Source organism: Coregonus clupeaformis, chromosome 24, assembly GCF_020615455.1.
Source record: "Coregonus clupeaformis isolate EN_2021a chromosome 24, ASM2061545v1, whole genome shotgun sequence".
Lineage (NCBI taxonomy): Eukaryota > Metazoa > Chordata > Actinopteri > Salmoniformes > Salmonidae > Coregonus > Coregonus clupeaformis.
The window spans coordinates 23158442-23410055 of NC_059215.1; the positions used below are offsets into that span (position 1 = coordinate 23158442).

General features: G+C 42.8%; 8 protein-coding genes across 25 annotated transcripts; 6 read left to right on the forward strand and 2 right to left on the reverse strand.

The window, feature by feature from the left end:
* Window positions 1–20219: 20219 nt before the first annotated feature.
* Window positions 20220–67611, forward strand: LOC121538443 (guanine nucleotide-binding protein G(I)/G(S)/G(T) subunit beta-1). 5 transcript variants are annotated; one of them, XM_041846454.1, is made up of 12 exons: window positions 20220–20424; window positions 20540–20614; window positions 47699–47805; window positions 51835–51873; window positions 52365–52471; window positions 54551–54614; window positions 54909–55071; window positions 55540–55606; window positions 55858–56059; window positions 56519–56735; window positions 58032–58147; window positions 66117–67611. In XM_041846454.1, the coding sequence occupies exons 3-11, from the start codon at window positions 47749–47751 to the stop codon at window positions 58136–58138; spliced, it is 1023 nt and encodes a 340-aa protein (XP_041702388.1). In that variant the 5' UTR covers window positions 20220–20424; window positions 20540–20614; window positions 47699–47748; the 3' UTR covers window positions 58139–58147; window positions 66117–67611. The 5 variants fall into 5 exon arrangements, with proteins under 5 accessions (XP_041702388.1, XP_041702387.1, XP_041702389.1 ...); XM_041846453.1 differs by having other exon boundaries at window positions 20220–20614; XM_041846455.1 differs by lacking the exons at window positions 20220–20424; window positions 20540–20614 and adding an exon at window positions 45805–45898.
* Window positions 67612–68687: 1076 nt separating this feature from the next.
* LOC121538439 (NAD kinase) lies at window positions 68688–122274 on the forward strand. Of its 5 annotated transcripts, none has more exons than XM_041846444.2 (12): window positions 68688–68925; window positions 70462–70621; window positions 73104–73187; window positions 108498–108627; window positions 112293–112398; window positions 112989–113074; window positions 113226–113328; window positions 113547–113689; window positions 118336–118435; window positions 119004–119161; window positions 119469–119551; window positions 120042–122274. In XM_041846444.2, exons 2-12 carry the CDS (start codon window positions 70473–70475, stop codon window positions 120187–120189), a joined length of 1290 nt encoding a protein of 429 aa, XP_041702378.1. In that variant the 5' UTR covers window positions 68688–68925; window positions 70462–70472; the 3' UTR covers window positions 120190–122274. The 5 variants fall into 5 exon arrangements, with proteins under 5 accessions (XP_041702378.1, XP_041702377.1, XP_041702380.1 ...); XM_041846443.2 differs by having other exon boundaries at window positions 68688–68921; XM_041846446.2 differs by having other exon boundaries at window positions 68688–68921; window positions 113229–113328.
* A 613-nt stretch (window positions 122275–122887) lies between these two features.
* LOC121538442 lies at window positions 122888–135388 on the reverse strand. Its single transcript, XM_041846452.1, has 9 exons — window positions 135220–135388; window positions 133786–133882; window positions 133277–133448; window positions 132889–133037; window positions 130855–131031; window positions 128564–128680; window positions 127137–127223; window positions 126883–127030; window positions 122888–123900 (listed from the first exon to the last, which is right to left on the reverse strand). The coding sequence occupies exons 1-9, from the start codon at window positions 135231–135233 to the stop codon at window positions 123878–123880; spliced, it is 984 nt and encodes a 327-aa protein (XP_041702386.1). The 5' UTR covers window positions 135234–135388; the 3' UTR covers window positions 122888–123877.
* LOC121538441 (solute carrier family 35 member E2A) lies at window positions 134675–167155 on the forward strand. Of its 3 annotated transcripts, none has more exons than XM_041846449.2 (10): window positions 134675–134806; window positions 140175–140262; window positions 151847–152291; window positions 152472–152607; window positions 156943–157070; window positions 163872–163992; window positions 164121–164174; window positions 164439–164511; window positions 165132–165277; window positions 165576–167155. In XM_041846449.2, exons 3-10 carry the CDS (start codon window positions 152012–152014, stop codon window positions 165811–165813), a joined length of 1176 nt encoding a protein of 391 aa, XP_041702383.1. In that variant the 5' UTR covers window positions 134675–134806; window positions 140175–140262; window positions 151847–152011; the 3' UTR covers window positions 165814–167155. The 3 variants fall into 3 exon arrangements, with proteins under 3 accessions (XP_041702383.1, XP_041702382.1, XP_041702384.1); XM_041846448.2 differs by lacking the exon at window positions 134675–134806 and adding an exon at window positions 138303–138458; XM_041846450.2 differs by lacking the exons at window positions 134675–134806; window positions 140175–140262 and adding an exon at window positions 138303–138458.
* A 2288-nt stretch (window positions 167156–169443) lies between these two features.
* Window positions 169444–200367, forward strand: LOC121538437 (cyclin-dependent kinase 11B). 8 transcript variants are annotated; one of them, XM_041846433.2, is made up of 21 exons: window positions 169474–169525; window positions 170142–170189; window positions 170537–170670; window positions 171557–171696; window positions 171849–172027; window positions 180790–180940; window positions 190560–190720; window positions 192058–192186; window positions 192367–192462; window positions 192683–192799; window positions 192969–193043; window positions 193206–193411; window positions 195000–195090; window positions 195170–195291; window positions 195563–195668; window positions 195831–195952; window positions 196196–196303; window positions 196766–196882; window positions 197335–197483; window positions 199283–199472; window positions 199692–200367. In XM_041846433.2, exons 3-21 carry the CDS (start codon window positions 170560–170562, stop codon window positions 199782–199784), a joined length of 2463 nt encoding a protein of 820 aa, XP_041702367.2. In that variant the 5' UTR covers window positions 169474–169525; window positions 170142–170189; window positions 170537–170559; the 3' UTR covers window positions 199785–200367. The 8 variants fall into 8 exon arrangements, with proteins under 8 accessions (XP_041702369.2, XP_041702367.2, XP_041702373.2 ...); XM_041846439.2 differs by having other exon boundaries at window positions 190599–190720; XM_041846438.2 differs by having other exon boundaries at window positions 180793–180940.
* Window positions 200368–201267: 900 nt separating this feature from the next.
* On the reverse strand, window positions 201268–227740 carry LOC121538438 (matrix metalloproteinase-23-like). The gene is made up of 8 exons (XM_041846442.1): window positions 227392–227740; window positions 211062–211201; window positions 210702–210841; window positions 210102–210269; window positions 203577–203741; window positions 203091–203201; window positions 201954–202080; window positions 201268–201798 (listed from the first exon to the last, which is right to left on the reverse strand). The coding sequence occupies exons 1-8, from the start codon at window positions 227545–227547 to the stop codon at window positions 201624–201626; spliced, it is 1182 nt and encodes a 393-aa protein (XP_041702376.1). The 5' UTR covers window positions 227548–227740; the 3' UTR covers window positions 201268–201623.
* A 2312-nt stretch (window positions 227741–230052) lies between these two features.
* LOC121538436 (ubiA prenyltransferase domain-containing protein 1-like) lies at window positions 230053–232742 on the forward strand. Its single transcript, XM_041846432.1, has 3 exons — window positions 230053–230237; window positions 231098–231714; window positions 231841–232742. Exons 2-3 carry the CDS (start codon window positions 231117–231119, stop codon window positions 232326–232328), a joined length of 1086 nt encoding a protein of 361 aa, XP_041702366.1. The 5' UTR covers window positions 230053–230237; window positions 231098–231116; the 3' UTR covers window positions 232329–232742.
* Window positions 232743–236276: 3534 nt separating this feature from the next.
* LOC123481801 lies at window positions 236277–237205 on the forward strand (the record flags this gene model as incomplete). The annotated part of the gene is made up of 1 exon (XM_045206854.1): window positions 236277–237205. A coding segment is annotated over one exon (768 nt), but the record flags the coding sequence as incomplete, so codon positions are not given.
* Window positions 237206–251614: the final 14409 nt, after the last annotated feature.

Sequence of the window (251614 nt, forward strand, 5' to 3'; positions counted from 1 at the left end):
CTTCAATGCTCTTACTGAGGGAAGGAGGTTGTTGGCCAAGATCTCGCGATACATGGCCACATCCATCCTCCCCTCAATACGGTGCAGTCGTCCTGTCCCCTTTGCAGAAAAGCATACCCAAAGAATGATGTTTCCATCTCCATGCTTCACGGTTGGGATGGTGTTCTTGGGGTTGTACTCATCCTTCTTCTTCCTCCAAACACGGCAAGTGGAGTTTAGACCAAAAAGCTCTATTTTTGTCTCATCAGACCACATGACCTTCTCCCATTCCTCCTCTGGATCATCCAGATGGTCATTGGCAAACTTCAGACTGGCCTGGACATGCGCTGGCTTGAGCAGGGGGACCTTGCGTGCGCTGCAGGATTTTAATCCATGACGGCGTAGTGTGTTACTAATGGTTTTCTTTGAGACTGTGGTCCCAGCTCTCTTCAGGTCATTGACCAGGTCCTTCTGTGTAGTTCTGGGCTGATTCCTCACCTTCCTCATGATCATTGATGCCCCACGAGGTGAGATCTTGCATGGAGCCCCAGAACGAGGGTGATTGACCATCATCTTGAACTTCTTCCATTTTCTAATAATTGCGCCAACAGTTGTTGCCTTCTCACCAAGCTGCTTGCCTATTGTCCTGTAGCCCATCCCAGCCTTGTGCAGGTCTACAATTTAATCCCTGATGTCCTTACACAGCTCTCTGGTCTTGGCCATTGTGGAGAGGTTGGAGTCTGTTTGATTGAGTGTGTGGACAGGTGTCTTTTATACAGGTAACGAGTTCAAACAGGTGCAGTTAATACAGGTAATGAGTGGAGAACAGGAGGGCTTCTTAAATAAAAACTAACAGGTCTGTGAGAGCCGGAATTCTTACTGGTTGGTAGGTGATCAAATACTTACAGTGGGGAAAAAAAGTATTTAGTCAGCCACCAATTGTGCAAGTTCTCCCACTTAAAAAGATGAGAGAGGCCTGTAATTTTCATCATAGGTACACGTCAACTATGACAGACAAAATGAGAAAAAAGAATCCAGAAAATCACATTGTAGGATTTTTAATGAATTTATTTGCAAATTATGGTGGAAAATAAGTATTTGGTCACCTACAAACAAGCAAGATTTCTGGCTCTCACAGACCTGTAACTTCTTCTTTAAGAGGATCCTCTGTCCTCCACTCGTTAGCTGTATTAATGGCACCTGTTTGAACTTGTTATCAGTATAAAAGACACCTGTCCACAACCTCAAACAGTCACACTCCAAACTCCACTATGGCCAAGACCAAAGAGCTGTCAAAGGACACCAGAAACAAAATGGTAGACCTGCACCAGGCTGGGAAGACTGAATCTGCAATAGGTAAGCAGCTTGGTTGAAGAAATCAACTGTGGGAGCAATTATTAGGAAATGGAAGACATACAAGACCACTGATAATCTCCCTTGATCTGGGGCTCCACGCAAGATCTCACCCCGTGGGGTCAAAATGATCACAAGAACGGTGAGCAAAAATCCCAGAACCACACGGGGGGATGTAGTGAATGACCTGCAGAGAGCTGGGACCAAAGTAACAAAGCCTACCATCAGTAACACACTACGCCGCCAGGGACTCAAATCCTGCAGTGCCCCTGCTTAAGCCAGTACATGTCCAGGCCCGTCTGAAGTTTGCTAGAGTGCATTTGGATGATCCAGAAGAGGATTGGGAGAATGTCATATGGTCAGATGAAACCAAAATATAACTTTTTGGTAAAAACTCAACTCGTCGTGTTTGGAGGACAAAGAATGCTGAGTTGCATCCAAAGAACACCATACCTACTGTGAAGCATAGGGGTGGAAACATCATGCTTTGGGGCTGTTTTTCTGCAAAGGGACCAGGACGACTGATCCGTGTAAAGGAAAGAATGAATGGGGCCATGAATCGTCAGATTTTGAGTGAAAACCTCCGTCCATCAGCAAGGGCATTGAAGATGAAACGTGGCTGGGTCTTTCAGCATGACAATGATCCCAAACACACCGCCCGGGCAACGAAGGAGTGGCTTCATAAGAAGCATTTCAAGGTCCTGGAGTGGCCAAGCCATCTCAACCCCATAGAAAGTCTTTGGAGGGAGTTGAAAGTCTGTGTTGCCCAGCGACAGCCCCAAAACATCACTGCTCTAGAGGAGATCTGCATGGAGGAATGGGCCAAAATACCAGCAACAGTGTGTGAAAACCTTGTGAAGACTTACAGAAAACGTTTGACCTGTGCCATTGCCAACAAAGGGTATATAACAAAGTATTGAGAAACTTTTGTTATTGACCATATACTTATTTTCCACCATAATTTGCAAATAAATCCATTAAAAATCCTACAATGTGATTTTCAGGATTTTTTTTTCTCATTTTGTCTGTCATAGTTGACGTGTACCTATGATGAAAATTACAGGCCTCTCTCATCTTTTTAAGTGGGAGAACTTGCACAATTGGTGGCTGACTAAATACTTTTTTTCCCCACTGTATGTCATGCAATAAAATGCAAATTAATTACTTAAAAATCATACAATGTGATTTTCTGGATTTTTGTTTTAGATTCCGTCTCTCACAGTTGAAGTGTACCTATGATAAAAATTACAGACCTCTACATGCGTTGTAAGTAGGAAAACCTGCAAAATCGGCAGTGTATCAAATACTTGTTCTCCCCACTGTATAACTTCCGGTTGGTGAACAGCATGTAGCAAACTTTGAGACAAAACTTTGAAAACAAGATGTAGATACCTAGTTTTAAACTTTCAAAGCAGTAGGTTATCTTAATCATAAGTGAGAAGTCTGCTGCACTATGATTAGGCCTATAGCAGAAAATAACCCGATGGAGACTCGCTTCGACAAAAACGCCACCGCCAGTACAATGAAAGAATTGAAGTTGCTCAATGCGAAAATGGACACAATGCAAACAACTCTTGGAAAGCAAATAAATAACAAGCTCAAGGGCCTCCGTGACAACCTGGAGAATCTGGTCATAGAAAATCGAGATCTCATAAAAAACGATTTGGAGCAGAAAGCCAAAGAAATCCATGACAGTATTGACCTCTATATAGCGCTCCTGAGTTCAAGAATGGAAAGTATCTGGGAAAACATTTAACAACCCAAGAATAACCCAACTAACCGGTTCGATCCAGACATATCTATAATAGTAACAGGCCTACCTTATGAGGACAACAAAGATATATGTCAGAAAAGGTGAGGGAGCTGCTCACCAAGGGTCTGCGTTATGAGCAGGTGCCAGAGCTGGTGGCAACCAAAAGAATGAGAGCGAGAGGCCGGGGACCAGGATTTCTAAAGGTCGCATTATGGGGGGTCAAAGATAAAGTGGATGTCCTCCGGCTGAAGCAACATCTGAAGAGCAGCCAAAAATTTGAGAGGGTGTTCATCAGATCGTCCCACACAGATCTAATCATCGAACAACTTCAGAACACTCCTACGAGAGATCTGGGAGAGATTTCTACATTTCAGGGAATGGGAGGATGATGAAACTGACTGCTCTCCAGGAACAGGGTTGAAGCCTGCAAAAATCCTGACTCCACTAGGCTATTGACTTGGGCCAAATTAAATCCTAAATTCTCCTTTAAGTCTTTTTCTAATGTGTTTTGAAAATGGTATCATCTCTTCAACTTGGTACAGACCTATTATTAAACCAATCCCAAAGTCATGCCTACCACTTTGAAGATGCAAAATTAAATAAAAATGTGAAACAAACAAGAAATAAGACAAAAAAAACTGAAAACTTGAGCGTGCATAACTATTCACCCCCCGAAAGTCAATACTTTGTAGAGCCACCTTTTGCAGCAATTACAGCTACAAGTCTTTTGGGGTATGTCTCTCTCACTGGGATTTTTGCCCATTCTTCAAGGCAAAACTGCTCCAGCTCCTTCAAGTTGGATGGGTTACGCTGGTGTACAGCAATCTTTAAGTCATACCACAGATTCTCAATTGGATTGAGATCTGGGCTTTGACTAGGCCATTCCAAGACATTTAAATGTTTCCCCTTAAACCACTCAAGTGTTGCTTTAGCAGTATGCTTAGGGTCATTGTCCTGCTGGAAGGTGAACCTCCGTCCCAGTCTCAAATCTCTGGAAGACTGAAACAGGTTTCCCTCAAGAATTTCCCTGTATTTAGTGCCATCCATCATTCCTTCAATTGTGACCAGTTTCCCAGTCCCTGCCGATGAAAAACATCCCCACAGCATGATGCTGCCACCACCATGCTTCACTGTGGGGATGGTGTTCTCGGGGTGATGAGAAGTGTTGGATTTGCGCCAGACATAGCGTTTTCCTTGATGGCCAAAAAGCTCAATTTTAGTCTCATCTGACCAGAGTACCTTCTTCCACCTGTTTGGGGAGTCTCCCACATGTTTGGGGAGTCTCCCACATGTTTGGGGAGTCTCCCACAGTCTCCCACACTTTTTTTTGTGGCCACTCTTCCGTAAAGCCCAGCTCTGTGGAGTGTACGGCTTAAAGTGGTCCTATGGACATTTACAATTAAGTCATTTAGCAGACGCTCTTATCCAGTGCGACTTACAAATTGGTGCATTCAATTTAGGATAGCCAGTGGGACAACTACATCTCGATCACAATAAGTACATTTCTTTAAACAAGGCTTAAAGTGGTCCTATGGACAGATACTCCAATCTCCGCTGTGGAGCTTTGCAGCTCCTTCAGGGTTATCTTTGGTCTCTTTGTTGCCTCTCTGATTAATGCCCTCCTTGCCTGGTCCGTGAGTTTTGGTGGGCGGCCCTCTCTTGGCAGGTTGGTTGTGGGGCCATATTCTTTCCATTTTTTAATAATGGATTTAATGGTGCTCTGTGGGATGTTAAAAGTTTCTGATATTTTTTTATAACCCAACCCTGATCTGTACTTCTCCACAACTTTGTCCCTGACCTGTTTGGAGAGCTCCTTGGTCTTCATGGTGCAGCTTGCTTGGTGGTTCCCCTTGCTTAGGGGTGTTGCAGACTCTGGGGCATTTCAGAACAGCTGTATATATACTGAGATCATGTAACAGATCATGTGACACTTAGATTGCACTCAGGTGGACTTTATTTAACTAATTATGTGACTTCTGAAGGTAATTGGTTGCACCAGATCCTATTTAAGGGCTTAATAGCAAAGGTGGTGAATACATATGCACGCACCACTTTTCCGTTATTTATTTTTTAGAATTCTTTGAAACAAGTTATTTTTTTCATTTCACTTCACCAATTTGGACTATTTTGTGTATGTCCATTACATGAAATCCAAATAAAAATCAATTTAAATTACAGGTTGTAATGCAACAAAATAGGAAAAACGCCAAGGGGGATGAATACTTTTGCAAGGCATTGTATGTATTTATTATTGATTTCCAAAAGGCCTTTGACTGGGTAGATAGAGATCTTCTTGCTTTCAAACGTATAAATCCCGGGGTGGATGATAAATTATATGATACAATTAAAGCTCTATATAGAGCTACAGTCGCCTGTATACAGGTAAATTAGTTGAAGACTGGATGGTTTCCCACTTCGTTTGGAGTCAAACAAGGCGACTTGTTTTCCTCAACTTTGTTTGACCTTTTTGTAAATGACTTGCCCCAGAAAATCAAGCACGCCAACCTAGGAGTTAAATTAGATGACACAACATTGTGGATACTATTGTACGCAGATGATATTGTCCTCCTTGCAGAGAGTGAGTTTGATTTGCTTTGTATGTTGAACTCTGTCAATCTCTGGTGTACCAAATGGAGATAATGATTAAACAAGATAAAAACCCAGTTAATGCAGTTTAGACAAAAGGGTACAGTAAGAAGTATTCATTTTCTTTTGGAGCAATGCCCCTAAAATACACTAGCTCATATAAATACCTTGGTTTCCATTTTGATGAATGTATGACCTTTGAAGAGGGTATAAAGTCTTTATCAGATTATGCAGGTAGAGTATTGGGTTCTATTGTAAGTCAACTTAAAATCAGTAAAGACCTTGGCTATTGCACATATTCACAGCTGTATAATTTATGTGTGTACTGAACTATGCTGCTGAAATATGGGGTTTTAAAGAATCCAAAACAGCAAACTCTATTCAGAATAGAGCCGTACGATGTTTGCCCCAAGCCTTGCTATTCAAGGAGACATGGGTTGGGAGCCCTGTCAAATAAGGCAGAGGGGTGAAATGATTAGGTTATGGAACTGCCTTGTCATATTGCAGAGGACAGAATAACAAAAAAGGTTTTCAACTGGGATAAAACACACAACTACCCTTGGAAAAAGGAACAAACTCAATGCCATATTTAAGGAAGCTGATCTACAACACATATGTAGAAACAAGATACAATGCAATGTCAATATGATCAAACACAACTTAACCCTAAGATTCAAAGAAAAATCGTCAACTGACATATGGCTAAAACCAAAACTCAGAACTTACAACCAGATCAAAAACGGTTAAGATCCAGAATCTTATGTCACATTTCATATCTCATATCTTGTCACTCTCACCTAACCAGAAACCAAAGGTCCTTATGTGCCCAGTTGAGAACTGGGATACTGCCTCTGGCAATTGAAGTAGGTAGGTTCAATGCCATAGATGAAGAAGAGCGACTATGTACTGTCTGTGATTTAGGAGAGGTCGAGAATGGACTGCCCTTTATTGTATTTTATATGATGATTTGAGAGCAATACTGATAAAAGAGCAACTATTCTGGATCAGAGATAAAAAAAAAACTTGAATGGCTATTTAGGAAATAAGTATTCCTGGTTGCAAATTTTATCTCCAAAGCTTGGAAGATTCAACAAGATACAGTGCATCGGAACGTATTCAGACCCCTTCCCTTTTTCCAAATTTTGTTACGTTACAGCCCCAGAAAGACAAAGTGAAAACAGGTTTTTAGAAATGTTTGCAAATGTATTAAAAATAAAAAACAGAAATACCTCATTTACGTAAGTATTCAGACCCTTTGCTATGAGACTCGAAATTGAGCTCAGGTGCATCCTGTTTCCATTGATCATCCTTCAGATGTTTCTACAACTTGATTGCAGTCCACCTGTGGTAAATTCAATTGATTGGACATGATTTGGAAAGGCACACACCTGTCTATATAAGGTCCCACAGTTGACAGTGCATGTCAGAGCAAAAACCAAGCTATGTCGAAGGAATTGTCCCTAGAGCTCAGAGACAGGATTGTGTCGAGGCACAGATCTGGGGAAGGGTCCTTAAACATTTCTGAAGCATTGAAGGTCCCAAAGAACACATTGGCCTCCATCATTCTTAAATGGAAGAGGTTTGGAACCACCAAGGCTCTTCCTAGAGCTGGTCGCCCAGCCAAACTGAGCAATCGAGGGAGAAGGGCCTTGGTCAGGGAAGTGACCAAGAACCCAATGGTCACTCTGACAGAGCTCTACAGTTCCTCTGTGGAGATGGGAGAACCTTCCAGAAGGACAACCATCTCTGCAGCACTCCACCAATCAGGCCTTTATGGTAGAGTGGGCAGACGGAAGCCACTCCTCAGTAAAAGGCACATGACAGCCCGCTTGGAGTTTGCCAAAAGGCACCTAAAGGACTCTCAGACCATGAGAAACAAGATTCTCTAGTCTGATGAAACCAAGATTGAACTCTTTGGCCTGAATGCCAAGCGTCACGTCTGGAGGAAACCAGGCACCATCCCTACGGTGAAGCATGGTGGTGGCAGCATCATGCTGTGGGGATGTTTTTCAGCGGCAGGGACTGGGAGACTAGACAGGATCGAGGGAAAGATGAACGGAGCAAAGTACAGAGAGATCCTTGATGAAAACCTGCTCCAGAGCACTCAGGACCTCAGACTGGGGCGAAGGTTCACCTTCCAACAGGACAACGACCCTAAGCACGCAGCCAAGACAACACAGGAGTGGCTTCAGGACAAGTCTCTGAATGTCCTTGAGTGGCCCAGCCAAAGCCCGGACTTGAACCCTATCTAACATCTCTGGAGAGACCTGAAAATAGCTGTGCAGCGACACTCCCCATCCAACCTGACAGAGCTTGAGAGGATCTGCAGAGAAGAATGGGAGAAACTCCCCAAATACAGGTGTGCCAAGCTTGTAGCGTCATACCCAAGAAGACTCGAGGCTGTAATCGCTGAGTAAAGGGTCTGAATACTTATGTAATTGTGATGTAGAAACCCAATATGGATGAAAATACCCTAAAATTAAAGCTGTCAGTCTGCACTTTAACCTCATAATCATTGTATAATTTCAAATTCACACACACAAGTTCTCTGAGAGGGCCTTTCCCTACTTTACTCATCACTCTCTTGATTTGCTGAAGGTGTTACCTGTGAAGGTCTCTGTGTCTGACTGCTGCTGCCTCTGTCTGAATCAGGGCTTAACATGATGTAGATGGGGCAGTACCATAGGGTCAGTACAGGAAGACTCTGATTTCCTTCAGTTCAACACTCAGGTTGTTGTTGTTAAAGGTTTTAAATAGTTAATTGATTATACAGTGAACAGGACTGTATTCTTTGTTTTATTAGTCCAGACAAGACTATATTCTTAACTTTTGTGATTGTTTGATAGTACAGTGAGCAGAACTGTGTTCTGAAGGTGTCACGGTTTCGGCCGAGGCTGCTCCTCTTCCTTGTTCGGGCAGGCTTCGGCGGTCATCGTCTCCGGAGTACTAGCTGCCACCGTTCTATGTTTCATGTTCATTTGGTTTTGTCTGTTCATAACACCTGTCCCTTATTTGTGTCTTAATTGTTCCCTTATTTAGTTTCGTGTGTTTGGGTCAGGTGTTATGCGTGATTGTTTATGTCAGCCTGCTTCTACGAGTTTGTTCTCTCGTTATTTGTGTATTTTCGAGAGCTCGCACTGTGTGCGCTTTTCTTGTTGTTTCCGCACTGTGTTTTCGTGCGTAATTGTTCGCGCCACCCGGTTGGGTTGGCGACTGATTTTGTGTTTGGACTTTAGTAAAGTTCTGTTGAAGTCCTCCTGGTTTCCTGCGCCTGATTCCTACTCATCCACCTACACCACTCTGACAGAATCACGCATCACTTCCATGGAATCAGCAGGAGCGACCGCGCCGACAGCCGAGATGGATGAACGTCTTTGTGGTCAGGAGGACCGCATCAACCAGGTCTGTCATGCCCTGGAGAGGGTGATGAATACGCTGCACCGATGGGAGACCAGCGGGGTTCCCACACCTCCACGAACCGAACCAGCCCCATCGGTCAGCCCTCCTGTCTCATCTCCGGAACCTAGTGGGATTCGGCTCTCGCTCCCGAGGGCGTACGACGGCTCCACTGCCGGGTGTCAAGGGTTCCTGCTGCAGGTGGAGCTCTACCTCGCCACCGTACACCCGGCGCCCTCGGGACACGAGAGCGTCTCAGCCCTCATCTCCTGTCTCACCGGCAAGGCGTTGGAGTGGGCCAACGCCGAGTGGAGGAGAATGGACGCCGCTACCACGAACTATGCGGAGTTCTCCCGCCGCTTCCGTGCTGTGTTCGACCATCCACCAGAAGGGAAGGCGGCGGGGGAACGTCTATTCTACCTCCGACAGGGGATGAGGAGCGCCCATGACTTTGCCTTGGAGTTTCGGACCCTAGCGGCTGATGCAGGGTGGAATGAGCGGGCCCATATCGACCATTTCCGCTGCAGCCTCCGGGGAGGACGTCCAGCGAGAGTTGGCGTGCAGGGACACGTCGTTGACGTTCGACCAGCTGGTCGACATGGCCATCCGGCTGGATACCCTGCTCGCCACCCGTGGGCGTCCCGGAGGGGGGGTTCGCCCATTCCACTCTCCAGCACCTCCGAGCCGAGCCCTATGGAGCTCGGAGGTGCTGGCGCTAGGGAACGGAGGAGGAGGAGCCCGAGGGGACCCGGCCCTTGCACCAACTGTGGTCGTGGAGGGCACACCGCGGCTAGGTGTTGGGGCGGGTCCTCCAGTGAGGGAGATGGCAGGTCACGCATTGGGGGGTCCCCCCAGGTGAGTAGGCGCCCTGCTTACCCAGAGCTTTCTGTCGTGCACCTAACCTTGCCTGTTTGTTTCCCACAGGTTGCACCTCGTGCCCAGCATAAGGCGCTGGTAGATTCAGGCGCAGCTGGGAATTTTGTAGATCGCCAGTTCTGTATAGAGTTAGGGATTCCCCTCCTTCCAGTGGATAAGCCTTTCCCCGTCCATGCCCTAGATAGCCGTCCGTTAGGGTCTGGGTTGATTAGGGAAGTCACAGCACCCCTTCAGATGATGGCGCAGGAGGGTCATGAGGAGAGAATTCAGCTCTATCTGATTGACTCTCCTGCGTATCCGGTAGTGCTGGGTCTTCCCTGGTTGATGACTCATGACCCTATTATTAGGTGGCGAGAGAAAGCTCTTAAAGGGTGGTCTGCTCAATGTGAGGGGCGGTGTCTGGGTGTTTCCATAGGGGCGACCTCGGTGGAGAGTCCGAATCTAATGCCAGCACTGCAGATTCCCCAGTATGAGGATTTGGCATTAGCGTTCAGTAAGACTAGGCGGCGCAGCTGCCGCCTCATAGACGGGGGATTGTGCGATAGATCTCCAGTCAGGAGCAGCTCTCCCGCGGAGCCATGTGTATCCTTTGTCTCAAGAGGAGAGAAAGGCTATGGAGACATACATTTCTGAGTCTCTTAGACAGGGATACATACGGGCCTCCGTTTCACCCGCTTCCTCAAGTTTCTTTTTGTGAAGAAAAAGGATGGAGGTCTGCGCCCGTGTATTGATTACCGCGGTCTCAATCAGATCACAGTGAAGTACAGCTATCCACTTCCTCTGATTGCGACTATGACGGAGTCACTGCACGGTGCGCAGTTCTTTACAAAATTGGATCTTAGGAGCGCATATAACTTGGTGCGCATTCGAGAGGGCGATGAATGGAAGACAGCGTTTAGCACGACTTCCGGACACTACGAGTATCTAGTCATGCCATATGGGTTGATGAATGCTCCCTCAGTCTTCCAATCCTTCGTCGATGAGATCTTCCGGGACATGCAGGGACAGGGAGTAGTTGTGTACATCGACGACATTCTGGTGTATAGTCCTACCCGTGCTGAGCATGTAGCCCTGGTGCGCCGAGTATTGAGGAGGCTGTTGGAGCATGACCTATATGTCAAGGCAGAGAAATGTCTGTTTTTTCAGAAGTCGGTCTCCTTTCTGGGTTACCAGTTATCTGCGTCAGGGGTGAAGATGGAGGTAGACCGGGCGTCAGCTGTGCGTAATTGGCAGACCCCAACCACTGTGAAGGAGGTGCAACGGTTCTTGGGTTTTGCGAATTATTACCGGAGGTTTATCCGGGGGTTTTGGACAGGTGGCAGCTCCCATAACGTCTCTGTTAAAGGGGGGTCCGGTGCGCTTGCGGTGGTCAGCTGAGGCGGACAGGGCATTTGGGAGACTGAAGGACCTGTTTACCTCGGCGCCGGTGTTGGCGCATCCGGATCCTCTTTACCGTTCCAAGTAGAGGTGGACGCGTCAGAGGCCGGGATAGGGGCCGTTCTTTCCCAGCGTTCTGGCACTCCACCTAAACTCCGTCCCTGTGCGTTTTACTCAAAGAAGCTCAGTCCGGCGGAGCGGAATTATGACGTAGGAGACAGGGAGCTGTTAGCCGTGGTACAGGCCCCTAAAGGTGTGGCGGCATTGGCTCGAGGGGGCTCAACACCCTTTCCTCATTCTAACTGACCATCGTAACCTGGAGTACATCCGGGCAGCTAGGGAGACTGAATCCCTCGCCAGGCTCGCTGGACTATGTTCCTAGCCCGGTTTGTGTTTAAAATCACATACATCCCTGGGTCCCAGAACGGGAAGGCAGATGCTCTGTCTCGGCGGTATGACGCAGAGGAGAGGTCAGTTGAGTCCACGCCCATACTACCGGAGTCTTGTCTGGTTGCTCCGGTGGTGTGGGAGGTTGATGGTGAGATCGAGGCGGGCGTTACGCACCGACTCGAGTCCTCCACAGTGTCCTGTGGGTCGGACGTACGTTCCGCTCGAGGTACGCGATCGCCTCATTTGTTGGGCTCATACGTCCCCCCTCCTCTGGCCATCCGGGTATCGGCCGGACAGTGCACTGCCTTAGCACGAAGTACTGGTGGCCAACGTTAGCTAGGGATGTGAGGATTTATGTCTCCTCCTGTTCGGTGTGTGCCCAGTGTAAGGCGCCCAGACATTTGCCCAGGGGTAAGTTACAACCCCTGCCTATTCCACAACGACCCTGGTCCCACCTCTCGGTGGATTTTGTTACCGACCTTCCCCCTCACAGGGGAATACTACCATCCTGGTCGTTGTGGATCGGTTCTCTAAGGCCTGTCGTCTCCTTCCCATGCCGGGTCTACCCACTGCCCTACAGACCGCAGAGGCTCTGTTCACCCATGTCTTCCGGCATTACGGGGTACCCGAGGATATAGTGTCTGACCGAGGCCCCCAGTTCACCTCTAGAGTGTGGAGAGCATTTATGGAACGGTTGGGGGTTTCGGTAAGCCTTACCTCGGGTTACCACCCGGAGAGTAATGGGCAGGTTGAACGTGTCAACCAGGATGTGGGTAGGTTTCTGAGGTCATACTGTCAGGGCCGGCCGGAGGAGTGGGCGAGATATGTGCCCTGGGCCGAGATGGCACAGAACTCTCTTCGCCACTCCTCCACCCAACTAACCCCTTTTCAGTGTGTGTTAGGGTACCAGCCGGTTCTGGCACCATGGCATGAGAGCCAGATCGAGGCCCCCGCTGTGGATGAGTGGGTGCGGCGCTCGGAGGAGACGTGGGGACGCTGCACACGTCCATCTGCAGCGTGCCATACGTCGACAGAAGACGAGCGCCGACCTACACCGCAGTGAGGGGCCAGTGTACGCACCTGGAGATCGAGTCTGGCTCTCAACCAGAAACCTGCCCCTCCGCCTGCCCTGCCGGAAGCTGGGTCGGCGGTTTGTGGGGCCATTTAAAGTCCTGAGGAGATTGAACGAGGTGAGTTATAGGTTAGAACTACCTGTTGATTACAAAAATATTAACCCCTCGTTCCATGTGTCTCTCCTCAGGCCGGTGGTAGCTGGTCCACTCCAGGACTTTGAGATTGAGGAGACTCCCTCCGCCCCGTTGGACATCGAGGGGCTCCGGCGTATACCGTGAGGTCCATCCTGGATTCTAGACGCCGGATGGGGGTCTTCAATATCTCGTGGAGTGGGAGGGGTACGGCCCGGAGGAGCGGTGCTGGGTGCCAAGGAGGGACGTATTAGACCAGTCCCTACTGACCGATTTCCATCGGGGTCATCCTGCGCGCCCTGCTCCGCGTCGTCCGGGTCGTCCCCGAGCTCCGGGTCGGCGTGCACGGCTGGAGCCGCGCGTCAAGGGGGGTACTGTCACGGTTTCGGCCGAGGCTGCTCCTCTTCCTTGTTCGGGCAGGCTTCGGCGGTCGTCGTCTCCGGAGTACTAGCTGCCACCGTTCTATGTTTCATGTTCATTTGGTTTTGTCTGTTCATAACACCTGTCCCTTATTTGTGTCTTAATTGTTCCCTTATTTAGTTTCGTGTGTTTGGGTCAGGTGTTATGCGTGATTGTTTATGTCAGCCTGCTTCTACGAGTTTGTTCTCTCGTTATTTGTGTATTTTCGAGAGCTCACACTGTGTGCGCTTTTCTTGTTGTTTCCGCACTGTGTTTTCGTGCGTAATTGTTCGCGCCACCCGGTTGGGTTGGCGACTGATTTTGTGTTTGGACTTTAGTAAAGTTCTGTTGAAGTCCTCCTGGTTTCCTGCGCCTGATTCCTACTCATCCACCTACACCACTCTGACAGAAGGTATAGATAACAAAACTATTCTTTACTTGTTTGACTACAGACAACAGGACAATGTAATTGGTTAATTGTCCATCTCTGATCTCTGTACACACAAACATGTTGATAAATGCTTGCATATACTTTGTTGATGTTTGACTCTTCTTACTGATATATTTGTTAATATAGTATTGTTTTTTAAAGTGTTTCAATGTAAAGTGGATAAAACTGTAAATAAAGTTTGTCTAGACTACAGCAGGTAGTCTAGACTAGAGCAGTGGTTGTCAACCTGGGGGTCCTGTGGGGGGTGGGGGAAGGGGGCTTAGAGAGCTGTTACGGGTTCCCTGAAACAGCAGGGATAAAACTAACGTTGAAAATAACGGCAGCAGCAATGCTAGAATATTGCACATATAATGGAAGAACGGTTTGACATGCATTAAAAATGTTGAGTGTCTACAATTCATATTGAGCACATTTTATTCGTAAAAATATATCTGATATAGGTGGCCCTATGGAGCGATAATTGAATTCATAAATTGAACTTGTATTTCATGATTTGAAACGGAATTGAATTAATATTCCATTCAGTTTTAAAGTTAAATTAAATAGAATCTTCAAATTCTATATTTATATATCCCGTTTCAATATGGTAGATATTGCTTTCATTGTCTGTCTATCAAGTTCACAAACTATCATAAAAAATAAAAATAAAATAAAATATTCAACTTCTCAGATGAATTCAGATTCAGTTTTCAAATTCAGTTTTCTAAATTCGTATTCAAAACCAGAGACAACATCCCGGTACTTTGCCAGCCGGTAGAGTTGAACAGATAGAATCAAACGCTCTCTGTGGTAAACATTAGCTTCTGGCGGTTTCTGAAGCCAAGCTAAAGCCTATAGGAATAAGTTCAAGAAGTTCATGTAAAGGACGACACGATGCTTGCCGAGTACCACTTCCCCCTGATTCAGCTCATACCGACACTCGAACTCAGGACCTCTGCCTCGCTAACACACGTGACTGCCCTCATGAAGCGTTCCAACCCACCTCACCATTGAAAAATACATTTTTCAAGGGCGCAAGGGCGACACTTCAGGCTGATGAGTGAGTTTCACAGATCCTCATCTGCTATATTCACCCCCCAAACTCACTCCACAGCGACACCAGTGGTTGAGCTGAGCGCAACTGTAGATCCGAGTCCAGTGGCACCATTGGAAACCAGACATTACAATGACTCATCCTCCTATATATCTGCCCACCAGCCTCCTCTGGTACATTGTAATTGGTGTGTAGCCCTGCTCATACATTCTCTAATTAAAATGTTCAATTACTACTACTGTACAGTAGTAATTGTATAGTAATACAAATTACTTACTACACACTGAAAAAAAAACGTTCTCCACTATTACAAAGCCAAGCAGAGCAGATAATTCTTGATATAAAATGTACAAGTATAATAGTAATAATTTGGTGGATGCTTATATTTGTCCTATTTCACACATGTGCAAGGGTGTATTAATACACATATGAATTAGAAATGTGTTTTTTGCATATCCCACTCTCCCCGAGACACCCTCGTAGAGTAGGGTCCACAGCCAGGGTCTGCCATTATCAACGGCGACCCTGGAGCAATGAGGGTTAATTGCCTTGTTCAAGGGCACATCAACAGATTTTTCACCTTGTCGGCTCAGGGATTCAGGCCCAACGGCTACCTGCCGCCCAGTGAAGAGAACTTTACTAGCAACATGTTTAAACCAATACATACAGTAGCTCTCTGTAATAATACATCCATGTCACTCGTAAAACAACAATTTAAGACAAGGATATATTTACCATAGCTCTCCAAATTTGGCAGGTTACTTATAACAAGGCTTTGACGACATAATGAGCAGGATATACACTACATGACCAAAAGTATGTGGACACCCCTTCAAACGTGTGGATTTGGCTATTTCAGCCACACCTGTTGCTGACAGGTGTATAAAATTTAGTACACCGCCATGCAATCTCCATAGACAAACATTGGCAGTAGAATGACCTGTACTGAAGAGCTCAGTGACTTTCAACGTGGGAACACCTTTCCAACAAGTCAGTTAGTCAAATTGTTTTTCCTGCTAGAGCTGCCCCGGTCAACTGTAAGTGTTGTTATTGTGAAGTGGAAACGTCTAGGCGCAACAACAGCTCAGCCGCAAAGTGGTAGGCCACACAACTTGCCCGAATGCATAGTGCCAACTGTAAAGTTTGGTGGGGGAGGAATAATGGTCTGGGGTTGTTTTTCATGGTTTGGGCTAGGCCCCTTAGTTCCAGTGAAGGAAAATCTTAATGCTACAGCATACAATGACATTCTAGGCGATTCTGTGCTTCCAACTTTGTGGCAACAGTTTGGGGAAGGCCATTTCCTGTTTCAGCATGACAATGCCCCCGTGCACAAGGCGAGGTCCATACAAAAATGGTTTGTCGAGATCGGTGTGGAAGAACTTGACTGGCCTGCACAGAGCCCTGACCTAAACCCCATCGAACACCTTTGGGATGTATTGGAACGCAGACTATGAGCCAGGCCTAATCGCCCAACATCAGTGCCCTACCTCACTAATGCTCTTGCGGCTGAATGGAAGCAGGTCCCCACAGCAATGTTGCAACAACTAGTGGAAAGCCTTCGCAGAAGAGTGGAGGCTGTTATAGCAGCAAAGGGGGGACCAACTCCATATTAATGCCCATGATTTTGGAATGAGATGTTCGATGACCAGGTGTCCACATACTTTTGTATATTATGTTCCTATTCATTAATTTACAATTCAACATGGATTGCTGTCGTTACATGCTAGACAGTGCTGCTACAAAATAGAATATAAGGAGTATGAGAATGAGGTGCTCAGTTTAAAAATATGGCGAAGCTCTTCATAGGAATAGCATACTGTATGTCAGTAATGATGTGGTGGGCCAATAGCATCCATCCATTCTGCAAGATACATGTGGTAAGCATTTATCAGAGATTGAAGCAGATTACACTAAATCAGATTAGTGCAGCCCAACCTGGCTATAAAAGCAAGGTCATTATAAGCTTAGCTTAATGTAATGTTACCCATTTTATGAAATGTATGAGATCATATTTGTGTTGCCATTCCGCCTTTTTCTAATCTGATTTATTTTCTGAAGTCCATTAATACTGCTACTTGCTTTCTATGATCAGTGGAGTTGTGTGTGTGTGTGTGTGTGTGTGTGTGGAGAGAGAGAGAGAGAGAGAGAGAGAGAGAGAGAGAGAGAGAGAGAGAGAGAGAGAGAGAGAATCTCCATGCATTTTTATGAAATGTACATTGAAGACATGAAAGGCCAGGATAACAAGACTGCCAATGAATAGAAGCAGTTACTGTCTTGCGCCACTGGGTGGAAACATTTCCCAGGTGTAGAGTCCACTAACATTTTACAGTAGGCCTATTATGCTTTAAAAGTCACAGATGAGTGACTTAATAAAGGGTAAGATAAAGGGAATTTCCCAGATTAAAATGTCAAAACTGACGCTTGTGGTTATAAAGAGTCTGTGTGAAGCTAAAAAAAAAACATATCTGCATGATACATTACTTTCTTTTGATTAGAAAACAGTCTTTGATACATCTTTCTATAAACATATTTCCTAAACAATGGATAGTACAGTGAGGCTTTCTCTTACAGCCTATAAGTCAAAGGCAAATGCAAGTCAGACAATCTTGGAAAAGGTTCCCTGGGGCACATGGCATTAGCTTCACAACACATGCATGCAGACAGTGTAGCCAGGGCAACTAAATCTCACCAGCACTCAGGTCTAGCTGAGATGGGGCTGGGCTGTGCAGATGAGTCCCTCTGGAACCAGCCACCAACTTAACTCAGAGGTGTTGGCTGAAGAGATATCAATCTGCACATACACTCCACAAGGTGTATGTTTTACAGAGGAAGCTCAAATATATGCAGTACACACACACACACACACACGGATGCACGCACGCACGCACACACATGCACACACACAAAACACAAACACAGAGTTTGTATTTTGAAAGTTCTATATATTGAAAACTTGATTGTTGACATGCAAAACATTTTGGGACTGTATCAACAGTGGACTAATGAAACAAATACCAAAATATAGTTTTTGAGTGGTATTTTCCTTTAGGTTTCAAAATACTTAAACAGGGTTGCATTTCAATAGAATAAACACTTCACTGACCAAATAATCCTCATAACTCTGCTCAGATATAATGACATACAAATGGTCCAGACTGGGGTGTGCATCATGTTACCACTGGTGGCCCATATGATAGTAGAGAGGTCATTGTGCAGGTGTCATCTCTGGGAGCACAGTGTACAGTATGCTGAACGGTGCCATAATTTCCTCTGGACTAGAGCTGTGTGCTGTCACTCAGTGCTTTCAGGCCTCAAAGGTGACCTGAGCAACACAGGAAATTGCAGAGATGTGTAGACTCAGGTGACCTGGTAGAAGGTCTGTGGCTGCCAATGTAGCACACACACACGCGTGCACACACACACACACACACACACACAATTCACACCTGTAACAGGACTATAGAGATCCTACACCCTGACAAAAATGAAAACAATTCTGATGCATGGGTAGGATGCATTTTATATTCTCAGAACAGAGTTAGTACAGCTTTACATGATTATCATGGCTCTGCTTCGAGCTAATAGCAACATGTTATTTTATGATTTACTAGAATGAAGCATTTGCACAAATTATCCTGTCTGTACTTCACAGCAGATAAGCCCCAGAGACTGGGTAGGGTAGTAGATGATGTCTGGTTATACAGAAGTATCATTGATCTTAAAGGCCCAATGCAGATGTTTTTATCTCAATATAAAATCCTTTCTGGGTAACAATTAAGTACATTACTGTAATAGTTTCCCATTAAAATGGTCAAAAAGCCACAAATATAGCTTTTTAGAAAAAATAAAGTCTCAAGCTACAATTTTGCTAGGATGGTCTGGGAGTGGTCTGAGTGAGGGACCTAATTGAAGCACAAGCATTTCGCTACACACGCTATAACATCTGCTAAACACGTGTATGTGACAAATACAATTTGATTTGATTTGATTTAATTGGAGGGGCCTAATGGGAGGGATATGTTACCTGAAAACTAGTTGTTATTGGCAGAGAGGTTTGGAACGCTCTTTGTTATTGGTCTATTAACTTATAAGCCTGGTGAAGCCAAAACTCCACCCATGCAAAACCTGCTGATTAGAAGGTCCTGTGTAAATTGTATTTTCAACCAGCAACTATCAGGAACTAACATTGATCAAATTTTTTCACACTTTTATAGTGTTCGTTTCATCAGCTGTTGTACAATACGTTAAGAAACACAGGAAAAACAGAATTTTGACTGCACTGGGCCTTTAATGAACTTGAGCTCTAGGAGAGGGGTTTGTTGATACTGCTGTCTCCCCGCTGGAGGGTCACACTATGGGAGGGAAGAGGATTTCTCTCTCTCCCCTGGGTAATGGATGAGGGGATATTGTGTTCCGGGTCTCTAAGTAACATCTTAACCCACTGAGCATCATCAGCCCTTCCTCTGAGCACTATCACACACACTAGCTGCTGGTGATAATGATCTGCTGTCTCTGTGTAGACTGATATTTTCTTCTACAGACAGAGATGGTATAGTCCCCTGACAATTTTTGCTTTCACTTGTACTTCTGTTTTCTCCATTAAAGCTAGTCCTTAATTGAAACAATAAGAAAGCGGTCACCCCGCCTTTGTTTTGGTTTAAAAAAGCTGAGGGATGGGCCTCGAAATGTAACCACTCTCAAATTCATAGACAGAGCTAATGATGCAAGGACTGAGCATCCATGAAATCAAAATGATCGTTTTAACCATGTTTTGGGGCTATATACTGTTTGTTTACATTTACCAAACATTGGAGTAAAACAGGCTTATACATTGGGTTCTGATGGGGTACAACAGTTAAACTAAGCTCATGACGCATTTATAAGTTATATTCTTCAAGAATCAATGGGTATATATCAATAATTTATAAGTCCAAACATGGATGTAGCAACTAGCAACCGATATTAGCATTTTTCGCACATCATGTCCAAATCATCCGAAAAGATCTACAATTTATTGTGAAGCTCAACAGAGTCACTAATAGATGTTTAGAACATGATGCGTGAAAAAATGCTAATATCGGTCCCATGACTTGAATGTGATTTGTGCCACAAATGCTAAGACGTTAGCATGTGGAAACAGTGCCAGGGAAACCAAAGCATGGATTGTTGTCATACCTTGTCCATAGACTGCTTACAGGGTAAGGACACCAATATGTCCATTTGTAATTTGGGTGAACTATCCCTTTAATATTAACACCCATTCATGGGAGTACAAACTAAAATCACATAAAAAGCCAATATTTTGGTTTTCTATTTGGCTAGCTACATTTGTAGCGAACCAGCCAAATGATCAGGACCCAGATTTTTTAAATAAACCACTACCCTTTGCCGTGCGTTATGACGCAGCCGTAACGTGGGGTTTCCCAGAGCTGAGAGCAGGGTTACCGCGCCCATCGCTGCTGTTTGATGGCGGTAGGAAGAGTTTGATATATTACTGGTGTGAAGAAGTAGTGAATAGGGGAACGACGGTGGGAAAGACAAGAAGGATAGAAGATTGGAAAGAGGCTGTTTTGAGTTAGAAGACCGTCCCTAGACTCAAACGCATTGTTGTTCCACAAAGCATTTGGTAGGGTAAACATTGCTTCATTTTTGTGCGGGTGTGACTCCCCCTTGGCGGATCGAAAGCTGGGTTCGGGGAGTGCCGCTCCTCGATAGCTTGCTAGCTCTAGTCTGTGTATTAGTAGGTGGAGAGGAGTCGATCTTCGCTGTTTCCAGTCAATGCGATATAAACAACGGATACCCTCGACTGAAAACGGGTAAGTTATGATTTGGGACGGAGGCTTTACAACTTATTTGTCTAAAGATGTAACTTAGCTAGCTAACATTGGTTTAAGATGGCTAACTAGCTAGGAAGCCAGGCGAAAGGGGTTAGCTAAATTGGTTTGAGTGAGTCGCTGGTTGAATCTAATGCCCTTACTGCGACGGGGGTGGGGGTAGGTAACTAGTTGATAATGTTAATCGACAATACACTCACTTTAAATGATTCGATGTTGAACTACTTTGAGTTGTGGTCGTAGCTACTCACAGTATATAATAACAGTAACTTTATGCAAACGTTTTAAACATTCTGGTGCGGGTTAGTTATTTACCGTGGCTGGGGTTTAACTTTAGATGTTTTGCAATACTGTACATTGAGTGGGCTAGCAGGCTAACTAACGTTAGCTACCTTACTAGTAGCTGAATTTAAACCTCATAACTAGTGGCAGCTAGTACTAGTTGCTAAGATCGACAACTAGCTAGCTACTTCACGATACGTAGTTACTGTCAGCATCTGAATTTCTGAGTTGCACTGCCTATCACTCATCTAACTAGCAAAATAGCAAACGTACTGTAACTAACTAATGAAATGGTGTGAGTGGATACAGTCTACTGTAAATTTGATTTTTAAAAGATGAATGTGTTGGTTGAGCGACATAGTCCTTAGATGGCTAAAGTTAGCTATTTACCGTAGCTAACTAGTAAATTAGCAATAGCCAGTTATCTTAAATGCTAATTAAATACTACTGTACCAAGTGGCAGAGATGCTGATGCGTAACGTTTTGATATGATTTTGTATTTTTGCAAGGATTAAGTGACAAGGTTATTCCGTAGAGGATTTGTGTTTTAACTTAATACAAGTGTAGCACATAAGTGGTAATAGTGAGACTACAAATGTCTAGTTCACCAACACTGGAGCCGACAGCTAGCTAGCAACCACGATCCCCACTTTTTCGTAGTCCATACCTGACATAGACGCCATATAAAGCCATATCGTTACAGCCTACGTTTGCTGGTTAGGTGTTTGCCTGCCAAGAGTAGCCAACCAAGATGTAGCTAGTTGCTGCTGGGACATTCGGTTTCGGATGTGTTCAGCCTAACACTATCGCCTAGTTGGCTAACGTTAGTTATTTAGAAAGTGTTGCTAGTAGGCAGTAGTCTAGTTAGCCAGCTTGCTACTTTATTCGTGTACGGTGCATTTGATTGGTCTTAATTTGAGCATCAACATTTAATGATATAGAGAGATAGTAAACTTACGTTAATTGGATTTCGAAAATCCGTTCACCCTGGCCATGTCTATTAGCTGGTGTACAAGTGGGTACACCTAAATAGTAATGCCGCACCAGTGTGAATATTTCATGGAAGTAGACTAGAGGAAAATAGTAACGTTCATTTAAAATTAGGAAACAGCTAATCTTGTTAGTTTATAGGTAGAAATGAAAATAAAATGTAGGGAGGGGAATTCATATGCAAACATTTTAACGCGCGGGGCTTTCAGTTCTATTGAACCAGACATTGTCGCAGAATGAGTAGGAACATTGTTGCCATTATCGAACTCTGGGTGAAAGAAAAATCGCAGATTTGTTACGTTTTGAAAGACAATATAGGACGGCTGTAGTTTCGGTTTCCCCCTGTAGTTATTTGTGATGGTCCGTGATATCTTTGTCACGTTAAACATTTTCCGTCTTTCAAAGGGGCTATTTGTAATTGCTGCTTCACAAAGATGAATTCATTTTGCTAGCCCTTAGTCCTCCCCCCTCCATGAATGAATGGGTTCCTGTATTCAGGGCCCAGGCAGCTGCAACGAACAAGATGGCGTTCAAAGCCTTTTTCCACACCGCTTTTTTACTCAGACTGAAAGACAGCAGCCCAGCATCGGCTGTATTCAGGCTTACCATAATATATATTGGGAATGTTTCTTAATATACAGAGTTTGTTAGTAAATATACCACTTCATAATTTATGTATAAGTGATTCAAATTATATTAAAGTGAACCCGGTGTTTATAGTGTGGGGTGTAGGACATCTTGAATATTAGCCAGTGAGCTTCTACATTAAGGAATATTCTGTCTACCTGTACAAATATGTAATAGCGCTCTCGACTTAACTGTTCTTCATATGAATGAGATTTATTTAATGTTTAAACACTATGTTTTTGAGTCAGTATTGTTCCAATACAACTGTACGTTTCATTTTGATGTACAGTATTAACGAGTGTGTGTGTGAATATATACAGTACCAGTCAAAAGCTTGGACACACCTACTCATTCAAAGGTTGTTCTTTATTTTTACTATTTTCTACATTGTAGAATAATAGTGAAGACATCAAAACTATGAAATAACACATATGGAATCATGTAGTAACCAAAAGTGCTAAACAAATCAAAATATATTTTAGATTCTTCAAAGTAGCCACCCTTTGCCTTGATGACAGCTTTGCACACTCTTGGCATTCTCTCAACCAGCTTCACCTGGAATGCTTTTCCAACAGTCTTGAAGGAGTTGCTACATATGCTGTGCACTTGTTGGCTGCTTTTCCTTCAATCTGCGGTTCAACTCATCCCAAACCATATCAATTGGGTTGAGGTCGGGTGATTGTGAAGGCCAGGTAATCTGATGCAGCACTCCATCACTCTCCTTCTTGGTCAAATAGCCCTTACACAGCCTGGAGGTGTGTTGGGTCATTGTCCTGTTGAAAAACAAATGATAGTCTCACTAAGCGCAAAGCAGATGGGATGAAGTATTGCTGCAGAATGCTGTGGTAGCCATGCTGGTTAAGTGTGCCGTGAATTCTCCCCCCTGCCTATACCTACAGGGTACCGGCCATAAAGCAGACTGAAGCGTTTGGGTCCTCTGTGCCAGGAGAGTGAGTGACTAACCAGCGCTTGCCCCCCCAGCTCAGACTCTACTGATAGCTACCTTATTGAGGAGAATTGTACTTTCTATGCCTGTGATATGTGGTTGTCCCATCTTGCTTTCTTAAGATGAATGCACTAACTATAAGTCGCTCTGGATAAGAGTGTCTGCTAAATGACTAAAATGTAAAAATGTGACTTAGATTTAGTCCCACCTAATTTCTCAGTCTTACTCACAGAATTCTGAGCTCCACTGTGGTTTCTCTCATCATGGAAGTGTGATTGAGTCTAATCAGTGACTACAGTATTCAGGCCTCCAGGCTCTCTGATCTCAGCTCTCATCTCATAGTTGCTTACAGGTCAGAACACCACACTCCTGCAGTAGAACATCAGGAGATGCTTTGCACACATCTACACACTACGTCCCCCTTCTCAGTGTTGGTCTCAAGTAAGCCGTTGTCAAAAATACTAAATGTGCACATTTCATTTTGTACGACTGCGACCCCCGCTGTAACCTTACATGATCCACTGCCTCATGTTGACATCTGGCAGGAACCAGGAGGGTGAACATGGAGCACATCTATACATATAGTGCCTCACATGGAGACTTCAGTCAGTGTCTATCAGACTAGTAGAGTTGACACTTCAGATGACTGTCATACTAATGTTTGCCTTGACAATCAGGACTCAAAAGCAGAAGCGAACTCAGAATGTGTCTGAGTGACATTTTCCCCCTTGGCTTGTCTTGTTCACCTTAGACTGAGAGATGACATGACACTGGGATGAGCATCATCTCTACCAGGGGATGAGCTGAATTATCTGCCCTTTGTGAACCATGGGGGGATATTTGTTTTGTTTTAAACAGATTTTCATCCCACTGGATTTTTATGTGAGCGCTGGGTATGAAAGGGATTAAAATCTTACTGTCTGTGGATTTCAGCTTTTAGGATTACGGGTTTTGGTCAATGATAGTGCTGATTTTCCTCTTTTCCTGTGATCCTGCTTTTAGCCATATGGAATTTCTTACTATCACAATGGCAGTCCCGCCCTGTTATCATGACTGGGGCTGCCAAGGCCAGACTAGATGGGATCATCTATCAGTGAATTGTTGGTTAGTTTCTGACTAGTGATGGGGAGAAAATCAATACAGTTACATATGAGGATATTATTTTGTACCTGTGCCAAAACGCCATAATTTTTCCTTCAATAGCTTGTTCTCCATCTTTTTAAAATGGTGAGCCAATGTGTTTTCAGCACTTTTATTTCCATGACTGATCAAAAATCTTTACTCAATCGTTTTCTCTCTTGTCCCTTTGCAGCAGACATATAGTGAGCAATATGTTTGGAACATTGAATCGCAATAAAATCGCAATTCTTATAGAATCGTGATAAATATATAATCACAATTCATATTGTATCGGCACCTAAGTATGGTGAGGTCCTGGCAATTCCATCCCTATTGTTTTACCATAGACGTGTTTATTTACGATATTCTGCTTCATATACAGTGAGGGGGAAAAAGTATTTGATCCCCTGCTGATTTTGTACGTTTGCCCACTGACAAAGACATGATCAGTCTATAATTTTAATGGTAGGTTTATTTGAACAGTGAGAGACAGAATAACAACAAAAAAATCCAGAAAAACGCATGTCAAAAATGTTATAAATTGATTTGCATTTTAATGAGGGAAATAAGTATTTGACCCCTCTGCAAAACATTACTTAGTACTTGGTGGCAAAATCCTTGTTGGCAATCACAGAGGTCAGACGTTTCTTGTAGTTGGGCACCAGGTTTGCACACATCTCGGGAGGGATTTTGTCCCACTCCTCTTTGCAGATCTTCTCCAAGTCATTAAGGTTTCGAGCCTGACGTTTGGCAACTCGAACCTTCAGCTCCCTCCACAGATTTTCTATGGGATTAAGGTCTGGAGACTGGCTAGGCCACTCCAGGACCTTAATGTGCTTCTTCTTGAGCCACTCCTTTGTTGCATTGGCCGTGTGTTTTGGGTCATTGTCATGCTGGAATACCCATCCACGACCCATTTTCAATGCCCTGGCTGAGGGAAGGAGGTTCTCACCCAAGATTTGACGGTACATGGCCACATCCATCGTCCCTTTGATGCGGTGAAGTTGTCCTGTCCCCTTAGCAGAAAAACACCCCCAAAGCATAATGTTTCCACCTCCATGTTTGACGGTGGGGTTTGTGTTCTTGGGGTTATAGGCAGCATTCCTCCTCCTCCAAACACGGCGAGTTGAGTTGATGCCAAAGAGCTCGATTTTGGTCTCATCTGACCCCAATACTTTCACCCAGATCTCCTCTGAATCATTCAGATGTTCATTGACAAACTTCAGACGGGCCTGTATATGTGCTTTCTTGAGCAGGGGGGCCTTGCGGGCGCTGCAGGATTTCAGTCCTTCACGGCGAAGTGTGTTACGAATTGTTTTCTTGGTGACTATGGTCCCAGCTGCCTTGAGATCATTGACAAGATCCTCCCGTGTAGTTCTGGGCTGATTCCTCACCGTTCTCGTGATCATTGCAACTCCACGAGGTGAGATCTTGCATGGAGCCCCAGGCCGAGGGAGATTTACAGTTATTTTGTGTTTCTTCCATTTGCGAATAATCGCACCAACTGTTGTCACCTTCTCACCAAGCTGCTTGGCGATGGTCTTGTAGCCCATTCCAGCCTTGTGTAGGTCTACAATCTTGTCCCTGACATCCTTGGAGAGCTCTTTGGTCTTGGCCATGGTGGAGAGTTTGGAATCTGATTGATTGCTTCTGTGGACAGGTGTCTTTTATACAGGTGACAAACTGAGTTTAGGAGCACTCCCTTTAAGAGTGTGCTCCTAATCTCAGCTCGTTACCTGTATAAAAGACACCTGGGAGCCAGAAATCTTTCTGATTGAGAGGGGGTCAAATACTTATTACCCTCATTAAAATGCAAATCAATTTATAACATTTTTGACATGCGTTTTTCTGGATTTTTTTGTTATTCTGTCTCACTGTTCAAATAAACCTACCATTAAAATCCTAGACTGATCATGTCTTTGTCAGTGGGCAAACATACAAAATCAGCAGGGGATCAAAAACTTTTTTCCCTCACTGTAGCTATATTGCACTGCAGCACTTTTGTACAAATTTCCACATTGTGAAATTTTTTCTAATTCTAATAATGATGACACTGATCAAGTTAAAAGGAAAACCATACAAATCTTGGTATGATTTGTTCACATTAAGAATGTTCTTACTGGGGCAATATTTAACTTGGCAGCCCAGTACTTGGGGGTGAGAAACACTAACCGGAATTAACATCCCTCTGTAAGAGGAACACATTGGTCATGAGCAAAAGTTTCCTGTCAGACTAGACTATTCTCTCCTGTTGTGTGTCTGTCCTCCATGTTCCTTACTCCATTTTATCACATGGTCGGATCAGATCACCCAGGGCAGGCAGCAGCTGTTTGGCTGCTAATATTGGCTCCCTTGCTTCAACGGCTGTACAGTCGGAACCAAGTCATTCCAATATATTTCCAAGACAAGTTCCTTTTCTTTGCTTGTGGCCCTACCTCTTCCTCAACCTCACCTGTAGAGTAGTCTGACAGCTCGTCTTTACTTTAGGGTTCAAAGGTGAGCCGTCGGTCCTGTTTTATCAAATCTGACCTGTTTCCACCGGTGCTGACGATTCTGAGATTCTATGCCATCGATTCTCTCTCAAGCACCATCCACTCTGCTACACTCACTCCTTCCTCCTGCTATTCCCCCGAAGGGTCACGACATGGCAGCCACAGCAGCACTGCCCTTCCACGGGGCTCTGCTATTTCCGATGCAGGCCTACTTTTTTAGTTTTAAGCCCAGGTGCCAGTTGAATAGTGACTGTACACTAGAGCGCTGGTCAACCCAGCCTGTTCTGCTCTCTCTGGGCTGAGGGAAGGGTGGGGTGTTGAAGCCTGGGCCTGACCCCCTGAGGTCGAAGTATATTTGAACACAAACAAGCACATCTTCACCACCACTGGGTTATTTTAAGTATTGGCTGCATGTGACTGGCCACTCTTCTCTGCCCCCCTCTGTCTCTGTTCCCCCACCTCCCCTTTCTCCTCGCTCGCTCTTAGCTGTATGACAAGGCCAGTTGTGGGAGGTGTGCCGAGAGATGGACACCTTGGTTATTCTGGGCATCCCAGGTGTGTGTGGTTTGTTAGCTGTCGGCTTCATAATCTGCATTTATTTTCTGTGTTTTACCTGAGGACAAACATGTCCTTTGTCAATACATCTCCTCTGTTCCATTGTTAGTTGTCCCAGTGTGTGGGATAACGCCAAGTAAATACAAGCCACATAGTTTCGGTTAGCTGTAACCAGGAGAGCGGGGCGGCAGGTAGCTTAGTGGTTAAGAGCGTTGTGCCAGTAACCGAAAGGTCGCTGGTTCTAATCCCGAGCTGACTAGGTGAAAAATCTGCCGATGTGCCCTTGAGCAAGGCACTTAACCCTAATTGCTCCTGTAAGTCGCTCTGGATAAGAGCGTCTGCTAAATGACTAAAATGTAAAATGTAAATGTAACCATTCTGCTCACCAGCTAGTTTGAATGAAGGTCCGCACTGTGTGGCTCTGGCTTCATCGGAGATGACTGCACGGCTGAGTGCCCCACTATGTTTTGAATAGTCAAAGTGAGTGGTGACAGGACTGTTAGTGGTTCCCCACTTTGCATGGGGAACCTCATGTCTCAGCTTAATTGAATAAAAGCCTATTGCTTTCTATTTACATTCAGCCCCATAGATTTGACTGCCCGCGGGAAAATGTGACCAAACCAGAACTCTCTCTAACAGGAAGGCAGTGAGTGAGTTTTTATACGTCAGAAAAAGTGAGTCGCCAGAGTAAAAAGGACTGGCTGGCTGTCATGTGACTCTTCACACTTGTTCCTCTCTTTTTGGAATCGGGGAGAGAGAGCAGGGGGGGGTAAATATATTAAAGGAGTGTATTTTGTTTTTTAAATAAAGCTATGCTTTGGGCAAGCTTGACTCTTGTTTTTTATGTGCCTTCATTTTTTTCTGCAATGAAAAAGCTAGTTGTGCAAATGTCACAAGCACAAATGAAAAAAATGCTGTGGCATTTGGAGTAAGTCTGCCAGCATGGGCGCTATCCTGTGGAACCTGTTTGGCTCAAGCCTCGTGCTCGGGGATGCTGCTGCGAGGATGGGGGAGGCAGAAGGTGGGCCTACCAGGCTGCTGAGTGAAGGGGTGCCTAGGAATTTAGGTGCTAGAGGGGAGTGTCCGTAACCCCTCACCTGCCAACAGCTATGTTTCTCGTAATGACTCTGTTCGGTTTGTGGTGGTAAAGTTCAGAAAGCTCCACTTTACTATGACTGGAAGGCCTGATAGTGATGTGGTCATAGTTATCTGTGTATTCATCTCAATATTGTGGTTGTATACAAGTATGGCCACCTGAGAGAAATGAGAAAAAATAAGATGCCCCTCTGCGGTTATGCCACGCTTGTGGGAGTTAGGTAATGTTTTTGCTGTTTATTCTGGCTGTTAGTCTGGACACCTGTACAGCACAGGACACACCTGCCATTTCCACCCAGCCCAGCTTACCTTCCTCCTACGAGCTTGAAGCATCATGGAATGTTTCATGAATCAATCAGTGAAACTTCCAATCAATGTGATGTCTAATATCTATCATCAGACGATCGCCACAGAAAGCACTAATCACCCACGTGCATCCGTCTTTACAGAAATGGGACCATTTTAAAGGACAATTCACCCAAATACCATATTTTCAGTACAGTCTTTCTTTACATTGAAAGGAATCGACAGAATTGCAATGCACATTGTTTTTATGGAGAAGAGTTTAGCATTGATAATTGAACATCATTGTACCCCATTGCCTTTGCAATTTATGCTACATAGCTTATACAATTTCAAAAGCAATCAGTATTTTAAAAGTTAGGCGTAATGGAAATAACACAAACCTCCTAGTTAACTGACTCAGATGATGGCCATTTTTTCTATGCATGTAAGAAAAGTGTACCTAAATGTACAGTATGTGTGCTGTCGTATGTTGGGCCTGCGTGGCCATGGATTTAAGTGTAGTGCTCCATTTAATGAATCCTTTAATTGAATTGCACCAGCGTGTTTCTTCCCCACATCCGTTCTGAAGTTAGCCCTGTGGTTCGACAGCAGAGGGTTCTTGTTTACCGAAGCCACATTTCTAACCGTAGTGGGGGTCGTCGTCCCAGTTGTCAAGGAAAAGCAAGGGACTTAAGTAAGTTGCCATATGCATGTAGCCCCTGGGTGTGTAGCTGCTGAGGTGGAAATGCTTTTGTGTAGACAGAATATACAGTATATGGAGTCCTGATTCTAGTGTCCTCTGAGAGTGGGGCCTTTTATGATGGCCAACCAATCCCCTCTATTCCCATCATCCCTGAGGTCCTGACTTCAATGGGACTTGCGTCATAATAATAATAATAATACGTTGAAAGGATACTTCTGTGTTGGGCCTTTTTGTCAACGTGTACACAAGCTCAAGTATTGTGTGTGTGTGACCATCTTTAATGTCATGTTCTCAATTGTATGTCTAGTCAGCTCTGACGGAACAGCATAAAGAGTCTCTAGGTCAATGAAATAAGTGAATAAGCAAAATTGTTATATTTGGGCCAAACAGTCACAAATACATTTCATTTGCCATTAGTGGTAGGAGTACTGATACTGTAACATATGCCTAGTAGATATTGCAGAGGCTCACTCAGCAAGACTGACAAACAATAAAAACACTGCTGCAAGTCTGAATATATGGTTTTATACAGGGAACTACCAGATCAGAGGAAACCTATCCCAATAAAAAGCGTTTCACGTTATGTATTCTAGCCCCAGGATTTTGGATCCAAGTCTGCTTTGCTCTATTTTCGATGGTGGGGAAAGTAGGCTAGTGGGTACTCATTTCACTTCATTGATACTTTCCTATATGTTTTGGTGTTCACCCATTCCTCTGACATGGGCCAGTTGTAGTCAGGTACTCTCTATTCCCCAGTCCAGTCCCACAGTGTAAAATGGGCATGGTTATAAGAGGCTGCCTCGTGTGAAAGCATGCCAATGTCTATACTGTAGTGTATGTCCATGCTGTAGTGTGTGCGTGCCATATTCCGGGTTGTGTACGGCTCCGTCTGGGATCATGGTGAATAGCGGGCAGTGGCCCCTCCCAGTCATGGCAGTGTCTGGCTGTCTGATTGAATTTGTGTGTTCTACCATAAACGCTCGCTCTCGCGCTTGCTCTCTTTTGCGCGCACTCTCTCGCGTTCTATCTCTCTCTCTCTCCAGTGTTTTCCACTAGCACCGGCTGTCGGCTATACAGCAGATTAGACTCATTTTCAGCGGGGTACTTTTTCCACTTAATTTAACTAGGCAACTTTAGCTAGTCAGAAAAAAGTATGCCGAGCCCCCTCCTGCTAGAATGAACGATACGCATCTTCTAGCGATCTATTGATAGGACAGGCGCATGTCAGTCACAAAGTGAGGGATGACAGGGAAACACTGCTGGTTTGACAGTCTGCTGTCTGTCCCGCCTCTCGGTACCTTGGTGCGTACGCTGTGGTTGCAGTCTAATTTCTTTACACAGAGGGACAGGGCATGAATTGGCACGTCCCATATAATGTGGTAACTATGAGTCAAAATCCACTTAGCCTATTGTTTTCTGGCACATTCATTTATTTTCTTTAGCGTGCAGGGTCTGACATTAACGATGGCCCGCTGGTTTGGGGCCACTAAAACACGCGTAAATGCTATGCTATTTGTATTTATTTTAGGGAAAGTGATTTACAAAAGTAAACCTTCAATAGTGAACATACCAGCAATATGCTGGCTACTGTTGATCGTCTGCAAATAGAAAGCTACAAAAATACACCTAGCATTTGTCTTGGCTAGCCTACTGTAGCCATGTCGTATCTCTTTTGGAATATTTCTTAAAGGGGCATCGTCCTATTTCCAAATATTTTCAATGACATACTTGAGAAACAAAAATGAATGCAATTTATACAATGAAATTCTAAAGAATAGAGTAATGACTTGCATTGCTAAATTATATTACACAGCTTTTTAATACATATAATAACCAAATGTAGCCTATTAATAGCGGAATATAGAGCGAAAGCATGCCAACCTATAGGCTCTGCATGACCCAAATGCATTTAAGAACTACACGATGTCTGGGCCAGTAGAAATTCTGTTCGGGCCAGTAGATTTTCAGCCAACTGGCCCATGCGGGCCAGTGAGAATACAAGTTAACGTTGGACCCTGGCGTGTTTCATATGCAGCCACGGAGTGGTGGCGTAGAGGCTATTTACTGTGCTTTGATTGACGAACAGCAAGCTTGACTAGTTTATAAAAGGTGTGGAACTGACTGAATAAAGTCGATCTCATATATCCTTGCCATTTATAAGTCACACAATGTAGTTATATGTCCATGCTATCGCATCGGGACAAGTAAACTAAAGATCTCGTTTGTATTTTCTATATGAAGGCCATCTGGACTTTCCAGACAATGATGTTAAAGTGAGTGACTGACTTGTCACTAGCCTTCCTAATTGCATCAGTAAGAGAGCTGTTCATTTGGCGCCCAAATTTGCTTACTGGTAGGCTTTTTGGCAATTATCTGCATATAAATTATGAAAACATTCGATGAAGATGGTGAATCCTCATCACTGCAGGAACAATGGGTAGGCTAGTGGAGAGAGCCTCACTCTGGTCCAAAGAAAATAAAACAGATTGAAGTGTTTTACATTTACGTCATTTAGCAGACGCTCTTATCCAGAGCGACTTACAAATTGGTGCATTCACCTTGTAGCCAGTGGGATAACTACTTTACAATGTTTTTTTTTTTTTTGGGGGGGGTAGAAGGATTACTTTATCCTATCCCAGGTATTCCTTAAAGGGGTGGGGTTTCAAGTGTCTCCGGAAGGTGGTGAGTGACTCTGGTGTCGTGAGGGAGCTTGTTCCACCATTGGGGTGCCAGAGCAGCGAACAGTTTTGACTGGGCTGAGCGGGAACTGTGCTTCCGCAGAGGTAGTGGGGCCAGCAGGCCAGAGGTGGATGAACGCAATGCCCTCGTTTGGGTGTAGGGACTGATCAGAGCCTGAAGGTACGGAGGTGCCGTTCCCCTCACAGCTCCGTAGGCAAGCACCATGGTCTTGTAGCAGATGTGAGCTTCAACTGGATGCCAGTGGAGTGTGCGGAGGAGCGGGGTGACGTGAGAGAACTTGGGAAGGTTGAACACCAGACGGGCTGCGGCATTCTGGATGAGTTGTAGGGGTTTAATGGCACAGGCAGGGAGCCCAGCCAACAGCGAGTTGCAGTAATCTAGACGGGAGATGACAAGTGCCTGGATTAGGACCTGTGCCGCTTCCTGTGTAAGGCAGGGTCGTACTCTCCGAATGTTGTAGCGCATGAACCTACATGATCATCGGGTCACCGCCTTGATGTTAGTGGAGAACGACAGGGTGTTGTCCAGAGTCACGCCAAGGCTTTTTGCACTCTGGGAGGAGGACACAATGGAGTTGTCAACCGTGATGGCGAGATCATGGAACGGGCAGTCCTTCCCCGGGAGGAAGAGCAGCTCTGTCTTGCCGAAGTTCAGCTTGAGGTGGTGATCCGTCATCCACACTGATATATCTGCCAGACATGGAGAGATGCAATTCGCCACCTGGTTATCAGAAGGGGGAAAGGAGAAGATTAGTTGTGTGTCGTCTGCGTAGCAATGATAGGAGAGGCCATGTGAGGATATGACAGAGCCAAGTGACTTGGTGTATAGTGAGAATAGGAGAGGGCCTAGAACTGAGCCCTGGGGGACACCAGTGGTGAGAGAACGTGGTGCGGAGACAGATTCTCGCCATGCCACTTGGTAGGAGCGACCTGTCAGGTAGGACGCAATCCAAGAGTGAGCCGCGCCGGAGATGCCCAAATCGGAGAGGGTGGAGAGGAGGATCTGATGGTTCACAGTATCAAAGGCAGCAGACAGGTCTAGAAGGACAAGAGCAGAGGAGAGAGTTAGCTTTAGCAGTGCGGAGAGCCTCTGTGACACAGAGAAGAGCAGTCTCAGTTGAATGACCAGTCTTGAAACCTGACTGGTTTAGATCAAGAAGGTCATTCTGAGAGAGATAGCAAGAGTTGGCTAAAGACGGCACGCTCAAGAGTTTTGGAGAGAATAGAAAGAAGGGATACTGGTCTGTAGTTGTTGACATCGGATGGATCGAGTGTAGGTTTTTTGAGAAGGGGTGCAACTCTCGCTCTCTTGAAAACGGAAGGGACGTAGCCAGCGGTCAAGGATGAGTTGATGAGCGAGGTGAGGTAAGGGAGAAGGTCTCCGGAAATGGTCTGGAGAAGAGAGGAGGAGATAGGGTCAAGCGGGCAGGTTGTTGGGCGGCCGGCCGTCACAAGTCGCAAGATTTCATCTGGAGAGAGAGGGGAGAAAGAAGTCAAAGCATAGGGTAGGGCAGTGTGAGCAGGACCAGCAGTGTCATTTGACTTAACAAACGAGGATCGGATGTCGTCAACCTTCTTTTCAAAATGGTTGACGAAGTCATCCACAGAGAGGGATGAGGGAGGGGGAGGAGGAGGGGGATTCAGCAGGGAGGAGAAGGTAGCAAAGAGCTTCCTAGGGTTAGAGGCATATGCTTGGAATTTAGAGTGGTAGAAAGTGGCTTTAGCAGCAGAAACAGATGAAGAAAATGTAGAGAGGAGGGAGTGAAAAGATGCCAGGTCCGCAGGGAGTCTAGTTTTCCTCCATATCCGCTCAGCTGCCCGGAGCCCTGTTCTGTGAGCTCGCAATGAGTCGTCAAGCCACGGAGCAGGAGGAGAGGACCGAGCCGGCCGGGAGGATAGGGGACATAGAGAGTCAAAGGATGCAGAAAGGGAGGAGAGGAGGGTTGAGGAGGCAGAATCAGGAGATTGGAGGGAGAAGGATTGAGCAGAGGGAAGAGATTATAGGATGGAAGAGGAGAGTAGCGGGAGAGAGAGATCGAAGGTTGCGACGGCGCATTACCATCTGAGTAGGGGCAGAGTGAGTAGTGTTGGAGGAGAGCGAGAGAGAAAAGGATACAAAGTAGTGGTCGGAGACATGGAGGGGAGTTGCAGTGAGATTAGTAGAAGAACAGCATCTAGTAAAGATGAGGTCAAGCGTATTGCCTGCCTTGTGAGTAGGGGGGGACGGTGAGAGGGTGAGGTCAAAAGAGGAGTGGAAAGAAGGAGGCAGAGAGAAATGCGTCAAACGTAGACGTAGGGAGGTTAGTCACCCAGAACTGTGAGTGGTGAGCCATCCTCAGGAAAGGAACTTGTCAAGCTCATTGATAAACTCTCCAAGGGAACCTGGAGGGCGATAAATGATAAGGATGTTAAGCTTGAAATATAATACTTATATGGTATTGATATAGGTCAAAGATATTGATATAGGTCTACTGATTTAATCAAAGTGTTGACTATGGAGTAGTCAACTGCTGCTTTCTGTGTAGCAAAGCCCATGTTTAACACCTGCTTCATTCTTCAATCATACCTGCAGATAGCTGAGAAAATGCCTCTTAATTTGAAATTGGAAGCTTACAGGATTCTTTAAAGGCCCATTGCAGTCAAAATTAAGTTTACTGTGCTTTACATCATATTGTACAACAGCAGATGAAACTAACACTGTGAAAGTGCTAAGAAATGTGTTCAGTGTTAATTACTGAGTTGCGATTTGGCTGGCTACTCCATGAGCGTGTGGAAACACTTTCTCTAGTGCTCGCTCACTCTTTTTTCCTTAATGCTACTGCTGGACTCCATTTGGCAAAGAGAGGGCCTGAGAGCCGGAGCGAGTGCTTGAGTGAATGTGGCCGGGGCTTTTAAGAAACGGCTGGGAGTGATTCCTGCCTTTCCCCATCAGCCCCCTTGTCCTGGACCTTTTTTGACCTTGTGTTTCAGCTCCCTTCACATGCATGACTTCCTCACAGCACTTAGCCCCCTGTTCAGACACTGGCCACGCACGCGCTGTCCAGCTGCCCGTCCACTCTGCACCCAGTAGGCCTTCATCCCAGTGACGGGGCAGGCCTTTGGAACGCCACTCCATATACCCCAATAAGGTGTGTGTGTGGGGGGGTGTGGAGCTGGGAGAAGGGTTCATCCATGCTCCTTAAAGTGAGTCAGTAGAAGGGGTGGGATTATCTCAGTGCTGGAGGAGAGGTGGAGACTAAAGGGGAGAACTGGTGGGGGGTGGGGGGGATATTCACATCACAGCAACCTGGAACTCCATTTGAGAGGCAAACCAAAGGGGAAAATGTTGAGTAGGGAAGCCCAGTTCAGGTTTGTACTACAGTATGGAGAAGAGCGGTAGCTTTTCTTTGGCGGTTCCTCCATATTCTCAGTTCCCTGTCCTCACGAAAGACTGATGTCCACCCGGAATGTGTTAGGTTTCCTTTTGACTCTTGACTTTTTGTGCTCGGTACTGTCCAAGTAGCCAGGGGTTTAAGGAAGTAGGCTAGTGGAATAAAGGAAGAATGTGGTTTCTCATGTAGCTAGTTTAGGGAGACCAGTTAACCACATATTGTTTCAAAATGTTATATACTGTAATCTAGGTTAAGAACTATAATGTTGGACAAACAGGCTAGGAAGGTGTTGTTTTCATGAGACAGCTATTTTTATTGAGATTTGCTCAAGGGTGTTCCCCATATTACTCAGATTCTCTCCTCCCGCTATTCATAAACTAGCCTATTTGATTTGAATGGCTTTGAATTTGTGGTTTGTATGCTAATAAGACATTGGTACATATCTGGTACTCCTTCAGTCTGGTAGTTCAATAGAAAAAGGACTTCAATTTGTATTTGTCACATACTTTGTCAACAACAGGTGTAGCCTAACAGTGAAATGCTTACTTAAGGGCCATTCCCAACAATGCAGAGATAAATAATTACACAAGGAATGAATACACAATGAGTAACGATAACTTGGCTATATACACAGGGTACCGAGTCGGTGCAGGGGTACCAGGTATTTGAGGTAGATATGTAAATATACAGTGCATTCGGAAAGTTTTCAGACCCCTTGACTTTTTCTACCTTTTGTAACATTACAGCCTTATTCTAAAATGTATTAAATTGTTTTTTTCCCCCCCTTATCCATATACATAATACCCCATAATGACAAAGCAAAAACAGGTTTTTAGAATATTTTGCAAATGTATTAAAAATAAGAACCTGAAATATTACAATTACATAAGTATTCAGTACTTTGTTGAAGCTCCTTTGGCAGCGATTACAGCCTCAAGTCTTCTTTGGTATGACGCTACAAGCTTGGCACACCTGTATTTGGGGAGTTTCTCCCATTCCTCTCTGCAGATCCTCTCAAGCTCTGTCAGGTTAGATCTGGAGTGTTGCTGCACAGCTATTTTCAGGTCTTTCCAGAAATGTTCGATCGTGTTCAAGTCCGGGCTCTGGCTGGGCCACTCAAGGACATTCAGAGAAGCCACTCCTGCGTTGTCTTGGCTGTGTGCTTAGGGTCGTTGTCCTGTTGGAAGGTGAACCTTTTCCCCAGTCTGATGTTCTGAGCGCTCTGGAGCAGGTTTTCATCAAGGATCTCTCTGTACTTAGCTCCGTTCATCTTTGCCTCGATCCTGACTAGTCTCCCAGTCCCTGCTGCTGAAAAACATCGCCATAGCATGATGCTTGCACCACCATGCTTCACCGTAGGGATGGTGCCAGGTTTCCTCCAGACGTGATGCTTGGCATTCAGGCCAAAGAGTTCAATCTTGGTTTCATCAGACCATCAGACCAGAGAATCTTGTTTCTCATGGTCTGAGAGTCTTTATGTGCCTTTTGTCAAACTTCAAGCGGGCTGTCATGTGCCTTTTACTGAGGAGTGGCTTCCGTCTGGCCACTCTACCATAAAGGCCTGATTGAAGGGAGTGCTGCAGAGATGGTTGTCATTCTGGAAGGTTCTCCCATCTCCACAGAGGAACTCTAGAGCTCTGTCAGAGTGACCATCAGGCTCTTGGTCACCTCCCTGACCAAGGCACTTCTCCCCCGGTTGCTCAGTTTGGCCGGGCGGCCAACTCTAGGAAGAGTCTTGGTGGTTCCAGACCTCTTCCATTTAAGAATGTTCTTGGGGACCTTCAGTGCTGCAGAAATGTTTTGGGACCCTTCCCCAGATCTGTGCCTTGACACAATCCTGTCTCGGAGCTCTACGGACAATGTCTCCGACCTCATGGCTTGGTTTTTGCTCAGACATGCACTGTCAACTGTGGGACCTTATATAGACAGGTGTGTGTGCCTTTCCAAATCATGTATAATCAATTGAATTTACCACAGGTGGACTCCAAGTTGTAGAAACATCTGAAGGATGATTAATGGAAACAGGATGCACCTGAGCTCAATTTCGGGTATCATAGCAAAGGGTCTGAATACTTATGTAAGTAAGTTATTTCTGTTTTTCATTTCTAAATTTGCAAAAAATCTAAAACCTATTTTCGCTTTGTCATTATGGGGTATTGTGTGTAGATTGGCTGTAACGTAACAAAGTGGAGAAAGTCAAGGGGTCTGAATACTTTCCGAAAGTACTGTAGGTAGGCGTAGAGTGACTAGACAACAGGATACATAATAAGCAGCAGTATATGTGATGAGTCAAAATAGTTGGTGCAAAAGGGGGTTAATGCAGATAGTCTATATAGCTATTTGGTTAACTATTGGGCAGTCTTATGGCTTGGGGGTAGAAGCTGTTCATGGTCCTGTTGGTTCCAGATTTGGTACATCGTTACCACTTGCCGTTCGGTAGCAGAGAGAAGTGTATGACTTGGGTGGCTGGAGTCTTTGACACATTTTAGGGCCTTCCTCTGACACCGCCTGGTATAGAGGTCCTGGATGGCAGGGAGCTCGGCCCCGGTGATTTACTTGGCTGTACGCACTACCTTCTGTAGCGCCTTGCAGTCAGATGCCAAGTAGTTGCCATACCAAGAGGTGACGCAGCCAGTCAAGAGACTCTCAATTGTGCAGCTGCATAACTTTTTGAGGATCTGAGGGCCCATGTCAAATCTTTTCTACCGTACTTACTGTGATGATCATGTCAGGTCACACTTTGAGCTAGTATTGAGTAAGTGTTGAATGATTTGATTGAGTATGGAATAGGCTAAATGTGGAATAATCTGACAGAGGACCACTGTGTCCATCTACCTTTGCTGCAGCAGCCTCAGCTGAGCTCACCACCCACAACACCTCCTGCTGCTTAGGTAGGCAGTAGCCTTGGTGGTCCAGGGCTGTGGCACACAACAGAACATGGACAGAGCATCTGGCCATGGTCAAACACTAAAGTTTTGCTTTTGCTTGCAGACCGGTCAGATAGTATTTTAGTCACCTGTCTGGTGTATGACCCAAAGGGAGAGGGCGATTGAAAAATATTGTTTTGGGAGGATGCGATGTCGCCACTTCCGCTGGGTGTTTCGACAGAGGGAGAGAGAGAGCGACGAGCAGCAAAGGAAACACCCTTTGAGAGGAAACGCCCGTTCAGAGGCTCCACGCTGCACTTCCTGGTGTAGAGGCAGTGTGCTGACATACACAGAATCAATGGCTGAAGTACTGACATGCAGACTGTCTCACTGTGTAACATGGAAGGAAGATCTGTCCACTACTCCTCTCGCTTTTAAAAATGAGCAATTCTGGTCACGAGGTAAATAGCGCCCAGGGAATAGTGATTTGACGGTGTGAAGACTGTAAGATCAGCCAGGCAGGAAGGAGTAACGCCGCATAATTCAGGGGAGGGTTGGGGCAGCTGGGAAGGGGGTCTTAATACATGGCCCCAATTTCACGCCAATGTGGCTGACAGTACCGTTAGATTAGGTGGGTAGATTGATAGTCAGGGAAGTCATCATTATGTCATCATGGCTGAAATATGCAAGTCGATAAAATCAATGGCCGTTTGTCAGAGCCTCATGCGAAGTGTCCATCGTAACAAGCGTACCAGTGGTGAAACATGCACAGGCTACCGTCGATGTTTTCAGAGACATTTCCTAGATTTAGAGAACATGCATGAGTTTTCTGATTTGTTTAACAACAGGTTACTCTGCAAAAAGGGCTGTCAAAGCTAACATGTTAATTACAGTTACCTTTTAACGGTGTTAGTTTTTTCAATCTTTTTTAAGCACAACGCACTCTGTCCTTTCTTTAGATAACAGTTAAAACTTAATTTGCACAGAAGTAGTTACCCAGTTATGCTAATGTTAGCTAGCTAACCAAAAACAAGAATGTTTAGAATGCCTAGATTCAGCAACTAATTTCCCACAATGATTTTAATCAGAACTTAACTTCCATTCCATTTAGCTACTGTTTTTGTTGTAGTTCTCAGGTCAAAAGATTAAAGCAAAGGATCCCAATTCTAGTACAGGAGCAGCTTGTGACTATTAGGGCTGTGGCAATTATCCAAATGGACACGGATATTGTCAATGTTTTGAGCATGTAAAGCATCATAATGCATCTTTCAAAATTACCTTTGATATACTTAATGAATATAACACAGGTTTGGTGACAATCCTGTCTCAAAATGGACCGCTTGGAACTTTTGGAAAGGAAGCTTCTCCTCCCGACCGTGCCATTCTGCTTGTAAAATGATTACCAACTTTATCCACTTAATGTAAAAATGAAGGACTGCGATTGAGTAAACTGTCTTAGGGATGTAACGATTCACTGATAGGCATCGGTCCCCGGTTCAAATGTTTAAGATATGACTGCATCCAAATGAAGCATGCATCATCAGAAAACCAATTTTAAAACGTTAAGAATCGCCAGATCACTGTTTTTTTACTCGTATTGTTTTACTCCGAAAATAACTTATCTGTTGTGACAGAGTTGATGCATCCTCTCCTTCAGTTCAGTAGCCTATCAAGCTTTTATGCATGTTACTGCGTAGGACTGTCATAACTGTGCGCACAGTGCGGGAGACACAGCTGCTCGCGCCAAAGAGAGGTAGGCCTATCCCTTTTCTAATAGGCTATTCGTACATCTGCGCTGCACCTTTAGCGTTCAGATGCTTGTAAAATGGCTTTCGCAATGTCAATTCTTAGACTTTATTAGTTGAGTTCAACCAATGTAATTTGCTGGGTCATTGTTACCAAATGTGCTGTAGAAAATTATGTTTTACCGGAGTTGTGTAGCCTACTGGAGTGGACGCAACTAGGGCTGTGGCGGTCACAAAATTTAGTCAGCTGGTGATTGTCAAGCAAATAACTGTCGGTCTCACGTTAATTGATCGTTGATTAACATGTACAGTGAGGGGAAAAAGTATTTGATCCCCTGCTGATTTTGTACGTTTGCCCACTGACAAAGACATGATCAGTCTATAATTTTAATGGTAGGTTTATTTGAACATTGAGACAGAATAACAACAACAAAATCCAGAAAACGCATGTCAAAAATGTTAAATTGATTTGCATTTTAATGAGGGAAATAAGTATTTGACCCCCTCTCAATCAGAAAGATTTCTGGCTCCCAGGTGTCTTTTATACAGGTAACGAGCTGAGATTAGGAGCACACTCTTAAAGGGAGTGCTCCTAAACTCAGTTTGTCACCTGTATAAAAGACACCTGTCCACAGAAGCAATCAATCAATCAATCAGATTCCAAACTCTCCACCATGGCCAAGACCAAAGAGCTCTCCAAGGATGTCAGGGACAAGATTGTAGACCTACACAAGGCTAGAATGGGCTACAAGACCATCGCCAAGCAGCTTGGTGAGAAGGTGACAACAGTTGGTGCGATTATTCGCAAATGGAAGAAACACAAAATAACTGTCAATCTCCCTCGGCCTGGGGCTCCATGCAAGATCTCACCTCGTGGAGTTGCAATGATCACGAGAACGGTGAGGAATCAGCCCAGAACTACACGGGATGATCTTGTCAATGATCTCAAGGCAGCTGGGACCCTAGTCACCAAGAAAACAATTGGTAACACACTACGCCGTGAAGGACTGAAATCCTGCAGCGCTCGCAAGGTCCCCCTGCTCAAAGCACATATACAGGGCCGTCTGAAGTTTGCCAATGAACATCTGAATGATTCAGAGGAGATCTGGGTGAAAGTATTGGGGTCAGATGAGACCCAAATCGAGCTCTTTGGCATCAACTCAACTCGCCGTGTTTGGAGGAGGAGGAATGCTGCCTATGACCCCAAAAACACCATCCCCACCGTCAAACATGGCGGTGGAAACATTATGCTTTGGGGGTGTTTTTCTGCTAAGGGGACAGGACAACATCACCGCATCAAAGGGACGATGGACGGGGCCACGTACCATCAAATCTTGGGTGAGAACCTCCTTCCCTCAGCCAGGACATTGAAAATGGGTCGTGGATGGGTATTCCAGCATGACAACGACCCAAAACACACGGCCAAGGCAACAAAGGAGTGGCTCAAGAAGAAGCACATTAAGGTCCTGGAGTGGCCTAGCCAGTCTCCAGACCTTAATCCCATAGAAAATCTGTGGAGGGGGCTGAAGGTTCGAGTTGCCAAACGTCAGCCTCAACCTTAATGACTTGGAGAAGATCTGCAAAGAGGAGTGGAACAAAATCCCTCCTGAGATGTGTGCAAACCAGGTGGCCAACTACAAGAAACGTCTATAGAAATGATGCGCAACATGAGCTCATGGGCTCATGAAGTGTTTGATTAGATTTTCAATGACATTTGCATTGATGTCAGAGTGATTAGAGGGACAATCGAGTGCTAAGTACCAGGCAGTTAGCAAGTTTGGTAGGCTTCTAATGACCATCAGAGCTTGGAGAAGCCTAATTACCATGACTAAACAGTCACGTGGAATTTGACTGCCTTCATGACTCGTGACCGCCAGTGTGGCGGTAATACGGTCACCGCAACAGCCCTAGACGCAACTCACATCCAACTGCTGATTGGGGTTTTCAATCATTCAGATTTTATTTAGATTATTCAGGTTCACCATAAGAAATAGTTTTGGTAGTTTTGCTTTAAAAAAATCAGTGTTTGGTCATTTTTATATGAACAGGATCATTTCATAAAGGACAGCAATAATTTTTGCGAGCTGCGCAAGGTCGCATTCATTGGTCGGAGTGGGAGAAGCTCTCTGTAAAATTCCAAATAGTCTAAACCATTCACTTTTGAGACTGGGTAAAATCCAAAACTGCATTACATTAATTGGCTAAATTCCTTATAATTTCTAAAGATAAATAGTAGCATACTAGCTCAAGTCATTTTTGCAGATTAGAGATGTTAAGTTAATCAGTGGGTGATGGTGATTTCAGATTAAAAGTGGGTGGACAAAAAGCATAAATTGCCCCCACCCCTAATCTGATAGTGGGATGGTAGATGCTCAGTCTGCTATATGGCTCAGCTCAGGTGCCTACACACACACACACACACACACACACACTGAGGGCCACTCCGCTTAGGGAAGTCATCTCAGAGAGGTCCAGTTTCTGAGCTCCCATCAGCAGCAGATCAATTTAAAATAGAAAAAGGAATGTGTTCATGTAACAACAACAAAATTGTGTATCGTATCCAGCTGAAACTCTTTAATTCGTTCCCCTAATCAAACCGAATCGCACTGAATCGTTTCAAATGAAGATTTATTGTTCCTGTATCGTATCGGAGCCCATTTATCGAGATGAGTATCGAATCGTTCTACTTGAAAATAAAGTTGAACCCCCCCCCCAACGATAATACAATCATTGTGCCAGCACTAGTTACTAGTTCATGTTGAACATTGATAAGAAGTAGCCTAGGCTAAATCTAATAGCTGTAGCTATGATATTTTATATCAGACGTGGCTGATGTTATTTTCGTAGAATACCGTTTATTTTGTGTTTTCTTCCCCTATAATCAAAATAGATTATACCAACAACCCATGTAATGTTTTAAATTGAAGCATATTTAATTAGGGTCAAATTTGAATGATTAAAAAAATTGCCATTAATCATAATTAACTAGAGAACCATGCAATTAACTCGGTTTTATTTATTTATTGTTTGACAGCCCTATCTGGAATTGATCCGTATGTCAAACAGGTGGGCACAAAGCTTTCAAAACCTGAAATTGAAAGACACTGAAATGATCGGGGATCATCACCACTTTGTTGACTCTCGGTCTAGTCTGTAATAAATGATGTATGCCAAGATTATACATTTTGAAGTCAATGACCATAAGGTAAACAGATTATGTCAGGGTTGGTTTTGGGTTAAGTGAATGGCCACTGTGTGTGTGTGGCTATCAGACCTGGGTTCAAATACTATTTCAAATATCTCAATTACTTTCACATACATTCAAATTAAGTATTCAGAAAAGACAAGTAGTGAATATTTGTATGTATTTGGAAATGCACTTGGAACGTTTAACCCAGGTATTTGAAAATAGAATTTGAAGTAAGTGTGTTGTACCAACCTTAAGAGGCTCCCAGCAGTAGCAGCAAGGTGACTGGGTCTGCGTGCCTGCTCCGCTGGGTTCTTAATGTTGTGAAGGTTACCACACCCTGTTCCCCTTCACCAAGGGGTTAATTAGCAGGTCTCCTCCCAATCGTCCTCTGCTTGTTCACTTTCATTAGGCTAATCTGGCTCTGTCCTCCCTCCGCCTCCCTCTCCTCTATCCTCCTGTGCACCAGAACATCTCCCTAAATACCCACCCAGCCTGCCTCAGTCCCCTTCCTCATGCCATGGGGAGGAGCTTCCCTCTTCTTCCCTCCCTTCTATGGTTTTCACCACAACGACCCAATTTTGATTCAGCAGTTATCTACACTGAACAAAAATATAAACGCATCATGAAAAGTGTTGGTCCCATGTTTCATGAGCTGAAATAAAAGATCCCAGAAATTTTCCATATGCACAAAAAACATATTTCTCTCAAATGATGTGCACAAATTTGCTTACATCCCTGTTAGTGAGCATTTCTCCTTTGCCAAAATAATCCATCCACCTGACAGGTGTGGCATATCAAGAAGCTGATTAAACAGCATGATCATTATACAGGTGCACCTTGTGCTGGGGACAATAAAATGCCACTCTAAAATGTGCAGTTTTGGCACACAACGCAATGCAACACTCAGTCAAATCATTGAAACAGTTGCATGTTGCGTTTTTATTTTTGTTCAGTATATTTCCATTTTGAATCAAGCAGGTCTGTTTTTAATGGTATTTTTTTTAAAATGAATAACGTTTGCGTACATACCTGGGGGTAGTAGGAAAGTGATTCGACTGCTTTGTCTCAGAACCAATATTGTGATTGGAAAGGTGGCTGAGTAATGACTATCTTATCCACTTTTATTCTGATCAAATCTATTGCTGTTATAGTTTGGGAAGTAATTGCCACTGGATGCTTTTCAAAATGAAGACATTCCTCAACAGTTTCTATGATTCATTTTTTAGGCTTCTCTATGTCAAATGGCCGTACAATGTGGAATCGGGGCTTGATACAGTAGTAAATGCTGATTTGCTTCATGGAAGAAGAAATGCCTTTAAAGCTCTGGTCCCCCCTAATTTTACTTCCCTCTCCCTATGTCACTGCATTGTGCTTGAGATGGAGGCAATAGGACTGGCTGGAAAATGGGAAGTCTTCTTCCCTCCTCCTCCACCACCTCTCTAAAAATAGCCGGCTGAGAGAGAAGGCAGCAGCGTAGAGACACACTATCAGTGGGACTGCCAGCGGTTTCAACACTCCCACCACCAGAACAGAAAAAGGCCATCTCTGAATCACACCTCTGCCACCATCACAGCGCTCCCCCCACAAAGAAATATCACACTTACATCACCAATGTAGACTCCCCAAGCTGCCCCTAAATCCCACTTCTGCCACCATTTACAGAGCCCCCCTCCACTCATATTTCTGCCGCCATGGTTGGTTTCAATGCCATCTGTTTGACCTATTTGGTTTGTATTTATTCCATCTCAATTTGAATGTATTAATGGCCCTTTTTTGTGTGCATGTAACTGACTATTGTAATGGGATTTACAAACTTATTTTGTCACCACCAACATCCAATATGGTTCAATAAATACATCTTAGACATCCCTAAGCCTATTCAAGGCACCCTGTAGTTTAGAATACTCACAATAGACCCTACTACTCACCTCCCACTTTCTCTTGTAAGTGTATTTAGTTGAAATAATGACAGGTTTTTATGTAGTGGATGGAGATCTGTCTGGATGGCTTTGGTTCTGGGAAAAGGCCACACGCAGGTCATTCTAACTGGCTCTGACACCAGGGCTCTCGTCAGGGAGAAGACCAGGAGAGTTAGTGATATTACCATGACACATTTTATCAACAAGATTAGGGGGTTAAGTCTCATTGCTTAGAAGCAGACCCAGTTAGCCTGTGAGCCAATCAGGTGGCAGGTAGCTGCTGAGATGTCTCAGGTGTTTGAAGGATAAGGTATTTCATTCAGAAGGTCTCTAAGCTCTAAGGACACACGACCCATACAGAAAAGACAGCGAGAAAGGGAGGTAAGGAAAATACAGACGGGATGGTTTAAATTTTTTGCAAAACTCAGAAACTGTGATAGTCTACATAATTGGACTAAGAAATGTGGATATTAGTAGGCCAAGTGTTTCTTTAACTGTGTTGTCAATGACAAAGGTGGATGTAATGGTTTCCCCCCCAATGTTTGCACAAAACAGTTTAAAGAAATGCTTAGCTTTATATGCATTACCTATGTACATTGAAGATGGTCAGAGCTATTTCATCACTGGCTGAATTATTTTATCCCTATCTTGGTCAAACCTACGAATCGTAAAACTGGAAGCCTGTTAATGTACTAACTAAGATAAATTTTTCTTGTAAAAACCAATTGCAACTGGTTGACGATGTCAATGGGTTATTTTTTGTTTGTGGAACCAGTTGGTACAAATGTAAGATGAGCATTGTTGCATAGTGCTCGAAGGTAGCATCGGTGCTTAGCAGTCTCCATCAAACGTAGCCTTAGCCAATAATGATCTTCAACCCAGACAGTCAATATGCAGAACTTCCAACTTGTACTGTAGTATTTATCACTACACTAAGTAGCCTATATTTTTGTGTTTGTTTGTGTTTTGTCTCCAGAGAGTGAAAGTGTCAGGGCTAAGCACATTCAACAGAGGATTGGGGTCAGCGGGATAGCCACTGCTTTTAGGATCATCAGCAGGTTTTGTCTTAACTGGATTTGGCTGAAGGAGCTGAATCAACTGTGTCCCAGGATTACAGGAATGACATTGGGAGGAGAATTCTGAGCCTACTGACCAGGGCCAGAGTGTCTGAGAGCTGCGCTAGTGCTTGCCCTTGTCACCTGAGCACCTCTATGCTAGAAGTAGCTAAAAGAACCCACCAGCCTTCTCTCTTTTCGCGCTCCAGCCCTCTCCGTTTGGCAAGCCAAAGGAGGGGTATGTTCTCAATGGTTTCGCAGACTGAATGGATTTCCGCCAATGGATTTCAATTTCGCCTCAGTTGTCCAGGAATGGCTACAGGCCGCCAAATGTTTGCCTCGAGTTGGCCAGTGTATCGAGAGGGGATGGGATGGGGGATAGAAAAATTCTGCATCATTTTTAGAAATGATGATATTTAGCACAAACTAGCTGCAGAATCCTGTTGCTAGGTAACCGTTTCAGGCTGGAGAGGACACATCTTGGTTTCTCTAGGGTTGGGATTCTGTGATTCCCAGTGACTTTGTGTGCCTTATGAATCTTTCGGGGGGATGATGTGTGATTCTGAGCAGGAATTGTCTTTGCTGTGTATTTTACAGAAGCTAGTGTATGCTGAGTCCAAATGCCGAAATGGTGAACAATTTCTTCTCAGCAGTTTAGTTCTTGGAAGTTACATGAATATGTGATAGGAAACCGCTTCATTTTCTCCTGTCTTTCACAACACAAAGGTATTAACTTGAAAATCTAGAGGCTACCATTTAGAAATAGCAGCTGACCATAACATGGTCTGGGTTATCTGGAACATTCAACCCTACTGCCCTGAGCTTGTCCTTGATATTTCGGGAATTGCGTATTGAGCCCTTCTCAAGGATTTGGCCGCTCACTTGGTGCTCACTTGTTAGGGACCCTGTAACAGCTGTTTATTGAGCTGCCTGTGTGTACCAGACCTCGTTTCAGAGAGCGTTTGCTTGAGCCTGCCTGGAGTGCCAGATGGGTTTGTACATTTAGGATTTTTATCAGATTGCAAATACTGTTTGAACCGTGGTCTGGTAAGTAACACTAATTGCTAATAGGAAAAACTGTGTGACCAGGGTGTTGAGCTTGTCTCTCTTCTTTCTCGCCCCTCAGATCAGCACAAGTCCCGGCGGCGGAGCGAAGCACCCCATTAGCAGAGGAAAATGAGCGAACTAGACCAGCTACGCCAGGAGGCCGAGCAGCTCAAGAACCAGATCAGAGTAAGTCCTCTACAATAGTCCTCTCCCTGCCTTCTTCTCATAAATGCATTGGGAATGTCTGTGTAGTGATTTTACATAGCGCCACTAGAGGGCACTACAATTCTCGCAGATGTACCGAAAGCCTAACACAAACTTTGTTCTCAGTTGAACATTTACATTTTAGCACTTTAGAATGCAAAAATCAGCATTATCTCATCTGTGGCAATTGTGTTAAAAGATAACATACGCATGCACCTGTTTTAGTCTCAGCCAATTCTCTCGTAACGAGCTAGCTACTAGTAGGTAGCTGGATAGCCAAAGTAAGGAAACATTTTTCAGTTGTGCTAAGTTTAAACACCAAAAATAACACAATTGGACCCATGGCTTGTAGTCTAGATTGAAATGTAATTGTTTTGGGATGTTTAAACACATCTCATTTTAATAGCGTAGCCATAATCTGACAAATTAACAAAAAGTTGAACTCACAGGGCCTAGAGCCCTACCTTCCTTGCCTTTCTCACAATGCTATTGAGCCCCCCTTCCCTACTGAGCGATGACATTACTATGCGTGTTTGATGCTGTAGTATGTTTGGCTTTGCTCTTCACGACCTGCCTTTTCCCTATCCCACATATGATTCAAGGATACAGCAATGCAAACACTGAGATTCAGAATGTGTATCTAGTGGCATGTACAGTGGGGGGAAAAAGTATTTAGTCAGCCACCAATTGTGCAAGTTCTCCCACTTAAAAAGATGAGAGAGGCCTACCATCAGTAACACACTACGCCGCCAGGGACTCAAATCCTGCAGTGCCAGACGTGTCCCCCTGCTTAAGCCAGTACATGTCCAGGCCCGTCTGAAGTTTGCTAGAGTGCATTTGGATGATCCAGAAGAGGATTGGGAGAATGTCATATGGTCAGATGAAACCAAAATAGAACTATTTGGTAAAAACTCAACTCGTCGTGTTTGGAGGACAAAGAATGCTGAGTTGCATCCAAAGAACACCATACCTACTGTGAAGCATGGGGGTGGAAACATCATGCTTTGGGGCTGTTTTTCTGCAAAGGGACCAGGACGACTGATCCGTGTAAAGGAAAGAATGAATGGGGCCATGTATAGTGAGATTTTGAGTGAAAACTCCTTCCATCAGCAAGGGCATTGAAGATGAAACGTGGCTGGGTCTTTCAGCATGACAATGATCCCAAACACACCGCCTGGGCAACGAAGGAGTGGCTTCGTAAGAAGCATTTCAAGGTCCTGGAGTGGCCTAGCCAGTCTCCAGATCTCAACCCCATAGAAAATCTTTGGAGGGAGTTGAAAGTCCGTGTTGCCCAGCGACAGCCCCAAAACATCACTGCTCTAGAGGAGATCTGCATGGAGGAATGGGCCAAAATACCAGCAACAGTGTGTGAAGACTTACAGAAAACGTTTGACCTGTGTCATTGCCAACAAAGGGTATATAACAAAGTATTGAGAAACTTTTGTTATTGACCAAATACTTATTTTCCACCATAATTTGCAAATAAATTCATTAATCCTACAATGTGATTTTCTGGATTTTCTTTTTCTCATTTTGTCTGTCATAGTTGACGTGTACCTATGATGAAAATTACAGGCCTCTCATCTTTTTAAGTGGGAGAACTTGCACAATTGGTGGCTGACTAAATACTTTTTTTCCCCACTGTATGTTTAGCTAGATTTTAGTCGGTGTGTGCTCTGGGTATATTTATAAACAGTGAGTTTGTCAAATGAGTTAGAGGAATGTGTAGTATGGTAAGGTGTGTATGTAAGTGAGATTTATCTAAATGTTTGCTGGGTGTGGTGGTCTGTTAATGAGTGTTGCGTAGGTGTGTGTCTGTAGGATAGATGTTTGTACTAGTATTTCTGGATCCTCAGTGTGTAGAGCTGCATTAAACTGCTGTTCTATTTTGTGTCTCTTATGGACCATGTATTAGCTGGGATATGTACAGTGGCTTGCGAACGTATTCACCCCCCTTGGCATTTTTCCTATTTTGTTGCCTTACAACCTGGAATTCAAATTGATTTTTGTGGGGTTTGTATCATTTGATTTACACATGCCTACCACTTTGAAGATGCAAAATATTTGTTCTTGTGAAACAAACAAGAAATAAGACAAAAAAAACAGAACTTGAGCGTGCATAACCCCCCCCCTATAAGCTTGGCACATCTAGCCACTGGGATTTTTGCCCATTCTTCAAGGCAAAACTGCTCCAGCTCCTTCAAGTTGGATGGGTTCCGCTGGTGTACAGCAATATTTAAGTCGTACCACAGATTCTCAATTGGATTGAGATCTGGGCTTTGACTAGGTCATTCCAAGACATTTAAATGTTTCCCCTTAAACCACTGGAGTGTTGCTTTAGCAGTATGCTTAGGGTCATTGTCCTGCTGGAAGGTGAACCTCCATCCCAGTCTCAAATCTCTGGAAGACTGAAACAGGTTCCCTCAAGAATTTCCCTGTATTTAGCCCCATCCATCGTTCCTTCAATTCTGACCAGTCCCTGCCGATGAAAAACATCCCCACAGCATGATGCTGCCACCACCATGCTTCACTGTGGGGATGGTGTTCTCGGGGTTTGCGCCAGACATAGCGTTTTCCTTGATGGCCAAAAAGCTCAATTTTTGTCTCATCTGACCAGAGTACCTTCTTCCACATGTTTGGGGAGTCTCCCACATGCCTTTTGGCGAACACCAAACGTGTTGGCAAATTTTTTTCTTTAAGCAATGGCTTTTTTCTGACCACTATCCGTAAAGCCCAGCTCTGTGGAGTGTACGGCTTAAAGTGGTCCTATGGACAGATACTCCAATCTCCGCTGTGGAGCTTTGCAGCTCCTTCAGGGTTATCTTTGGTCTCTTTGTTGCCTCTGATTAATGCCCTCCTTGCCTGGTCTGTGAGTTTTGGTGGGCGGCGCTCTCTCTTGGCAGGTTTGTTGTGGTGCCATATTCTTTCCATTTTTTATAATGGATGTTCAAAGTTTCTGATATTTTTTTTATAACCCAACCCTTATCTGTACTTCTCCACAACGTTGTCCCTGACCTGTTTGGAGAGCTCCTTGGTCTTCATGGTGCCGCTTGCTTGGTGGTGCCCCTTGCTTAGTGGTGTTGCAGACTCTGGGGCCTTTCAGAACAGGTGTGTGTGTGTATATATACTGAGATCATGTGACAGATCATGTGACACTTAGATTGCACACAGGTGGACTTCTGAAGGTAATTGGTTGCACCAGATCTTATTTAGGGACTTCATAGCAAAGTGGGGGGAATACACATGCACTCACCACTTTTCTGTTATTTATTTAGTCTTTTGAAAAAAGTTTTTTTTTTTCACTTCACCATTTTGGACTATTTTGTGGATGTCCATTACATGAAATCCAAATAAAAATCAATTTAAATTACAGGTTGTAATGCAACAAAATAGGAAAAACGCCAAGGGGGATGAATACTTTTGCAAGGCACTGTAGCCTTTAGCTAGTGGTGTTATGTATAGCTTGATTGTTTAGTGTCAGTGTTAGTGCTACTGCTATGATTTTATAAACAGTTTGTCTAGATATGTTTAGCATGTGGATTTTCACTGTCACTGCTGTATGTGTGTGTCTGTTTTTTTATATGGATTGAGCAAATAACACCTCAATGGCACAATCTTCTGACTGTTCACATTTATCTTGATTTGAAAGGATTTCTGTGACATCGGCACAGCTTTATGTTAGATAAGGGTAAGGCCTTGGTTGGACATGGACCTGCATGGGGATCCACACTTGAGGCTCAAGTAGTGAGCTACCAGATATTAAATTGCCAATGGGATCAGTCAACACTGAGCCCAAATAAGTGGGTTTAGAGAGGTAAGTGGTAGTGTTGTTTATCAGGTCAGTGGGAATGGTAATTATTACCGTGATGGCTGAAATGATTGGCTCAACGCTTTGATTCATTGAGGTGGAATTCTTGTCACGTTATCAAAAACATATGTGGGATAGAATAAGGACTTGTCTATTTAGATCAGTGATGATGAAATATAACTGTATTTTTTTGTTATTTCCAGGATGCCAGGAAAGCGTGTGCAGATGCTACCTTGTCTCAGGTAAGAGACCTTCCCACCTTACCCCACTCTCAGTTGAAACACAAACAGATTCCATAGAGTGCAGTTCAGACACGAGGATGGGAGGGATGGGGAACTACTAGAAAAGCCTTCCTCATTATTCAGTATACATGTGAAGGGCCATGTTAAACCTGTTGTCAAAGCCTAGTAAAGGTTAAACTGGGATAGGTGAGCGAGATGCACTGGGGTTCAATGATTCCACAGCTCAAAGGCTGTCCTTAGATAGCAGCAGTGATAGCTCACTAGAATAGAGCCTGCTCTTGCTAGGCTCTTTATGTGTCACCCAGCCAACAAATGCTGGAAGCAGCAGCACCCACTCTCTGTACTTCTATAAATGCAACATGGGGGCTGATGAAGGAAATGCAATGGTTTCACAGAAGATAACCTAGAAAAGAGCATCCCCATTTCCCATGCAGATACACAGCCTATTGTGTCATGGTCATTTATTGTTTTTCCCCCCCCCTTCCCTTCAGATCACAGCAAACATCGACCCAATTGGCCGAATTCAGATGCGCACTAGAAGGACACTGAGGGGGCATCTGGCTAAAATCTATGCCATGCACTGGGGCACTGACTCGAGGTAATCTTATTTAGCCACATTCTGTCCATTAACTAAATAATTCAACCCCCCCTCCTTAAATCCAGGAAGTTGCCATAAAAAGATGCTCTCTTTTTACCGATTTTGTGTCTTGTGTAGTTTCCCTATATAGAGTTTCCAAGATGACTCCCTCGCCATTTAAAACCCCCCCAAAAAACATTCACGAGTAGAACCTTTATGGTGTGTGTTTGTGGACAATAGTTAACTCAAATGTTTTTGTCGCTTGTGTGTTTGTCGCATGTGTACTGTGTGTGTGGGTGGGTGGGGTATGCGGGTAGGTAAAACATTCAAAATTGAATAGTCCTTTGTTAGTGGTGTGGCTGGCTGGCTGGCTGGCTGCTCTTCCCTGAGTGTCAGTCAGTGCTGGTGACTCTTGTGTTCCTGAGCCTAGGGGGCCTTCCCAGGAGCCCCCAGCCCAGCAGCTCTCACCTCATCTCAGCAACCAGCCAACTAATAACACTACCGCAGGTGTGCTGCTCCGCTCCATAGAGACACCACATACACGCACCACACTCACCCCAAACCAAATTGCTTTGTCATCTCGCTTTGTTGCTCTGATTCATTTTTATCACCACCCCCAATTAAAAGAAGAGACCATTCTTTACCGGTGAGCTCACAATGATGCAACAGAAAAATGATTACTATTGTCCCCCCACTTCACCCCTCCATTTTCATGCTACTGTGTATTATTGTCTTTGTTTTGGGGGGGTTGAAGAATCTAATTAGTCTACCTGTGGTGAAGTGCAGTCGTCCAGAGAGAAGGCAGAATGGAGAGATGTATGTATTGACCCAGAGTTGGGTGCTATTTCGGCACAGGGGCTGTGTGTGTCTCTCGCTCTGGTTTTTATAGCCCCCTGCCGGGTGGGTTTCCTTTAATTGGTCCAGAACAGGGGTCTATTCATAAAGTGTCTCAGAGTAGGAGTGCAAGTCCTCAACAGTCACTTGGAATGCCTCTGTCCACGTTGAGGTGCGATAGTCTAATGGAAAAGCAGAAGTAATCCAAATGCCAATGTGTAATCAGTAAATGCAAGTGAATAGAGCAGCGCTAAGCTAGCAGAAGAGAGCTAGTTAATTCCACTCCTGCTTTATTGCAGGCGTGTTTGGAAAGTCAGATAATGCGCTGCAATCTCTGCTAAGCATCTTACTCACTCTCTGGAGAAACTGAGAGTGGACAGTGACACACCGACCGTGGTTCAAAGTTAACTTTCCACTAGAGTGTATTTTTTCAAAACCCCAAAGCTAAAATAAATCCACACGAGCCCGGTTTATTCATTATTTGAAAAATGCCCTATTTTTTTCCCAAACGTGCTACTTTGACACTCTATTTCAAGCAGCAACAGTTTAGTGTGCAGGAGTTTAAGGCTAGTGTACCTGAGGCGAACACCTAGCAGTATTTCATCATTCATCAGCCTCAACCAACAGCACATGATTTCAAACCACAGAGACAGGAAGAATTGAATCACTGCCAGCGCTGAAGCTAGCAGCTCTACTGCTTCTAACCCACTCTTACAGTTTTACACCCACCGCACCCATAATATAGGGTACCTACCTTGTCCTTCCTATTATGCGTGATCGGGATGTTGGAGAGTACAGATGTGGGTGTGCCTGTTAGCGTGGGTGTGCCTGTTAGCGTGGGTGTGCCTGTTAGCGTGCGTGTGTGTGTTAGTGTATGCAAATCACACAAGCTGAGTGGGTCCAAAGGGAGCCAATGTGCCCCAGCCAGCCACCTCTGGCCATAAGGTGCTGGTTTCCGTGGCGACTATGTTTGATTCGCCCAGATAGTGGCGAGACGCTCCCCAGCCATAAAGACCCCTGGAAACCACACCACCCCTAAAATGCAGAACATGGTTCCACCCTATGTTCATAGGGAACCAGTCGTGTGTCTCGTGCCTGTGTTGTTCTGCTTGATATGACTTTGTTATTATTAACAGTTCCAAACTTAACATGTTTTGTTGGATTTGTGGTGTGTGGATATCAGTCATTCAGGTGCCCTAATAATATGAGTGCTCTTAAGATTTCCTTTATCACTGGTTTAATCATTGCTCTCCTTTTGCCCCATAGGCTTTTAGTCAGTGCCTCCCAGGATGGTAAACTCATTATTTGGGACAGCTACACCACAAACAAGGTAAGGCTGACCTGGCCACATCTTTTAAGAATCAAAAGGAAGCTCTCACATTTGAATGCATTTTTGTTCTGTTTTTTTTATTTTAACTAAAGATGATGTGAGGGCTACTAAACAAAAAAGATTCTCCACCATTTTGTTGTTTCATGACTATGACATAGGATGTCCAGTATGATATAGGCTACCCAGTATATGTGGTCCATGCGGGAATCAAACCCAGAGTCCTTGTTGTGATGTTACCAATACCAGCGCCATGGGTCCATCCATGCTCCCCCTCTAACTCTTGGCCTCCCTCAGGTCCACGCCATCCCACTGCGCTCTTCCTGGGTGATGACGTGTGCCTACGCCCCCTCTGGGAACTACGTGGCCTGCGGAGGCCTGGACAACATCTGCTCCATCTACAACCTCAAGACCCGCGAGGGCAACGTGCGTGTCAGCCGCGAGCTGGCTGGACACACGGGTATGGTAGTCACCCCTAATAGCTACCACAGTATACACGCGCACACACACACACACACACACACACACACACACACACACACACACACACACACACACACAGCCAGCTCACCTGTAACATATGATAGACTATGGTCAACAGTCAGTTTGCAGGAGAGGTATTGTTTATGCACTAGATTTATTTTTATAACCAGTATCTTGGAAGTATTAGATACGTTCAGTGCCACTGATTTCAGTATGCATGGTCACTGAAAAGGCACATTAGTGTTATTGAGCGGGTTCTGTTGTACACATATTCACTTCCTATACACTGTTTGTACCCTTCAGGGTAAGGCCTATAATGTACAAACTGTAATGTAATTAAATTAGTTCCTCCTTCTGTCTTGAGTTCATTTCCCCTGTGTGTTGTGACTGCTTCTCAGTGCTGGCTGACTTACTGACTTACTGTCTGTTCTGCTATGGCATCCAGGTTACCTGTCCTGCTGTCGCTTCGTGGATGACAGCCAGATTGTCACCAGCTCTGGAGACACCACCTGGTGAGTGAGGGAACTGTGCCTGCCTGAGCGACATGCAACCCAACCCTGAGGATGCATGGGTGGATGGATGGATGGATGCCTATCCCGTGTTCACGGAGTGGATATGCCAGTTCTGCACTGTTGTTTTGATAACATTTTGAGAATAAATGAAAAGGCGGATATCTGAATGCAACCCAGGAGTATGACAGAAAGCACTCACTCCAAACTCCCCTCAGACATTTTCTCTTTCTTCCTCCCTCTCCGTCCCCCAGTGCTCTCTGGGACATTGAGACGGGCCAGCAGACGACCACATTCGCCGGCCACACTGGTGACGTCATGAGCCTGTCGCTGGCGCCCGACACCCGGCTGTTTGTGTCCGGGGCATGCGACGCCTCCGCCAAGCTCTGGGACATCAGAGAAGGAATGTGCCGACAGACCTTCACCGGACACGAGTCAGACATTAATGCCATCTGCGTAAGTCAATTACACGACCCGACCGCCGATCAACCTGCTTAGCTACACCTCCATTCAAAATGGAGCCGCAAACTCTCAGCGATGCCAGTGTCTTTTGTCACCATTGTTTCGGTTGTGGTTGTCTTTTGCATTCAGACATACAGAGACTTCAGAACAGACATTGTATACACACTAGCATGTTAAAGGGTGGTCTATATTTATGTCATGTGTAGAAATGTGAATATGGACATATCCATTGTCCATTGGCTATTTAGTATGCATGGTCACTTGGACAATACCAAGCGCTTTACATTATGAAAGGATGAAGTCTCTTCACAACCAATGTATAGCACCCACCTTGGTGATGCTGTGGCAGCCATTATGCACTAGCTCATTATACAAACACTGCACGTAGAGCGATGAGGAAGGTATTATCACACCAAACCTCACTGCCTCTCCCCCCTCTTTCCCTCCCTCCAGTTCTTCCCCAACGGCAACGCCTTTGCCACGGGATCGGACGACGCCACCTGCAGGCTGTTTGACCTGCGCGCCGACCAGGAGCTGATGGTCTACTCCCACGACAACATAATCTGCGGCATCACCTCGGTGGCGTTCTCCAAGAGTGGCCGCCTGCTTCTCGCCGGCTACGATGACTTCAACTGCAACGTGTGGGACAGCCTCAAAGCCGACCGTGCAGGTGACTGCCGGGCGGGTGTGACGGGGTTAAAAAGAGACCTAACCACAGGTCTAGGATCAGGTCACCGTACTCCCCAATCCTAACCTTAATGGGTATGGGGGAAAACACTAAACTGACTCTAGATCTAGGGCTAACTTCATCCTACTTTGAAGCGGCCATGATGATAAAAGTCGGGGGTACAGTGGAGGAGCAGTGGTCAAGCTACGTTCTGGATGTTATTCTGACGGTTGTACACACCTATATTTGACGTCACCAGCTAAAATGCTGTAGGCCCGTGCACCTCCAGGTAGTGGAGCAGGGTGGAATGGGCTAGATCTACTAGGTGTGGTTCTACGGTAGCAGGGATATGTTTACTCTGTACCGTACCCCCTGTATATAGCCTCATTATTGTTATTTTATTGTGTAACTTTATATTTTTTTAACGTTTATTTAGTAAATATTAATATAGTAAATATTAATATTTTCTTAATCCGATTTTCTTAACTGCATTGTTGGTTAAGGGCTTGTAAGTAAGCATTTCACGGTAAGGTCTACACCTGTTGTATTCATAGCATGTGACAAATGACATTTTATTGATTGATATGTGAGGAGTCCCCGAGGGACATTGATTTAGAGCATCTCCGTGTTACAGGAATGACTGGGGTCCAGTAGGTATCAGATGACAGCAGGGTTACTTTAGTTGAGCACATTGGAGGTACCGTCTGGGGCCACTCAGGGGTCAATGTTGTAGCCAGGCTAGTTCCTCAAGTACATCAGCGATACTGCAGACATACAGCATTACTGCATATAGAGCAGATTGAACTAGAGAATTCCCGATTCTCCACCGTTTTCCAGAATTGTGCGCTTAGACTTCCCTTTGTGGATTCAAAAGCATAAGACAGGTGTAAGCATTGGTGAGAGGGAGTTTCCACCATTGTTAAATCCATGACAGGGAGTGAAAGCTAGTTTTTACAGCAGCAGGGTTTGTGGATGCAGCCCCTGCTGTTTCACCTGCTCCAGCAGCGGACGAGCTCCCACAGAGGCATGAATAGTTTAGTGCTTTTGACTGTAGTCTGGATCCGAGGAGAAAGAGATGGGCTGGGTCTGACACACACACACTTGTACTAGTAACATTTGCTAATAACTGAGTTTTCTGTTTATACAGTACAATAGAACTAGTACACATAATTATAGACTAGCCAGGTCGTTAATGGAATTATCTTTTAAGAGTCAAACTAAGTGAGTAGAGGAGATGGTGTGGCATTGGCTGAGCGTGTTGTGATATGATATCATGGTCTGACCCTGATTTGTCCCTAGGTGTCCTGGCTGGGCATGACAACCGTGTCAGCTGCTTGGGTGTGACCGATGACGGCATGGCCGTGGCAACAGGGTCCTGGGACAGCTTCCTCAAGATCTGGAACTAGAGTCTGAAGGTAACTACACTTCACAGCCGCCCTCCCACCACAAGCATGCCTGACATGCCATGCATGGCACTCTCCTCATCTCTCCCCATAAAGAAAACTTAACTCAAGTTTAATTCACTTAACTTTACCTTAACCTTTTCTGAAGTTGTAGAATGCCGGTTTTAAGTCAAAAGCGCTGTTTTGCTCCAAATGTCTCAATTGAAGCTTGAAATGTAATATGTGTATATTGCTATGGTTCTACTCTGGATATTGTTTTTCAACTGGAAAGGTTTCGAAATATCTGGAGGGGGACTTTAACTTATGTTCATGTAAACATCAAAATATGCTTTACAGTAACATAGTAAAGTAAGACATGAATGCATGACTTGAATAGGAATGTATTTGTACTTGCTCTATGTCCTGGGTGAAGAAATGTATTTATCCTCATTGTTTCATTATGCCCTATAGTTCCTCTACAGCTACGTTGTAACCAGAATGTGTTTACTCAGCTGAACACTATGTGCAGATACACGATATGAAACTATAATTATACTGAGTGGAAATAGCCTATGGTTTCAATTGAGTTACTGTGTATTGACATGTAATAACACCAAGTAAAGGTGCCATGTAGTTGCATACTATCCGTGCCACTTCGTAAAGTGGGATTCCATTTTCCCATTTGGGTTGAGCTGCCATGAGAAGGCATTCTGTATCAGTTGATGGATAAAATTGGTTTATCATGAGGGGACCATGTACCAGTGTAACTTGGATGAAGATTGATAATAATATAAATAATAATATGCCATTTAGCAGACGCTTTTATCCAAAGCGACTTAGTCATGTGTGCATGCATTTTTACGTATGGGTGGTCCCGGGGATCGAACCCACTACCCTGGCGTTACAAGCGCCATGCTCTACCAGCTGAGCTACAGAGGACCACGTATCATCCTTGCCAAATTGTATTTGAGTGGAGTGTTGCGGTTGTGTAATACACTATATATACAAAAGTATGTGGACACCCCTTCAAACTAGTAGATTAGGCAATTTCAGCCTCACCCATTGCTGACAGGTTAGGGGTGTAACGATTCGTTTTAACAACGATTCGATTTGTATCACGATTCGTGGTTGTCGATACGATTCAAGGACGATATTGGTTCATTTAGAACGATACGATCGGAAACGATTCAGTGACTTGAAATCGATTCAGTAACCTTTTAGCCAAAAATTCAACCAGTGTGACTGAAATAAATACCTGGATACTGGACAGTGCAGGTGAAGTTTCCTAGATTCCTGTTTCTTGTAAGGACCGCAATGGTGGCTTGATAATTTCTCGCTCGTCTGCTTCTCCTCTGTCGTCCGCCATGCTATGTTTTGTTGTCTTTGCGGCTTTGCGCTGCTGCTGGCGCGGGGCGATGACGTCACGGATAGGCAGACTGAATCGAGTAATGTTTAAAGCCTTTATCATTAAAAGTGCTAAGAAAAAACATCCATATAAAGTCTGACGTGCTTAAATCCAATGGGTTATTTCCTAGTATCGATACAATCGATTTATTACATTTTAAAACGATGTTAGATTGATATATGTTGTCCAAAAGGCCAACTCGCCGAGCACAGATCGATGTAGTTGGATCATAGGAATATAAATCGATACATCGATGTAGTAGATGGATCGTTACACCCCTATGACAGGTGTATAAAATCGAGCACACAGCCATGCAATTTCCATAGACAAACATTGGCAGTACAATGGCCTCACTGAAGAGCTCCGTGACTTTCAAGGTGGCACCGTCATAGGATGCCACCTTTCCAACGAGTCAGTTCGTCAGATTTCTGCCCTGCTGGAGCTGCCACGGTCAACTGTATGTGCTGTTATTGTGAAGTGGAAACGACTAGGAGCAACAACGGCTCAGCCGCGAAGTGGTAGGCTTAGGTCCAAAATACTTCTCAACAGCTTCTACCCCCAAGCCATAAGATTCCTGAACAGCTAATCATGGCTACCCGGACTATTTGCACTGCCCCCCCACCCCATATTTTTACGCTGCTGCTACTCTGGTAATTATTTATGCATAGTCACTTTAACTACCCACATGTACATATTACTTCAACTAGCCGGTGCCCCCGCACATTGACTCTGCACCGGTACCCCCCTGTATATATAGCCTCCTTACTGTTATTTTATTTTACTTCTGCTCTTTTTTTTCTCAACACTTTTGTTGTTTTATTTTACTTTTTTATTAAAAATAAATGCACTGTTGGTTAAGGGCTGTAAGTAAGCATTTCACTGTAATGTCTGCACCTGTAGTATTCGGCGCATGTGGCCAATAAAATTTGATTTGATACACAAGCTCAAAGAACGGGACCACTGAGTGCTGAAGCGCATAGTGTATAGAAATCGTCAGTCCTCGGTTGCAACACTCACTACTGAGTTCCAAACGGCCTCTGGAAGGGTCTTCTCTGTGGGTGACAAGGAGCACAGAATTCCATTATTTGCTGATGATGTGCTTTCATACAGTTGAAGTCGGAAGTTTACATACACTTAGGTTGGAGTCATTAAAACTTGTTTTTCAACCACTCCACAGATTTCTTGTTAACAAACTATAGTTTTAGCAAGTCGGTTAGGACATCTACTTTGATTATGACACCAGTAGTTTTTCCAACAACTGTTTACAGACAGATTATTTCACTTATTATTCACTGTATCACAATTCCAGTGGGTCAGAAGTTTACATACACTAAGTTGACTGTGCCTTTAAACAGCTTGGAAAATTCCAGAAAATGATGTCATGGCTTTAGAAGCTTCTGATAGGCTAATTGACATCATTTGAGTCAATTGGAGGTGTACCTGTGGATGTATTTCAAGGCCTACCTTCCAAACTCAGTGCCTCTTTGCTTGACATCATGGGAAAATCAAAATAAATCAGCCAAGACCTCAGAAAAAAAAATGGTAGACCTCCACAAGTCTGGTTCATCCTTGGGAGTAATTTCCAAACGCCTGAAGGTACCACATTCATCTGTACAAACAATATTACGCAAGTATAAACACCATGGGACCACGCAGCCATCATACCGCTCAGGAAGGAGACGCGTTCTGTCTCCTAGAGATGAACGTACTTTGGTGCGAAAAGTGCAAATCAATCCCAGAACAACAGCAAAGGACCTTGTGAAGATGCTGGAGGAAAAAGGTACAAAAGTATCTATATCCACAGTAAAACGAGTCCTATATCGACATAACCTGAAAGGCCGCTCAGCAAGGAAGAAGCCACTGCTCCAAAACCGCCATAAAAAAGCCAGACTACGGTTTGCAACTGCACATGGGGACAAAGATAATACTTTTTGGAGAAATGTCCTCTGGTCTGATGAAACAACAATATAACTGTTTGGCCATAATGACCATCGTTATGTTTGGAGGAAAAAGGCGGTTGCTTGCAAGCCGAAGAACACCATCCCAACCGTGAAGCAAGGGGGTGGCAGCATAATGCTGTGGGGGTGCTTTGCTGCAGGAGGGACTGGTGCACTTCACAAAATAGATGGCATCGTGAGGAAGGGAAATTATGTGGATATATTGAAGCAACATCTCAAGACATCAGTCAGGAAGTTGAAGCTTGGTCGCAAATGGGTCTTTCAAATGGATAATGACCCCAAGCATACTTCCAAAGTTGTGGCAAAATGGCTTAAGGACAACAAAGTCAAGGTATTGGAGTGGCCATCATATAGCCCTGACCTCAATCCTACAGAACATGTGTGGGCAGAACTGAAAAAGTGTGTGCGAGCAAGGAGGCCTACAAACCTGACTGTTAAACCAGCTCTGTCAGGAGGAATGGGCCAAAATTCACCCAACTTATTGTGGGAAGGTTGTGGAAGGCTACCTGAAACGTTTGACCCAAGTTAAACAATTTAAAGGCAATGCTACCAAATACTAATTGAGTGTATGTAAACTTCTGACCCACTGGGAATGTGATGAAATAAATAAAAGCTGAAATAAATCATTCTCTCTACTATTATTCTGACATTTCACATTCTTAAAATAAAGTGGTGATCCTAACTAACCCAAGACAGGGAATTTTTACTAGGATTAAATGTCAGGAATTGTGAAAAACTGAGTTTAAATGTTTTTGGCTAAGGTGTATGTAAACTTCTGACTTCAACTGTACATGTCTAAACCAGAGACCTCTGTCACTGCAGTAATGGACATCATATCTGTATATGGTAACCTGTCAGCATACAAAATTAACGTGGATAAGTCCATGGCTTTACCTTTGAATTTCCCCTCTACTTAAAATACTTGGGCATATATGTTACTCCAACTCTTAAAGACCTGTTCACTTCAAATGATATGCCTTTGCTCACAAAGATTAAACGACCTGGTTAACTGGTCTACCCTACCAAACTCTCTTTTTGGCATGATTAATGTGGTCAGGATGAATATCCTTCCTCTGCTAAATTATCTATTCCAAAATATCCCCTGCCATCTATCTCAGTCCTTTTTTCAGTAAAGGAATGCCAATACAAAAAAGGACTGAGATAGATGGCAGTGGTCCTCTGTAGCTCAGCTGGTAGAGCACGACACTTGTAACGCTAAGGTAGTGGGTTCGATCCCCGGGACCACCCATACACAAAAAAAAAAAAAAGGTATGCACGCATGACTGTAAGTCGCTTTGGATAAAAGTTTCTGCTAAATGGCATATTATTATTATAATATCTCTAAGTATATCTGGGACAATAAGAAACCTATAACCTAATTTACCAAACTAATTAAGCCTAAGGATTTAGGAGGGGTCTCTTTGCCAAATCTGCAACTATATTACTGGTCTGCTCAGATCAAGTTGGTACCTAGACAGGCGCCACTCACTTTGGGTTGGGATGGAATCAATAGCATGTCATCCAAGAGCAATAGCTTCCTTACCATTTATTACCTTTATTTACTCAGGACACTCTTAAATCTTTCCAACAGATAAAAACTGAGTTTGACAACAAATATTTTTTTAAGTACCTACAATTTAGACACTTCATAGAGGGTCAGAAGAAAGTCGATAAACGACATTTTGAAATTACTGAAGTTCGGAGAGGTTTAATCTCCAACTTCTATTTTATTGAACAGAAGTGCCTCATCCTATGACGCATTGAGACATGTTTGGGAGAGAGACATTGAACATGCATTCGGTGAGGAAGGGTCTACCCCAAATGCACCTCCATAAGCGTACAAGAACTACATTTCAAATGTTTTCATAGAACCTACTTTACACCTGTTCGCCTTCACAGAATGTTTTCCAATGCATCGCATTTATTTTTCAAATGTGAACAGGGTACTGGCACCTTCATGCATGTTTTCTGGTACTGTAGCAGAATCCAGTCTTATTGGAATTATATTCATTTACACATCCAGAACATCTTGGGTAGACAATTTGCTTTTTCACTGAATGTCAGGAATTGTGAAAAACTGAGTTTAAATGTTTTTGGCTAAGGTGTATGTAAACTTGAAGTCGGAAGTTGAAGTCGGAAGTTTACATACACCTTAGCCAAATACATTTAAACTCAGTTTTTCACAATTCCTGACATTTAATCCTAGTAAAAAATTCCCTGTCTAACTGTAAGTCGCTCTGGATAAGAGCGTCTGCTAAATGACTAAAAATGTAAATGTCAGTTAGGATCACGACTTTATTTTAAGAATGTGAAATGTCAGAAGAATAGTAGAGAGAATGATTTATTTCAGATATTATTTATTTAATCACATTCCCAGTTTGGTAGCATTGCCTTTAAATTGTTTAACTTGGGTCAAACGTTTCGGATAGCCTTCCACAATAAGTTGGGGGAATTTTGGCCCATTCCTCCTGACAGAGCTGGTGTAACTGAGTCAGGTTTGTAGGCCTCCTTGCTCGCACACGCTTTTTCAGTTCTGCCCACACATTTTCGATAGGATTGAGGGCAGGGCTTTGTGATGGCCACTCCAATACCTTGACTTTGTTGTCCTTAAGCCATTTTGCCACAACTTTGGAAGTATGCTTGGGGTCATTGTCCATTTGGAAGACCCATTTGCGACCGAGCTTTAACTTCCTGACTGATGTCTTGAGATGTTGCTTCCTCATGATGCCATCTATTTTGTGAAGTGCACCAGTCCCTCCTGCAGCAAAGCACCCCCACAGCATTATGCTGCCACCCCCGTGCTTCACGGTTGACATGGTGTTCTTCGGCTTGCAAGCACCCCCCTTTTTCCTCCAAACATAATGATGGTCATTATGGCCAAACAGTTCTATTTTTGTTTAATCAGACCAGAGGACATTTCTCCAAAAAGTACGATCTTTGTCCCCATGTGCAGTTGCAAACCGTAGTGTGGCTTTTTTATGGCGGTTTTGGACCAGTGGCTTCTTCCTTGCTGAGCAGCCTTTCAGGTTATGTCGATATAGGACTCGTTTTACTGTGGATATAGATACTTTTGTACCTGTTTCCTCCAGCATCTTCACAAGGTCCTTTGCTGCTGTTCTAGGATTGATTTGCACTTTTCACACCAAAGTACGTTCATCCCATGGTGTTTGTACTTGCGTAATATTGTTTGTACAGATGAACGCGGTACCTTCAGGCGTTTGGAAATTGCTCCAATGGATGAATCAGACTTGTGGAGGTCTACCATTTTTTTCTGAGGTCTTGGCTGATTTATTTTGATTTTCCCATGATGTCAAGCAAAGAGGCACTGAGTTTGAAGGTAGGCCTTGAAATACATCCACAGGTACACCTCCAATTGACTCTAACAATGTCAATTAGCCTATCAGAAGGCACAGTCAACTTAGTGTATGTAAACTTCTGACCCACTGGAGTTGTGATACAGTGAATAATAAGTGAAATAATCTGTCTGTAAACAATTGTTGGAAAAATGACTTGTGTCATGCACAAAGTAGATGTCCTAACCGGCTTGCCAAACCATAGTTTGTTAACAAGAAATTTGTGGAGTGGTTGAAAAACGAGTTTTAATGACTCCAACCTAAGTGCATGTAAACTTCTGACTTCAACTGTATATTTGTTCGACTTTGTTTGAACCTGACTCTGAACATCTCTTCAATACCCTTGTTTACTTAGCCAAAAAATGTATATTGTTATTATGGTCCACACCTGAAGTACCATTTGCGAGAATGTGGCTTTCTCAAGCTTCTCCTATTCTACCCCTAGAGAAACTTACCTTGGCGGATGCCAGGTGAACACTACCTGCCCGAAAGCAACTGTAAAGTTTGGTAGAGGAGGAATAATGGTCTTCATAGTTCGGGCTAGGCCCCTTAGTTCCAGTGAAGGGAAATCTTAACGCTACAACATACAATTACATTCTAGACGATTCTGTGCTGCCAACTTTGTGGCAACATTTTAGGGAAGGCCCTTTCCTGTTTCAGCATTACAATGCCCCCATGCACAAAGCGAGGTTCATAAAGAAATTATTTGTTGATCTGTGTTTAAGAACTTGACTGGCCTGTACAGAGCCCTGACCTCAACACCATCGAACACCTTTGGGATGAATTGAAACGTCGACTGCGAGCCAGGCCTAATAGCCCAACATCAGTGCCTGACCTTACTAATGCTCTTGTGGCTGAATGAAAGCAAGTCCCCGCAGCAATGTTCCAACATCTAGTGGAAAGTCTTCCCAGAAGAGTGGAGGCTGTTATAGCAGCAAAGGGGGGACCAACTCCATATTAATGCCAATGACTTTGGAATGAGGTGTTCGACAAGCAGGTGTCCACATACTTTTGGTCATGTAGTGTAGCACTGGATATCATATTCTCTAGTTTGAATGTCTGCTGCCATCTGGGGGTGAACGTGGGAAGATCACTAAAATCAAGTCTCTCTGTCTTAACTTTGCTTGTTGGTTTGTGCTCAACCAGTTTGTAGCTCACCATTGACCGCTCAGTTTTGTTTGGTTCATTTAAGAGGTAAATTGTCTACAATGACTATACACTTTTAGGAAGTACTTTTGTTGCAAATAACAATAATTGTTTCTCTTTGTCCCGCTTTCTTTTTTCAGATGTCATCCCGACTCCAAAGTTGAGTGGAAGACCATTCCAACATCAAAATGTTCAATTTTATTGCATATCCAATTTTCTCAAAACACCACTATATTGACTCCCAACAACCAAAAAAAACGACCAAGGGCAAAAATTATCTCCTTCTCATTTAAAAGAAGAGCACAATTGTTTATCACTCAGCTAAACGCTCAGCCGACAGGGTCTGGCCATTCTGTATATTTAGTCCCAAGATACTTTACTCTGTTTATTTTTTTCTGTCTAGTCATGAATCTTTGTTTGCACAAAATTTTACTTTGCATATATAGAAGAATGTTTAAAGAAAAGTGAACTAACCAAGCACATGCTGTTTGTGATAATGAATGCTATTTTTTTTTAACTAAAGCCAACAAAAAAAAAACATTTTACCCATTCTCTTCACCTTTTGTTGGGTGACAATGTAGAATTATGAAATTAAGATACACCCATCGGTTCACTTTATTTTATTTCCCTTTTCTGTGGACTGTGGTTGGCACCGGTGATTTGGTTGGGTAGGGAGGCCTCCACTAATACTCCGGTTTCATTCCGGAGTTTCAACAGAGGTGCCCATTCTGTGCTTGGAAATGCAGTTACTACTCTGAATGACATGTTGTATAAATCAATGTTTGAAAATAATGATATTGAAACTTTTTAAGTTAAAAAAAATAAAAAGTTTGTTGTCTGCCATGGGTGGGTTAACTCTTAGAATCGCATGCTGTAGAATTGCTTAAAAAGAGGTGCATATGGAACTAAGTCCTTTTGATGTTTTTCTTTAAGAAAATAACCTGTTAAATATATCATCATTACAATGGTATTTATATTGTTTTTGGCTACTCTGTGCATAAATAATTCAATTAAAATGTCAAAGCTATGCACTTGAGAGAAGAAAACACCATAACATAAATGGTTACCTGGTCTTATGATATCCATACTTGGGAAGGATTCCTTGATTTTAAAAGTAATGTAAACATTTAAAACACGCACGCACAGACACACAAATGGAACAAAGAAATGTTAATTTCTTCTGTAGCAAACAAATTCCAGTGACAAAAAAAAGATTTTTTTTTGTAACAAACAGGTTTTTTTCTGTCCTTTAATAATAAAAAAGAAAAACTTGCAGCATCTGAATGGCAGAATGTTCTGTTCCCCTCTCCTTGTAAACAGAGACTCTTTCTTTAGCAGTAGTGGCATTTTTTCCATTCTGTTTTCTCTGCGACATTCTGTACAAAAATGTGCTGTAATTGTGCGTTAGGCCTGAAGTTGGCAAAAAAAATTAAAATAAAAAAATATTACAAATGAAATTCCCTTTCCTTTTCTCTCTCCATTACATAACTGTAGATCTCTACACCACCACTGTTCCCTTCTCACCTTTTGTATTTAATTTTAAAGACAGTCAGTGTACAACTGAAAGCTGGATGCAAGATAGAAACTATTAAAATGAATTGTTATTTAAGATGTAATAAAAAGCAGTTTGAGATCTGTTGCGAGTATAATTATTTGAGAATATGCAAGTTGAAATGTTTAGCAATGTTAGTTATTGTAATTACATTGAAGTCAAATAAAATGATTTCTTATACACTAAAATAATTGTTGCTTTTTACATTTACAATACATTTGCATGAGTTATTTACTATAGCAAACACTTATGCAGAACGATTTCTCCAGTGAAATATTGTTTAATGCAGGAATGAAATTAATTTGTAATGCCACCCAATCACCCTAAAGTTGCTTCATCACATCTCACAGCTCCTATTAACACGCTTTATAAATACATACACACTATACAGTAGATGCATTTGTAATAATCACACTGGTAGTATTATGCACTATAAAACATATTATACACAAAAAAAGCTCATGGTTCCTTATAAGACCCTATAAGACAGTGGCTCATAGAAAGTGTTACCGAAATGTCCCTTGTCTTAAGTTTCCTATCAATGAGACTGCGTAACAACTCAGGAGAGAGAGTAATGGAGATTGCATGCATTTCAAATAACTATAAAGAGGACTAATTATTGAAGGAGTTCCATTGCTTGTCTACTTTGGAAAAACTGAATTTTACCACTTCTACCTGAGCTTAGTTATCACTTAAGGCACAATTTCAACTTTTACTAACAGAGGTCACCAGGTGACCATATTGGTGTTGCAATGAATGAAACAATTTTGCTGAGTGAAGTGAACAGTTTGGTGACGTTAACCCAACCATCCGCAAGATGGCGGTATTATTACTTTTACGATGAATGACAAACTATATAAAATGAATATCGCCATCTTGCGCCCGGTTGGGCTATGGTCTCAATGAATGAAGGATGGTCTTGGTTGGAGATGACAAAAATATAATTATTGTTTTTATTTAAACAGGGAAATCCCATTGAGAGCAAGGCCTCTTTTTACAAGGGAGCCCTGCATAAAATCATACAAATTCACAATATTTACAATACCAACACAATAAAAACATACATGTATAAGCAATTTACGAAAAGTAAATTAGAAAGGTTATATAACCCAACCAAAGAGAAGAAAGTAGACTGTGGCTCAAGAAAGGCAAGATGACGTCAGTAATTACAGTATAATCAGGAAACGCTAGACAGTTTGACATGCTGCCAGCCAGGGAGCAGAAGGCTATAGATATAAATCTATCCAAACAAGCGAAACTTGTTTGCTAGCTATTTTAGAGCCAGTTCGATAGAACACTCACGGAGAAGCTCTAATTCAACACTACTGCGGCCAAAATTCTTCGTGGCAAATCATAACGTTAGCTCTGGGTGAGCTACCTCGAAGGCGTTGATGTAGGTAGCTAGCTAACGTTAGCCATCGACGTCTGACACGCTAGCTAGCACTTAAAGTTATCTCGGATAGCTAGCCCGGCATTCTGTTGTAAGCTAGCTATCTACGTCGTTAGCCTGTCATCTTATTATAGCTCAGTAGTTATAATAGCTAGCTAGCATGCTTCACTAGTTTGTTGTGTGTTACTGTTAAACTACTAGCTAGCTAGTTATTGTAGCTACCTTTTATTTCATCAGGGAGTCACCATTGAGACCAGGGTCTCTTTCACAAGGGAGCTCTGCATATACAATTTAATAAGACAAAATCAAATACAATGTAAAACAAGTCAAATACAGCACAACACACATATATAAGAAAAACAATTACATTCCTCAAAAAGAAGGTCCCCAATCAATACATTGCCAGAGCGGTATCAGAACATCCAATTGTAATGTATTTTGTAGTTGGTTCCAGCTAGGCAACTAACGTTAGCTAGCTAGCTTACGTTAAATGAGATGCACTACCGCTGGTACCAGCCAAGCCAAGCGTTAGACCAGTGGTCAGCGGCAGGTAGTTTAGCGGTACGCGGTATGCCCCCAACAACGACAGGTAGCTTGGGGCGACAGGTAGCTTAGTGGGTAAGAGCGTTGTGCCAGTAACCGAAAGGTCGCTGGTTCTAATCCCCGAGCCTACTAGGTGAAAAATATGTCGATGTGCCCTTGAGCAAGGCACTTAACCCTACTTGCTCCTGTAAGTCGCTCTGGATAAGAGCGTCTGCTAAATGACTAAAATGTAAATGTAAATGTAACAACAACTGCTCCCCGGGCGCAGATGACATGGACGTCGGTTAAGGCAGCCCCCCGCACCTCTGATTCAGAGGGTTTGGGTTAAATGCGGAAGCCATTTTTCGGTTTAATGCATTCAGTTGTGCAACTGACTAGGTATCACCTTTCCCTAACTAACTAGCTGTCTGTACATACACAGATTTAAGGGTGGAAATGGTTATTATGAAAGAGTTAACGTTAATTATCATAGCTAATATAATATTTGGTACAATATTTGACTGGCTAACAAAAAATAAATGTATCTGTCTGTAGCTAGCTAGATAACTTGTTGTTAAAGGAATAACATAATGATCATGTCCAGTTTCATGGGTAATGTAATCTGCACAGTGTTTCTATGCAATAACTTGAGCCTCCATACATGCAGATGCAAGACAAATTTATTTTCAAATGTTTGTCATATACGACTGACTAGATACTTTGTAAATGTTGCACATACATACTGTACAAAGAAGACCAAGTGCATAAGTGTATCTTACATGTGTACTACTCTGACCTTGCATTCTAAGCTAGCCACAGTATCATTTGGAGTTTCTGTCAACACTAGCCCAAAGCTAAACCTTATAGACTCATATAAGGTTCAGCTCTGGGCTATGTCAACAGTTAGACACTTAGCCAGAATTCTAAATAGGACACAGCATTTGAAGTAACCCTTCCTTGTTGACTGTGAAGACCCGAAGCTTCCATTTTGGCCCCTCTTGGCCTGTGTGTTTCCTATCAGACTGCGCTGAGATGGAAACTGGAGAGCAGGTTGGAGTGGAGGCTGTCCCCTACTGCTGTTCTGCCTGCGATGGTGGGGAGACCCCCACCCGTGGCCTTGCCTGCCGCACCAGAAAGACCCGCAGCCTGAGCACCTCGTCTGCCACTGCTTGTGACTACAGGTAACGTATTATCGCCCCGTTTTCATTTCACCATGTGAAATACTATACAATGGAACAAAAAAATTTGAAATATAAGTGCTAAGAAAAATGTCAAGTGACTCTTACTACCCTATTCTTTAGTAATTATTGCCTTCTTTTTTTTTTATGTGTATGCAAATTGCTTTTTGGTTGTGAATCAACACCATGCTACCCCCATTACTATGTGTTGACAGAAAGTTACTGTGTGTTGCTGCTGTGTTAGCTACTGAAAATGGGGCATCTGTCGTATAGTATGAGTATTTCATTTGAGAGGGATTTCCTGGCGAGCAATGTTTTTCAGATGACATCGGGACCCACTCTCACACTTTCATTTATTCTGTCTTGGTATAAATGTGCTAGCCTCTCATTTGCAGTGTGGTTTGAGGTTGTGATTTGTGAGAGTACATTTGAGGCAGACCGTTACATGTCCGTGGTTTGCAGTTGCACCATTCCAAAAATGTGAAAGACTGTACAGTCCCTCAAGCCACTAGAGCAGAGTTTTAGAGGAAACGGCACGTGCGTTTGCCCGTGTGTCAGCAAGTGCGTTTGCCCACGGTGTTTGGTGCAAGTGTGGTGGAGGGAGTGTGTGTGAAGGCAACCACCAGTTGAACCCATTTACATGGGGCAGTAAATTATAATCTGTTTAGGCATCTCACACACACCCACACACAGTACGTTTGTCTGCAGCCTGTAGTGTAGTAGCAGATGGTGAACTTTTAGAACCAGACAACTAATAGGATTTGCTAACCTGTCACCTGACTTGACTGTCCAGAGGGCCCCCTGAGAGGGGAGGAGAGGTGGCCATCTTGTCGAGCTCCATCAGAGCAGGTGGACTCATTCAGATCAGTTGGAAGTGGCCTTTCACCCCTAAAACAATCAAAGCTCTGATACAGTTACTGATATTTTAATGAAGTTTAGAAAATATAATGAATTCAGGACTTTTCAACTGTTGTACTCTTGAATCAGACTGGTCTGGTCTTGAGAACTTTGAAGATAAAAAGTCACTGTGTCGTGTGTGTGTGAATGTTTCTTTGCTTGTAGCCTAATTTATCTAATTTCCTAATTTGCTGGTGCAGTATTTGCAAAGCTGAGGTTGGACATTGATTAAAGTATTTTATCAGTGTTTGAGATTAATATATACTGAACAAAAATACAAATGCAACATGTAAAGTGTTTGTCCCATGTTTCATGAACTGAAATAAAAGATCCCAGAAATGTTCCATGCACACAAAAAGTGTATTTCTCTAAATTTTTTGGCACAAATTAGTTTACATCCCTATTAGTGAGCATTTATCATTTGCTAAGATAATGCATCCACCTGACAGGTGTGGCATATCAACAAGCTGATTAAACAGTATGATCATTACACAGGTGCACCTTGTGCCGGGGACAATAAAAGGCCACTCTAAAATGTGCAGTTTTGTCACACAACACAATGCCACAGATGTCTCAAGTTTTGAAGGAGTGTGCAATTGGCATGCTGACTGCAGGAATGCCCACCAGAGCTGTTGCCAGAGAATCAAATGTTCATTTCTCTACCATAAGCCACCCCCAACGTCGTTTTAGAGATTTTGGCAGTACGTACAACCGGCCTCTCAACTGCAGACCAAGTGTAATCATGCCAGCCCAGGACCTCCACATCCGGCTTCTTCAACTGCGGGATCGTCTGAGACCAGCTACCCAGACAGCTGATGAAATTGAGGAGTATTTCTGTCTGTAATAAAGCCCTTTTGTGGCGAAAAACGCTTTCTGATTGGCTGACCCTGGCTCCCCAGTGGGTGGGCCTATGCCCTCCCAGGCCCACCCATGGCTGCGCCCCTGCCCAGTCATATGAAATCCTTAGATTAGGTCATAATTAATTTACTACAATTGACTGATTTCCTTATATGAACTGTAACTCAGTAAAATCGTTGAAGTTGTTCCATGTTGCGTTTTATATTTTTGTTCAGTACAGTTTTTCTCAATTGGTTTAGATTTTAGATGTAATAGATGGGTGTTTTCATAAATATCAGATTTAACTTGATTGATTTCCTTCCAAACTCATGTATATTACCAGCCCTAGATATGAAGCATACCTGTATCTGAAACATGCTAAAAGTTTCCAATGTCTCCAGGAAATTGTCCCCTTCTACCAACACAAAATGACAGTATAATTCTTAAAAGAGAATACTTAGTGGCAATTATTTTTGCAGCTTCTCATTATACGACTTCCATGAGAGGATGGTGAAAATGTAGCCCATGTAGGATGGGTGCTTTACAGTTGCTTAACAAACTTGTTTTGAAAAAAGACCAAGGGCTGAGTATGCATTCTTCTCATGGTTAAAGAGATTTAGTAAATTATTTTGAAAGGATATCCTGAGGTGTCTCGACACATCTACCGGTATTATTTTCTGACTTTTGTGAGAGGAATGTTTTGAACCTGTTAACAACATGCTTTTTCTCTCTTGTCATTCAAATGTTTCAGGAGAAATCAGTCTCTACATGGACCAAGTCCTGTGACCACTTTTGGACCAAAAGCATGTATGCTGCAGAATCCACACGCAGTCATGTAAGTTACTATCAACTGATGTTTTTGAATGACACTTGGTGCACGTGATTCTTACCAACTGTGGGGAAAAGTCTCTGGCCGTGTCCGAAATCTGTCTTGCCTACTACAGTACTTACTAAAACGACATACTGTGTACTAATTGTACTACAGATATAGGCTCCTTTACCAACATACTAGGCTCATCCATACTGAGAATGTGTCATCTATTTTGCTCCAGGGGTGACGGAGTATGTGATAATAAAAACATCAGTTTTTTCTTCTCTAATGGGCGTAGTTCCGTTGATTCCCGCAATTCATTCATTTTGGTACAGCGCATCACCTTATCTGATTATTGGCTGTTGTCAAACACGTGGGTCTGGAAAAACGATTATCTTCCTCAGTAGTGTGCATTGATTTCTACTACACTGAACAAAAATATAAACACATTTAACATGCAACAATTTCAAAGATTTTACTGAGTTACAGTTCATATAAGGAAATCAGTCAATTGAAATAAATTCATTTGGCCCTAATCTATGGATTTCACGACTGGGAATACAGATATGCGTCTGTTGGTCACAGATACCTTAAAAATACAGGTAGGGGCGTGGATCAGAAAACCAGTCAGTATCTGGTGTGACCACCATTTGCTTCATGCAGCATGACATCTCCTTCGCATAGAGTTGATCAGGCTGTTGATTGTGGCCTATGGAATGTTGTCCCACTCCTCTTCAATATCCTCTGGATATTGCCGAGAACTGGAACACGCTGTTGTACACGTTGATCCAGAGCATCCCAAACATGCTCAATGGGTGACATGACTGGTGAGTATGCAGGCCATGGAAGAACTCGGACATTTTCAGCTTCCGGGAATTGTGTACAGATCCTTGCGACATGGGGCCGTGCATTATCATACTGAAACATGAGGTGATGGCGGCGGATGAATGGCACGACAATGGACCTAAGGATCTTGTCACGGTATCTCTGTGCATTCAAATTGCCATCGATAAAATGCAATTGTGTTCGTTGTCTGTAGCTTATGCCTGCCTATACCATAACCCCACCACCACCATGAGGCACTCATTGACATCAGCAAACCGTTGACATCAGCAAACCGCTCACCCACACAACGCCATACAGGCTGTCTGTCATCTGCCCGGTACAGTTGAAACTGGGATTCATCCGTGAAGAGCTTCTCCAGCGTGCCAGTGGCCATTGAAGGTGAGCATTTGCCCACTGAAGTCGGTCACGACGCCGAACTGCAGTCAAGTCAAGACCCTAGTGAGGACGACGAGCACGCAGGTGAGCTTCCTGAGAGAAATTATTTGGTTGTGCAAACCAACAGTTTCATCAGCTGTCCGGGTGGCTGGTATCGGACGATCCCGCAGGTGAAGAAGCCAGATGTGGAGGTCCTGGGCTGGTGTGGTTACACGTGGTCTGCGGTTGTGAGGCCGCTTGGACGTACTGCCAAATTCTCTAAAACAACGTTGGAGGTGGCTTATGATAGAGAAATGAACATTAAATTCTCTAGCAACAGCTCTGGTGGACATTCCTGCAGTCAGCATGCCAATTGCACGCTCCCTGAAAACTTTAGACATCTGTGGCATTGTGTTGTGTGACAAAACTGCACATTATTTAAACTGCAGCGCCCCTCCACTTTTGATTTGGTTTATAAAAAATGTACGCAAAAGCATCGAAACGTCGACAAAGTAGGCCTACTGTGCTGTCTGAGATGAATGAAGAATGGTTAGCTGTAGGTGGGATTGTATAAAGAGATCCATTAGAGCCACCCACAGAGCCCATGCACAAGCCCTCGACCCATCCTCTTCCCCCTCCTGAACTCAAAATGAATAAATACTGACTTTCCTTGCCTCATAATTCGTCAACTTGCACACTATGCCCTTCTCATCAGAGTGCTGCAGGTTGTGTGTGTCTTGACTAGGGAAAACCCCAATCAGCAGTTGAATGTGAGTTGCGTCTAGGGCTGTTGCGTTGACCGTATTACCGCCACACCAGCGGTCACGAGTCATGACGGCAGTCAAATTCCATGTGTTTAGTCATGGTAATTAGGCTTCTCCAAGCTCTGATGCTGCTGATGGTCATTAGTAGCCTACCAAACTTGCTAACTGCCTGGTCCTCAGCACTCTATTGTCCCTCTAATCACTCTGATATCAATGCAAATGTCATCGAAAATCTAATCAAACACTTAATGAGAGCCCATGAGCTCATGTTGTGCAACATTTCTATAGGCTATGCAATTGCGTGAGAAAACAGAGTGATGGCCTCTATTAAAAAGAGGAGGATCCCATCAGCTTTCTATAGGCTAGGCCTACTATATTTATTTCTCAACTTTCCTAACATTAAGCACATTGCTTCTCTTTACAACAGGAGTATAGCCTAGTATATGTAAAGATAAGATTAAATCAAGAATAGTCTGATGGGTGACAATATTAGCCTATCACTTGTGAATTATTTATTAGCACTTGTGAATGGTGCCCAGCTTGTGAGCAGTAAGGCAAGAAACAGTGCATGCTTTTTTTGCGACTTTTTCAAATCATAGTCTCACACCTCATGTAGCCCATAGGCCTATACGTTTTGATAAGGTTTGTATCACAACTAAAGTGGCCAAATGACTTCTTCAAATTAAGCACATTCATCCACTTTACAACAGGTGTAAAGCCTAACTGGCATACATACGCTGCGCGTGAGTTTGAAGTTTGGGGAAGATCATTTTGACCATAAAAATGCACATTTATAATAAAAGCATTACATGCATAATCGCATTTGCGGTCACTTTTGACAATTGTGTTTTCCCGCTAATTGATTGCATATTGGAACATTCGCGCTTATAGCCTACTGCCGCGTGTGCATTGCTGCGCTTATAATGTGAAGAAATAGCCTAATAGTTTATCAACATTTTAAGCTAAACGTTCTGATCTGTTGCGTCAGCCTCATTGCTTAAAAAAGGTTTTTTGATGCTAGTGGTTGCATCAATTTGGGATCTATCGCATCCCACAACTGTCCCAGACTATGTTTGGAATATTTATTTCTCGCACAGAATAGAATAGGTTAACTTTTGTACTATGGGGGATAGTAGATAGGCAGCCTATGTCAATCTACTATCCCCCATAGTACAAAACTTGATAGGCTTGTGCTTTTGCTCATTGTTTGGCCTACTGACGAAAAGTAAATGTGGACAGTTCTTCCAATATCTTCAATATGCACCTCAGAATTGGATAAGGACGCACACAGTTTCGTCCCCGATGTGTCTGTCTTCACTTGTAGCCTGTGAGAATAACCCGATCACTTGACGGGCATTGACTAATAAGAATTGAGATATCTGAGAGAGCCATGTGAGTGAGAGGTGCTTCGGAGCACACCCAAGGGCACAGCGGCCACTGGGCGCAAACGGCATGGATTGTTTTAGGGGTTATTACTGCCAACCTAAGTGGATGCCACCGGGAAATACAAGGCATTATCAAGTGTTTGTCAAATTGTGAATGAGAGACTGATGAAGTGTGTGCAGCTTGCACAAATAACAAAGCAGAGCTCATGCCTTTTATGCTACTTTTTTCTAATCATCATTAGTCACATCATGCAGCCTTAGAATGTATTACAAATCAAAACATATCCCAACGTTTGTATCACAACTAAAGTTGCATAAATAACTCTAAATTAAGCATATAGGAGGACAACACAGAATAGCCGCATGTGCGCACTCCCTCAAATCGTTAAGAGAAAATATCATTTCTATTTTATTCAGCTATGTTCAATTGTAATCTTCATACTATAAAATCATATAAAATAATGCCACGGAATTCTAAGCAAATCTTGTCTGCTAAATGAACTAGTATAGCCCACAGCCATATGGTATAGCCAGATCAGGGCCTAACATAAGGACAAGTCAGAGTATGCTATTCTGTTCTTCTGAAATACACTACATTTTCTTCATATCATGTTTCTTTAGACCTGTCTAAAATAAATAATGGATTTATTAGACTTTTAAAAATGTAGATGTTCTAAAGGTCTGCATCAGTGGCTTGTAGGCTATGAGTGGGAGCCAGGAGATGCAAAATGTGTTTATGTTAATTAACGATCAATTACCGTGAGACCGGCACAGCCCTAGTCTTGACCAATCAGATTCACGGAAGTCACAGGTCGGGCATGGCACACGTCGATAGAAAGCAGAGTGCACTCTCACTTTCCTCAGGTAACTCACTCCCGACAGACACAAACAAAAACTCTTTACAGAAATGTTGTAGCAGCCTACACCTAAACGTTAGCTGTCTGACATGCTGTATCAGTCTGATCTACTGTAGGCCTAGCCTCTATGCACCCTGTTCCATCTGGCCAGGGGAAACAAAGCTGTAAAATGATGTGTTTATTTATATCATAAGACAATTTATTTGTGTTAAGAGAAAATGTGAATGTGATCAAATTTGGTTTATATTCAAACTTCGGTTGGCTAGGCTACCTAGGCCTTTTTAATCCAAAATTATTGACTGGAATTAATCAAATCAACAAATAGTGATGACATAGGCTAGACTGTTAACCCTTTAACTGTCTCTTCTTGAAAAACTGTTGATAATAATTTTTCACCTACTACTACAACTCAAATAACTTCTAATTACTTGATGTTTATTTTGGAAATTGCAGAGCTCTACCAGGCGGTTGAGAAGTCAAAAGAGGGTCATACCAGCAATGCCATATTAGAATGGCAATTCGCAGAGCATTTTTACTCCTCTCAACATTATTACATACATTACTTTAGATATGCTTCAATGGCTTTTATAGGAAGGTAAGCATTGTTAAATGAGGACAGATGTCAAATGGTAATTTTGTGTGTCCTAACACGATTATTTAATTACATTGAAATTAATGCGTTTTCATGTGATGTACAGTGGGGGAAAAAAGTATTTAGTCAGCCACCAATTGTGCAAGTTCTCCAACTTAAAAAGATGAGAGAGGCCTGTAATTTTTATCATAGATACACGTCAACTATGACAGACAAAATGAGAGAAAAAAATTGTAGGATTTTTAATGAATTTATTTGCAAATTATGGTGGAAAATAAGTATTTGGTCAATAACAAAAGTTTCTCAATACTTTGTTATATACCCTTTGTTGGCAATGACACAGGTCAAACGTTTTCTGTAAGTCTTCACAAGGTTTTCACACACTGTTGCTGGTATTTTGGCCCATTCCTCCATGCAGATCTCCTCTAGAGCAGTGATGTTTTGGGGCTGTCGCTGGGCAACACAGACTTTCAACTCCCTCCAAAGATTTTCTATGGGGTTGAGATCTGGAGACTGGCTAGGCCACTCAAGGATGTGTTTGGGATCATTGTCGTGCTGAAAGACCCAGCCACGTTTCATCTTCAATGCCCTTGCTGATGGAAGGAGGTTTTCACTCAAAATCTCACGATACATGGCCCCATTCATTCTTTCCTTTACACGGATCAGTCGTCCTGGTCCCTTTGCAGAAAAACAGCACCAAAGCATGATGTTTCCACTCCCATGCTTCACAGTAGGTATGGTGTTCTTTGGATGCAACTAAGCATTCTTTGTCCTCCAAACACGACGAGTTGAGTTTTTACCAAAAAGTTATATTTTGGTTTCATCTGACCATATGACATTCTCCCAATCCTCTTCTGGATCATCCAAATGCACTCTAGCAAACTTCAGACGGGCCTGGACATGTACTGGCTTAAGCAGGGGGACACGTCTGGCACTGCAGGATTTGAGTCCCTGGCGGCGTAGTGTGTTACTGATGGTAGGCTTTGTTACTTTGGTCCCAGCTCTCTGCAGGTAATTCACTAGGTCCCCCCGTGTGGTTCTGGGATTTTTGCTCACCGTTCTTGTGATCATTTTGACCCACGGGGTGAGATCTTGCGTGGAGCCCCAGATCGAGGGAGATTATCAGTGGTCTTGTATGTCTTCCATTTCCTAATAATTGCTCCCACAGTTGATTTCTTCAAACCAAGCTGCTTACCTATTGCAGATTCAGTCTTCCCAGCCTGGTGCAGGTCTACAATTTTGTTTCTGGTGTCCTTTGACAGCTCTTTGGTCTTGGCCATAGTGGAGTTTGGAGTGTGACTGTTTGAGGTTGTGGACAGGTGTCTTTTATACTGATAACAAGTTCAAACAGGTGCCATTAATACAGGTAATGAGTGGAGGACAGAGGAGCCTCTTAAAGAAGAAGTTACAGGTCTGTGAGAGCCAGAAATCTTGCTTGTTTGTAGGTGACCAAATACTTATTTTCCACCATAATTTGCAAATAAATTCATTAAAAATCCTACAATGTGATTTTCTGGATTTTTTTTCCTCAATTTGTCTGTCATAGTTGACGTGTACCTATGATGAAAATTACAGGCCTCTCTCATCTTTTTAAAGTGGGAGAACTTGCACAATTGGTGGCTGACTAAATACTTGTTTTCCCCACTGTATAGTGCAATGTCTCCTAAAACGGTTCTATTAAATTTGAAATTATCCAGGTTTCACACATGTTCAGACTACCTTTTGAGATATTATTTGACAAAGTGCCATTTAAAAAAAACATTATAGGCATTCTTTTATAAGTGACCTTTAGTCTGAATATGGATTAATTGACCCCAAGAGGCATGAAATGCAGTTTAACCAATTTATGTTGTATAATAAGGTGTGTTGTCAACAATTCAATATTTTTCACCAATATAAGAAATTATATTTACAAAATAATTACAATTTCTTCATACTTTATAATAATTTATATTGACTTATCAACCGCATGGTTGAGCACATAAAAAAAAAAAAAATCTTGCTTTTTAGCAGTTTTGCATTTTAACTATTTATTTACATATTTCTACTCTTCAAGGTCTCTACTAACAGGAATGGTGCAATATTTATCCATCAACAACTGAATTCCTGTCTTTTATCCCATGACTGATTTTGAGTTTTCGTACAGCCCTCTGTGTGGGCAAAGTTAGTGCCACAACACCGAACTACAGCAACCCAAAAGGATGCACATTATGTGAATTGATGCAGGAGGGCTGGGGCAGTTTACCAACTAAATCTACTGTCAAAACATGCTTTACCAGCCGGGTTGAAAAAACTGTTAAAGGGTTAATGCACCTGTAACTTTTTAATTACAGATGTATATAGAATTTAAAACTATGTTACTGGATTAGAACAACTCTGTTCTCATCATAGCCCATATAAAACCGCTTTGCAACGGAATAATCACTATGTCATACCCTACACAGAGATAGACATTAAGGTCTGAAAGGTACTTTCCCATCGGCCAAGTCAGCAGTATTTTTTTGGTTGCCCAAAGATTGTGGTCACTTGCCCGAAAATGGGAATATAGTTGATTACATGCAGAAATGGCATAACTTGTCGGTCTCTTAATTAAACAACAGGGAGGGAGCAGAAAAATCTGTTTTACTGGCCTGCTACATCGGACGCGTAACTTTTGCACAGCATGAGACACTCCTATTAATTTCAACGAAACTTGGGCGTGAGCGCGCCAGCTCCACGAGAGGCTTGCGCTGCTCGAGCGTAAAATTACGCTCAGGTTCAATTTTCAAGATATCAACATGCAGCTCACACCTGACGGGGCTTATACACTACGGATGGCATCGTGTGGTGAAACAATGGCTTCCCATTAATTTTCAATGGAAGCGATGCGAGCAGGAACAGGTCTAAAGTTGTCAAAGCTGAATTTGTCAAAGCTTCTAACCCCTACTGGATTGGCTGGCAATGGCTGTTGATACATAGCACTACCTAGCATGCTTGTTAGCATCCACATGAGAGCGAAGCGAGTGTGGCAACGCGAGTTACCTCTATATAGTGTACCTCTGCCGGAGCAATAGGATAAAGTGGCTCCCGTTCTGCTTGCCCTGACCAAAAGTACATTTCCACTGTAGCAGGTAAAACAATATATTTTGCGACGCCCCTACAGGAATTCTTTGCAATTTGGTTGTTTTTAATTTAAAAAAAATCCCCTGCCTAATGGGACAACCACAGAGCAGGCTCAACTTTCCCAGCTGCCATAAATGGTCCATCTTTCACTTAAACAATGGGGAGTACCAGGAAGATCAGTTTTAGGCTACACCTACTGGAATTCCTTACAGTTTTGTTGTTTTCAGAAGAAGAAAAAATCACCTGGGCCAACTTTAGAGCAGGCTCAACTTGCCCGACTGCTCAGTTCACTTGCCCCATGCAATAGGGCAGCCCTCAAGGTCACTGCTACAACTAGGTTCCGGAGTTTTACCCGCTTACCATCAGGAGAAAAAAATTGCTGCACCACTCTGGGACCTGTGGTGCCACCTCTGACAGGGGGACATGTCAAAATGCAGAATTTTGGCAATTTAGCAAGTCTTTATTCATATATATATATTTTATGTGGTCTATATTAAAGGGCACTTCATTTAATATAACAGATTTTTTATTCAATATTGGTGCACAATTTCTATTTAAAATACCAAAGGGATGCAAAAGGGACTCATTTCGTGGAAGGACCCCGATAATGTTGCATGTAAGCTTAGATTATTTATGGATGGATCATACAGAAATATCAAAACATTCTTTCAACACCTCCAAATTGGCGCGGGAAATGTCTATGGCGTGGGAACTGCTGACTCACTGCCCTTTTCTAAGACACCTGCTGGGAACTCTTAAAGGAAAGTTTCACCCATTTTTGTGCATCTCTGAGCGATGTTCTATCTATTCCCTGGGTCATTTCATGTTTTCATGTGCATCTGAGTTATTGGCGTTAAAGCAGGCAGAAATCCGTCCGGTTTGACGTAGCACCATGATTAAGTCGCTCTCACTACACTGGAAGTTAATAGGGGTACGACTTTTAGATCGCGAAAACGTCTGTCATACATGTCAGATTTCAATACTTGACAATGTCATAACTCGCGAGGTTGTCTTCTCTCGAATGAACCATTCATCATATTTTTTGCGATATTCCTACCTCGAGAAATGTGTAATTTAACAGAGGGTCTAGCACATTTTTCCTATTTGTCTGCCTCTTTAGTCCCGTGTGCATTGTATGGTGCCGTTGCCAGAAATATTATAGAAAGGAGATAGGAATCCAACGAATGAAGGAACGTATAATGCCCCACCCAGCAGACTGTCGACCAGTCGCGTTCACGTTGTCATGCTAAGCTAATCGTCACGCAATGCCTTCTCAAAGTAAGTGTATATGTAGAGAAACGTACCTATTATCCTCAAAAGTACGTAATGTCACAAATCCAAACCTATACGATACTACAGATGGCAGGTTAATGATCTCATATCTCGGAAGATATTTGTAATGTTGTACTTCTTGTTGATTAAATTTGTGCTAATGTTGGGGTTTTGAGCCCAATAGACTTCCATTCGCTCCTTGTCCCAGAATCGCCCAGAATGCACCGCGCGGCCCGTTGCCGTATCATGGACAACGTTTCGCATCTCCTCAAAAGTATATCTGCCGTTGTGAATGTTAGACTCCAGTCTGTGAGGCACATCGATCTGCAGGTTGAACATGGTGAGATTGTAGACTCCTAAATTGATAGTGCAGTTTGTTTAGGCGATTTTACAGCTAACTAGATACGTTACATGCTGATCGGGCCAGTATGAAAAACTGTATGCATTCACTAATTGGAAGTCGCTTTGGATAAGAGCGTCTACTAAATGACAAAAATGTAAATTGGATCTTGTCTTTGGTATTATTGTGTGTAACTACGTTTGCGAGCTAGCCAGCCCATAGAGAGAGCATTGCATTGTGGGTTTTGTAGTCGACTTGAGCTGCAACAGATTTCCACAACGATTTTCCATGTTGCTACCAACCTTATTATAACGCCAAAATTAAACATTTGTTCACATATTAGTGTTATTTAACACTGCAAATTAAAGGATTGAGTGGTTTTGGGTGGATTTTTCCTTTAATGGGTTAGGACAGCACATAAGGTCTCCTTATTATCTGCTGAGTAGGCCTAGGTAGGACAGGACTCTTATGGCTAAAGAGGCTTCATGCATAGCTTTTACTTTTACCCATGAGAGTATGAGTAAAATTACTACTTTCAGACCAATGTTCTACTCTGAGGCGCTTTGTGTATACAGGCACAGGTCACCAGTGTTGGGGAAGCTACTTTGAAAATATAGTTGACCAATTACTTCACACTGGAAGAACTTAAGCTACACTAAAGCTAAGCTTAAAGTGGCAATCAGCGGTTGAAACGATAACAAAGAAAATCCCCCGTTTCGGTAAAAAGCTGAGGGATGGAGCTGGAGAAATGTAACCACTCTCAAATTCATTGACGGAGCTACGGATGCAAGGACTGACCATCCATGATATCAAAATGATAGTTTTAACCATGTTTTGAGGCTATACAGTGTTTGTTTACACATACTTTGTTTACAAACACTGGAGTAAAACAAGCTTTTATTTTGGGTTCTGATGGAGTACGACATTTGAACTAAGGTCATGAGGCATTTATAAGTTATATTCTTCAAGAATCAGTGGGTACATATCATTAATTTATAACTACAAAAATGGATGTAGCAACTGCAGATTGCCCCTTTTAAGAAAGAAAAAGGTTAACTTAAAGGTGCTACACATAAGATTTCGTAAGAATTTTTGCATTTTAATTTTTGAAAATGCCGCTAATAGTGGAATGATAGTGTTTCACAGTATTACTTACCCACCAGTGTTGTGACTGGCTGTGATATTTGCCTATTGATTTCTCCCGCCGTAGCGGCATCTGTTGTCAAAATGGGAAAGCTGTTCTGGCTGTGTTATCTAGTGGAAATCGCTCGCGCTTGAGCGTTTTACTTTCGGTTTTATATATCAAATATATAAAATTATATTTTTTGATATTGAAAATATATTTCACAGCAATTTAGATGGTACAGTGATTCTCTACACTATTCAGTGCTTGATTTCTCACATAAACTGAAATTGAGCAAACAGTGTAGAACTTTAGCAACCAGGAAATGACAGAGCTATTTCCAATAAATAAAAAATAATGTCCACCAAAGCAAAACATGGAATGAATGATGACCGAAATGAATTTATATGAATGCTGTAAGTACAGAAATTGTTTTCTCAGTGAGAAATCAACATCCCACTAGTCAGTGACAACTGTGTGGAGTTTGTGACAGCAACTATGTGAGCTTATTACAGTATTATAGACACTATGTTATGGGATTTCCTATGATCTTCTATGTAGAAGACCCCCTTACCTAACAACTCTTGTGCAGCTTTTGAGAGTCATAGAGCAACACATGTTACATGTGCGTGAGTCTCAGCTTTTCATAGATGGTACAATGATTCCCTACACTATTCAGAACAGCTTTCCCATTTTGAAACAGATGCCGCTCTGGCGGGAGAAATACAGTACCAGTCAAAAGTTTGGACACACCTACTCATTCCATGGTTTTTCTTTATTTCTACTATAGTGAAGACATCACAACTATGAAGTAACACAAATGGAATCATGTAGTAACCAAAAAAGTGTTAAACAAATCAAAATATATTTTATATTTGAGATTCTTCAAAGTAGCCACCCTTTAGGTGTGTCCAAACTTTTGACTGGTACTGTATATAGGTGAATATCCCAGCCAATCACAACACTGGCGGGTAAGTAATACTGTGAAACGCTGTCATTCCACTATTAGCGCCAGATATAATATGGACATTTTCTGAAATTACAATACCATTTTATTATTTATTTAAAAAATCCTACAGTGAGGGAAAAAAGTATTTGATCCCCTGCTGATTTTGTACGTTTGCCCACTGACAAAGACATGATCAGTCTATAATTTTAATGGTAGGTTTATTTGAACAGTGAGAGACAGAATAACAACAAAAAAATCAAGAAAAACGCATGTCAAAAATGTTATAAATTGATTTGCATTTTAAGGAGGGAAATAAGTATTTGACCCCTCTGCAAAACATGACTTAGTACTTAGTACTACAAAACCCTTGTTGGCAAACACAGAGGTCAGACGTTTCTTGTAGTTGGCCACCAGGTTTGCACACATCTCAGGAGGGATTATGTCCCACTCCTCTTTGCAGATCTTCTCCAAGTCATTAAGGTTTCGAGGCTGACGTTTGGCAACTCGAACCTTCAGCTCCCTCCACAGATTTTCTATGGGATTAAGGTCTGGAGACTGGCTAGGCCACTCCAGGACCTTAATGTGCTTCTTCTTGAGCCACTCCTTTGTTGCCTTGGCCATGTGTTTTGGGTCATTGTCATGCTGGAATACCCATCCACGACCCATTTTCAATGCCCTGGCTGAGGGAAGGAGGTTCTCACCCAAGATTTGACGGTACATGGCCCCGTCCCTCGTCCCTTTGATGTGGTGAAGTTGTCCTGTCCCCTTAGCAGAAAAACACCCCCAAAGCATAATGTTTCCACCTCCATGTTTGATGGTGGGGATGGTGTTCTTGGGGTCATAGGCAGCATTCCTCCTCCTCCAAACACGGCGAGTTGAGTTGATGCCAAAGAGCTCAATTTTGGTCTCATCTGACCACAACACTTTCACCCAGTTCTCCTCTGAATCATTCAGATGTTCATTGGCAAACTTCAGACGGGCATGTATATGTGCTTTCTTGAACAGGGGGACCTTGCGGGCGCTGCAGGATTTCAGTCCTTCACGCCGTAGTGTGTTACCAATTGTTTTCTTGGTGACTATGGTCCCAGCTGCCTTGAGATCATTGAAAGATCTTCCCTTGTTGTTCTGGGCTGATTCCTCACCGTTCTCATGATCATTGCAACTCCACGAGGTGAGATCTTGCATGGAGCCCCAGGCCGAGGGAGATTGACAGTTATTTTGTGTTTCTTCCATTTGTGAATAATCGCACCAACTGTTGTCACCTTCTCACCAAGCTGCTTGGCGATGGTCTTGTAGCCCATTCCAGCCTTGTGTAGGTCTACAATCTTGTCCCTGACATCCTTGGAGAGCTCTTTGGTCTTGGCCATGGTGGATAGTTTGGAATCTGATTGATTGATTGCTTCTGTGGACAGGTGTCTTTTATACAGGTAACAAGCTGAGATTAGGAGCACTCCTTTTAAGAGTGTGCTCCTAATCTCAGCTTGTTACCTGTATAAAAGACACCTGAGATTCAGAAATCTTTCTGATTGAGAGGGGGTCAAATACTTATTTCCCTCATTAAAATGCTAATAAATTTATAACATTTTTGACATGCGTTTTTCTGGATTTTTTAATTGTTATCCTGTCTCTCACTGTTCAAATAAACCTACCATTAAAATTATAGACTGATCATTTCTTTGTCAGTGGGCAAACGTACAAAATCAGCAGGGGATCAAATACTTTTTACCCTCACTGTATGTGTAGCACTTTTAAAAGAACAAGTGCAGTCAAAATTAAGTTTTTCCTGTGTTTTTATATCATATTGTACAACAGCTGATAAAACTAACACTGTAAAAGTGTGACAACATTTTTATCAGTGTTATTTCCTGATAGTTGCTGGTCTACTCAGGAACATGTAATCAGCAGGTTTGCATGGGCGGGAGTTTCGGCTTTCATTACATTTACATTTACGTCATTTAGCAGACGCTCTTATCCAGAGTGACTTACAAATAGGTGCATTCACCTTATAGCCAGTGGGACAACCACTTTACAATGTTTATTTTTTTATTTTTTTATTTTTTTTTGGGGGGGGTTGGAGTAAAGGGGGGGGTAGAAGGATTACTTTATCCTATCCCAGGTATTCCTTAAAGAGGTGGGGTTTCAAATGTCTCCGGAAGGTGGTGAGTGACTCCGCTGTCCTGGCGTCGTGAGGGAGCTTGTTCCACCATTGGGGTGCCAGAGCAGCGAACAGTTTTGACTGGGCTGAGCGGGAACTATGCTTCCGCAGAGGTAGGGGAGCCAGCAGGCCAGAGGTGGATGAACGCAGTGCCCTCGTTTGGGTGTAGGGACTGATCAGAGCCTGAAGGTACGGAGGTGCCGTTCCCCTCACAGCTCCATAGGCAAGCACCATGGTCTTGTAACAGATGCGAGCTTCAACTGGAAGCCAGTGGAGTGTGCAGAGGAGCGGGGTGACGTGAGAGAACTTGAGAAGGTTGAACACCAGACGGGCTGCGGCATTCTGGATGAGTTGTAGGGGTTTAATGGCACAGGCAGGGAGCCCAGCCAACAGCGAGTTGCAGTAATCCAGACGGGAGATGACAAGTGCCTGGATTAGGACCTGTGCCGCTTCCTGTGTAAGGCAGGGTCGTACTCTCCGAATGTTGTAGAGCATGAACCTACATGATCGGGTCACCGCCTTGATGTTAGTGAAGAACGACAGGGTGTTGTCCAGGGTCACGCCAAGGCTTTTTGCACTCTGGGAGGAGGACACAATGGAGTTGTCAACCGTGATGGCGAGATCATGGAACGGGCAGGCCTTCCCCGGGAAGAAGAGCAGCTCTGTCTTGCCGAAGTTCAGCTTGAGGTGGTGATCCGTCATCCACACTGATATGTCTGCCAGACATGCAGAGATGCGATTCGCCACCTGGTTATCAGAAGGGGGAAAGGAGAAGATTAGTTGTGTGTCGTCTGCGTAGCAATGATAGGAGAGGCCATGTGAGGATATGACAGAGCCAAGTGACTTGGTGTATAGCGAGAATAGGAGAGGGCCTAGAACTGAGCCCTGGGGGACACCAGTGGTGAGAGCACGTGGTGCGGAGACAGATTCTCGCCACGCCACTTGGTAGGAGCGACCTGTCAGGTAGGACGCAATCCAAGAGTGAGCCGCGCCGGAGATGCCCAAATCGGAGAGGGTGGAGAGGAGGATCTGATGGTTCACAGTATCAAAGGCAGCAGACAGGTCTAGAAGGACAAGAGCAGAGGAGAGAGTTAGCTTTAGCAGTGCGGAGAGCCTCCGTGACACAGAGAAGAGCAGTCTCAGTTGAATGACCAGTCTTGAAACCTGACTGGTTTAGATCAAGAAGGTCATTCTGAGAGAGATAGCAAGAGAGTTGGCTAAAGACGGCACGCTCAAGAGTTTTGGAGAGAATAGAAAGAAGGGATACTGGTCTGTAGTTGTTGACATCGGATGGATCGAGTGTAGGTTTTTTGAGAAGGGGTGCAACTCTCGCTCTCTTGAAAACGGAAGGGACGTAGCCAGCGGTCAAGGATGAGTTGATGAGCGAGGTGAGGTAAGGGAGAAGGTCTCCGGAAATGGTCTGGAGAAGAGAGGAGGAGATAGGGTCAAGCGGGCAGGTTGTTGGGCGGCCGGCCGTCACAAGTCGCAAGATTTCATCTGGAGAGAGAGGGGAGAAAGAAGTCAAAGGCATAGGGTAGGGCAGTGTGAGCAGGACCAGCAGTGTCATTTGACTTAACAAACGAGGATCAGATGTCGTCAACCTTCTTTTCAAAATGGTTGACGAAGTCATCCACAGAGAGGGATGAGGGAGGGGGAGGAGGAGGGGGATTCAGCAGGGAGGAGAAGGTAGCAAAGAGCTTCCTAGGGTTAGAGGCAGATGCTTGGAATTTAGAGTGGTAGAAAGTGGCTTTAGCAGCAGAAACAGATGAAGAAAATGTAGAGAGGAGGGAGTGAAAAGATGCCAGGTCCGCAGGGAGTCTAGTTTTCCTCCATATCCGCTCGGCTGCCCGGAGCCCTGTTCTGTGAGCTCGCAATGAGTCGTCAAGCCACGGAGCAGGAGGAGAGGACCGAGCCGGCCGGGAGGATAGGGGACATAGAGAGTCAAAGGATGCAGAAAGGGAGGAGAGGAGGGTTGAGGAGGCAGAATCAGGAGATTGGAGGGAGAAGGATTGAGCAGAGGGAAGAGATGATAGGATGGAAGAGGAGAGAGTAGCGGGAGAGAGAGATCGAAGGTTGCGACAGCGCATTACCATCTGAGTAGGGGCAGAGTGAGTAGTGTTGGAGGAGAGCGAGAGAGAAAAGGATACAAAGTAGTGGTCGGAGACATGGAGGGGAGTTGCAGTGAGATTAGTAGAAGAACAGCATCTAGTAAAGATGAGGTCAAGCGTATTGCCTGCCTTGTGAGTAGGGGGGGACGGTGAGAGGGTGAGGTCAAAAGAGGAGTGGAAAGAAGGAGGCAGAGAGAAATGCGTCAAACGTAGACGTAGGGAGGTTAAAGTCACCCAGAACTGTGAGGGGTGAGCCATCCTCAGGAAAGGAACTTATCAAGGCGTCAAGCTCATTGATAAACTCTCCAAGGGAACCTGGAGGGCGATAAATGATAAGGATGTTAAGCTTGAAATATAATACTTATATGGTATTGATATAGGTCAAAGATATTGATATAGGTCTACTGATTTAATCAAAGTGTTGACTATGGAGTAGTCAACTGCTGCTTTCTGTGTAGCAAAGCCCATGTTTAACACCTGTTTCATTCTTCAATCATACCTGCAGATAGCTGAGAAAATGCCTCTTACTTTGAAATTGGAAGCTTACAGGATTCTTTAAAGGCCCATTGCAGTCAAAATTAAGTTTACTGTGGTTTACATCATATTGTACAACAGCAGATGAAACTAACACTGTGAAAGTGCTAAGAAATGTGTTCAGTGTTAATTACTGAGTTGCGATTTGGCTGGCTACTCCATGAGCGTGTGGAAACACTTTCTCTAGTGCTCGCTCACTCTTTTTTCCTTAATGCTACTGCTGGACTCCATTTGGCAAAGAGAGGGCCTGAGAGCCGGAGCGAGTGCTGTGCTTGAGTGAATGTGGCCGGGGCTTTTAAGAAACGGCTGGGAGTGATTCCTGCCTTTCCCCATCAGCCCCCCTGTCCTGGACCTTTTTTGACCTTGTGTTTCAGCTCCCTTCACATGCATGACTTCCTCACAACACTTAGCCCCCTGTTCAGACACTGGCCACACGCACGCGCTGTCCAGCTGCCCGTCCACTCTGCACCCAGTAGGCCTTCATCCCAGTGACGGGGCAGGCCTTTGGAACGCCACTCCATATACCCCCATAAGGTGTGTGTGTGGGGGGATGTGGAGCTGGGAGAAGGGTTCATCCATGCTCCTTAAAGTGAGTCAGTAGAAGGGGTGGGATTATCTCAGTGCTGGTGGAGAGGTGGAGACTAAAGGGGAGAACTGGTGGGGGGGGTATTCACATCACAGCAACCTGGAACTCCATTTGAGAGGCAAACCAGTGGGGGGAATGGTGAGTAGGGAAGCCCAGTTCAGGTTTGTGCTACAGTATGGAGTAGAGCGGTAGCTTTTCTTTGGCGGTTCCTCCATATTCTCAGTTCCCTGTCCTCACGAAAGACTGATGTCCACCCGGAATGTGTTAGGTTTCCTTTTGACTCTTGACTTTTTGTGCTCGGTACTGTCCAAGTAGCCAGGGGTTTAAGGAAGTAGGCTAGTGGAATAAAGGAAGAATGTGGTTTCTCATGTAGCTAGTTTAGGGAGACCAGTTAACCACAGATTGTTTCAAAATGTTATATACTGTAATCTAGGTTAAGAACTATAATGTTGGACAAACAGGCTAGGAAGGTGTTGTTTTCATGAGACAGCTATTTTTATTGAGATTTGCTCAAGGGTGTTCCCCATATTACTCAGATTCTCTCCTCCCGCTATTCATAAACTAGCCTATTTGATTTGAATGGCTTTGAATTTGTGGTTTGTATGCTAATAAGACATTGGTACATATCTGGTACTCCTTCAGTCTGGTAGTTCAATAGAAAAAGGACTTCAATTTGTATTTGTCACATACTTTGTCAACAACAGGTGTAGCCTAACAGTGAAATGCTTACTTAAGGGCCATTCCCAACAATGCAGAGAGAAATAATTACACAAGGAATGAATACACAATGAGTAACGATAACTTGGCTATATACACAGGGTACCGAGTCGGTGCAGGGGTACCAGGTATTTGAGGTAGATATGCAAATATACAGTGCATTCGGAAAGTTTTCAGACCCCTTGACTTTTTCTACATTTTGTAACATTACAGCCTTATTCTAAAATGTGTTAAATTGTTTTTTTCCCCCCTTATCCATATACATAATACCCCATAATGACAAAGCAAAAACAGGTTTTTAGAATATTTTGCAAATGTATTAAAAATAAGAACCTGAAATATTACAATTACATAAGTATTCAGTACTTTGTTGAAGCTCCTTTGGCAGCGATTACAGCCTCAAGTCTTCTTTGGTATGACGCTACAAGCTTGGCACACCTGTATTTGGGGAGTTTCTCCCATTCTTCTCTGCAGATCCTCTCAAGCTCTGTCAGGTTAGATGGGGAGTGTTGCTGCACAGCTATTTTCAGGTCTCTCCAGAAATGTTCGATCGTGTTCAAGTCCGGGCTCTGGCTGGGCCACTCAAGGACATTCAGAGAAGCCACTCCTGCGTTGTCTTGGCTGTGTGCTTAGGGTCGTTGTCCTGTTGGAAGGTGAACCTTTTCCCCAGTCTGAGGTTCTGAGCGCTCTGGAGCAGGTTTTCATCAAGGATCTCTCTGTACATAGCTCCGTTCATCTTTGCCTCGATCCTGACTAGTCTCCCAGTCCCTGCTGCTGAAAAACATCGCCATAGCATGATGCTTGCACCACCATGCTTCACCGTAGGGATGGTGCCAGGTTTCCTCCAGACGTGATGCTTGGCATTCAGGCCAAAGAGTTCAATCTTGGTTTCATCAGACCATCAGACCAGAGAATCTTGTTTCTCATGGTCTGAGAGTCTTTATGTGCCTTTTGTCAAACTTCAAGCGGGCTGTCATGTGCCTTTTACTGAGGAGTGGCTTCCGTCTGGCCACTCTACCATAAAGGCCTGATTGGTGGAGTGCTGCAGAGATGGTTGTCATTCTGGAAGGTTCTCCCATCTCCACAGAGGAACTCTAGAGCTCTGTCAGAGTGACCATCAGGCTCTTGGTCACCTCCCTGACCAAGGCACTTCTCCCCCGGTTGCTCAGTTTGGCCGGGCGGCCAACTCTAGGAAGAGTCTTGGTGGTTCCAAACCTCTTCCATTTAAGAATGTTCTTGGGGACCTTCAGTGCTGCAGAAATGTTTTGGGACCCTTCCCCAGATCTGTGCCTTGACACGATCCTGTCTCGGAGCTCTACGGACAATGTCTCCGGCCTCATGGCTTGGTTTTTGCTCAGACATGCACTGTCAACTGTGGGACCTTATATAGACAGGTGTGTGTGCCTTTCCAAATCATGTATAATCAATTGAATTTACCACAGGTGGACTCCAAGTTGTAGAAACATCTGAAGGATGATTAATGGAAACAGGATGCACCTGAGCTCAATTTCGGGTATCATAGCAAAGGGTCTGAATACTTATGTAAATAAGTTATTTCTGTTTTTCATTTCTAAATTTGCAAAAAATCTAAAACCTATTTTCGCTTTGTCATTATGGGGTATTGTGTGTAGATTGGCTGTAACGTAACAAAGTGGAGAAAGTCAAGGGGTCTGAATACTTTCCGAAAGTACTGTAGGTAGGCGTAGAGTGACTAGACAACAGGATACATAATAAGCAGCAGTATATGTGAAGAGTCAAAATAGTTGGTGCAAAAGGGGGTTAATGCAGATAGTCTATATAGCTATTTGGTTAACTATTGGGCAGTCTTATGGCTTGGGGGTAGAAGCTGTTCATGGTCCTGTTGGTTCCAGATTTGGTACATCGTTACCACTTGCCGTTCGGTAGCAGAGAGAAGTGTATGACTTGGGTGGCTGGAGTCTTTGACACATTTTAGGGCCTTCCTCTGACACCGCCTGGTATAGAGGTCCTGGATGGCAGGGAGCTCGGCCCCGGTGATTTACTTGGCTGTACGCACTACCTTCTGTAGCGCCTTGCAGTCAGATGCCAAGTAGTTGCCATACCAAGAGGTGACGCAGCCAGTCAAGAGACTCTCAATTGTGCAGCTGCATAACTTTTTGAGGATCTGAGGGCCCATGTCAAATCTTTTCTACCGTACTTACTGTGATGATCATGTCAGGTCACACTTTGAGCTAGTATTGAGTAAGTGTTGAATGATTTGATTGAGTATGGAATAGGCTAAATGTGGAATAATCTGACAGAGGACCACTGTGTCCATCTACCTTTGCTGCAGCAGCCTCAGCTGAGCTCACCACCCACAACACCTCCTGCTGCTTAGGTAGGCAGTAGCCTTGGTGGCCCAGGGCTGTGGCACACAACAGAACATGGACAGAGCATCTGGCCATGGTCAAACACTAAAGTTTTGCTTTTTTTTGCAGACCGGTCAGATAGTATTTTAGTCACCTGTCTGGTGTATGACCCAAAGGGAGAGGGCGATTGAAAAATATTGTTTTGGGAGGATGCGATGTCGCCACTTCCGCTGGGTGTTTCGACAGAGGGAGAGAGAGAGCGACGAGCAGCAAAGGAAACACCCTTTGAGAGGAAACGCCCGTTCAGAGGCTCCACGCTGCACTTCCTGGTGTAGAGGCAGTGTGCTGACATACACAGAATCAATGGCTGAAGTACTGACATGCAGACTGTCTCACTGTGTAACATGGAAGGAAGATCTGTCCACTACTCCTCTCGCTTTTAAAAAATGAGCAATTCTGGTCACGAGGTAAATAGCGCCCAGGGAATAGTGATTTGACGGTGTGAAGACTGTAAGATCAGCCAGGCAGGAAGGAGTAACGCCGCATAATTCAGGGGGGGGTTGGGGCAGCTGGGAAGGGGGTCTTAATACATGGCCCCAATTTCACGCCAATGTGGCTGACAGTACCGTTAGATTAGGTGGGTAGATTGATAGTCAGGGAAGTCATCATTATGTCATCATGGCTGAAATATGCAAGTCGATAAAATCAATGGCCGTTTGTCAGAGCCTCATGCGAAGTGTCCATCGTAACAAGCGTACCAGTGGTGAAACATGCACAGGCTACCGTCGATGTTTTCAGAGACATTTCCTAGATTAAGAGAACATGCATGAGTTTTCTGATTTGTTTAACAACAGGTTACTCTGCAAAAAGGGCTGTCAAAGCTAACATGTTAATTACAGTTACCTTTTAACGGTGTTAGTTTTTTCAATCTTTTTTAAGCACAACGCACTCTGTCCTTTCTTTAGATAACAGTTAAAACTTAATTTGCACAGAAGTAGTTACCCAGTTAGTCAGAAATGAGTCAAAGGTAGACGTAGGGAGGTTGAAGTCACCCAGAACTGTGAGGGGTGAGCCATCCTCAGGAAAGGAACTTATCAAGGCGTCAAGCTCATTGATGAACTCTCCAAGGGAACCTGGAGGGCGATAGATGACAAGGATATTAAGCTTAAATGGGCTAGTGACTGTGACAGCATGGAATTCAAATGAGGAGATAGACAGATGGGTCAGGGGAAAAATTGAGAATGTCCACTTGGGAGAGATGAGGATTCCTGTGCCACCACCCCGCTGACCAGATGCTCTCGGGGTATGCGAGAACACATGGTCAGACGAGGAGAGAGCAGCAGGAGTAGCAGTGTTTTCAGTGGTAATCCATGTTTCCGTCAGCGCCAAGAAGTCGAGGGACTGGAGGGTAGCATAGGCTGAGATGAACTCTGCCTTGTTGGCAGCAGAGCGGCAGTTCCAGAGGCTGCCTGAGATCTGGAACTCCACGTGGGTCGTGCGTGCAGGGACCACCAGGTTAGAGAGGCAGCAGCCACGCGGTGTGAGGCGTTTGTGTAGCCTGTGCGGAGAGGAGAGAACAGGGATAGGCAGAGGCATAGTTGACAGGCTGCAGCAGATGGCTACAATAATGCAGAGGAGATCGGAATAAAATGAACTAAACATCTGGGAAAGGAGAGAGCGGGGCCTCCCTCACCACAACTCCCAAATATAACTCTCCCAACTTCCACCTCAGAAACTATAATTGTTGTAAACTACAGCGGTTCAATGTTTTCTAGGAATAGACTAACTTAGTTTATTCAGCTAGCTAACTAGGTGCAGTATTATTCCGTGAAAAACGTCCGGGCACCTCGTCATAAGACGCCACAGCCAGCTAGCATGCCGGTCTCCAACAACACGGTTTAGCGCCAATACTCAGCCACAACAACCACCAGTGTATCAACACGCAAGCAGATCGTTCGTGTCCGTGTCTAACGTTGTGGGTTAGTCCCGACAGCTTGAGCGAGTCCGTCGTCAACTTATTCAGCCAGTTAGTTAGCTAGAATAGTTAGCAAACTAGCTAGCCATTGCTTTCAGACAAAGAAGAACCCCTCCTTTCACGGCACGAACACACAGAGAGAGCCAAACTAACGTTAACTAGTCACCCATGTCCCAAATTCCTTGAGCGACTCGGGCTATCAATATGTAAAAAACAAAACACAAGTGTAGGTTATGACTTACCCCTAGCAGCTACTGTTAGCTAGCCAAGTGCAAAGCTAGCCACTGAATTGACTCAGCCAGTTCGCGTCTGTTCGCTCGGTCGTTCCAGCTATTGTTTACTAGTAGCTATCCAGGTAGCAACAAGCTATCTAAATTTCAAGCACAGTAGCCACTTGCTACCTAACGTTAACGGTTCAGACAATGAGGTTCGAAAACAGCTGAATGGTAGGCAATTATTGTATGTAATTATTGTAGGCAGCCAGCTGGCGTAATTACAGGCACTCTCAGGCGTGAAACAACTATACCGTTGCTAATAGCTACTCGCCTGCTAGTCCAGGTGGTGAGTTAGCTAGCTAGCTAGCTAGCTTCGTGCTACACCCGGCACCGCCGAATACAATACTAACCTACAATAATTACATACAACAACCCACGATACCTACCTACAATACCTAACTACAATCTAAATACATAGCTTTCCATGATGACATCACCATGCAGGAAATTGGTTAATAGACATTTTCTATTACAATAAGGTACTTAATTATTACCTAGAAATTATTTAAAATTGATATAAAAAGAACTGCATTGGGCCTTTATTTTTGTGGATTTTTAGTCATTTAGCAGATGCTCTAAACCAGAGTGACTTACAGTTAGTACATTCATCTTAAGATAGCTAGGTGTGACAACTAGATATCACAGTCATAGCAAGTCAATTATTCCTAAATAAAGTAGCTATCAGTAAAGTCAGAGCTAGTAGGTGGGGGGCTGGTAGTTCACAAAAGTTGTATTTTCTATTTTGAGTCAATAAGTATTCAACCCTTTTGTTATGGCAAGCCTAAATAAATTCAGGAGTAAAAATGTGCCTAACAAGTCTCATAATAAGTTGCATGGACTCACTCTGTGTGCAATAATAGTGTTTAACATGATTTTTGAATGACTACCTCATCTCTGTAACCCACACATAGAGTTATCTGTAAGGTCCCTCAGTCGAGCAGTGAATTTCAAACACAGATTCAACCACAAAGACCAGGGTGGTTTTCCAATGCCTCGCAAAGAAGGGAACCTGTTGGTAGATGGGTAAAAAAAAAAAAAAGAGCAGACATTGAATATCCCTTTGAGCATGGTGAAGTTATTAATTACACTTTGGATAGCGTATCAATACACCCAGTCACTACAAAGATACAGGCGTCCTTCCTAACTCAGTTGCCAGAGAGGAAGCAAACCGCTCAGGGATTTCGCCATGAGGCCAATGGTGACTTTAAAACAGTTACAGAGTTTAATGGCTGTGATAGGAGAGAACTGAGCATGGATCAACAACATTGTAGTTACTCCACAGAGTGAAAAGTTAATTGACAGAGTGAAAAGAAGGACGCCTGAATAAAAATATTCCAAAACATGCATCCTGCTTGCAATAAGTACTGCAATAATCAATAAAGTAAAACTGGAAAAAATGTAGCAAAGAAATAATCTTTATGTCCTGAATACAAAGCGTTATGTTTGGGGCAAATCCAACACAACAGATCACTGAGTACCACTCTTCATATCTTCAAGCATGGTGGTGGCTGCATCATGTTATGCGTATGCTTGTCATCGGCAAGGACTAGGGAGTTTTTTAGGAAAAAAAAAAATGGAATAGAGCTCAGTACAGGCAAAATACTAGAGGAAAACCTGGTTCAGTCTGCTTTCCAACAGACACTGGTAGACAAATTCACCTTTCACCAGGACAATAACCAAATACACAAGGCCAAATATACACTGGAGTTGCTTACCAAGACAACATTGAGTGTTCTTGAGTGGCCTAGTTACAGTTTTGACTTAAAGCGGCTTGAAAATCTATGGCAAGACTTGAAAATGGCTGTCTAGCAATGATTAACAACCAACTTGACAGAACTTGAATAATTTTTTAATAAATATTGTACAATCCAGGTGTGCACAGCTCTTAGATATTTACCCAGAAAGACTGTAATCGCTGCCAAGGTGATTCTAACATCTATTGACTCGGGTGTGAACACTTATGTAAATGAGATATTTCTGTATTTCATTTTCAATAAATTTGCTAAAATTGATAAAAACATGTTTTCACTTTGTCATTATGGGGTATTGTGTGTAAATGGGTGAGAGAGAAAAATCGATTTAATCCATTTTGAATTCAGGCTGTAACACTACAAAATGTGGAATAAGCCAAGGGGTATGAATACTTTCTCAAGGCACTGTAAATGAAAGTCAGATAAATGAAAAGCCGATTTTTGCTGGGGTCTTTGGACTGATGGGGTCAAACCTGAAGTTTGTCAGGTTTGATGCCGAAAAAGAAAGGAAATTCTTGCCTACTTCACCCATATTTTGTATTTTCTGTGTGTAGTTCCAGTAGTTAGCTACACCACTACATTCCAAAAAAGTGATTAACTACTGAAAACAAGATTTAAATTTAGTCCAACTACCACCAAGCTACTGCAAAATGTTGTTAAATTACTAGTTGAACTACATGTAGTTCACTACTCCCCAACACTGCAGGTCACACATTGTGGGACAGTCGGCGTACAGTTATGAAAGACTCTTACCAAAGCAGTTTGACTGTCCCTTTTCTTAGAGATTGGCCAGAGCCTTCCTTGGCACTTGACTCGGGCCGTCATGTAACTTGGTGATTTATACTGTCTGCTTTAAGCAACAATAATAGATGGATTAGCATCCTCAGGTGCAAAGCCTCTGGGCTGGCCATAAGTAGCAAAGATAGTTTTATAGGCTATGATACAGCCTGCCTACCGGTACTCCCTGCTAAATATATAACTGAGTATGGGTGTGGGTAGATGGTCTGCTTTAGAGGGAAGACAGATAAACTTGAACGTCAGCCGTGCACGGGTGGTCATCCTATCACCTCTTACCACAGAACATCGGCCGTCATTTTCTATTCTTTTGAATCGAAACCTTTCATCGACACCCAGCAGGTGATCTTTTTTATTTTTTATTTTACCTTTATTTAACTAGGCAAGTCAGTTAAGAACAAATTCTTATTTACAATGACGGCCTACACCGGCCAAACCTGGACAACGCTGGGCCAATGGGACGGCGCCGCCCTATGGGACTCCCAAACACAGCCGGTTGTGATAAAGCCTGGAATCGAACCAGGGGGTCTGTAGTGACGCCTCAAGCACTGAGATGCAGTGCCTTAGACCGCTGCGCCACTCGGGTGCCCATCTACAGCGCACGACGACATTCTTGTTAGCATGTCTTCCATCTTAGGGTTAATTTATTATCAGTGAGGGCAACAAAGGGCTACCAATGACTCTCAATAAGTGTTATAGATATGTTGTATAAGTCTGGCCATCTTGAGTGGCATCTTACAGTGGGGAAAAAAAGTATTTAGTCAGCCACCAATTGTGCAAGTTCTCCCACTTAAAAAGATGAGAGAGGCCTGTAATTTTCATCATAGGTACACGTCAACTATGACAGACAAATTGAGAAAAAAAAATCCAGAAAATCACATTGTAGGATTTTTAATGAATTTATTTGCAAATTATGGTGGAAAATAAGTATTTGGTCACCTACAAACAAGCAAGATTTCTGGCTCTCACAGACCTGTAACTTCTTCTTTAAGAGGCTCCTCTGTCCTCCACTCGTTACCTGTATTAATGGCACCTGTTTGAACTTGTTATCAGTATAAAAGACACCTGTCCACAACCTCAAACAATCACACTCCAAACTCCACTATGGCCAAGACCAAAGAGCTGTCAAAGGACACCAGAAACAAAATTGTAGACCTGCACCAGGCTGGGAAGACTGAATCTGCAATAGGTAAGCAGCTTGGTTTGAAGAAATCAACTGTGGGAGCAATTATTAGGAAATGGAAGACATACAAGACCACTGATAATCTCCCTCGATCTGGGGCTCCACGCAAGATCTCACCCCGTGGGGTCAAAATGATCACAAGAACGGTGAGCAAAAATCCCAGAACCACACGGGGGGACCTAGTGAATGACCTGCAGAGAGCTGGGACCAAAGTAACAAAGCCTACCATCAGTAACACACTACGCCGCCAGGGACTCAAATCCTGCAGTGCCAGACGTGTCCCCCTGCTTAAGCCAGTACATGTCCAGGCCCGTCTGAAGTTTGCTAGAGTGCATTTGGATGATCCAGAAGAGGATTGGGAGTATGTCATATGGTCAGATGAAACCAAAATAGAACTTTTTGGTAAAAACTCAACTCGTCGTGTTTGGAGGACAAAGAATGCTGAGTTGCATCCAAAGAACACCATACCTACTGTGAAGCATGGGGGTGGAAACATCATGCTTTGGGGCTGTTTTTCTGCAAAGGGACCAGGACGACTGATCTGTGTAAAGGAAAGAATGAATGGGGCCATGTATCGTGAGATTTTGAGTGAAAACCTCCTTCCATCAGCAAGGGCTTTGAAGATGAAACATGGCTGGGTCTTTCAGCATGACAATGATCCCAAACACACCGCCCGGGCAATGAAGGAGTGGCTTCGTAAGAAGCATTTCAAGGTCCTGGAGTGGCCTAGCCAGTCTCCAGATCTCAACCCCATAGAAAATCTTTGGAGGGAGTTGAAAGTCCGTGTTGCCCAGCGACAGCCCCAAAACATCACTGCTCTAGAGGAGATCTGCATGGAGGAATGGGCCAAAATACCAGCAACAGTGTGTGAAAACCTTGTGAAGACTTACAGAAAACGTTTGACCTGTGTCAATTGCCAACAAAGGGTATATAACAAAGTATTGAGAAAGTTTTGTTATTGACCAAATACTTATTTTCCACCATAATTTGCAAATAAATTCATTAAAAATCCTACAATGTGATTTTCTGGATTTCTTTTTCTCAATTTGTCTGTCATAGTTGACGTGTACCTATGATGAAAATTACAGGCCTCTCTCATCTTTTTAAGTGGGAGAACTTGCACAATTGGTGGCTGACTAAATACTTTTTTCCCCCACTGTAATTGTTATTGTCAGTGTGAAATGTTGCATTTCACAAGGGCCATTTTTATTTTAGATGTTTACTTTTTATCCCGGTATGAAAATATCCCTTTCACTAGTGCAGGGTTTTTTCTGGATCAAAAACGGGCTTAGGTGGTGGGTGTGGCCAATAGCACGGTCGCCGACCAAAGACAGTTTTTCAGTTTTAAAGCAAATCTACACAATTTGCCATGGGGCTGAGAGAAAATGTTGCTGTTTTCAAGCAAATTTCCTGCAATTCTACACATTTTGCCGTAGCTTATGCTGTGTTCTTATGCTATGAGTGACTCAAATATAATAACAAATTCAATGGGGGCCCCCATGCCATGACAAAAATACTCAAACATTATATTATTAAAAAATATATAGGTCCATTTATCTATTCTACTTCATTTTCTATCTGGTTTTAGTCGTTTAAGTTTACACTGAATGTGTTTTCCCATCCCGGATATTAATTTTCGGCCCGCCCAAGCATTTCCTATGCAGAAAGAACCCTGCACTAGTGGATATTTGTTTCCCATTACATCATGTGGTGATGTCTGCTGTGTTGATTTGACTGATGTGGGCAAGAGAATGTCGAGAAAGTTGCTTGATCTACAGGCAGTGACACGTTTTAGCCTTGAAATTGGACTGGGTGAAGTGTGGCCTGACAATCACACACACAGACAACCCCTCCCCCTTCTCTCACACACACACACACACTTGTGTTGTGTCGTGTGATTCACCTCTAAAAAAGAAATTCCCCCTTCAGTCCAACTCATTTCCAGTCATTGGTGAAGAACCAATTAATTAGTCAGTTCATGACACAATGCTATAGGCTGTAATGCCTTTACAACCTTTGCCAGCTAGCAACCTGGAAACACAATACACTGGTAAGCCATTTCCTTGTCTGTGGGTGGGTGTGTTCATGAAACTACCCTAGCCTAATAGGGAAGGCCTGTTTGTGTGTGTTGTTCACTCTAGGGACTGTGGAGAGTGATGGACTATAGAGAGAATCCCCCCCAACCCCCTTCAATTTGTCGGGCATGGTGTCGAAAGCGTTCCACAAGGATGCTGGGCAGTGTTGCCAACTTAGCGACTTTGTCGCTATATTTAGCAAGTATTCAGACCCCTCTAGCGACACATTTTCAAAAAAGCGACTAGCGACAAATCTAGCTACTTTTTCTGGTGTTATTGGAGACTTTTGGAGACTGACGTAAAAGCGCATATCGTTCTTACTCTTCTCAACGAGCAGCGGGTCCTGCCGTGGGCCCCACCCCCGTCCCAAAGCACTCACAGGCGACCCAATCCTCACGCAGCAGTCCCTCCCAGCTGCAGTCAGAGCAGGAGATGTTCACCCCTCCGCGTCCAGACTGCAAATGAATCATAAAAAAAAAAAAGAATCGACAGAAGAAAGTTCATTTGTACTTCTAAACATATTTAGGGTGTTTTTTACTCACTTTTTGTCTCTTCCACAACCTTATTCCTCTCTCCTACAGCGTCCATCACAATTACATGCACATGGCCAATTATGCAAATTAGGTGATGACGTCATTTAGCGACTTTTAGGACAGCCAATAGCTACTTTCCTTACTGAGGAGTTGGCAACACTGATGCTGGCCCATGTTGACTCCAATGCTTCCCACAGTTATGTCAAGTTGGCTGTTCTTGACACAGCATTGCAGTTCTTGACACAAACCGGTGCGCCTGGCACCTACTACCAAAACCCGTTCAAAGGCACTTAAATATTTTTTTTTGCTCATTCACCCTCTGAATGGCACACATACACAATCCATGTCTCAAGGCTTAACAATCCTTCTTTATCCTGTCACCTCCCCTTCATCTACACCAGCCTTTCTGAAAGTATGGGTCGGACCTGTTAATGGTGGGTCGCGACGTGTTAGAGTAAATGTATAATTATTTCATTAATTACTGGATTTGATTTGGCCAAGTGCAACTGCGCTTTCTGTTCATTGAGCTCTATACGTAGCAGCGGTGTCAGTTTGGCAGCTGCGCGAGTGTGAGTGAGATGCCCGTGTACTTCGCGGTTTACCAGATATTTTTTCTGCAGTTTTCTTGAAGATCACTCTCGTTCAACAGCAGATTATGCGCTGTCAGCCAATGACTTGTCATTCTCACTCGCCATCACTCACCGCTGTCATCAAATGGAGTCAAGCTAGCAACAAGTTCTGACAGGTCAATCGTCATGAAACACAAATACAGCGATGAGTTTCTCTCTCTTGGTTTCATACAAACTTTGAGAAATAATGAGTAGCGCCCACAATGTGTTTTGTGCGGGGAAGTGCTTAGTAATAAGTCTCTCAAAATGAACAAATTAAAACAACACATTATGACCAAACATCCACAGCATAACGGTAAACCCAGGGAGTTCTTTCAGAACAGGCCATAATGCTTCAGGAAACAGTGCTTCGACAGTGGAAAAGTAAGTCAACTAGCAAGGCATTTTGTCATTTTATAACAGGTGTTGATAAGCAGAAATAAGGGAGTACTATATCTCATATTAGTAGATGTGAGTTTCTCTTTCAAACAATTCCCTTGTACACAGCTAATAGTTAGATAGCTAACATTAGCCAAAGCCAGCTAGCTAGCTACTGATAGTGCAACCCTAAATTACAGTACATTTGAAGATGAAAAATGATCAGGCCTACTGTACATCTTACTGTAGAAATGATTGTTGAAAACAAGTCTAGGTTGGAGCTGTTGCTGTTAAAATACAAGTAATCATTTTTATTCTGAACTGGAATAAAGTGATTAAAGCAAGATGCTTTTTGAGGCAAACCCACTCACATAGTTCTGGGTTGCTCATCTACAGCAGGAAGCAGTCTCCTGCCAGGCTGAGGAAGCAGTAGATATTCTGATCCAGTTTGGCACCACATACCTATGCGAGTCAGGGTGCTCAACTCTCCCGTAGTTAAAGAACAAGTACAGAAACAGACTCCATGCTGAGCATGACCTCAGGGTTTCACTGTCAAAAACTGAGCCCAGAATAGAAATGCTTGTTGAAAGCTTCAACCAGCCACACACCTCTCATTAGGACTGTGTGTGTGTTTTCTGGTGTACATCTGTGTGATGTGATCAATCAGTGTATTCCAATTCAGAATACAAACTATTTATTGTATTTTAACAGCAACAGTTCCAACCTAGACAGATTTGTACAGTGCATTCGGAAAGTATTCAGACCCCTTCCCTTTTTCCACATTTTGTTACGTTTTCTTTGCCTCACAGGTCCTCAACTATCAGCTTCATTAAATAGTACCCACAAAACACCAGTCTCAACGTCAACAGTGAAGAGGCGACTCCGGGATGCTGACCTAGGCAGAGTTGCAAAGAAAAAGCCATATCTTAGACTGGCCAATAAAAATAAAATATTAAGATGGGCAAAAGAACACAGACATTGGACTTTTTCTTTGCAACCCTGTCTAGGTCAGCATCCCGGAGTCGCCACTTCACTGTTGACGTTGAGACTGGTGTTTTGCGGGTACTATTTAATGAAGCTGCCAGTTGAGGACCTGTGAGGCATCTGTTTCTCAAACTAGACACTAATGTATTTGTCCTCTTGCTCAGTTGTGCACCGGGGCCTCCTACTCCTCTTTCTATTCTGGTTAGAGCCAGTTTGCGCTGTTCTGTGAAGGGAGTAGTACACAGCGTTGTACGAGATCTTCAGTTTCTTGGCAATTTCTCGCATGGAACAAGGACATTTCTAAGTGACCCCAAACTTTTGAACGGTAGTGTACATTTGCAAACATTTCTAAAAACCTGTTTTTGCTTTGTCATTATTGGGTATTGTGTGTAGATTGATGATGAAAAAAACCAAATTTAATCAATTTTTTAAATTAGGCTGTAACATAACAACATGTTGAAAAAGTCAAGGGGTCTGAATGCACTGTAAGAGTGTTTTTAATGGGGGGGAAATAAACATGAATAGCTATTTAGATTGTTATATTTCATTGCATTGTTATTTGCTATTTGTCTATATTGCATTTGTTTTAGGCATAAGGACAATGAAATGTACTGATATTTACGTATAGTTGCATGTTTTCATAAGCTTGGGTCCCAGGAAAACACAGAATTTCTAATTTGGGTCTCAGGCTGAAAAAGTTTAAGAACCCCTGATCTACACTGATTGAAGTGGATTTAACAAGTGACATCAATAAGGGTTCATAGCTTTCACCTGGATTAACCTTGTCAGTCTGTCATGGAAAGAACAGATGTCCTTAATGTTTTGTACACTCAGTGTAGTGTATCTGGCATGATAATGAAGCGCAGTCTTTGACAAGAACTCATTTTAGGATGGTCCTTTTCTGTTATGTAACAAAAGATTTGTGTACAATTTGTTTCATAGTAAAACTCTTCTAAAATGTGTCTATGTTAATACATTCAGTGGAAGTTTTTTTTCTTCGACAAAGCAGTATGGGGTAGTTAAATTTTTAAAAAACTGTATATGCCCTAGGAAAAACTTTATAATACTCATTGAATAATATAAAACAAACAACAATTCATAGTACTTATTCCTCATATCAAGGAAGTGTAATCCATCTGTAATGGTCCATTGTATGTATGTAATGTTCTCAGATGAACTACTTTTAGGTAGGACTAACCCGGGAAAGTCCACTTGAAAATTGTTCTATAACATCATAACACAGCCAGCCAATGAGAGAGTCGTCTTCCCTTAAAGGGGAGGGTATGTAGTTGTTGTGGGCGGGGCTGGCGGTGATGTCATTCTATCAAGTCTGTCTTAAGATGAGTGAGAGGTTTGGGTCACCATCAGAATGCAGAGTAGAGATTTAGAGTTAAGAAGTTGTTGTGTGGACAAATATTTACACTAAGCAATCCAGGAAGAAGTAGTGACTACTGTGGCTTTTCTGGTGGTTTGATGAAGGAGAGATATTGAAGGCAGCTTATGGGAAGACTATCAGCCGAATTCAACTTCAGTGGTGAGATCTGCATTAGGTGGTTACATTTAACTTGAGTTAACCACAGGATTTTTTAAGAATGCTTTAGGCACACAGAGACTGTGCAGAGTAGAATGAGTTGTTTTGCTTTAGATAGTGGAATCGGTAGACTGAAGAGCAGGTAGCTAGGCATAACCAAGCACAGTCAGTCAGTGCTCTCTCCACCCATCTCTGCTTGAAGAAGCATCACATGCGGACAGCCATGAAATTCAACCAGTGTGTACAACAGCAAGCTCCGGAGAACAGCGACAACAAAGTGTGGAAATGGTGAGAATATTCTCTCTCTCTCGGCTAACAGGCTTTCTCAATAGGAACATGGTTTTACCAGTAATGTTTGATGAGTGAAGTACTAACCTACATTGTCCTGTAGTGTTAGCATAGTGAAATGTGTGAATGTGTTTTTTTCCTCCTTTTGCTTTTGGTTTGTCATTAGGTGACAGTAAGGACCTGAAATACTGGTATACCTGTGTACTAGTATCAATGGCATCTACAGATAGTATCCATCTGTAGAGTATCTATGGTCATATGGGCATGGTTTTACTCTCATTTGTAAACAGTGGAATTTAAAATGAGAAGTACTATTCCTACATTGCCAGCTGTAGGTTGAGGTTATTATCAGTGACTATGCTATTTGTAACTAAATGAGCCATAGCACTGATGAACACAGGCACATTGTGACATTGTCCATATTTGGTCTTTAATGAAACATGGAAGAGGGTTTTGCCTACCTGTTTAGCCAGACTTTCTCCAATGGGAGAAGGGGCAGGGTGTGGGTGAGGGCTTGGCTGTTCTGATATTGGATTATAACATAGGCTAATTGTGTGCTCACTGCTCACGTATGTCACACAAACAAATACATGTTTTTACAAAGTACCTTTCTTAAAGCCCACCCAATGTTACGTTTTGTAAAGATGTTTTCTCATGTATCGAAACTGTTATTTCGTTGCATTTGTAGCCTATTCCTGTGTAGAATTGTAATTTGTGCCTTTCGTGAATAGAGGTACAGTCAGAGAAAGTCACGAGTTGGGTTGTGTCTTCGGTCTGTCATGGTTTGACACAAGCCCCCACCTCACCCCACGAGCAATAATGACTGTGGTGCACTGCACAAACCCTCTCTGGCTAACACAGAGGACTCAGTTGTTGACAATAAACAGATACACATTTAGAAAGGCAGAAACAACATATTGAAACCTTGATTTATAATGAAAGATGATCCTCCAAGTACACATACTGTACCTTACCACTAATCTCAGCAACGAAGTATCTCACGTAAACTACTCAATTCCATTAACAGTCCATGAGAGATTAATAATGACCAACATCCTCAAGATATCGATGGTTATGCTGCCAGATGGTATATTTGCGTACTACCGTACCCCAAAGGAGCTGATGGGGAATATGAAAACGTTGTTTCTCTCCAAAGGAATTATTGATCTGGCAACCCAAGTTGATTTAAAGTCAATATTTTGCTTATCAGGCAACCCAAGTTGACCTTATGTCAGTGTTTTACATACAGTAGTCCTATTTCAAGGATATGGAAACCCAAGTTGATGTTATTTACATTTTTGTCATTTAGCAGACGCTCTTATCCAGAGCGACTTACAGTAGTGAGTGCATAAATTGTTTTACTTTTTCGTACTGGTCCCCGTGGGAATCTAATCCACAACCATGGCGTTGCAAGTGGCATGCTCTACCAACTGAGCCACATGGGAACTATGTCTCTTTTACAGTGGCAGTCTTATGGTACCGGAAGCCAAACAACAATAGAGGAAGCAGTGTAGTGTGTAATGTAGTAAGCTGGTGTTATCATGTGTGGTCCATTTCTTGTATTTGTACTGTTGTATTACTGTTTTAACACATTTTCTATGTAAAACAAACCTCAATTTCAACAGACAGAGTATCTCATCGTAAACAGTATCTCAAAATAACAATTTTATATTGTACAAAAACTACAGACTACAGCCCAACTCTGGTTTGCCTCAATTAGGCTACTTTGTATGAAGGCCTATAGATTAGTTTTTGTTTTAATCGACCATTTGCGTTTCAAGTTAAGGTCATGTGTAACCAGCTCATAAAGTCAACAAGGACTGCTAAAGCCAATCACATGCATTGTGTAATGATAAATTACAAGTAGCCTTACTTTTAATGAATGATGACAAAGTGCAAGTTTACTGCTTACGGTATCTACCACATACAGTATCTGTATGCTCTGTCAACAAACACTATTCTTCAAACCCCTCGAAAATTTACATGACACTGGAAATTAGGGCCGGACGATACTAGTAGCGCGATACTCGTTAGTATCGTGCAAGGAAACAATACACGAAGCAGAGTTAATTTATTTGGGAAAACAGCCGTAATGTTGGGAACAAACATAATTATGTTGACATCTAGAGTCACATTCATTTATTTTCTAAGCTATAGCACACAATTTTTTATATACAGCAGGTTTTTAAAGGACCAAAGAGTTTGGTCTGCTTCGTGTTTTCATTTTTGCCATGGAAAAAATATTGATATACTGGTATCGTCACAGCCCTACTGGAAATGTTATACAAATACAACAGTGGAAGTTGACAAGAAAAATACGTCCTTATTATGACACCAAAGCGTTTCAACGTGTCGCCTTCATCAGGGTATTATTCCTGCACCTTGGTTGGAATGTCAGGTCACTGTGATGCGTTTATGTAAATGTATTGGTCCCTGTCTTGACCCTGCTGCCAGTGTTACTAGACTAAGCCCCAGCCAATAATAGGATAGGTGTTAAGCAGCTCTGCCTCTTATCCAACTGGTCAAAACAAACAGTATGAAGTAACACTGAGCCAACAACCACAAGAGCTCAAAACATGGCTGCTGAGAGCTCACCATGCCCAAACCAGAAATGTTCAACAGCCGCAAAGTTTACAGGCTACAGTAGTGAGCAACCATGAGAGAATTACAACTATATGTTTATTCACCTCAAAATGTCAAGAAAGACTATGACTTGTGTCAAACTACAGTTCTTAGCTGTAAGTTTACAAATGGTGCTCCATCAAAATTGAATAATTTTGGAAAGCCCCATTTAGTCAAGGAGTCATACATAGCTCTATATTACGGAACAACAGCTCTTTACTGCTGCAATCCTTTTGATGAAACGATGAGTGATTAAAAAGTACAGTTCATTATTACCCTTAGAAAAGGTATTGATTACCTGTGGTCTTTCTTTCTCACCACCCAGGCACATACAGGACCCAGCCAGCCAGAGACTGACGTGGAACAAGCCTCCCAAAAGTGTCCTTGTCATCAAGAAGATCCAGGATGCCAGTCTACTGCAGCCTTTCAAAGAGCTCTGTGTGTTTCTCACAGAAGTAGGACATTTGTACTTTTTGCAGTGACCTACAGTGTGCAGAGGCTCTCTAGTCTCAAATTATAGCTACCTGCACCTTAGCGGCCTTGACGGGTGTGTGTAGTTCAGTTTCAGTAGAAAGTCTGCCATTAAGTCCCTAAAAACAGAAATATTAGTGACTGAGAATATATACACTGCTCAAAATAATAAAGGGAACACTTAAACAACACAATGTAACTCCAAGTCAATCACACTTCTGTGAAATCAAACTGTCCACTTAGGAAGCAACACTGATTGACAATAAATTTCACATGCTGTTGTGCAAATGGAATAGACAACAGGTGGAAATTATAGGCAATTAGCAAGACACCCCCAGTAAAGCACTGGTTCTGCAGGTGGTGACCACAGACCACTTCTCAGTTCCTATGCTTCCTGGCTGATGTTTTGGTCACAATTTGAATGCTGGCAGTGCTTTCACTCAAGTGGTAGCATGAAACGGAGTCTACAACCCACACAATTGGCTCAGGTAGTGCAGCTCATCCAGGATGGCACATCAATGCGAGTTGTGGCAAGAAGGTTTGCTGTGTCTGTCAGCGTAGTGTCCCTAGCATTGAGGCGCTACCAGGAGACAGGCCAGTACATCAGGAGACGTGGAGGAGGCCGTAGGAGGGCAACAACCCAGCAGCAGGACCGCTACCTCCGCCTTTGTGCAAGGAGGAGCAGGAGGAGCACTGCCAGAGCCCTGCAAAATGACCTCCAGCAGGACACAAATGTGCATGTCTGCTCAAACGGTCAGAAACTCCATGAGGGTGGTATGAGGGCCTGACGTCCACAGGTGGGGGTTGTGCTTACAGCCCAACACCGTGCAGGACGTTTGACATTTGCCAGAGAACACCAAGATTAGCAAATTCGCCACTGGCACCCTGTGCTTTTCACAGATGAAAGCAGGTTCACACTGAGCACGTGACAGACGTGACAGAGTCTGGAGACGCCGTGGAGAACGCTCTGCTGCCTGCAACATCCTCCAGCATGACCGGTTTGGCGGTGGGTCAGTCATGGTGTGGGGTGGCATTTCTTTGTGGGGCCGCACAGCCCTCCATGTGCTCGCCAGAGGTAGCCTGACTGTCATTAAGTACCGAGATGAGATCCTCAGACTCCTTGTGAGACCATATGCTTGTGCGGTTGGCCCTGGATTCCTCCTAATGCAAGACAATGCTAGACCTCATGTGGCTGGAGTGTGTCAGCAGTTCCTGCAAGAGGAAGGCATTGATGCTATGGACTGGCCTGCCCGTTCCCCAGACCTGAATCCAATTGAGCACATCTGGGACATCATGTCTCGCTCCATCCACCAACGCCATGTTGCACCACAGACTGTCCAGGAGTTGGCGGATGCTTTAGTCCAGGTCTGGGAGGAGATCCCTCAGGAGACCATCCGCCACCTCATCAGGAGCATGCCCAGCCATTGTAGGGAGGTCATACAGGCACGTGGAGGCCACACACACTACTGAGCCTCATTTTGACTTGTTTTAAGGACATTACATCAAAGTTGGATCAGCTTGTAGTGTGGTTTTCCACTTTAATTTTGAGTGTGACTCCAAATCCAGACCTCCATGGGTTGATACATTTGATTTCCATTGATAATTTTTGTGTGATTTTGTTGTCAGCACATTCAACTATGTAAAGAAAAAAGTATTTAATAAGATTATTTAATTCATTCAGATCTAGGATGTGTTATTTTAGTGTTCCCTTAATTTTTTTGAGCAGTGTATTACAAAAATACATTTTTGTACACTGTTATACCTCACTAGAAAGTAAAGCTGCTTGTAAACTGTACAGTCTGAATATTCTTTCGACCAATTAGTCTTCTAAAGGGTAATATGAAAGCATTACCAGGGTTCGCACAAGGTGCTTGAGGTGCTTAAAGTACTTGAATTTGGCACTCTGATATTCAAATACTGGAATGCCTTGAAAATCAGACATTTTCTCAAGTTGGTACTTGGAAAGTACTTGAATTAAAATGAGGAGGACAGAAAATTATCAAATATGTTCATATGAAAAATATTAGAAAACTGTATTGGTCGCGCAAATTAATTTCCAGGCAGACTACCAAGTTTTATTTCCTCACGTGTTTTGCGCTCTGGTTGCCAGGCGAGCTCGCTCATTCCATCCACACTGCCACTCAGCCAGGCAGGTACAGACTGACTGATTAGGCGCCGCCAAACGTCACATCGATAGATAAAATGCCGGGCAAATGTAGATTTAATTCAGCCTGGCAGGATATTGATTTTTTTGAATGGGTTTTGCCAAACCCATCAAGGGATGTAGTGGAGGGTAAACGCTGTTTACGCACTGTTTTATTTGTGAAATAGCGTTTACTCACCTTTTTTATTTGGTTAATTATCATTTACCCACTTATTATTGCGTTCCCAGCGTTGATCAACACTCAGAAGGCTTCTTGATCTCAGTTCTAATCACGCATGCCTCTGCGAACGAGTGGAATCATGAGTGATTCATGTATGCTCGTTATGTCCTCCTGCTCCATACACCACTCTGTCCAATGGGAACCTCCGCCCCACGACATAGGCAGAGAGGTGAAACGAACTACCTCAGCCAGACCTACAGTGGCAAGTAGCAGAGAGACGCCGCTGACAGTGAGACAGTGAGAATTGACTCCTGCCGTGTCAACAGACATACCCCAAACAACCCCCCCTGACTCTCGGAGAATGAGTGTACAACTGGTAAATAGTCGCTGATATTTCAGTCAGAAGTCTAGCTAGCTAGGTAGATAAAGGGCTCTAGCTATTAGCCAGGTACTGTAGCTAGCTATAACTAGCTGGCTAGAAGGATGACGTTAGTAGTACAGTGGTTCCCAAACTTGGGGTCTGGGACCCATGTGAGGTCCCCTACAATTTAAATAAGGTCCCCTGGGAGAGTCTTTAATCTTATCAAACACATTAAGAACTTGTTTCTCTTCAAATGGGTATAGAATACAACATTTTAGAGTCAACTAAGGGCCTTTTACACTGTCAGAATTCACTTTCATGTCATTATGTGTTGGGACAGCCTGTGGGACCAAACATTTTGTGAAATATAAAGACAATTTAATATTTTGTACACTGAACAAAAATATAAACACAAAATACAACAATTTCAATGACTTTACTGAGTTACAGTTCATATAAGGAAATCAGTCAACATCATCAGTCCTGACTTACCAATCATGTATGTAGTAAATAAGTAGTGAAACACGTATTATTGAGTAGAACTTGTAAGGTAGCTTAGTGGGTAAGAGCGTTATGCCAGTAACCGAAAGGTCGCTGGTTCTAATCCCCGAGCCGACTAGGTGAAAAATCTGTTGATGTACCCTTAAGCAAGGCACTTAACCCTAATTGCTCATGTAAGTCGCTCTGGATAAGAGTGTCTGCGAAATGACTAAAATGTAATGAATAGTACGTTTTTTTTTTTGTTTTTTTTATGAGGTTGTGGTGATATACTGCCATCTGGTGGCGACTAGAAACAATTGCATAATAGGAACTATTACAAATTGATGGTCCTTGAAAATAAATATTAGTGCTTGAAAATGTACTTGAAAGTCCTTGAATTTGACTTGCAACTGTCTGTACAAACCCTGCATTACATGTGCATGTTGCTAATACATATGTTTATACTTGTGCATTGTTCTACCAGAAAAACATGATTGTTTACGTGGAGAGGAAGGTTCTGGCGGACCCAGCCATCGCGGCCGATGAGAGCTTTGCGGCCGTCATCCAGAAGTTCTGCACCTTCAGAGAAGGTGAGGAGACCACGAACCGTCATCAGAGGACTGGGTCGTATTCATTAATGCACAAAGTAACCTTTTTTTTGCAACAGAAAACGAAAATGCATTATCTTATGGGAGAAGTTTAGGTAGTCCCTCCCTTTTTTTGGCATTTTTCTTCCATTTGGTGCCTTGTGAATACGATGCTGAAGGATGATAGATTAATCTGTATGACTCTATGTAGCTAGTGATGTACAGATGTAGGATCTTAATTTGAGCCAGTATGCTACAGCAGGAAAATTATCCTGCAGCAACAGGAAATGTGAATTATTATGTAGATTATAAATAATTTACAATTTTGTAGGGGTTGACAAATGTTTTGTTAGGGCAAATCGAGTCAAATTTCAAATACAGATTTTAGAAGATTTTTTAAAACTCAAATGCACTACAAGTTTGCATTTCCTGCTTTGCAGGAAAATTCTCAGCAACAAAAGTGATCAAATTAAGATCCTACATCTGTAGTGTCAATGTCAGGATTGTCTATGAATGTCTATGAAACTCTCACTTGAAGTAGTATAGCGTTCTCTTACCAACATGAACCTAATGTGTTTGGATGCACACCACAGATCTCGATGACATCTCCAATCGAGTGGACTTCATCATCTGTCTTGGTGGAGATGGGACCTTACTTTACGCGTCGTCACTCTTCCAGGTATGCATTTACTATTCACTTTTCCTAGTATAGTAAACATACTAATTTGTCAGTTTTTGAATATACTGTGAATTGTAGTAAAATAAATATTGAATGCGCTTGTTTCCATAGCTTGCTTGTGTGTATGTGCTGATGTGTGTTGTGTTTTCAGAAGAGTGTTCCACCTGTTATGGCCTTCCACCTGGGTTCTCTGGGCTTCCTCACGCCTTTCAACTTTGACACGTACCAGTCTCAGGTCACCCAAATCATTGAGGGTACGTCTTTAGGCTTGGCCTTACCGAATTTCAACAACAGGAGCCTTACTCTCTTATCTGTATGCCGGTGGCTGTTTACACGGCACAAGTTGTGCTTCAGTTAGCATTTCTAGCTGCTAGGTTTACATTTACGTTTTACATTTTACATGCTACTTTTAGTTAAACAAAAGTTTGTGTGTTTGTCTGTCTGTCTGTCCGTCTGTCTGTCTGCTGAGCAGGTAACACCGCCATCATCCTGCGCAGTCGCCTGCGGGTGCGAGTGGTGAAGGAGAGCCGAGAGAAGAAGGCCCGGGTGGACGAGAAGGGCATCATCATGACCAACGGAGACAGTGAGGGCAGCCGCAAAGCCATGCAGTACCAGGTGAGCTCTACACAGTACACCTGACTGGTATGTCACCCCAGTATTATGGTTAGTACCACAATAGGTTCCTAGCATCATGATAACGTGGCACATCTCAGTCAAAGGACTCATGCTTGTTGTCTTTACTCTGTGGTCACTGGGTGTTCACCTATTGTTGCGACATGTGTTAAACAAATATGCAGTCATTGGGTGCGTAGAAAGGAGGCTACATGTAGCAGACAAAAGGCGTTTATTCTGGTGCACAAAATCAAATACTAAGGAACTCAAGGTTTTGCTCGCCTGAGGTAGAGTATCTTATGATAAGCTGTAGAACACACTATTTACCAAGAGAGTTTTCATCTATATTTTTCATAGCTGTCTATTTACCACCACAAACCAATGCTGGCATTAAGATTGCACTGAATGAGTTGTACAAGGCCATAAATCAACAGGAAAACGCTCATCCAGATGCAGCGCTCCTAGTGGCCGGGGACTTTAATGCAGGGAAACTTAAATCCGTTCTACCTAATTTCTACCAGCATGTTAAATGTGCAACCAGAGGAAAAAAAACTCTAGACCACCTTTACTCCACACACAGAGACGAATACAAATCTCTCCCTCGCCCTCCATTTGGCAAATCTGACCATAACTCTATCCTCCTGATTCCTGCTTATAAGCAAAAACTAAAGCAGGAAGCACCAGTGACTTCGGTTAATAAAAAAGTGGTCAGATGACGCAGATGCTAAGCTACAGGACTGTTTTGCTAGCACAGACTGGAACATGTTCCGGGATTCTTCAGACAGCATTGAGGAGTACACCACATCAGTCACTGGCTTCATCAATAAGTGCATCGATGATGTCGTCCCCACAGTGACCGTACGTACATACCCCAACCAGAAGCCATGGATTACAGGAAACATCCGCACTGAGCTAAAGGGTAGAGCTGCCGCTTTCAAGGAACGGGACTCTAACCCGGACGCTTATAAGAAATCCCGCTATGACCTCCGACGAACCATCAAACAGGCAAAGAGTCAATACAGGACTAAGATTGAATCGTACTACACTGGCTCTGACGCTCGTCGGATGTGGCAGGGCTTGAAAACTATTACAAACTACAAAGGGAAGCACAGCCGCGAGCTGCCCAGTGACACAAGCCTACCAGACGAGCTAAACCACTTCTATGCTCGCTTCGAGGCAAGCAACACTGAAGCATGCATGAGAGCACCAGCTGTTCCGGATGACTATGTGATCACGCTCTCCGTAGCCGATGTATGACTTTTAAGCAGGTCAACATTCACAAGGCCGCAGGGCCAGACGGATTACCAGGACGTGTACTCCGAGCATGTGCTGACCAACTGGCAAGTGTCTTCACTGACATTTTCAACATGTCCCTGACTGAGTCTGTAATACCAACATGTTTCAAGCAGACCACCATAGTCCCCGTGCCCAAGGACTCTAAGATAACCTGCCTAAATGACTACCGACCCGTAGCACTGACGTTTGTAGCCATGAAGTGCTTTGAAAGGCTGGTCATGGCTCACATCAACAGCATTATCCCAGAAACCCTAGACCCACTCCAATTTGCATACCGCCCCAACAGATCCACAGATGATGCAATCTCTATTGCACTCCACACTGCCCTTTCCCACCTGGACAAGAGGAACACCTACGTGAGAATGCTATTCATTGACTACAGCTCAGCATTCAACACCATAGTGCCCTCTAAGCTCATCACTAAGCTAAGGATCCTGGGACTAAACACCTCCCTCTGCAACTGGATCCTGGACTTCCTGACGGGCCGCCCCCAGGTGGTAAGGGTAGGTAACAACACATCTGCCACACTGATCCTCAACACGGGGGCCCCTCAGGGGTGCGTGCTCAGTCCCCTCCTGTACTCTCTGTTCACCCATGACTGCATGGCCAGGCACGACTTCAACACCATCATTAAGTTTGCCGACGACACAACAGTGGTAGGCCTGATCACCGACAACGATGAGACAGCCTATAGGGAGGAGGTCAGAGACTTGGCCGTGTGGTGCCAGGACAACAACCTCTCCCTCAACGTGACCAAGACAAAGGAGATGATTGTGGACTACAGGAAAAAAAAGAGGACTGAGCACGCCCCCATTCTCATCGACGGGGCTGTAGTGGAACAGGTTGAGAGCTTCAAGTTCCTTGGTGTCCACATCACCAACGAACTATCATGGTCCAAACACACCAAGACAGTCGTGAAGAGGGCACGACAAAGCCTATTCCCCCTCAGGAGACTGAAAAGATTTGGCATGGGTCCTCAGATCCTCAAAAAACTCTACAGCTGCACCATCGAGAGCATCCTGACTGGTTGCATCACCGCCTGGTATGGCAACTGCTTGGCCTCCGACCGCAAGGCACTACAGAGGGTAGTGCGTACGGCCCAGTACATCACTGGGGCAAAGCTTCCTGCCATCCAGGACCTCTATACCAGGCGGTGTCAGAGGAAGGCCCTCAAAATTGTCAAAGACTCCAGCCACCCTAGTCATAGACTGTTCTCTCTGCTACCGCACGGCAAGCGGTACTGGAGTGCCAAGTCTAGGTTCAAAATACTTCTCAACAGCTTCTACCCCCAAGCCATAAGACTCCTGAACAGCTAATCATGGCTACCCGGACTATTTGCACTGAAACCCCCCCCACCCCATCCTTTTTACGCTGCTGCTACTCTGTTAATTATTTATGCATAGTCACTTTAACTCTACCCACATGTACATATTACCTCAACTACCTCAACTAGCCGGTGCCCCCGCACATTGACTCTGCAACGGTACCCCCCTGTATATATAGCCTCCCTACTGTCACTTTATTTTACTTCTGCTCTTTTTTTTCTCAACACTTATTTTTGTTGTTGTTTTATTTTTACTTTTTTTGTTTAAAATAAATGCACTGTTGGTTAAGGGCTGTAAGTAAGCATTTCACTGTAATGTCTGCACCTGTTGTATTCTGCGCATGTGACCAATACAATTTGATTTGATTTGATTTGACCACAGAAACCTACGGCATGATAAAATACCAGGAATGTCGAAATGTACAACCTGTTCTGGGGTTTGTAAGGTGGCAGCAATCCTTCAGGTCTAGTTTCACTTCCTCCTTATTTGTTTGAGGTAGTCTGTCACATGGACTTGTTTCCCTGCTTTTCTGTAGTTCTAGCAATGCACCCTATGTGCTTCCATTTTGTCCTGGTGCTATCATGTATCATAGGGTTGATGTACGTGGGCTACGTGGGGTGTTTGAGTTGTGATCGTAGTTTTTATTATATTTTATTTGTCACATGCGCCGAATACAACATATGTAGACCTTACAGTGAAATGCTTACTTACAAGCCCTTAACAAACAATGCAGTTTTAAGAAAAATAAGTGTTAGGTAAAAAATAGATGAGTAAAAAAGAAAAATAACAAATAATTAAAGAGCAGCAGTAAAATAACAGTAGCGAGGCTATATACAGGGGGTACCGGTACAGAGTCAATGTGCGGGGTCACAGGTTAGTCGAGTTAATTGAGGTAATATGTACATGTAGGTAGAGTTAAAGTGACTATGCATAGATAATAAACAGAGAGTAGCAGCAGCGTAAAAGAGGGGGTGGGGTGGACAATGCAAATAGTCCGGGTAGCCATGATTAGCTGTTCAGGAGTCTTATGTCTTGGGGGTAGAAGCTGTTAAGAAGCCTTTTTGACCTAGACATGGCACTCCGGTACCACTTGCCGTGCGGTAGCAGAGAGAACAGTCTATGACTAGGGTGGCTGGAGTCTTTGACAATTGTTAGGGCCTTCCTCTGACACCGCCTGGTATAGAGGTCCTGGATGGCAGGAAGCTTGGCCCGTACGCTCTGTAGTGCCTTGCGGTCAGAGGCCAAGCAGTTGCCATACCAGGCAGTGATGCAACCAGTCAGGATGCTCTCGATGGTGCAGCTGTATAACGTTTTGAGGATCTGAGGACCCATACCAAATATTTCCAGTCTCCTGAGGGGGAATAGGCTTTGTCGTGCCCTTTTCACGACTGTCTTGGTGTGTTTGGCCCATGATAGTTTGTTGGTGATGTGGACACCAAGGAACTTGAAGCTCTCAACCTGCTCCACTACAGCCCCGTAGATGAGAATGGGGGCATGCTCGGTCCTCTTCTTTTTCCTGTAGTCCACAATCATCTCCTTTGTCTTGATCACATTGAGGGAGATGTTGTTATCCTGGCACCACGCGGCCAGTTCTCTGACCTCCTCCCTATGGGTTGTCTCATCGTTGTCGGTAATCAGGCCTACCACTGTTGTGTCGTCAGCAAACTTAATGATGGTGTTGGAGTCGTGCCTGGCCATGCAGTCATGGGTGAACAGGGAGTTCAGGAGTGGACTTAGCACGCACCCCTGAGGGGCCCCAGGGTTGAGGATTAGCGTGGCAGATGTGTTGTTACCTACCCTTACCACCTGGGGGCGGCCCGTCAGGAAGTCCAGGATCCAGTTGCAGAGGGAGGCGTTTAGTCCCAGGGTTCTGCATTGTCATCATACACACAGTCCCTACTCCCTACTGAGTGGGCTTTGATAAGTCATAACATAGGGCTGGGTTCAAAAAGTATTCCCAAAGTAACTAACAACATGGCTAGTGGAGTATCTCTGGTTAACATGACTCTGGGTGTCCTGGTCCAACAGGTGCTGAATGAGGTGGTGGTGGACCGAGGCCCGTCCTCCTACCTTTCCAACGTGGACCTCTTCTTAGACGGACACCTCATCACCACGGTACAGGGAGACGGTGAGTAGTAAACCCCTCAACCTGCTGCTACTGGGTTAAAGGACATGTTTTACCCCATCTGTATTAACTGCCTCACTTTTATTCCCCACTTTACTTAGACGTTTCACTCAAATAATACAGGGTTTCGTTGTTAATGCAGCTAGCTCTGATTTCAAGTTGTACCAGGGTTTAGATGCTGTAACTGGTCGTTATACTGTGATGTTTATGCAACTGCTTACTGCTTGTGTACAAGCCCAGAGGGAGAAATATTTTGAAGTACAAACATGGTGCTGATGGTCTATTAATGGTGCATACTGTTGCAGCTTGCCTTGTTGGTAGATTTGGCTGAGAGGGCAAAGTTTAGTCTTTGCTTTGCTATCTGTCCTTCACTACTTCCTAGTAACTCCCTTTCTGGAAGCCTCTCAGGGTCTTTCTGAATGTCAGAGGTATTTTCGTTGTCTTGGGGACGGTTTACTGTGTTTTGGAACTTCTTTCAGCTCGTTGTTGGTGTTTTTAGGCTTGAGTGTTGGTGGTGGTGTGGTCAAAGTAGTGTCTGTCTCAGACTGTCTGTGTGTTTGTGTTGTCTCAGGTGTGATAGTGTCGACTCCCACAGGCAGCACTGCGTACGCAGTGGCAGCCGGAGCCTCCATGATCCACCCCAACGTGCCGGCCATCATGATCACCCCCATCTGCCCCCACTCACTGTCCTTCAGACCCATAGTGGTGCCTGCTGGGGTGGAACTCAAGGTAAACACAAACACACACACACAAATGCACATTCATACACACACATGCGTTCAGCATACTGTCATTATCCATTTACTGCTCCTCTCCAGAAAATGTGTATTGAACAGCACACAAGCAATTACCAGGTAACCAATGACCAGTCTGACACACAGCTAGCACAATGCGTACCCTTTCAGTCACTGGTGATGTATGGGAATGAGGACATTGCTTGTAATACACACACTTTCAAATGTTCTGCTAGACTTTTGTTGTCTTTGACTGGTCGTTCATCTGGATTCCTATCTTCTGCTCCATCTGTCACGCTCAGATCATGCTGTCACGTGACGCCAGGAATACGGCCTGGGTGTCATTCGATGGGAGGAAGAGACAAGAGATCTGCCATGGAGACAGGTGGGCAACCTTTTCACCCCTCAGAGTCACCGAAACCTCCCCCCTATTGAAAATACCACCAAACGTCAAACAAAAGCTGATAAACATGGAAGATAGCCTGACGAACTCAACCCAAAATGCATCTAACTACCGCAAGGAGCCTGAATACACAGACAGAACCAGTTATATAATTATATTGACCCGTTTCATGAACTCGAGACAAAAATGTCACGTCACATAATGTTCCGTACTGGTTTTCCTTTATGCAACCAGAGATAATTATCTTCCTTGTCGCTGAAATGCTAGCAGCCCATTGATATACCAGTAACAGATGACTCAGAGGACTCCTTTAAGGAAGTTAGTCTGCCAGTTTCAAGTGTCTCTTTCAGCATTGTTTGGGTGATTGCGAATACCTGACATGCCTCCCACTCATACCTGACTGACTATGATGTTTGCTCTTTCTCTCTCTTTGGTCTTTTTCTTTCTCACTCTTTTGTCTTTTTATCTCCAGCATTACCATCACTACTTCCTGCTTCCCCGTTCCCTCCATCTGTTTCCGGGATCCTGTGAACGACTGGTTTGAGAGCCTGGCCCAATGTTTACACTGGAACGTGAGAAAGAAGCAGAACTACCTTAGCTCCGAGGAGGACGAGTTCTGACGCCAACAATCTCGCCTCCCGGTGACGCCATTCTCATAGTACACCAAAATCATATAACGATCCTAAATCTGGAACGCACTCTTTGACTTCAGTTGGATTCCATCAGGTCAATTTGCAACCAACATCCTCCTGAGAATATTTGCATTAATTTGTTTTGGTTCTAGATCATCCCTTACTGTTAAGAATTCCACGCCCTTTGAAAAATATTGTTTAAAGGGCCTTTTTATGCCAACAACCAGATTGTCTCATGTCTGACTGAAAACAATCCAGGTTTAAGTTAACCTGTGAGACAAAGTAATACTGAGCTACGGATCAAGCTCAAGCTCCTCAACATATAACACAGATATCATGACTATTGTCAGTGGGGACATTCATCAAGAACCAATGTTCTTGGGGATAAGGAGTTACAAATGTATTTTCTAGTAATGATTGATATTTTTTTATACAATCCCTAAAATAAAATGTTGTATTATTATTATTACTTCAGGAATAGCAGAAGAATTGCTTCTACTCTGCAATAATGAACTAAATGTATAGATTGTGCCTTAAACTCATAAATATGATATAGATCATAATCAGTTAAGGTTTAAATAACTTTAATTTTCTTAATCAGATTTACATCTTAGTGCAGGTGTAACATAACCATATCTTCAGTATTCCTCTCTTGTACAAGCCATTTGAGAAGCTTGAATATATGTTCATCTTACATTAATGTTGCGTATCTTAACTACTCTGTCTACAACAACGCTGTGGTGTCTGACCGTGTGTAATGTCAAAACAGTATGGAACAAACATTAAGAACTGAAGTCCATTCCAGGTGAGATGAGACCACAACTCGATGTCTTCATAGCCTTTCACTAGCTCTACTATGTCTTTAGTTTCAGAGTGAAGTGGGGTGCATAAGGTGATTCCATTGTAATTCCATTGTTTACAATCAAAGCGATTGTGATTCTACAGGGTTTTTACCACCCAACTGAATAATTAGCTCAGTTGGTGAGGTAATGAGTAGAGTCTGGTGTAGTGTCTGGATGGACCTAAACCTTGCTGTGCCTGTGGCACTCCAGGACCAGTGTTGTCCACCCCTGACCTATGGTGTCTGACTGTTATTGCAGTATGCTGAGAGATTGAAGGTATTCAGATGCTACCAGTCGTAGGTAGTGGCCTGCCTTACCAAATGAGACTGCAATACTCAACCCTCTTATTGACAAGCTCTGAAATACCGACTTGATAATATAATAAAATATTCTATTATGGTTTGAGGGTTTTTCTTCTATCCTACAGACAACTAATTATAGTGTATATGAGTTTACTACATACATTATGAATGTGTATGTTAAATGTACTTGTTGGATGGGCAAGTGAAATTTCCCCCAATGGAAAAACTGATCTAAGCTCTGTGGATACCAGCGCACCACACTCTGCAAGAGGACCAGGTAACTCTAACTCTAGTCAATCAATCATTCCTGTATTTTCTAATTTATTTATTAACCAGTTTACACTATCATTGCTGAAATATAAATGTCTTTGGTACGTTTTTGTATATTGATATGTATATGATTAGTACAGTAAAAGTCAGTTTCACTATATTATCTATTTTCTCAAAGTAGAAAATAAAATGTCCTCTTTCAATGGAATTTGGAGTGGAGTCTGTTCAAGTTGTAATGGCAGTCCCTTCAGTTGTTAGGGAGATGTTGTTTGGAAAGGAAACATTTGGAAGAAATCTGTTTCTTTGTATGCTACTATACTTTATTTTTCAGAGAGCACAGTGTGTTTCTCTCCTGAAGTAAAGGCAGTCGTGGACTTTGCCTTACAAACCAGCCGATAACTAAAGAACCATGGTTACACTGAAATCATATAAACTTCTATTTATAAACAATGTGATATCATTGTGGGTCCTTTTGGATGAAGGACCTTATTCTTATTGTTCTTTCTATGTCAGTTCTTCTCTTTAAGTGCTTCTCACTTTTAACTTTGTTTTGTAGACTTCTATAACTCTGAGAGCCTATCACTCTTTTGTAAATATTGTTTCTGAAAGGAGTTCTATTTTTCCAGAGCACTGTAATAAACCGAGCCAATGTATTGTCAGAACATGTTCATTTTCAATTGTTTTGGTTTTATTCTGTGAGCCTTGTTGAAACATGAATTTGCTACATGTTGGTCATCCAATGAATTTTACCGCTTTTTTTGTGTGTCCAGGAACAAAGAAAAATAGAATCCACATTTGAGGAAGTAATCTCTCTTTCACAGCAGTGCACTTCTCTTCCTGCATTTGTATTTATTTATTAAGCAACAAAGGAGTTTACTGCAATTCCCAAATAGGTAATCATGTGTTAACTGGCTTTCAGCAATGTGATCAACTTTTAATCATTATAAAGATTAATACATTTTTTACAGTACATTTAAAATGGATATGTCGAGAGTAGTTAATACATAGTAATATATTAATGAGCCAATGAATTGTGGAAGGTGTTAATTTTGGGGGGGTGATTCCTTGTTGAAATATTCAGATGCTACGTTATTGTATTTCATGCATGTCAAGGTCACATGAATTTGACCCCTCTTTTTGTAAGTGACGGGAACAAGGAAAAAGACAGCATAACATGCTTTATTACTTATTGAATATTTGAGGAAGTAAGCTCTTTCCCAGCAGTTCACTTCTCTTCCAATTTTTTTTATTATTAAGGAGTTTACTGCAACACTTGTTTCGTCATTTTATTGAGAACCTGCAGTTTACAAAAACACAATAATGGGTTGTCAACCAATCAATAAAGTGCAGCAAAAACCTATAAAGATAATGTTCACTGGCTTTCAACAATGATTAATTAATGATAGATTAAAAATCATTTCAACCTAAGATATTCAGTGCAGTGCATAGACAATGGACATATCAAGAGAAGTTAATACATAGGAACATACTACTGTATATAAAATAATACATCTTGTTCACCAAAACAGATAAAAAAAAAAAAATCTAATGCAAATAGAAAGTTAGCAGTATAAAATCTCTCAAATAAACCATTTCATAGACAGGGCACCATTTCCAATGGATGTATTAGAATACCACTGCATATTTTCTTTGGTTTATATTACTACAAGCACACTTTGAATAATAAGGTAAAAGTGATAATCCGTTGAAATGATTATGGTAAAAGCAAAGTGACCCTAAAAAGAAAATCGTTGTGCAGAATATCTGCATTGATTTACATACAGTAGCTCTTTCAGTGCTGTTTCAGAAGTTGGATTGTGCATGTGGCCTTGTAAACTGGTTCTCCAGACTCCAAAGAGCTTAACATCTCACTGTATATGTTGTAGGCACATTAAAGGGTAAGCATTATCCAACATACTGAGGTGAATCCTCCAGAAGTAGGCAAAATGTGATGAAAGTAACCGTGTGTCGTAGACTCATGTAATACATTAAATCAGTGGTGATCATCAGCTATCAAACATTGTAAACTGATTATTTTATACTTAAACTGTTAGTGAAGTATGACAGATACAGTAACTTACGTCTGTCACATGCAGTGAAATTATCTTTAGTAAAAACAGACCAGTCCAACGGCCATTTGAGGGCAATTCCCTCTAGATCCTAACTTCAAACATTGGTCAGTACCAGAGTTGTTACAAAATTGAGAAATTGTTGCTGATCCGTCTTGTGTAACCGTAGCCACTTCCTTCTCATGACAGCATCTTACTGCTTGTCCGATGAAAACACTGGAGAGAGAGAAACATGAAAGTACCCTGATTAGCTAGTCTCATACCCTTTACAGACAGATTTACGGTATGTTGCCTGTAAAAAAATATATAAATCAGGCAATGTTTTTTAGCACCTAATTCATACAGTCCCATTTATTAATTTGTTTTAGGCATTTCCTAAGAAACATAATACTAATAAAATGAATTTTCAAAAGAATAAAATTGCATATTTAAAGTTTAATTATGTTACTGCTCTGTGCAGCCTATAGTACGCCATGCACATGAAATCCATAGTTATTTTCTTAATTAAAACAGACACTGGACCTCCCGAGTGGCGCAGCGGTCTAAGGCAGTGCTAGAGGCGTCACTACAGACCCGGGTTCGATCCCAGGCTGTATCACAACCGGCTGTGGTCGGGAGTCCCATAGGGCTTTACTTGACTCATCGCGTTCTAGCGACTCCTTGTGGCGGGCCGGGTGCCTGTAGGCTGACCTCGGTCATCAGTTGAACAGTGTTTCCTCCAACACATTGGTGCGGCTGGCTTCCGGGTTAAGCGGGCGGGTGTTAAGAAGTGTGGCTTGGCGGGTCATGTTTCGGAGGACGCATGACTCGACCTTCACCTCCCGAGGAGCCTATTGGGGAGTTGCAGCGATGAGACAAGATCGAAATTGGGGACACTGCATGGTCAATCCGACATCTGCATTGGCTGTACAGCCTTTACGGTGATACGACCTCTGCAGAAGTCAGGGCATTCATGCTTCGCAGAGCGGTTGTGACGGAAGTAAGTTTGTGTTTTATGCAGGACCTCCTGCCCCCACCTACCGTCAACCAATCATGTCAATGCGGAGCTATATGGAGTCCTCCACATTGTTAAAACATTTGGGAAGCACACGGCGATCCGGTATGGAGCTCAATTTGGCCTCTGCAAGCCTCCGGGGGCTCCGCAATTGTGTCACACCCTCCGTACAGAGCCTCTGGATCGCATCGCTGGAGCAAGCGTAAATTGGCTTTACATAGGCAGAGCTTTACCGCAATCATGACTTGGTCGGTTGGCAGAAATAAAAGTAGAGACTGTCGCCGGCAAAACCTTTTCATACAGTGGGGAAAAAAAGTATTTAGTCAGCCACCAATTGTGCAAGTTCTCCCACTTAAAAAGATGAGAGAGGCCTGTAAAAAGATGAGAGAGGCCTGTAATTTTCATCATAGGTACACGTCAACTATGACAGACAAAATGAGAATTTTTTTTCCAGAAAATCACATTGTAGGATTTTTAATGAATTTATTTGCAAATTATGGTGGAAAATAAGTATTTGGTCAATAACAAAAGTTTCTCAATACTTTGTTATATTCCATTTGTTGGCAATGACACAGGTCAAACGTTTTCTGTAAGTCTTCACAAGGTTTTCACACACTGTTGCTGGTATTTTGGCCCATTCCTCCATGCAGATCTCCTCTAGAGCAGTGATGTTTTGGGGCTGTCGCTGGGCAACACGGACTTTCAACTCCCTCCAAAGATTTTCTATGGGGTTGAGATCTGGAGACTGGCTAGGCCACTCCAGGACCTTGAAATGCTTCTTACGAAGCCACTCCTTCGTTGCCCGGGCGGTGTGTTTGGGATCATTGTCATGCTAAAAGACCCAGCCACGTTTCATCTTCAATGCCCTTGCTGATGGAAGTAGGTTTTCCCTCAAAATCTCACGATACATGGCCCCATTCATTCTTTCCTTTACACGGATCAGTCGTCCTGGTCCCTTTGCAGAAAAACAGCCCCAAAGCATGATGTTTCTACCCCCATGCTTCACAGTAGGTATGGTGTTCTTTGGATGCAACTCAGCATTCTTTGTCCTCCAAACACGACGAGTTGAGTTTTTACCAAAAAGTTATATTTTGGTTTCATCTGACCATATCACATTCTCCCAATCCTCTTCTGGATCATCCAAATGCACTCTAGCAAACTTCAGACGGGCCTGGACATGTACTGGCTTAAGCAGGGGGACACGTCTTGCACTGCAGGATTTGAGTCCCTGGTGGCGTAGTGTGTTACTGATGGTAGGCTTTGTTACTTTGGTCCCAGCTCTCTGCAGGTCATTCACTAGGTCCCCCCGTGTGGTTCTGGGATTTTTGCTCACCGTTCTTGTGATAATTTTGACCCCCCCGGGGTGAGATCTTGCGTGGAGCCCCAGATCGAGGGAGATTATCAGTGGTCTTGTATGTCTTCCATTTCCTAATAATTGCTCCCACAGTTGATTTCTTCAAACCAAGCTGCTTACCTATTGCAGATTCAGTCTTCCCAGCCTGGTGCAGGTCTACAATTTTGTTTCTGGTGTCCTTTGACAGCTCTTTGGTCTTGGCCATAGTGGAGTTTGGAGTGTGACTGTTTGAGGTTGTGGACAGGTGTCTTTTATACTGATAACAAGTTAAAACAGGTGCCATTAATACAGGTAACGAGTGGAGGACAGAGGAGCCTCTTAAAGAAGAAGTTACAGGTCTGTGAGAGCCAGAAATCTTGCTTGTTTGTAGGTGACCAAATACTTATTTTCCACCATAATTTGCAAATAAATTCATTAAAAATCCTACAATGTGATTTTCTGGAAAAAAAATTCTCATTTTGTCTGTCATAGTTGACGTGTACCTATAATGAAAATTACAGGCCTCTCTCATCTTTTTAAGTGGGAGAACTTGCACAATTGGTGGCTGACTAAATACTTTTTTTCCCCACTGTATATAAAGGAAAGTTGAAGGAGTTGGAAAGGTGTATCACACAGTCAACACAAACAAGTAGTTGAAGGTCTGTTTCACGATTTCAGTCAGAAGTTCTTGGAATGACTGTTTTACTGTGCCCATAACAAAAAAGTGTTAATACAAATGCTCCTTCAATGTGTCAAAACATTGAATGTTTGTGTCGTCTATGAGCCTTGTTCTAGTCTAGCCTGAGTATACTGACCCCTTGTAAACAGAGTGGAACAGGTGAAGGAAAAATACAGGCAGTACTCTACTCACTCCTCTCCCTCAGGCCCTGGCCGAAGCTGCGCGCCAATCGGAAGAGAGACCCGAAAAGCACGCCTTTGATCAGCACTGAGATCACCGCTCCAGTCACAGCAGCGGCCTCCAGTGTATACGTCTTGTCCTGCCCCCAATGTGCACTGATCTGAAATCAGAAGACCATATGAAGTCCATCTCAGAGCAACCATCCACCATAATTTCCCTAAAGACCTGATTTGGGATCAGTTCAACCACTGGCTTTCACAGCTCACCCTGTACATCAGGTACACAAAGTAGGCCACCTCCGGCACATTCTGAAGGACAAAGACCCAAACCAGCAACTTGGCTTCTTTTAAAACCTGGAACAAAGGACAGATAAACCTGTTTTACATGATGTACAGTTGAAGTCAGAGGTTTACATACACCTTAGCCAAATACATGTAAACTCAGTTTTTCACAATTCCTGACATCTAATCCTAGTAAAAATTCCCTGTCTTAGGTCAGTTAGGATCACCACTTTATTTTAAGAATGTGAAATGTCAGAATAATAGTAGAGAGAATGATTTATTTCAGCTTTTATTTCTTTCATCACATTCCCACTGGGTAAGAAGTTTACATACACTCAATTAGTATTTGGTAGCATTGCCTTTAAATTGTTTAACTTGGGTCAAACGTTTCAGGTAGCCTTCCACAAGCTTCCCACAATAAGGTGGGTGACTTTTGGCCCATTCCTCCTGACAAAGCTGGTGTAACTGAGTCAGGTTTGTAGGCCTCCTTGCTCGCACACGCTTTTTCAGTGGTCCCATGGTGTTTATACTTGCATACTATTGTTTGTACAGATGAACGTGTTACCTTCAGGCGTTTGGAAATTGCTCCCAAGGATGAACCAGATTTGTGGAGGTCTACAAAAAAATTTCTGAGGTCTTGGCTGATTTCTTTTGATTTTCCCATGATGTCAAGCAAAGAGGCACTGAGTTTGAAGGTAGGCCTTGAAATACATCCACAGGTACACCTCCAACTGACTCAAATGATGTCAATTAGCCTATCAGAAGCTTCTAAAGCCATGACATCATTTTCTGGAATTTTCCAAGATGTTAAAGGCACAGTCAACTTAGTGTATGTAAACTTCTGACCTACTGGAATTGTGATACAGTGAATTATAAGTAAAATAATCTGTCTGTAAACAATTGTTGGAAAAATTACTTGTGTCATGCACATAGTAGATGTCCTAACAGACTTGCCAAAACTATAGTTTGTTAACAAGAAACAAGCTTTAATGACTCCAACCTAAGTGTATGTAATACTATAATATAATATAATATGCCATTTAGCAGACACTTTTATCCAAAGCGACTTACAGTCATGTGTGCATACATTTTTACGTATGGGTGGTCCCGGGGATCGAACCTACTACCCTGGCGTTACAAGCGCCATGGTCAGAAGTGCTCTACCAATTGAGCTACAGAGGACCACTTCCGACTTCAACTGTATGCGCTTCATAAGTGCTTACAGGTTAACATAATTATTTCCACCACCCTTCCTTTAATTGAGTTCACATACTTTATGAATAGTATCGTGTAGTCTTTCATTGTGAAATATTTATGTTCTATTCTTTACATACTCATACTGTTTATGCACTTGTGCAGTGCACCCTAATTATTAGATTACATATTTTATTATCTTGATATTTGTTACTCACTGCGATAGCCCCCATGGCTGCGGTAAGGCAGGCCCAGACCACTCCAAAGCCCAGGATGATGCTGTTCGTGAAGGACATGGTTGTGCCTGACGTCATAATCAGTATGCAAAGGCACAGCTGACAGAGAAACAGCAAAACCAGCCACAGGTTATACCAACTATCAATCCAGTACAGCTCCATCCCAAAGACCCTGATGTATGAATGACCCTAATATAAAGGATGATAGTAAAAAGCTTTAGAGCACCTTAAATAAATAAAAATACAAAAAGGCAAACTCCGCTCCATCATTCATTGAATCAAATGGCTAATTCATAACAAAACCCACTGATATTGCCAACTACTTGAATTATTTTTTTCATTGGCAAGATTAGCAAATTTAGGCATGACATGCAAACACAAATTCTGAACATACACATCAATACATAACTGACCAAATTATGAAAGACAAACATTGTAATTTTGAATTCTGTAAATTGTGTGTGGAAGAGCTGAACAAATGGTTGTCTATCAACAATGGCAAGCCACCTGGGTCTGACAACTTGGATGGAAAATTAGAGGATGGTAGCGGACTATATTGCCACCTCTTCAATCTAAGCCTACAGTTAAGTGTGTGCCCTCAGACCTGGAGGGAAGCAAAAGTCATTCCGCTACCCAAGTATAGCAAGGCACCCTTTAATGGCTCAAACAGCTAACCAATCAACCGGTTGCCAACCCTTAGTAAACTTTTGGGAAAAAATGTGTTTGACCAGATACAATGCTATTTCACAGTAAACAAATTAACAACTGACTTTCGGCACGCTGATAGGGAAGGGCACTCAACATGTACGGCACTTACACAAATGACTGATGATTGGCTGAAAGAAATGGATAATACGATTGTTGGAGCTGTTTTGTTAGACTTCAGTGCAGCTTTTGACATTATCGATCATAATCTGCTACTGGAAAAACTTGTGTGTTATGATTTTACATCCCCTGCTATATCGTGGATCAAGAGTTCTGTCTAACAGAACACAAAGGGTGTTTTTTAATGGAAGCCTCTCCAACAATCCATGTAGAGTCGGGTATTCCCCAGGATAGCTGTTTAGGCCCCTTACTTTGTTCAATCTTTACTAATGACCTGGCTCTGAGTAAAGCCTGTGTGTCTATGTATGCTGATGACTCAACACTATGCACGTCAGCTACCACAGCAAGTAAAATCACTGCAATACTTAAAGAGCTGCAGTCAGTTTTAGAATGGGTGGCAAGTAATAAGCTAGTCCTAAATATTTTAAATACTAAAAGCATTATATCTGGGACAAATCATTCACTAAAACCTAAACTAAATCGTGTAATGAAGAATGTGAAAATTGAGCAAGTTGAGCAGACTAAACTGCATGGTGTAACCCTGGATTGTAAACTGTCATGGTCAAAACATATTGATGCAACGGTAGCTAAGATGGTGAGAGTTCTGTCCGTAATAAAGCGATACTCTGCTTTCTTGACATTGCTATCAACAAAACAAGTCTTACAGGCTCAAGTTGTCGCACCTGGACTACTGCCCAGTCATATCGTCAAGTGCCACAAAGAGGGACAAAGGCAAATTACAGTTGGCCCAGAACAGAGCAGCATGGCTGGCCCTTAAATGTACACATAGATCTAATATCAATGACATGCATGTCAATCTCTCCTGGCTCGAAGTAGAGGAGAGATTGACTGCATCACTACTTGTCTTTGTGAGAGGTATAGACATGTTGAAAGCACAGAGCTGTCTGTTTAAACTACTAGCACACAGCTCAGACACCCCTGCATACCCCACAAGACATGCCACCAGAGGTCTCTTCACAGTCCCCAAGTCCAGAAAAGACTCTGGAAAACACACAGTACTACACAGAGCCATGACTACATGGAACTCTATTCCACATCAAGTAACTCTTGCAAGCAGTAAAATCAGGTTTTAAAAAACATACAAAAACGACACCTTATGGAACAACGCAGACTGTGAAGAGACACACACAAGCACATGTATGGTGGTATTATAAATGTATTGTAGATATGTAGTGGTGTAGTAATGTTACATGTACTGTTTTATTTTTGCCTTAATTTGTTTGGACCCCAGGAATAGTAGCTGCTGCCTTGGCAGCAGCTAATGGGGATCCTTATAAATACAAAAAAATACCCTGAAGTCAATCATACATATCTGCACCACAGATGCTCAGTGTCGAGGCAACAGATCATGTTAGAATGGTGCCATCTGTCAGAAGAAAATGGTTGTCGGTTGTCAGTATTATGACGCATGTGGAATGTGGCGGTACCTGGGCCTGTAGATCAAAGGTGACCATGGAGAAGCACAGGTTGATCAGGAAGTACTGCTCCTGGAGGCTCTCCAGAGCTCCGCCCACCCGGAAGGCCATCATGTTGGGCCTTTGGATGAGCAGCGTGGCGCACAGGACATGGACCATGCCTACACACAGGATGCACACAAACCGTACCTGCCACACAAGCACACACACCGATTAACTACTGCAGCTACTCAAACCGCACCTGTGACATAAGCACATGCACAATCATATCTGGTCACAATTGAGCCGTGTTCAGTAGGGAGAAAATGTTTTGAAACAGGGAGGTACTACCTGAACTTGTCCAATGAGAACACAGATTGTTGTTTTCCGTTGCAAAACACTTTGCTACGGTATACCCTACTGAACATGACCCTGGATTAGACATACAGTGGGGGAAAAAAGTATTTAGTCAGCCACCAATTGTGCAAGTTCTCCCACTTAAAAAGATGAGAGAGGCCTGTAATTTTCATCATAGGTACACGTCAACTATGACAGACAAATTGAGGAAAAAATTTCCAGAAAATCACATTGTAGGATTTTTAATGATTTTATTTGCAAATTATGGTGGAAAATAAGTATTTGGTCACCTACAAACAAGGAAGATTTCTGGCTCTCACAGACTTGTAACTTCTTCTTTAAGAGGCTCCTCTGTCCTCCACTCGTTACCTGTATTAATGGCACCTGTTTGAACTTGTTATCAGTATAAAAGACACCTGTCCACAACCTCAAACAATCACACTCCAAACTCCACTATGGCCAAGACCAAAGAGCTGTCAGAGGACACCAGAAACAAAATTGTAGACCTGCACCAGGCTGGGAAGACTGAATCTGCAATAGGTAAGCAGCTTGGTTTGAAGAAATCAACTGTGGGAGCAATTATTAGGAAATGGAAGACATACAAGACCACTGATAATCTCCCTCGATCTGGGGCTCCACGCAAGATCTCACCCCGTGGGGTCAAAATTATCACAAGAACGGTGAGCAAAAATCCCAGAACCACACGGGGGGACCTAGTGAATGACCTGCAGAGAGCTGGGACCAAAGTAACAAAGCCTACCATCAGTAACACACTACGCCGCCAGGGACTCAAATCCTGCAGTGCCAGACTGTCCCCCTGCTTAAGCCAGCACATGTCCAGGCCCGTCTGAAGTTTGCTAGAGTGCATTTGGATGATCCAGAAGAGGATTGGGAGAATGTCATATGGTCAGATGAAACCAAAATATAACTTTTTGGTAAAAACTCAACTCGTCGTGTTTGGAGGACAAAGAATGCTGAGTTGCATCCAAATAACACCATACCTACTGTGAAGCATGGGGGTGGAAACATCATGCTTTGGGGCTGTTTTTCTGCAAAGGGACCAGGACGACTGATCAGTGTAAAGGAAAGAATGAATGGGGCCATGTATCGTGATATTTTGAGTGAAAACCTCCTTCCATCAGCAAGGGCATTGAAGATGAAACGTGGCTGGGTCTTTCAGCATGACGATGATCCCAAACACACCGCCCGGGCAACGAAGGAGTGGCTTCGTAAGAAGCATTTCAAGGTCCTGGAGTGGCCTAGCCAGTCTCCAGATCTCAACCCCATAGAAAATCTTTGGAGGGAGTTGAAAGTCCGTGTTGCCCTGCTCTAGAGGAGATCTGCATGGAGGAATGGGCCAAAATACCAGCACCAGTGTGTGAAAACCTTGTGAAGACTTACAGTAAACGTTTGACCTGTGTCATTGCCAACAAAGGGTATATAACAAAGTATTGAGAAAGTTTTGTTATTGACCAAATACTTATTTTCCACCATAATTTGCAAATAAATTCATTAAAAATCCTACAATGTGATTTTCTGGAGAAAAAAAATCTAATTTTGTCTGTCATAGTTGACGTGTACCTATGATGAAAATTACAGGCCTCTCTCATCTTTTTAAGTGGGAGAACTTGCACAATTGGTGGCTGACTAAATACTTTTTTTCCCCACTGTAGGAGTTGGTTTAATTTTGTCAGTCCACATGCAACGTACCAGAAGCAGGTCCTTTCTATCCTGGACAGGGAGCACCATGAAGTTGACCACAGACCGCATCATGACCACCAACACACTGAGGACAAACACTATCAACTCTTGCCTGTTCTCCTGCAGGATGCCCCTAGTGATGTAGTATATGCAGAACACTGGAGAAACATAAAGAAGACTGTGTGTGATACAGTATTGGTGTAGGCGGCATAATCAGGATTTAACCATAGCACACAATGTTGTCATGGGGTGAGCCGAGTTGGGGATTGCATTTATTTTCTCTGAACTTTTCATTATGTGTTCATGTCTGGACACAGTAAGGAGTTGGCACTCTGTTGATTACATCATTAGTTAACAATCCATTTCTATCACCCCTAATGTAAGACATGCCACTTACAAATTCCAACCAGTTGGATGAGGGATACAGTGAAGTCGTCCTCATAGCTGTACGTTGCCATGCTTTGCCTGTAGATGTTTGTCAGTGTGAGGGCAAATAGTGCCAGTAGAGAGGCGATGGTGAAGCAGAAGTAAAGCTTCACCAAGCATGACAGCTCTGACCAAGGCTTTATCTGTGGGGAGGAGAAAGCAAAGCATATAAGCTTTCTTTAGTCACAGACACCTAGGGCCCTTTTAAATCAAAACGGGTGCAAATTCCTGAGTAAGACAAAGGAACATTCTTCTTGTGCTGTGAAAATGTAGCCTACATTCTTATTCATGTGATAAGAGAAAATGTTTTACTGAGAGACACAAAAAGGAACTTATCTTTATAGGAATTCAAAGGTTTTCTGCAGTGCAGGAAGAATGTTGAAATGAAATTCTGGTTCCCAATTCAAGCAATAGCTAGAATAGATAAATGTGACAATGTCTACTCTGTGTAAAATGAGAACAATTGGGACGTATACTGACCGGGCCACATGGCGTTGGGATCAGTTCCTGGTGCCTTGGTCTCAGGTTTGGGGATGGGAGATCTGAGCCCTCCCACGGCTGATTGCTCAACAGTGGACTGAAATAGAAATATATGTGGATATTAGTTACTGTGCAAGATGCTAATAGGTTCAAATTCAATGGCTGATATACGCATAATATGTAATATTCATTGATCTATGATGAGATACAGGTAACTGCCAAAATCAAGGAAACCCCAACATAAAGTGTCTTAATAGGGCATTGGGCCACCACGAGCCAGAACGGCTTCAATGCACCTTGGCATAGATTCTACAAGGGTCTGGAACTCTATTGGAGGGATGTGACACCATTATTCCATGAGAAATTCAGTTATTTTGTGTTTTGTTGATGGTGGTGGAAAATGCTGTTTCAGGCACCGCTCCAGAATTTCCCATAAGTGTTCAATTGGGTTGAGATCTGGTGACTGAGACGGCCATGGCATTGGGTTTACAAGATATGTGTCGGAAAACGTACCTCAATGCAGAGATGGGATATGCCACTGTACTCAATTTGATCTTTATCCACACTGATACATCGAGAAGATTGAAATACTGCTAGTTTTCCCAGAAAACTGCCCTTTTCTTCAGGACACACGTTTCACGCCACTTCGATACAAAGTGATTTTTGTAGCAGGTTAGGAGAGCATTTTCGCCAACCCTAACTATTTTCTTAACCTTAACCGTAGTCTGCTACGAAAAAGTAACTTCGGTATCGAAGTGGCGTGAAAAGCGTGTTTCCCATTTCCTTCCTCATGCTAGCTAGCAGTAGCCACCGCAGCCATTTTGGAATGGCAGTATCAGCCAATCAGCACCTTTGTTGTTCAATGCAACGTGCCATTCCATAATGGCTACTGTGGCTACTGCTAGAGGACGAAAAGGTCAGTTTTCTGGGAAAACTAGCAGTATTTCAATGTTCTCGATGGAGCTGTGTGGACAAAGGTAAAAATGTGGAATACAGTGGCATATCCCATCCCTGCATTGAGGTACGTTTTCAGACCTATATCTTGCACCTGCTCCAAGTGTCTTATGCCGCTATCAAGTCATGTCAAACTGGGGCTCTCCGATTAAAATTAACTTTAGTTGTTTGTGTAGACCTTCCCATTGGTTGATTCTGATACCTATGTGGGAAACTCGGGATCCGACTCTTCTGCCAAGGTTAGCAAGTTGGCCATTTCCGAGTTTCTGACATGGCATTAATGTAACAATGATTGAGGTCCGACCCCAGTGCAACTCAGTGTAAACAAGCCTAATGGTAGGGTTGGTATCTTCTGGCAATGGACACACCAAACGAAAGAATGTTGGAAACGGAACTAAAATCACATCTCACATACTGTCACTAAACTTACACTACATCGATTATTGTAATTATGTTAATGTGTCGAGCTCATCAACTCACCGTATCTCGTCCATTTTTAAGTGAAACAGCAACTAGATAATCGTGTTCTTGATGTTTCTACATCTCCGCAAGCAAGCCCACATTGGCTGCTAAAATTCAAATTTATTCACGCCACATCTTCTTTGGGTTTTAATGGCGGTGTGCAAACCATAACCCCACAGTTCCGCTTACAAGTGTATATGTCTGACGTCATTCTGAGATCTATTCAGCATGCATAACATGCACGTACTTGTTTGAAAACAGGGGTCCTTTCGATATCATAATAATAGTCAATAGTGAATGTTTTAGAACAGGAATGGTGCTGAACACTGTACGATGATTTGTTTCGGGGTTTTTTTTAGCACAACGGCTTAAAATACACTTTGCATTCGCAAACCAGTAAAGATTTGCTAACTCTGCATTCATCTCAACCATCGAAACGTTACATCTTGAACACACCCCTGATGAGGTTGCACGGGAAATGTTTGGCCACAAGGGGGCATAATGACTCCCCAAGCCACTGATCAATGCATTGGACATTGTAAACAAAGACAATACAAACGTAGCCAAATCAAATCAAAATTGTATTTGCCACATGCACCGAATACAACAGGTGTAGACCTTACAGTGAAATGCTTACTTACAAGCCCTTAACCAACAATGCAATTAAGAAAAAAAAAGTGTTAAGTAAAAAATAATTAATTAAAGAGCAGCAGTAAAATAATTAACAGTTGGAAGGCTATATACAGGGGGTACCGGTACAGAGTAGAGGTAGTTGAGGTAATATGTACATGTGGGTAGAGTTAAAGTGACTATACACAGATAATAAACAGCGTAGCAGCAGCGTAAAAGAGGGGGTGGGGTGGGCAATGCAAATAGTCTGGGTAGCCATAATTAGCTGTTCAGGAGTCTTATGTCTTGGGGGTAGAAGCTGTTAAGAAGCCTTTTGGACCTAGACATGGCACTCCGGTACCGCTTGCCGTGCGGTAGCAGAGAGAACAGTCTATGAATAGGGTGGCTGGAGTCTTTGACAATTTTTAGGGCCTTCCTCTGACACCGCCTGGTATAGAGGTCCTGGATGGCAGGAAGCTTGGCCCGTACGCTCTGTAGTGCCTTGCGGTCAGAGGCCGAGCAGTTGCCATACCAGGCAGTGATGCAACCAGTCAGGATGCTCTCGATGGTGCAGCTGTAGAACTTTTTGAGGATCTGAGGACCCATACCAAATATTTTCAGTCTCCTGAGGGGAAATAGGCTTTGTCGTGCCCTCTTCACGACTGTCTTGGTGTGTTTGGCCCATGATAGTTTGTTGGTGATGTGGACACCAAGGAACTTGAATCTCTCAACCTGTTCCACTACAGCCCTGTCGATGAGAATGGGGGCGTGCTCAGTCCTCTTTTTTTTCCTGTAGTCCACAATCATCTCCTTTGTCTTGATCACGTTGAGGGAGAGGTTGTTATCCTGGCACCACACTGCCAGGTCTCTGACCTCATCCCTATAGGCTGATCAGGCCTACCACTGTCGTGTTGTCGGCAAACTTAATGATGGTGTTGGAGTCGTGCCTGGCCATGCAGTCATGGGTGAACAGGGAGTACAGGAGGGGTCTGAGCACGCAACCCTGAGGGGCCCCCGTGTTGAGGATCAGCGTGGCAGATGTGTTGTTACCTACCCTTACCACCTGGGGGCGGTCTGTCAGGAAGTCCAGGATCCAGTTGCAGAGGGAGGTGTTTAGTCCCAGGGTCCTTAGCTTAGTGATGAGCTTTGAGGGCACTATGGTGTTGAACGCTGAGCTGTAGTCAATGAATAGCATTCTCATGTAGGGGTTCCTCTTCTCCAGGTGGGAAAGGGCAGTGTGGAGTGCAATAGAGATTGCATCATCTGTTAATCTGTTGGGGCGCTATGCAAATTGAGTGGGTCTAGGGTTTCTGGGATAATGGTGTTGATGTGAGCCATGACCAGCTTTTCAAAGCACTTCATGGCTACAGGCATGAGTGCTACAGGTCGGTAGTCATTTAGGTAGGATATCTTAGTGTTCTTGGGCACAGGGACTATGGTGGTCTGCTTGAAACATGTTGGTATTACAGACTCAGTCAAGGATATGTTGAAAATATCAGTGAAGACACTTGCCATTGGTCAGCGGATGCTCGGAGTAATCCGTCTGGCCCTGCGGCCTTGTGAATGTTGACCTGCTTAAAAGTCTTACTCACATTGGCTACGGAGAGCGTGATCACATAGTCATCCGGGAACAGCTAATGCTCCCATGCATGCTTCAGTGTTGCTTGCCTCGAAGCAAGCATAGAAGTGATTTAGCTCGCCTGGTAGGGTCATGTCACTGGGCAGCTCGCGGCTGTGCTTCCCTTTGTAGTCTTTCAAGCCCTGCCACATCCGACGAGCGTCGGAGCTGGTGTAGTACGATTCAATCTTAGTCCTGTATTGACTCTTTGCCTGTTTGATGGTTCGTCGGATGGCATAACGGGATTTCTTATGAGCGTCCGGGTTAGAGTCCCGCTCCTTGAAAGCGGCAGCTCTACCCTTTAGCTCAGTGCAGATGTTGCCTGTAATCCATGGCTTCTGGTTGGGGTACGTACGTACAGTCACTGTGGGGACAACATCAGTGACTGATGTGGTGTACTCTTCAATGCTATTGGAAGAATCCCGGAACATTTTCCAGTCTGTGCTAGCAAAACAGTCCTGTAGCTTAGCATCTGCGTCATCTGACCACTTCCTTATTAACCGAGTAACTGGTGCTTCCTCCTTTAGTTTTTGCTTATAAGCAGGAATCAGGAGGATATAGTTCTGGTCAGATTTGCCAAATGGAGGGCGAGCTTTGTACGCGTCTCTGTGTGTGCAGTAAAGGTGGTCTAGAGTTTTTTTTTTTTCCCTCTGGTTGCACATTTAACATGCTGGTAGAACGGGTTTAAGTTTCCCTGCCAACGCTAAACTCCGTGAAAGTAATTGAAAGTCCAACAAGCGGGGGTGGTGTCTGGTCGTCACTAGTTACTACAGCTACAAATTCATAAACCCCGCCTATTTAAACAATTATCTTCTTAATATCCGTTTTATAACCTAACCACACTGCTAACCTTATGCCTAACCATGACCTCAAATTAAGACCAAAAAGCTTATCTTTGTTTTTATAAATGTTTACCATAGCCAATTTTGACTTTGTGGCTGTGGTAACCGTGGTGTCCTCATGCTAGCGACTGTTTTGAACTCGAATACCAGAAATCGGAGTTGCATAGCTAACTTGGTGGCACCACTTGGTAAGATAATTCCCATATTTACTGCATCTACAACCTGAGTTTAATAGCCGTTCTGAAAGAAAATAAATATTCTACCAATGTACAGCCCGTTCATTAATTCAATGAATGAGAATGTTTTGAGCAGGCTATTTGAGACACAAGCATATTCACTTTTAGCTAGCTAGCTAACCTGCTGGTGAATTTTGCTTGTCAACTAATGTTACAGTAGTTAGGTAGTTCGTTTGTCAAATAGTAAACTAGTTAGCTAACGTTAAATACTTGCCAACCAACTGTGCCGTTTTAGCTAGCTTTTGTTTGTGTCAAATGAGCGAAAACATGATGAGCGAGGATGCCAGAGGCGGCATTAGGAATATTTAAAATATTTCAGCTTTAGGTATTCATATGTAACCTGGCATTTAAACTGGCTTGTACGTATTTATTAGTGGTTTCTATAGAAATAAAGATCTAGGCTACTTTAACTACACCGACCTTTGCACCACTCCTGCCTTTTAATCGCCATGTGGATCTGATTTATTACTTTCGTGCACTGTCAGAAGCTTGTGCCCGGCAGTATTGCCTGTAATGTCTAGTGTAGCATTGTTTAACTACAACCTACTCACTAATGAAGGCTCTTTTCTATACATGGGTTGAGTAACTTTGATGCCTCAGAACAGGGGTTCTCAAAGTGGGGTCCGCGCATAGCTGCAGGAAGAAGTTTGGGGTGGGGGTGCTGCGATTTCTTTCGCCGCAGATGGTGTGGTGGGTGGTGCTGAGAATGTTTTGTCAACGGGTGGGGGGGCTGCGCTTTCGCTGCAGACTGCTAAATTAGTTGCTAATACAGGACTATTAAAGAGCCAGTGCACTACTTAAAATATGATTTATTTTATTTATTTATTCTGATTTTTCAGGGGGTGCTGCAGCACCCTTATTTCCCGCGACTATTCGGTGCACGGAGGTACAGCATGGGGTCCACCTCCAGATCTAATAAAAAAATATATATATTTATAACATTTCTTTTTTTTTTATGAATATTACTACCAACAACACATTAAAAAATGTTGGCCAAGGGATCCGTGGAATAAGTTTAGAGGGTGTAATACAATTTAATATTATTACTTTACAATTTATGTAACCCTTGGTAGCTCTCAAAATCCTTCTTCTCCATATGTAGGGTTTTCAGTCATTACATTCGCCCACAATTGGCTCCGTGTACACTACGCCATTCATAGACGCTAACTACTTTAGCACATGTTGACAATAGAATCTTCTGAACAGGAGAGTTTTGTTAAGAGCCCTGACGCTTGCTCTAAACATTGAGACGAATCACTTGATCTACTCTTTTGGAAACATAGGGAATGTATCTTTCATATCAGCGTGAAATAATTTCCCAAAAGGTAAATTACTACACATCTTGTTAGGGTTAATGTTCCCACATGGCCGTATCGCCATTTTACAGCTCTTGTTTACGGAAGACAGACTGAAGACAGGCCTGTGCTAATTAGCTACCTAGTGTGCTCCGAACACCTGTGTGTTATGCCGTGTTCAGAACAACTAGGAACTCGGAAATCTCCAACATCCAACTTCAGAGCGTTCAAAACAACTGGGAACTCTGAGAAAAACCGATTTGAACAGTCATCCAACTCGGAATTCCAACTTGGAAACTCGGGCCTCTTTCTAGAGCTCTGACTTTCCAACCTGAAGATCACTGACGTCATGATTTTACCTCGTATTTTTCAGGGTTCCCAGTTGTTTTGAATGTGGGGAGGAAGTGTTGTTCGTCAACTGGAGGCACATACAGTGTATGGATCTGTGCAAAACTGCTACAGTAAGTATATATTTTTTTATTTGAAAGATTCTTTCTCGCTGACATGAAAGATAAAGGCCATATCAGCATATGTTTAGGAAAACTTGTAGAAAGCCATGATTATTGACGTTTCTAAACGTTAAAACACAGCTTCGGTGTTGTAGTTTACACAATAAAAAAAAAAAAAACACTTACTGTAGCAGTTTTGCACAGATCCAGTTGACGAACTACACTTCCTCCCCAGTTAGCTTACACACAGGTGTTCGGACCATGCAAAATAGCTAATTGGCACAGGTGGCGGCCTGTCTTCCGAGACAACAAAAAATAAGCAAAGCCAAGCATCACACAGTTCTGCTTCCTAAAGTCCCTTTCCCCTCTGTGTCTCACTCACTTAATTGCCTTCCGACACACGCGTGCTAAGGAAATAAAAGCCTATTAAAAACGTATCTAACTGATGGGATACACAAGCTGAATTCCTTGCCAAATGATGACAGTTTTATCACAAATTCTAAATGGACTGGTTGACTGAAATAGGGAAAATATGTGTTCCAACAATGAGCTGCAGTTTTCGAATAATTGCATCATTTTACAGTTGTCACTACTTACCACAGCCACACAGTCAAAATTGTCTATATCGTAACAATTCATGAAAACACATTTGCTTTTTGGTCTTAATTTAAGGTTCGGCATATGGTTCACAGTGGGGTTAGGTTTAAAATCAGATTTTAAGAAGCAAAATTGTAGAAACGGGCAGGGTTTATGACTTTGTGGCTGTTGTAACTAACGTCAGTGACGACCCTACTTTGCGAACTGCTAGTGGCATTTAGAATTGGTTAGGCTATTAGCCCCCTAAACATAGACCGGTTCCACACTGAAAATATGCAAAAATATTAGTTTGACAGAGAGCTTAGTTTCATCAGGCCTACTCAACAAACAGATGGCCTGGCCATAATTCATCCCCATGCAGTGTTCAATGTAGAATTGTTAATCCATTTAGAAAAATCCAAGGAAACAGGCATAATAACCTAAATAGAACGTCTGTATATCAAAAAGAAGACAGATTTTGAAAAATGTTTTTCAACTTGCCAAATTGAGCCCCGTTTTCACTCTTAAAGAATAACTTTTCTAGATGCCAGATGCGAATCACTTCTATTTTATTCTGTTATATACCATGGCATTGTTGAATACTCCTTTCTGATTGGCTTGAAGGGCATTCTAGAGTGTGCATTATTTCCCTATAACACACTGTATATTTGCACAGTAGAATTAAATGGCTATAGTTCATGTTGTTGTTGAATTCGGTTTTCATAATAGCAAGCTAGGACTGATGGTTTGGTAGCTAAGCTGGTAGAGCACGGCGCTTGTAACGCTAAGGTAGTGGGTTCAATCCCCGGGACCACCCATACACAAAAATGTAGGCACGCATGACTGTAAGTCGCTTTGGATAAAAGCTTCTGCTAAATGGCATATTATATTATTATTATTATTATTATAAACCACAGATAGCACAATGAACATCTTTGGCTAAACTAGCAAGTCTGTTTGTTTGGTTACCCCGGCAACTACTGTAGCTATCTAGTAAACTTGCTAGCTACTTCAGTGGATGTTGAACACATTTCTACGGCAAATTAACACATTTATAGTGGCAAATGTGTTAAATTATATCCATGGTATAAAAGGGATAATCAATGAGGGACTATGTGTTCTATGGAAAATAATGCAACTCTGTGGAAGGTCAGTTCCACTCCGCTAGAGCGTCGTGCAACACAGCTTCCACATCGTTCATTATTTTCCATAGAATGCATAGCCCCTCGTTGATCAGCTCTTACTTATTACATAATGTATTTTACTATAAAATAGGTGTTTTGACTGCGATAAGGGCTCGGAAATAAGAGCGTCTTGTCTGCTAAATTAACAAAACAAGGCTATGCCATTGCACAGCCGTAGGCTTCTACAAGCAAGCGTCACACTGCTGAAGTTACTACCTTTTTGAAGATTATGTTCCATGATATAATATAACCAGTTGATATTACAGTTTCAATAAATTGTTTTTTTTTATTGACTGAATATATATACATACACACACACAGTTGAAGTCGGAAGTTTACTTACACCTTAGCCAAATACATTTATACTCAGTTTTTCACAATTCCTGACATTTTAATCCTAATAAAAATTCCCTGTCTTAGGTCAGTTAGTATCACCACTTTATTTTAAGAATGTGAAATGTCAGAATAATAGTAGAGAGAATGATTTCTTTCAGCTTTTATTTCTTTCATCACATTCCCAGTGGGTCAGAAGTTTACATACACTCAATTAGTATTTGGTAGCATTGCCTTTAAATAGTTTAACTTGGGTCAAACATGTCGGGTAGCCTTCCACAAGCTTCCCACAATAAGTTGGGTGAATTTTGGCCCATTCCTCCTGACAGAGCTGGTGTAACTGAGTCAGGTTTGTAGGCCTCCTTGCTCACACACCTATTTTAAGTTCTGCCCACACATTTTCTATAGGATTGAAAACCGTAGTCTGGCTTTTTTATGGCAGTTTTGGAGCAGTGGCTTCTTCCTTGCTGAGCGGCAAGTCGGTTAGGACATCTACTTTGTGCATGACACAAGCAATCTTTCCAACAATTGTTTACTGACAGATTATTTCACTTATAATTCACTGTATCACAATTCCAGTGGGTCAGAAGTTTACATACACTAAGTTGACTGTGCCTTTAAACAGCTTGGCTTTAGAAGCTTCTGATAGGCTAATTACATTTTAGTCATTTAGCAGACGCTCTTATCCAGAGCGACTTACAGTTAGTGATTGCATACATTTTCATACTGGTCCCCCGTGGGAATCGAACCCACAACCCTGGCGTTGCAAGCGCCATGCTCTACCAATTGAGCTACACGGTTGGTCAATTGGGAGGTGTACCTGTGGATGTATTTCAAGGCCTACCTTCAAACTCAGTGCCTCTTTGCTTGACATCATGGGAAAATCAAAAGAAATCAGCCAAGACCTCAGACCGCTCAGGAAGGAGACGCGTTCTGTCTCCTAGAGATGAACGTACTTTGGTGCGAAAAGTGCAAATCAATCCCAGAACAACAGCAAAGGACCTTGTGAAGATGCTGGAGGAAACCGGTACAAAAGTATCTATATCCACAGTAAAATGAGTCCTATATCGACATAACCTGAAAGGCCGCTCAGCAAGGAAGAAGCCACTGCTCCAAAACTGCCATAAAAAAGCCAGACTACGGTTTGCAACTGCACATGGGGACAAAGATCGTACTTTTTGGAGAAATGTCCTCTGGTCTGATGAAACAAAAATAGAACTGTTTGGCCATAATGACCATCGTTATGTTTGGAGGAAAAAGGGGGCAGGCTTGCAAGCCGAAGAACACCATCCCAACCGTGAAGCAAGGGGGTGGCAGCATCATGCTGTGGGGGTGCTTTGCTGCAGGAGGGACTGGTGCACTTCTCATGATACCATTTATTTTGTGGAAGGAAAATGTATGTGGCTATAATGAAGCAAGATCTCAAGACGTCAGTCAGGAAGTTAAAGCTTGGTCGCAAATGGGTCTTCCAAATGGACAATGACCCCAAGCATACTTCCAAAGTTGTGGCAAAATGGCTTATGGACAACAAAGTCAAGGTATTGGAGTGGCCATCACAAAGCCCTGACCTCAACCCTATAGAACATTTGTGGGCAGAACGGAAAAAGCGTGTGTGAGCAAGGAGGCCTACAAACCTGACTCAGGTACACCAGCTCTGTCAGGAGGAATGGGCCAGAATTCACCCAACTTATTGTGGGAAGCTTGTGGGAGGCTACCCGACATGTTTGACCCAAGTTAAACTATTTAAAGGCAATGCTACCAAATACTAATTGAGTGTATGTAAACTTCTGACCCACTGGGAATGTGATGAAATTATTATTATTATTATGAAAGAAATTAAAGCTGAAATAAATCATTCTCTATACTATTATTCTGACATTTCACATTCTTAAAATAAAGTGGTGATCCTAACTGACCTAAGACAGGGAATTTTTACTAGGATTAAATGTCAGGAATTGTGAAAAACTGAGTTTAAATGTATTTGGCTAAGGTGTATGTAAACTTCCGACTTCAACTGTAAATTAACTTCCGTACTCAACTCAGGCAAATACAATATTACATTCACCAGACTTTTGAGAATGACATGATCTTATTAATTGAAAGAGAAAATGTGAGAGGGCTACGTCATCGACATAGGCTTTTCCAACCGTGAAATTATAGTGAGCTTCACCAACCAGGAATAGACAATGGGCTAGGCTACCAGTTGGCATCCGATGTGGACAATGCCGGGACAGTATTGATCATGGGCTTGCTTGTAAATTAGACCCGCCATCACTCAGTGAAAACCACCACTTTACATACACAATGCCACTTTCAGAGGAATTTAAGAATATAGTGGGTAATTTAGTTGTATGCCGATGTTGCCTGTCCAGTTGGTTTCCGCTAGGATGGGATGAAGAAAAGGTCAGTCGTCCTCTTCTCTCGACAGTAGTGCTATGAGGCCAGCAGGCTGAGTCCCGGAAGGTAAAGTCTATTAGAGCTGTTGTCATTATTTCTCTGATCACAGTCGGGATGTATTGTGAACTCAGTCCGTTGGTCTTGAATGAGCAACAGTGCATTCCGCAGGGTCCTCTGGAATGAATGCTTCTGTCCGAGTAGGATAGGTCCTCGTCAATAGGTGTTTGGCTACCAAGGAGATGGGACCGTTTGTTCGACGGGCGTGGCCGCACCTCACAGAAACTTGATCTAACGTCTGTTTGCAAGTCCTGTAATTTATAGGCATACTCACAGACGGCAGGCTCTGATAGGGCGTCACGGGACCAGAATTCAGCACATTTAGGTTCAGTGAGATTAATCTGACATTTCCTCATACATGTTCACAGAATGTTCCTTCTGTACAAAAACAGTTTAACAATCCCTATGATGTAGGGATGTTAACGGTTAACCGTTAATCGGTTAGCCGTCGAAATACATTTGACCGGCAATGCTTATCGGTCTAAGGTAATTTGCATAATTTTGTGGAATTAAATTGGCGCGTGTATATTTTCGTTAGTCGTCATGCATCTTATTTATAACACGCGCTCAGCATACAGAGCCTAGTTTGAGGAGTGGAATAGCCTACCACTTGTCAGATAGAGTAGCACCTCAAAAAGTCTGTAGGCTACTGGAGTGAAACCTGCTTTTGTAAGCCCAGTCATTGCGCAACAAATAACAATTCTAAATGCAATCGGGTGTTAAAAACTTTGGTGGCCACGATTTTAAAAATAGCTTTTTATTTCTCAATCTCAACTCGTAATTAAAACGCACCTCCCATTCGTCATTCAGGTGTATAGGCTATAGGCTATAGCCTGCCTACCGTTGACTATCAGCACTTTACCCACCACTTTGCAATGAGGCAGTATAATTGTTTGGAACCTGAATGTTTTACTTTACTTCAAATAATGAGGCATGTCTTACCTTGCATCAAAGTAGCCTTGCGAAAATCCATCTGTAGAAACGTGGAGGCAATTATTTTATAAAGACTTCCTCATGCCATTTAACCAGCATTTCTCTCCTGTTCTATTGGTTTTCATATCAACTTTATTTTGTTGTCCAGAAGCCAAAGGCACAATCCTAGTCATATTAGCAACCCATCATAGTTGTTGCTATTAGATTCCCCCTCTAAGTTTCTAACAGAGATTTTAATTTCTGTCAGAACTGCTCGCATTAGATTTAGAGCGGTGTTTTCAGCTAATTGCATTTTGGCAAATGTTCGAAAATGACGTTTTATTAGCTGCTTCATTACAGGAGTTGCATGTTCAATAATAGGCTATGGCCTTTTGAACTGTAGAACGGTAGGCTTGCTATTGTTGCATGTTTCCATTAAGCTCTTAATGAAAAATGTCCGGTCCTTGTAGGCATGCATAGTATCAGAGAGGAAGAGGCAAAGCCAGAGGTTTCACTCTCGCCAAAATCTGTCCAAAATAAGTCCATAGAAATCAAATAAAATCAAATTGTATTGGTCACATGCGCCGAATACAACAGGTGCAGACATTACAGTGAAATGCTTACTTACAGCCATTAACCAACAGTGCATTTATTTTTAACAAAAAAAGTAAAAATAAAACAACAACAAACAAAGTGTTGAGAAAAAAAAGAGCAGAAGTAAAATAAAGTAACAGTAGGGAGGCTATATATACAGGGGGGTACCGTTGCAGAGTCAATGTGCGGGGGCACCGGCTAGTTGAGGTAGTTGAGGTAATATGTACATGTGGGTAGAGTTAAAGTGACTATGCATAAATAATTAACAGAGTAGCAGCAGCGTAAAAAGGATGGGGTGGGGGGGCAGTGCAAATAGTCCGGGTAGCCATGATTAGCTGTTCAGGAGTCTTATGGCTTGGGGGTAGAAGCTGTTGAGAAGTCTTTTGGACCTAGACTTGGCACTCCGGTACCGCTTGCCGTGCGGTAGCAGAGAGAACAGTCTATGACTAGGGTGGCTGGAGTCTTTGACAATTTTGAGGGCCTTCCTCTGACACCGCCTGGTATAGAGGTCCTGGATGGCAGGAAGCTTGGCCCCAGTGATGTACTGGGCCGTACGCACTACCCTCTGTAGTGCCTTGCGGTCGGAGGCCAAGCAGTTGCCATACCAGGCGGTGATGCAACCAGTCAGGATGCTCTCGATGGTGCAGCTGTAGAATTTTTGAGGATCTGAGGACCCATGCCAAATCTTTTCAGTCTCCTGAGGGGGAATAGGCTTTGTCGTGCCCTCTTCACGACTGTCTTGGTGTGTTTGGACCATGATAGTTCGTTGGTGATGTGGACACCAAGGAACTTGAAGCTCTCAACTTGTTCCACTACAGCCCCGTCGATGAGAATGGGGGCGTGCTCAGTCCTCTTTTTTTTCCTGTAGTCCACAATCATCTCCTTTGTCTTGGTCACGTTGAGGGAGAGGTTGTTGTCCTGGCACCACACGGCCAAGTCTCTGACCTCCTCCCTATAGGCTGTCTCATCGTTGTCGGTGATCAGGCCAACCACTGTTGTGTCGTCGGCTAACTTAATGATGGTGTTGGAGTCGTGCCTGGCCATGCAGTCATGGGTGAACAGAGAGTACAGGAGGGGACTGAGCACGCACCCCTGAGGGGCCCCCGTGTTGAGGATCAGTGTGGCAGATGTGTTGTTACCTACCCTTACCACCTGGGGGCGGCCCGTCAGGAAGTCCAGGATCCAGTTGCAGAGGGAGGTGTTTAGTCCCAGGATCCTTAGCTTCGTGATGAGCTTAGAGGGCACTATGGTGTTGAATGCTGAGCTGTAGTCAATGAATAGCATTCTCACGTAGGTGTTCCTCTTGTCCAGGTGGGAAAGGGCAGTGTGGAGTGCAATAGAGATTGCATAATCTGTGGATCGGTTGGGGCGGTATGCAAATTAGAGTGGGTCTAGGGTTTCTGGGATAATGCTGTTGATGTGAGCCATGACCAGCCTTTCAAAGCACTTCATGGCTACAGACGTCAGTGCTACGGGTCGGTAGTCATTTAGGCAGGTTATCTTAGAGTCCTTGGGCACGGGGACTATGGTGGTCTGCTTGAAACATGTTGGCATTACAGACTCAGTCAGGGACATGTTGAAAATGTCAGTGAAGACACTTGCCAGTTGGTCAGCACATGCTCGGAGTACACGTCCTGGTAACCCGTCTGGCCCTGCGGCCTTGTGAATGTTGACCTGCTTAAAAGTCTTACTCACATCGGCTACGGAGAGCGTGATCACATAGTCATCCGGAACAGCTGGTGCTCTCTTGCATGCTTCAGTGTTGCTTGCCTCGAAGCGAGCATAGAAGTGGTTTAGCTCGTCTGGTAGGCTTGTGTCACTGGGCAGCTCGCGGCTGTGCTTCCCTTTGTAGTTTGTAATAGTTTGCAAGCCCTGCCACATCCGACGAGCGTCAGAGCCAGTGTAGTACGATTCAATCTTAGTCCTGTATTGACTCTTTGCCTGTTTGATGGTTCGTCGGAGGTCATAGCGGGATTTCTTATAAGCGTCCGGGTTAGAGTCCCGTTCCTTGAAAGCGGCAGCTCTACCCTTTAGCTCAGTGCGGATGTTTCCTGTAATCCATGGCTTCTGGTTGGGGTATGTACGTACGGTCACTGTGGGGACGACATCATCGATGCACTTATTGATGAAGCCAGTGACTGATGTGGTGTACTCCTCAATGCTGTCTGAAGAATCCCGGAACATGTTCCAGTCTGTGCTAGCAAAACAGTCCTGTAGCTTAGCATCTGCGTCATCTGACCACTTTTTTATTAACCGAGTCACTGGTGCTTCCTGCTTTAGTTTTTGCTTATAAGCAGGAATCAGGAGGATAGAGTTATGGTCAGATTTGCCAAATGGAGGGCGAGGGAGAGCTTTGTATGCGTCTCTGTGTGTGGAGTAAATGTGGTCTAGAGTTTTTTTTTCCTCTGGTTGCACATTTAACATGCTGGTAGAAATTAGGTAGAACGGATTTAAGTTTCCCTGCATTAAAGTCCCCGGCCACTAGGAGCGCTGCATCTGGATGAGTGTTTTCCTGTTGATTTATGGCCTTGTACAACTCATTCAGTGCAATCTTAATGCCAGCATTGGTTTGTGGTGGTAAATAGACAGCTATGACAAATATAGATGAAAACTCTCTTGGTAAATAGTGTGGTCTACAGCTTATCATAAGATACTCTACCTCAGGCGAGCAAAACCTCGAGACTTCCTTAGTATTTGATTTTGTGCACCAGCTGTTGTTTACAAATATACACAGACCACCACCCCTTGTCTTACCGGAGTCAGCCGTTCTATCCTGCCGATGTAGCGTATAGCCCGCTAGCTGTATGTTATCATTGTCGTCGTTCAGCCACGACTCGGTGAAACATAAGATATTACAGTTTTAATGTCCCGTTGGTAGGATAACCGTAATACTTGGTCATCCAATTTATTTTCAAATGATTGAACGTTGGCTAATAGGATTGATGGAAGAGGCAGTTTACTCGCTCGCCGTCGGATCCTTACAAGGCACCCCGATCTACGTCCACGATATCTCCGTCTCTTCCTCACGCGAATGACGGGGATTTGGGCCTTGTCGGGTGTCTGTATGATATCCTTCACGGCCACCTCGTTGAAGTAAAAATCTTTGTCCAATACGAGGTGAGTAATCGCTGTCCTGATATCCATAAGCTCTTTTTGGTTATAAGAGACGATGGCAGAAACATTATGTACAAAATAAATTACAAATAACGCGGAAAAACACACATAATAGTACAATTGGTTAGAGGGCTGTAAAACGGCAGCCATCTTCTCCGGCGCTGTTCTGCACAACTGTAAGCCTGCCCGCCTTGGGCTGACTCCCATTGTTAGGGCAAAAACATAAGCATCTTGTCATTATATACAGATCTCTAATATAATTTTCTATTGGTCATGTCATTTTACTGTTTGGAAAACATTTAACTGTTTGTTGACTGGTTAATGAGGGTCAGTTAGTCGGCAGCAAAATGTACCGATATTAATGTAATACGTAGCCTGTAGGTGACAAACATACCTTGGGTAAAAGCCATACATTTGATGTTACAGCAAAATACCCATTATACCCCCGTGTGGCTCAGTTGGTAGAGCATTGCACTTGCAACGCCAGGGTTGTGGGTTCAATTACCACGGGGGACCAGTACGAATGAAAATGTATGCACTCACTACTGTAAGTCGCTCTGGATAAAAAAAATATACACTACCAGTCAAAAGTTTGGACACCTACTCATTCAAGGGTTTTTCTTTATTTTTACTATTTTCTACATTGTAGAATAATAGTGAAACAAACTATGAAATAACACATGGAATCATGTAGTAACCAAAAAAGTGTTAAACAAATCAAATTATATTTTATATTCTTCAAAGTAGCTACCCTTTGCCTTGATGACAGCTTTGCACATGCTTGGCATTCTCTCAACCACCTTCATGAGGTAGTCACCTGGAATGCATTTCAATTAACAGTTGTGCCTTCTTAAAAGTTAATTTGTGGAATTTCTTTCCTTAATGCGTTTGAGCCAATCAGTTATGTTGTGACAAGGTAGGGTTGTTAAACTTTTGACTGGTACTGTATGTGTGTGTGTGTGTGTGTATATATATATATATGAAAGGAGAAGAAAAATGTCACAGTATGCTTAGTTTATATCAACAAGTCCTTCAGTTTGATACATTGTCCAGAAAACGTGTTTAAATTTCCTTTGTGCTATTGCCACTATTTTCTCTTTGTTACAAATAGTAGAAAAAAAAGTTCCTGACATCTCTTCTTGGGATACACATCCCCAGTACTCAAAATCCTGGCTGGTTGTTCACCCAGTAACACATGCAGATCAACAGACAGTCTGCTGACTTGCCGAAGGAGTCTGTTTTCTGTCTGCTGAAGACCCTCAGGGCCACTCAGCAGTTTGTTTGTTTGTTCTCGTGATGGCTTGTAAAGGGGGGCGCCGTCACTAACAGAACTGTAAATCTTAGCCTGGAATGTGGGACTTGTGTTCTCCATCACCCACAACCAAGGGTGCGTGGTCCCTTGGTGGGCTCTTGTTACAACAACACCCACCCTGAGCAACAACACACACCCACCCATGTTGCGTCTCAACTGATGGCGGGCACAACATAAAAACGTAATATTATGTCAAATAGGGTCTAAGCTACAACATATGCAAATATGAAGAAAGAAAACATAGTTTATGTGTTTTTAGATAATTTACGTGAATGTAAAAAAAAAAAGAGAAATCTTGGCAAACATTTTTGGGGGGGAACTTTGAAAATAGTTTGACAACCCTGTTTGTAAGCTTATAAATGTCAACCTCAACCGTTTATCTTTTCCAGTGATGAAGACATGAAAGTCTCATGGTGGGGTAAAATGTAAATGTATGCAAAATAGCTCTATAATGAAAAATGTCCATTCCTTGTATGCACATAGTATTTTCTGTTGGTCACATCATTTTACTATTTGGAACAAATGTAACTGTTTGTTAACCAGTTATTGAGGGTCGGCAGCAAAATGTACCGAAATGTGTATCCCTATTCCGAACCTCTGCCAATAACAGCACATTTTCAGTTTTCCCCTCCCTACTCAGACCACTCCCAGACAGTCCTAGCTCAATTCTTGCTTGAGAAATTGCCCTTTGCTAGAAATCTGTTTGTTTCTTTTTACCATTTTAATTGAAAACAATCACAGTAAGGTACATAATTGTTACCCAGAAATGATTTGATATTGAGATGAAAACGGTTGCATTTTACCTTTTTAAAGTTTGATGACAAAATGTGTAGAATTACAGGAAATTTGCTTTAAAACTGCAAAATGTTCTCTCAGATGCCAAGAGGCAGATCTTTAAAATGTTTATTTCCCAGGGCCCGAGACTTGGTTAGTCCGGCCATGCACTGCAAAAGTCATAATAAAACTCCTTGTATGCTATTTTTATCCCACTCGAGTTGTGTTCTGATTTATGAGGTGGTCCCTGATGAATTTGCTATCACAAAAGGGGTCCCGGACCCAAAAAGTTTGAGAACCCCTGTGCTAGAAGACTCAACTACAATCATTCCTTTTGTTTTAGCTGTGTCACAGAGACCACCAGTTCTACAGGCATGCTGAACACGCCATTGGACCGACACACAGACTGACAATGGACTGACTGGCCCTCTCCACCAGTCCCCTCCCCCTACTGTCTGTGTTTGTGCCTGCTGGATCCCGGTCGGTAGATCCTCGGTTACCGTGTGTCATGGCGTCCAACGGTCGGGCTGGAAGACATTCCCTGTGGCGGTTCCTCTCGCCGTTCCGGAGCAGGCAGGAGCGTGTGGTGCTGGCGCGAAGCGAAAGCATGCCGGGGGAACACGTGCTGAAGATCACCATCACAGAGACCACGGTGATCGAGGCAGACTCGGGGGTGTGGAACTCCAAGTCGCTGGTCTACCTGGGCCTGTGGTGCTTCTTCAGCTTCTGCACACTGTTCCTCAACAAGTACATCCTGTCTCTGCTGGAGGGGGAGCCCAGCATGCTGGGTAAGGAACATGTGCACACACAGACACACACTCAATTTCAGATGTTCAATACTCCAATCAATAGATGGTTTGACTCATCAATTGGTTGATTTTATTCAGGGTACTAAGGGCCTCAGGGGTAGAGGACTACATTTGTTCATGTTGTTGTCCCATGGTTTATTGGTTTGAATTGATTTGTAGGTGCTGTTCAAATGGTCTCCACCACCATCATAGGCTTTCTGAAGATGTATGTGCCTTGCTGCCTATACCAGCACAAGTCCAGGACTGAGTACCCTCCCAACTTCCTCATGATCATGCTGTTTGTGGGGCTCATGAGGTGGGTCTGCACTGTTATTGCTCTACTTTCAGCTGCATAGTTGAAGTTATTTGGTTGGTTTGTTTCCTTTTGTTAAGTTGGATGACTAACACTTACATGACTAGCCTTTATTTCCATCATGACTAACATTAATTTATCAATGTTTATGTTGTCAATCAATAAAGCAAATGTATTTTACATAAAGCCCTTTTTACATCAGGGCAATTATATGGTAACAGAGTGATGCTGAGTCTCAGATTTGTCACTTGAAAAAAACAATGATTGCAATGTTAAACAAACCATACAACTCTATGCACAAGGACTACTTTCCACAGAACATTTTACAAAAACACATTTACTTGAACAGTGCAGATGCAAAGTTTGGTAACAGAATGACGGTAACAAACTTTTGTTTGACATACATTCTAAAGTGCTGAGTCTCAGCATCACTCTGTTACCATGGAATTTCCCATCAGCAGTTGTCACAAAGTGCTAAACAGATACCCAGCCTAAAACAGCAAGCAATGCAAATGCAGAAGCACAGTGGCTTGCAAAATCTCCCTAGAAAGGCATGAACCTAGGAAGAAACCTAGAGGAACCAGGCCACATCTGGCTGTGCCAGGTGGAGATTATAAGAGTACATGGCCATTAAGGCCAGATCGTTCCTCAAGACGTTCAAACGTTCATAGATGACCAGCAGGGTCAAATAATAACCACAGTGGTTATAGAGACAACCTTTCAACACCTCAGGAGTAAATGTCAGTTGGCTTTTCGTAGTCAAGCAATTCAGAGGTTGAGACAGCAGGTCCGGGAGAGAGAGGGTCGAAACAGCAGGTCTGGGACAAGGTAGCACATCCGGTGAAACAGGTCAGGAAGGGTTCCATAGCTGCAGGCAGAACTGAATATCTACATTACCAGTCAAAAGTTTGGACACACCTACTTATTCCAGGGTTTTTCTTTATTTTTACTATTTTCTACATTGTAGAATAGCGAAGACATCAAATCTATGAAATAACATATGTAATCATGTAGTAACCAAAAAAGTGTTAAACAAATCAAAATATTTCCACCGGTCTAATGTCCATTGCTCGTATTTCTTGGCCCAAGCAAGTTTATTCTTATTATTGGTTTCCTTTAGTAGTGGTTTCTTTGCAGCAATTCGACCATTAAGGCCTGATTCACGCAGTCTCCTCTGAGCAGTTGATGTTGAGATGTGTCTGTTACTTGAACTCTGTGAATCATTTATTTGGGCTGCAATCTGAGGTGCAGTTATTCTAATGAACTTATCCTCTGCAGCAGAGGTAACTCTGGATCTTCCTTTCCTGTGGCGGTCCTCATGAGAGCCAGTTTCATCATAGCGCTTGATGGTTTTTGCGACTGTATTTGAAGAAACTTTCAAAGTTCTTGAAAATGTTGGACTGTCGTTTCTCTGCTTATTTGAGCTGTTCAGCTGGTTGAGAGAATTCCAAGGGTGTGCAAAGCTGTCAAGGCAGCATGTAGAAAATAGTAAAAAATAAAGAAAAATCCTGTAATGAGTGGAGAGAGCGAGAGAGAGAACCGTACACCAGATAGGACAGACTGACCCAAGCCCCCCGTCACATAGGCTTTTGCAGCATAGATACTGGGAGTGGACACTGTGGCCCTGTCCAAAGTTACCCCTGGACGGGGCCAAGCAGGCAGGACCATTTGTTGTGACCATTTGAGAGTGTTGCTTCCATGGGAGAAGTGTCAGTGCTACAAAAATGGCCATTGAACCTAATGGCCACACCAGTAGAAATCTACTTTTTCGAGCTGAAAAACAATGGCCAGAGCTTACCCATGATGTTGCACAACGATGTAAGTCAATAAGTCATCGTTTTAGTCAAAGTATTATATGTATTTGGGCTTGAAGTGCCAAATCCGAATGTGTGACTTCGGACGTTCCCGTGAGTCTTACATATATTTTTCTATGTGATGACGTGCAAATTCTTTTCAGCCTACGTTTCGTTACAGGCTGTGGCCTTGTGATTAGTTCCTGCCCTGAGATTGGAAGGTTGGGAGTTCGATCCTCGGCCGAGTCATACCAAAGACTGTAAAAATGGGACCTGATGCGTCTCTGCTTGACACTCAGCATTAAAGAGAAAGATTGGGGGCAAGGCCCTGCGATAGACTAGCGTCCTGTCTAGCCAAGGCTCGTGCATGGCTACTTACCCACCAGCATGGCAATGTTTATTAATCAAAAACACCTGCTGCAAAGTTATTTCTATTCGCGAGTCGTCTGAGAGCCAAACAGCTTTTCTCTGTAGCCTACACTTGGTTTTCCACTAAAACAGCCACAAAGGCAAAATTGGCTATATTGTACAAATTCATGAAAACAAAAATGACATTTTTGTTGTTAATTTAAGGTTAGGCTAAGGTTAGCAGTGTTGTTAGGGTTAAAATCTAATTTTAAGAAGAGAAAATTTAGAAATAGACATGGTTTACGACTTTGGTTGCGTTAACTAGTGACGACCCTACACTTGGCCGCCTTGCCATTGAGCAAATTAAAATAGGGGATGCAAACTAATGTTTTTGCACCGCCCCTTTTTTACCAGCATGTTATCATAATCCATTAGATCATTTGTCAAGTTTCACTTATTTTTTTAGCTAGTTTGCATTTAAAAAATGCAATTTTATAAATGGTAAAATTGCATGATATGATTGCATTTTAGAACCTCGCTCCCCCTGTTGCCCCAAGATGAATGGTTTTGATTACTAACGTTTTAGGAAAATTCGTTACGCATGGCTCGGTGACCCGGGTGTGCAGGGTTTGCTCATTTTCTACCATTCCATTGATCCTAAAGAGAAATCTCCACCCACCCAGGGCACTGGGCCATGCAAAATGAACATTGCTTCAATACATTCTTCACACAGTTCAATATTTAGGCTATCCATATTACCGGAGTTTATATTCTTGCTATTTCTATGGCGGATTCGTGGTCGCAATTTAGACAATGCATTGGTATATAGCTCGCTAGCTTACTGAATTGATAACAGAGAGAACAAAGAATATAGCTATTTGATAATAGCAATATAATGTCCGACACTGTTTCACTAGAATTATCAAACGGCAAGAGTCAGACAATCGTCAACAGCTCGTATAGGCACGGTTTAGCTTAGACTCATCTCTTGACAGGTAGGCTGGCAGTCTTTTTCAGGAAAAATTATTTTCACCTGATTTAAGGCGCCAGTATGCATCAGTTCGGCTGGCCGAACCGAACCAGTGTGCTGCGTACTCCCTTCTCTTGAAAAACCAGAAAAAAGCGGCAATAGTACTGTTTGTCCATTTTGAGTGCCGTAGCCAGTATACACTTCCTCAAAATAGTCAGAGTTAATCTAAGATAACTCAAGAAATCTGTCATTAATTTTGACGTTTTTGTCTAAGACATTTTTCAACTAACTATGATGTTTGGTGCAGTATTTTTCAATAAAAAAAATTTGCATCAAAACGACTCATCTCTCATTGAATGTCAACAAATACTTTATTGAAGAATACCTATTTTTGACCACTCACAGAAGAAGTGGTCAGACTTTGGCTCCGAACTAAAGCTTGCCTCCAGAAAAAATATTCTGTTCCCGAACAACCGACAAAAACCTAACTGAAGTCCAAAATGAACAAAAACGTTGTCATAAAATATGCACGAACTCTACCAAACTGTTTCGGCAAGGAAGCATGCGGACTCCTTTACAGTATGCCTGTCTTAACTAAAATGGTGCTCACAACTTTCATTAGCTGACTGTTAGCTTAGCATGCTAGCTAGTTACACTGACAGCTGTCTGTCAGTGCCCTATTTGTTATTTCTCTGCTACACGTGGAAATCACCACAACGTTCCCACCCCCAATTCCTGAATATGTATTAGCAGCCTGCGTCAGTCTTCGAAGTGGAACCTAAATGAGAAATTCCGCTCTAGGACAGGAATACTCGGGAATAGGTGCGGCAACTTCCTCTGAGGTGGGCCTTTTTAAATGGCCGCTAAACAGTTACATTTTAGGTAAGTGCGATGCTTGCAACGCAATCTCAGCTCATTACATTTACATTTAAGTCATTTAGCAGATGCTCTTATCCAGAGCGACTTACAGGAGCAATTAGGGTTAAGTGCCTTGCTCAAGGGCACATCGACAGATTTTTCACCTAGTCAGCTCGGGGATTAGAACCAGCGATCTTTCGGTTACTGGCACAACGCTCTTAACCACTAAGCTACCTGCCGCCATCGATCATTACAGGTAAACAGTTTGACAATCTGGAAAAGGGATAGTCAGTGTAGCAGAGGTTAGGAGTGGTTGTGGTGTGGGATTGTCTTCTGGTCTGAATGCCACTAACCTGTCCTGTTCTCCAGGTTTACTAGTGTGGTGCTGGGACTGGTGAGCCTGAAGAATGTGGCCGTTTCCTTTGCCGAGACAGTGAAGAGCTCAGCGCCTATCTTCACTGTCATCATGTCTAGGCTGATCCTAGGGGAATACACAGGTAAAGCACACTGTAAAGACCCTGGCTCAGTTCCAATCCAGAAAAAATCCTTCACCATGCCCATATACAGTGTTGTGAAAAAGTATTTGCCCCCTATCTGATTTTTAATTGGACCCATCTCATCCAAAAAGTTGCCAAAAAGCACCTGGATGATCATCAAGACTCTTGGAAGAATTTTCTATGGACAGATGAGTCAAAAGTATAACTTTTTGGACGACATGGTAACCATTATGCCTGCCGAAAACCAAACACTGCATTCCACAGTAAGAACCTTATAACAATGGTCAAGCATAGTGGTGGTAGTGTGATGGTTTGGAGATGCTTTGCTGCCTCAGGACCTGGACGACTTGCCTTAATAGAAGGAACCCTGAATTCTGCTCTGTATAAGAGAATTCTACAGGAGAAAGTCAAGCCATTCGCCTGTGAGCTGAAGCTGAAGCGCAGCTTTGTAGCAAGACAATGATTCAAAACACAATCAAGTCTACATGAAAATGGTTAAAAAGCAACAAATGTGACATTTTGGAATGGCCTAGTCAAAGTCCAGACCAAATCCCAATTGGGATGTTGTGGCAGGGCTTGAAACAAGCAGTTCATGCTTGAAAACCCACAAATGTCGCAGAGTTAAAGCAGTTCTGCATGCAAGAGTGGGCCACAATTCCTCCACAGAAATGTGAGAGACTGATCAACAACTACAGGAAGCATTTGGTTGCAGTCATTGCAGCTAATGGTGGCACAACCAGTTATGAAGTGTAAGGGGACAGTTACTTTTTCACACAGGGGAATTGGGTGTTGCATAACTTTGTTAACTAAATACATAAGTAATTTTTTGTTGTTGTTATTTGTAAACTCAGGTTCCCTTGATATAATATTAGGTTTTGGATGAAGATCTGATAATTCAGTATGAAAAATATGCAAAAATAGAGAAAATCAGAAAGGGGGCAAATAATTTTTCACAGCGCTGTATGCACTCTTCATTATGTTCTTTGGATTCTGTCTGTGTTTCATTCTGAAAACATTCCCCTCTCTAGTATTTCCTTAGGTGTTGTTTGGCTTCCTGGGTGGCTAAAATGCGGAGGCCGGGAAATAGTTGCCTATATTCTTTATGGGGGTACTTGTTTCCGAAAATCCTTTTACTGAAGGCATATCTATTATACGTAACGCCTTGTCCGTCCATCTGGATTGTACAGTGGCTTTTTTCCTTTTTTGTTGCCTTACAACCTGGAATTTAAATTGATTTTTGTTTGGATTTCATGTAATGGACATACACAAATTAGTTGAATTTGGTGAAGTGAAATGAAAAAAATAACTTGTTTAAAAAAAAATCTAAAAAATAAATCACAGAAAAGTGGTGTGTGCATATGTATTCACCCAATCATCGGCAGGGACTGGGAAACTGGTCAGAATTGAAGGAATGATGAATGGCGCTAAATACAGGGAAATTCTTGAGGGAAACATGTTTCAGTCTTCCAGAGATTTGAGACTGGGACGGAGGTTCACCTTCCAGCAGGACAATGACCCTAAGCATACTGCTAAAGCAACACTCGAGTGGTTTAAGGGGAAACATTTAAATGTCTTGGAATGGCCTAGTCAAAGCTCAGACCTCAATCCAATTGAGAATCTGTGGTATGACTTAGATTACTGTACACCAGCGGAACCCATCCAACTTGAAGGAGCTGGAGCAGTTTTGCCTTGAAGAATGGGCAAAAATCCCAGTGGCTAGATGTGCCAAGCTTATAGAGACATACCCCAAGAGACTTGCAGCTGTAATTGCTGCAAAAGGTGGCTCTACAAAGTATTGACTTTGGGGGGGTGAATAGTTATGCACGCTCAAGTTTTCTGTTTTTTTGTCTTATTTCTTGTTTGTTCAACAAACAAAAAATATTTTGCATCTTCAAAGTGGTAGGCATGTTGTGTAAATCAAATTATACAAACCCCCAAAAAATCAATTTGAATTCCAGGTTGTAAGGCAACAAAATAGGAAAAATGCCAAGGGGGGTGAATACTTTCTCAAGCCATTGTATAATGTGTGGATATGTGTATAGAAACCGTCTGAACCACAGTGGTAGGTACGCCCTAGTGACTAGCGCATCTTGCGCGCTGTCTACCACAGCCGAGTTATACACTATATATATACAAAAGTATGTGGACACCCCTTCAAGTTAGTGGATTCTGCTATTTCAGCCACACCCGTTGCTGACAGGTGTGTAAAATCAAGCACACAGCCATGCAATCTCCATAGACAAACATAGGCAGTAGAATGGCCCATACTGAAGAGCTCAGTGACTTTCAACGTGGCACCGTCATAGGATGCCACCTTTCCAACAAGTCAGTTCGTCGAATTTCTGCCCTACTAGAGCTGCCCCGGTCAACTGTAAGTGCTGTTATTGTGAAGTGAAAACGTCTAGGAGCAACACCGGCTCAGCCGCGAAGTGGTAGGCCACACAAGCTTATAGAATGGGACCACCGAGTGCTGAAGCGCCTAGCGCGTAAAAATCGTCTGTCCTCGATTGCAACACTCACTACCGAGTTCCAAACTGCCTCTGGAGACAACGTCAGCACAATAACTGTTAGTCGGGAGCTTCATGAAATGGGTTTCTATGGCCGAGCAGCCGCACACAAGCCTAAGATCACCAACCCTTCACTATCTGACGGACGAATCTGGGTTCGGCAGATGCCAAGAGAACGCTACCTGCCCCAATGCATAGTGCCAACTGTAAAGTTTGGTGGAGGAGGAATAATGGTCTGGGGCTGTTTTTCATTGTTTCGGGCTAGGCCCCTTAGTTCCAGTGAACTTAACGCTACAGCATACAATGACATTCTAGATCAGGGGTGTCAAACTCATTTTAGCTCAGGGGCCACATGGAGGAAAATCTATTCCCAAGTGGGCCGGACCGGAAAAATCATGGTATATATAACTTAAAAACAACAACTTCAGATTGTTTTCTTTGTTTTAATACGATCAACATACAACATAAAGCTGGAGCCTGAGGACAGTGTGTCCAAAATAGTACAAGCACAACATCACTATTAATCATAAAATCGTCAAGTTTATTTGAAAATTCTAAAGAAAAAGAACACACAAACACACAATGCCTCAGTGATTAACAGAACTGTTTCACAGATCACAGAACTATATCAGGGTGTCATTTCTCAGGCAGAAATGTAGATACAAATAATGAAATCCTGTTCCCCAAACAAGTGCAAGAACCACAGAGTCAAGAATAGGTTAAATATACAAATAAAATAAAATCTATTAAAAACAATAGCACATCAACATAAAAACATATAAACATAAATCTGAAAGCGTTGCTCAAACTCCCGTAACAGTCCCGTTATTTTATCTTTGAACCGCTTCATGTCTGCCACATGTTGGGTCGCGCACACATTTTTCAGACAGGGGAAGTGAGCTGCATCACCACCGGCAAGTTGCGTCTCCCACAATGACAGCTTCAACTTGAAAGAACGTATGCTGTCATAATACTGCGTGACAACTTTGTTGCACCCTTGCAGCTGTTTGTTCAAGTTATTCAGGTGCTCTGTAACATCCACCATAAATGCAAGGTCCTGCATCCATTCTGCGGAATGAAATTCTAACACTGGTTTGCCCTTTTCTTCCATGAACTGTTCAATTTCTTCTCGTAAATCAAAGAAACGCCTCAGCACAGCACCTCGGCTTAACCATCTTACCTCAGTGTGGTATGGCAGGCCATAGATGTGGTCTTTCTCTCTGAGAAGGCTGTCAAACTGACGGTGATTCAGGCTTCTGGATCGGATGAAATTAACAGTTTGGATGACCACCTTCATGACGTTATCCATCTTTAATGACTTGCAACACAAAGCCTCCTGGTGCAAAATACAGTAAAAAGTCAAAAAATCATGTCCTCCATTTGCAGATTGCACTTTCTCTCTGAACTTTGTCACAACGCCTGCTTTTTTTTCCCGATCATTGAGGGCGCACCATCTGTAGCCAGGCTGACAGCGCGGGACCAGTCCACTCCGACCCTGTCCAGCGCGCCGACGAGTGCGGTAAAAATATCAGCTGCTGTCGTTGTATCTGTCATCGGCACCAACTCCACGAACTCCTCGGTGACGGTCAATGTGTCATCAACTCCGCGGATGAAAATGGCCTGTTGTGCAACATCTGTAATGTCCGTGCTTTCATCAATTGCAACCGAAAACGCAATAAATGACTACTTTTTGCTTCAACTGGCTGTCCAAATCCACTGAAAGATCGGAAATCCTGTCTGCAACTGTGTTTCTTGTCAGGCTGATATTTGCAAAAAGCCTGCCGCTTTTCAGGGCACACAATCTCCGCTGCCTTCATCATGCATGTTTTTACAAATTCACCCTCACTTAATGGTTTTGAAGCCACTGCGATTTCATTAGCAATGAGGTAGCTAGCTTTCACTGCAGCGTCACTGATGTCTCGGCTGTGAGTAAACACAGACTGCTGTTTCTTCAGACCCGCCAACAGTTCATTCACCTTCTCTCATCTCCGCTGTCCTTGAAAGTTGTCATATTTGTCGGCATGAAGACTCACATAGTGGCGACGAAGGTTATATTCTTTCAGCACTGCAACATGCTCTGAACACACCAAACATACAGCATTCCCATTCAATTCAGTGAATAAATAGGATGACTATTTTTATTGGAACACTCTGAACTCTGCGTCCACTTTTCTCTTTTTTGACAGAGACATATTGGGGCAATGAGGGTGCCAAAGCACATAATGTTAAAAGTAGAAGCCGTAATAAATATCGCGGGCAAAACAAAGTAGCTCATTGGCTGCACGTGCTTGACCTACTTGCTCTGCCCCGGTATAAACAGTTTGCTTGCTTAACACAATTGCTATTGCGCCATCCAGTGGACGCAATTGGAACAGCAGTTTATTTTATTGAAAAAATTGCAGCATTTTATACTTTACAATAATATATAATATATAAATATATATATATATATATATATATATATATATATATATATATATATATATATATATATATATATATATATTTTTTTTTTTTATCATCTCGCGGGCCGGATTAAACCCGTTTGCGGGCCTGATCCGGCCCGCGGGCCGGACGTTTGACACCCCTGTTCTAGATGATTCTGTGCTTCCAACTTTCAAATCAAATCAAATCAAATTTTATTGGTCACATGCGCCGAATACAACAGGTACAGACATTACAGTGAAATGCTTACTTACAGCCCTTAACCAACAGTGCATTTATTTTAAACAAAAAAAAAAAGTACAAATAAAACAACAACAAAAAAAAGTGTTGAGGAAAAAAAAGAGCAGAAGTAAAATAAAGTGACAGTAGGGAGGCTATATATACAGGGGGGTACCGTTGCAGAGTCAATGTGCGGGGGCACCGGCTAGTTGAGGTAATATGTACATGTGGGTAGAGTTAAAGTGACTATGCATAAATAATTAACAGAGTAGCAGCAGTGGCAACAGTTTGGGGAAGGCCCTTTCCTGTTTCAGCATGACAAAGCCCCCTGTGCACAAAGCGAGGTCCATACAGAAAGGGTTTGTCGAGATCGGTGTGGAAGAACTTGACTGGCCTGCACAGAGCCCTGACCTCAACCCCATCGAACACCTTTGGGATGAATTGGAGCCAGGCCTAATTGCCCAACATCAGTGCCCAACCTCACTAATGCTCTTGTGGCTGAATGGAAGCAAGTCCCCGCAGCAATGTTCCAACATCTAGTGGAGCCTTCCCAGAAGAGTGGAGGCTGTTATAGCAGCAAAGGGGGGGGCAACTCCATATTAATGCCCATGGTTTTGGAATGAGATGTTTGACGAGCAGGTGTCCACATACTCTTGGCCATGTAGTGTATATCCGCACCTACAGTGAGCTCCGAAAGTCTTGGGACAGTGACCGTTTTTTGTTTGTTTTTGCTCTGTACTCCAGCACTTTGGATTTGAAATGATACAATGAATATGAGGTTAAAGTGTAGACTGTCAGCATTAATTTAATTTTCATCCATATCGGGTGAACCGTTTAGAAATTACAGCACTTTTTGTACATTCTGTATTCCCCCCATTTTTAGGGCACCAAAAGTATTGGGACAAATTCACTTACGCGTATTAAAGGAGTAAAAAGAAAAGTATTTGGTCCCATATTCATAGCAGGCGATGACTACATCAAGCTTGTAACTCTACACATTTGTTGGATGTATTTGCTGTTTGTTTTGTTTGTGTTTCAGATTATTTTGTGCCCAATAGAAATTAATGGTAAATATTGTTTTGTATCATTTTGGAGTCACTTTTATTGTAAATAAGAATATAATATGTTTCTAAACACTTCTACATTAATGTGGATGTTACCATGATTAAATATAATCCTGAATTAATCGTGAATAATGAGTGAGAAAGTTAGACGCACAAACATCATACCCCCAAGACATGCTAACCTCTCACCATTACAATAACAGGGGATGTTAGCATTTTTCGGGGGTATGATATTTGTGCATCTAATTTTCTCACTTGTCATTATTCACGATTAATTCAGGATGATCCGTAATCATGGTAGCATCCACATTAATCTAGAAGTGTTTGTAAGTGAATTTGTCCCAATACCTTTGGGGGGACTATGTACAAAAAGTGCTGTTATTTCTAAACGGTTCACCTGATCTGGATGAAAATTCCCCTTTAACCTCATAATCATCGTATCATTTCAATTCCAAAGTGCTGGAGTACAGAGCCAAAACAACAAAATGTGTTACTCTCCCAATACTTTAGGGTTAAGTGTTGTGCAGATAGCTGACGTGTGTGTGTTTGTGTGTACACTACTGTAGGGATGTGGGTGAACCTGTCCCTATTTCCTGTCATGGCTGGCCTGGCCCTCTGCACTGCAACAGAGATCAGTTTTAACATGCTGGGCTTCTCCGCAGCCCTCTCCACCAACATCATGGACTGGTACTCACACACAGTAACACAATAGTACCCGTATTTATGACGTTTCTCACATTTCACAGCTTTGTCTTTTCAGGGCAATGTGACACCACCACACATTCTCATGGTTCTCTTCATATTCCCTCTATCAGTTTACAGAATGTTTTTTCAAAGAAGCTACTAAGTGGAGACACCTACAAATTCAGGTAAGTTGTTTTTAGTACTTCCTATTTTGTAATATACAGAACTAAATTAATTTATTACGCCCAGTTTTATATCCTGTACTGGATAACAATTCCTGTTATATCATAGGAATACAAAAAAACACAATACATCACAAAGTGTATTGTTAACAGATGTGTAAAGAATTTGAGGAATTTGATGTTGAACTGTTGACTGTAGATTATAGGATGTGAAGTAGTTACCGGTATCTGTACTGAATAAAATACTTGTTCCCGTGTCCTGTTTAGCCCTCCAGAACTGCAGTTCTACACCAGTGCAGCTGCAGTCATTATGCTTATACCTGCCTGGGTCTTCCTAATGGTCAGTCATGTATATTACTGTACTATTGAATGTATTACATTTTGGTATTCCACATTTATGATTGACAGTTAATGGGTGCTCTGAACATTCTGTTTAACATTTGTTACAGTAACTGAAAATTAATGTCTATATTTCTTAGTATATTGTATTAGCAAAATAACTAATATGATGATAATAGTGCATAAATGTCATCCCTTCTATATTAGAAAAGTATATGTGTCCAGCAGGCTGACGTCATGGTAATTGGAGTGCACCCTGCACACAGTGCTCTGGTGTAACGACAGTAGGCCGCTATTGTTGACAAGAAGTTCTCAGACTGTGGCCTAATAATTGAGCTTCATGACCTGGAGTATATTGTGTAGCCTAGTGTGTACCGGTCTCCATTTGTTTTGAATACAGTACTGTGTTGTGCAGTTAAAGATACTGATAGCAGATACAAATGATAGAAAATACTATTACCATCATAATGACTATAGCCTAATACCTGTTTACGTTGAAAAATGCTGTTTACGTTTTAAGTTGGTTAACAATGAAAGTGCCATGTTAGCAACTTGATCTGGTATTTGGTTTGAGGCTGTTACAGTTTGAAGGTGTTATCCCATGCTCCTTTGTGCCTCCAGGACCTTCCAGTGATTGGGAAGAGTGGGCGTTCGTTCAGCTGGAGTCAAGACATTGTTCTGCTGCTGCTGTTTGATGGGGTCCTGTTCCACCTGCAGAGTGTCACCGCCTACGCCCTCATGGGGCGCATTTCTCCCGTCACCTTCAGGTAGGAGTTTGACACACTCAGGCAGGGGGGCATTTCAATTCAGTTAGCCATAATTCCCATCATTTTTTATTTATTTTTTACCTCCGTGCAGATGAAGGAAAGTAGATAAGGATAGAGAGCCACTTGAAACTATTGAGATGCCCCCCACTCCCAGTCACTTTCAGGTGGAAAACACTAAGCACTATTATCCTTGACAGTCATCACATTTAGACAGGCAGTCTGTCAGACAGATGGACAGTAGTCACATAAAAAAAAAAATTGTGGAGCAGTGTCTAACACCCTCCCCTTGCCTCCACAGTGTTGCCAGCACAGTGAAGCACGCCCTGTCTATCTGGCTGAGCATCATTGTGTTCAGTAACCACATCACAGTGCTCAGCGCTGCCGGCACGGCCCTGGTATTTGTAGGCGTGCTGCTGTACAACAAGGCCAAGCAGTTTCAGAGAGACGCCTTACAGGCCATGGCCCACGCCCAGGCTCAGGACCAACACAACAAACCACTACTGCAGGACCACGAGCTCAAAGCATCGGACCGATAGACTCCCCAGAAGACCAAGGAGGGAGAGACCAAGGAGGTCTGTTCTTCTTAACTTTGATCATGTAGAACCTGATATGCAGACTATTTGACTAGACCATGTTTTTACTCGCACCAGCATTATGACAAATCGGGAAGTCAACGGTCATCATAGCACAGTGGAAGGATCTGTCACTCAAGTGGGGTTTCTCTCAGTGGGAATTGTCCATTTGAGAGGCTGGTTTCATTCAGCCTCACCTTGATTCACTCTCTGATGATACCTTTGTGAACTTGCGGTCTGAACGCGGACCAGTGTTTGACTCTGGTCTGGTGTGTTTAAACGTCACTTCACCGTTCACTTTTACACTGTCAATTCCTTTTGTTGTTCCATTCCCTCGCCTGAAATATTTAATATGGTTTCGAAACACGAGCAAACTCAGGATTTCTCTCAATGTTCATTGGTGGAAGTGGTTCAATGCAAGTAAAAAAAAATCTGCATACTTGCCTTTTATGATTATTATAATTTTTTAAATGTTTTATTGAGTCTTAAATTTTTCGGTTATGGGCACACATTCTCGTTGACAAAACAGCTTTATTCTCCTGATCATTGGCGAAGGTCCATGAACATGTAGAACAGTCAAGGCATTCATTCATTCCAATAGGGCATTAGCTCAGCTGTATACCAATTGATCACAAGTGTAAAGCAAATATTTGAGGCATTAGCCTGACCACAAAGGTGTGTCTTACCCTCGGGGGAGATGAGGTAGAGAGGGTAACGCTTATTTGTTTTCCCAAAGCTCACCTTTGACACTGAACTTCTCACAGCAATGTGAAATATTTGAAAACCTTGAGTGCAGTCTGCAGAGGTCGTATCATCATCTGCAGGTCTTAGAAATTCACCTAACAACCATTTTTTATTTTTGCAAAGCTTTCTTTAGGTTACTATTGTGTTGGTTCTTCATTTTCTTGTTGTTCTTGAACAGAACCTGAAAGGTTCTTTCAGTTTCATCATAGCTAGGTGTTGAGAGATTGATTTGGGCTTATGTGGCATTGTGTAGCTTTCTGCATCCGTCTTACTTTCTGTGCCACATTTAACCTTATTTGCTAAGAGTCAGTTGAATAAGGGAGACTTGATGTACTTTATTTCAAGTGCTTAGCATATTGTTAATGAAACTGTTATGTCTTGAATACATTCCTTTGTTGTCTTTGCATTCTTGTTCAACAATGAATGTATTTTTAGTAATTCTGGTTGTGAAACGCCCCAAGGTATCTCAACCATTTTAACCATATCCTCTCAGCCATTTCTGTATATTACCATTTTGGTGATGTAATCTAATATTTGCATTAAACAAGCTAAGTTAAATAGATTATGTTGTGGAATCTCCAAAGACTGATTTACTCAATGCTGCCTGACAATAGAGAGCGAGAACAAGCGATCAGACTGTGGGTGTACAACTATTGTCCTCTAGGCCTGTATTCTATGCTGTTTTTTTGTCCTTGCCTTTTAACTTGGGACTGGATTATATCTGCATAACCAGGTGTGACTTCCTTGGCCAATCAATGACACTTTGAGGAATTAAGCACCAGGGAGAAACAAAAACCAGAAGGAATTTGGCCCCAAGGACGGCCATCACTAGTTACCACCGCCACAAAGTAATAAACCCTGCCTATTTCTACAATTTATCTTATTTAAAAAAAAATGTTAACCTTATGCCTAAACCGAACCTTAAACTAAGACCAAAAAGCTTATTTTAGTTTTTGTAAATTTTTACGATATAACCCATTTTGACTTTGTGGCTGTGCTATCTAGTGGAAACCCCCAAGGACTGGAGTTGTGCACCCCTGAAGCAGACCAAGGCTGGAATTCAATGGTTGCAGATTGCCAATTTTTTTCTGCACTGGCCTCTCAGAAGTGTGTTTTGATTTGACATCAATGTATCCCGGATGGAAGGAGTTGCCACTTCAATTAAAAACTGTCAGTCCTATGGATTGAAAGAGCTAGCAACAACAATTCAACTCATTTTTTTTTTTTTATACTGTCCCCCCCGTGGGAATCGAACCCACAACCCTGGCGTTGCAAACGCCATGCTCTACCAACTGAGCTACATCCCTGCCGGCCATTCCCTCCCCTACCCTGGACGACGCTGGGCCAATTGTGCGCCGCCCCATGGGTCTCCCGGTCACGGCCGGCTACGACAGAGCCTGGATTCGAACCAGGATCTCTAGTGGAACAGCTAGCACTGCAACTGTGCCACTCGAGCTTTGGCTTAGTAAAACTGGATGTCATTTTTGTTCTTTGTCTATAGTAAAAGTGTGGTCAGTACGATAGGCTAAAGTGAAACTATATAAAACTGACTACATTTTGTAAGGGGAAGCTGATATAAAAAGGAAATGTCTGTTTGCTTGAGTGAATAGTACTGGCATTGCCTTGGTTTTGTTATGGTGTGGTACTCTGTGGTGCTTTTCTCAGACTACAAGTTCAACCAAGGAAAGTTTGAATTTGCCAAGACTGCACTGTTGGTACTTCCCGTTATGGCCATGTCTCAACTTTTGACTCATCGGAAATCTTTTTAAAAATCTTATCTAAGCAGGAAGTCACCCTGCTGTGTATGACAGTGTCATTGCTGAGTCTGTGTTTAAACAACACAATATTTGTAAAGGTTCTCACATGCCATTGGATGACAGTGTTCATACATGACTAATGTAGACTAATAATTTGTGTGCATTTGACTAGAATGCCATATTGTGTTCCCTGACTATTGCAATCAATCAATGTTTATAGTTCGTTGTAAATTATTTCTGACTCTTGAAGACTGACTTTGTTCAATCTTTGAATTATTTTACTAGTGCTACTCTATTTGCACATTTCTACCAGAATGTGCTTTTCAGTGATGGTACAGTGTTGATAAGACTACTGTGATTTAAGGTATTTTTTGTCAACTTCAAAATGTTTAACCAGTGGGGTATATGAAAGACTACATCATGTCTACTGCTTTGGAAAATTCTCACCAAGAGACGCTTTCCTCCTATTCTCTGAGAATTTTATCAGAATCTGCTTTTTGGGATGTATCTTGTAAGTGAAGTATTATTTTAAAAGAGAGGCCTCTGTCAAAAAAAGAAACCTCTGGACTGATATTTGATGTTGATGCATTCACCTCAATTATTTTGTTGGTTGCCATATGAACTTGATATACTACTTACCACTGTGATTTATCTCCCACTTCTCATTGTAATTTATGCATCTAGCAATATGTCACAATTCACGTTAATTTGCCTCTCAATCTGTGTGTAACAGAAAATGGAAGGTAAAATGATTGTGTAGGATTAAAGGATGATAATATAACTGAATAGGCCTAGTGCTAAGACCTATAACTGAAAAGGGTGTTCCATTTGAAATTGTAAATGAGGATCATAATTGTATATTTTGGGTGCCTAATTGTATATTGTGGGGAGCTGGTTATGTGAAACAATAAGGTTTAATCGATTTAATAATAGATCATGTACAGTATAAACCGGATTAATAAAAGTGATTTTCTTGTGTATACCAGGTCTGGAAATGTTTGTTCGCTGGTATCCGTAGTTTTGCACATAAACCGTTGCAACTCCTGCCCAGGTGATAGCAGTAAGGTGTTCACTATTTTCAATGCAGCGAATAAGTATTAACCGGAAGTAATTTTATGACCCCCCGAAGTCGACGAATCTTCCGGTGTTCCAAAATTGCGCGGAGCATATTTCAGGTTTGTTAAATCACTTAAGTTGTAATGCGAATCATTCGAAAGCTTTTATCTAACACGCTTCGGGTATATTTAAAAGAGACGAAGTTCAATCAAAATGTGTCCCTTAAACTCTAAACGTATCACCGGAACGTTCATTTCTCGCCAATGTTAGCGTCCGTGAGCTAGGTAGCTAACTTATTGGCAAATGTTAGCATCTGACTAGCTAGTTACAAGAAGCATGCACATATGCTGCTAGCTAGGTAACGGTGTATACCTACCGATGTTAACTAAAGACAGCCAGTTAGCATATTCGTTTACATCACAGGTAATTTTGCTTGCTGTTTATCTTAAGCTTACGCTAGCTGCAAACGAATTGACCTTACATAACGTTTAGAGTTGGTGTATTTATGATAACAGGACTAACATTAGTTAAGTAAACATACTAGCTAGGCAGTAACATTTAATATATTCAGAGTTTACAGTTACCTACCGTTACAGTGGCAGATTTCACGCAACGTGTGTTTGTAGATTTCTCGATTTGACTTGGACTTATGACTTCTCTTTCCCCCACCTTTATCACCCCGACGTTTTCCTTACATCATTTTTGGATTGGTGTTTTGTGTTTATTTTTTACCAGTGAAAGTGTGACGTTACTGCTATGGATAAGATACGAGGCGCTACTCAGGTAACAACAAATTATAGGCTGCAAACTTGACCCTCTTCTCCCCTACAACCCCTATACGATAAACCTTTTTTATCCTGGGCAAAACCTGTCTGTACTATTATTACCCATCAGATTCATATTCGTACAACCCTCTTGTCCTGAACTGCGAAATAGTGTGTATGTACACATTTGCTCAAATCATGAACTGTAGAGGTACTGTCCAAAGTCATCCTGCAGGCCTACATCCCATAGCTACTGAACAGAAACGAAATCATTGAACATGAATACCACAGTTGCCACTAACATGATATCTCACAGTGCACAATACACTTGCATTAAATCCCTCTGTGTTGGTGGTCTCTGTGTAGAAGGCGGTGGCGAGCGGGTGCTGATGGGGGACGAAAAGGACACCTGGAAAGTGAAAACACTCGACGAAATTCTCCAAGAGAAGAAACGCAGAAGGGAGCTGGAAGAGAGGACCGAGCCCAAACGCCAAAAAAATGTAAACAGAAGAGAAATACTGTGGTGCCCAAAACTGACCACTAGCCCCTATACCCTAGTACAGTGTTAAACAACTCCAGTCCTCGAGTACCCCCCCAACCCCCCAACCCCCCAACCCCCCAACCCCCAACCCCCAACCCCCCAACAGCACACCTTTTTGTTGTAGCCCTGGACAAACTCACCTGATTCAACTCATTGAGGACTTGATGATTAGTTGACAAGTTGAATCAGGTGTGCTTGTCTGGGGCTACAACAAAAATGTGCACTGTAGGGGGTACTCGAGGACGGGAGTTGGGGAAACACTGCCCTAGTACCAACTATACACACGGGGAGATCTGAGAAGAGATTGGGATAAGGAATGTGGAAATGGCTCAACCTTGCCCCCTGATAAACTAGGTGAAATGTTGGCCATATTGCTTAGACATATCCGATCAGATCTCCACCTGACTATGGGCTAAGGCAGGACTGCCCAACCCTGTTCCTGGAGAGCTACTGTCCTGTAGGTTTTTGCTCCAACCCTAATCTAGCACACCTGATTCTAATAATTAGCTGGTTGATAAGATGAATCAGGTTAGTAACACCTGGGGTTGGAGCGAAAACCTACAGGAGGGTAGCTCGCCAGGAATAGGGTTGGGCAACCCTGGGCTAAGGGTTGATTTAGGACACATTGTTTCTCTCCCCCATCAGAGGATGCCGTTTCCCGCTTTGACTAAATGTATCGCACATACTAGAGCTCTCCTTGTACTACTGTCTCAAACTTTATCATAATCTTAACTTATGTGCAATCAATCATTGTTATGTTTACCGTACCGTGTATACTTTTTTTTAGAATGTTTATTTTTTGGAGGGGGATCTAAAATGTCCCCGCTTTCCCATCTTTTGTCTAGTGCGTTCCGTGCCCTGTTCCACAGACGGATGATCGGGAAGCCAAACGAAACACTCCGGAGGAAGGAGAACTACGGGATAAAAAAATGGAAATAACAATCCGGAATTCCCCGTACATACGGGAAGACTCCACAGAGGACAGGTAAAGGGGAAACGGAAAAAGAGCCGTGGGAATTGGGGTCACGTTCAGGAGGGCCAGATACTGGAGAAAACGTCTTTAAAAACTGAACTTATCCCTTTGAATACATTTTCTCCCATTTTTGTCCTAACTGAACGCGACCCTGCTATGCACAGGGGCAGCCTGTTTGTTGAGTCGTTGGCACTAGACAGTCTTCCCAATTCCAGGGGAGAAGAGGATGAATCGCTGGCAATAAAGCCTCCCCAGCAAATGGCCAGGAAAGACAGATCTCACCAAAGAAAGGAGGAGAAGAGAAAGGACAAGAGACGCCGTCGCAGTCACTCTGCTGAAGGAGGTACATTGCCATCCTGGGATGTGTATTGCTCATAGAGAATTATAAATGCCTCTAATGGCTAAAAGGCCATTTTAGCATGGTCAGTGCCATTGAGGGCTTCCACCATGCTTCAGCCATTTTAAAGTAGTCGATGTAGTCAACTGGGTGGGGATTCCTATGGGTTGTAGCCTCAATGGCGCTGCCCATGCTGTGGGGCTGTCCCCAGCAAAAAAAAATCTTGGTCGACCGAGAGTAGTCTTTTCTTTCTACCAATCGATTGGTCTAAATTTTTAGCCATGTTGTTTTCCATATATAGATACATCCCATGTGTTTTGATAAAATCAACTATACAGTGCATTCGGAAAGTATTCAGACCCCTTCACTTTTTCCACATTTTGTTACATTACAGCCTTATTCTAAAATTGATTAAATAAACATTTTCCCTCATCAATCTACCCACAATACCCCATAATGACAAAGCCAAAACAGGTTTTTAGAAATGTTTGCAAATGTATTAAAAACAGAAATACCGTATTCAGATAAGTATTCAGAGCCGATGGTCACTCTGACAGAGCTTCTGAGTTCCTCTGTGGAGATGGGAGAACCTTACAGAAGGACAACCATCTCTGCAGCACTCCACCAATCAGGCCTTTATGGTAGAGTGGCCAGACGGAAGCCACTCCTCAGTAAAAGGCACATGCAGCCCGCTTGGAGTTTTCCAAAAGGCACCTAAAGGACTCTCAGACCATGTGAAACAAGATTCTGTGGTCTGATGAAACCAAGATTGAACTCTTTGGCCTGAATGCCAAGCGTCACGTCTGGAGGAAACCTGGCACCATCCCTACGTTGAAGCGTGGTGGCAGCATCATGCTGTGGGGATGTTTTTCAGCAGCAGGGACTGGGAGACTAGTCAGGATCGAGGAAAAGATGAACAGAGCAAACTACAGAGAGATCCTTGATGAAAACCTTCTCCAGAGCGTTCAGGACCTCATCCTGGGGCGACGGTTCACCTTCCAACAGGACAACGACCCTAAGCTGCCAAAGGTGCTTCAACAAAGTACTGAGTAAAGAATATGAATACTTATGTAAATAGCAGCTTAATTAAATAGTACCCGCAAAACACCAGTCTCAACGTCAACAGTGAAGAGGTGACTCCGGGATGCTGATCTAGGCAGAGTTGCAAAGAAAAAGTCCAGTGTCTGTGTTCTTTTTCCCATCTTAATCTTTTATTTTTATTGGCCAGTCTGATATGGCTTTTTCTTTGCAACTCTGCCTAGGTCAGCATCCCGGAGTCGCCTCTTCACTGTTGACGTTGAGACTGATATTTTGCGGATACTATTTAATGAAGCTGCCAGTTGAGGACCTGTGAGGCGTCTGTTTCTCAAACTAGACACTCTAATGTATTTGTCCTCTTGCTCAGTTGTGCACCGGGGCCTCCCACTCGTCTTTCTATCCTGGTTAGAGCCAGTTTGCGCTGTTCTATGAAGGGAGTAGTATACAGCGTTGTACGAGATCTTCAGTTTCTTGGCAATTTCTCGCATGGAATAGCCTTCAATTCTCAGAACAAGAATAGACTGACGAGTGTTAGAAGAAAATTATTTGTTTTTGGACATTTTGATCCTGTAATCGAACCCACAATTGCTGATGCTCCAGATACTCAACTAGTCTCAAGAAGGCCAGTTTTATTGCTTCTTTAATCAGCACAACAGTTTTCAGCTGTGCTAACATAATTGCAAAAGGTTTTTCTAATGATCTGTTAGCCTTTTAAAATGATAAACTTGGATTAGCAAACACAACGTGCCATTGGAACACGGAACTGATGGTTGCTGATAACGGGCCTCTGTACGCCTATGTAGATATTCCATTAAAAATCAGACGTTGCCAGCTACAATAGCCATTTACAACAATAACAATGTCTACACTGTATTTCTGATCAATTTGATGTTATTTTAATGGCAAAAAAATGCTTTTCTTTCAAAAACAAGGACATTTCTAAGTGACCCCAAACTTTTGAACGCTAGTGTACATTTTTTCCCTCATCAATCTACACACAATACCTCATAATAACAAAGTGAAAACAGGTTTTTAGAAATGTTTGCAAATGTATTAAAGATTTTTAAAAAACTCATCACATTTACATAAGTATTCAGACCCTTTACTCAGTACTTTGTTGAAGCATCTTTGGCAGCGATTACAGCCTCGTGTCTTCTTGGGACATGTCTCATCCCTACGGTGAAGCATGGTGGTGGCAGCGTCATGCTGTGGGGATGTTTTTCAGGGACTGGGAGACTAGTCAGGATCGAGGGAAAGATGAACAGCAAAGTACAGAGAGATCCTTGATGAAAACCTGCTCCAAAGCGCTCAGGACCTCAGACTGGGGCGAAGGTTCACCTTCCAACAGAACAGTGACCCTAAGCACACAGCCAAGACAACTCAGGAGTGGCTTCGGGACATGTCTCTGAATGTCCTTGAGTGGCCCAGCCAGAGCCTGGACTTGAACCCGATCTAACATCTCTGGAGAGACCTGAAAATAGCTGTGCAGCGCCGCTCCCCATCCAACCTGACACAGCTTGAGAGGATCTGCAGAGAAGAATGGGAGAAACTCCTCAAATACAGGTGTGCCAAGCTTGTAGCGTCATGCACAAGAAGACTTGAGGCTGTTATCACTGTCAAAGGTGCTTCAACAAAGTACTGAGTAAAGGGTCTGAATACTTGTGATGTAAATGTGATGAGTTTTTTAAAATCTTAAACACATTTGCAAAAATGTCTAAACTGTTTTTGCTTTGTCATTATGGCGTATTGTGTGTAGATGGATGAGGGGGAAAAAAACAATTTTATCCATTTTAGAATAAGGCTGTCACATAACAAAATGTGGAAAAAGTCAAGGGTCTGAATACTTTCCGAATGCACTGTATGTAAAAATAGCTTACATAAAGCCAGCAAATAAAAACATTGCAGCCTGCAGGTAGAAAGTATCCTAATACTAATACTGCAACAAACTTAAAACATTGTATCAACTATCAACCGAAGCTAGCACTACCAAACTTGCAACATTCTATGAAATATTCTGGGTCCTCAGAGTTTCATGCGCCAGTGAGCTCGGGACAGACACAGCTGTAGGCTATTTGTGCAAGTGATGAGAAGTAATCAGGTATTTCATGTTTCCATTGGATCAGATCATTACATGTTTCCCTTTCATGCCGAGTGGTTATTGAAAGGGAGAGCGCTATTGTCATTCTCAATGGATTCTAAAAACAGACTTTGTTTACTCGCTGTTTGAGGTGAAGTAAAAATTATACTGAACAAAAATATAAACACAACATGCAACAATTTCAAAGATTTTACTGTGTTACAGTTAATATGAGGAAATCAGTCAATTTAAATAAATACATTAGGCCCTAGTCTATGGATTTCAAATGACTGGGAATACAGATATGCATCTGTTGGTCACATACACTATATATACAAAAGTATGTGGACACTCCTTCAAATGAGTGGATTCGGCTATTTCAGCCACACCCATTGCACACAGCCATGCAATCTCCATAGACAAACATTTGCAGTAGAATGGCCTTACTGAAGCCACCTTTCCAACAAGTCAGTTCGTGAAATTTCTGCCCTGCTGGAGCTGCCCCGGTCAACTGTAAGTGCTGTTATTGTGAACTGGAATCATCTAGGAGCAACAACAGCACAGCCGCGAAGTGGTAGGCCACACAAGCTCACAGAACGGTACCACCGAGTGCTGAAGCGCGTAGCGCGTAAAAATGGTCTGTCCTCGGTTGCAACACTCACTATCGAGTTCCAAACTGACTCTGGAAGCAACGTCAGCACAAAAACTGTTAGTCGGGAGCTTCATGAAATGGGTTTCCATGGCCAAGCAACCGCACACAAGCCTAAGATCACCGTGCGCAATACCAAGCGTCGGCTGGAGTGGTGTAAGGCTCGCCACCATTGGACTCTGGAGCAGTGGAAAAGTGTTCTCTGGAGTGATGAATCACGCTTCACCATCTGGAAGTCCGACAGACGAGTCTGGGTTTGGCGGATGCCAGGAGAACGCTACCTGCCCCAATGCATAGTGCCAACTGTAAAGTTTGGTGGAGGAGGAATAATGGTCTGGGGCTGTTTTTCATGTTTCGGGCTAGGCCCCTTAGTTCCAGTGAAGGGAAATCTTAATGCAATGACATTCTAGACGATTCTGTGCTTCCAACAGTTTGGGGAAGGCCCTTTCCTGTTTCAGCATAATGCCCCCGGCCACAAAGCGAGGTCCATACAGAAAATGTTCGTCGAGATCGGAGTGGAAGAACTTGACTGGCCTGCACAGAGCCCGTACATCAACCCCATCGAACACCTTTGGGATGAATTGGAATGCCGACTGCGAGCCAGGCCTAATCGCCCAACATCAGTGCCCAACTTCACTAATGCTCTTGTGGCTGAATGGAAGCAAGTCCCCCGCAGCAATGTTCCAACATCTAGTGGAAGCTTTCCCAGAAGAGTGTAGACTGTTATCGCTGCAAAGGGGGGGACCAACTCCATATTAATGCCCGTGATTTTGAAATGAGATGTTCGAAAAGCAGGTGTCCATATACTTTTGGTCATGTAGTGTAACTTCAAAAAAATGTAGGGCCGTGGATCAGAAAACCAGTCAGTTTCTGGTGTGACCTCCATTTGCCTCATGCAGCGTGGCACATCTCCTTCGCATAGAGTTGATCAGGCTGTTGATTGTGGCCTGTGGAATGTTGTCCCACTCCTCTCCAATGGCTTTGTGAAGTTGCTGGATAGTGGTGGGAACTGGAACACGCTGTCTTATACGTTGATCCAGAGCATCCGAAACGTGCTCAATGGTTGACATGTCTGGTGAGTATATGCAGGCCATGGAAGAACTGGGAAATGTTCAGCTTCCAGGAATTTGTACAGATCCTTGCGACATGGGGTTGTGTACTATCATGCTGAAACTAGGTGATTGCGGCAGATAAATGGCACGACAATGGGCCTCAAGATCTCGCCATGGTATCTCTGTGCATTAAAAATCCCATCGACTTAAAATTAATTGTGTTCGTTGTCCGTAGTTTATGCCTGCCCATACCATTACCCCACCACTACCATGGGGCACGCTGTTCACAACATTGACATCAGAAAACCACTCGCCCACACAATACACGTGGTCTGCGGTTGTGAGGCCGGTTGAACGTACTGCAAAATTCTCTAAAACAACATCGGACGCGGCTTATGGGAGAGAAATTAACATTACATTCTCTGGCAACAGGTCTGGTGGACATTCCTGCAGTCAGCATGCCAATTGCACGCTCCCTCAAAACATGAGACATCTGTGGCATTGTGTTGTAACAAAACTGCACTTTTTATAGTGGTCTTTTATTGGCCCCAGCACAAGGTGCACCTGTGTAATGATCATGCTGTTTAATCAGCTTCTTGATATGCCACACTTGTCAGGTGGATGAATTATCTTGGCAAAGGAGAAATGCTCACTTCCCGTTTACCTCCTACGCAACCAGTAAACATTCCCCTGTTTCAAGTTTGTCACGTCCACTCCATCCATTTTGCTGTCATGTGTTACGGTGTTCATAGTTTCTTTTATAACCAATTTATTGATGTGATTATGAGATGCTATATGTTAGGCCCTATTGGTCACATGCATATGAAGCATACATGTGTCACGTAAAGACAGCAAAGGTTGAGGGAATGTTTTTCTTAAACAAATTAGGGATTTCGGTAACAGAACTTTTCAGTCAGAAATGGCTGTAATTATGTTGCAGCTTCAGCAACATGGACAGCACTATAAACACTTATGTTCTGTGGTAGTCGCTGCAGCAGGGAGGAGAGAGAGACAACAGGTGCTAGTCACACAGTCACTCGCTCTCTTTTCTTTTTAACAAAGCACAGCAAGTCTGAGCCAGGCGGCACAATCAAATCAATTGCGGTCGGACTCCCTCTAGGCATTTGTGTGTCTTAATTATTTAATCAAACAGTTCGCTTAAAGCATCAGACAAGCTCAGTGCATATAGATGATTTGATTAATACACATAGGATGTCTCTATACAGTGCATTCGGAAAGTATTCAGACCCCTTGACTTTTTCCACATTTTGTTATTTTACAGCCTTATTCTAAAATGCATTAAATATATTTTTCCCCTCATCAATCTACACACAATACCCCATAATGACAAAGCAAAAACAGGTTTTTAGAAATGTTTACCCATTTATTACAAATAAAAAACAGATATTACATTTAAGTATTCAGACCCTTTACTCAGTACTTTGTTTGGCAGCGATTACAGCCTCGAGTCTTCTTGGGTATGATGCTACAAGCTTGCATACCTGTATTTGGGGAGTTTATCTCATTCTTCTCTGCAGATCCTCTTAAGCACTCTGTCAGGTTGGATGGGGAGCGTCGCTGCACAGCTATTTTCAGGTCTCTCCAGAGATGTTTGATCAGGTTCAAGTCTGGGCTCTGGCTGGGCCACTCAAGGACATTGAGACTTGTCTCGAAGCCACTCCTGTGTTGGCTTTGCTGGGTGCTTAGGGTCGTTGTCCTGTTGGAAGGTGAAAATTCGCCCCCAGTCTGAGGTCCTAGGTGCTCTGGAGCAGGTTTTCATCAAGGATCTCTCTGTACTTTGCTCCGTTCATCTTTGCTTCGATTCTGACTAGTCTCCCAGTCGCTGCCGCTGAAAACATCCCCACAGCATGATGCTGCCAGCACCATGCTTCACCGTAGGAATGGTGCCAGGTTTCTTCCAGACGTGACGCTTGGCATTCAGTCCAAAGAGTTCAATCTTGGTTTCATCAGACCAGAGAATCTTGTTTCTTATGGTCTGAGAGTCCTTTAGGTGCCTTTTGGCAAACTCCAAGCGGGTTGTCATGTGCCATTTACTGAGGAGTGGCTTCCGTCTGGCCACTCTACCGTATAGACCTGATTGATGGAGGGCTGCAGAGATGGTTGTCCTTCTGGAAGGTTCTCCCATCTCCACAGAGGAACTCTGGAGCTCTGTCAGAGTGACAGTCTGGTTCTTGGTCACCTCCCTGACCAAGGCCCTTCTCCCCCGATTGCTCAGTTTGGCAGGGCGGTCAGCTCTAGGAAGAGTCTTGGTGGTTCCAAAGTTCTTTGATTTAAGAATGATGTAGGCCACTGTGTTCTTGGGGACCTTCAATGCTGCAGAAATGTTTTTGTACCCTTCCCCAGAATTGTGCCTCGACACAATCCTGTCTCGGAGCGCTACGGACAATTCCTTCAACCTCATGGCTTGATTGTTGCTCTGACATGCACTCTCAACTGTGGGACCTAATATAGATAGGTGTGTTTCTTTCCAAATCATGTCCAATCAGTTGAATTTACCACAGGTGGACTCTAATCAAGTTGTTGAAACATGTCAAGGATGATCAATGGAAACAGGATGCATCTGAGCTCAATTTCGAGTCTCATAGCAAACGGTCTGAATACTTATGTAAATAAGTTTCTTTTTTTTATGATACATTTGCAAAGATTTATTAAATCCTGTTTCCGCTTTGTCATTATGGGGTATTGTGTGTAGATTGATGAGGAAAAACATTTATTTAATCAATTTTAGAATAAGGCTGTAACGTAACAAAATGTGGAAAAAGTCAAGGGGTCTGAATACCTTCCGAATGCACTGTATATGGAAAAATAAAAGCTTAAAAAGAACAGACGTCTGTCTCTTTGTCGACTAAGATTTTTTTTTGTCGGGTTCAGCCCTGCTAACAGAGATGTAAAGATTTGTGCACAACATTTTAGAGAAATAAGCTTTTTGTGAATATAGAACATTTCTGGGATCTTTTATTTCAGCTCATGAAACTGTTGCAAGATAATTTTATGTTAGTTTCTCTACCATAAGCCGACGCCTTCAATGTCATTTTAGAGAATTTGGCAGTACGTCCAACCGGCCTCACAACCGCTGACCATGTGTATGGCGTTGTGTGGGCGAGCGGTTTGCTGATGTCAACGTTGCGAACAGAGTGGTAGCGGTGGCCTTATGGTATGGGCAGGCAACAAACACAATGGCATTTTGTCGATGGTAATTTGAATGCACAAAAATGCCGTGACAAGATCATGAGGACCATTTTTTTTTTAAAGGTATCTGTGACCAACAGATGCATATCTTTATTTCTAGTCATGTGAAATCCATACATTAGGGCCTAATGAATTTATTTCAATATACTGATTTCCCTCATATGAACTGTAACTCAGTAAAATCAATGAAATTGTTGCTTATTACGTTTATATTTTTGTTCAGTATGGATTAGAAATAATGTAAATTAACGGTAAATGTAGGCTACTACTGGTGATATATGTAATGGGGAATTAATAGAAACTAACAATCAAAGGGCAAACAATTCACACAATGAAATTATGAAACAATGAATCTGCACAAAATGGCTGGAGAGAGCTCATTCCGGAGAAAGACATGTCTTGTGCATTTTAGCCACACTCCCCTTCTTCTTGGATGGTGGCATCTCCGCGGCCTTCTCACTGGGTTAGTCCACAGAAGACAGGTGAGAATCAGACAGGTGTCTCGTGCTCTACTAAAATATATATTGGTCGACCAACAGCCTATCGACCAGTCGACCAAATGGGGTCAGCCCTGCCATGCTGTCACAGACGCTATAATGGCAAAGCTATAAGGATGAGTCCTCTATCTCTACGGTATTGCTGTAGAAAGCTGCATAGGGACTGGTTTTAGTGTGTGTGTGTGGTATTAAACTATATGTAGCACCTAGTTGCACTGTTTTACATTTGTTTGTTTTTATCACAGTAGCAGCAGCAGGGAAACACGTGCGGCCCAAAGACAAGGACAGGGAGAGCGAGCGCAGGAAGCGGCAGTGGGAGGAGCAGGACAAGGCCAGGCGAGACTGGGAGAGGCAGAAACGCAGGGAGCAGGCCAGAGCCCAATCCCGCAGAGAGAGGTGACTACTGTGACCACATACACACGTGTGTATTACATGCTGACCAAACCGTCCATGTTGTGTGCGCGAGCATTGCAAAATATATTTATACGTGCACGTTAGTCAATAATTTCATCCAAACTGCTTATGTTTGTCAACGGGTATCTGCGTAGCCAGGCACTTAAATATAAATTGGTTGACACGTGACACGCTGCAAGTCTCACCTCTCCCATCTTCTCATTGGTTTTTACGAGCATATACCCACGTGTGTGATTGAAAGATGAATGAGGTCCACAATCCACTGGTGGTGGTAATGCAACTTTGTTGGTTGCCAACCGCCATATAAAATCCACAGAAGAAGAAATATGAACGAGGAGAGGTTAATAATGAAAAAACTAACTAGGTTTCCCCTTTTTTTTAATCTGTGGATTAATTGTCGGAGTGGAGAACATACAAAGATCCAGCTAAAGAAAGGACCAGGTAAAATAACAACCCGATGTTTGTTTATTTCCCAGGACAAATTAGCTACCAACAGCAAGCTAGCAAAATGTCCATGAATGTTTCATTTGTGTTTCGACCTGTCCCCAAATTAATATAGTTGGTTCACAGTTGGTTTTGGTATTTTAACCTGCATGTCAAGAACGTGTCTAATGGGGATAGAAAAAATCAACATGCACACGTAGACGCACGCACGGAGACGGTTTGGTCAGCATGTTAGCGTGGCTTGTATTAGCAATATATATATATATATATATATATATATATATATACACACGTACCAGTAAAAAGTTTGGACACCTACTCATTCCTGGGTTTTTCTTTATTTGTACTATTTTCTACATTGTAGAATAATAGTGAAGACATCAAAACAATAAAATAACACATATGGAATAATGTAGTAGCCAAAAAAGTGTTATACAAATCTAAACATGTTTTATATTTGACATTCTTCGAAGTAGCCACCCTTTGCCTTGATGACAGCTTTGCACACTCTTGGCATTCTCTCAACCAGCTTCATGAGGTAGTCACCTGGAATGCATTTCAATTAACAGGTGTGCCTTGTTAAAAGTTAATTTGTTTAATTTCTTTCCTCCTTAATGCGTTTGAGCCAATCAGTTGTTGTGGCAAGGTAGGGGTGGTATACAGAAGATAGCCCTATTTGGTAAAAGACCAAGTCCATATTATGGCAAGAACAGCTCAAATAAGCAATGAGAAACGACAGTCCATCATTACTTTAAGACATGAAGGTCAGTCAATATGGAAAATGTCAAAAATGTATTCAAGTGCAGTCGCAAAACCATCAAGCGCTATGATGAAACTGGCTCTCATGAGGACTGCCACAGGAAAGGAAGACCCAGAGTTACCTCTGCTGCAGAGGATAAGTTCATTAGAGTTACCAGCCTCAGAAATTGCAGCCCAAACAAATGCTTCACAGAGTTCAAGTAATAGACACATCTCAACATCAACTGTTCAGAGGAGTGCGTGAATCAGGCCTTCATGGCCGAATTGCTGCAAAGGAACCACTACTAAAGGACACAATAAGAAGAAGAGACTTACTTGGGCCAAAAAAACGAGCAATGGACATTTGGTCTGATGAGTCCAAATTTGAGATTTTTGGTTCCAACCGCTGTGTCTTTGTGAGACGCAGAGTAGGTGAACGGATGATCTCCACATGTGTGGTTCCCACCGTGAGGCATGGAGGAGGACGTGAGATGGTGTGGGGGTGCTTTGCTGGTGACATTGTCAGTGATTTATTTAGAATTCAAGGCACACTTAACCAGCGTGGCTACCTCAGCATTCTGCAGCGATACGTCATCCTATCTGGTTTGCGCTTAGTGGGACTATCATTTGTTTTTCAACAAGACAATGACCCAACACACTTCCAGGCTGTGTAAGGGCTATTTTACCAATAACGAGAGTGATGGAGTGCTGCATCAGATGACCTGGCCTCCACAATCACCCGACCTCAACCCAATTGAGATGGTTTGGGATGAGTTGGACCGCAGAGTGAAGGAAAAGCATCTAACAAGTGCTCAGCATATGTGGGAACTCATCTGCCTCACCTAAAGGCCATTCTGGTGGGTAGCTGCTATAGACCACCAAGTGCTAACAGTCAGTATCTGGATAACGTGTGAAATGCTTGATAATGTATGTGATATCAATAGAGATATACTTCCTGGGTGATTTAAATATTGACTGGCTTTCATCAGGATGCCCACTCAAGAGAAAGCTTCAAACTGTAACCAGTGCCTGCAACCTTGTTCAGGTTATCAGTCAACCTACTAGAGTAGTTACAAACAGTACAGGAATTAAATCATCAATATGTATTGATCATATCTTTACTAATGCTGCAGAGATTTGTTTGAAAGCATATCCAAATCCGTTGGATGTAGCGATCACAATATAGTAGCCATATCTAGGAAAACCAAAGTTCCAAAGGCTGGGCCTAATATTGTGTATGAGGTCATACAATACGTTTTGTAGTGATACCTATGTTGTTGATGTAAAGAATATATGTTGGTCCGTGGTGTGTAATGAGGAGCAAACAGACACTGCACTTGACACATTTATGAAATTGCTTATACCAGTTACTAATAAGCATGCCCCCATTTAAGAACATGACTGTAAAAACTGTTAAATCCCCGTGGATTGATGAGGAATTGAAAAATTGTATGGTTGAGAGGGATGAGGCAAAAGGAAAGGCAAATAAGTCTGGCTGCACAACCGATTGGCAAACGTATTGCAAATTGAGAAATCATGTGACTAAACCAAATAAAAAGAAGAAGAAACTACACTACGAAACAAAGATAAATGACATTAAGAATGATAGTAAAAAGCTTTGGAGCACTTTAAATGAAATTCTGGGAAAAGGGCAAACTCAGCTCCATCATTCATTGAATCAGATGGCTCATTCATCACAAAACCAACTGATATTGCCAACTACTTTAATGATTTTTTCATTGGCAAGATTAGCAAACTTAGGCATGACATGCCAGCAACAATTGCTGACACTACACATCCAAGAATATCTGACCAAATTATGAAAGACAAACGTTGTAATTTTGAATTCTGAGTGCGGAAGAGGTGAAAAAATTGTCTATCAACAATGACAAGCCTCCGGGGTCTGACAACTTGGATGGAAAATTACTGAGAATAATAGCGGACGATATTGCCACTCCTATTTGCCATATTTTCAATTTAAGCCTACTAGAATGTGTGTGCCCCCAGGCTTGGAGGGAAGCAAAAGTCATTCCGCTACCTAAGAATAGTAAAGCCCCCTTTACTGGCTCAAATAGCCAACCAATTAGCCTGTTACCAACCCTTAGTAAAGTATTGGAAAAAATTGTTTTTGACCAGATACAATGCTATTTTACAGTAAACAAATTGATGACAAACTTTCAGCATGCTTATAGAGAAGGACATTCAACAAGCACAGCACTTACGCAAATTACTGATGATTGGCTGAGAGAAATTGATGATTCAATTATTGTGGGGGCTGTTTTGTTAGACTTCAGTGTGGCTTTTGACATTATTGATCATAGTCTGCTGCTGAAAAAATGTGTGTTATGGCTTTACTCCACCTGCTATATTGTGGAGACAGTTACCTGTCCAACAGAACACAGAGGGTGTTCTTTAATGGAAGCCTCTCCAACATAATCCAGGTAGAATCAGGAATTTCCCAGGGCAGCTGTCTAGGCCCATTACTTTTTTCAATCTTTACTAATGACATGCCACTGGCTTTGATTAAAGCCAGAGTGTCTATGTATGCGGATGACTCAACACTATATGTCAGCTACTACAGCGACTGAAATGACTGCAACACTTAACAAAGAGTAGCAGTTAGTTTCAGAGTAGGTGGTAAGGAATAAGTTAGTCCTAAATATTTCTAAAACTAAAAGCATTGTATTTGGAACAAATCATTCACACTAAACTCCAAACCTCAACTAAATCTTGTAATAAATAATGTGGAGATTGAGCAAGTTGAGGTGACTAAACTGCTTGGAGTAACCCTGGATTGTAAACTGTCATGGTCAAAACATATTGATACAACATTAGCTAAGATGGGGAGAGGTCTGTCCATAATAAAGCGCTGCTCTACCTTCTTAACAGCACTATCAACAAGGCAGGTCCTACAGGCTCTAGTTTTATCGCACCTGGACTACTGTTCAGTCGTGTGGTCAGGTGCCACAAAGAGGGACTTAGGAAAATTGCAATTGGCTCAAAACAGGGCAGCACGGCTGGCCCTTGGATGTACACAGAGAGCAAACGTTAATAATATGCATGTCATGCTCTCCTGGCTCAAAGTGGAGGAGAGATTGACTTCATCACTGCTTGTGTTTGTGAGAGGTGCTGACATGTTGAAAGCACCAAGCTGTCTGTTTGAACAACTGGCACACAGCTCAGACACCCATGCATACCCCACAAGACATGCCACCAGAGGTCTCTTCACAGTCCCCAAGTCCAGAACAGACAATGGGAGGCTCACAGTACTACATAGAGCCATGACTACATGGAACTCTATTCCACATCAAGTAACTGATGCAAGCAGTAGAATCAGATTTTAAGAAACAGATAAAAATACACCTTATGGAACAGCGGGGACTGTGACGCAACACAAACATAGGCACAGACACATGCATACACACACATGATAACATACGCTCTATACATTTACATTTACGTCATTTAGCAGACGCTCTTATCCAGAGCGACTTATACACACGTACACATGGATTGTGTTGTAGATATGTGGTAGTGGAGTAGGGGCCTGAGGGGGCACACTTAGTGTGCTGTGAAATCTGTTATGAATGTATTGTAATGTTTTTTAAATGTATAACTGCCTTAATTTTGCTGGACCCCAGGACGAGTAGCTGCTGCCTTGGCAACAGCTAATGGGGATCCATAATAAATACAAAATACAAAAAACTGTTGGAAAAGCATTCCAGGTGAAGCTGGTTGAGAGATTGCCAACAAAGCTGTCATCAAGGCAAAAGGGTGGCTGCTTTGAAGAATCTCAAATATATTTTGATTTGTTTAACACTTTTTTGGTTACTACAAATAGTAAAAATAAAGAAAAACCCTTGAATGAGTAGGTGTGTCCAAACTTTTGACTGGTACTTTTTTTACATTTTACATTTAAGTCATTTAGCAGACGCTCTTATCCAGAGCGACTTACAGTTAGTGAGTGCATACATTTTCATACTCTACTGTAGACTACAGAACAAAGAAATATCAACATTTATAATCATCACTTGTGTTCAAAGGTATTTAGTTATAAAAATGTATGATCAGTGGTCTCTCAAACAGTACACTTCTACCAGAATGTGACCCCTGAGAGTTTGGCAGTTTGAACAAAAGTTTCAAGAGCATAAAACCACACAAAAAACATATTTTTATTTATTCATGCTTTTTGACCCCATGTCACTAACCACGTTTCCATCCACTGTTTTTATGCGAGTAAAGTTATGCAATACCCAAAAAAATCACACCAATTGTGATGCAAACAGGAAGTGTCGGTAAAATGTTATAAATGTCAACAATCTGTTCATTCGACATGGTAGGATAATTTTGTGTCTGTAAAATTTAATTATGCGACGAATTGTGGTGGAAATGATTTATTGCGCAATTGTTGATCAAATAACCAATAACAAGGTAAATTGTCTATCAAAGTACAAACCTCTCTCACTCAGGGAGAGAGGTAGAGCAAAAGCTACTTCACCAGGTTGTGAGATATTGCGCATACATTTTATGTGATACATTTGCATCGCAGATTCACAATTGTATATTTTCTGAGATCTCTGTCAAGCAAGGAGGAAAGGAGCCGACCTGATCCCGCCTCACACTTTTACCTTGCAACCCTGTTGGATATCATTCCGCCTACCAACGTTGTCCATCTTCTGTCTCTGACTGTAGGCTACATCCCTTGTTGCATGGTGTGATCAGAATATTACTGAAAAATATATCTACTAAAATGAGAGGGAAAGACATGACGTCCACTTCATAGGATGACACATCGCCTAAACGGCTAAATTATGTAACAAATGTGTAATTAGATTGTAACTTTCCTATAATTGCCAGCTGACCCTATCCTTGTAAAATCATTTCCATTGCAGAGATAATAGATAGCCTAGGTACTAATGCTTGCATGAATCAAAATCAGATTTATGCTCACTGTCCAATTTTTCATTGGGGTAGTTCAAATATGCTATTATGACATTTATTTTTAGCCAGCATTTACATTTTCAAAAAGGTAGGCTAATGACAATGATGCAGGGAATTTTGTTTGCAAGCCAGGGACAAATTGCCTTCCTCGAGCGATCAAGAGAATGTCATAATGTAGGCTAATTTTGTCAAATGGACAAGTATTCTTATATGTTTACATCAAACACCCTTGCATCAAATACACTACTCCTTGAAAGTTGTGTATTGATTATATATAGCATACGTGATGAATGATGATCACTGCAACAGCTGCGGTGTTGCTCATTGGATTACCCCGTATCGTGGAAAAGGCTATGTGAAAATGTATAGAGACAAAAGGCAGATGCATGGAATTATTTGGATGGATGGTTGAGATGACATGACATGATAATAGTTGCTTAGCTGCCAATTAACAAATAAAAATGATCTTATCCATCTCATCATATAACCTAACCATTACAGTGTCCACTTTATCAGCGAACTGTTGTCTGGACAGCATGCGTGAACCAGATTGGGCAAGTTTGCCATTTATCGCTCAAGGTTCTACGCTAACTTTTTCCACAGGTGGCACTGGTGCTACCAACTTTTTCAGTTGGTGGCATCAGCACATGATTTAGTCACTCCTATTTTTTTAAATAATTTATTTTAGAATTGACAATGACCTGGCCATTCCATACAGAGCCAGGCTAATAATTACTATCCGTCTTTTAAATTAGCGTACCGTTGTGTTCTTACATTGATTTGGATAGATTAATTGTAACAGCAAAGAAAAGAGACTTAAAATAAAGTGCAAAAAATGTATTTATTGCAGATTTCAAAGTGCCATGTGTTCTTTTCTGCAAAATCCTCTAGAGGGCAGAATGTAAAAAAATTATACTTAATACCAAAATGGTACCATGGCTAAAAAAAAACAGTGGGAGGAGGACTGATTTCCCCAAGTTTCTTTCAGGTTTTCACTCTCAAAATCACACCTTTTTTAATAGAAAAACAATGCTTAAACCATATCAGGGGAAAATTTGAGGTCTGGGTAAAATCTGAGAAATGTAGATTTGTTAGTGTAGTTACCCTTTAATTCAGATCCGCACCTATCCAGATAGTTGTGTTTAGCTAGCTGTGTTTCTGTAGCATGCTTGTGATGGAGTTTTCAAAAACAAATGGCCACTGCATTGATGCAAATAATCATGATTCTGCCGGGTAGGCATAGGCTACTCTGTAGTTACCTTTTAATTACCTTTCCATCTACCCGAAAACTATTAGCATCGCGAACGGCTACACAAAGTGCTAGACATATAGGCCCTACGCGCACCGCACACAGCAGGGCTTGACATTCAGGTAAATTTGCCAGTGCCAACTGGAAGCTACTGGCCCGAATGGGGGGGGGAATACTGACCCAGGTCAAGATCTGACAGGAAAGCGTATGATGCATGCATAATTTCAATAGCAGGTGATTTTATCTTTCATTTGCGGGCTGAGCAAGTAGCCTATACAGTGTTCATACAGACATTGGCCATTTCAAATTCAAGGACTAATTCAAGCACTTAAATATAATTTTCAAGGACCTACATTTTATATTTAATTGTTGTAATAGCCTGTAGAAAAAAAGTATGCATTACCACTTTAAGAATAAGTAATAAAAAAAATTATAAGCCTACCCAATGGCATTGTTCATTGACATTCTAAAATATGTCAGAAATGTGTGCATTGCCTGGCTAAATACATAGCATGTTCCCGACACACACTTTAATGACGTCTGTCCATGTGATAGCTAGTCTCGCCATTTGAGATGTTGAAGAGTTATTGAGGGGTTACTGTTTTAAAACGAGAAAGCAACCAAAAACCGGGTTCCCTTCGTAATGGAACGTTTTGTATGGAAAACCAAGTTGAAGCCAACATTCAATGTTGTCTTGCTCATAATAACCGCACATAGCTTTACTGCAAGAAGCGCAACAGACTAGCTCAACACTTTTCAATTGAAACGGCGGGAAACAAACGAAAGCGCTTACAACTCATAAAAACTGGTCAGAAATGAAATCATGGCATAATTATATTGGAGCGGTAGAACTTCTAAATCGGCTGCCAACTTCAATTACTTTTCAAGGACCAAAGACTACAGGAACAATCTGGTCTCAGAGCATTTCGTATTATTCTGTACATAAATCTGAGACACTCCATTTAGTAAGATATGTTACGTTTGGTGGTTGGTCTGGATGGGTGGCCATATAATGCAAAACGTCGGTGATTGGGTGGGCGTATAACGCGAACATCTAGCAACCCAAAGGTTGAGAGTTCGAATCTCATCACTGAAAACTTTAGCATTTTAGCTAATTAGCAACTTTTCAAGTACTTACTACCTTTTAGCTACTTTGCAACTACTTAGCATGTTAGCTAACCCTTCCCCTAACCTTAACCCTTGTAGCTAACCATTCCCCTGACTTTTAACCTAACTCCTAAACTTAGCCTTAACCACTAGTCTAGCTAATGTTAGCCAGCTAGCTAACGTTAGCCACCTCGCTAGAATTCATAACATATATGTTTTGCAAATTCGTAACATATATAATGCGAATTGTAATTCGTAACATATCATACGAAATGGGTGATGGACATCTACAAATTAATACATACCATACAAAACGTAACATATCATACTAAATGGAGAGTCTCTGATTCACTTACAAAATAATACGAAATGCTCTGAGACCAGGTTGAGAGGAAATATCAGATTTTTCAAATGTCTGATTGACTGGCCCAGAGGGTTTCCAAAACCTCCCCTGTATGTCGAGCCCTGACACACACAGACAGGGGCATTCCTGTACCGTTGTTGCCTCTTCAGAAAGTTTGTTTATTTTTGGTCAATTGCACAATACTGTTTGAATACATCATGATGATAAAAATAAATAACATGACCAGGTTAAAAGAAATCACTGGCACCCTTGCAACAAATTAAAAATGTGTCGCTCTGTCAAGTCAAACAAACGGTCACAAATGCGACTGTTTTGGTTGCAGTATCGAACCCTGATCGCTACAGTTTGTGTGACAACCAAAGAATCAGTAGTGTGGGAAATGCAATGGAAACAGATTAAACTCATGTTTTTTTATTCGGTACATGGAAACTTAAGCGCAAAAGTGTTTTTTATGTACACTACGTCAACACACACAGCCCTTTATCCGCAACAAAGTCAGTCTGAGGGAAACACCTGTTTTTAAAATGCATATTTTATCATATTTGCATGAAAATCTGTCGCAAATTGGATGGAAACCACGCTTATGATGATGTCATATATCTTAGTCTACCTTTAAACGTGCAAATCCTCAAACTGTCACGTGCTGGTCAGACATCATTTTTACCATGCAGTTACCTGTCACACTGTAAACTGTACTCTTCCCCTTCCCTGAAGCAGACATTAACAGTGTGGGGTGGGTGGCTTTTGGTTTTCTGGAGAGCTCCTGACAGGATTCCCCCGTCTTCCCCGGACTACAGGGACAGGTTGGAGCAGGTGGAGCGCCAGCGCGAGAGGGACCGCAAGCTCCGCGAGCAGCAGCAGAAGGAGAGGGAGAGGAGGGCCGAGGAGCGCCGCAAAGAGCGTGAGGCTCGCCGAGAAGGTCAGGGTTCACACACGCATTTGCGCACACATGTAAGGTTAGCGTTTACAGCCTTAGCGTGTGCGTGAATGTAAGTATTTTGATATACACTACCGGTCAAAAGTTTGGACACACCTACTCATTCAAGGATCTTTCTTTATTTTTTACATTGTAGAATAATAGTGAAGACATCAAAACAATGAAATAACACATATGGAATAATGTAGTAGCCAAAAAAGTGTTAAACAAATAAAAATATATTTGAGATTCTTCAAATAGCCACCCTTTGCCTTGATGACAGCTTTGCACACTCTTGGCATTCTCTCATCATGAGGTAGTCACCTGGAATGCATTTCAATTTACAGGTGTGCCTTCTTAAAAGTTAATTTGTGGAATTTCTTTCCTTAATGCGTTTGAGCCAATCAGTTGTGTTGTGACAAGGTAGGGGGGGTATACAGAAGATAGCCCTATTTGGTAAAAGATCAAGTCCATATTATGGCAAGAAAGGCTCAAATAAGCAAAGAGAAATGACAGTACATCATTACTTTAAAGACATGAAGGTCAGTCAATAAGGAACATTTCAAGAACTTTGAAAGTTTCTTCAAGTGCAGTCGCAAAAACCATCAAGCGCTATGATGAAACTGGCGCTCACGAGGACCACCACAGGAAAGGAAGACCCAGAGTTACCTCTGCTGCAGAGGATAAGTTCATTAGAGTTACCAGCCTCGGAAATTGCAGCCCAAATAAATGCTTCACAGAGTTCAAGTCACAGACACATCTCAACATCAACTGTTCAGAGGGGACTTTGTGAATCAGGCCTTCATGGTCGAATTGCTGCAAAGAAACCACTACTAAAGGACACCAATAAGAAGAAGAGACCTGCTTGGGCCAAGAAACACGAGTGCTGCATCAGATGACCTGGCCTCCACAATCCCCCGACCTCAACCCAATTGAGATGGTTTGGGATGAGTCGGACAGCAGAGTGAAGGAAAAGCAGCCAACAAGTGCTAAGCATATGTGGGAACTCCTTCAACACTGTTGGAAAAGCATTCCAGCTGAAGCTGGTTGAGAGAATGCCAAGAGTGTGCAAAGCTGTCATCAAGGCAAATGGTGGCTTTTTGAAGAATCTCAAATGTAAAATAAATTTTTGATTTGTTTAACACTTTTTGGGTTACTACATGATTCCATATGTGTTATTTCATAGTTTTGATGTCTTCACTATTATTTTAGAATGTAGAATAGTACAAATAAAGAAAAACCATTGAATGAGTAGGTGTGTCCATACTTTTGACTGGTACTGTATGTAAGGACGCGCTGTTGGTGACGGGAAGTGAAATGTCTTGTCTGCCCTTTGACAGTGCCGTCCCACCACCGTGCGCTGCCCGATGAGTACGGGGACAAGCCCAAACAGAGCCAACGCAGCCGCAGCCCCAACCGGGCTCCCCAGGACCGATCGGAGCACAGCAGTGAGCCATGTAGAACTGGTGGTGAGACTATCCAATCAAGATGGTTTTACATAATTTTGCTTTGGTAGAGTTGGTGTCAAGACTTAGTTAACTAAGTCTTATTTTTCCCCCTTTTTTTTAAAGTCAATTGAATGAAATCCATGACTATCATTTTTCTGTGTGATTAGGGACGCTCATGTTGTTTTGTTTGTGGTCCTGCAGTGAAGGATGAGAAGCCAGAGGACAAGGACCTTCTCTCTGACCTTCAGGACATCAGTGACAGCGAGAGAAAGACCAGCACAGGAGAGTCCTCCTTAGGTAGGTAGACACACACACTCAAGGTTGCAACATACCCCACAGTCACTTCACACCAGATGGCATCACAAAAAAGGAATGAAAACATAACACTTCTACTGATGTTTAATCGGTAAGAGTTCTAACTAATAGATACTGTATTTACAATCCAGACACATCTGCTTGTGATATAAGTCAATGTGTGTTGTTTGGAGGTGACATTGAGTGGACTTCTCTTCCCTAGGCTCCGGCTCAGGGTTGGGTTCTGACGATGAGGATAATGGCGTTGAAGATGGATCTAGCAGCCAGAGCGAGGGAGAGAACGAGGAATCAGGTTCAGGAGAATCTGACCAGACTGCAGGTCTGCTGAATTACTCTACTTATGTTGCTTGTTTGTGTGCACTTGTTTTATCCCTTTTTACATTTACGTCATTTAGCAGACGCTCTTATCCAGAGCGACTTACAAATTGGTACCATTACAGTATTGTCACAGTGACACGGCTCTGACCCACCCATTGTCTGTGTTTCAGGTGTGGTGAGTGAAGACGAGCAGTCTCAGGAAGAGTTTGAGGAAGAGAGAGAGAACGGCAACCATATTCCCCCAGGTAGGCATTTCACCCCCAATTTGTCTGGTGGCAGTCATTTGAACAGGTGTTATTATTATGTCTGAGAGTAAAGTTAGTTTTCAATGGTCTTGAAGCTTGTTTATCTGAAAAGTTTAGATCTAACTCAAAACCAGCTTAACTGCCCCTCATTAACCCTCACAGTGCCAGAGTCCCGATTTGACCACGACACTGAGGAAAGCGGAGAGGAAGAGGAAGGGGAGGCAGGGGATGGAGACGTGACCCCCCAGTCTGTGTCTCACTCCCACTCAGCCACCCCTGAGCCTGAGGAGAACTACATCCTCGACTCTCCCCCCATCTCCCCCGTGGAGCTAAAGAAGGAGCTGCCCAAGTACCTTCCAGCTCTACAGGTCTGTCCATCTGTCTGGCAGAACACCACACCAGGGTCAAATACCTTTTTATTTTATTTCAAATGCCTGAGGTGCGCTTGACTTACAGGGTTCGTACAGTCATTATAAAAATCCTGGAAAAGTAATGGAATTTTTAAATGGTGTTTTCCAGGCCTGGAAAAGTTTTGGAAAATGGTCAAATCCGAAAAGTCATGGAAATTAATTTAATAATTTCTGTTAATGTAATTTATTTAGGCACAGTTTTTAAATATGTTATCAATCAAATAAAAATCAACACATCAGCCAGGTTCAGAATGACACTTTAGCGTGTCTGCATGTGTGCGAGAGGAGTGGGCGGTTGCTCAAGGAGAGATGAGACAGTCGGACATTGCGGCAGAAGGTATGCCTAGTCTATAAAATATGATAGAGAACAGACTAATAACTAGTTAGCCAATTAAAAACATATCTTGTACACGCTAGTTATCCGTTTAGCTATTATTAGCATGCATTCATGTTTTCCTTATGTCATGTCCCAAAACACTTTCCACCTACACTCGCGAATAAGGCCATACAATCGCGAATAAGGCTATACAAAGTTGATTTACTTTTTTAAATTATTAATTTAAACAATTATTTTTGACGAAACAAATGATTCACTTCGCTATTTTATTAGTACAAATTCAGTTTGTTCGCGGTGAATCGAGTCATGTGAATCAAAATAATTATTTGTCAATCGCGAACAGTAACTTTAGGAAAAAAAGATTAGATGTAGCCTTTCTTTTGGATTATTTCGCTTCAAAACTTGATTTGTAGATATTTCCAGTTTATTTGGCCATCCAATGTATGGGACATTGCAACTCAATAGCCTGAAATGTAAACACTTCTAAGATAAATATGACTGAACTAGAAAAGGTACATTTCCTGAAGAAAATTCATGGGCTTGCTTCAGCTGAATAAAATGATTTGTAGCCTACCATAGCCATTTGATCTTTGATATATTAAATGAGCAAATTATTTCAAAAGGTATAAAACACATTTAGTTGTAATGTTGCAATGTTAATTTTCAAGGGTGGTCAACCATCATCCAGGAGAGCTAGTGGGTGTGCAGGCTTTTATTCCAGTACCCCTCTAACAAACCACATTTTAGAAATTAGCTGCTCAACCGGACCGTGATAAACTGCCTCTGATGTCTTGATCAAAAGCCTGCACACCAAGTAGCTCTCCAGGCTGAGGGTTGACCACATGTGTTTTATACAGTTGCCTAACAGGTATTCTATTCGACAGGAGATGGTACATGGGATCAGAGCGCAGCCTCCAGGTGTCTACCACATTACGCTTACTTTTGTATACGTACATAGACGGCGACAATTGTTGGTCATGGAAATGTGGTTAAAAGTCAAGAAATTCCATTTGGCAAGATGTGTGTGAACCCTGGAACTAGCTTGCCTGGTACAATGGAATATTTCAAGAAATGCTCTCACCTGGCAGACGAAATCAAGTGCACCTCAAGTATTTGACTGAATATGATTTCGTATTTGACTCAGGCCTGTACACACACGCAAATCATATAGACAAGTATTGATTGGCGTTGGTTTCATGTCATTTTCAGGGCTGTCGCAGTGTCGAGGAGTTCCAGTGTCTGAATCGTATCGAGGAAGGGACCTACGGTGTGGTGTACAGGGCCAAGGATAAAAAGACAGGTATGTGGGCTACCTTGCAATCTGTTTCCGATCCATCCCTGGAATCAGACACACACTAAAACAGGCCTCTCCCTTCTAGATGAGATTGTGGCCTTGAAGCGTCTGAAGATGGAAAAGGAGAAAGAAGGTTTCCCCATCACGTCTCTGAGAGAGATCAACACCATTCTGAAGGCCCAGCACCCCAACATCGTCACTGTCAGGGTGAGGAGCATAGAAATACTCATTGAAAATATCATCAATTGGTATTTGTATTATATTTCTATGGTGAGCAGCACACACTTGATTGAGGAACCCCCCCTCAATAATATATTATTTTGAAATACATTTTGTTTAGCTCCTTTCATACAATGCATAGTAGCCCAAAGTGTTTCACAAATTGAAATAATAAAACTGTGGTAAAAAAAAAAAAAAAGGGATAAAAGAGCAAGGTATATTAGTGCTAGATAAACCCCTCTCTTTTCTCCCATGTTAGGAAATTGTTGTTGGAAGCAACATGGACAAGATCTACATTGTGATGAATTACGTGGAGCATGACCTGAAAAGCTTGATGGAGACCATGAAGCAGCCTTTTCTTCCAGGTAACATTGTGGGATACAGTTTGAGTTGGATAAAATACAGTACGCTTATGTCCTCCAGCCATTTTCCCATGTCTTTTGGCTAGGTTAGCTTAAGATAATTGTTTTAATGTAAGCTTATGAGCTCACGTCTCTTTTCCACTTCCTCATTCTTGTTGGCCTCAGGCGAAGTGAAGACCCTGATGATCCAGCTGCTGCGAGGCGTACGCCATCTCCATGACAACTGGATCCTCCACCGCGACCTGAAGACCTCCAACCTGCTTCTCAGCCACAAGGGGATCCTCAAGGTGTCATAGATGTCCTGTTGTATTTGATATTATGATATATTATATTATATCCCATTATAATAATATTAAAACCACTGTGGGTTGGGAACTTCAGATAAGGATTAGATCATCCATGGCTCGGATGAAGAAATACAAGGCTCTAGACTTGTTAATGACAAAGAATAATGACTTGAATGTGAGTGTGTATAATTGCCTCGTAGGCATCTTTGTAATGTTAGTTCTTTGTTTGTTGTGCTGTTCTAGGTGGGGGACTTTGGTCTGGCCCGTGAGTATGGTTCTCCCCTGAAGCCCTACACTCCTGTGGTGGTGACCCTGTGGTACCGTTCTCCAGAACTGTTGCTGGGAGCCAAGGTGAGTCAGGACCTAAGCACAGATCTAGAATCTGTTTAACCTCCCCAAATCCTAACAATGACCATTTGTGGAATGACATGCAAAACTGACCTTGGATCAATGTCTTGGGGGCGACATAGCCACACAGTACAGACACCTGCATTCAAAACCCTGCCTTGAGACAAAACATCTCAAGAAACATCAATCATCAAAGACCCTCTCCAGTCAAAACAGTGCCATTTTAAACGCCTACTTGAGTGTGAACATTACCGCACCCAGACGACACAACACATACTTTGTACAACTTCCAATAGTGTGGATGTCCGCAGTTCTGAACACAGCCCAAGACTACATACACACAGCACCACTACCAAGTCAAAGCTTATCCTCGCCCAGACTAAATACTCCAACCCAGACTCATGCGGTGCTGTCTGTTACTTAGAATACTGTGGTTTTAGCGAGTGTGTGTTACTCTCTCCACAGGAGTACTCCACAGCTGTGGACATGTGGTCTGTAGGCTGCATATTTGGAGAGCTCCTTACCCAGAAACCTCTCTTCCCTGGAAAATCTGAAATCGACCAAATTAACAAGATATTTAAGGTTAGCACATTTTTATCAAGAAGTCAATTTTACTTCATACTGTCTGGAAAGGTAAAGCACTTAATATACTCCACTCCTACATCTGCATGCGTTCTTGGCAGCCACCATGTTTTTGTGAGTTTTGCAGTTTTATGATCTCCCCACAAGGTGGCAGAGTTAGGAATAGGATGTAGTCGGATTTAATGGATTTGATTTGACTGCACAGTGTATTTTTCAGAAAGGGACTGCAGTTCAGTGACCCAGTCTCTTTTAGATAGACATGGTGACGTAACAGTCTTGTCTGTGGTGGTTGTGTGACTGGGCAAAGTTGTAAAACTTAAATTTAAAAGCTGTGTTCTTGACTGTGCCCCCCCCTAGCAGTTCCAAACATACCAGACATAGTGGGGGACCACCAGCCCACACATACAAACATTAACTCCATTTGTCTGTGTGTTGACACGTGTTCTCGTCAGGACCTTGGGTCGCCCAGTGAGAAGATTTGGCCAGGCTACAACGAGCTCCCTGCTGTGAAGAAGATGACTTTCACAGAGTACCCCTACAACAACCTGCGCAAGCGCTTCGGAGCCCTGCTTTCAGACCAGGGCTTCGACCTCATGAACAAGTACGTCTAGTTTACCCATACCTGTTACATTTCAGACAAACAAGCGTTTGGTTCTTAGAACATCTCAGTTGAGAAGATTTTAATACAAAACCACTGGACTCAATGAACAATGCCATGAAATTGTAATCTAAAAATGTCCTCTATAAATACTAGCAAAAATGAAATGTTAGCTAAGTGTTGCTATACATAAGTTTGTCATCTTTTGGGTGAAGTTTGACACCAGTGCAACTGAGTGGAACACCGTCACAGTCTAATGACCCAGGAAGTGCAATGACCCCTGGCCAGTGGCTGCTAGCCGTCTCATCATGTTTGGACTGGGGGCTGGCAGTCCTTCAGCCACAAGACTGGACTTAACTTTATTAATCTCTGGAGGGTGATTTAAGATTGCATTGTGTCAGCCTTGTTGCTTTCGCTTTCACTTACCCTGTGTGATCAGATTAGATGAAAACTATGTATTTAGAGGGACCCTATGTGCTCCGTAGAAGCTCTAATACAGACTAGATGGTAATTTTCCATGAAGAAAAGTTGATGTGACTTGCTTTAACTCTTTACAAGTATTTTTGTGGTAGTGGAAGAAGTTTAAAACGTTTTACTTAAGCCAAGAAGTTAAATATAGTCCATGTTAAATGTAGTAAAATAATTGGTCTGATTACTTTAATAGACTACACTATAAACCTTATTACTTTGGATTGTGGGGCAGTTAGATCACATATTTCATCACAAATAACTACACTCAGACTAGCCTACTACACTTTTATACACTCTCCTACTAGAATACCACAGTATATGCAAACCGTAATAATAGAGTACAGAAGACAAGGAGGCATTGTTGAAGTTTAAAACACATTAGAAAACTGTATTTTATCCCAAGCATGTATCCTTTACTTCAACCATATATTCATTTCTTAATCAAAGGAAAAGGCTGTTAAAATTAAGTTAAATCTGGATAGATAAATGAATAGGATAGATAAATAAATGGACAATGAATAAAGTAAGGATACAGGAATAGAAGACCAAATGGATGAAGGGATAAAACCAGGTGAAGTTGGACTGATTGGTATGATAAAGGAATGAATGTATGGTTGAAGGTGTAGATGGTGTGTGTGTGTGGGGGGGGATGATTGGTATGATAAAGGAATGAATGTATGGTTGAAGGTGTAGATGGTGTGTGTGTGGGGGGGATGATTGGTAGTAGTTATTGCTCTTCTGATTTCAGATTTGAATATCAGAGAAGTAGACCAAGGTGCCATACCTTTTAAGTTTTTGTCTACGACGCATTGTTCAGAAAAGTGGTCAAGGTAGCTGATTAGTGTCAAAAGTCACAATGTTTACTCATTGTCTCATGCTAACTCCCCCATTGTTATAATTTGAAAGTTCTGAAAAGTTCCATGGCAGTTCATTCAACAGTGGGAAGTTAGCTAAATTAGTTGACGTGGATACTAAAACAGCTGTACCTCTTGATTGGTAGTAGATATTTCTGTTATTTCAGATTTGAATAGCAGAGAAGTAGAGGAATATGTCATACCCTCTAACTTTTTGTGTAAGTGTTTGGCAAAATGGTCAAAGTAGCTGATTTGTGTCAAAAGTTGCATTGTTGTGTTTACAGTGAATGGAAGTTGGAAGTGATTATGTCACAATGGGGAGCTTTAGAATGTTAGTCTGTGAAGATGGACAAAAAGAAAGACAAATTAATAGTTTAAAAAGTTTAGAAAATATCAAGTCCAACCTAATTACAGAAGTGCTGCTATTTTGAGTGATCTCTGCCGCCCCTATGCCTTGACCTTTTCCCTTTCCACTAGGTTCCTCACCTACTGCCCCAGCAAGAGGATCCTGTCGGACGAGGCGCTGAAGCACGAGTATTTCCGGGAGACACCGCAGCCCATCGACCCCTCCATGTTCCCCACGTGGCCGGCCAAGAGCGAGCAACAGAGGGTGAAGAGGGGCACCAGCCCACGCCCCCCTGAGGGAGGCCTGGGCTACAGTCAGCTGGTGAGGCTGGGTTTAACTCTACAGCCCTCTGTCGACTAGGTTTTGACATCTGAGCTCAGTTTCTGTGTTAGACAGATTGTAGACCTACAGCACTTTACTATGTGTTGTCGAGAAACATCCTCCCACTGCTTAATACTTATGTTTTCAGAATACATTAGTTCCCTGGCATAAAGGCAATGTTCCTCATCAGCTAACGTGTGTGGCTTGTCCTCTCTCCAGGGTGACGATGACCTGAAAGACTCAGGCTTCCATCTGACCACCAGCAACCAAGGGGTTTCTGCCGTGGGCCCAGGGTTCAGCCTCAAGTTCTGAGCTGCACCTTGAGGACAGGACACCCTGCGTATGGGAAGAGACATACTAGCCTGGCCAGCTGACCGGACAAGAATCATGGGACATTTAGTTTCTTATGTGGCTGGACACATTGTGGGAATGGCTTCCGTTGTCAGGGGTCACCTTACTGCCCTCACTGTGACCCTGTGAGGGTAGAGACTGGTCGTCACATGACATGAACCACGGACAAACATGCTACATTTCCCTTTTTTCCCCACTTTATGGCTGAATCCCAACCATTGAACTGTCAACTTTTAAAGTATTTTCTCGATTTTCTGACAAGGTTGAACTTTTATGTAAATGAGGGAACTGTGCGTCGAAACCGAACTACAATTTTGTCTGTAGCTTAGCTCATGTCTTGCTTTTTGTTTTGTTTTCTGTCTTCTTTTTTTACACTGCTGAAGAGGACCAGATTTTAAGTGGTTGGTATTTCCTGAGTACTGGAGCTACTGTATAATAATGTAGCAGTGTTAGAGCCATCATATTATAAGGACTTTACTGTATAACCGATGGCTTACATACTGACCCGGGACATGTTTTTGCTAGAAATAAAATGTGAAGCTTTTATTTGTCCACCTTTTTGCTGGTATTTATAAATGCTGTCTAAGCTAAGCAAACAGCACCACACACTGCCTGCCAAAGGGAAAAAATGAAGGGAAGTTGAGTCCCCCAAAAATCCCAGCGTTGAATCCAGCTCAATAGTAGCCGTCCAAGAGTGATGTAATTCTTTGCACTGCACACTTTGTCTCAGGACTTTGTTCTTTCAGGGAAAAGAGCCCCAGACTTCTCTGTCTTTGTTGTTAAAGTGGCTCTGCAATTTTTAGGACTAAACCAATAAATTCGTTGATTTCTAGCTGGAGGAAAATAAACAGTGCAATCTCATTCCTGGGAGACTTGGCTGCTCGGACTGAAACAGTTCCAAAACGTTCCCTCGTCTGGAGACTCTTTAGAACCAACACAAATGGAAATGTACATTAATCCGTTTTATCTGCGAGTCCCCTCTAAGCCCTTCTGTGGATTATTACACCCGATGTGTCAAATGAGCATGGAAAGGGAGCTGTTAGTGGAACGGCACCTTCTGGAGGCAAAGCATTGGCTCCACCTAAAGGATATCTGAGGTGTTCCATATGTGAATAAAGGTACAAATAGTTACAGTGACTGTAAAGAATGTTTTTGGTTTACGCAACTTCAATTCAGACAGTACATTATTTAGATGGCATGCATTAAGAGGCAGTAGCTTTAGAATGCATTACCCATGGCATAATATAGCCAGGTTAGGCAAAATTATAAAACATTTCAGGACAATATTTCAAGTCTGAGGCTACTAGCTAGCCTGTAAGTGTTAGTGACCTCTAACTAAAATGATCAGTCTATTGTTCACATAACAGAAACAATGCCAGCAGTGTATCTAATTTGTACTCGATCGTCACAAAATGTAATTTTACATCAATATTCAATATACTACTTATCACAGAAGTGTTTATTGTGTACATATGAAAATGCATGACAAAAAAAAGACATAAAACATGATTGTTTAGAAATAGAACGTACATACATAAAAATATGTGCCCAAGTGAGTGAAGTCCCAGTTTGACCAAGCAATGTTTGTGTGAGTGAACGTGTGCATGGAAATATAATTCCTAGAACGGACATCCACATTCAAGTCAATAGGTGGACTGGTGGCCATTTTGAGTGTACCCAAGAGGGTGCAGTGAAATTGCAGTGGTCTGAGGGGCTTTGCGTTTTCTAGGAATTATTTTTCTATGGTCTTGTGTCTGTGCTAATACCCAGTGCTTCTGTGTGCAGAGGGTGGCATCGCCCTCAGAAGCGCACACGTACCCTCCAGGAGTAGTTGGTGAGGACCTTGTTCTTTTTCCTCACAATGCAGGTGTATGTGCCCTCGTTGATAGCATTGGCCACAATACTGATGTGGTCGTCCTTTAAGGAGAGATAGCCAGGGTGGGAGTACTCCAGAAGCTCTCCGTCCTTGTACCAGCTACGGAAACACAAGTAAATACACCTAGCTTAGAAAGATCTTTCAGAGAGCGCATAATATCAGGATTGGGGTCAAATCCATTTAAATTCAATCCATTGTTGATAGGATATCATGATTTGTTAGAAGTGATGTTGGACTAAATAATCCATACTCACTATACTTTGCCTTTCTTAGCTGCAATTTTCTTCCCACATCGGAAGGTGAGCTTCTTCCCCTCAGCCACCAGCTTGTGTTTGGTCCGTTGGGGGGTGGGGGTGGGGGCCACGGTGGGAAAGGGGAACTCTGAGGAGTTAGGGAACACAAGGCTAAAGGCTGGGATATCCACTTCTGTATAAAGTCTTAACCAGACATGACTCTGTATAGTATGGCTTTCATTTCACAATGGGGATGTTAATGTCTTTTCATGACATGCTTACTCCAAAAAGTAAACTAAGAAGCTCCCAGAAAATGCCGCCTTACAAATTGTTTACCCTGATCTGAGTGGGAATTTAGGATCATTAAACTTCAAATTATCCCCCAAGATATAAGCACTCAAATTAAGCGTAATATCTCCCTCCTATCTATCTACATGTTGTGCATAAAAAAGTCACTGGCACCTGTCAGAAGCCATTTGTAGACGATGAAGGACATTGTCTAGCTAGTTAATTTAGGGCTACCTAAGTGCTACAGCCATTCTATCAGTGTAATCTCAACGTTGTGCCTCATGACCAGCTGGAAGTATTTTTAAAAGACAGCCACTACTTTGGGCCACAAAAATCCCAAATTAACCTTCCGTGTCTCAAGCCACAGTCTGAAATTCCAGTGGTTTGGAGTAACTTTGGAATTTTCCACAGCCGTACAACGTTTCCCAATCAACAATGAGGAACAGATTAGGAGCAAGGAATGGTATCCTCTCTCCTCCACGTTCTCCCTTGTTACACACAAAAATCGGACAAACCCACAACAATCTATGGCTGCCGGGGTGAGGAGGAGTCATAACATGTTGTGCAACTGGAGGCCTCGGCCCTGGTGAGACTGGCTGTGGAGGTTATGGGAATTCAAGCTGTCGAGGTGCCTCACTGACATGCTTTGTAAGGCAGACTGGGTCTCATCCAGAGTTAATTCGTTGTGAATGACTACTCCACAGGCAAGTATCTAATCTGCCTTTAAATCAGAAGGGCTGCAAACCCTCATGGTTCTGCATGGCTGGACTTTGTTGGCTGCGTTTCGCTGCTTTGGCAAACGTTACTGAGCAATTCCTTGCACCAGTAGATTGATTGTAATCATTTTTTCCTCTGCAGTGCTGCTCTTACCGTAACAGAAATCACAGCTGGAGGGGCAGTGCTTCTGCATGAGCTTGCGCTTGCTGTCGCAATAGCCTTTCCTCGCCCAGGCTGGACAGATAAATAATCTATCCAAACAGCCTACAGGAGAGGAGGAGAAGAAGGAGTGGGGAGAGAGGGACCAGAGAGCAACTTTAGCAGCAGCAAAGCCATTTGGGAAGACAATCTGCCTGCACAATTACAATGACTCACTGTATTATGAGAGATTCAACAATACTCAATAATGCCACATTTACTTGCAGCAGGCAATGGTGTTGCGTCTAAATTATTTGTGAAGCAGCTATGTAGTGCTTATGAAGACTTAATGAATGCTCTATAAACCCTATATAAATTGGTTCTTTAAAGTATAACATATGCTAAGTACCGATTGGTTGTTTTGTGCTACAAAACAATGTAATACCATTGTTTCTCTGTGTCTGTAATATAGGGCTATTTGCTTGTGGGCGCTTGGCGTACCGTAGAGTCGGTGCAAGCCCCACACCTCGTCCTGTGTGATGAGCTTGCGCCCCGTCAGAGTTGCGTTCAGATGCATGATGGCTTTAGGGTTCAGGGAGTGCATGAGGCCCAGGATGTGGCCAATCTCGTGAGCCGCTACATGGACCAAGTCTGTCAGCCACACCCCTGCACAAATAACAACACAACACTGTTAATTCTGTCTCGGCAATTGGGGTGCATCTTGAGTCTAAAGTGGCTATTGTCCTTTCCCTCTTCTTTTCCTCATCCACGGAAATACACTAGTTAGTATGTGGACACCCCTTCAAATGAGTGGATTTGGCCATTTCAGCCACACCCGTTGCTGACAGGTGTATAAAATCGAGCACACAGCCATGCAATCTCCATAGACAAACATTGGCAGTAGAATGGCCCGTACTGAAGAGCTCAGTGACTTTCAACGTGGCACCGTCATAGGATGCTACCTTTCCAAAAAGTCAGTTTGTCAAATTTCTGCACGGCTAGAGCTGCCCCGGTCAACTGTAAGTGCTGTTATTGTGAACTGGAAACATCTAGGAGCAACGAAGGCTCAGCCGCGAAGTGGTAGGCCACACAAGCTCACAGAACAGGACCGCCGAATGCTGAAGCGCATAAAAATAATCTGTCCTCGGTTGCAACACTCACTACCGAGTTCCAAACTGCCTCTTAGAGCAACGTCAGCGCAATAACTGTTCGTCGGGAGCTTCATGAAATGGATTTCCATGGCCGAGCAGCCGCACACAAGCCTAAAATCACCATGCGCAATACCAAGCGTCGGCTGGAGTGGTGTAAAGCTCGCCGCCATTGGACTCTGGAGCAGTGGAAACGCGTTCTCTAGAGTGATGAATCACGCTTCACCATCTAGCAGTCCGACGGACGAATCTGGGTTTGGCGGATTCCAGGAGAACGCTACCTGCCCGAATACATAGTGCCAATTGTAAAGTTCAGTGGAGGAGGTATAATGTTCTGCGTTTCTTTTTCATGGTTCGGGCTAGGCCCCTTAGTTCCAGTGAAGGGAAATCTTAACGCTACAGCATACAATTACATTCTAGACGATTCTGTGCTTCCTACTTTGTGGCATTAGTTTGGGGAAAGCCCTTTCCTGTTTCAGCATGACAATGCCCCAGTGCACAAAGTAAAGTAGATACAGAAATGGTTTGTCAATATCGGTGTGGAAGAACTTGACTAGCCTCCACAGAGCCCTGACCTCAACCCCATCAAACACCTTTGGGATGAATTGGAACATCGACTGCGAGTCAGGCATAATCGCCCAACATCAGTGCCCAACCTCATTAATGCTCTTGTGGCTGAATGGAAGCAAGTCCCTGCAGCAATGTTCCAACATCTAGTGGAAAGCCTTCCCAGAAGAGTGGAAGCTGTTATAGCGGCAAAGGGGGGACCAACTCCATATTAATGTCCATAATTTTAGAATGACGTGTTCGACGAGCAGGTGTCCACATACTTTTGGTCATGTAGTGTATCTAAAGGAACTACACACATGGAAGCTAGTCCTGAGTGGGTTAACAACATATGGCTTTCACCTATACCTGTCTTTTCAGATCAGTGTCGATGAAGGAGACAAGACTGAAATACAGTTGATCTAACAACAACGCCACAAGCTGCAAAGCTCTAAGCCAGATAGGCAACTTTGATGGTGGTGGGGGCCACAAAAAGTCTGAACTCATCATGAAGGGCCATGGTTAAAAAGGAGCATAAGCTCATCACCGTGTACTTTCACCACCCTGTAGCCTAAACTGTGCATGCTTTTCCAAGTTGCAGTGGGAGGACCACACAACATAGCATCAAGTGACTGCAAACCTCGACATCATGATATCAACAAGAAATAATTTCCACCGCAATTCGTCACATAATTAATTTTACCGACAAAAACATCCCACCATGTCGAACAAACAAATTGTCGACATTTCTAAATTTTACTGACACCTTCTGTTTCCATCACACTAGTGATTTTTTTTTAAAAATAGCATGTGACTTTACTTTCATAAAAACTGTGGATGGAAACGTGGTTAGTGACAGTGGGGCGAAAAGCATCAATTTAAAATGTTTTTATGGTTTTCTTGTGGTTTTATGCTCTTGAAACTGTTTTGTTCAAACTGCCACACTCTCAGGGGTCAAATTCTCATAGAAGTGTACAGTTTGAGAGGCCACTGATCAACAGACATTTTGATAACTTCATACGTTTGAACACAAGTAATGATTATAAATGTTGATATTTCTTTGTTCGGTAGTATATATTTGCTAATAAAAGCCACACTAACCAAACCGGCTCCGCGTGTGCATCTGCGTGCGCATGTTGATTTTGTCTATCCCCACCAGACGCGTTCATTTATTTGATTTATCAGGATCCCCATTAGCCAACGCCAATGGCGACAGCTGGTCTTACTGTGGTACGAAACATAATGAAAGAGACATTACAGACAAAATACTTCACAATTTACAGTGCCTTCGGAAAGTATTCAGACCCCTTGACTTTTTACACATTTTGTTACGTTACAGCCTTATTCTAAAATTGATTAAATAGTTTTTTTCCCTCATCAATCTACACACAATACCCCATAATGACAAAGCAAAAACAGGTTTTTAGAAATGTTTGCTAATTTATTAAAAATAAAAAACTGAAATCACATTTACATAAGTATTCTGACCCTTTACTCAGTACTTTGTTGAAGCACCTTTGGCAGCGATTACAGCATTGAGTCTTCTTGGGTATGACGCTACAAGCTTGGCACACCTGTATTTGGGGAGTTTCTCCCATTCTTCTCTGCAGATCCTCTCAAGCTGTGTCAGGTTGGATGTGGAGCGTTGCTGCACAGCTATTTTCTGGTCTTTCAAAAGATATTCGATCAGGTTCAAGTCCGGGCTCTGGCTGTGCCACTCAGGGACATTCAGAGACTTGTCCCGAAGCCACTACTGCATTGTCTTGGCTGTCTGCTTAGGGTCGTTGTCCTGTTGGAAGGTGAACCTTCGCCACCAGTCTGAGGTCCTGAGGGCTCTGGAGCAGGTTTTCATCAAGGATCGCTCTGTACTTTGCTCCGTTCATCTTTGCCTCGATCCTGACTGGTCTCCCAGTCCCTGCCACTGAAAGACATCCCCACACCATGATGCTGCCACCACCATGCTTCGCCGTAGGGATAGTGCCAGGTTTCCTCCAGACGTGAGGCTTGGCATTCAGGCCAAAGAGTTCAATCTTGGTTTCATCAGACCACAGAATCTTGTTTCTCATGGTCTGAGAGTCCTTTAGGTGCCTTTTGGAAAACTCCAAGTGGGCTGTCATGTGCCTTTTACTGAGGAGTGGCTTCCGTCTGGCCACTCTACCATAAAGGCCTGATTGGTGGAGTGCTGCAGAGATGGTTGTCATTCTGGAAGTTTATCCCATCTCCACAGAGGAACTCTAGAGCTCTGTCAGAGTGACAATCAGGTTCTTGGTCACCTCCCTGACCAAGGCACTTCTCCCCCGATTGCTCAGTTTGGCAGGGCGGCCAGCTCTAGGAAGAGTCTTGGTGGTTCCAAACATCTTCCATTTAATAATGATGGAGGCCACTGTGTTCTTGGGGACCTTCAATGCTGCAGAAATGTTTTGGTACCCTTCCCCAGATCTGTGCCTCGACAAAATCCTGTCTCTGAGCTCTAGGGACAATTCCTTCGACCTCATGGCTTGGTTTTTGTTCTGACATGCACTGTCAACTGTGGGACCTTATATAGAAAGGTGTGTGCCTTTCCAAATCATGTCCTATCAATTGAATTTACCACAGGTGGACTCCAATCAAGTTGTAGAAACATCTCAAGGATGATCAATGGAAACAGGATGCACCTGAGCTCAATTTCAAGTCTCATAGCAAAGGGGCTGAATACTTATGTAAATAAGGTATTTCTGTTTTCTATTTTTAATACATTTGCAACAATTTCTAAAAACCTGTTTTCGCTTTGTCATTATGAGGATTTGTATTTATTCAATCCATTAGTGCATTCGGAAAGTATTCAGACCCCTTGACTTTTTCCACATTTTGTTACGTTATAGCCTTATTCTAAAATGTATCTAAAAAATGTATATGTTATCATAAATCTATACACAATACCCCATAATGACAAAGAGAAAACAGGTTTTTAGAATTTTCTGCAAATGTATTACAAATTAAAAACTGAAATACCTTATTTACATAAGTATTCAGACCCTTTGTTATGAGACTCGAAATTGAGCTCAGGTGCATCTTGTTTCCATTGATCATCCTTGAGATAGTTCTACAACTTCTTTGGAGTCCACCTGTGGTAAATTCAATTGATTGGACATGATCTCACAGTTCACAGTGGATGTCAGAGCAAAGACCAAGCCATGAGGTCGAAGGAATTGTCCGTAGAGCTCTGAGACAGGATTGTGTCGAGGCACAGATCTGGGGAAGGGTACCAAAATATTTCTGCAGCATTGAGGGTCCCCGGCCAAACTGAGAAATCGGGAGAAAAGGAACCCGATGCTCACTGACAGAGCTCCAGAGTTCCTCTGTGGAGATGGGAGAACCTTCCAGAAGGACAACCATCTCTGCAGCCACTCCTCAGTAAAAGGCACATGACAGCCCGCTTGGAGTTTGCCAAAAGGCACCTAAAGGACTCTCAGACCATGAGAAACAAGATTCTGTGGTCTGATGAAACCAAGATTGAACTCTTTGGCCTGAATGCCAAGCATCACGTCTGGAGGAAACCTGGCACTATCCCTATGGCGAAGCATGTTGGTGGCAGCATCATGCTGTGGGGATGTTTTTCAGTGGCAGGGACTGGGAGACTAGTTAGGATCGAGGGAAACATGAATGGAGCAAAGTACAAAGAGATCCTTGATGAAAACCTGCTCCAGAGCGCTCAGGACATCAGACTGGGGCAAAGGTTCACCTTCCAACAGGACAACGACCCTAAGCACACAGCCAAGACAACGCAGGAATGGCTTCAGGACAAGTCTCTGAATGTCCTTGAGTGGCCCAGCCAGAGCCCGGATTTGAACCCGATCGAACATCTCTGGAGAGACCTGAAAATAGCTGTGCAGCGACTCTCCCCATCCAACCTGACAGAGCTTGACAGAATCTGCAGAAAATAATGGGAGAAACTCCCCAAATACAGGTGTGCCAAGCTTGTAGTGTCATACCCAAGAAGACTTGAGGCTGTAATCGCTGCCAGAGTTGCTTCAACAAAGTTCTGACTAAAGGGTCTGTATACTTATGTAAATGTGATATTTCCGTTTTTTACTTTTACATTTGCAAACATTTCTAAAAACCTGTTTTTGCTTTGTCATTATGGGGTATTGTGTGTAGATTGATGAGGAAAACAAACAATTTAATCCATTTTAGAATAAGGCTGTAACGTAACAAAATGTGGAAAAAGTCAAGGGGTCTGAATACTTTCCGAATGCACTGTACCTTTAAAAATATTAACATGTAGTGTGTGTGTGTGCATCTATCACTTACACATACTGTACATGTCAGTACATATACACAACAAGTAGGTCACATGGGGGAGAGGCATTGTGCCATGAGGTGTTGCTTTATTTGTTTTCTGAAACCAAATTTGCTGTTCACTTGCGCTATATAAGATGGAAGGGAGTTCCATGCACTCATGGCTCTGTATAATACTATACGTTTCCTTGAATTTGTTCTGGACCTGGGGACTGTGAAAAGACACAGAGGTTAAAATACCAAAACCAACTGTGAACCAACTATATTAATTTTGGGACAGGTCGAAACACATGAAACATTCATGGACATTTAGCTAGCTTGCTGTTAATTTGTCCTGGGAGATAAACATTGGGTTGTTATTTTACCTGAAATGCATATGGTCATACAAAATCATTTATTCTCTACTCCAACAATTAATCCACAGATAAAAAAGGGAAACCTAGTTAGTTTTTAGTACATTTTCTTTGATTAATCTCTCCCCGTTCATTCTTCTTCTTCTTCTTCTTCGTCTGTGGATTTGATATTGCGGTTGGCAACCAACTTTAAGGAGCATTACCACCACCAACTGGACCTCGCTCATCTTTCAATCACGCACGTGGGTATCTGCTTGTAAAAACCAATGAGTAGTCAAGTGTCAACCAAGTTCTATTTTAGAGCCTGGCTACGCAGATGCCCGCAAGAAGTTTGGATGAATGGACTAGACTAATTTAAAAAATGTTAGCTGACATGGGCTAACTGAGTGACCATCAGTGACTGACATAACAAGAGAAAAACTGTTGATGAACAACCAAATTGATCCGAGGGCCTTCAAAAGGGGGGCCGCCAGTTGCCCATTCCTGCTATAAGATCACAGTAACCAACCATTACACATTTAGGAACAGTATTACACTGTGTACTTTTCCAGCTTCAAGACATAATTACCAACTACAGTGTCTACAACAATGTATACTATTCAACCCAGTGCATCTGACAATAATTGAACTGGATATCCAGAAAGTAGCTTTGGTGCTGAGTGCACAACAGCAGCTTACAAAAACCGGAAAGAGGTACATGCCTTTTTTCCAGCTGAAGCGCATGTTTCCCAGAATCCAATACTCATGGTCGTCAAAGTGTATCTCCCCCGTCGGGGGGAAGAAGGCGTGGGCCAGTTCGCCGGTAATGCCGTCAAAACAGTGGTGCAAGTAGGACTGCAGACAGTCTGTATGGTTGATGGGGTAGAAGCCTGCCAAAAAGAGAGAGCTGTACCTTAGTCTCCAGCCTCTATCTCATTCTACATACAGTCTAGAAGATGATGGATTTCAAAGGACAAACTTTTCAACCCCCCTGGGGATGACAGACATTTCTCACATTTGCACCAATAATGTATTTATGGAACAAGAGTCGCAGACCGTGGTGCTCCCACTGGGACAGCTTCGGCATGATTTAGGTCACTTAAAAATTATTACACATGCTTGGAAAGTGTACAAGACTCTTTCTCAGGCATAATTCACACTGAACATTAGATAACTATACCGTAGAGGCAGATTTGTTAAATTCAAATGCTGATGGCATTTCAGGCCCATTTCACTGTGTAGGCCTACTACTAGAATAGGGCTATATGCGAGTCATCATGCCTGATATGCTTTAGGTACAGTATATGTTGTTGTGCCCCCACCTATCTTGATGTCTGCCTCCTGGTCAGCGGGAAGCTCTCTAAAGCTGAAGGGTGAGACGTCACTCCACATAGTGAAGGCTTTGGCGATGCCCCGGCGCGTGTCACTGGCATTCATCAGGTTCCTTGGGAAAGAGAGCAGCCTGCACAGACACAATGTGATTATCTGAGGAAACCACTTGGCATATTACAACAGCAGAAATCAGTTAAATCAATGGCCGCTATCAAAACACCTGAATAAAGCTCTAAGACAACCGTCCCTCGTAAATATGTCTGAAGTCAAATAAAACAGCATTTCCTTTTGTTTTTAGGCAGTAAACTTTTGGTTAGAAAGGAAAGAGTGAAAAAAAGTAATCTCCATACTTGTATGTGAGCTTGAACTTGTCCCATTTTAGTTTCTCAGGGGTGAAGGTGTAGCGCTTGTTCCTGGAGAGGTGGAGAACCTGTGAGTGGGCATCTTTGCGAATCCCAATAATCAACACACCGGAGGTGTGAGCTTCTTCCTTGGACAAAGAAATAGTAGATTAACCACCTGAGACTTGGCTCGACCAGTTAGGAGCGAGGGAAGGAGTTACAACCTACTGGACACAGATGTCATTTCAGGCCCGTGCATAGACCTTTTGGGGGGGCGGGTGCTCAAGATAAAAAAAAGGGCACCCCCCAAAACAAATATCTGCAACTGTGGTCACAGAATTGTTGATCTATTATGACCTATTTAGTTACATAAAAGCAATAGATGGCCACATCTTTTTTTTTTTTTTATGGGGGTAGATCAGCTTAATATTGCAGATAGATTGTAACTTCTATCAATGTAATTGTCTGCATCACTTCCAATCTCCCATGTTTTTTATATACAGTGGGGAGAACAAGTATTTGATACACTGCCGATTTTGCAGGTTTTCCTACTTACAAAGCATGTAGAGGTCTGTAATTTTTATCATAGGTACATTTCAACTGTGAGAGACGGAATCTAAAACAAAAATCCAGAAAATCATATTGTATGATTTTTAAGTAATTCATTTGCATTTCATTGCATGACATAAGTATTTGATACATCAGAAAAGCAGAACTTAATATTTGGTACAGAAACCTTTGTTTGCAATTACAGAGATCATACGTTTCCTGTAGGTCTTGACCAGGTTTGCACACACTGCAGCAGGGATTTTGGCCCACTCCTCCATACAGACCTTCTCCAGATCCTTCAGGTTTCGGGGGCTGTCGCTGGGCAATACGGACTTTCAGCTCCCCTTCAAAGATTTTCTATTGGGTTCAGGTCTGGAGACTGGCTAGGCCACTCCAGGACCTTGAGATGCTTCTTACGGAGCCACTCTTTAGTTGCCCTGGCTGTGTGTTTCGGGTCGTTGTCATGCTGGAAGACCCAGGCACGACCCATCTTCAATGCTCTTACTGAGGGAAGGAGGTTGTTGGCCAAGATCTCGCGATACATGGCCCCATCCATCCTCCCTCAATACGGTGCAGTCGTCCTGTCCCCTTTGCAGAAAAGCATCCCCAAAGAATGATGTTTCCACCTCCATGCTTCACGGTTGGGATGGTGTTCTTGGGGTTGTACTCATCCTTCTTCTTCCTCCAAACACGGCGAGTGGAGTTTAGACCCAAAAGCTCTATTTTTGTCTCATTAGACCACATGACCTTCTCCCATTCCTCCTCTGGATCATCCAGATGGTCATTGGCAAACTTCAGACGGGCCTGGACATGCGCTGGCTTGAGCAGGGGGACCTTGCGTGCGCTGCAGGATTTTAATCCATGACGGCGTAGTGTGTTACTAATGGTTTTCTTTGAGACTGTGGTCCCAGTTCTCTTCAGGTCATTGACCAGGTCCTGCCGTGTAGTTCTGGGCTGATCCCTCACCTTCCTCATTATCATTGATGCCCCACGAGGTGAGATCTTGCATCGTCATCTTGAACTTCTTCCATTTTCTAATAATTGCGCCAACAGTTGTTGCCTTCTCACCAAGCTGCTTGCCTATTGTCCTGTAGCCCATCCCAGCCTTGTGCAGGTCTACAATTTTATCCCTGATGTTCTTACACAGCTCTCTGGTATTGGCCATTGTGGAGAGATTGGAGTCTGTTTGATTGAGTGTGTGGACAGGTGTCTTTTATACAGGTAACGAGTTCAAACAGGTGCAGTTAATACAGGTAATGAGTGGAGAACAGGAGGGCTTCTTAAAGAAAAATTAACAGGTCTGTGAGATACGGAATTCTTACTGGTTGGTAGGTGATCAAATACTTATGTCATGCAATAAAATGCAAATTAATTACTTAAAAATCATACAATGTGATTTTCTGGATTTTTGTTTTATATTCCGTCTCTCACTGTTGAAGTGTACCTATGATAAAAATTACAGACCTCTACATGCTTTGTAAGTAGGAAAACCTGCAAAATCGTCAGTGTATCAAATACTTGTTCTCCCCACTGTGATATATATATATATATATATATATATATATATATATATATATATATATATTAGGGGTGTAACGATCCATCTACTACATCGATGTATCGATTTATATTCCTATGATCCAACTACATCGATCTGTGCTCGAGCGAGTTGGCCTTTTGGACAACATATATCGATCTAACATCGTTTTAAAATGTAATAAATCGATTGTATCGATACTAGGAAATAACCCATTGGATTTAAGCACGTCAGACTTTATATGGATGTTTTTTCTTAGCACTTTTAATGATAAAGGCTTTAAACATTACTCGATTCAGTCTGCCTATCCGTGACGTCATCGCGCCAACAGCAGCGCAAAGGCGCAAAGACAACAAAACATAGCATGGCGGACGACAGAGGAGAAGCCGACGAGCGAGAAATTATCAAGCCACCATTGCGGTCCTTACAAGAAACAGGAATCTAGGAAACTTCACCTGCACTGTCCAGTATCCAGGTATTTATTTCAGTCACACTGGTTGAATTTTTGGCTAAAAGGTTACTGAATCGATTTCAAGTCACTGAATCGTTTCGGATCGTATCGTTCTAAATGAACCAATATCGTCCTTGAATCGTATCGACAACCACGAATCGTGATACAAATCGAATCGTTGTTAAAACGAATCGTTACACCCCTAATATATATATATATATATATATATACACACAGTGGGGGAAAAAAGTATTTAGTCAGCCACCAATTGTGCAAGTTCTCCCACTTAAAAAGATGAGAGAGGCCTGTAATTTTCATCATAGATACACGTCAACTATGACAGACAAATTGAGGGAAAAAAATCCAGAAAATCACATTGTAGGATTTTTTATGAATTTATTTGCAAATTATGGTGGAAAATAAGTATTTGGTCACCTACAAACAAGCAAGATTTCTGGCTCTCACAGACCTGTAACTTCTTATTTAAGAGGCTCCTCTGTCCTCCACTCGTTACCTGTATTAATGGCACCTGTTTGAACTTGTTATCAGTATAAAAGACACCTGTCCACAACCTCAAACAGTCACACTCCAAACTCCACTATGGCCAAGACCAAAGAGCTGTCAAAGGACACCAGAAACAAAATTGTAGACCTGCACCAGGCTGGGAAGACTGAATCTGCAATAGGTAAGCAGCTTGGTTTGAAGAAATCAACTGTGGGAGCAATTATTAGAAAATGGAAGACATATAAGACCACTGATAATCTCCCTCGATCTGGGGCTCCACGCAAGATCTCACCCTGTGGGGTCAAAATGATCACAAGAACGGTGAGCAAAAATCCCAGAACCACACGGGGGGACCTAGTGAATGACCTGCAGAGAGCTGGGACCAAAGTAACAAAGCCTACCATCAGTAACACACTACGCCGCCAGGGACTCAAATCCTGCAGTGCCAGACGTGTCCCCCTGCTTAAGCCAGTATATGTCCAGGCCCGTCTGAAGTTTGCTAGAGTGCATTTGGATGATCCAGAAGAGCATTGGGAGAATGTCATATGGTCAGATGAAACCAAAATAGAACTTTTTGGTAAAAACTCAACTCGTCGTGTTTGGAGGACAAAGAATGCTGAGTTGCATCCAAAGAACACCATACCTACTGTGAAGCATGGGGGGTGGAAACATCATGCTTTGGGGCTGTTTTTTCTGCAAAGGGACCAGGACGACTGATCCGTGTAAAGGAAAGAATGAATGGGGCCATGTATCGTGAGATTTTGAGTGAAAACCTCCTTCCATCAGCAAGGGCATTGAAGATGAAACGTGGCTGGGTCTTTCAGCATGACAATGATCCCAAACACACCGCCTGGGCAACGAAGGAGTGGCTTCGTAAGAAGCATTTCAAGGTCCTGGAGTGGCCTAGCCAGTCTCCAGATCTCAACCCCATAGAAAATCTTTGGAGGGAGTTGAAAGTCCGTGTTGCCCAGCGACAGCCCCAAAACATCACTGCTCTAGAGGAGATCTGCATGGAGGAATGGGCCAAAATACCAGCAACAGTGTGTGAAAACCTTGTGAAGACTTACAGAAAACGTTTGACCTGTGTCATTGCCAACAAAGGGTATACAACAAAGTATTGAGAAACTTTTGTTATTGACCAAATACTTATTTTCCACCATAATTTGCAAATAAATTCATTAAAAATCCTACAATGTGATTTTCTGGATTTATTTTTCTCATTTTGTCTGTCATAGTTGACGTGTACCTATGATGAAAATTACAGGCCTCTCTCATCTTTTTAAGTGGGAGAACTTGCACAATTGGTGGCTGACTAAATACTTTTTCCCCCACTGTATATAACTATTTAAAAAGAATTATGCATATCCTATTTTCCATCATTATCAATTAATATGCGTAATAATGTTGGCAGTTCATGCGTAGGATTTTAACATATAACCCGGATTGCCATTGTATTACATTAAATTTATTGACAAGCAATTATTATCCTAGCAAATAATTCCCGTGGTCCATCCCATACCCCCCCTCCCCTCCAACATCCCCACCCTCCCACAACAAATGCCGGACAAACACACACGCACATACTCCTATTTAGTTACATAAAAGCAATAGATGGCCACATCTTAATGGCTAATTAAATGAAACATATTTTACTTGAATTTAATGACGACTTGCGGGCAGTGGGTTCAGAACAACAATGAAAAAAACTGTTTACAAAATAAATATATACAGTATTAGAGCCTGGAAGGGCAAAGGAGCATGTGCTCTGCACAGGTAGAGCCTTATCTGTGCACGTGCCTGTGTCACTTCAACATCCAGATTTCATTTATATTTATGATCACGATCTGGATTCCCAGCAAACTAATTTGGGTTTCCAGAACTTTATGGGAAAATTGTTTGTCAAATAATCAAAGGAGAACCTTTAGGGAAAGTGATGGATATGTTCTGTGTTAGCTGGGTTTCAACTTTTTTTTAGATAACATAGCGTTTGTCTTTGTGTTTATAATAATAATTTCATTTTCATTTTACAGAATAATATCAAAGTGCATAAAATAAAAACAATTATCAAATAGAATAACAAATATTGACACAACTAGACAGGGCAACTGACACAAAGAACACAGCTAACGCTACAAGGGACAAGGACACCAAGGAGCACAGCTATCAACAGAAAGCCTTCCTAAAGAGAACCGTTTTTAGGCCGGGAGGGTTTTCCAGAGGCTGAAAGCCTGATCCCACAAGGAGCGGAGCTTGGTCATGGAGGAGCAGGCTATCGATTGACCTGAGGGTGCGGGTGGGGTTATGGAGGGTGCGCAGTTCTTTGAGATAAGGAGGGCCATTGCCATGAATACACTGGAAAGTCAGCAGAAATTCAATCCGGAATGAGACGGGGAGCCAGTGCAGAGATGTCAGGATGGGGGATGATAGTAATGAACTATCATCCATAGCTAGTGCTTAGTGTTCTGTCACTGTTAGTGTTCCTATCTCCTTTCGATGGCTGCATTTACACAGGCAGCCCAATTGTGTTCTTTTTTTCACTAATCAATCTTTGACCAATCAACATTTTATTATGACAGATTATTATGATGTGACTGACTTGACTTAGGATCCAGTGTCTGAACCTGACCAAAGAACTAAGGATGAATATTGGTAACAACATGACATGGAAGAACAGAAGTATTCATGGAGGGAACTCGAGAGTAAAAGGAGTAAAATATAGTAACAGTAAGTGGTAACACTTTACCTGAAGGGGGTATACATAAAGCATGCATAACACCTTTATGAAACCAGTTATATAACAACGGTATACCTTTATATAACAGTGTTGCAGTATCATTAATAACAAACCTTATAACACATTTATTCAACATCATTTGTGAGAAGTTTTCAAAATAAAAATCCCTTGAAATAGCTCTTTATTTATCTATTGTACAGTGGACATTTTTATTTTTACTACCACAGTCCCCAACCCTCTGACACACTTCATGTAACAGGCTTGGAGCAGCACAGGGTAAGCGGTTAGTGACTGTTTGCATTGAGTATTTTGTATCCTCTCTTGTGATCTTTCAATGCTGCAGGATGCCACTGGATAAACAGCCCTTAAAGATCAATATTATGTTATTGAATTAAGACCTTTTCTGTGACAGTATCCGGGAGAAAGCTAATCTGAAGTAAACATAGTACCTGGCCTAAAGCGAGTTCTGGCCTGGAGCACCAATAATAAATGTAATGTTAGGCCTACAGTGTGTTCTCTGCTAAAATAATGTCATGCTAGGCCTACAGTGTGTTCTCTGCTAAAATAATGTAATGTTAGGCCTACAGTGTGTTCTCTGCTAAAATAATGTCATGTTAGGCCTACAGTGTGTTCTCTGTTAAAATAATGTAATGTTAGGCATACAGCGTGTTCTATGCTAAAATAAGCCAAAAATATGTGTTCTGATCCATTGTACAAATTCCATTGTACAAACTTCTGTTCTACAATGGATAAATAAAGATATATTTCAGTGTTACTTTTAGACTTTGAGTACCGATCTATTTCAGTGTTACTTTTAGACTTTTAGTCCCGTAATGAAAATGAACTTTTATTTTGAAAACTATTTTGAATGTCTTATGTATACCCCCTTCAAGTAAAGTGTTACCAGGTCAAGTCTGAACCTGTGTGTCTGTAACTTCGTACTGTAATCTACTAACACTGTTAGTTGAACTGACAGTTGTGATTTATGGTATTCATTTATACAGTATTGATAGTTATCAACCACGTGTTCAAAATCAAAACAATCAACATTTCCATGCTGCAAGAGTTCTGGTTTGACTTGACTAGCTGAGGATATTCAACTCTATTGTAATGCTGCAGTTACTACAGCACATAACTACGTATTACATTTTCATGCGAGGGCATTCCATCTTGTGGAAAAAGGAAGTGGTCAGCAGTAAAATTGCTTTCCAAACTTTAAGTATGATACATTTTGCAGATACAGTTTGTCTGATGTCCCTTTGGAGAGGGACAAATAAGACTCTCCAAATAATAACAGCTAGATTCTATTCTCGTTTTACAGCTTTGAAAGAGGCCAGTTAGGTGTTTACTATTTCAGAGCGGTTAGAAATATATTGTGACTATGTTATTATTACATAATAGTAATAGAATGTAAAATATACAGTTAAAGTATACAATGTATGACTGATTATCCAAATCACTTTAGGTGACTTTGTGACAGGTGACTTTTACAACAAGTGAATAAGCTAATTTAGCCTATCAACAGCTCTACTCCACAAACACCTTACCATCAACGATAAAGTATTGGACCAACACGACCTGACCTCTTTGCATTGTTTATATACAACGTTTTCAAACTTACATACAAATACAGTGGAAATAGAACCTAAAGAATTGGCTATTTGATCAATCAGAATCTATACTGGTAAAATATCTCTATGAAAAGGAAACTATGTATACACTATGCATTCCTTCAAGATTTCCAATGTTCCTCAATCCTCAGGAAAACAAGAGCTTTGCCAAGAGCTGAGGCCTAGACTCCCAGCTGTTACAGAAGGGGGTCGCAGTTCCGGAGCGACCCACTAGGTGTCATCCTCCGACAACCTTCGGCACCTCCTCACTCACAGTCTGGACTAATCATTATCCTATTGGTGTCACCTGTGTATTTATGCCCTCACTTCCCTGTGTTCCCTTACTCTGTTTTCTCTGCTAGTTTCTCGATGCCAAACAGTGTCTGATAGCGAGACGTATGTACAGGTACTTGAGAAGTGTTCTCCCTGTTTCATTGTTGTTTATAGTCATAGTTAGTATTTCGTATTACATTTACATTTTTAGTCATTAGCAGACGCTCTTATCCAGAGCGACTTACAGGAGCAATTAGGGTTAAGTGCCTTGCTCAAGGGCACATCGACAGATTTTTTACCTAGTCGGCTCGGGGATTAGAACCAGCGACCTTTCGGGTTACTGGCACAACGCTCTTAACCACTAAGCTACCTGCCGCCGTATGTTTGCTGTCAGCCTGTTTTTGGAGACCAAAAATGTACTATTTACCAAGAGAGTTTTCATACATATTTTTCGTAGCTGTTTATTTACCACCACAAACCAATGCTGTCACTAAGACCGCACTCAACAAGCTGTTTAGGGCCATAAGCGAACAAGAAAATGCTCATCCAGAGGCAGCACTCCTAGTGGCCGGTGATTTTAATGCAGGAAAACTGAAATCTGTCTTACCTCATTTCTACCAGCATGTCACCTGTGCAACTAGAGGCGAAAAAACTCTAGATTATCTTTACTCCACACACAGAGACGCATACAAAGCTCTCCCTTGCCCTCCATTTGGCAAATCTGACCATAACTCTATCCTCCTAATTCCTGCTTACAAGCAAAAACTCAAACAGAAAATACCAGTGACGCGCTCAATACGGAAGTGGTCTGATGAAACAGATGCTAAGCTACAGGACTGTTTCGCTAGCACAGACTGGAATATGTTCTGGGACTCATCCGATGGCATTGAGGAGTATACCACATCAGTCTCCGGATTCATTAATAAGTGCATCGACGACGTCGTCCCCACAGTGACAGTACGTACATATCCCAACCAGAAGCCATGGATTACAGGCAACATCCACACTGATCTGCTAGAGCTGACGCTTTCAAGGAGTGGGACACTAACCCGTACGCTTATAAGAAATCCCGCTACGCCCTCCGACGAACCATCAAACAGGCAAAGCATCAATACAGGACTAAGATCGAAACCTACTACAATGGCTCTGATGCTCGTCGGATGTGGCAGGGCTTGCAAACCATCACAAATTACTAAGGGAAACCCAGTTGCGAGCTGCCCAGTGACGTGAGCCTACCAGACGAGCTAAATGCCTTTTATGCTCGCTTCGAAGCAAGCAACACTGAATCATGTGTAAGAGCACCAGCTGTTCCGGACGACTGTGTGATCACGCTCTCTGTAGCCAATGTGAGTAAGACTTTTAAACAGGTTCACATTCACAAGGCCGCAGGGCCAGACGGATTACCAGGATGCGTACTCAGAGCATGCGCCGATGGAGCTGACAAGTGTTTTCACTGACATTTTCAACCTCTCCCTGATGTTTCAAGCAGACCACCATAGTCCCTGTGTCCAGAAACGCTAAGGCAACCTGTATAAATGACTATTGCCCCGTAGCGCTCACATCTGTAGCCATGAAATGCTTAGAAAGGCTGGTCATGGCTCACATCAATACTATCATCCCAGACACCCTGGACCTACTCCAATTCGCATACCGCCCCAACAGATCCACAGATAACACAATTTATATTGCACTCCACACTGCCCTTTCCCACTTGAACAAAAGGAACACCTACGTGAGAATGCTGTTCATTGACTACAGCTCAGCGTTCAACACCATAGTGCACTCCAAGCTCATCACTAAGCTAAGGACCCTGGGACTTCCTGATGGTATACCCCCGGGTGGTGAGGGTAGGCAATCACACATCCACCACGCTTATCCTCAACATGGGGGCCCCTCAGGGGTGCGTGCTTAGTCCCCTCCTGTACTCCCTGTTCACCCACGACTGCGTGGCCGCGCACGACTCCAACACCATCATTAAGTTTGCAGACGACATGACGGTGGTAGGCCTGATCATCGATGACGATGAAACAGCCATCAGGGAGGAGGTCAGAGACCTGGCAGTGTAATGCCAGGACAACAACCTCTCCCTCAACGTCAGCAAGACAAAGGAGCTAATCGTGGACTACAGGAAATGGAGGGCCGAGCACACCCCCATCCACATTGACAGGGCTGTACTGGAGCAGGTAGAGAATATCAAGTTCCTTGGTGCCCTCATCACTAAGGATGGTCCAAACACACCAACACAGTCATGAAGAGGGCACGACAACACCTCTTCCCCCTCAGGGGGGGCCCTCAGATCCTCAAAAAGTTATACAGCTGCACCATTGAGAGGATCTTGACTGGCTGCATCACCACTTGTTATGCCAACTCCAATAATAATTTGGGTGGTGCTTATATTTGTCCTCTTACACAAGTGTGTAATGGAAATGTGCTTTTTTTTGCATATCCCTACTCCTGCAGAGAGTGGGGTCACAGTTACCATTATACAACGCCCCTGAAGCAATCAGGATTAAGTGCCTTGCTCAAGGGCACAGCGACATATTATTTTACCTTGTCAGCGCTGGTATTTGAACCAGCAACCTTTGGTTACTGGCCCAACGCTCTAACCTCGAGGCTACCTGACGCCGCTGCAGCGTAAAGTGGACAGTGGACACATTACAGGCGAGAATCTGTCATAGCTCACGTAGAATTATGTGATTATGAGCAGCAGTAGTTCCTGGTTTTGGGTTTTCATCATTGATGTTTGAAGGCCCGAATGTCTGGCGAATATCGAAACTCAAGCCAACTTTAACACAATTCTTCACAAAGCTTTTCGCTTCGGACGTTTTTATCTGCTCTACCACACACCTGTCTGGTAAGGTTAAACGCCTCCTCTCCTCAGCCTCCCGAAAAAAGCTTCTCCCAAGCGGGTGTGACACCTACTCCCGTTGCCTGCTGCACTGCTGCTTGGATCCCACCCGGTGATCTGTTCCCCGTCTGCCCTGGCCTGTCTCCCCTGTCTGGTACAGGTACCCCCACCACACTCCCCCCTCTCTCCTGAGCTTTCGTTCGCCTCCAGCACACACGCACATACACACACACCGCAGACTTTGGACTGATCAGAATTTTATGTAGGCTAATTAACTTGTGAAGCTTATTATGTGAGCTTACTCAGAAACACTTTAATTAACTAGTATAGGCCTACTATTTATTTATTTTATCTCAGACTTTTATAGCCTACTCGACTCAGAGAGCTATTCTCTCAAGTTATCTTGTTGGGGCGAGTGACTCTTTGAACTTACAATGAGTCGTTTCATTTTTTCTTGTGCTTTATGCTATTTTCCCTATGATACCTGCGTGCTTTGTTGACTATAAACTTGCTCGTTTATCTGACCGTTGGACAGACAATGTTTTTTCCACACTCGCGACTCTGACTCTCTATTTGTTACACGGACTCTTGGCCTCCCATCCTATTCTAACCACCTCTAAACTGGGACATGCTTAAACCACCTGACCAAGTCCTAAAACAATGGGACTCCCTAAACCTCTCTCAGATTATTACCACAAGGTATGACTCCAAACACCCAGAAAAGGCTACTCTCCTTGATGTTATCCTCACAAATTATGCTGATATGTATCAGTCTGGTGTTTTCTGTAATGACCTTAGTGATCACTGTTTTACAGACTGTGTAATGGCTGCTCAGTTACCTGTACTGATTTGTCATAGACGCTTGCTGAAAAACTTTAATGGGCAAGCCTTCTTTCATGACTTGGCCTCTGTAAATTGGTATAGAATCAGCTTGATCCCCTCTGTCGAAAACGCTTATATTTTCAGTGGTACTGTTAACAAGCACGCCCCCATAAAGAAAATTAGAATTAAAAACAGGTTCAGTCCCTGGTTCGACCGTGATCTGGCAGGGTTACTCCACCTCAAGAACACCATTTGGCGAAAGGCTCGGCACACAAATACTCAGGCTGACTGGCTGTCATTCACGCAAATGAGAAATACTGTAAGTGCTCTCAGGCTATCTTGAAGGCCAAAGTTAGTTACTTTAAGGAGCAGTTCTCTCTCTGTGGGTCTAACCCCAAGAAGTTCTGGAAAACGGTGAAAGACCTGGAGAATAACCCCTCCTCCCAGCGGCCCATGTCCCTTAATGTTGATGATGTGGTTGTTACTGACGAGGAGCACATGGCTGAGCTCTTTAATCACCACTTCATTAAGTCAGGATTCCTATTTGACTCAGCCGTTTTTCCTATTTTGTTGCATTACAACCTGTAATTTAAATGGATTTTTATTTGGATTTCATGTAATGGACATACACAAAATAGTCCAAATTGGTGAAGTGAAATGAAAAAAGTAACTTGTTTCAAAGAATTCTAAACAATAAATAACGGAAATGTGGTGCGTGCATGTGTATTCACCCCCTTTGCTATGAAGCCCCTAAATAAGATCTGGTGCAACCAATTACCTTCAGAAGTCACATAATTAGTTAAATAAAGTCCACCTGTGTGCAATCTAAGTGTCACATGATCTCAGTATATATACACCTGTTCTGAAAGGCCCCGGAGTCTGCAACACCACTAAGCAAGGGGCACCACCAAGCAAGCGGCACCATGAAGACCAAGGAGCTCTCCAAACAGGTCAGGGACAACGTTGTTCAGGGTTGGGTTATAAAAAAATATCAGAAACTTTGAACATCCCACGGAACACCATTAAATCCATTATTCAAAAATGGAAAGAATATGGCACCACAACAAACCTGCCAAGAGAGGGCCGCCCACCAAAACTCATGGACCAGGCAAGGCAGGCATTAATCAGAGAGGCAACAAAGAGACCAAAGATAACCCTGAAGGAGCTGCAAAGCTCCACAACAGAGATTGGAGTATCTGTCCATAGGACCACTTTAAGCCGTACACTCCACAGAGCTGGGCTATACGGAAGAGTGGCCAGAAAAAAGCCATTGCTTAAAGAAAAAAATAAGCAAATACGTTCGCCAAAAGGCATGTGGGAGACTCCCCAAACATATGGAAGAAGGTTACTCTGGTCAGATGACACGAAACTTTTGCTTTTCGGCCATCAAGGAAAACGATATGTCTGGCGCAAACCCAACACCTCTCATCACCCCGAGAACACCACCCCCACGGTGAAGCATGGTGGTGGCAGCATCATGCTATTGGGATGTTTTTCATCGTCAGGGACTGGGAAACTGGTCAGAATTGAAGGAATGATGGATGGCGCTAAATACAAGGAAATTCTTGAGGGAAACTTGTTTCAGTCTTCCAAAGATTTGAGACTGGGACCAAGGTTCACCTTCCTGCAGGACAACGACCCTAAGCATACTGCTAAAGCAACACTTGAGTGGTTTAAGGGGAAACATTTAAATATCTTGGAATGGCCTAGTCAAAGCCCAGACCTCAATCCAATTGAGAATCTGTAGTATGACTTAAAGATTGATGTACACCAGCGGAACCCATCCAACTTGAAGGAGCTGGAGCAGTTTTACCTTGAAGAATGGGCAAAAATCCCAGTGGCTAGATGTGCCAAGCTTATAGAGACATACCCCAAGAGACTTGAAGCTGTAATTGCGGCAAAAGGTGGCTCTTCAAAGTATTGACTTTGGGGGGGGTGAATAGTTATGCACGCTCAAGTTTTCTGTTTTTTTGTCTTATTTCTTGTTTGTTTCACCCAAAAAATTATTTTGCATCTTCAAAGTGGTAGGCATGTTGTGTAAATCAAATGATACAAACCTCCCAAAAATCAATTTTAATTTCAGGTTGTAAGGCAACAAAATAGGAAAAATGCCAAGGGGGGTGAATACTTTCGCAAGCCACTGTATAAGCCAATTTCTATCTTGCCCTGTTTATCAAAAGTGTTGGAAAAACTTGTCAATAATCAACTGACTGCTTTCTTGATGTCTATAATATTGTCTCTGATATGCAATCTCGTTTCCGCTCAAGTTATGGATGTGTCACTGCAACTGTAAAGGTCCTAAATGATGTCACCATTGCCCTTGATTCTAAGCAATGTATTTTTTCCGACTTGGCTAAAGCTTTTGATACGGTAGAGCATTCCATTCTTGTGGGTCGGCTAAGGAGTGTTGGTATTTGGCCTGGTTTGCTAAATACCTCTCTCAAAGAGTGCAGTGTATAAAGTCAGAACATCTGCTGTCTCAGCCACTGCCTTTCACCAAGGGAGTACCCCAAGGCTCGATCCTAGGCCTCACGCTCTTCTCAATTTACATCAACAACTTAGCTCAGGCAGTAGGAAGATCTCTCATCCATTTATATGCAGATGATACAGTCTTATACTCAGCTGGCCCCTCCCCGGATTTTGTGTTAAACGCTCTACAACAAAGCTTCCTTAGTGTCCAACAAGCTTTCTCTGCCCTTAACCTTGTTCTGAAGATCTCCAAAACAAAGGTAATGTGGTTCGGTAAGAAGAATGCCCCTCTCCCCACCGGTGTGATTACTACCTCTGAGGGTATAAAGCTTGAGGTAGTCACCTCATACAAGTACTTGGGTGTATGGCTAGACGGTACACTGTCCTTCTCTCAGCACATATCCAAGCTGCAGGCTAAGGTTAAATCTAGATTTGGTTTCCTCTATCGTAATCGCTCCTCTTTCACCATAGCTGCCAAACGAACCCTGATTCAAATGACCATCCTACCCATGCTAGATTACGGAGATTTATAGATCAGCAGGTAAGGGTGCTCTCGAGCAGCTAGATATTCTTTACCATTCAGCTATCAGATTTGCCACCAATGCTCCTTATAGGACACATCACTGCACTCTATACTCCTCTGTAAACTGGTAATCTCTGTATACCCGACGCAAGACCCACTGGTTGATGCTTATTACTTAAAATCCTCTTAGGCCTCACTCCCCCTATCTGAGATACCTACTGCAGCCCTCATTCCCACATACAACACCTGTTCTGCCAGTCACATTCTGTTAAAGGTCCCCAAGGCACACACATCCCTGCGTCGCTCCTCTTTTCAGTTCGCTGCAGCTAGCGACTGGAACGAGCTGCAGAAAAACACACAAACTGGACAGTTTTATCTCCATCTCTACATTAAAATACTAAATCATGGACACTCTTACTGACACTTGTGGTTGCATCGTGTGATGTATTGTTGTCTCTACCTTTTTGCTCTTTGTGCTGTCGTCTGTGCCCAACAATGTTTGTACCATGTTTGAGCTGCTACCATGTTGTGCTGCTGCCATGTTATGTTGCTACTGTGTTGTTGTCATGTTGTGTTGCTACCATGTTGTTGTCATGTGTTGATGCCATGCTGTGTTATCTTAGGTCTCTCTTTATGTAGTGTTGTGGTGTCTCTCTTGTCGTGATGTGTGTTTTGTCCTACATTTTAATTTTTAATCCCAGCCCCTGTCCCCGCAGGAGGCCTTTTGCCTCTTGGTAGGCCGTCATTGTAAGTAAGAATTTGTTCTTAACTGACTTGCCTAGTTAAATAAAGGTTAAATAAAACAAATAAAAATGTGCGGACGGCCCAGTACATCACTGGGGCCGAGCTCCCTGCCATCCAGGACCTCTATACCAGGCGGTGTCAGAGGAAGGCCCTAAACATTTTAAAAGACTCCAGCCACCCAAGTCATAGACTGTTCCCTCTGCTATTGCACGGCAAGCCGTATCAATGCACCAAGTCTCGAACCAACAAGACCCTGAACAGCTTCTACCCCTAAGCCATAAGACTGCTAAATAGTTAGTTAAATAGTTAACCAAATAGCTACCCGGACTATCTGCTTTGCCCCTTTTTGCACTAACTGTTTTGACTCATCACATATGCTGCTATTTACTATCCCTCACTTTATTTCTAGTTATATGTACATATCTACCTCAATTACCTCGTACCCCTACACATTGACTCGGTACTGGTACCCTTTGTATATATCCAAGTTATCGTTACTCATTGTGTCTCTATTATTACTATTATTACTTTTATTATTACGTGTTTCACTTTTCTATTATTTCTCTATTTTCTTTCTCTCTGCATTGTTGGGAAGGACCATAAGTAAACATTTTACGGTTAGTCCACACCTGTTGTTTACCAAGCATGTGAGAAATAAGATTTAATTTTCTTTGAAATGACTTGGAAACTAAGTTGATTCAACAAGTGTGTGCCCAGTTGGATGAAACTATCCAATCCATATTCAACTCCATAATAGATTTTTGTCCTTAATATTTTCCACTAACTGTAGCATATCCAGTGGATAGGTAGTCTATTTTGAAGGCCTACAATTTTATTGCACCATCAAAACTACAGAATTCCTCTAATTATTGAATAGGAAAAGGCTACATTATCTCGTGCATAATTAATGATTGTGTATTGGCATATAGATTTCTGTCTGTAAAATGTAAATGTAAATGTCTGATGAAGTCATAGTAGGCTATAGTCCTTTAACATCTAACGACAAATGTGCTTCATATTACAATGACATTTTTTTATTTAAAATGTGCTGTTGTCCAACAGTTGTCACAAAGCAGATCTCTTGGTAGACACAGAGCGAGAGAAAAGAAGTTCAAATGTTGTTGTTTTTTGTTGTCCTTAATGGGTTTCAACATCCAAAGTTTTGATCATAACTTATTCCAGGAATGTGGTTTTCTTAACCTGTCCAGTATAGAAACTGAATGAGCCGGTGCAATAAGAGGTATGTCGTTAGAAAGTGGAATTGTCACACCATACCTCTATTCTCCAGGTGGGAAATGCTGTGGTTTCTTGCATCCCTGCGAACAGAACCCCAAGCACCGTCACAGCAAGCAAAGGAGCACTGAAATCGCCTCTTTGTAAACTTCTGAACGTCTGACACACCATCGTTGCGATATCAACTTCCAGAAACATTCCCTCAACAAAGACAGACTAGTCAATTTCACCACCATCTATCCCCATGGATATCAATGGCCATTGAATCCTTTTATTTGAACACAATATTTTCAATTGAGGATAAGGGTGGCAAAGCACAGTCCAGCGGAATGGGTTGTGGAATCCTTCGTCACCCGCCGCCAGCTCAAGGCTGCATCAAAAAGTCTGCAGCTATACAACCCTCGGCCGCAGCGCTTTTCCGCACAGTCTGCCAAATGGTTTCACATTACTTTAAATCAGGGGTGTCAAAGTCAAATGGACGGAGGGCCAAATAAAAAATTTAGCTACAAGCCGAGGGCCGGACTGTTCGAATGTTCATTGAAAATGTTTTAAATGACGCATATAGTCTAGTGAACCTAATTGAACCTACTGAAAACCTAACAAATATATTCCAATATGATCAGATAAATAAAGCAATATTTTCTTATGGCTCTGTCAGTAATCTTTAATTTTCAACAGACACAAAAGACAAATTTCCTTTATATAAAAATCCCCATAACATGAACATTAAATGAAAGAAACCGGTATTCAAGGCACCATCAGTAGCCTATATTTTCTATTTTAGCAAAAGTGGGCTAAATTTACTTCAAAGAAAAAAACAATAATAGCAATTTTCTATCATCCACTCAACTGAAATATTTTTAAAATATAATTGGATTGAAATACAATAAAATAAAGTGCAAAAATCTATTAATCAAAAACAACACTTTGTTTAAGGAGAAGTAACATGCAGTGAAAACAAATATTAAACTTTAACTTTTAAACTTGAACTGAGTAAAAACTCTAAATATGTGATTGCACAGTAATGTTCACTTGTTTGAGGTTGAGGGTGATACTTGGTGGTGTCCCATCTTTTCCACAAGTTCATCAATGTTCGGGGTAAGGCTCTGAGCTGAGGAAATCCTCAGAATTGAGTGGAGGTGTTCAGCACTACCTACTCAGTAAATGGCCGGGCTGATTTAGCGATCTCTTCTGCCAAAATAAAACTGGCCTTGACAGCAGCCTGGCCTTGTGATTTGGCTTTTTTGAACAGAGCCTGTCGAGATTTGAGGCCTCGTTTTAATTCCTCTGCCTTTTGTAGCCTTTGTTCCATGTCCATATTCTTGTTTTTGTCCGCGTGTTTCATTTCATAATGTCGTCTCAGATTATACTCTTTCAGTACCGCCACACTTTCTCCACACAGAAGACACACAGGTTTTCCAGCTACCTCCGTGAACATATACTCCGACTCCCACCTTGTTTGAAACCCCCGGTTCTCAGTGTCCACCTTCCGTTTTGCCATTTTTGATGGGTATCTGAAAGTTAATTTTACTGTGATGCTGACGACTGCTGTGCCAATAAATATTGAAATGAAGCAGCCTACTGCTCGGTGCGTCACCGTTGCATTGTGGGAAATGTAGTATTGGTGCGTGTAAAAGATCTGCGGGCTGCCGGCTTGCTGCGGTCTGCGGGCCGGTTCTAATAATAAATCAAGATCATCCCAGGGGCCGTAAAAAACCTTCTCGCGGGCCGGATGTGGCCCGCGGGCCTTGACTCTGACATATGTGCTTTAAATGAAGTTCAGAGCTCGACAAGTTTAAATGGAAAGGAAACCAGCTACATGTAGTCGACAATCTCAAAACTATTTTAACAAAACTATTATTTTTGACTGCTTATTAATTTGAAGAGAAAAAAATTACTCAAATGTCTATGTGCAGGTCTCTCATTTTAGCTGAGGTATGCGCATATAGCAATATTAGGTTGACTTTGATTTATATAATAACTCTTAATTCAAATTCAATTGGCCCATCTATTTTATAATTGCATAGGAAAACAGGCTATGCAAGTAAAATATAAAATATAAACTGATGTAAGTAAAATATATTTTCAAATGTTATTTTCATTGTTGAGGGAATATTGCTAGTTGTAGTTACCTGCATCAAATGGATGGTGAGCCATGATGATAGGCATACATTCTGCAGAACTGTGTAAAACGCAAATGTTGTAGCCTAGCCTACAGCAGCCTAGCCTACATCAAATAAGTGCGTGTGTGAAGGGCCAAAACACGCAATTTGAGTCTGGTGTGCATTCGTAGTCGGCAACGTTCGAAAAGTATTGAAACAAACATGTACATACAAGTTTTTGGAGATGTGTCGTTTTAGAGGGTATGGTATTTACCCCTAGATGCTGGCCTGAATTCGCCCTTTAATAAATCCTGGTGGGATAGGGAGAGATCGAGCTGACCCTAGATCTGTCTCTATCCTATTGCAAATTTTACCCGGAGCTGTTTTTTGACCCACCACCAAAGAACCGAGAATATAATTCCTGCCTTAGTATTTTTAATATATGGGTTGGTGCGAGTGTGATAATAAGCGATATTTTGTAAGAAAAAAAATATTTTTATTTAAATGTTCATCTTGAGAAAAGGGTTCTTGGACAAGTCATCATTACAACACGCGGAACTCAGATGACATTGGAATGAGTTTCCAACGGTGCCTATTTATACTGCACTTTGGTTGGACGAAATGGCGTCCGTCAGGGTTAACTGTGATCAGCCAGTGAAATATCCTCAAAATTGACACGTAGCAGGCTTGCCAACGGAGCAGGGTCAGCGCTGTGGTTAGGTAGCGGTCACAGAAAGATGTTACATGGTGTGCAATAGTTTGTCAGAGAAAGGATACATAAAACAGGTAATGTCCGGTGTCGAACATTTCATTTCTCCCTGGCTATTGGCTAGCTAGCTAGCTAATTAGCACACTGGCTAGTTAGCTACTAGTTTTAATCCTTTAATCTCTGTAGCTAGCTAGTTCACGATCCAGCCCCCTAGTGCAATGCTCTGAAGGCACATTTTACGAGGTTGTAGGAAGCAAGCAATGTGGCCATTCTACAGGTGTTTTGTACAATTTACAAGATGGTGCATTGAAATACAGCTGGCCCAGCTAGCATATTTCTAGCTAATGTTACTCAGGATGGAAGTACTGGAAATTAAACAGACTTGTTGCTACATCCTAGCATGTAGTAGCGAGCTTTAATCCTGCTCAACAACAATTTGTTTTTCCTGTTGCATGCTCTTGCAACCCTTCAATGATGGACAATATAATAGATGCTTCTTACTGGTTTTCAATGAACTTCAGAGCCTGGATTTTGTTGGTCTTGCTCATTACACAAGATGATGTTCACTGTATGTAAATTAAGTTAGTAGTTTACATAGTGGCGCAGTGGTCTAAGGCACTGCATCGCAGTGCTAGCTGTGCCACTAGAGATCCTGGTTCGAATCCAGGCTCTGTCGTAGCTGGCCGCGACCTGGAGACCCATGGGGCGGCGCGCAATTGGCCCAGCGTCGTCCAGGGTAGGGGAGGGAATGGCCGGCAGGGATGTAGCTCAGTTGATAGAGCATGGCGTTTGCAACGCCAGGGTTGTGGGTTCGTTTCCCACAGGGGGTATGAAAAAAAAAAAAAGTATGCACTCACTGTAAGTCGCTCTGGATAAGAGCGTCTGCTAAATGACAAAAAAAAAAGTTCTATGTGTGACCTCCGTAATTCTGTTTCAGGTTTACTATCCATTTGTTTATGATTGTTGCTGGTACTACTGCGGACCTTGGCAGAGGTATGGCTGTGGGGCAGAAACCAAGCCACACAGAGACATTTGTTTTGGCTGGATCGAATGGACATAATGAGACAAGGCATTCTGGTTTGAATGACATTGTGCGGAACCACACCGCTGACCACCGAAGCTCAGGGATGGCCCGAGTTGCGTCCGACATGAGGTACAAGTGTGCTGCTTATGTGCTGGCCCTGCGGCCGTGGAGTTTCAGTGCCTCTCTCACACCGGTGGCGTTGGGTAGTGCCCTGGCCTACAAGCTGGAGGGCTCTGTGGACTTGGTCATCCTCATGGTGTGTGCCGTAGCTGTGCTGGTGGTGCATGGGGCAGGGAACCTGGTTAATACCTACTATGACTTCTCCAAAGGGATCGACCACAAGAAGAGCGATGATAGGACTCTTGTGGATGAGATCCTGGCACCGCAGGACGTGGTCATGTTCGGAGCACTGCTCTACTCTCTGGGCTGCTTGTGTGCCACGCTGCTCTACTTTCTCTCCACGTTGAGGATGGAGCATCTGGCCCTTATTTATTTTGGAGGGCTCTCAAGTTCTTTCCTGTACACGGGAGGTGAGCTAACCATTAACCTGTTTAAAGATTTACTGACATTATTTCACTCACTATCTTTTTACCAGTACTAACCACACACACACTAATATCCAGATACTTATGATATCTTCCTTGTCCTGTTTCCAGGCATTGGTCTTAAGTATGTGGCCCTGGGGGATGTGGTGATCCTGATCACATTTGGCCCCCTGGCAGTCATGTTTGCCCACGCCGTGCAGGTGGGCTACCTGTCAGTCCTGCCCTTGGTCTACGCCGTCCCCCTGGCCCTCAACACAGAGGCCATTCTACACAGCAACAACACCAGAGACATGGACTCTGACAAACAGGCAGGCATCGTCACTCTGGCCATCCTCATCGGGCCCACGCTGTCCTACATCCTCTTCAACCTCCTGCTGTTTGTCCCCTACGTGCTCTTCTGCATCCTGGCCACCCACTACACCATCAGCATGGCCCTACCCCTGCTCACGCTGCCCATGGCCTTCCCCCTGGAGAGGCAGTTCCGCAGCCAGTGCTATTCCAAGATCCCCCAAAAGACAGCCAAGCTCAACCTCCTGATGGGACTTTTCTATGTCTTTGGGATCATTCTGGCACCTAAAGGCAGCTTACCGCTACTGTGATCCAATTGTAGCTTACATTTTTTTATAGCTTTTTTTTGTTTAAATACAGACTAGTTTATGTACATCTTTTTATTTATAATGATTGGCTTGAGTTCAAAGGCTTTAATTTATTGTCTAGATTATACATCCAGAGAAACAGACAGTTTAGTTATTCTTCTGTAATACTGACAGATATAACCAGATGTGTAATTGTTCCAGTATTTTGCACAGAGTTTTGTGTATCGGTTGAAGTCTGAGATGTGTTCAGACTCATTTAGTATAAGACCACAGTACAGAGGACGTTTCAAGTCCCTATGCCTCCTCGTGAGGACAGACATGGAAGAAACAGTTGCCATGCGTTGCGTCGGGTCCTCAGACTTGCTACTGGTGATGCAATTGTTCAAAATGTCAATAAACCAAATCTACAACTTTTAATCTCTACATTTAAATTAAATGTCTTATTTTAGGACAATAGCTTTTATATATTCTTCAGGTTATGAGGTTAAAATGATGAGCAACAATACTTTTATGTTTTCAGAAAAGAGACGGTAGCCTTGTAATTATCAGGTTTTGGAGTCACGGATTGGAATTGTCCATTTTAATTTTCAGACATAGGAGTTCAACGGTTAATCGATCCAGTCCAGAACCTAATACGAACTTGTGATGCGATGCGAGTACATGGAAATGCCCCCAAATGGTCCAGATCTCAGCTTAATTTGCATTGGACCAGGTGGTGACCTTTTTAGGATTCATTAAGAAATTACATCTATTGTCTTTGTTTTTCTTATTCCTCACATGACATTGTTCAAATTGGGTCATAAGAAAAAAATTTGATTGCAAAAATTGTCATATTATTTATTTACTTCAGGTTATATCAAAATTAGATATTTCAATAATTTGGACTTTCAGAAAGAACTATATCCTTACATTTTTCTAAGGTTTTGAAATATGCAATTAAAATGGGGCCACTGTGTGTGCCCAATTTTTGGGCCACTGTGTGTGCCCAATTTTTGCACCACAGAGAACAGCCTTCGGTTGAGTGCCAAACTTCAGGCACAGAGTTTCTTAATACTGTACTGTCTTTGCTTCAGGTGTGAATAAGACATCAGTTCACCAATCAGAGCCTGGTGCTTATCATCAGGTTTGCAAGCCCATCCCCTGAAAGAGCCTTCCCCCTAACTACAGATCTGCAATGGTCGATATGCAATAATGTAGGCTACTATTGCAATAAGCCATTGCAGCTTGGGGTAGTTCAATCCATCATCAACTAATTTTCAACAAATCTTTACTTGGTGATACTTCATTTTCGACTTGGAAGGCACCGCTGTCTTCATGTCTAGTTGCAGGTGGAACTTTGGAATTTAGGAAATGCTTCATTATTAAATAAAATAATTTTTTGCACCATGAAGTAATCCAACAATGTATAATGCCACCCTCTCAACCTGGTCTCAGGGCATTTCGTATTATTCTGTATGTAAATCCGAGATACTCCATTTAGTATGATATGTTACGTTTCATATCGTATTAATTAAGTTGTGGATGTCCAGCAACCATTTTGTATTATACGTTACGAATTACAATTCGTATTATATGTAATGAATTTGCGGACGTACTATATGTTACGAATTTCTAAAACATATGATATGTTACGAATTGGCTAACGTTATCTAGACTAGGTGTTAAGGTTAGAGTTAAGTTTAGGAGCAAGGTTAAGGTTAGGAGAAGGGTTAGCTAAATTAAGGTTAGGGGAAAGGTTAGGGCAGACCCGTCGCCAGACCTCAGTCTTAAGGGGGGCATATGAAATGCATGGGAGGGCAGGGCACAATTATTATTAGCCTATGGTACGTATATTTAATAATACATTCCCTCAAGTGGGGGGGGCACAAGCATTTTTGGGGGCGGGCCCGGCCCCCTATGGCCCGCCCATAGCGACGGGTGTGGGTTAGGGGATGGGTTAGCTAACATGCTAAGTAGTTGCAAAGTAACTAAAAATAAGTAAGTAGTTGAAAAGTTACTAATTAGTTCAAATGCTAATGTTGTCCCTGATGAGATTCGTACTCGCAACCTTTGGGGTGCTAGACGTTCACATTATACGCCGTAACAATGGTAGTCATTGTCCACAAAGCCGCATGGCAGACTGTTTAGGTCCCACCTATGCTTTCTTTGGACTGGTGGATACATGCAATTATGTTAATAATTTTTTAAATATTCGATGAGGGTTGTTGACGTCAACCGCATGTATTCAATGGAGAGATGCTATGCTACTAGCCTCATGCCAGGAATATGCATAGCCATCTCAGATATAGTGTTTTTTCTCAAAGTTGCGGGGATGTCACATGTCCTACTTATATTCGTACACTCGTAACAACCTAAGCATTACGAAACTTCTATTCAATCAAATAAACCACACGTAGCAAATAAGCCATTCATTCTTTTGTTGACCAAATTCGACACTCTGACTGACCTCCATTCAAAAACCCCTTGCTTGGTGGGCGAAAGAACGCCAACTGCTGGAGGGAGACAGATTTTCCGCCGAGTTGGGCCTCTGTCTTCTCTCATTGATCGAAACAAGTGAGGTGATTTCTGAGTAGGCTATAGTACTTTGGGGTGGATACCCACCTATCTCAATCAGTAGCTATCTTTCCAATAACTTGTCCATTGATTTTGTTGGTCGACATTTAGAAAGTTTGCATAGAAAATAGGTAAGACAATTGCATGCCACGATGCGTTCTCATTTACATATCTTGTGTCGATATACACACGTTTTTGAGCCGTTTCCGCTCTACTTCCTGAACTCCTCCCGTCGATGCAATCCACTTCCGTTCTGCCGGGCTGGGTTTGTTTTGCTAGCTAGCTCCGTTGTGCCGACAAAGCACTGATATCGCAGTGACAAAGAGGATATAAAAATTACAATTACAACATGAAGAAAAGTGGTTCGGGAACGACGTGTGCGGTAGTTGGTTGCAAAAACTCGAGAAAGCACCTGAACGAGTGGTTAGATAGAGAGTGCTACGACCACAAACCAGCTACGAAGAGGCAATGTCCATGCGCTCCATTGTTTACATTTTTTCGCAAGCCTGATACCGACTCGGAATCAAGGACCTGGCTGAAGGCATTGAATCTAAAGAAACCACCCCTCAACGTTTTTGTTTGTTCCTATCACTTTGTTGACCAAAAACCTACCAAGGATAATCCTTTCCCAGAGTTGTGGTTGGGATACAATCGCCCTCCCCAGCCAAAGAGGCGTCAACTCACCCAGCGGACCACTGCCTCCCCCCAGATAAAGAAACGCAGACTTGAATCTGAGGGTAAGTTCAGCATCTTTAGCTATGAAGCTGACAATACTGTTAATTATGAAGAAGTTGTCATACATTAACATTGCTACCGGTATTTTGCTAAGGCAGTTGATTGTTTTGGAGATGGGACAAACAATGCCCACGATAGCTACATCATTAATTGTGTGTGTGTGTGTGTGTGTGTGTGTGTGTGTGTGTGTGTGCCTGCCTGCGTGCCTGCCTGCGTGTGCCTTAGTCTACATCATAAATACAATGCAAGGTGGCAGGCTGTTGTGATGATGATTGTGTGTGTGCGTGTGAGTGCAATGTTGTAGTACACATTTTTCCATTGTGATGTTTGTAGTGAGAGGACTCTATGCCTGCATTAATTTTGCTCCATCCATGTTTTCTCTTCCCCTTTTTAGATGCTCCAGAAACCTGTCAGCCTGTCTGTGAGGCCGAGCCTGCTACACCAAAATTTCGAGATGCCCAGACCCAATGGGAGGATCCGTCACATATTGATCACATTTACTGTTCAACAACACAGTCTGTTAAAGTAGACAAGGCCACACAGTGCGAGGCAGAAATGGGTCCTACTGTGACCAGCACCACGGTCATTGATGATGCTAGGTCCCGGCTGTATACAGGAGTGCTTATGGTTCAATTCTTCACCCTGGTGACGGTGTTGTTGCCTTTCAGTAAGCCATCAATTACCCTTCCTGTTGTTGACCAAATACTTATGACGTTGATGAAACTAAAACTAAACCTAATATTAGGAGATATTGCTCACCGCTTCAATGTGTCTACATCCATGGCAAGCATTGTGATTAGTCACTGGATTGACGTTATGGGTGAACAGTTCAAAGTCCTGATCCCCTGGCTTCCAAGAGAGACCATTCGTGCCACCATGCCCTTGTCGTTTCAGAGGAACTACCCTCGAACCACCTGCATCATTGACTGTGCCGAAAGTGCCATGCAGAGAGCCACAAACCACGACTCAAGCAGTGACACTTTCAGCCAGTATAAATCACGCAACACTGTGAAATATCTCGTCGCTGTGGCCCCTAATGGGCTAATCATGTTTATATCTGATGCCTATGCTGGCAGAAGCAGCGATAAGTTTATCACCATGGACAGTGGGTTCCTAGACTATCTGAGGGCTGGTGATGAGGTCATGGCGGACCGTGGGTTCACCATTCGAGACTTGCTTGATGAGAGAAGGGTCAGTTTGAACATCCCTGCTTTCACCTACAGGCGCAATCAGTTGACCAATGAGGAGACGACACGCACCAGGCAAGTAGCCAATGTCCGCATACATGTGGAAAGAGCAATCCAGAGACTGAAGGTGTTTAAGATTTTATCCCAGAATGTTCCCATCAGCATGGCACCGAAACTGGACAACATCTTAACCATCTGTGCTGGCCTAGTTAACCTGAAGAGTCCACTGATCAGTCAGGTTTAGAATCTTGCCCTGTGTCCCTGTCTACCAACACCCAGCCATGTTGTTCATTAAATACAGATAAACACAACAAATACTGCGTGCATTGTATTTTTTAATATTATATATGAATATTTTCATAGTGATGTAATTGTGTGGGCTGCTTTTGTATTTTACTTTTTAATACCTGTTAAGATTAAACACGCAATCTTTCTTGTTGAAGCCATTTGTTTAGTTTCCTCAAAACAATTAATTAATCCAGTGTTATTTATGTACAGTATGAGCTTACTATGAATTATGAACTGTGTTAAAATAAATTGTAGCACTCTAAGGATTGAAATTACATCAAACTTTATTTTCACTCAAACAGTAGGCACACTGATATATTGCACAGCATAAAGAGATCATGTAAACAATGGACATCTGTTGGCTCCTGTGGGCATGACCTAAATAAGGCAGTTTATTTTGGTTTTAAAATGCTGAGATATTTACTGCAGAACTGTAACCTTCCCTCAACAAAATCATCAACAATTTTCGGGAGCATGTGGGCAAAGTAGAATGTGCGCAGCCTTATGATATGCCCCTGGACAAAGCCTTGGTCGTAGGGTACTTCGATTTCTAGGTGCTCAGTTTTGTTCCAGATCACCAACTTGGAGTGCTGAAGCCCTGTGCAGTGCATCCCAATTTGTACCTGCAAATTTTGGACCATTGCAGGCAATATGGTAATCTACCCTATCTCCGTTTGCCACAGTTGTGATTTCGCAGTTCTTTGTTGCCAAAAATTCTGCAAGTGACTTGTTTCCCATCACAGGTGATTTGATCTCCAACAGAATGTCGTTGTTTATCACTCCAGTAGAACCGTGTTCCCAAGCTAGCGTCGACATCGCTGTGTTTACACCGGCAGACGTTGTGCAAACAACTTCAGGCGGAAATGAAATGCATTTGTGTAGAGTTATGGCGCCACCCGGGATACAGCGCGTAAACTTGTGTATAAATAGCTGGACTAATGACGTCACATCAACAAAAAAACACCTACAGGAACCACGTTTCCATCCAACCATTTCATGTGGAAGAATTACCTGACGCATAAAAATGTCACGACAGGGCTGATGGGACCATCAAATGCCGGTACAATTTTATAAATGCTGACAGGCAATTTGTTCGTTCGACATGGTGGGATCTTTTTGTGTCGGTACAATTAATTATGTGAGAAATGGCAGTGGAAACGCATTTATGCGCAAATATTGATATAATAACCACATATCGAAGTATATTTGGAGTCACGCGATATGTTGTATGGTCCTCCCACTACGATTTGTGAAAGTATGCAGTTTATTAGGCTACAGATTAAATACATTATTAACTTCACAGTGTGGTGAATGTGCAAGGTGATGAGTTTGATGCTCCTTTCCAATAAATATCGAGGGTCATATTCTGGTGACATGATCGATGGTTGGCTGCCGTTTGACAAATACAAATAATATTGCTCTTATCCATAATAATCTCATAATGTAAGTAGCCTAAACGAACTGTATCTGCGAGCTGTTGGCTAGAGCGCATGTGCCAAGAGTGGGCACATTTGCTATGTATAACTAGTTCTTGTGACAAAACCATCAGTAGAGTTGGAAATGCGAGGGAAATCCATTTAACTTGTATTTTTCATTCGGTACATGGAATTGTCATGGCAAAAGTAATTTTTATCAGTGGTTGTCATACTTGAGTAAAAGTAAAGGTACCTTAATAGGAAATGACTCAAGTAAAAGTAACCCAGTAAAATACTACTTGAGTAAAAGTCTAAACGTATTTAATAATTTTGGTTTTAAATATACTTAAGTATCAAAAGTAAATGTAATTGCAAAAATATACTTCAGTATCAAAAAGTAAAAATATAAATAATTTCACATTCCTTATATTCAGAAAACCAGACGGCACGATTTTGTTATTTTTTACGGATTGCCAACACTCATAATTTACAAACTAAACATTTGTGTTGAGGGAGTTCACCAGATCAGAGGCAGTAGAGATGAGCAGGGATGTTCTCTTGATAAGTGTGAATTGGACAATTTTCCTGTCCTGCTAAGCATTCGAAATGTAACAAGTAAATTTGGGTGACAGGGAAAATGTATTGAGTAAAAAGTACATTATTTTCTTTAGGAATGTAGTGGAGTAAAAGTAAAAGTAGTAAAAAATATAAATAGTAAAGTACAGATACCCCAAAAAATGACTTAAGTAGTACTTTAAAGTATTACACCACTGATTAAATGTGCACTGCGTCATCACGCACACAGCCTTTTATCAGCAAAAAGTCAGATGGATTGATCTGGTGGGAAAATGTGCATATTGTTTAATACAGATTTTAGAAAATTTGCATGAAAACTTGCACTCCTGTAGATCTGAAATAATTGGATGATGAAATTTGCCAGCCAACCAGAAAAGGCAAAGTAATTCAGGCATTTTTGAAAATCAGGACAATCCATTTCCTGCCAAGAAACATTATTTTTATAGTTAAAAATATATATTTTGCAAGCAGTAGGTATTTAGAATTAAATGTGAAGTGGAACTTAATACACTGACCAAAAATATAAAAGCAACATGCAACACTTTCAAAGATTTTACTGAGTTACAGCTCATATAAGGAATTCATTAGGCCCTAATCTATGGATTTCACATGACTGGCAATACAGATATGCATCTGTTGGTCACAGATACCTAAAAATAAGAAAAGGTAGGGGTGTGGAACAGAAAACCAGTCAGTATCTGGTGTGACCACCATTTGCCTCATGCAGCGCGACACATCTCCTTTGCATAGAGTTCATCAGGCTGTTGATTGTGGCCTGTGGAATGTTGTCCCACTCCTCTTCAATGGCTGTGCGAAGGTGCTGAATATTGGCGGGAACTGGAACACGCTGTCGTACACGTCGATCCAGAACATCCCAAACATGCTCAATGGGTGACATGTCTGTTGAGTATGCAGGCCATGGGAAGAACTGGGACATTTTCAGCTTCCAGGAATTGTGTATTTGTGTTTGTATATATTAGGGATCACCATTACTCTTCCTGGGGTCCAAACACATTAAGGCACTTACATCACAAATAAAACAGAAGATAAAACAGTACATCATACAACATTATTTCACCACTACATATCTACAATACAAAATGTATAATACCACCATACAACAATATTACAATGTATGTGTGTAGAGTGTGTGAGCTAGCGTGTGTGTGCATATGCGTGTGTCTGTTCCTGTGCGCGTGTATCTTTTCACATTCCCTCTGTTCCATAAGGTGTACTTTTTTTTCACCTTGTCCGAGAGAGAGATTTACATGGTTATCAAAACATCACGCCAGGGTAAGCCTACACGAAACACAGCCCTTATTTTAAGTGTTTCTAAAATTCCCTATGGGAAAAATGAATGCTGGAAAAACGATTGGAACCATTTTACTGTTTGACCGCTAGGTTTTATGGGTATTATGACACCTCCACTGTTGGGCTGTATTACAATGAGCCTGTCCTCCTATAGCTCCTCCCACCAGCCTCCTCTGTGCTGAAACATGAGGTGATGGCGGGGGATGAATGGCACGACAATGGGCCTCAGGATCTCCTCACGGTATCTCTATGCATTCAAATTGCCATTGATAAAATGCAATTGTGTTCATTGTCCGTAGCTTATGCCTGCCTATACCATAACCCCACCGCCACCATGGGGCACTCTGTTCACAACATTGACATCAGCAAACTGCTTGCCCAACCGGGATTCATCCATAATGGGCACACTTCGCCAGCGTGCCAGTGGCCATCGAAGGTGAGCATTTGCCCACTGAAGTTGGTCACGATCCCGAACTGCAGTCAGGTCAAGACCCTGGAGAGGACGACGAGTGCGCAGATGAGCTTCCATGAGATGGTTTCTTACAGTTTGTGCAGAAATTCTTTGGTTGTGCAAACCTACAGTTTCATCAGGTATCCGGGTGGCTGGTCTCAGATGATCCCGCAGGTGGAGAAGCCGGATGTGGAGGTCCTGGGCTGGCGTGGTTACACGTGGTCAGCGGTTGTAAGGCCGGTTGGATGTATTGCCAAATTCTCTAAAACAACGTTGGAGGCGGCTTATGGTAGAGAAATGAACATTAAATTCTCTGTCAACAGCTCTGGTGGACATTCCTGCAGTCAGCATGCCAATTGCTCGCTCCCTCAAAACTTGAGTCATCTGTGGCATTGTGTTGTGTGACAAAACTGCACATTTTAGAGTGGCCTTTTGTTGTCCACAGCACAAGGTGCATCTGTGTAATGATCATACTGTTTAATCAGCTTCTTGATATGCCACACCTGTCAGGTGGATGGATTATCTTGGCAAAGGAGAAATGCTCACTAACAGAGATGTAAACAAATGTGTGCCCAGAATTTGAGAGAAATAAGCTTTATGAGCATATCGAACATTTCTGGGATCTTTTATTTCAGCACATGGGACCAACACTTTACATGTTGCGTATCTATCTGGCCGGCCGGAGCTACCTCTGGCTGGCCGGCTGGACCAATTTGGCTGGACATACAGTGGGAGAACAAGTATTTGATACACTGCCGATTTTGCAGGTTTTCCTACTTACAAAGCATGTAGAGGTCTGTAATTTGTATCATAGGTACACTTCAATTGTGAGAGACGGAATCTAAAACAAAAATCCAGAAAATCACATTGTATGATTTTTAAGTAATTAATTTGCATTTTATTGCATGACATAAGTATTTGATCACCTACCAACCAGTAAGAATTCCGGCTCTCACAGACCTGTTAGTTTTTTTTTAAGAAGCCCTCCTGTTCTCCACTCATTACCTGTATTAACTGCAACTGTTTGAACTCGTTACCTGTATAAAAGACACCTGTCCACACACTCAATCAAACAGACTCCAACCTCTCCGCAATGGCCAAGACCAGAGAGCTGTGTAAGGACATCCGGGATAAAATTGTAGACCTGCACAAGGCTGGGATGGGCTACAGGCAATAGGCAAGCAGCTTGGTGAGAAGGCAACAACTGTTGGCGCAATTATTAGAAAATGGAAGAAGTTCAAGATGACGGTCAATCACCCTCGGTCTGGGGCTCCATGCAAGATGTCACCTCGTGGGGCATCAGTGATCATGAGGAAGGTGACGGATCAGCCCAGAACTACACGGCAGGACCTAGTTGTCTGACCGGCCGGACCAAGCATGGCCGGACCCAAAATAAACGCAGTTGACAGTGAGAGGACGTTTCTTTGTTTGCTGAATTTATTGTCAGGTTTCTCCAGATATGTTAGATCGGGTTCAAGTCCGGGCTCTGGCTGGGCCACTCAAGGACATTCAGAGACTTGTCCTGAAGCCACTCCTGTGTTGTCTTGGCTGTGTGCTTAGGGTCGTTGTCCTGTTGGAAGGTGAACCTTCGCCCCAGTCTGAGGTCCTGAGTGCTCTGGAGCAGGTTTTCATCAAGGATCTCTCTGTACTTTGCTCTGTTCATCTTTCCCTCAATCCTAACTAGTCTCCCAGTCCCTGCCGCTGAAAAACATCCCCACAGCATGATGCTGCCACCACCATGCTTCACCGTAGGGATGGTGCCAGGTTTCCTCCAGACGTGACGCTTGGCATTCAGGCCAAAGAGTTCGATCTTGGTTTCATCAGACCAGAGAATCTTGTTTCTCATGGTCTGAGAGTCCTTTAGGTGCCTTTTGGCAAACTCCAAGCGGGCTGTCATGTGCCTTTTACTGAGGAGTGGCTTCCGTCTGGCCACTCTACCATAAAGGCCTGATTGGTGGAGTGCTGCAGAGATGGTTGTCCTTCTGGAAGGTTCTCCCATCTCCACAGAGGAACTCTGGAGCTCTGTCAGAGTGACCATCGGGTTCTTGGTTCTTGGAGTTTGGCCGGGTGGTCAGCTCTAGGAAGAGTCTTGGTGGTTCCAAACTTCTTCCATTTAAGAATGATGGAGGCCACTGTGTTCTTGGGGACCTTCAATGCTGCAGAAATGTTTTGGTACCCTTCCCCAGATCTGTGCCTCGACACAATTCTGTCTCAGAGTTTTACAGACAATTCCTTCGACCTCATGGCTTGGTTTTTGCTCTGACATGCACTGTCAACTGTGGGACCTTATATAGACAGGTGTGTGCCTTTCCAAATCATGTCCAATCAGTTTAATTTACCACAGGGGGACTCCAATCAAGTTGTAGAAACATCTCAAGGATGATCAATGGAAACAAGATGCACCTGAGCTCAATTTTGAGTCTCATAGCAAAGGGTCTGAATATTTATGTAAATAAGGTATTTCGGTTTTTTATTTTTAACAAATTAGCAAAATCTTCTAAAAACCTGTTTTCGCTTTGTCATTATGTGTGTAGATTGATGACGACAAACATTTATTTAATCAATTTTAGAATAAGGCTGTAACGTAGCAAAATGTGGAAAAAGTGAAGGGTCTGAATACTTTCCAAATGCACTGTATAAACTACTTGAATATACTTTTGGTGAATTTACGAGGCATTGCTAGATCCAGATTACCAAGATATAGCCTATGTGCATGATTCTGTCTGTCTGCCTACCCTGATCCTCTCTCTCCCTCGTATACTCCTCTTTCTCTTCTCTATAAAAAACGCTACTGTGTGTTTTTCGTCTTCCGTCTGTTGTGTGTAGAATATCTCAGTATACTCATTGATAGCCCCTACTTTAGTGAACTTGCGTGAGACATTGCAAGCCAAGAAATTGGGGGTCGGCCCATAAGGAAGTCCAGGATCCAGTTGAAGAGGGAGGTGCTCAGTCCCAGGGTCCCAAGCTTGGTGACGAGCTTAGAGGGGACTATGGTGTTGAACGCTGAGCTGTAGTCAATGACCAGCATTCTTACATAGGTATTACTCTTACAGTGTGTTCAGAAATATTTCACACCCCTTGACTTTTTAAACATTATGTTGTGTTACAGCCCAAATTTAAAATTGATAACATTTAGAATTTTTGTTACTGGCCTACATAAAATCACCATAATGTAAAAAAGGAATTATGTTTTTCGAAATGTTTGCAAATTAATAAAGAATGTCAAGCTGAAATGTCTTTAGTCAATAAGTATTCAACACCTTTGTTATGGCAGGCCTAAATAAGTCCAGGAGTGAAAATGTGCTTAACAAGTCACATAAGTTGCATGGACTCACTCTGTGTGCAATAATAGTGTTAAACATTATTTTTGAATGATCTCTGTACCCCACACATACAACTATCTGTAAGATCCCTCAGTCGAGCAGTGAATTTCAAACACAGATTCAACCACAAAGACCAGGGAGGTTATCCAATTACACTTTGAATGGTGTATCAATACACCCAGTCACTACAAAGACACAGGCATCCTTCCTAACTCAGTTGCCGGAGAGGAAGGAAACCGCTCAGGGATTTCACCATGAGGCCAACATTAAAACAGTTACAGAGTTTAATGGCTGTGATAGGAGAAAACTGAGGATGGATCAACAACAATGTAGTTAACTCCACAATACTAACCTAATTGACAGAGTGAAAAGAAGGAAGCCTGTACAGAATACAATTCCAAAACATGCGTCCTGTTTGCAACAATGCACTAAAGTAATACTGCAAAGAATGTGGCAAAGCAATTAACTTTTTGTCCTAAATACAAAGTGTTATGTTTGGGGCAAATCCAATACAACACATTACTGAGTACGACTCTTCATATTTTAAGCATAGTGGTGGCTGCATCATGTTATTGGTATGCTTGTAATCGTTAAAGACTGGGGAGTTTTTCAGGATAAAAAAGTAACGGAATGGAGCTAAGCACAGGCAAAATCCTAGAGGAAAACCTGGTTCAGTCTGCTTTCCACCAGACTCTGGGAGATGAATTCAGCTTTCAGCAGGACAATAACCTAAAACACAAGGTCAAATCTACACTGGAGTTGCTTACCAAGAAGACAGTGAATGTTCCTGAGTGGTCTAGTTACAGTTTTGACTTACATCTGCTTGAAAATCTATGGCAAGACTAGAAAATGGTTGTCTAGCAATGATCAACAACTGATTTGACAGAGCTTGAAGAATCTTGAAAATAATAATGGACAAATATTGTACAATTCAGGTGTGGAAAGTTCTTCAAATCAAATCAAATTGTATTTGCCACATGCGCCGAATACAACAGGTGTAGACATTACAAATGCTTACTTACAAGCCCTTAACCAGCAATGCAGTTAAAAAATAAATAAAAGTTAAGTTAAGTAAAAAATAGATAAGTAAAAAATAAAAGCAAATAACTAAAGAGCAGCAGTAAAATAAAATTACAGGGGGGGGGTACCGGTACAGAGTCAATGTGCGGGGGCACCGGCTAGTCGAGGTAATTTAGGTAATATGTACATGTGGGTAGAGTTAAAGTGACTATGCATAAATAATAAACAGAGTAGCAGCAGCGTAAAAGAGGGGGATGGGGTGGGGGGGCAGTGCAAATAGTCCGGGTAGCCATGATTAGCTGTTCAGGAGTCTTATGGGTTGGGGTAGAAGCTGTTAAGAAGCCTTTTGGACCTAGACTTGCCGCTCCGGTAACGCTTGCCGTGCGGTATCAGAAAGAACAGTCTATGAATAGGGTGGCTGGAGTCTTTGACAATTTTTAGGGCCTTCCTCTGACACCGCCTGGTATAGAGGTCCTGGATGGCAGGAAACTTGGCCCCAGTGATGTACTGGGCCGTACGCACTACCCTCTGTAGTGCCTTGCGGTCGGAGGCCGAGCAGTTGCCATACCAGGCGGTGATGCAACCAGTCAGGATGCTCTCGATGGTGCAGGTGTAGAACTTTTTGAGGATCTGAGGACCCATGCCAAATCTTTTCAGTCTCCTTAGGGAATAGGCTTTGTCGTGCCCTCTTCACGACTGTCTTGGTGTGTTTGGACCATGATAGTTTGTTGGTGATGTGGACACCAAGGAACATGAAGCTCTCAACCTGTTCCACTACAGCCCTATCGATGAGAATGGGGGTGTGCTCAGTCCAATTTATTTTTCCTGTAATCATCTCCTTTGTCTTGATCACGTTGAGGGAGAGGTTGTTAGAGACTTACCCAGATAGACTCACAGTTGTGATCACTTCCAAAGATGATTCTAACATGTATTGACTCAGGAGTGTGAATACTTATGTAAATGAAATATTTCTGTATTTCATTTTCAATAGATTTGCTCAAATTTCAAAAAATATATTTTCACTTTGTCATTATGAGGTATTGTGTGTAGATGGGTGAGAAGAAAATATATTTAATCAATTTTGAATTCAGGCTGTAACACAACAAAATGTGGAATAAATTAAGGGGAATGAATACGTTCTGAAGGCACTGTATCTAGGTGGGTGAGTAGTGTGGAGTGCAACTGAGATTGTGTCGTCTATAGAGCTTTCAATTAAGACCTAGACAACCAGGTAAGGGGAGTTCCTTACTAATCAGGGACCTTAATTCATCAATCAAGTCCAAGGGAGGAGCGAAAACCAGCAGACACTCTGCCCTCTATGGAATGAGTTTGACACATGTGCCCTACGAGGTCCGGAGCCTGCTGGTTTTCTGTTCTACCTGATAATTAATTGCACCCACCTGGTGTCCCAGGTTTAAATCAGTCCCTGATTAGAGGGAAACAATAAACAAATCCAGTGGAACTGGCTTCGAGGTCCAGAGTTTAGTTTGATGAGATGATGGAGTTGATGTGTGCCATAATCAGCCTTTCAAAGCACTTCATGATTACAGATGTGAGTGCTACAGGGCGGTTGTCATTGTGGCAAGTAGCCTTACAGTTATTGGGAACAGAAATTATGTTGGTCAGCTTGAGACGTGGGGATTACAGACTGGGACAAGGAGAGGTTGAAAATGAATATTCCTGCCAATTGTTCTGAGCATGCTCTGAGAACGCACCCTGAAATACCGTCTGGCCCGCGACCTTGCGAGTGTTGACCTGATTGAAAATCTTACTCACGTCGGCCTCGAAGGGCGAGATCACCCAGTCCCCTGGGTAGGTGGGGGCCCTCATGCACGGCCCAGTGTTGTTTTTGTCAAAGCGTGCATTAAATGCATTGAATTCATCTGGTAGGGAGGCATAGTTGGGCAGATCACGGCTGGGTCAACCTTTGTAATCTGTAATGGACTGTAGCCCATGCCACATGCTGCGGGCGTCGGAGCCTGTGTAATAGGATTCCTATATTGTCCTTTTGCTTGTTTGATGGCTCTCCAGAGGTCGTAGCGGGACTTCTTGTACTTGTTTGTGTCCTCAGCAGTAGCCTAGGAGTTGGCTTTGATAGCCCAGTGTGCGGTAGCCCTGTCCTTTATTTTAGCACCAACCTGTGTTAATCCAGGGCTGTTGATTGGGGAAGCAGCGAACCTTCACTGTGGGGACAACATTGGCGATGCATTTCCTAATGAAGCCTGTGACGGAGGTGGTTAGCTCGTCCATGCTATCGGCGGAGTCCTGGAACATATTCCAGTCAGTGTTAGCAAAGCAGTCCTGTAGCAGAGGACAATTTCTCTACGGAGCGCGTGCGTCACAGGTAGACAGAAATTAGGAGTATAGAGTCATGATCTGATTTGCCGAAGGGGGGGACGAGGGATGGCTTTGTATGCTTGCTTGTGGGTAGAATAATAGTAGTCTAGGACTTTATTGCCCCTAGTGGCGAAGGAGACGTGTTTAGCAAAGTTGGGTTGGAGCTTGTAAGACAGCAGCCATACAGTACGGTGCCATCTTTTTTATTTTTATGTAGCCTATACTGTAGGCTATTTACCTTTTAATGCAGTCATCTCGGTTTTAATTTTAAGCATATTTGTATTGTTCGCTTTTTGTATCAATTACATTTTACATTTACATTTAAGTCATTTAGCAGACGCTCTTATCCAGAGCGATTTACAGTTAGTGAATACATTATTATTTTTTATTTTTTATTTTTTATCTTTTATACTGGCCCCCCGTGGGAATCGAACCCACAACCCTGGCGTTGCAAACGCCATGCTCTATCAACTGAGCTACATCCCTGCCGGCCATTCCCTCCCCTACCCTGGACGACGCTGGGCCAATTGTGCGCCGCCCATGAGTCTAATTACAAAGACATTGGCAACTTTGTATTTGTAGTTGACTTCATTTTGACGTTATCGGCAGTCACAGAGAGACAGATAAACATCTTGAATCTATGTTTTGCGGAGATCTTCTGTTTATAAAGTGACGACACACTTAGCTGTTCTGTGGTCTGAGGCAGGCAGTAAATAACAAGCGTTTTTAAGTGCAACTTTAGTAACAACGGTTTTGGGAAACATCTCTGAGATTTAACAATGCTCCGACGAAGGTTCTAACGATGAACTTAGCCTTAAGATGCTTTAGGGAAACAGGGCTCTGGTTAGGTTAGGCTGGGGCCTGTTCAGGAATACCTATTCCATCTCAATAAAATAATTCTACTCTCCTTTAAAAAATAAAAAAATAAAGACAAATGCCTCACACAGATAGTCCATGATAATATAATCATGTCTGCTCTGCCTTTACATTTCTATCTGCACCGCTCAGAACGTTTCCACCACCTGAGTAAGCCCCTGCTCTCATGTTGCTCTGTCATCATCCACTCATGAGCAGTTCGTCACATGCAAATCAATTTGTGTGTTTGTGTCATATGTGTTCCTGACGAAGAGGGCATGAGGTTGTTATGGCATAGTATGTTAGGCTAAGGACAGAGATGGTTTATGATACAGACCTTGCTAAGGACTGTCTGGCTGGCATCACAAGTGTGCTCTGCAGCAGAGCGAGATAATTGACCCATTAAAGCACAGACACTGAGATGGGAATAGTAAGCCACTCCGGCAATGTTTTGTCTGGATTTCTATCATTGCTTATTACACCATTATCCAACTCTACTGCCCCTGTTTATTTGTATATCTTTTTTTCCCTGGCAAATTATAGCTGATGAACAGAACCTCTTTGAAAGCGTTTATTTTATTTGATCCTAACCTGTTAACTCCACTCACTAACCTTTCACTCTAAGCTCTGCCCACTGGACTTTCACCCAACCAATCACATTCATTCTACCAACGCCCTGGAGGCAGAGCTGCCCTCAGATTTTTCCCCCACATAATTCATGCTAATGTTGGGTTGTTAAACTAGCGCCCAATTGACTCGCATTCACTCCTTAAAGGAGTGCCCTCTTTGACCCAGAATGTACTGCAGGGCCTATTGAAAATGGGTGTGTTCCCCTGCTCAGATGTTGCATGCATCAACCAATGGTTGCGTGCCATGTCATCGACTAGCAATCTGTCCAGATTGCTATAACATATGTGGTTAGCTGATATGTAAAATACCTATCCAGCCGATTTAGCAACTCCCCTTTTCTTAAAATCTTTCTGGCCGGGATTCAATCCGATCGCGCTTGTAGACAATGCGGCTTAATACGTAAAATACCTATCCAGTCATTGTAAGATCTGGCATGCGTCAGCAACGTCTAAGCAGGGGAACACGACCAATGAATGGTAAGCATTCTCATAGGCGTTATGGCTAATCCTAAATGGTTTAGCAAATCCCTTACTTAAAATCTTTCTGGCCGGGATTCAATATGATCGTGCTTGTAGACAATGCGGCTTAATACGTAAAATACCTATCCAGGCGTTGTAAGATCTGGAATGCGTCAGCAACATCTGAGCAGGGGAACACAACCAATGAATGGTAAACATTCTCATGGCTAATCCTAACTGGTTTAGCAACTCCCCCTTTCTTAAAATCTTTCTGGCCATGATTCAATTCGATCGCACTTGTAGACAATCCAGCTTTTAAAGGGAATGTTACCACGTCCGGAGAGAATTACCTTAAAATGTCAAGCTCGTTATAGCGCGATTTCGGATTGAATCCCAGTCTCAAACCAATCGCGCTTTGTCGACAATGCGCAATTTAAAGGTTACGGTATCTGTGAACGCCAGAACATTGCCTTTGAAAGTGACATTGTCGACAGCGGAATACCTATTGAATCCCTGCCTGAATGAGGAAAACTCCTCTGGACAGAATTCCAGGGCTCTTTCTGAATGATTCTTTCCTCAATTCCTTGTGTTCGCTCTCCTCTCCTCTTTTCAAAATGCATTGGAGGGGAAGGTCCAAGGGGATCTTTTCATCCATTGTGGTTTGTGCAGGGCCTGTGCCCCAAACTACTTACGGAGGTGATAAGGAAGATCTGGTCACAATTAGTTATTTTAAATTGTCTACACCAGTCTGAAAAAGTTGGGCAGAATCAGAATGTGGCCAAGATCAACGTGTCAGCACTAGGTATAAACAGGGCTTTAAATAACCAGAGACGGTACAACAAGTCAATGTCATGTGTATTACTGATACGTAACTCAATGCTGTCAATGCTAGCTAGCAGTCATGACTCATGATCGGGGCGTATTGTGACACGATGACTACTGGTACATTTACTTGAGTCAAACAAATATACATTTTATTTTACCAAGCAGATCAATTGTCCACTTCTGTTTTAAGCCTCAGTCAAATAAGAAATTCTCTACATTCAAAATACATTTTACTATATTTTCCCATTTCAGCATGATCTTGTGTGTATGTAGTGTCTGTCCCAGTCTCTAAAGCAAATCTGTCATCACCTTCTCAAGGAGGACGTCCCTGCTTAAGAGTCATATGCCAAAGCCATCTGGGCTGTAAGACAATTAGGCCTAAGAACTGGCACACAGCAGCATTTAGCTGAACACATTACTACTGATGTGTTACTAAGAAAAAAGGGTCGTATGACATTCAATAAACAGTGTCACAAACAGTGGTTAAATTGGGCCGGAGTTACCCGGAGCGGGGCTCCTGCACCACTGATCAAAGGGAGAGCCAGGCGGAGCCGAGCTCCAGAACCTAACAGGTCCAAAGAGAAAAGTATGATCAACCATCAAAATCAATCAATCAGTTTATCCAACTCAAAATAATACATTTACCCAAAACGTATTTTTGTGAGTAAACCGAGTTAGATAACGTTGATATTCTGAGTTGGTTTGACTTTATTATTTTGTTTGACTTATTGGTTTGACTTTATTATTTCATTATTTTGGAGTAAACCTATTGATTCATTAGTTGGATAAACATATTATTTTAAGTTAGAAGGGTGACATGTCAATTACAGTCCATTCGGAAAGTATTCAGACCCCTTCCCTTTTTCCACATTTTGTTACGTTACAGCCTTATTCTAACATGAATTAAATTAAATCCTCATCAATCTACACACATTACCCCATAATGACAAAGCGAAAACAAGTTTTTAGACATTTTAGCAGATTTATTAAAATAAAAAACAGAAAATACCTTATTTACATAAGTATGCTATGAGACTCGAAATTGAGCTCAGGTGCATCTTGTTTTCATTGATCATCCTTGAGATGTTTCTACAACTTGATTGGAACCTGCTCCAGAGCGCTCAGAACCTCAGACTGGGGCAAAGGTTCACCTTCCAACAGGACAACGACCCTAAGCACACAGCCAAGACAATGCAGGAGTGGCTTCGGGACAAGTCTCTGAATGTCCTTGAGTGGCCCAGCCAGAACTCGGACTTGAACCCGATCAAACATCTCTGGAGAGACCTGAAAATAGCTGTGCAGCGACACTCCCCATCCAACCTGAC

Bases quoted from the DNA above. Each gene is read 5' to 3' on its own strand.
- LOC121538442 (XM_041846452.1), bottom strand. The intron at 133,449-133,785 runs GTCAGTATACGT...TCCTCCCCACAG, and splicing joins TCCCAACGCCATGTGGCCCG to ATAAAGCCTTGGTCAGAGCT. The intron at 127,224-128,563 runs GTGAGTAACAAA...CCTTTGTTCCAG, and splicing joins CAGCCATGGGGGCTATCGCA to GTTTTAAAAGAAGCCAAGTT.
- LOC121538437 (XM_041846435.2), top strand. From the start codon at position 170,560: ATGGGGGACGAAAAGGACACCTGGAAAGTGAAAACACTCGACGAAATT. The intron at 170,671-171,556 runs GTAAACAGAAGA...TCTTTTGTCTAG, and splicing joins AGCCCAAACGCCAAAAAAAT to TGCGTTCCGTGCCCTGTTCC. The intron at 195,091-195,169 runs GTATGTGGGCTA...TCTCCCTTCTAG, and splicing joins GGCCAAGGATAAAAAGACAG to ATGAGATTGTGGCCTTGAAG.
- LOC121538441 (XM_041846449.2), top strand. From the start codon at position 152,012: ATGGCGTCCAACGGTCGGGCTGGAAGACATTCCCTGTGGCGGTTCCTC. The intron at 163,993-164,120 runs GTACTCACACAC...TCCCTCTATCAG, and splicing joins TCCACCAACATCATGGACTG to TTTACAGAATGTTTTTTCAA. The intron at 164,512-165,131 runs GTCAGTCATGTA...TTGTGCCTCCAG, and splicing joins CTGCCTGGGTCTTCCTAATG to GACCTTCCAGTGATTGGGAA.
- LOC121538436 (XM_041846432.1), top strand. From the start codon at position 231,117: ATGATTGTTGCTGGTACTACTGCGGACCTTGGCAGAGGTATGGCTGTG. The intron at 231,715-231,840 runs GTGAGCTAACCA...TCCTGTTTCCAG, and splicing joins TTCTTTCCTGTACACGGGAG to GCATTGGTCTTAAGTATGTG.
- LOC121538438 (XM_041846442.1), bottom strand. From the start codon at position 227,547: ATGTTTCTGGAAGTTGATATCGCAACGATGGTGTGTCAGACGTTCAGA. The intron at 210,842-211,061 runs GTATGGAGATTA...GTGTCTGTGCAG, and splicing joins AAGTTCAAGCTCACATACAA to GCTGCTCTCTTTCCCAAGGA. The intron at 201,799-201,953 runs GTGAGTATGGAT...GTGTTTCCGTAG, and splicing joins GCTAAGAAAGGCAAAGTATA to CTGGTACAAGGACGGAGAGC.
- LOC121538439 (XM_041846444.2), top strand. From the start codon at position 70,473: ATGGAAACTGGAGAGCAGGTTGGAGTGGAGGCTGTCCCCTACTGCTGT. The intron at 113,075-113,225 runs GTATGCATTTAC...TTGTGTTTTCAG, and splicing joins ACGCGTCGTCACTCTTCCAG to AAGAGTGTTCCACCTGTTAT. The intron at 113,329-113,546 runs GTACGTCTTTAG...TCTGCTGAGCAG, and splicing joins GGTCACCCAAATCATTGAGG to GTAACACCGCCATCATCCTG.
- LOC121538443 (XM_041846453.1), top strand. From the start codon at position 47,749: ATGAGCGAACTAGACCAGCTACGCCAGGAGGCCGAGCAGCTCAAGAAC. The intron at 54,615-54,908 runs GTAAGGCTGACC...GGCCTCCCTCAG, and splicing joins ACAGCTACACCACAAACAAG to GTCCACGCCATCCCACTGCG. The intron at 56,060-56,518 runs GTAAGTCAATTA...CCCTCCCTCCAG, and splicing joins CAGACATTAATGCCATCTGC to TTCTTCCCCAACGGCAACGC.